Below are 288,358 nucleotides of genomic sequence, written 5' to 3'. Positions count from 1 at the left end.
GGTTGCTTATGGCCTAATCCTGAAGCTGCAAGGGTGCTGCAGCCATAGAGTTAGTCTATGGAGACTTATCTTGATATGGAAGCTGGACATCCAGATGTTTGAAATGCAGCTGGAGATACCAAGGGGATAGGTTGGGAAGAGATGGACAGATGTGTGTATCTGTCGTAGGAAGGTTGTAAGTGAACCATAGATGTAGCAGGAGAAGTTGGTGCAGGTCAGGAATGTGTTGTACCATAAGAGCTGTTTGATACAAACTCACAGCTCCTATGGCAGCTCTCCTGGTTCTAGGCAGCACTGCCAGCCCCTCTGTGTCATGAGCACTGATATTCACCCCAAACTCAACTTAAAATAACGTGGAAATTCCTCTCCACAGCAGAAGTATCTCAAAGGAGACACAGGCTCCCTCACCCTGGATTTCATGGAGTGCTTTATATAAAGGGAGCCCAGTTCTTTAGATTCCCCACAGTCACAATACCCACCTCTCTGATTAGACTAGAATAAATACATACTGAAATGAGAAACAGTCCAAAGCTGCTAGCTGGAACTCCTCTCCTGAGGACATAGTTTATAACTCATCAGGCCCTTCATTAAGAAGCTAATTTACTTGTGTAACTTGCACTGAAGAAATCAGATTGATCCTCCTGTTGACTGACTGATTTCAGGACTGGTTTAACATAAAGCTGCCCCAGAGAAGTAAAGACTTCTGGATTTTGCCCCAGCCATGGGTTGTGGTCTGAATCAGATCTTAACTGAATGGAATGGAGCTGTGTTGTACCTTTGTTTAGGAGATGGATTCGATTATGTTGGGCCTTCAAAAGGATGGTGCTAGCTATCATCTTTTTGTGCTCTGTTTGTACAGCACCTAACACAATAGGTGATAGACTATTATAGTGATAGACTCTAGGCGCTCAATCTATTTAACTTAACAAACAGAAGCTTAAGGGGTGACATGATCTAACGAACACAAGTAATAATAATAATAATAATAATAGTGCCAATCTACAACATGGCAATGGGCTGCTGCTTAGGAATTGTCACAGCACCAGAGTGTCTGGAGCAAGATGGCCAATGGGAGGGGAGGTTAACAGCACCAGTAAGTGAAGGATCTGGTTCACTGTCCCACCTTCTGATTTCAGCATCCTACACTGAGTCACCAATACATGAACATGACTGAGAGATTCTGACAGCTTTGATAGCTATAATCTCCAGGGTCCTCCCCCAGTCTCAGGAACCCATCACTCTGTATCTCAGAGCTCCAGAAACCCCTCCCAGTGTAAACACAATTCAAACTCACTTTGCTCCTTCCTTTGAGTAAGCTCTTGCATTGGACTAGAATTCTGGCATTCTGCTACGTTCATTCTGTGTGAACTGAATCTCTGCCTGTCTCAGTTCTCTGTGTGTAAAATAGGGATCACAATATTCTGTGTGATTTGATTGTAAATTCTTCAGTCTCTGTTGGGGCCTCTAGGAGCTACTGAAATACCAATAATAATTCATATTTTTTGTACCATCTACTCAGGACACTCCCTAAACTAACACCAGAACTAATCAACATACCCTTAGAGCCCCGACCAGGGTTATTCTATCTACTACCCAAGATCCACAAACCCGGAAATCCTGGACGCCCCATCATCTCGGGCATTGGAACTCTCACTGAAGGACTGTCTGGATATGTAGACTCTCTACTCAGACCCTATGCTACCAGCACTCCCAGCTATCTCCGTGACACCACTGATTTCCTGAGGAAACTACAATGCATTGGTGACCTTCCAGAAAACACCATCCTGGCCACCATGGATGTAGAGGCTCTCTACACAAACATCCCACACACTGATGGAATACAAGCTATCAGGAACAGTATCCCTGATGATGCCACAGCACAACTGGTTGCTGAACTCTGTGGCTTTATCCTCACACACAACTATTTCAAATTTGCTGACAATATATATCTCCAGATCAGTGGCACCGCTATGGGCACCCGTATGGCCCCACAATATGCCAATATTTTTATGGCCGACCTGGAACAACGCTTCCTCAGCTCCCGTCCACTCACGCCCCTTCTCTACCTACGCTACATCGATGACATCTTCATCATCTGGACCCATGGGAAGGAGACTCTGGAAAAATTCCACCACGATTTCAACAGCTTCCACCCCTCCATCAACCTCAGCCTGGACCAATCTACACGGGAGGTCCACTTCCTAGACACCACGGTGCAAATAAGTGATGGTCACATCAATACCACCCTATACCGAAAACCTACCGACCGCTATGCCTACCTTCATGCCTCCAGCTTCCATCCCGGACACACCACAAGATCCAGTGTCTACAGCCAAGCACTGAGGTACAACTGTATCTGCTCTAACCCTGCAGACAGAGACCAACACCTAGAAAATCTCCACCAAGCATTCTCAAGACTACAGTACCCACACGAGGAAATAAGGAAACAGATCAACAGAGCCAGACGTGTACCCAGAAGCCTCCTACTGGAAGACAAACCCAAGAAAGAAACCAACAGGACTCCACTGGCCATCACATACAGTCCCCAGCTAAAACTCCTCCAGCGCATCATCAGGGATCTACAACCCATCCTGGACAATGATCCCACACTTTCACAGGCCTTGGGTGGCAGGCCAGTCCTCGCCCACAGGCAAACTGCCAACCTGAAGCATATTCTCACCAGCAACTGCACACCGCACCATAGTAACTCTAGCTCAGGAACCAATCCATGCAACAAACCTCGATGCCAACTCTGCCCACATATCTACACCAGCAACACCATCACAGGACCAAACCAGATCAGCCACAACATCACCGATTCATTCACCTGCACTTCCACCAATGTAATATATGCCATCATATGCCAGCAATGCCCCTCTGCTATGTACATTGGCCAAACTGGACAGTCTCTAAGGAAAAGGATAAATGGACACAAATCAGACATTAGGAATGGCAATATACAAAAACCTGTAGGAGAACACTTCAACCTCCCTGGCCACACTATAGCAGATCTTAAGGTGGCCATCCTACAGCAAAAAAACTTTAGGACCAGACTTCAAAGAGAAACTGCTGAGCTCCAGTTCATCTGCAAATTTGACACCATCAGCTCAGGACTAAACAAAGACTGTGAATGGCTTGCCAATTACAGAACCAGTTTCTCCTCCCTTGGTTTTCACACTTCAACTGCTAGAACAGGGCCTCATCCTCCCTGATTGATCTGACCTCGTTATCTCTAGCTTGCTTCTTGCTTGCTTATTTATACCTGCCCCAGGAAATTTCCACCACTTGCATCCGAAGAAGTGGGTATTCACCCACGAAAGCTCATGCTGCAAAACGTCTGTTAGTCTATAAGATGCCACAGGATTCTTTGCTGCTTTTACAGAACCAGACTAACACGGCTACCCCTCTGATATCATATTTTCTGTGTATCTCTGAAAAATGTGTTTAATGAGCTCTGGTCTGGATTGAAACATGTAACTGATGATTGCTAAGATCCTTGCATACACCTACAGATGCTTATCTCTGTATCCAACACATCTCTCCCATGACGGATGGTGGAGCCAGGACCAGAGATGTGCTTTGGCCAAAGAGAGATGTTTGCAGTATGACTCTTGCAGCTTCTCCCTATTGACCATGAGAGCACTTTATCATCACATAAATCGTACGCTGTTGGCTGGAGGGCAAACCTGTTCTGTTGCTGTAGATTTCCCATTCAAATGGAATGTACTAAAGGAGCAGATGTTCTGTTGGCATGAAGATGTACTGGATCTAAAATACATCCTTCCCATCATTTCTTGCATACTTATCTATATATAGCATGCTATTGGCTGTGGTAATGGGGCCCATGTTATCCTGCAGGGCAACACGGTGGAGTCCTTTTAAGAGTAAGCTCTCATAAGGCACCTCAATAGAGACATGTTGTACCAATTACACGAGAGGTGTTTATTGCTCCATGTAATATACTATACAGATGAGTAAACTGAGCCGTGACCAGATTCAGTTGTTTTACCCATGGCCCAGGAGTGAGTCAGTGGCGGTCTCCTGGTACCAACCTGTTCTAATCACTAGACAACACTCAACATTGCTACTGATCACTCAGCATTCCTGGATGTCTGTAATTTATAGCACTAGAAAATGAGCTAACAGCAAGGCTGGTCTCGGGAGCTGGTAAGTTTGATTTAAAATGACGGGTGTTCCTGGTAATGAGGTACAGTTGATAGGAGTGATCAACTGAAATTTTAAAGCCCTCAGATCAAGGGACAGTTCTGCGCAAATTTAGTGAGCAGAACCTGGGTGGGGGATGGGAAATCCTGTGGACTGTGTGTTCAGGGATCACCTAGCTTTTCAGGGGCTTTTATTCACTGCTCAGGTACCTGAGCTAGCTAGATTAAAGCTAGTTTAGGTATGTCTACATGAGCAGCAATCACACCCCATGACTGCAGAGTTAGCCAGATTCTGTGTCTAGGAAGCTCGGCCCTTAAAGGCACAGTCCCCGGTACCATATATTTCTGTTGCAAAAGACATAATCGAATGAAAGGTGGAAGAGACTGGAACCCTAATGAGTCATTAAAACAATGCCTGCCTACAAAGGAACAAAGCTTCTCTGTATCCACTAGAACACAAATGAGGCCGGTGCAGTTAGAAGATCAGTGGCATAGAGCCATTTTCTCTCCACCAAGAATACAATGTTCCCTCTGTGATACGCTCTAATCACACCGCACACAAGATGAAAACAAGCTCCCTCTCCTTGCATCACTTTTTGTAAGGTATCTGAGGCAAGAAACTCTTTTGTTCCTTCCTTATTTGTATGACACAACTTGTTTTCAGAAGCTGGTTCAGGCCATGTCAGATGTTACCCGAGCTTTCTTTAAATCCCTCTCTCATGCTGAGAAGCAAAGCACGTGGCTTCCCTTATTGCAAGGCATGCTACAGACCTATCTGGTTGAAAATGGCAGCCTTTTTCTGCAAAAGAAAACTGAAGGAAAAGAAACAACTTTAAACATTTTAATAATAAAATAAACATTTTAAAATTTTTGCTGAATTTTTCTTCAAAGCAAAAATGGCTGTTTTGATTCAAATCAAAATGATTTTTTTTGGTTTGTCCCCCTTCTGCCCCCCCCCCTTTAAAGGGAAAGGGAGGAACAAACAAAAATGCATTTTGATTCAAAACAAATCATTTCTATTATGTTTTTTAATTCAAATGGAATTGAACTGATTTTTGTTGTTTTGAACTGAATCTAAGCACCATTTTTCATGGTCACGTTGATGCTGCCATGGGTTTAGTGCTCTTGTTGCTCGAGCTAGCCAGATCACAGCTAGCTTGGATGTGTCTACCTGGGCTGCAGTCACATCTCCAGCTTGCTGTGTGGACAGAGCCTCACCTTTCCCTGGAATTCAAAACCTTCAGCAAATGCTGCCCTTCCCCATGAATCTCCTTTCTTTCCCTTGCTCCCCATACAGAGCCAGTGCCTGCTTAGAGCTCACTCCTGGGGCTATGCATCTTGGGCCCCAACTGGCTTCAAGCACCTCCTAGGTCAGTTTTCCTTCATGAACTGATCCATTACTGTAGGGGGATTGCCGGTGCCACTGCAGCTGTGCTGGGCAGGGCTGCCGGGGGGAGGAGAACATGGCACTGGCCTGGCTCAGCACTCTTTGTTAGAGCAACAGCTCCCACCAACTGAACTGGGGGCTTGGCCTAGCTAAGGAGACTGGGAAGACGGGGCCCCAGCCAATTCCCACTACCTCCAGTGGGAGCCAGGTCAGCCGTCACAGACTATTTTAAAGGGCCCATTAAATCACCTAGACTGACCTCCTGCATATTACAGGCCATTAAACTTCAGCCCTGTGTGGAGCCCAACGACTCTACAGAGACTAAAGCATTTCAGCCCTCAGGGAACTAAACTGTTGTGTGTCATTTGTTGAGGATGGGGGACTAAAGTGCTACCCATGCCCGAGGCCTCTGCAAGGGCAGGGAATTGATGGGGGGCATGCCCAGATTATCCTCCCTGGTGATCCATGCTGCAGAGCAAGGTGAACTCCCCGTCCCCAGTCCCTGCCAATCAGACATGGGGAAAAAATTCTTCCTTAACCCCAAATCTGGCAATGAATTTGACCTTCAACATGTGAGCAAGAGACACCAACCCAACAGCTGAGAGGATTCTCTGGACCACCTCAGAGCATTGGTCCACTCTTTCTGGTATCCTGCCTCCAATTGTTGCCAATCTCTGATGCATCAGAGGAAGGCAAAAAAGACCTTAGACTACATCTGACCAATTGTACATCAAGGGAAAAGAATTAATTCCTGACCCGAGGAGGTGGCTGGCTGAGATTTGATTATAGTCACTGTTTGAATGCAGAGCTACAAGTGTTAAGAGCATGTTGAGGGCAATGAAGAGCTTCCTGTTTTCCCCATGGCCCAGGAAAGAAGGGGCTGAACAGAGGAATTCATAGATTCACTGATTCCAAGGCCAGAAGGGACCACCAGGACCATCCAGCCCGGCCCCGTGCACACACAGGCCATAGAATTTCTCCCAGAAGCTGAATTAAAGTGTTTTCCACAACGCCATCGAATCAATGTGCTAATGGAATCTTGGCGTGTTGTGCTGACCCCTGGATGGCTGCTTGGCCTGCATAATGCACACCCTTTTCGTCTATTATTTCTGCTTAGTCATCCTTACAGAGGGAATTGTCAAGAAGATTAAAAAGATAAGGAAAAATGAAAGCCTTCAGGCAGGGGTCTTCTGTCCTTTGCTAGCACCCCTTGGGCCATGAGTGTTATCTGATAGCCGAGACTTATTTCCTTCATTGCAAAACTTCAATTACTGGAAGGCAGGAGGAAATTTTACAGGCAGTGCCAGCAGTAGCTGCAGAGCTGTGCCAAACTCATGCGCAGAAGAGGGCAAGAGTGAGCCAAACATGGGGATTTGTTTTCTTTCCTTCCTTGCATCCTGCAAGTATCTGGGTTTGTCATCTCTGTGTGGGTGAAGTCTGATTGACAGCCCTGGAAAGTGAATTCCTGATGGTTTATGGGACTCTTGGCCTGCTGCTGCCAGCACTGTGTCTGCTCTGTGCAGAGGGGGCTCCAGAACCTTCTGCAAACAAACCTGTACCACCAACTGACATATTAAATAGCAAATGAAAGAGTCCCACGTTCTCTGCTCTGTCTCATATGTAGTGAGTGATGCACCAGTTACACAGGACTAGCCTATTAACTACTAACTCTTTAAAATAACGGTCACATGTAAGGCTGTGTTCTGGTTTTTTAGATATTAAAGTTACCAGTGACCAAACATTTTCATGGCAGAGCCCCTGTGAGAGCTGCCATCTAGGCTGACACACCAGGGGTTGTACTGGGAGCTCCTGAGTGAAATGTGTGAGCTGGTACAACTAAAAGGCCAGGTTCTGTAGCTAGAACTGTAATAGTTTCATCCTCTGCAGGCTGGGCACAGAGGGGACCTGTAACACACACTCGCCAGGACGACCTTGTAAACCGGAGTAACAGAAATGGGATGAAATTGAATAGTGCAAAGTGCAAGGTCATGCATTCAGGGACTAACAAGAAGAATTTTTGCTATAAACTGGGGACTTATCAGTTGGAAGTGACAGAGGAGAAAGACCTGGGTGTATTGGTTGATCAAAGGATGACTATGAGCCAGTGGCGTAGCCAGGTTCTAAGTGTAGGGGGAGCAAACATAAAAAAGGCGCCCCATTGGCTCCTCCTTTGGCCACGCCCCCCTTGGCTTCTCCCGTTTCCCCCCCAGATTAACCCCAGAGCCCGGCTCAGGACTCCTGCGGGTTTCCCGGCGGTGCAGATACCCCCGTCCCGCCCCCCGTACCCCTGGGAGAGTCTCTCCTACCAAGCCAGTCCCCCGCCAGGCTGCACCACCCAGCCCCACCCGCGGGGTCTCATCCCCTCCGCCCTGGGCTCCAGACTCCTGCACCGCGCCAAGGCCTCTCATCCAGACAGCGCGGCCTGCACCCCTGCCCTGCAGGCTTGACCCCGGGGAGCCCCTCGCCCAGACCCCCCAGTGCAAGGCACCGGACCCCCGCCGCTCACTTTCCATCCTGCGCTGCCGCCTGTCCCTGGCCTGCTCCCGGCGCTCGGTGCGTTCCACGCGGGGCTCGCCAGCCAGGTGGCCTTAAAGGCGCAGGGGCCCTTTCACTTCCCCCTGCCTCCCCCCGCCCGCCGGATTAGCAAGGGGTGGGGAGCGCTTGGCCACCGCGCCCTGAGCCACCGCAGGAGGTGGCTGCAGCGATGTTGGGGCTGCGCTGAGTGTGGGGAGCGATGGCCAAGGAGCCGGCCCCCTCGCTTCTCCGGCCGTGCTGCCGCCAGCACCAGCCCAGCAGGCGCCACTTTTTGAAAATGTGTGAGCAGGGGCGGCTCTAGGTATTTTGCCGCCCCAAGCATGGCAGGCAGGCTGCCTTTGGCGGCTTGCCTGTGGGAGGTCCGCTGAAGCCGTGGGACCAGAGGACCCTCCGCAGGCATTCTGCCAAAGGCAGCCTGCCTGCCGCCCTCATGGGGACCAGCAGAGCGCTCACCCATGGCTTGCTGCCCCAGGCACGCGCTTGGTGTGCTGGTGCCTGGAGCTGCCCCTGTGCGTGAGGGCAAGCGGCTGCTTCCCCTGCATCCCGCTAGCTACACTACTGCTATGAGCTACCAATGTGATGCAGCTGCAAAAAAGGCTAATGCAGTTTTAGGATGCATCCAGCGAGGTATTTCCAGCAGAGACAGGGAAGTGTTAGTACCATTATACAAGGCATTGGTGAGACCTCTTATGGAATACTGTGTGCAATTCTGCTCTCCCATGTTTAAGGATATGTCTACACTACAAGACTATTTCGAATCAACTTAAGTCGAATTTGTGGAATCGACCTTATGAAGTCGAATTTGTGTATCCACACTAAAAACACTAATTCGACTGTGTGAGTCCACAGTAACGGGGCCAGCGTCGAATTTGGAAGCGGTGCACTGTGGGAAGCTATCCCACAGTTCCCGCACTCCCCGCTGCCCATTGGAATTCTGAGATTTCCCCCAATGCCTGCTGGGGGAAAAAATGTGTCAAGGGTGGTTTTGGGTAACTGTCGTCATTCAACCGTCACTCCCGCCCTCTCTACCTGAAAGCGCCGGCGGGAAATCTGTTACCGCACTTTTCTGGTCAGTGACAGCGCGGACGCCATAGCACTGCGAGCATGGAGCCCGCTGCGATCATCGCTGCACTTATGGCCGTTGTCAACTCCTCGCTCCTTATCGTCCACCTCTTCCACAGTCAGCTGCTGAGAAATCGGGCGAGGAGGCTCCGGCAGCGCGGTGAGGACATGAAGTGTCAGAGTGGCACAGACCTCTCACAAAGCACGGGATCCCGCGCCGCGGAGATCATGGTGGCAGTGGGTCACGTTCATGCTATGGGACGGCGATTCTGGGCCCGGGAAACAAGCACGGACTGGTGGGACCGCACAGTGTTGCAGGTCTGGGATGAATCACAGTGGCTGCGAAACTTCAGGATGCGTAAGGGCACTTTCCTTGAACTGTGTGACTTGCTGGCCCCCGCCCTGAAGCGCCAGGACACCCGGATGCGAGCAGCCCTGACTGTGCAGAAGCGAGTGGCCATAGCCCTCTGGAAACTTGCCACGCCAGACAGCTACCGGTCAGTAGCAAACCACTTTGGCGTGGGCAAATCTACTGTGGGGGTTGCCCACGCAATCGTTGACCTACTGCTCTCAAAGGTAGTGACCCTGGGAAACGTCCAGGTCGTCATAGATGGCTTCGCCGCGATGGGATTCCCAAACTAAGGTGGGGCTATAGATGGCACTCACATCCCTATCCTGGGACCGGCCCACCAGGCCAGCCAGTATATTAACCGAAAGGGCTACTTTTCAATGGTGCTGCAAGCACTGGTGGACCATAGGGGATGTTTTACCAACATCTACGTCGGGTGGCCGGGCAAGGTTCATGACACGCGTGTTTTCAGGAACTCTTGTCTGTTTAGACGCCTGCAGGAAGGTAGTTTCTTCCCGGACCACAAAATAAGTGTTGGGGATGTGGAGATGCCTACGGTGATCCTCGGGGACCCAGCCTACCCGCTAATGCCCTGGCTCATGAAGCCCTATACAGGCGCCTTGGACAGTGAGAAGGAACTCTTCAACTACCGGCTGAGCAAGTGCAGAATGGTGGTGGAGTGTGCTTTCGGACGTCTCAAGGGGAGATGGAGGAGCTTACTGACTCGCTCGGATCTCAGCGAAACCAATATCCCCATTGTTATTGCAGCTTGCTGTGTGCTCCACAATCTCTGTGAGAGCAAGGGGGAGACCTTTATGGCGGGATGGGAGGTTGAGGCAAATCGCCTGGCTGCTGATTACACTCAGCCAGACACTCGTGCGATTAGAAGAGCCCAGCGGGAAGCGCTGTGCATCTGGGAGGCTTTGTAAGCTAGGTTCCTCAGAGAGCAGGGTAACCTATGACTGTCCAGTCTCTTTACAGAGACGCTGAACCTGCCCCTGTTTCAGTTACTATTGACTTTTTTCAGCGGTTACATACCCCGTTCACCAGGTTTCCCCCCTTCCAACAGACATTTAAAAATAAAGTTATTGGAACATTTTTCATGGAATCATAGAATCTCAGGGTTGGAAGGGACCTTAGGAGGTCATCTAGTCCAACCCCCTGCTCAAAGCAGGACCAAACCCAACTAAATCATCCCAGCCAGGGCTTTGTCAAGCCTGACCTTAAAAACCTCTAAGGAAGGAGATTCCACTACCTCCCTCGGTAACCCATTCCAGTTCTTCACCACCCTACTAGTGAAAAAGTTTTTCCTAATATCCAGCCTAAACCTCCCCCTCTGCAACTTGAGACCATTACTCCTTGTTCTGTCATCTTCTACCACTGAGAACAGTCTAGATCTAATTAACAAAGTTTTCTTTACTAACGAATTTGCGTTAAAGGGTTCAAACAGGGACGCAGACTGTGGTGGGTACGGTGTGCAGTGATGTACAGACCGCTTCTACACTCGAGGACTGACAGGCTCCTGCTCCTACAGCGGTCTCTGGGGGGAGGACGGTTACAGGAGGGTGTGCAGGAAGGGGTGGGTTTGCAGGAAGGGGTGAGGGGTGTGTGGGAAGGGTGAGTAGGTGTAGGGGGATGATGGCTCTGGCTGGGGCTCAGGGCATCGGAGAGGTTCATGGCTAGGGTGGAAGGGCATGGTAAGGGCAGCCTGCCTTACCATTTGTGGATGCCAGGCGCTCGGACCCTGGGGCAGCATACACCTCCCAGACTGACCTGGGGCAGCAGACACCTCCCAGAGTGACCCAGGTGACTAGTGACTGCACTCTGTGTGTGACCTGCTGTTGATCCTGCCCCCATGTCTGTACCCTGGTAATGGTGGCTGTCCTATGCAATTAACAAACCCCTATCTCCCCTTCACACAAAGTCTTCTGCAAAGAAACATGACGGAAACAGTAATGAACAGCAAACTATTTTTAATACTCAACTACACAGTTGGGGGATGAAACTGGGATTTTGGATTGGGTGAGCCAGGAAGGGAAGCAATTCTCATACTTTAGGAAATGAGAGCTGTTTGGTACATGAGCGCTCTGCTGGGATGGAGTGACAGTTTTCACGGCCCCTAGTGCCCCTCCTTCTTGTGATTTTGGGTGAGGGGGGGACAGGACTTTGTGGCGGGGGAGGGCGGTTGCAGATACAGTTCAGGGGGGCTCTCTGCTCCTGCCTGCGGTCCTGCAGAACATCCACAAGGCACCGGAGCGTGTCTGTTTGCTCCCTCATTAGTCCAAGCAGCGTTTGAGTCGCCTGCTGGTCTTCCTGCCGCCACCTGTCCTCCCGTTCGCTGTGTGAGCGCTGCTGCTGAGAGAGGGTCTCCCTCCACTGGCTCTGCTGGGCCGCCTCGGCTCTGGAGCAGGCCATCAGTTCAGCGAACATCTCGTCCCGAGTCTTTTTCTTTCGCCGCCTAATCTGCGCCAGCCTCTGTGAGGGGGATGCCAGGGCAGTTCGGGAAAGAGCCGCAGCTGTGTGATGGGAAAAAGGAAGTGATTTCCTTCCAAAGATACATGTTTGCGAACACTGAACACAGTCTACTCAGTTTCTGTGAACAAGACCATACAGGGCACCTATCTCATGTGCTCTCAGGACAAGTTCGAATTTTCGGCATTCGCTTTCATTGCCTGGGGTCTTGCACTGGAGATCAGACAAGCGGGGCAGGACAGCAGAATCCGTGTAGCAGCCAGGCCTGGTAAGCCGTAAACTTTAGGCTGCTTAACAGTTAATGGATAGCAGTGCCCTCCTGCTGCAGGCAATCTGGAAAGCATAAAGTCTGACCCTGTTCCAGCCCCTCGCGGCTGACCCCCGGAAAAGATCCCTGTATGCTTTTCCTCTGCAGCCTCCACCACGTGGCTGTTAAACGACGGTCATTGTTATGCAAAGGAAAAGTCAAGCATTCACAATAGTAACATTACAGTAATTCCCCTAATTAGATGCAGCAGTCGCCGAGCGAGATCACCCTGAGGCGGGTCACTAGGAGAGACAGAGAGCGCATGCTGCGTGAATCCCTGCACAGACCAGGGCCCTATGCTGCCATGCTGGTTGAGGCAATGCTCCCACTGTACCTCAGGATGGCCTGGCGCGGAAGAGTGTGCTTCCACGGAGCACCCAATAAGGCACCTCTCCCCAGGAACCTCCTGTGGAGGCTTTTCGAGTACCTCTACGAGAGCTTCGTGGAACTGTCCCAAGAGGATTTCTGTTCGATCCCTATATGTATTGACCTTCTTTTCATATAGTTTTTATTCCTGTTTTTTAAAAAATAAATGTTTACATGTTTATAGCACTTACCGACTGATCCTTCCCCTGATTCAGAGTCCGGGTTAATGGCCGGGGAGGGTTGGTAGGGGATCTCTGTGAGGCTGATGAAGAGATCCTGGCTGTCGGGGAAAGCAGTATTGTAAGCGCTGTCGTCTGCCTCGTCCTCCACAAACCCTTCCTCATCTTCCCCATCGGCGAACATCGCCGAGAAACTGCCCGTCGACACTATCCCATCCTCAGAGTCCACGGTCACTGGTGGGGCAGTGGTGGCAGACCCACCGAGAATGGCATGCAGTGCCTCATAGAAGCGGCATGTCTGGGGCTGGGCTCCGGAGTGTCCATTTGCCGCTTTGATTTTTTGGTAGCCTTGTCTCAGGTCCTTGATTTTCACGCGGCACTGCGTTGCATCCCGGCTGTATCCTCTGAGTGCCATGGCTTTGGAGACCTTCTCGTAGGTCTTTGCATTCCGTTTTTTGGAGCGCAGCTCCGAAAGCACAGACTCATCGCCCCACACAGCGATCAGATCCAAGACTTCCCGGTCAGTCCATGCTGGGGCCCTCTTTCTACTCTGAGATTGCATGGACTCCTCTGCTGGAGAGCTCTGCATCGCTGCCAGTGCTGCTGAGCTCGCCCCGATGACCAACCAGGAATTGAGATTCAAAATGGCCAGACAGGAAAAGGAATTCAAATTTTCCCGGGGCTTTTCCTGTATGGCTGATCAGAACATCTGAGCTCGGACTGCTGTCCAGAGCGTCAACACAGTGGTGCACTGTGGGATAGCTCCCGGAGCTACTAAGGTCGATTTCCGTCCACACATAGGCTAACTCGACATAGCCATGTCGAATTTAGCGCTACTCCCCTCGTCGGGGTGGAGTACCGAATTCGAACTAAAGAGCCCTCTAGGTCGAACTAATTAGCTTCCTGGTGTGGACGGTTGCACGGTTAAATCGAATTAACGCTGCTAAATTTGACATAAACTCCTAGTGTAGACCAGGCCGAAAGATGAATTCAAACTGTAACAAGTGCAGAGAAAGGCCACCAGGATAGTCGGAGGAATGGAAAACCTACCTCAAAGAGCTTGGCTTGTTTAGCCTAACCAAACAAAGGCTGAAGGGAGATATGATTGCTCTCTATACTCACATCAGAGAGATAAATACCAAGGAGGGAGAGGAGTTATTTAAGTTAAGAGCCAATGTGGACACAAGAACAAATGTCTACAAACTGGCCAGCAACAAGTTTAGGCTCAAAATTAGGTGAAGATTTCTAACCATCAGAAGAGCGAAGTTCTGGAAGTCCAAGGGGAGCAGTGGAGACAAACACCCAAACTGGCTTCAAGGCTGAGCCTGATACGTTTATGGAGGGATAGTAAGACAGGACTGTCTACAAGGGCATGTCGCTGATCTGTGACTGCTAGCAGCAAAGAGCTCCAGTGGCTGGTGGTGGGGCACTAGATGGGGAGGGCTCTGACTTACTACAGAGAATTCTTTCCCTGGTGTCTGGCTGGTGGGTCTCACCCACATGCTCAGGGTCTAAGTGATCACCATATTTGGGGTTGGGGAGGAGAATTTCTCCCCAGGTCAGATTGGCAGAGACCCTGGGGGGGTTTTGCCTTCCTCTGCAGCAGGGATGGCCAACCTGAGCCTGAGAAGGAGCCAGAATTTACCAATGTACATTGCCAAAGAGCCACAGTAATGTCAGCAGTCCCCCAGCAGCTCCCACTACCCGCTCCCAGCGTCTCCCAACCACCAGCAGCCCTGCCAATCAGCACCTCCTTGCACCTCCAGATCAGCTGTTTCATGGCATGCAGGAGGCTCTGGGAGGGAGGGTGGAGGAGTGAGGGCACAGCAGGCTCAGGGGAGGGGGCAGGAAGGGGTAGAGTGGGGGCAGGGCCTGTGGCACAGCCAAGGGTTGAGCAGCGAGCACCTCCCCTCCCCGGCACATTGGAAAGTTGGCGCCTATAGCTTCAGCCCCAGAGTCAGTGCCTATACAAGGAGCCGCATAATAACTTCTGAAGAGCCACATGTGGCTCCAGAGCCACAGGTTGGCCACCCCTGCTCTGCAGTATGGGGCATGGGTCACTTGCAGGTTGAAAGTAGTGTAAATGGTGGATTCTCTGTAACTTGAAGTCTTTAAATCAAGATTTGAGGGCTCCAGCCAGAAGTTAGGGGTCTATCACAGGAATGGGTGGGTGAGGTTCTGTGGCCTGGGATGTACAGGAGGTCAGACTAGATGATCATGATGATACCTTCTGGCCTTAAAGTCTGTGAGTCTATGCTAGGTAATGCAGCATACTTTATGGTGCCAGTGCCACCGCACAGGAAGTCCTATAAACGGAACGTGTTTCTTATTCCACAGGGTTCTACTGCATATAACACCGAGCTCCTGTGGAAAGTCACTGAGTGAAATCCTGCCCCAATTGAATTCAGCAGGAGTTTTGCCATTGACTTCAGTGGGGTCAGGATTACACCCATTCACCCCTTTCCTGTAGGACAGGTGGACTATCTAGGCACCCCCCTCTTCAATCCTTCACACCAATCTTGTCTGCAATTAGTCACTGCAACAAAAGAACATTAATTAATGCTAACTCATAGGGAAGTCGCTCTGATTCATGGGAGATGGGTGGGACCATTCATAGAGTAAGGCACTGCTCATCATGAGTGAGGGAGGCAGAAGCTGGTCCATAAGGTGCAGCACATACTGTTTCCCAGTTGCCCGGGGCTCAATTTTGCCACCCTTGCTCCCGTTGGATGAGTACTCTACTAAGCAATTTCATTCCAATGGGTCCAACTCAATGGGCATAAAAGTGGTGGAATCCAGCCCTCGGCACATGGACAAAACAGCGAGTCACCAATCTCTCTCCTTCAGCTGAGATATTAAACCACAGTTTCTCCTGCTGAATGCCCAGAGACTGCTGGTTGAGTGGATGGTAAAACTCTCCTGGCACTCTTTCAAATAGAATACAGGGGAACATGGTGACCAGCCAACATTCCCTGTCGCAATATAATTAATGCCCAAGGCTGTGTTCCAGCTGAGACTGAACGTTGCTGCCATGTTTACCTGCACAGTCACTGCCCCAGGATATTCTAGCTCATTGATTTGGAAATGTGTATACAATGGTGCCAGGGAAAACTAAATTCTCTCCTCTGTTCTTCTTTCTCTTCACAAAGCAGGAGGGGGTTGCAATTTGGATTGATTAGTGGCAATGGTGAGTAACATGTCAATTTGTTGGAAAACTGTACAGCCAAATAGCAAATGGTTGCCAGCTTTCCACCATGGTTTCACGTGTTGTAATTGGGATCAGGCCACTGTGAGAGAGGAAAACCTCCATGGAGGTGTGTGCAAAAGATATTTTTGGCTGATGAATTACATGCATTGTTTGCAAATGATGTAAGAGACGAATGCCATACTACAATCTCTGTCTGTCCATGCCAATTCCCATAACCAATTATAATGGTAACTATTATAACAATAATAATAATTAGGCATTTGCCGCATGCCTTGATTTTCAGGATGTCTTGGGTGGTAGACAGTTTTATTTATACAATCAGTTCTCTCAAGGGCACTGTTGTATGTCAGAGTCCTAGCAAAACTCTAAACTCCCTTTTCAGAATGTTCTACAGTGTGTGTTCAGTGCATTGAGGCATTTTATATAAACTAAATAATGCCACACATGACCCAACAATTCATCTGTGGATATAAAAAAATAAGATGGATGTTTTTTAGATCCTGTAGATGTATGTATTCAGCATGGTTAAACATACACCATGACTTCAGTTAATCAGCCCTCCAACAACTTCTGAAATAATATCAAACATACACTTTGGGGTCTTGATCCTAGGAAGATTGCCTAGGCATCCAAAGCATGGTTTCTTCAGTCACATTTTGACTTCATTTTAAGCAAATTAATGATTTGCATACGTTGATGTTTATCATTTTGAGACTTAGCCAAACAGCCATATAAATTAATTTCCAGAGTGATAGAATATTAAGACTTACGAAAAATCATGCATGCTTACTCTCTTGCATCAGTGCATAAAAAGGGAAATATACTGACTAGTTTTCCATAATTATGTATTAATTGATGTTATATTTTAATTAGCCAATGGATTAAAAAGGTTATAAAAGGTGAGATTTTAGCCGCTATAGCTATTGTGTGGTTGACTTACCAAATCTACTCGCACATATCAAACCTAGAGAGAATTATATTAGCTGGAAGCTGGAGTCTCCAGTTTTAAGCTTATTAAGCCCTACTTGTATTTTGAAGGTCATTTTCTACTAATATGCTAGAATGTCTCTATTTTCTCAATATTTTGAATGTGACAAAAATTCTCAACAAAGGAGGCCCAAATGAGATAACTGATTTGAACTTTCATAAAGACTTCATCCATCACAAAGGAAATTAAGTAGTTGTGCAACGAGGGGTGAAGTGCTGTCATGGATCAGAAAGTGTCTAAAAGATGGAAAACAAAGAGTAACAATATCTAGCCAATTTTTTGTCATAGCTGTGACAGGTTCAATCACAGAATCCCCCTGGGGGCTGCCACCCAATGTGCCAAGACTACTTCTGTCCCTGCTTTCCCTGTCGGCTTGGGACTCCAGCACCATGTCTTGCTGAGCCAGACACTCCTGTCTGCTCCAGCACAGACCCAGGGTCTGAACCACGTGCCCCAAAGCTGCAGACTTAACTGAAAGCAGCTTACAGAAGAGTTCCTGTCTTTAACACTCAGATGCCCAACTCCCTTTAGGGGTCTAAACCCTAAATAAATCCATTTTACCCTGTATAAAGCTTATATAGGGTAAACTCATAAATTGTTCACCCTCTATAACACCGATAGAGAGATATGCACATCTGTTTGCCCTTCCATGTATTAATACATACTCTGGGTTAATTAATAAGTAAAAAATTATTTTATTAAATACAGAAAATATGATTTAAGTGGTACCAAGTAATAGCAGATAGAACAAAGTGAATTACCAAGCAAAATAAAATAGAACACGCAAGTCTATTTCTAAGAAATTGAATACAGATAAAAACCTCACCCACTAAGTTTCCTTTTACAGACTAGTCTCCTTCTAGTCTGGGTCCAACAATCACTCACATCCCCTGTAGTTACTGTCCTTTGTTCCAATTTCTTTCAGGTATCCTTGGGGGTGGAGAGGCCATCTCTTGAGCCAGCTGAAGATCAAATGGAGGGGTCTCCCAGGGGATTAAGTAGACTTTCTCTTGTGGGTGGAGACCACCTCCTCTTTCCTATGCAAATCCAGCTCCAAGATGGAATTTTGGAGTCACATGGGCAAGTCACATATCCATGCATGACTCCATTTTTACAGGTAGCAGCCATCTCTTACCTGCTACCTTGAACATCCTCATGTAGACTTCTTATGTGGATTGGAGCCTCCCAAGATTCATTGTCCTTTAAGTGCTTCTTGATTGGGCACTTAATTTGCACATTCCTTTCTCAAGAAGGGCTTTACAAAGGCTTGACCAAATGCTTTACAAAGGCTACATAAAAATTAAGCAAGTATACAGCCAATATTCCTAACTTCAAGTACAAAAATGATACATGCATACAAATAGGAGGGATGTATTCAGTAGATCATAACCTTTACATAGATATGTTACATAGCATATGTAGCATAAAACATGTTCCAGTTATATCATATATACATTCATAAGCATATTCCCATGAAGCCCTATGGGGTACACCCTCACAACAGCAATACAGTAGAACCTCAGCATTACAGACACTTTGGAAATGGAGGTTGTTCATAACTCTGAACAAAATATTATGGTTGTTCTTTCGAAAGTTTACAACTGAACATTGACTTAATACAGCTTTGAAACTTTAATATGCAGAAGAAAAATGCTACTTTCCCTTTATTGTTTTAGTAATTTATGTTTAACACAATATTGTTCTGTATTTTTGTGTGTGTGTGTTTCTGCTGCTGTCTGATTGCATACTTCCTGTTCCAAATGAGGTGTGTGGTTGACTGGTAAATTCATAACTCTGGTGTTCATAACTCTGAGGTTCTACTGTAGCTTAACAGACAGGTGCCACAAGGATCTAGGACTGGGGATGTTCGATGCTAACTGGACATCTTGGAGACTATCCATCAGTTGACTACCATATTCAGGGGAAAAGAATCCAGAGATTGCCTCCAAAAGAGGGCTCCCTGGCACAACACAACCACTGGCAGGCTTTGGGAAGAGAAGAGAAGAGTCAATCAGCCCAGCAATTATACTGGAAATAGTAAGAGCTCTAGGAGTCAGTGTCCAAGGAGGAAGTCAAAGCTCCTTCATTTATCAGTGTCTATGCCATTTGGTACTTCTCCATGCAACTTCTTTGAGAGTCACTCTCTTCTGCAGGATCAGCTGGCCTAAGATGGGTAGGAGTTATTAGCTGACTGGTCCTTTGTTTGTCCCAAAGGCAGATCTTTCCACTAAAGCTGGCTGTGGGTTTCAGGGAATGTTCCCCCTTAACTTATCAGCAGGTGACAGTCATTTGGACCATTCTGTTGAGGATGGAGAATTGTTTCTCTTCTTTCTGCCTCCAGTATGGCAGAGTTATATTTCTATTCCTGGCATATACCCCTTATGTCTCTCTATGTAAACATCCTTTTTTGTTAGAATCATAGAATATTAGGGTTGGAAGGGACCTCAGGAGGTCATCTAGGCCAACCCCCTGCTCAAAGCAGGACCAATCCCCAGATTTTTACCCCAGTTCCCCAAATGGCTCCCTCAGGGATTGAACTCACAACCCTGGGTTGAGCAGGCCAATGCTCAAACCACTGAGCTATCCCTCAACACCCACCCCCCTTCTCTCATTCTTTCTTCTATGACTGACTGACTATTCAAATACTGTTTCATTTCATTGGGGACCAAGACTCCCTGTCTTTGAGTACTCAAGAGATATGACTGCCTGGGGCAGAAAGGTGGAAGGGGCCTTCACAGGAACAAGTGAGCCAAGGACTAGTTTGGTACCCATTAGCATAGGCGCCAACTTCTGCTGGTGCCGGTGGGTGCTCGACCCCGCTCTTTCCCCGGCCCTGCCCTGACTCCGCCCCTGCCCCACCCCCATTCCAACCCCTTCCACAAAGTCCCCACCCCAACTCTTCCCCCTTCCTGCCCCTATTGGACTCCTTCCTCAAATCCCCACCCTGGCCCCACCTCTTCCCCGACTCCTCCTCTGAGTGTGCCGTGTTCCCGCTCCTCCCCCCTCCCTCCCAGAGCTTGTTACACTGCAAAACAGCTGTTTTGTGGCAGCAAGCACTGGGAGCTAGGGGGAGAAGCAGGGACATGGCGTGCTCAGGGGAGGAGACGGAGGTGAGGTGAGGTGGGGGGGATGGGGAGGGGAGGTTTTCCCTGTGGGTGCTCCAGCCCCAGAGCACCCATGGAGTCGGCACCTATGCCCATTACATTGGTCAGTATAGGTGTAAAACAGTCACTAATCACAGGTACTGTCTATGTTTTTAACTTCTCCAAGGCAGAACCCCAGGCTTCTGGATTTGTCAATGCCAGTATGTCATAAGTCAATGATATATCTTTGAACACTGTGCCCACCGAACAGCAAGGAGAGAAGGTACTTCTAATGTAATCTTTTCTTTGAATGCAACTGTTAAGCTGTTTTTGAGAGTTAAAATCCCTATTAAACACTCCCTTCTCTGAACTCTATGGTGCTTCGGGTCTGTCTTCACTGCAGAGTTAACTCGAATTGTCTACACTCAGGTTACTCCTCTCAAGTTAGACTAGCTCAAGTGAGAGTGGCCACTTTGTAAAATAACCATAACACTTGAGTTCCTGGGTCCACGTGGGTGTTGCATTCCACTCATGTGTGGTGGTAAGACTTCTGGGAGCAGATCCCATGTTCTCAGCAGTGCAGAGAGTTGAACCACATGAATTCTTTCCCAGTGAATTGTGGGAGAACTTGTCTGTCTTTTCTGGGCACATGCAGTGAGCTGTGGGGAGTCACTGAAGGACAGACTGCGTTTGAGTGGAGCTAACCTGCTTCTGAAATTCAGAGTGATCATACTAGCAGCTGATACGTTGTGCTCACTTGAGCTTCAGTGCATACCCTCTCTTGGGCCAGTCACATTGAGTTAAAAGCACCGTTGCACTCCCATTTAGGGTTTTTGTGTTTTGATGGGACTTGATTTAGGGACAACGCTTCAATTATAACTCGAGTTAATTTTGCAGAGAAGACAAGCCCTTGGGTACCAAGGTGATAGGTGCCTTATAAATGGCACAGCTAGTGGAAAATAGCTAGAGATGGGACTCAGCAGTCCTGCCTGGGGCCTCACTCAAATTGACAGCAAAGGCAGATCCCCTTACTGAAATAAAGCAGTTTAATGTTTGGTGTATAAACAGAGAGATTGGGACAGCCTCCCCCACCCTTATTAGGTTTCAGATCAAGTCCTTGGGGGGATGGTGGTTACTCTACTTGTTGCCCTATAACTGACTGACCATAGCTGTCATCTCTCACAGCTGGTAAACAGCCTTGCGCTTCAACGCCAACAGGTGGGCTTTAGGAACTGCCAGTTCTTTTTTTTTCAGACTCTAACAGGCTCAGCCTTACTCTGCTGGATCCTTCTTCCTAAATGCTGATAATTGCTCCAGCAAGGATAAGGTACATTCCTTAGCCTGCCACCCCTGCTGCTCGAATGGCCTCTCCTGCTCCCTCAGAAGGGCATAGGAAATTTCACTTTGAAATTATTTAAACGCTACTGATATTTTCAGATAATTCCACTGATTAGGCAAATAGTTGAGACCTTTCCCACTGTCTGTGCCAAATTGTGGGATATATCTGCAAACAACAGTATTCAGGCTGCTCCGTGGTGAACTGTGCACCTTAATTTCCTATGGGCAATTAATGAAACACACAGAATTTGGGTTGATTTTTCTAACACAGTATATTGTCACTAGTCATAATGGTATGTTGTTGTCACTATTATAAGAGTGTCACTGGCATTGTGTGTGTGTGTCTGTTTGAGTGTATCAATCAGATTTTAACACACACATCCAGGTCCTAAACACCAGGCAGTTCTTTATACTCGCTCTGTCCTATAGATATTGTGAGCAATGACCTTTATCTGAAATAAAATAAGATTGCTGGCAGTGCTTTTTTATTTCAATCAATCAAACTTCAACATATCAGATCAAATATCAATGTAGTGAATTACGGAATCATAGAACAGGAAGGAACCTCAAGAGGTCATCTAGTCCAGTCCCCTGCATTGAAGGCAGGACTAAGTATTATCTAGACCAGGGGTCGGCAACCTTTCAGAAGTGGTGTGCCGAGTCTTCATTTATTCACTCTAATTTAAGGTTTCGCGTGCCAGTAATACATTTTAACGTTTTTAGAAGGTCTCTCTCTATAAGTCTATATTATATAACTAAACTATTGTTGTTTGTAAAGTAAACAAGGTTTTTAAAATATTTAAGAAACTTCATTTAAAATTAAATTAAAATGCAGATCTTATCAGTTTAGTGCAGTGGTTCTTAACCTGGGGTGCAGCCACCCCTTGGGGGTGCGAGATGCCCTTTCTGGGGATGCGAGATGTGAGATTTTTTAGAAGGTAAATCATCGAAAACACAAATTAAGCACAGGCACATAAGTACAACTACTTTGTTTCATCAAACCTATGTATTTATTAACATTATACATTTTAAATGATTACTGTAACATACAAAGTTTTTAAGTTTTCAAGTTTTTAAGCTAATTGTAGTGTAATTTTTGATAAGGGGTGCAAGAACATTTTTTGAGAACTCCAGACCATCAGTGGGCTGAGAGAGGCCAGTTTGGATGGGTGGGGGGGTTCTTCTTCTCTTGATGCTGATCATCTATGGTGGCCTTTAACTTTAGTCTCATCTCAAGCTCTTTCCACCCATGGAATGCTCTCTGGTAATTTGCTGCCTTCTCATGGCATGCCAGATTTCTAGCCAGATTTTTCCAGTCCTTTGTTCCTGTAGAACCCAATGTGGCTGGAACATTAGACTGGAAGAGTTTGCAACAAAAACAGTATGCAGCATTCTGGATTTTTGAGCACATAAGCCATGGCCTCTCCACTTTATCACCATTGGGGATTTCACATCAGTAATGTGTTGGATGGAAACTTCTATATTCATTGTCTTTGGGGAACATGAAGTTTTTCACTTGCTGTGGCCCATGCAGTACAAGGAAGTCCCTCAGGCTACTGCTCAAGTGGGTCCATAGTCCTGGATCATCTAGACTTAAGGAACTAAACTCAGCAGCAGCTGTTTCTCGTGCCACCACCACACTCTTCTCTGATCTACACTTTTCTTCAGAAATGTGCATGTTTACATCCATTTGAGATGGAGATATGGATGTGGCAGTAGCTGCCAGGTCACCTGCACTCTGACTAACTGGAAGATCAGGCATCTCCTCACCACTCACATCCTCACTGGGGCCAGAAGGCTCACCATGAACATTTGTGTCTATGTATCTCAGGAGAGCTCCTTCCTGCTTAGATACAAAAGCTTCCTTTGCTTTCTTTCTTTTTCCGAATGCTGCCCTAGAGGGGAATTTTCTTCTTTCATTCATGACTGCTGTTCTGTGCCAGCTATAGTGGCTCTCAACACTCAATTGAAGGGGACAAATAAGCAGGCTGGTAGTAGGGCCTGAGTGAGGGAAGATATCAGCGTCTTAAGGGCCTAACTGGCTCCTACTACTCAGCTGACTGCCTGTTCTCCTCAAGTGGGTTCAGGGAAGCAGCAGGAAACAGGAAGCTCCCTGAGAAGCTGGTGTTAATCAGTCCAGGCTACAGAGGTACATAAGAGGCTCCTCCTCCTCTCTCTCCCTACAGATCCTGCTGCTTTCTGTTATTGCCTCTCATCTTTTCTCCTGCCTGCCTGTTATGCTTCCTGTGCCCTCCTTCCTCCGCACAGCATTCCACCATCTCTGTGCATCTAGAGCAGAGAGAATACATACGCACCAGCAGCAGATATAATTTTCTACACTCTGGGTCCTAGTGGCGCCCCCCCAAATCTGGCACCTGAGGCAGCCGTCTCAGTTCGCCTCATGGTAAGGCCAGCCATGACCTTTACTCACGTTAAGTTCTTACTCATGCAAGCAGACCCCTTGACTTTGCTGTTTGAAAACCAATACCCTCAGTCTGTGATTGGTCATGTGGTTTAGTTTCTGTTCCCTGATTGAATGATACAGCGCTTATAAACAGGAGCAGCTAGCTGCAAAATGTGGAGCTGAGTTGGGGGGTGATTCCTAGCTCGCACAGACATACTTGCACTAGCTCTCAGCAAGGTAGTGCTGTTGTGGTCGCACACGCAGTGGGTGGCCTAGGCTAGCTGTCCAAGGAACAGCCCCTGGCCTCGGTGGGTACATACACGGGGTGGCTAGCCTGTGCTGCTGCTTGCCACTGCCTGTGCTAATGTGGCTATTCTACAATTTTTAGCGCACTCACTGACTGAGAGCTGGTGTGAACCTTTCTCTGTGAGCTGGGAATCACGCCCCAGCGCCAAGAATAGACGTAGTCTTAGCGGGAGGGTCGGGGGAAGTAAGACATAGTAGGAGATAAGCAGGACTAGGAGATTGTGAGGCAGCATCTCTGAGCTGCTCTTGCCCTCCTTGCTGCTGCTTCTGCATTTCCCTTTTCACCTTGCCTGGTGCTGCTGCTTTCCAAATCCCATGTCTCTGGGGACACGGCTGGCCCCTATTAGCCACTTCTCAGCACTGTGACCATCTCACATGTCTCTTTGTCATGTGTAGAAGTGGTTCCATAGAGAGGTTGTCCCTGGGCCCTGTTCCCCTTTCCTCAGCTTCTAGACAAACTACAGACAGCTTGTTAGCAACCAGGACATAGACAGTTGTTGTATCAAGCAGGCAAGGTACTAACAAGCTTCAACAGGACTTTATTTTTACAGTGGAAACATCTTTACCAAGCTGCTGCTGCACCCTCTGTAACTCTCACTCAGCCTCCTCAACTCCTCCCCCCTCCTTCCTGTCCTTTCAGACTCCTAACAGCCAGTGCTCCCAGTTCTAATAATTACAAGCACATCTAAACACCACAGTAGTCTGGCCTAATGGTTGGAATAGTGGTGATCAGAGGTCAGGAATAGTGTCAAAGGCTAGAACAAGAAACCAGGAGTCAACCAAGGGCTGGAGCTTGAGCCAAGCCAAAGGTCCGAGCCGGAGCCATGAGTCAAGGCAGGAGTCAGAGACGGAGCTAAGCCAATGGTTGGAGCCAGAGCCAGGAGTCAAGCCAAGGGTCGGAGCTGGGGCCAGAGTCAGGAGCAAGCCAAGGGTCAACACTGGAATCAGAGTCAGGAGTCAAGGCAGGGGTCAGAGCCAGGAGCTGGCAGTCAAGGCAGGGGACAGAGCTGGAATTGGTAGCTGATGGACAGGAGTGAGGCGCAGCACAGGAATCCGAGATGAGGCCAGGCTCAGGCCTAGAGGAGGAGCACAGCAGGAACTGGGAATGAGGGCAGGGCTGAGACAGGAACTGGGTTGGATGTGATTAGGTAATAATTGGAGATATACCAATCTCCTAGAACTGGAAGGGACCTTGAAAGGTCATCAAGTCCAGCCCCCTGCCTTCACTAGCAGGACCAATTTTTGCCCCAGATCCCTGAGTGGCCCCCTCAAGGATTGAACTCACAACCCTGGGTTTAGGAGGCCAATGCTCAAACCACTGAGCTATCCCTCCCCCTGGGAGGGATGAGACAGGCAAAGAGACAGGGTCTGATGCACTAACAGGGAGTCTGCACAGTTGCTCAGGGAGTCCACCCACCTCACTTCCTGGCATCAGTAATGGGTGTGAGCCAATCAGGAGATCCCAACCCAATAGGCTGGCCTGTGGGGCTTGGCCTTCCAGAATTAATGCGGTGCTGCTTCACGTCTCCCTTGATAGGGCTGAGGGAGTGTCAGAGACCCACAACCTGAGTTCTAGACCTGCTGAAACTAAGGACCTCATAGAATCATAGAAGATTAGGGTTGGAAGAGACCTCAGGAGGTCATCTAGTCCAACCCCCTGCTCAAAACAGGACCAACACCAACTAAATCATCCCAGCCAGGACTTTGTCAAGCTAGGCCTTAAAAATCTCTAACGATGGAGATTCCACCACCTCCCTAAGTAAACCATTCCAGTGCTTCACCACCCTCCTAGTGAAATAGTGTTTCCTAATATCCAACCTAGATCTCCCCCACTGCAACTTGAGACCATTACTCCTTGTTCTGTCATCTGCCACCATGAAGAACTGCCTAGCTTTATCCTCTTTGTAACCCCCCTTCTGGAGACTAAACAAGCCCAGTTCTCTCAGCCTCTCCTCTTAAGTCATGTGTCCCAGCCCCCGATCATTTTTGTTGCCCTCTGCTGGACTCTCTCCAATTTGTTCACACCCTTTCTGTAGTGGGGAGGGGGTCGGGCTCAAACTGGATGCAATTCTCCAGATGTCGCCTCACCAGTGCCAAATAGAGGGGAATAATCATTCCCTCGATCTGCTGGCAATGCTCCTACTAATGCAACCCAATATGCCATTAGCCTTCTTGGCAACAAGGGCACACTGCTGACTCATATCCAGCTTCTCATCCACTCCAATCCCCAGGTCCTTTTTTTGCAGCACTGCTGCTTAGCCAGTCAGTCCCCAGCCTGTAGCGATGCATGGGATTTTTCTATTCTAAGTGCAGGACCCTGCACTTGTCCTTGTTGACCCCTATCAGATTTCTTTTGGCCCAATCCTCCAATTTGTCTAGGTCACTCTGGACCCTATCCCTACCCTCCAGCATATCTACCTCTCCCCCCAGCTTAGTGTCATCGTGAACATGCTGGGGGTGCAATCTGTCTCATCGTCCAGATCATTAATAAAGATATTGAACAAAACTAGTCCCCGGACCAACCCCTGGGGCATTCCGCTTGATACCAGCTGCCAACTAGACATCAAGTCATTGATCACTACCCGTTGAGCCCGACAATCTAGCCAGGTTTCTATCCACCTTATAGTCCATTCATCCAATCCATGCTTTTTTCCCTTGCTGGCAAGAATACTGTGGGAGACCATATCAAAAGCTTTGCTAAAGTCAAGATATATCACGTTCACCACTTTCCCCATATCCACAGAGCCAGTTATCTTATCATAGAAGGCAATTAGGTTGGTCAGGAATGACTTGCCCTTTGTGAATCCATGTTGACTGTTCCTGATCACCTTCCTGTCCTCCAGGTGTTTCAAAATGGATTCCTTGAGGACCTGCTCCATGATTTTTCCAGGGACTGAGGTGAGGCTGAGTGGTCTGTAGTTCCCCAGGTTCTCCTTTTTCCCTTTTTAAAAGATGGGCACTATATTTGCCTTTTTCCAATTGGCCAGGACCTCCCTTGATCCCCTGAGTTGGCTCTGCAATCACATCAGCCAATTCCCTCAGCACCCTTGGATGCATTAGATCTGGACCCATGGACTTGTGCATATCCAGCTTTTCTAAATAGTCCTTAACCTGTTCATTCACCACTGAGGGCTGCTCACCTCCCCATACTGGGTTGCCCAGGACAGCAGTGTGGGAGCTGACCTTGTCTGTGAAGACTGAGGCAAAAAAAGCATTGAGTACTTCAGCTTTTTCCACATAATCTGTCACTAGGTTACCTCCCCCATTCATTAAGGGTCCCACACTTTCCCTGAACTTTTTCTTGTTGCTAACATACCTGGAGAAACCCTTCTTGTTACTGTTCACATCTCTTGCTACCTGCAACTCTAGTTGTGTTTTGGCCTTCCTGATTACACCCCTGCATGCACGAGCAATATTTTTATACTCTTCCCTACTCATCTGACCATATTTCCACTTCTTGTAAGCTTCCTTCTTGTGTTTAAGCTCACTGAAGATTTCACTGTTAACCCAAGCTAGCCGCCTGCTATATTTGATATTCTTTCTGCACATTGGGATGGTTTGCTCCTGCGCCCTCAATAAGGCTTGTTTAAAATACAGCCAGCTTTCCTGGACTCCTTTCCTCCTCATATTAGCTTCCCAGGGGATTCTGCCCATCGGTTCCCTAAGGGAGTCAAAGTTTCCTTTTCTGAAGTCCAGGGTCCGTATTTTGCTACTCTCCTTTCTTCCTTTTGTCAGGATCCTGAACTCAGCTATCCCATGGTCACTGCTGCCCAGGTTGCCACCCAATTCTACTTCCCCTACCAATTCTTCCCTTTTGTAAGCAGCAGGTCAAGAGAATCCTCCACCCTTGGATCCTTACACACCTGACTCCATGGACTGGGATGAATACAGCGTTGACCAGCAAGGGTCCTGTGGCTGTGTGGACACCTCGCCCCTGCACAGCCACCTGCCTCGCTGCTGCCCGTTGGGAATCAGCACTCAGTTGTTCATTTGAAAATCACTGGTTTCCTCACTCCTTTGGTCTCCTTCCCCCCCCTCCCCACTCCCCGACTGCCTTGCTCCAAATACAGTTTAGCATGGCCAGGTGGGTGAGCATTTTGCTGGGAATAGTCTTATTATTCATATACAAGTACACTGGTGCTCACAAAACAACCCCTGTTTGCCGATATGCTCACAAACAGCTCCCCAAACATCTGTGCAAACAAAAAGAGGTGCTTGGGAAATGCAGTGAAACAAAGTCCAGCCGTGGTTACATGGAATCTGGAGTCAGGTTTAGTGGTTGCGTTCGTAAATACCTTTCCTCGGCATTGAAAATATTTTTCAGTGCTCTCCTCCAGAAATATCCATTGCATCCTTTGAAAATACAGAAATCTTGTACTAGATGGGGTTAAGTTTACCCAATAATCCTGTTAATTTTGTGTTAAGTATCCAACCTGTAATACATCATTAAAAGGCATTGCACTAATTAAATATCCAGAGGAGTTAGAGAATTTCACATTAACCACTCACTGTGACCAAGCAGAAATGGGTCACTGACTTTAGCTGTGGGACTGGAAATTTAGCAGGGATGTTTAGACCCACACACAGCACGATGAAATGAAAGACCGCACTGTTTCTCATTCACAACAATCTTGCTCACTCCACTTGCATGTTACCAGCTGGTAAAGGTACACCGTACATCTTGGAAGTAGGGGAGATGGCCATTTTTTCCACAGCTGAAGAGGGATATGCAGGAGAGTTGAATTATTGGTATCAGGCTAAATAGTGAGTCCTAGGTACCGGCCAAACCAAAGCTTCAGATGTCAGTTCCAGCAACATGCCAGATCCAACAGGTTAAGCAACTTCAGACAAGGTCACAGCCTGTAGCAGGGGTTAGTGCTGAGTGCAGGAAGGAGCTGATTCAGACACAGGCTCCTTTGTTTGCTGAAGGGGATGTATCAATTGGGCAATATTTAGCAACAAATATTGATTCAGAGACCACTAGCTTCTCCCACTCGGCCAGCCAGTTTGACTCATTCCGTCAGGGAGCAAATAACGTATTGCAACACTTGAATAATTTGTCACAGAGTGTTACTCGGAGTGGGTTGGGGGAATTGGCTGATGGCATTGCTTTCAAATCAAATAACCGTGAGCCACAAATCAGGCGCTTAAGTGAGGTCCCCCAAACTCAAACAATGTGGACCTCAAGCACCTTTCTGGAAATATTCCCACAGCCCATCAAAGCTCTGAGGAGCTGGGCAGAACCACAGAGTGGGCCCCATAGCTCCAATGTGCCTCTTGCATTATGCATGTAAAATGCCTGAGCTGCCGTGTAGCTATGGATCCACCAGCTGTGCACTTTACCCCTCCTGACTAATGTGGTGGCACTGGGCTCCCCTCTGTACAGAGGTGCAGAGCCTGCCCCCAGATTCTGACCTGCCTCTGTGCAGAGAAAGCAAACCAGTTCCACATCCAGGGGACCCCTCACCTTGCTCACACTGTTCACTCTGCACATGGGATCCAAGCAAAGGTCAGTCATGATGAAGTCCATAGACTTCCCCATTCTGGGGCCACCAGTGCTCCCTCTTCCTCTGCATCCCTTACCTGGACACTGTCCTACCCATCTCTCCTTATGGACATTTTCTCCTAGGAGTGTAGGAAGGAAAGGCACTTTCCAAGTCTGTTCCCTGAACTGGCCTCCAGAGAGCAAGCGAGCAAATAAAATGGAGGGCAGTCGGCTTTCTCACTGGGACTCCATTCTAGTCATGAAACCCACAGGTGTGTGGGACAGCGCATGCTCATGGCATTAAGTCACCTTGCGGGCTGAGTCTTGTTTCTCCTGGTGTAAAGGTAACCACTCTCTTTGCTTTGTTAATCTCGCTCTGCTTTGTACCTGGCTGCATCTTGCATAAAATCTTCAGCCCTCGACAGATACCTGTTCTGCTCAGAACAACAAGCTGGGCGGTGCTGGGAATCCAGAGACAGACCACAGATCAGACTGCCCGGTTCTGTAAATCATCAGCATGCCTTTGAAGTCCACAGACCATATCCCCAGTGAGCAGGATCCCCTGGGAGAATAACATGAGGAGGAAAGGAGTCCAGGAGAGCTGGCTGTATTTTAAATAATCCTTATTGAGGTTGCAGGAACAAACTATCCTGATGTGTAAAAAGAATAGTAAATATGGCAGGTGACCAGCTTGGCTCAGTGAAATCCTTGCTGATCTTAAACACAAAAAAGAAGCTTACAAGAAGTGGAAAATTGGACAAATAACCAGGGAGGAGTATAAAAATATTACTCAGGCATGCAGGAGTGAAATCAGGAAGGCCAAATCACACTTGGAGTTGCAGCTAGCAAGGGATGTTAAGAGTAACAAGAAAGTTTTCTACAGGTATGTTAGCAACAAGAAGGTGTTCAGGGAAAGTGTGGGCCCCTTACTGAATGGGGGAGACAACCTAGTGACAGATGATGTGGAAAAAGCTAATGTACTCAATGCTTTTTTTTTGCCTCTGTCTTCATGAACATAGAATCATAGGGTTGGAAGGGACCTCAGGAGGTCATCTAGTCCAACCACCTGCTCAAAGCAGGACCTAACCCCCAACTAAATCATCCCAGCCAGGGCTTTGTCAAGCCTGACCTTAAAAACCTCTAAGGAAAGAGATTCCACCACCTCCCAAGGTAACCCATTCCAGTAACAAGGTCAGCTCACAGATTACTGTACTGGGCAGCACAGTATGGGGAGGAGGTGACCAGCCCTCTGTGGAGAAAGAAGTGGTTCAGGGCTATTTAGAAAACCTGGACAAGCACAAGTCCATGGGGCCAGATGCACTGCATCCGAGGGTGCTAAAGGAATTGGCAGATGTGATTGCAGAGCCATTGGCCATTATATTTGAAAACTCATGGTGATCGGGGGACTGGAAAAAGGCTAATGTCGCACCCATCTTTAAAAAAGGGAAGGAGGAGGATCCGGGGAACTACAGGCCAGTCACCCTCACCTAAGTCCCTGGAAAAATCATGGAGCAGTTCCTCAAGGAATCAATTTTGAAGCACTTAGAAGAGCGGAAAGTGATCAGTAACAGTCAGCATGGATTCACCAAGGGCAAGTCATGCCTGACTAACCTAATTGCCTTCTATGATGAGATAACTGGCTCTGTGGATGAGGGGAAAGCAGTGGACATGTTATTCCTTGATTTTAGCAAAGCTTTTGATATGGTCTCCCACAGTATTCTGGCCCAGCAAGTTAAAGAAGTATGGGCTGGATGAATGGACTATAAGGTGGATAGAAAGCTGGCTAGATCATCGGGCTCAACGGGTGGTGATGAACGGCTCCGTGTCCAGTTGGCAGCCAGTATCAAGCTGAGTGCCCCAAGGGTCGGTCTTGGGGCTGGTTTTGTTCAATATCTTCATTAATAATCTGGCAGATGGCATGGATTGCACCCTCAGCAAATTTGCAGATGACACTAACCTGGGAGGAGTGGTAGATACGCTGGAGGGTAGGGATAGGATACAGAGGGACCTAGACAAATTAGAGGATTGGGCCAAAAGAAATCTGATGAGGTTCAACAAGGACAAGTGCAGAATCCTGCACTTAGGATGGAAGAATCTCATGCATTGCTACAGACTAGGGACTGAGAGGCTAGGCAGCAGTTCTGCAGATAAGGATCTAGGGTTTACAGTGGATGAGAAGCTGGATATGAGTCAACAGTTTGCCCTTATTGCCAAGTAGGCTAATGGCATTTTGGGCTGCATAAGTAGGAGCACTACCAGCAGATCGAGGGACGTGATCATTCCCTTCTATTCGGCATTGGTGAGGCCTCATCTGGAGTACTGTGTCCAGTTTTGGGCACCAAACTACAATAAGGATGTGGAAAAATTGGAAAGAGTCCAGCGGAGGGCAACAAAAATGATCAGGGGGCTGGAACACATGATTTATGAGGAGAGGCTGAGGGAACTGGGATTGTTTAGTCTGCAGAAGAGAAGAATGAGGGGGGATTTGATAGCTGCTTTCAACTACCTGAAAGGGGGTTCCAAAGAGGATGGATCTAGACTGTTCTCAGTGGTACCTGATGACAGAACAAGGAGTAATGGTCTCAAGTTGCAGTGGGGGAGGTTTAGGTTGGATATTAGGAAGAACTTTTTCAGTAGAAGGGTGGTGAAGCACTGGAATGGGTTACCTAGGGAGGTGGTGGAATCTCCTTCCTTAGAGGTTTTTAAGGTCAGGTTTGACAAAGCCCTGGCTGGGATGATTTTGTTGGGAATTGGTCCTGCTTTGAGCAGGGGGTTGGACTAGATGATCTCCTGAGGTCCCTTCCAACCCTGATATTCTATGATTCTATGTAAATTAACCACTGAAGTTAACAGAACTTTGCTGATTTACATTGAGGATCTGGCCTGTTTTGGCTTTTTTGTTTTTGTTTGGGGTGATTTTTTCCCCCGATTTCCCCCCCCTAAGATCTTATATGTGAATTTGGGATTAGAGCACGGTGAATTCTTGATTTTTTGGTTCCATGCCTAAACCGGACCAAAGAAAAAATTAATTTCAGGTCAACCTTAAATGGACCGTTTCAGTTTTTTCAGTCAGATGAACCCCTTCCCTCCAATACGTTGGGGTCAAATTTAAATATTTTGTTTGATAGAAAATGAAAAAAAATCATTTTTTTAACCTTTTACAATTTTGAGTGGCAATTTTCATAACAAAACTTCCATTTCAAAGACAGGTGAAATGTTCTGTTTAGAAAAGGTAGCAGTGAAATATTTCGACTTTTCAGAATTTATTGTCCCCATTTCCCCCATCCCCTATTTGCAGAAGTTGATCCAAACCTGCAAATAGTTTTGGTGCCCCAGAAACTGTATTTTTTTTCCTGAATTTCCAATTGGCAGAAGAAACTCTGCCCAGCTCTTGCTGGCACTCATGAAGATGATAACTTGGGCTAGCGAGGCGTGTTTGACCTGATGTCAAGGAAACTTGTCACAATCTGTCATAATTCTTTGGTTACATAAGTATTTTCTAATAAGAATATCTCTGTTGAAATCAATGCTCCAAAAGTTGGTTGAAATACCTGTCGCTGTTTCGGTACCTCTGTTCTGAGTTGTCTCTCACAGGGTAGAATTAATCTCTGTGCAAAGAAACAGAACAAGAACAAAGCTTCAATTCAGTATCAATTCAGCCCACAGGACTTAACTGTTGCACAAGCCTTGAGCTAGTTCTCTGCAGAGCATGAATTCCCTCTCAGTGACTGCTAACATTTGAATAATATAGAATCATCACTAACTTCCCCCCTAATCTTCCTCTCCCCACCGCCCCAAACACACACATAGTTAATAAACTATTCCCACTCGCAAATGAAGAAACAGGTTGTTGACTGACTTCTTCATTCTGAGTACAAATCGTGTTCCTTTTTTTGAGGCCAGAAATGTTTATGCTGTGCTGATGGTCTGTGGTTGGTCAGGAAGATTTGTTCATTTGTATTTCTTCATGATTTCTGTAATTTTGCAGTTGCAGCCTCTTTCTGAACACCTACCAGCAAGGTGGTGTAATGCAACGAACTCATGATGTGTAATGAAATTTCATCTTATTTACGGCCGACTTATTGAGTCATGCTAAGTTGCAGTACAAGGAGGGGGCCCAATTCTCAGCTGGTCTAAATTGGCAGATATCCATTAATTTCTATTTACATCACCTGAAAATCTGGCCCAATGTTTTAAAAAACAAACAATCAGAAGAACTCATGTTTAGGTAATCAGCCCCTTCCTGTTTAAAGTGAAGCCACTCCAATGCATGTGCAAACCTTTGTAGCCTTCATTTTGGTGCATGTAAATAGTGAGTTATGTGTCTGACTAGCCACTTGTGCACAGTTACTTCACTTGCACATGCAACCTTGGTAACTGTGTGTGTGCAAATTAGGTGCACAAATGCACGTGCACTTTTGCAGATAAAGTTTAAAAGCTCAGTCCTAAACTAAACTAGCAGCTGAAAAACTGATTCTGCTTCTTGATTAATGAACCATATTTATAGCCTTTTGGTTTCAGCATTTTTATCGAAAACCTCTGAAAAACTCCCAGGTTTTGAAAAATCCAGTATTTGGATTGTGTCCGATTTCTACCTGGGTTTTGTACCGGCTTGAACTCCCTGACCTGGCTCCCTGCTCACAGACATCCTGACGATGGCACAGTGTGCTTGTGCAGGGGAGGATGACTGCTGGTTGGGGGCTGCTGCCAGGCCCTCTCAGCAGGGGCGGCTCTAGAAAGTAGGCTGCCCCAAGCAGCGCGGAGCGCTGCGCCGCCCTTCCCCGGTCCCGCGGCGGGTCCCCTCTTCCCGCGGGTCCGGTTGAGCTCCTGCCGACGTGCCTGCGGCAGGTCCACCGGAGCCCGGGACGAGCGGACCTGCCGCAGTCATGCCTGCGGGAGCTCAACCGGAGCTGCGGGAAGAGGGGACCCGCCGCAGTCTTGCCTGCGGCAGGTCCGCTCGTCCCGGGCTCCGGTGGACCTGCCGCCGGCATGCCGGCGGGAGCTCCACCGGAGCCAAATGCCGCCCCCCCGGGAAACGGCCGCCCCAAGCGCCTGCTTGGCGCGCTGGGGTCTAGAGCCGCCCCTGCCTCTCAGAGGTCCAGAGAAGCCCAGGCCACTTCCAGCTTTTGATGCCCTTGGCCATAATAAAAATAAAAAATGAGGACACATGAAAACAAAATAAGGCACCAAAAAAAGAGTGAGACAATTTGAATATTTTTATATTTAACAAATGTTTTTCTAGCCTTTTTCTGTGCAAATGTACTAATTATTGAGGAAAAATCTAGCTTTCATGCAATGTCACAGTTGATATTAAGCATGGCGAGCCCATTCAAATGCTCTTGTCCCATAGCTGAACGGTGATAGTTCTTTACCTGCTTCAACACGTTGAAGGTGCAATCACCTGAAGCCACTGATGCAGGCAAACTGGCAAAAATACTCAATGCCATTGTGATATTAGGAAACACCCCAGAAAGTCCAAGTTCAATACACCTCTACCTCGATATAACGCTGTCCTCAGGAGCCAAAAAATCTTACCGCATTATAGATGAAACCGCGTTATATTGAACTTGCTTTGATCCACCGGAGTGCACAGCCCCGTCCCTCCAGACCACTGCTTTACTGCGTTATATCCGAATTCATGTTATATCAGGTCGCGTTATATCGAGGTAGAGGTGTACTTCTTGAAGCAATTCCTTTGGCTTGCAATCCAATTTAAAGTTCATGGAATATATTCATTTGAGGAAGAAGGCCTTATAACTGAGATCTTTTGAGATTTCTTTGTTGTACTGTTGCTTGAAATTGTTCAGCTGCAGAAAGTAGATCTACATTGCTTAGTCTATTGACCTGCCAAAGAAACCCAAAAAGGGGTAGAAATTAGTCACAGTGACTCAAATCGAAGTATAAGACCTAATTGAATAGAGTCAATGATGACAAGGAAGACATGGACCCTATAATGCTGCTTGGCATCAGATTCAGTAGGTAAGTTGTGATTGGTGGAGAACTCAGATGAAATGGCAATATTCTGTGCTACTAATTTGGACTCAGTCAGGATTGTATCCCATTGTTCATGAATCTGTTGAATGTCATTGATAAGACTTTCAATGTTATCCCTCTCAACATCAAGTGTATCATTGTGTGCTTCAATTACCAGATTAGTTTGGTGGATCATTGTAAGTAGCTAGATCCACAAAGATGACATCAGAATGCATTCAAATTTGCACATGTGCTTCTGAACAGACTGAAGTTCAGTTCGAGCCTGTGCAATGAGATTGAGAGATTCAAGCTCATTTAAAGCCTTTCTCACTAAATTCAAATGCTGCGCAACTGGTTGAACACCATCAATCTGTGCAGACCATCTAGTTTTGGACATCCCATGCAGTGAAACAGGAAGATACTGCTTCAGAATTTCCCACCTTTGTGGGAAATTTTAAATGTATAAAATGTTCTAGTGTTAATAAGTAGCCTTTACAACTTGAAATGTTCTGCTGTAAATAAGTAGCTTATCCACACTTGAAATGCTTTACTATAAATAAGTAGCCTATTTACACCTGAAATGTTCTAAAGTAAATATGTAACTGTAGCGAAGCGAAGACTTACTGGCATGGTGCCTCCTGCTGGTCGTCCTGGGAATTAGTTCTTTTCCAGCATATGGAGCGCCCTCTGCAGGCCGGCGTCTTGCCTGCCGCTGGCCCCGTTTCCTTCCTGGACCCCAGTGCCCCTTTCCTGGGTTCTTCCCCAGCAGTTCCCCCTTACTCTGGGTTTCCCCTCCCAGGGGAACCCCCAACCCTCTCACCCACCTTGCCTCAGTGGGTACTGCCAGTCATCATCTAGCCCCCCGCTCACTGGGGCAGACTGCAGTCTGTCATGGCTATTCATCAGGCAAAGGGGTTTGGACCAGCTGCCTCTGCCTAACCCCAGACTGCACCTCTGCAGCCCCAATACCTTCTTTAAGCCTTGCACAAGGCCTGCAGCCTGGGAAGTTGCCAGGCTGGAGCTCCCCAGCTCCTCTTGTCTTTCCCCAACACTGCTCTACCTCTGGTACCCTGCTCCCAGGCAGGTAGGTCCTTCTCTCTCCACTATGAGAGAGAGAGAGAGACACTCCTCAGCTCCTGGCCCCCAGCCCTCTTATCAGGGCCAGCTGGGCCCTAATTGAGCTGGCCACAGCTGTGGCTGCTTCCCCATTCAGCCTAGCTTGGCTTCTTTCACTCCTTTTCCCAGGACTGACACTAAACTGGGAGGAGTGGTAGATACGCTGGAGGGAAGGGACAGGATACAGAGGGACCTAGACAAATTAGAGGATTGGGCCAAAAGAAACCTGATGAGGTTCAACAAGGACAAATGCAGAGTCCTGCACTTAGGACGGAAGAATCCCATGCACTGCAACAGACTAGGGACTGATTGGCTAGGCAGCAGTTCTGCAGAAAAGGACTTAGGGGTTATAGTGGACGAGAAGCTGGATATGAGTCGACAATGTGCCCTTGTTGCCAAGAAGGCTAACGGCATTTTGGGTTGTATAAGTAGGGGCATTGCCAGCAGATCGAGGGACACGATCATTCCTCTCTATTCAAGATTGGTGAGGCCTCATCTGTCCAGTTTTGGGCCCCACACTATAAGAAAGATGTGGAAAAATTGGAAAGAGTCCAGCAGAGGGCACCAAAAATGATTAAGGGGTGTGGCAAAGTACCTTCTTCTCCTCAGCAGGCTCAGTCCTTTTTAGCCTTGGAGACACCGGCTTGGGCAAAGCAAACCCTTCTAGGTAGCACAGGGTCTGGCTGATCCTTCCCTCAGTCAGTCCCTTGTGCTGGTTTTCTCCCCTTCTGGGGACAGAGTGCAGCCTTCCTTGCTGGAAGGGTTCAGAGCCTTGCTCTCCTCAGTGGATTGGGAGAGGCCTTTTAACCCCCTGGGACTAATTACTACCCCTCCCTTTGTAGCCATTTGTCCTGGGTTTGCCACAGGGGCTGGAGCACATGACTTATGAGGAGAGGCTGAGGGAACTGGGTTTGTTTAGTCTGCAGAAGAGAAGAATGAGGGGGGATTTGATAGCTGCTTTCATCTACCTGAAAGGGGATTCCAAAGAGGATGGATCTAGACTGTTCCCAGTGGTTCCAGATGACAAAACAAGGATTAATGGTCTAAAGATTGAGATTTAGATTGGATATTGGGAAAAAACTTTTTCACTAGTAGGGTGGTGAAGAACTGGAATGGGTTACCTAGGGAGGTGGTGGAATCTCCATCCTAGCCACACTTGAAATATTCTGCTATAAATAAGTAGCTTATCTACATTTGAAATCTTCTACTGTGAACATGTACACACATGCTGAATGGTACACAAATGCTTAAAAGACTTAAAACAAAGGAATACCAATTAAGAACAGGCAGACAGGTTATTATCCTTATCACTGAATCAAAACTCAAGCACACAAGGTATAATATAACAGGCTGAGCTGAAGACAAAGGGATGACATATATACATAGTAAACACAGAAACGGATACAGACAGAGGGATAATATCCAAAAATTTCTAATGTGTGTCCTCATGAAGCTCACTGTACAAGATTGCCCTCACAAATTTTCACCTTGAATATGGGGCTATAGAATATGAAAGCTTATGATGATGGCCAAGCTAGGGCTCAACCAACCAACCAGTCACCTCTTTTAACTACCTATGAAGATAATAATGACAAATTATCACACATAAATAATTCCTTAGTCAACTAGATGTAAAACTATGAAGACACTAAAATGTAACAATTCTCTACCTTTCAACACACACTTGATCCAGCACCAGCCACTAGTAGTGGTTTGTTTATATAATCAGCTGATCTGAGAGGACACGTTCATCACGGTCTAATCTTATGCCATTAGAACCAATATATTTGTACACTTCTACCCCGATATAACGCGGTCGGGGGGAGCCCAAAATCCCTACCGCTTTATAGGTGAAACGCCGTTATATTGGGGTAGTGGTGGCAGGGCTGCAGTGGTGATTTAAAGGGTCCGGGGCTTCCCACAGCAGCCTGAGCCCCAGACCCTTTAAAGCGCTGCCCAAACCCTGCTGCTGCAGCCCCGGGGTAGCAGCGGCAGGGCTCCAGCAGTGATTTAAAGGGCCCAGGGCTCCACAGCAGCCGGAGCCCCGGACCCTTTAAAGCACCTCCAGAGCCCCGCTGCTACCGCGCTATATGCGAACCCATGTTATATCGGGTCGCATTATAGCGGGGTAGAGGTATATTAATATTTATGAACATTTTAAACTCTTTAATATGACAAAATCTATATCAGTTAACAAAAATATGTCTTTTACCAAATCACATCTCTTATTTGCTTAAATTTGCAGCTCTAAGCTGAAAGTGTGTGTCACATTTTGGTCCGATAGGGATGTGCATAAAAATAAGTCACAAAACTTATCAAATGCCAAAAAATTAACAAGTGTCTAGATTTGAGGCACCCTTTGAGCTTGAGGTCCAGGCCAAATGGCCCTCCTGGCCCCCCCTCTGATTGGCCCTGGCTGCTGCAGCTATGCACTGGGGGAGTGAGCTGGGCAGGGAACCTGCTGAAACCACTGCAGTGACAGAATGCAGGGACCCAGGGGCATGGGGTCCTCCCCCAACTCCATCCATTCAGTGCTGCCTTGGGGCATGCAGGCCCATCTGCTTCCCACTGTCCTCTCCAGTGGGAAGTTCTCTGAAGATGTCCACGCAGTGTGCAGAGGCGGTCAAAAAAGCAAACAGGATGTTAGGAATCATTAAAAAGGGGATAGAGAATAAGACTGAGACTATATTATTGCCCTTATATAAATCCATGGTACGCCCACATCTTGAATACTGTGTACAGATGTGGTCTCCTCACCTCAAAAAAGATATTCTAGCACTAGAAAAGGTTCAGAAAAGGGCAACTAAAATGATTAGGGGTTTGGAGAGGGTCCCATATGAGGAAAGATTAAAGAGGCTAGGACTCTTCAGCTTGGAAAAGAGGAGACTAAGGGGGGACATGATAGAGGTATATAAAATCATGAGTGATGTTGAGAAAGTGGATAGGGAAAAGTTATTTACTTATTCCCATAATACAAGAACTAGGGGTCACCAAATGAAATTAATAGGCAGCTGGTTTAAAACAAATAAAAGGAAGTTCTTCATGCAGCGCATAGTCAACTTGTGGAACTCCTTACCTGAGGAGGTTGTGAAGGCTAGGACTATAACAGTGTTTAAAAGAGAACTGGATAAATTCATGGTGGTTAAGTCCATAAATGGCTATTAGCCAGGATAGGTAAGGAATGGCGTCCCTAGCCTCTGTTCGTCAGAGGATGGAGATGGATGGCAGGAGAGAGATCACTTGATCATTGCCTGTTAGGTTCACTCCCTCTGGGGCACCTGGCATTGGCCACTGTCGGTTGACAGATACTGGGCTAGATGGACCTTTGGTCTGACCCAGTACGGCCGTTCTTATGTTCTTATGTTCAGTGCTGGGTACCCCCCACCCCCTTCCTCCCATGGGGCACCTCCTCCCCCTCCCCTGCCATGAGTGCCATGTACCCCACCCCCTGTGAGTAGCAGGGCCAGGGCTTGTGTCACTGTCTGGAGTGGTGCCCCATGGCACTGAATTCCATCTGCTTCACCCACCAGAGACCCCCTCCTGCCCCCAGGCCAGGAACAGGACCTGCTGCTGGCGGGTCTGCATCTCAGTGACCAGATCTTCTCTCTCCTGGCACCAGTCCCTGTGTCCCACCTCTGTGACAGGAGACATGATGATTTTAGGATGGGAGTACTGTTGAAGTGCTGGTTCTTGTTTAGTCTCTTTGGCATCCTTCAGGGCAGGGCTGGCTCCAGGCACCAGCGCAGGAAGCAGGTTCTTGGGGCGGCCAATGGCAAGGGGCGGCACATCCGGGTCTTCGGCAGCAATTCGGCGGCGGGTCCCTCAGTCCCTCTTGGAGGGAAGGGCCGCCGAATTGCTGCTGAAGAATGGAGCGGCACGGTAGAGCAGCTGCTGAAGTGCCACCGATCGCAGCTTTTTTTTTCTTTGCCGCTTGGGCCAGGGCCGGCTCCAGGCACCAGCTGAGGAAGCAGGTACTTCGGGCGGCCAATAACAAGGAGCGGCACTCCGGCTGCTACTGGGGCGGCATGTCCGGCTCTTAGGCGGAAATTCGGCAGTGGGCCCCTCAGTCCCTCTCAGAGCGAAGGACCTGCCACCAAATTGCCGCCGAAGAGTGGAGGGGCGTGATCGCGCTGCCATGGCTGCTTTTTTTTTTTGCCGCTTGGGGCATCAGAAAACCTGGAGCTAGCCCTGCTTGGGATGGCAAAAAAGCTGGAGCCGGCCCTGCTTCAGGGGCTAGAAACCCATTTTCTGGTTGCTGGAGGAGGCCTTTTCTGAGCCAGCGTGGAAAAGACACTTTGCAAGGACCGCTGTGAGATTGTGCTGCACAGGCCTTTGGGAATTCACACTGAATCCTGTGATAGGAAGTGCAACTGCCCAAGTCACCAACAGGAAACGGATTTTTGTTTGTTTCGTAATGGGGACTAGAGATAATGATTTCATAAACAACAAACTCATTTTTCTCTATTGGTTGCCTTTCTCTGTCCTCCCATCCCCCCTATTAATCCTGATATATACCTGGGAAGCTGTGAAGTTAATTTTTGCACTGATTTTCACCAATTTTTAATTTTTTTGAGAAACATTGATAAATTCGTAGGAAATAAAAATAAAATAAAAAAAAGGAAAATGGCACACTACAAGTTCATTAGTGCGCTTTGATCTACTCCACTTTGAAATGGGAACAGATCAAAGTGCACTACGAGGAAATTAGCAGGGTCCATATGGCCAGTTAGTGCATAGCAGGCTAGTGCAAAGTAGATTTACAGTCCTGCTGACTGCCTAGCAGTCATCATCACAAATCCCTCTTTGAGGGTTCCTTTTGGAGTAGTGCGGATGCTGTATGTAAAACAAAAACAACCACCACAGAAAATGCATAGCTCACATCAGGTTCTCACACACTCTAGTACATCGTATGGCATGAAGAAGAACACTAGATGCCTTAATCCACTTGATACGCATAGATGCTCAGTTGGATGACACTGTTTGAAGAGAGTAGTCCCTTTATCAATTGTTTTTTAAAAACATGTTGGCAACAGCAAGCTAACCCTAACCCTTTCATTGCTCAGTCACTAGCTTCTTTCTTTCATCTAATCTAGCTATCTCTGTCCATTTAATCTAGCCTACACCATCTTCCCCTCCCCCAGTCCTAATGTGCTTGTTGCTGTAGTATCACAGATTAAAAGATATCCTGTCAGTGAGTATGGCCCATCTCTACTTCCACAGGGTAGTATTTCTCAGGAGCATGTGAGGTGGCGGATCTCAAGGGGACTTGGGAGATGCTAAACCCTTCGGTATGTATCTTCATTTGGGCAAGGCCTCTGCAGCATGGTATGGCTTGCACTGACCTTCAAACAAGGCAAGAGACATGCTCATCCTGAGCTCCAGGGGAAGATGTTTCCCAGGTGAATGCCCTGCAACCAGCAATACCCTGCCCCAGCATCCAGGGTTTTTCCCTTGGGTTCTGTCACTCCATTGACTAGAGCATTCTTAACACTTCAAATGTGGCCCAGTGTAAAATGGTTTTTCCATTTGGTGGGGAAAGTTCTCCAGAATCTAAACATCTGGGGTCTCTTTTTAAATCAACTGTACTATCACCAAGAATTCCATGGGCATAATTTTTATAGGAGCCATGTTCACCTCAAGGTTAATCAGAACTACAGAGCGAGAAAGCAATATTTGCTCAGTGGAAAGAAGAAGAAATCAGTTGCAGCAGAAAGGATATTCGCAACCCCCCACAATCTAATTGCAATAAGACACTTGGCAACTGTTGATGTGAAGCCAGAGGAAATGACTGGATGAACGTCTCTCATTGCTTTAAAGCATTATGAAAAAGTGGGTTTTGAGGATCTGGAGTTCTTTAAATGAGGAATATATAAGGTCCCATTAGAGCACAGTACGATACGGTCACTGTGGAATGAGAGATGGCACAGTCACCAGTTTGGGTAGGTCATGGGATCTCAATAGCCCGATTATTTCCAAACAGGAGCTTCTTACCAGCTCCCTCTGATTCAGCCAGTAAGTGGTAAACAACTTGTCTGCAGTGGTTATCCTCTCCTGCAAAGCCTCTCACCTTCTGGAATGTAACAAGCCCACATTCTTCCACCCATTATTTGCTTTATTTATACACGTCCTTGTACCACGCTATGCCTACGAGTGGGAGGATTTAAAGTAATTTCTGATGTAGCCAGATATTGGCGGTGTTAGGAACTCCAGCCTTGGAATGCCAGCATCTTGGACAGTAACCTCGGGGGAACTGAGCTGGCCTGGGGAGAATGGTGTGAAGTCTTGGTGGTTGCTGCAGATTGTGGCAGCTCGTGAACCTCTCCCTCTTGGCCGTCCCTGAATGAATTATCGCTGTACTTTACTAATTCCCTTAGGGTGAAATTCACCCCCATGCAGAAGGCCAGCACAAAGCGTTACTGAGGGATTCAGTGCTGGTGAGGCCTGGTTTAGCACAGGATGAATTTAATCCTTATTTCTTAATCCCAGACCGAGTGCAGAGTGCTGCTTGATGCCCAAATAAAGAAATATGTGAATATCTAAGGGCCAGTTGAAGACTGGACAGGAACACACTGGGAGGCCTAAAGAACAGTGATACCTCAGCATAGTTATGCTCCAGTCCTTGCTGTTGTTTTCTAGGAATTAGGGTGGGATGGCAGTATACTAAAGTGAGTTAGTGTCTGTGGGCCTCGTGGAAGAATGGAGTGAGCAGGAGGGATTTGGATGGAGAAAGTGGCTATCTGATGCATTGGGCTGGGGAAGGAACACTGTGTAGAGAGGATGGCAGGTCTTTTCTTTTGGGAGAGTCAAGAGGCTGTAGATTAAAATTTTCCAAAACCATCTGCTCAGAACTTAATGCCCCAACTTCTAGCACGTATGGCTCTTGCTAGATTGAACTGAATAGCCTAGGCAGAGGGCTCTGGGCAATGGAATAGCTCCTTCAGGAGAAGAATGAGCTGACTTCAATGAGCGTCAAGCACATCCTTAAAATCAAGGATGTGCTTAAGTGCTATGCTGAATCTGGGCCCAGGCAGCCAATGGAGGGATCTGAGGGTGGGGGAGCTGGCACAACTGGAGGACCGGTGGGGGAAGAACACTTTAGCTGCCGCTTGTGTAGTCTGGAGAGGTGAGAATCAGGTGGTCCAGAGAGGAGATTCAATGACTGTAAGAGCTATGAGTTGTCACAACCACCTGAACTGGTGGTCTAGCAGAGGAGGGACAGGAAGGAGCAGTCGTTAGAGAGAGCAGGGAGAGGATGTGGTGAGACCACTGTGGCTGTGCACTGTTAGCTCCAACGTTTCGCTCCAGAGGCTGTGTTCCTAGATATGCTCCAGCCAGTTTACCCCACGCTATGTCAGCTTCCCCCTAGAGAATCCCAGCTGCAGAGCAAAAGTCCTTTTAAAGGCACAAGGGGCTTGCAGGGGAACGCAGAGCCAGCACTGCCGCCAGAGCAGGTGGCCCTGACAAGGGAGGGGTGTAGCGAGGACAGCTCAGGGATGTCCCAAAGGAAGTGAGTCATTCAGCGGGATAGTAAAGCACTTTGGATTCATTCCTTCTGGACTGAAGGTGCTCTGTGATTGTGAGGTTCCTCTTACTGACTCCTCTCCCTGCATTACAGTCATGCTATCAGGTGTTCTGGGAGGCACTGACTAATGTCCCAATTGCCAAGACTAGTCATACAGGACAGGCAAAGACTCCTTAGTGGGAAGGAAAGGCAATAGTTAATGGGAAAGAAGACTAAATAGTCTAGATTGGATTTGATTCTCAAGCGGCTCTCTGAGATTAGCCTTTGTAAGGCAGGGGGTGGCTGGAACAAAGAAAATAGCCCTTCCCACTGTATTTCAGACAAGCAAGAATTGAAATGATACAAAGTAGGACTTTCCCATTTTAAATCCCTTGGGTGAACGACATGCACCTGCCCTGCTCCCACTCATGCATGTGTGTGATTCAGTGCCAAGTGAAATGCTGCCTGAAAATGGGCTGACTGGAATGGGGCGGGGTGAGGAAATCGAGGAGCTATTGGGAAACAAGGACAAACACTGCCAGTATTTGCTTCTGCTAACACAGCGAGCCCTGTCCCTCTATAAAAAGGCAAAGAGTAGCCCAGGAGCCATCACAGACTCGGAGGAGACAGTCTCTGAGTGAAGCTCCTGCAACACCTGGCTGCTGAACCCAGGAGAGAAGGATGAAGTTTGCTCTCCATGCTGCGCTGTGCTTGGGGATATTTGGTAAGTGCCTGCAGAGCAGCAGTTTTGAGGTGGGGGTGTCACTGACATTTTCAGCAAGCCCCGCACTAGCCAGAGACTGTGAGAAGGTTACATAAGGGAGCTGGTTTAATTGCAGTGCACAGTAAACGCCAACAGTCACTGAACTGTGCAGGACAGAAACCAAAGGGAAAATAGCTGCTGGGTGCTGGACTGTGTCAGCCGTTTGCCAGGGATCTTGCTGCACGGAGATAGCAATTTTAACGCTAATTACAGCAACTTTTACCACAGTTCCTATTTTGCTAAAGGCTTGATCCAAAGCCCAGTGACAACCACAGGAGTTTTTCCATTGACTTCAATGAGCTTTGGATTAGGCCCTAAAACAGTCAGAAGGGAAAGCCTGCAGCTTCAGGTTTGCTCCTTATATGGAGCTCCCGCAGCAGGTATGGGTGGAGGTATGTCCCCCTGGCGGAGCGCTGGTGTAGGAAGAGAGTCACTGAAAGTCTTCCCTACAGAGGATGTACATGTGTTTAGAGATGCTTCTTAAAAGCATCTATATTTAGCAAAAAATCTTTAATGTGAAAGTTGCAAAAAAATTACTGCAGAACCTGTAGGCTCCTGTCTTTCTAATGTCTCATGTTCTTCTCGGGGTGTGTGTGTGTGTCTCTGCAGCTCAACTTTGGACCCCCTTCTTGTAAAGGGACGTGCCCCTTCAACTCCCCCCCCACCCCAAGACATTGCCTGAGAGTCCAGGGTTCGGCTCTCCCCACAGTACCCTGCATTGCTTGGGGTTATCTCAAAGAAGCTTCCACAATTGTGAAGCACTGGAATGGGTTACCTAGGGAGGTTGTGGAATCTCCTTCCTTAGAGGTTTTTAAGGTCAGGCTTGACAAAGCCCTGTCCGGGATGATTTAGTTGGAGATTAGGTCCTGCTTTGAGCAGGGAGTTGGACTAGATGACCTCCTGAGGTCCCTTCCAACCCTGAGATTCTATGATTCTGTTATTCTAATGGTCTGGTGCCACTAGGGACTGTAACCCCTTCTCTTCTACCCCAGCCCTGCTCAGCAAGATGAGGCTGTGAGGAGTGCCTCTCTTTCTTCTCCTAGGCCCATAAAGGTCCACAAGTCTCCTTCCACTAGATATGTCTGTACTCCTCCCTTTGGAGCCCCTGCTCTTTCAGGCTCCTGGTTTCCTTTGTGCAAAAGGCTGACTGTGCTCATGACAAATCCGTCTTTCTGTCTCCTCTCCTGCACAGACCCCTCTATTTGCTGATAATGAGGCCACCTCTCTGGCAGCATTACTCCTTGACTTAAATGGGAGGCAGTAGGGGGAAGGCATTTTAGAAATAGAACTGTAAAAAGAAAAACAGGCCGAGATTTTTTTAAACCAATCAGTAAAAGCAGAGATTTTAAAATAGAAGCCAGGACTGAGACAACAATTAGAAACAAGCAGAAAAAGCACATGGACAATGGCAGAGTTTTACAGGTAAAACAAACAGAAGCAGGCACTGGTTATTATACAGCCATTCTATTTTGCAGTGATTTGGAACAGGCAAGTTGTGCACACATTGCTGGCCTGTGTGACTGCATAATCTTATTACTGTTACCCTTATTCTCTTCCCACCTGGTGTTTGTTACATTCCCTTAATGCTTCTTGTCCTAAATAAAGTGTCCTCTTCTGCTATGAATCTAGCATAATTGGGGGGCCCCCCAATCCCAATTTGGGCCTCTGGACACTAATGTTAGCTAAATAATCAGCATCCACAATGCTGCAACTGATCCAAGCTCTCGATCAGCAGAAGAAGAGCATCTGTTAATAATGTTCTGTCCTTCCTTCTTAAGGTCCTGATCCTGCAAACACTTAAGTGCATGTGTAACTTTATGTATGTGAGTAGTCCCACTGAAGTCAATGGAACAGCTCATGTGCATGCAGTGAATCAAGGACATGTTTGCAGAACTGGGGCTTAAGTTATCTATCCTTATATCTTACATCTATTCTTATATTCCCAAACGAAAAACATGGTGAATAAGAGATAAGAGTGCAAAGGTATTTTTACCCCTCTGTAACAAGCTACAGAAAGAAAAATTGTGGAAAAGAAACCACATGCATTTTCCGAAACAGAAAGCTAAGGACTTTAGCAGTTCAATACTCTTCAGGTGAGGCCTAATGCAAAGCTATGTGAAGTCAGAGGGAGTCTTTCCATTGGCTTTAGTGAGGTTTGGATGAGGCCCTTTTATACCCCAACCAGCTTCCACCCTCATTCAACATAAGTTTTTCCCATGACGATGTAAACAAGCGGGAAAGCATTACTACACACCGACACCTGCATTCAGAGCCCTGCATTCCTATATGGTGATCCTGGTACCTAATACACAACTATTCAGTAAGTAATAGCCATGTGCTTTCAAACAATACCTCAGATTCTACAATGCACAGGCTCAGCATACTCCATTATCCTATGCAAGTCTGTAATGCCACCCTGCATGGAACAGCTTTCTTTGCTTTTGCCAACAATTCAATCTTTACTAACAGTTAAATTATTCAATGCACTGCTGTATCTTCAACCTGTCTTCATTCCCCAATGGCACAAAAATCCTACCTGGCCCATGAAATCGGAACTAAACTTTACACAGCAGATTTGTATTTACCACCAATTCCCAAGAGTGGGCCAAGTTACCAATAGGAGGGTGATGTGGGCTGGTGGTTATGTTGAGTGATTGCATAGGGAGGGATGGCAGAGGGAGACTGGCTGCACACCTTAACAGCCAATTTCCAAATTCTCCAATGTGTAGGCTGGTGGAAATGCTGGGCAGATCTTGAGCCTCACTCCAGCTGCTTGATTGGGCTCCAGGGACGCACACAGCAGAGGAAAGCTAACTTTTCTGGCCACCAGGGATGTGAGGAGATGCTCCGGGTGATGCCACCTCTCCCCATATCTGGTGCAAGAGGCATGCCAAGGGACATGGGTGTAACTAGGGTGTTTCTGGGCTCCAGCAATCACCACTTATGGGAACAACCCTTTGGGCTTCTCTAGCTTACACTAAGGACTGGATCCCGGTCAGTCCCAGGATCAGCTGGGGAAAAGAGGCATCAAGACACCTTTTCTCACCCCCATGTCTGGTCCTGCACTGAGTGCGGTTTGGCCAGGTCAGAGAATATGTTCCTGTGTGTTGTCTTTTTGTGAGGGTGTCTCCTGAGGGTGTTCCAGAGAAGTGATCACAACAGCCTTCCAGCCTTCACTTCCCTCTCACAAAGTGTTTCGTTTGGGAACTTGCAGGTTTGTGGTGGTTCTGTAACAGAGAACATGCTGTGTTTCCACTTCACCTTGAGTTCCTGACATGGGTCAGCCTTCCACTCCAGTTTTCCCTTGCAGCATGAGAGGCCTGCAGCTGCAGAGCTCTCGTGCACACTTCTCTGGGGTCTGCAGGGTAGGAACCCTCCTCCTGGACACTTCCTAAGGTGCACAGGGCAGGCAGACTGGAGAGCAGGAGAGCCTGCACAGGAGAGCAGCTCCCACTCTGCAGACCAGGAAGTCCATGACAGTGGAGCTGCCCTGCCATATACCTTAAGGTCTGCATGGCAGGAGCTCCCCTTCTGCACATCTCTTCAGGAGTGACCTCAGGACTTTAGGGTAGAGCTTGTCTCCTAAGAAATGAAGGAAAAGTGGGAGAGTAGTTCCCTGGCAGAGAAACACATGCAAATTTGGAGAGCTCTCTGACACAGAGGAGGAACCTGGAATAAGGTATTTATTCAAGCCCTGACGTTTACCCTGCTTTCAGTTTGTGGGCCAAGCCCTGCTCACAGTTACACCACAAATCTGGAGTGACTCCACAGAGGTTAGTTATGCTGGAATTACAAAGGCGTAACAGAAGGTTGCATTTGCTCCTATTTCTTCCTCTTCCTCAAAAGAGGAATGACTTTTCCCTAAAAGCACAAACCCTGAGAATCATCCTGCATTTGGGCTGGGGTGAGGAGCTTTAGCAGAAATCTCCTGGTGATTTGAATCCCAGGTGGCCATTAGTTAGAGCTGGAATATAAAAATATCAAACCCCCTACACTTTGGGACAAATCCATCTGTGCATAACTCCACTAAGGTTACAACAGGGGTAAATTTAGTCCTTTGTATCCACTTGAATCTACATGTAAGAAACCAGCACACAGTGGCCTAAGCCCTGGAGTCCTGCTTTTGGGAGCAGGTAGGGAAGGAGAGACCTGTGGGTCTCATGTGAGACCTATGTCTGTAGGGAGAGATGATAGTTCTTTTAACTAGGTCTGAGGTTCATGAAATAACCTCTTAGTCCTCTTTTGCTCTCTCCACAGTGCTCTGCCTTGCTGACCCTCCAGCCCAAAGTTCCGTCCGATGGTGCACAATATCCGATGCAGAGCAGAAGAAATGTGTGGAATTGAAGACGAAAATGTCCTCAACCCCTTCATTAGAATGTGTGAAGAAACTAACTTACTCTGACTGCATAAAAGCCATTGCGGTAAGTTGCCAGCAACGTATCAGGTCTGGGGCTGGGAGGAACAACTTGCCCTGTCAGGTTCCATTTGCCTAATCTGAGATGAAAGCTTCACTATCCTCTTTAAGTGACTGATTTCCTTCCCCCATTGCTTGGCTCCATTGCTACAGCAGCACCCCAGCCAGAAGGACCCCAAAGAGAGGCTCTGTTAATTAACGCTCAGTGTTTTCTGCCCTTCATAGAATCATAGAATCTCAGGGTTGGAAGGGACCTCAGGAGGTCATCTAGTCCAACCCCCTGCTCAAAGCAGGACCAAACCCAACTAAATCATCCCAGCCAAGGCTTTGTCAAGCCTGACCTTAAAAACTTCTAAGGAAGGAGATTCCACTACCTCCCTAGGTAACCCATTCCAGTGCCTCACCACCCTACTAGTGAAAAAGTTTTTCCTAATGTCCAACCTAAACCTCCCCCTCTGCAACTTGAGACCATTACTCCTTGTTCTGTCATCTTCTACCACTGAGAACAGTCTAGATCCATCCAATTTGGAACCCCCTTTCAGGTAGTTGAAAGCAGCTATCAAATCCCCCCTCATTCTTCTCTTCTGCAGGCTAAACAATCCCAGTTCCCTCAGCCTCTCCTCATAAGTCATGTGCTCTAGCCCCCTAATCATTTTTGTTGCCCTTCGCTGGACTCTCTCCAATTTATCCACATCCTTCTTGTAGTGTGGGGCCCTTGCTGCTGCATGTGCTCACAACTGATTTAACCCTTTTGTGTTTCAGGCAAATGAAGCAGATGCCATTAGTCTGGATGGTGGCCACATTTTCGAAGCACACCTTGCCCCATATAATCTGAAGCCTGTTGTGGCTGAGGTCCATGGCACAGGAAAAGGTACATTTGCATGGAAGGCACTGTTACTGACCCTAAAGTTGGGGCACTTTGACCACCACGGTGCTAGCTGTCAGCACATTAGTAACACCGTACTACTCAGGCAAACTGGGAAGGCACAACCCCCCTGGGCAAGTCAGTGTGCTAACTCAGAGAATATGTACTTCTTTAGAGCTGGCCACGGATCAAGGGCCAGGGCCTTAGCTAGTACGCATGAGGACTGATCCGTAGCCAGTGACCTCAGCACAGCTGTGCACATTTACACAAGCTGAGAATCGGGACCTGGTGGAAAACAGCAATGATCTGTACTCCTGCTCCCTGCCTCATTTTCCTAGCTGTCCAGGTGATCACACTCTCCTCTGGAGCAATCAGCGTTAGTTCTATCACTCCACTTACCCTGATCTCCTCCCCCTCCCCACAACCAGACTGGACCTTTCCAAATCCTCTTGATTTCTGATTCATTTGAGGGGGTTTTTCCACTTCCATGAACCTTCTGGTTCTTGCTTCATTCCTTCCCAGTGACCCATGGGTGCTAGAGTAATTTTACCTGCAGACTGGGGAGCAATGCTAGAGCAACCAGGTACAAGGTATTACAGGTGACATTATAATTTTCACATGTCCCCCGCAACAAGCAAGTGAGATGACTATTGCTGCTGAGACAGGTCCCCTCACCTGCTCACATGCCCCCTTCGTAGTACTTGAAAGCTCCAAGCAGCAACAACCTATGATGTGCTTGGCCGTGTTCCGGAAGCGTGCTGTGAACAGTAGCTTTTCCCTGATGTCTCTCTCCATGGCTGTTCACGCAGAGTTTAGCTCTTGCGCTACTACCCTTGAGGGGCTAGAGGAGGCTACAGGAAGTGGTGGTGGGGTTTCTATCCCAGGGCAACCTTTCCTCTCCATACAGCCCCTCTATATCATTTCCATTGGACAGCTGAAATTTGGCTCCCCTGTGGATCACAGAGGAGAAGCAGACCAGTCTACAGAAACGGTTCTTATGCCCACTTCCCTTCCACTGCATGTGGCAGTATCACAAGGGCAGTAATTTGTTCTCAACAGAACTGGAGTAACTCGGGTGCTGCTATTGCAGTTCCCTCTGGGGACCTTTACTGCTCACTGCAGTGGTGCTGCAATGGCTGGGGAAGGCTAATGCAATTGCGTGTCTGAAGAATTTTGTAAGGTTAATTTGCCTCAGTAATTAATGGCCCCTGACAAAACACAGCAGGGGGACTAAGCTGAGCAAACCTCAAAGGCTTTCTGCTTTCAGGGACCTTGTACAAAACTGGAAATTAACTGGGCTAATCCAGGCATATGGCACCCAAGCTATGAGTCAGCTGCACTAACAGAGGTTAAAGAATGACATCAACACAAAGTTTGTAGTGTTGGGATGACCATGGTGGTCCAAGGATATTAAACACCCAAGTTGGGTGAGGGGATATCTTTTACTGGACCCATTTCTGTTGGTGAGAGAGACAAGCTTTTGAGCTATGCAGAGCTATTCTTCAGGTGTGTGTAGCTCGAAAGCTTGACCCTTCCCCCAGCAGAAGCTGGTCCAATAAAAGATATTACCTCACCCACCTTGTCTCTCTAACAACATGAGGGTCAGTTATTTCTTGGAGGACCAGGCTGAGTTGAGCACACAAACAGGACAGTGGATAAACAAGCACAATGAAGAGGGAAAGAAACAGAAAAGAAAGCTAAACATTAAAGCTGCTGCTATCAGAGTTGCTGGGTCTGCATCCCCACTCTGTAGTTTTCTTCCTGTCTACTGCATTACTGATGATTCTTGGAGGAAAATGACAGTACTTCTCCATTCCTATCTCCAACAGCTCCTGCTTTTCAGATCCCACCCAAACTCCCAGCCTTCTCTTTGTATTATAACACAGGTCTCTGTTCGGAAAGTCAGGCTGTTTTGATACTGTGTAGAGTTCGGGCTGAAGGCAACATTAACACAGAGAATTACTCTATGGCTGAGAATTAAAAGGTACAAAAGTCAGGAAATTCAAAGTAGTGGGTTTCTGTTGCCTTCAGAATTCAGTCCCTTTGCATAGATGTAATATTTGCCATACAATCTATGGAGAGAATTTTAACAGACCCTGTTTAGAGTCCATTCCTGCAAACTTTACTCACACAAGTCATCTTTACTCACATGAGAATGTCTACTGCCCTCAAAGAGACTTATCACAAGGGTAAGAGCTATTAATCGCAGCACACATGTATCAAATAAATGCAAAGACAAGAGCATTTAGCAAATACTAGTAATACTAATTAGTAGAACATTTAACATTATGTCCGTTACAACCATTACAATCAGATTGATATTGGCATGGCAACCCACTAATAATAAACAGGAGAAAGGGGTCAGGTGTTTTGCTACATTATTATGGCTCTTCCTGTGCCCAGGATTTGTGTGACATGGGAGAAAACAATTGTGTGAACTGGAAGGGACGGTAAGCAACTTCCATTTCTGTTTGTGTGTTCCTTTGTTCCAATGCTTGCTTGCCTTTTCTCCTCCCTCCCTTACAGATGCGGCCACCAGCTACTATGCTGTGGCAGTGGTGAAGAAAGGAACTGAGTTCACAATAAAGGAACTTAAAGGGAAGAAATCCTGCCACACAGGGTTAGACAGGTCTGCTGGCTGGGTCATTCCCATTGGGACCCTCTTGTACCATCAAACCCTATCCTGGGATAGAGCCACTCCTATAACCCACGGTAAGCTGGGAAAGAGCTAGGTGAGTAGGAAGTGCTAACATTAAGCTGGGGGTAAGGAGAACAGGGATTGATTAGGGTTAGGAGGAAGGTAATAGGTTTTCTGAGGAACTTTTGGGGAAACTAGTAAACCAACGGAACCACTCACATTCCTAAATTTCTCTTCTTCAATCAATAAGGGCATTTCCATGACAGCAACAGCTTCCTTGCTTTGGAATCCATTATCTTCTACTCAGTCACACTCCAAAAACTTTGTTGTTCAATGGTTAAAGTTGCTACCAATGTAATATGCCATCCTGACACAAACCCAAGGAAGTGGAAAGTTAAAGCACCTCTGCTTCTTCACACACAAACACCCTGCACCACTGCCATGAACAGCAGACCACACAACTGAACCTTCACTCTGCCCTGCTGGAGATGCCATCCTTCCAGCATCCCCTTTACCAACCTCCCCTTCCAAAGGAATCAGGTTACAGACAATCTTCCCTTCTGCACATCCCCTCTCCCCCTACTACTCCCCCCTAACACCCCACACTACTATACCAAGCATCAACAGCTGGGAGAAGGTAGTTTGGTAAAGGGTGAGTTTGCTATTAACTACTGCATGTCTTTTTCCATAGCTGTGGCCCAGTTTTTCTCAGCCAGCTGCGTCCCTGGTGCCCCTGCAAATGAACCCAATCTGTGCCGCTTATGCCTTGGGACAGGTGCTCAAAAATGTTCCCGTACTGGGCCTTATTCTGGCTATTCTGGAGCCTTTCAGTGAGTGAAAGATATTTTTATCTGGTAACTATCTGTCCCACACACATGTTTTCAGCTGTACCATAACTGGGTCTCCTAACATGGCTACACTTGTAGAGTAGTTGGGACCTAATTGTCTCATTGGTTTCTGTTGAGTAATGAGCCTCAATGGAATTTAAAAGGGCTCCAGAGGTGACCCCAGCAATTACAGGCCTGTAAGCCTGACTTCAATACTGGGCAAACTGGTTGAAACTATAATAAAGAACAATATTGTCAGCTATATATAATTTGTTGAGGAAGAGTCAACATGGTTTTAGTAAAGGGAAATCATGCCTCACCAATCTACTAGAATTCTTTGAGGGGGTCAATAAGCATGTGGACCAAGGGGATCCAGTGAATATAGTGTATTTAGATTTTCAGAAAGTCTTTGACAAGGTCCCTCACAAAAGGCTCTTACGCAAGTAAGCTGCCATGGGATAAGAGGGAAGGACCGGTAACTGGTTATAAGACAGGAAACAAAGGGTAGGTATAACTGGTCAGTTCTCAGAATGGACAGAGGTAAATAGTGGTATCCCTCATGGTCTGTTCTGGAACCAGTCCTATTCAACATATTCATAAATGATCTGGAAAAAGGGGTAAACTGCGCGGTGGCAAAATTTGAAGATGGTACAAAATTACTAAAGATAGTTAAGACTCAGGCAGACTGCGAAAAGCTACAAAAGGATCTTTAAAAACTGGGTGACTGAGCAACAAAATGGCACATTAAATTTAATGTTGATAAATGCAAAGTAATGCACATTGGAAAGCATAATCCCAACTATACATATAAAATGATGGGGTCTAAATTAGCTGCTACCACTCAAGAAAGAGATGTTGGAGTCATTGTGGATAGTTCTCTGAAAACATCCACTCAATGAGCAGAGGCAGTCAAAAAAACAAATAGAACACAGGAAATAATTAAGAAAGAGATAGATAATAGGACAGAAAATATCATGTTGCCTCTATATAAATGCACGGTATGCCCACATCTTGAATATTGTGTGCAGATGTGGTCGCTCCAGCTCAAAAAAGATACATTGGAAAAGGTTCAGAAAACGGCAACAAAAATTATTAGGGGTATGGAACATAAGGACATAAGAATGGCCATACTGCATCAGAACAAAGCTCCATCCAGCTCAGTAGCCTGTCTACCAACAGTGGCCAATGCCAGGTGCCCCAGAGGGAGTGAACCTAACATCTCTCTCCTGCCATCCATCTCCACCCTCTGACAAACATAGGCTACGGACACCATTCCTTACCCATCCTGGCTAACAGCCATTAATGGACTTAACCTCCATGAATTTATCTAGTTCTCTTTCAAACCCTGTTATAGTCCTAGCCTTCACAGCCTTCTCAGGCAAGGAGTTCCACTGTGAGTTGTGTGAAGAAGAACTTCCTTTTATTTGTTTTAAACCTGCTGCCCATTAATTTCATTTGGTGGCCCCTAGTTCTTATATTATGGGAACAAGTAAATAACTTTTCCTTATTCACTTTCTCCACACCACTCATGATTTATATACCTCTATCATATTCCCACTTAGTCTCCTCTTTTCCAAGCTGAAAAGTCCTAGCCTCTTTAATCTCTCCTCATACGGGACCTATTTCAAACCCCTAATCATTTTAGTTGCCCTTTTCTGAATGTTTTCTAATGCCAGTATATCTTTTTTGAGATGAGGAGACCACATCTGAACTGCTTCCATATGAGGAGAGATTAATAAGACTGGGACTTTTCAGCTTGGAAAAGAGATGGCTAAGGGGAGATATGATTGAAGTCTATAAAATCATGACTGGTGTAGAAAAAGTAGATAAGGAAGTGTTGTTTACTACTTCTTATAACACAAGAACTCGGGGTCACCAAATAAAGTTAATAGGCAGCAGATTTAAAACAAATAAAAGGAAGTATTTCTTCACACAACGCACAGTCAACTTGTGGAACTCCTTGCCAGAGGATGTTATGAAGGCCAAGACCACAACAGGGTTCAAAAAAGAACTAGATAAATTTATGGAGGATAGGTCCATCAATGGCTATTAGCCAGGTTGGGCAGGAATGGTGTCCCTAGCCTCTGTTTGCCAGAAGTTGGGAATGAGCAACAGGGCATGGATCACTTGATGATTACCTGTTCTGTTTATTCCCTCTGGGGCACCTGGCACTGGCCACTGTCAGAAGACAGGATACTGGGCTAGATGGACCTTTGGTCTGATCCAGTAGGGCCATTCTTATATTCTTATGGAAGAAGCACCGCTACTCCAGGGTTGAGTATGTGGCCTATGATAGCTCCTAGCCCCTACAAGCAGTTAGTGAGTGACCAGAAATTGAGCTATAAATTGCACATGGCAGTACAGAGCATTATCACTGGGCTACTCCTGATGATTTTCATTAAAAATTCTTCTCTGCCATTGCACTTCCTTCCCCGGCCCACGTAGCTTTTTGTGAAGATAAACTGTCATGTATCTGATGCTTGCTTCAAAGGTAGTTGTCTGAAAGGGGGTTCCAAAGAGGATGGACCTAGACTGTTCTCAGTGGTAGAAGATGACAGAACAAGGAGTAATGGTCTCAAGTTGCAGAGGGGGAGGTTTAGGTTGGACATTAGGAAAAACTTTTTCACTAGTAGGGTGGTGAAGAACTGGAATGGGTTACCTAGGGAGGTAGTGGAATCTCCTTCCTTAGAGGTTTTTAAGGTCAGGCTTGACAAAGCCCTGGCTGGGATGATTTAGTTGGGTTTGGTCCTGCTTTGAGCAGGGGGTTGGACTAGATGACCTCCTGAGGTCCCTTCCAACCCTGAGATTCTATGATTCTATGAAATGTAGAGGGATGATCTGAGATTAGCAACAAACACAATATTTCAGTGTCTTCCTTTTCCTTCTGCTTTATTTCCCCCTCCAGGTGTCTGAAAGATGGAGCTGGAGATGTAGCTTTTGTCAAACACACAACTGTTCTAGGTAGGCATGAGGGATCATTCCGTTTCACCACTTTCTGGTCAGGCCTTTCACTGGGACTCTATCCTTGAATTCTATCTATATTGCACCTGCCTTCATTTCTCTCCCGGTTTATCCCACACCTCTTTTCTCTTTGTCTCTGGGAGGAAATATGCTTTGTATGCTGTGTTCCTGACTGCTACATAATCAGCAGAGAGAGATTAGATTTCACCTCTTAGGGGCTTGCTGGCGCGCGCGCGGCGCGCTGCTGCGGCAGCGCAGCGGCGCGCGCGCTTGCGCTAAGTCCCAGCGCCCCAGCGCTGGGGAGAGGCTCCCAGCGCTGTGTCTGTCCTCCCCTGTGGGGGACGGACAGGGACGCGCAGGAGCGCGCAGCGCGCTGGCGCTGACACTACACTGGCGGTAGCGCCGCGCGCCAGCGCTTGAGAGGGTGTTTTTTCACACCCTGCTGCAGCGCTGCAAATTTACAAGTGTAGCCATACCCTTTGTCTAATGGCTCTTTCTTGTGGCTGAACGAGGCTACCAGAGTGGGGACCAGTTTGTATGTTGCTTCTTCAATGTTCACAGTGAAATCACACCGGCACATTACTCTTTGAAAGATTAAATTTGGGAAGGGGCTCCACCTCCACCAACATCATGACAGGAATCTACTAACACGACACCAGCGTGAGAGAAAGGATGGTCTTGTGGTAAAGCACTGGACTAGGACTCAGGAGACCTGGATTCTGTTTCCAGCTTTACCATTGACTACTTAGGCAAGTCATTTCATGCCACATTCACAAAGGGTCTTGGGCACCCTTCCCCTTCCCCCACTGTTTTGCGTGGAATTGCAAGAATGGATTCGATGCCTAAGGCCCCTGACTCCAGAAGCAGGGGGCCTGGCAGTGGATCGCAAGCAGAGACCTGCCCTGAATTTCAGGAGAGGGGCAGAGTTTAAGACACACCCTTCTTGTCAGTATCTGCCATTGGCTAGCTTAGGACATGTGTCTTGTCAGCTTCTCCAACTGGCTAGCTTAGTTGGCTCCCTGCTCAGCATGCTGGCTTTGTGAATCCCATTCTTAGGTCCCTGTGTCGCCCCTTGCACTGTACAGGGAGCCTAGGCACAGCTCTCAGGCTTTGTGGATTTCTAGATGTCTAAGTCCCTTTGTGGATCTGGGCCTTCATCTCTCTTGGCCTCAGATCTCCAGCTGTGAAACTGGTATGATGATAATACTTCAGGGATGGAGGAATCTGTCTCATGGAAGTTGTCACTCTTCTGGTTCTCATTCAGGGACAAAAATCATTGGGAAGTTTCCTGAAGTGGGGGATTCAAAGCCCCTTTAAATATTGGTGTTGCTGTAACCTGTGGACTTCCATTCCTCCCAGAAAATGACCCAAGTGGGAAAGACGAATATGAGCTGCTGTGTGAAGATGGTTCCCGGAAGCCTGTAGATAAGTATCATGAGTGTCACTGGGCCAAAGTTGCTGCTCATGCTGTTGTGGCTCGAAGTGTTGATGGTCGGGCTGACGAGATCTGGAGCTTCCTCTCTCAGGCAGAGGTATTTACTTTTTCCCCTTCTCTACCTTTCTCTCTGTTCCAGCCTTTCTTTTGCTATTATCCCCCTTTTGTTTGTTCTCTCCACTTTTTCAAAACTATCTCCTGCTCTTGGTATAAATACACCTGATCATTTCTCCCCTGTGACAGGCAAAGTATGGCAAGAACACAAAAGAGAGCTTCAAACTCTTCAGCTCGCCTTATGGGAAAGATCTGCTTTTTAAGGACTCTGCTTCCACTTTTATCCGTGTCCCTCGACTGATGGATTCCCAGTTCTATCTGGGCTACCAGTACTGGGCTGCTATTCAGAGTCTCAGGCCAGGTAAGCAGGGATTGGGCTCCAGGGCAGGTGGTCATGAAATTTAAGGTGGGGGAGGATCCATTAGGAGGCCTTGGCTCAGATCCTGCTCTTAAAGCATCCTTCAGCTTCATTCACTTTGAAGTTAACAGAGCTACTGAGGTGTATCTGGGTGTAGATGAGCGCTGGATCGAGCTGCATGGGTTGTGCTCTGCAGTGCATGTTCAATAAACAATTGGCACTGCCATAACTGGAGATGTTTGAATGCAAATTCTCTTGGTCCAGGGATCGGACTCCCACGTGCCACTGAGCTGCATTGTCACTAACGAGCAGTAGTTTGGTGTCTCTCTGCTCTCGCAGCATTCTGGGTCCAGCACCAAATTTCCCCACTTGGTATATGCCACACAGGCCCAGAAGCATCCAGAGAAGGAATCAGGCAGCAGGGAGACACGTTTCTTTCTCTGTCCTCTCCCTCTTGTTCCAGGGGCTATTCACTGCCTACTGGCCCTAACCGAGCAGGCACCTCCCAACCCCCTTCCCCTGGCAGCAGAGCTGTGCAGCTCAGTGGGGTGGGGGTCAAGGGGTAGCCTCGGCGTTGCCTATTTCTCATCCCTCTCCTGCCAGTGGCCCAGCAAGGGGTCCAGGAGCACAGCCCGTTGTCTCCTGAAGGGGCAGGATGCTGCTCAGAGATATGCGGGAAGGGGTTACTCCCCCTCAGGCTCCTGAGCTGCCATGTAGGCTGGCCCATAAATGCCGTGTAACACAGGGCACATTAAGCGCAGAGATCCCTGACCCTCCAGTAATTGAGTGAGGGTGGTGGGGTCAATGTCCTAACTACCAGCCCAGCCGTTGGTCCCTGGGGTCCCCTGTATTGTGAGGACACCCACTGCCCTTTGGCTTTGTTTTGCCTACATCACCTTTTCCACCACACTGGGTCTCCCTTCCACCCCTGTTAATGATGCTCCCTCACCAGTCAGTGAGGCTGCTTTAGAGGAACATGAGATCTCCCTGGGGCTGGCCACGCTGGCTCTGCACCACGTCTGGGAGAACCATTCTGCATGGATTCAGGAGCGTCACCTCTGGGACAGTTTGTGCAATGGGCAAGTGATGGTTCCCATGACTTGCTCCAGAACTAGGGACACACCAAGAATCAGTCACAGAAACATTTGGAGAGTCAAAAGTAAATCTGTTTGGGGGAATGAGGCAATTTTCTCACATTTATTTGCAGTCCAGAATTATTTGTCAGATGTTTGCGTCAGTCTTGCTGCTCTGTTGCTCGTTCAGGGACAGCTTATGGGCAATGTTGGGCCATTTTGATTGGATGTCTGGGTCACATGAGGCTAAATCCACTTAGGCAAAACCAAAAAATAAACCAAACGAAATCATTTCAGGTTGAAACAAACCATTTCAATTCAAATTAAATATAGTCTTGGAACATTTAGTTTTAAAAATGCCAAACAAAATGCTTAGACTTCTCTGACATTTATTTATGTTGTTTTGGTGCTGGAAGTGAAACTATTAACCAAATTCAACCCATGTTCACAAATGCTTTCTGACCACCCAAAACTGCTTTTTTTGTTTTTGTTTTTTAAGCAAATAAACTACTTAGCCAAGAAACTTTGCCCAGCTCAACTCCCAACCTAGCTGGTCTGAAGAGTGAAAGGCTGGGGCTGTGCTGAGAAGAACATTGGTCTCTCACATATCAATGCACAGCACTACCAATGCTAAGTGACCCAGAGGTTATGAAGCCTAGGATCATATGCTGAGCTGGCACAAATCAGTAGAAGTGCTTGTACACAAATGCCAGAAGTCTAAATAATAAGATGGGTGAACTAGAGTGCCTTGTGATAAAGGAGGATATTGATATAATAGGCATCACAGAAACCTGGTGGACTGAGAGCAATCAATGGGACACAATCATTCCGGGGTACAAAATATATCGGAAGGACAGAACAGGCCGTGCAGGGGGAGGAGTGGCACTATATGTTAAAGAAAGTGTAGATTCAAATGAAGTAAAAATCTTAAGCGAATCCACAGGTTCCATAGAGTCTCTATGGATAGAAATTTCATGCTCTAGTAAAAATATAACATTAGGGATCTATTATCGACCACCTGACCAGGACAGTAATAGTGATGATGAAATGCTAAGGGAAATTAGAGAGGCTATCAAAATTAAGAACCCAATAATAGTGGGGGATTTCAATTATCCCCATATTGACTGGGAACATTTCACTTCAGGACGAAATGCAGAGATAAAATTTCTCGATACTTTAAATGACTGCTTCATGGAGCAGCTGGTACGGGAACCCACAAGGGGCGAGGCGACTCTAGATTTAATCCTGAGTGGAGCACAGGAGCTGGTCCAAGAGGTAACTATAGCAAGACCGCTTGGAAATAGTGACCATAATACAATAGCATTCAACATCCCTGTGGTGGGAAGAACATCCCAACTGCCCAACACTGTGGCCTTTAATTTCAAAAGGGGGAACTATACAAAAATGAGGGGGTTAGTTAGACAAAAGTTAAAAGGTACATTGACTAAAGTGAAATCCCTGCAAGTTGCGTGGGCCCTTTTTAAAGACACCATAATAGAGGCCCAACTTCAATGTATACCCCAAATTAAGAAAAACTGTAAAAGAACTAAAAAAGAGCCACCGTGGCTTAACCACCATGTAAAAGAAGCAGTGAAAGATAAAAAGACTTCCTTTAAAAAGTGGAAGTCAAATCCTAGTGAGGCAAATAGAAAGGAGCACAAACGCTGCCAACTTAAGTGCAAGAGTGTAATAAGAAAAGCCAAAGAGGAGTTTGAAGAACGGCTAGCCAAAAACTCCAAAGGTAATAACAAAATGTTTTTTAAGTACATCAGAAGCAGGAAGCCTGCTAAACAACCAGTGGGGCCCCTTGACGATGAAAATACAAAAGGAGCGCTTAAAGATGATAAAGTCATTGCGGAGAAACTAAATGGATTCTTTGCCTCAGTCTTCACGGCTGAGGATGTTAGGAGATTCCCAAACCTGAGCTGGCTTTTGTAGGTGACAAATCTGAGGAACTGTCACAGATTGAAGTATCAGTAGAGGAGGTTTTGGAATTAATTGATAAACTCAACATTAACAAGTCACCGGGACCAGATGGCATTCACCCAAGAGTTGTGAAAGAACTCAAATGTGAAGTTATGGAACTATTAACTAAGGTTTGTAACCTGTCCTTTAAATCGCTTCGTACCCAATGACTGGAAGTTAGCTAATGTAACGCCAATATTTAAAAAGGGCTCTAGGGGTGATCCCGCAATTACAGACCGTAAGTCTAACGTCGGTACCGGCAAATTAGTTGAAACAATAATAAAGAATAAAATTGTCAGACACATAGAAAAACATAAACTCTTGAGCAATAGTCAACATGGTTTCTGTAAAGGGACATCGTGTCTTACTAATCTCTTAGAGTTCTTTGAAGGGGTCAACAAACATGTGGACAAGGGGGATCCGTGGACATAGTGTACTTAGATTTCCAGAAAGCCTTTGACAAGGTCCTCACCAAAGGCTCTTACGTAAATTAAGCTGTCATGGGATAAAAGGAAAGGTCCTTTCATGGATTGAGAACTGGTTAAAGGACCGGGAACAAAGGGTAGGAATTAATGGTAAATTCTCAGAATGGAGAGGGGTAACTAGTGGTGTTACCCAAGGGTCAGTCCTAGGACCAATCCTATTCAATTTATTCATAAATGATCTGGAGAAAGGGGTAAACAGTGAGGTGGCAAAGTTTGCAGATGATACTAAACTACTCAAGATAGTTAAGACCAAAGCAGATTGTGAAGAACTTCAAAAAGATCTCACAAAACTAAGTTATTGGGCAACAAAATGGCAAATGAAATTTAATGTGGATAAATGTAAAGTAATGCACATTGGAAAAAATAACCCCAACTATACATACAACATGATGGGGGCTAATTTAGCTACAACGAGTCAGGAAAAAGATCTTGGAGTTATCGTGGATAGTTCTCTGAAGATGTCCACGCAGTGTGCAGAGGCTGTCAAAAAAGCAAACAGGATGTTAGGAATCATTAAAAAGGGGATAGAGAATAAGACTGAGAATATATTATTGCCCTTATATAAATCCATGGTACGCCCACATCTCGAATACTGTGTACAGATGTGGTCTCCTCACCTCAAAAAAGATATTCTAGCACTAGAAAAGGTTCAGAAAAGAGCAACTAAAATGATTAGGGGTTTAGAGAAGGTCCCATATGAGGATAGATTAAAGAGGCTAGGACTCTTCAGTTTGGAAAAGAGAAGACTAAGGGGGGATATGATAGAGGTATATAAAATCATGAGTGATGTTGAGAAAGTGGATAAGGAAAAGTTATTTACTTATTCACATAATACAAGAACTAGGGGTCACCAAATGAAATTAATAGGCAGCAGGTTTAAAACAAATAAAAGGAAGTTCTTCTTCACGCAGCGCACAGTCAACTTGTGGAACTCCTTACCTGAGGAGGTTGTGAAGGCTAGGACTATAACAATGTTTAAAAGGGGACTGGATAAATTCATGGTGGCTAAGTCCATAAATGGCTATTAGCCAGGATGGGTAAGAATGGTGTCCCTAGCCTCTGTTCGTCAGAGGATGGAGATGGATGGCAGGAGAGAGATCATTTGATCATTGCCTGTTAGGTTCACTCCCTCAGGGGCACCTGGCATTGGCCACTGTCGGTAGACAGATACTGGGCTAGATGGACCTTTGGTCTGACCCGGTACGGCCTTTCTTATGTTCTTATGTATGTTCTTATGTAGTAGAACTAAATGAAGCTAAGGCAAGTGGTGGAGTGTCCATCTCTTGCTGTCTTCAGACCAAGAGTGGCTGCTTCTCTGGAAGATGCTTTGGTCCAACACACATTATTAGTCTCAAGACAGGGGTAACTGGGTGAAATTCTCTGGCCAGGGTTATACAGGAGGTCAGACAAGATGACCTAATGGTCCCTTCTGGCCTTAAAATCTAAGCCTCTACGTTGATTTTGAAGCATCCCCCTGTCCAGTGAAAACCAGACCCAGCCAACTGGCATCCTTTTCCTGCATATTCTGCACTCCACTAGTCCAGCATTTGTCAAATGAGACTATTTTGAATGGAGCTGCAGGGAGCATGTGTACACAATGACCTGTTGTCAGCAGCCCTGCTCTTCCTGCAATCAGTCAGTTGGTGGCTTTACATTTTAGATAAGCTTTTGGCTTATTCTCTCTGCCTCAGTTGCTTCCCTAGAAACTCCTGAAGCCCCTTTGAAAAAGGTGAAGTGGTGCACAATAAGTAAGGATGAGAAGGCCAAGTGTGATGAATGGAGTGCAGTGAGTGGAGGCAGCCTGGACTGTGCAGTGGCAGAAACAACAGAGGAGTGCATTGCCAAGATAATGGTATGGGCGTTTCCTTTTCCCACTACTCTCTCCATGCATCTGCCAGCTCGGGGAACAGTTTCCTCTCTCTGTCTTTGAGCAGTGCTGGTCAGGAATGTTTCAATGAAACAGTTTTTCACTGGAAAACACCAATTCATTGAAACTGAAACTTTTTCCAGGAAAGAGTCAGTTCTGATGAATTTCTTAACTTGATTTTTTTTTTGAAGTTTACAAATTGTCAAAACATTTAGATGTTTTCTAAATTTTCATTTTTCGAGTCAAAGTCATTAAAATGTAAGTTACTTATCCTACCCCTCTCTTTCGTGACAGCAATATTTTTAAAGGCCTCGTCTCTGGCAGGGGGAGGCTGCATGAGAAGTAGCTTCATTTCATATTTGAGTTACTTTCATTGCAGAAAGGTGATGCGGATGCCATAAGCTTGGATGGAGGTCATGTCTACACGGCTGGTACATGTGGTTTGGTGCCAGTCATGGGAGAATACTATGGGGGTGAGTGGGGTGCAATCTGCCTTTTAGCTTGTTCTTGATGGGGAATTAACTGATATCAGAAGACTTGATTTTATTTTGAACTATGATAAGTCAGTGGTCCTGATTCTGGTCACAATTAGCTTGATCCAGAAAATGAGTGGAGGTGCGGGAGCAAAGGGGCTTTAAATCACTGCACCCCCTGGATGCTGAAGCAGATTTGGACAGGAGTGGTCCTGGACATAAGCTAGAGCATTCCCTGAATGGCTGGAGCAGGGCACTCTAGCCACACCCTTCCTGCTTCTGACACGCCCCTCTGTCCCCTGGAAAACCCCCGCCTTGCAGGCTGTGTGGAGGGGATAGCATGGGGCTGCTCCATTGGCTCTATCCCTCAGGCAACATCTGCCCTGTATCAAGGTATTCCTAGGTGACCAGTTCCAGGTGACATAGGGCCCCTCCCTGCCAGCAATCCAGATGTGGAGAGGCTGTCTGGGATCCACAATAAAGGCCAATGACAGCTGGTTTTGTCTGACTTGAACAACCGTTATTCACGGAATTCCTCACAATCATTAAATCATTGTCTTCTAGCCTCCAGCTCCAGTCTCTGTTTACCAAGCTGGTGCCCCAGAAGGGGAGTAGGGCAATGCTTTGCTCTGCTAATGTGCTAGATGTTAGACCAGCCACTTCTGTCTCCTTCTGTATTAAGGCTTCCTCAGAAAGTAACTTGCCAGCTGCCCCACAGAGAAACCACTGCTGTGAACAGAATCCTTACAGAGCTAGATATATACACAGTGCCAGGGAAACCTATTTTTAGCATTAACTGCACAGTTGCTTTTGAAGAGCTCTCTGTCTGACATCTCCTCCTCTTTCCCATTTCAGATGACATTAAACGATGCCAGAATGAAGGAGCACCCGGAGGTAATTATTGGTAACAGGGGGGCAGAAAATAAAATCCTGACCTAGAGTAAACTGAAAAAATAAATTGGCCATTTCTTCCTAACCCTTAGCTTTCTGTTTCTTGACCAACATTCACCACAAAGATGGCTACGGGGACCTTTGTGTCCAGTGTATTTAGTAATGATCTGGTACACAGATCCAGTTGTAAAGGGGAAAGTTTGCTAATGGCCCTCAGTTATTTAGATTAAGGAACACAGGGAGGAACGACATAAGGACCTACCCAAACTAATCAATTTGACAACATGATCTCAGATAAAATACAACAAAAAAGCAAGGTCAAGGTAGTACATTCTGAAGGGAACAAGTTAAATTACCCAAAGAGTGTAAAGAAATGGGGTCAGGAAGAGATTTACCCCTTGATATAATATTGCCCAACTGGCCGGGTGGATTATGCAGGATTTTTGTTGTCTTCCTCTGAAAGCTCTTGTGCTAGTCTGGGTCAGAGACTGCAGCAGACTAGATGATCTGTTCTAGGATGGCAATTCCTGTGTTCACATGAACATTAGTGGTAACCACTGTTCAGAGTGTATTACACATCCCCTCCCACCCCCCACTGGCTAATCCATAGGGAGCTTTGAGCCTGCATCTGGTTAGTCCGCTACCTTAAGTTGTAGAGGTTCAGACTTTTAGCGCTGAAGGTCTTGGGTTCAAACCCTGCTGCTGGCCCAATGATGGGGAAATCTTTAGAGGAGCCTCATATACAGAAAGGAACCCAAGTTCTCTTATGATATCTAGAAAGTCTGATTTCATGTTATTCAACATAAACCCCTTGAGGGGAATTGAATATCTCCAGGAATTGCTGATGGGATATAGTGCTTGCTACTGCTAGGTCACTGATCAAATCACATCAGTAGCACAGATGGTGTTATTGTCTGCTGCCTGTTCACTGACCTACATGACATGAGGTTGCCAGGTTCAGATCAGTTCCTAGTGGCCTGGCAGGGAAGCATTCACTGCAGCAGCTTGTGCGGTGCCAGTTCTTGGGATAAGCAGGGACTTTAGATCCAGGGCTGCAGGAGCACTGAATAAACATGATGTTTGCTTTTAAGGAAGACATCAACCTTTCCTCTGTCTTATTGTGGAACATGGGCCATTCGTCCTTAAGGGAGGTGGAGAGGAAAAGCCTTTCCCCCAGGCTTTGAACCTAGAAAGGGAGGGGAGCCCCCACTCAAATACCAATTTCTGGGGTCTCCTCACCACAGCCACATCAGGGCCAGTTCCTGTATCCTTTCCCCCATGGGAGCAGATGGCCTGAAAGGGATCAGAAATAGAAGGCTCTGTGGTGGGGAACTGGGGTGTTCCGCACTCAGACAGCTCAGGCATCGGAGTCTGCTCTAGTATATTGCTGAGTTGTGCTCAGCTAGATCTTCATTGTTAGCAGAATGGCGGATGTGTGGCCAGCTGTATCCGTGACTACATGGATCCCCCAGCTGACCCCACTGCAAAGTGTGGAAGGGTGGCAGGGAGACAGTCTATGTGGAGCACCAATATGCCAACACCTTACACCACAGGGACAGAAGGCCTGGGATACAGTACTAGAAAATTGGCTTTAGTTGAAATATTCCCCCAAACAGAGAGGAAGGCTGGTCTTGTAGTCATGGGCAGGACTGGAAGTCAGAAGGCATATGCTATATCCCTGGCCCTGACACAGACATCCTGTGTGACTGTGGGCAAATCATTTAATGACCTAGTGCCTCAATTTCCCCACCTGTGGGGAGAAAAATAATGGGGATACTACCAGAGGGGTATTGTGGGGCTAAATGCATCACACCTGCAAAGCCCTCTGTATCCTGGGGTGAATAGGCTGTAGGAGGACACAGTATTTTTGTTATTCCCATTTGTAGATCCTCTCTATGGAGGGGAAGGATGAAAAGAATTCTGAAACCTTGGATGTCAATTCTGGTTCAGGTTTGACTCTCCTGCTTCACTTCCTTTTCCTTCTGCTCTGTGACAGAAACATATTATGCCGTGGCTGTGGTGAAGAAATCCAACCCCGGTATCACCTGGAAGACCCTGCGTGATAGGAAGTCTTGTCATACAGCTGTTGGGAGAACTGCTGGCTGGAATGTCCCCATGGGCTTGATTCACAATGAAACCGGGAGTTGCAACTTTGGTGAGTCAACTTGTGTATCAACTTCTCACAGAGACTGTGTGTGTCCTTGTCCCCAGCACAGACATCAGGGGGCCAGTGCTAGAGAACAAGAGTCTCATCCCACAGCTCTTGTCTGGCCTTTGAGTCTCTGGTGACTCCCGGATGCTGGTTGGGCGCTGGCACGTGGGAAATGCTGCTTTGTTAAAGGTTTCAAGGAGCCACATTTCCCTGAGATGGACTTGAGTTTTTCCTACCCTGATGGAGCAGCAGTCAGACATGGCATGTCAGTCTGTTTCTTTAGCAGATGTTATTGAACATGAAACAAGCAATGGCCATTTGTAGGGATAGCAAGCTTCTCTAGAGTTCTAATACCAAGGATGAAAAAGACAAGGGCTTGGGCAGAAATTGGGTTTCTTGCACTTTCGTGTAGAGCAGCTGGTACCAGCTATGATTGGAGACAGGCTGCTGGACCAGATAGAGCCCCGATCTGGACCAAAGTAGCAAAATCTGTCTTCCTGCTGTGAAAGTTGTTAGATCAAACCCTGACCCATATTGACAGTGGTCCTAGTTCACAATGTTTCCCTTATGCAGCCTCTGCCATTTTTTAGGCTGAAGATATTACCTAGATTGTAAACTCTTTGGGGACCGACACAGTCTTTTTGCTCACTGTCTGTACAGCACCTAGATCAGTGGGATCTTGGGCCATGACTGCAACACATAATACTTATTTCCAAATTACCTGTCATTGGCTTTGAGTCTGATGCTGAATAACTGGTGCACAGCAGAGATGTGTCTGTTTCTTACCGTGAGTTTGTCCGTAACGTCACTTTGTACACGTGCAGCATGGGAACTGATGGTTTCTAAGGAAATGCCTCCTCAGTCTTTTAAAGAGGTTTTAGTTTTCTTTTCAATGAATTTAAATTACTTCAAGGCCTAATAATAATGAATCATATGAAGATTCTCACTAAGGGATAGAGAAAAGCAAGAGCCAGAGAGGCAATATACAACAGGTGTTCTATATTCCTTCTGGCAGATAAGTTCTTCAGTAAAAGCTGTGCTCCTGGATCTCCAGTTACCTCACCACTCTGCGACTTGTGTGTGGGCTCAGGCAGCACCCTCCCACCAACTTACAGGTGTGCCGCCAACAGCAATGAGAGATACTATGGATACAGTGGGGCCTTCCGGTAAGTGACTCCAATATAATACTAGGTGTTCCTTGGGCGGTGATGGAGTGAGAGCCCTGCCCCTGCTGACAGAGCCCTGAGAATCCTACCTCTTTCCCTTTACTCTAATTTCCTCTTCCCTCCAGGCCTCACTGTGCAGACACCATCTTTCTCCACATAACTCCCTACAAAGCACATCAGTGCTACTCCTTCAGGATGGGGAGGAGCAATAGCAGATGAGGACTGGAACTTTAGCCTTCCCACAGGGCAAGGCCACTAGATCTTACCCTCTAACTGAAAGGGAGAGCAAGAACGCATTTTTTAAATCTTCCCCCAAACTCTGTTGTACGATCCCAAAGGAGAATCTAGGGGGCCAGTTCCTGCCCAGGACAGCTCCTTGGCACTTTCCAACAGCTCAGGACTAAGTAGCTTGTGCTGGTATGAGCCTTGCTAGGCAATTCATTGTGTTTCACTCCGTACTGGTAAAGAAATAACCCAACGCAGCAGTGCTTCATGGCTCGCAGTAGTTTTGGTGTAAGCTCCGCCTTTCACAGGCTATCCCTATTGAAATGTACAGTCAGGATCCTCACTGACAGAAATGACAAGGATTTTGAGGGTAGCAAATTGAGTCATGCAACAACAAAATAAATAAAATTAATATTTTATTATTTTAAGTTTCTTATTCATTGGACAAAGCTTATATTTTCTGTTAAATTAAAAAGTGTCAGTGGTGAAATGCATGCTGGACTCCGCACATTGCTGGTGGTAAAAGGTTACATTTTAACTGTCCTTGTCAATTCTAGCAGAGCTAAAAACGCTCACAGGTTCAGGTCACAAAAGATGACAAGTGTCAACAGCAGATCTGCAGGGAAGGCAACGATTCACAAACACCTGTAACTCCTGATTGTCTTCTCTCTCGGTATTTGTTAGGTGCCTGGTTGAAAAGGGAGACGTGGCCTTTGTTAAGCACACCATTGTCAGTGAGAACACCGATGGTATGTGATTATTTCACCTTGACAGTAGACTCCATAAATGACTAGACTGGATACTCATGAAACCTATGGTACAGACAGGCTGTCTGTAAAGGTTTAGGCACTAGATCTGTCAGTAAGCACAGAGAATGGAAAGGGCTGTGGAGAAGGGGAGCACTTCATCATGCTGGCGGGAATACCCCATGCTGACGTAGCTGCTGATGAAGTACATGGTTTTAGTAGCATTGCTTCCCTTCATCGCCATCCCACTGTGCTCTATGGGCTTGAGCCAAAATCAGCTGAAGTCAATGGGAGTCTTTCCATCGCCTTCAGTGGGCTTTGGATCAGGTCATAGGAGGGCAAAGCCTCGTTATCTGCTCAGAGATAGAAATATGCAGATTTGGGTGGGCGCACACACACACTAGTGCTAACTTCAGACTCCAGTGGCTGGTCACTGCAGTCTATGGCCCAAGTCCTGCTCACCTTGCTCTGGTGTTGGGGAGCAGATGGCATGTCCACCCTGTTCCAGATAAAGACTGCCTGTTCTGTCTGAGATCAGTCTTACCCCTTTCCTGGGGTATGACTTCACTGGTAACTCAAACAACAATCATAGAACAGAAACCCCAGTCCAGGCTTTCTCCCCAAGAGTGGTCCCAGGGCTTCCTGCAAGGACAGGCTCTCTCTGTCCCTAGTTCTCTGACCACAGGCTAACCCCCTTCCCTTCCTTCCTCATGGAATTAACAAGCCACACCTGCCCCAGTCAGCCCAACTCCCACTCAACAGCTTCATGCAGGGTTCTCGCCCCTGCCAGCCTGTCACAGAGTCTGCCAGTCACTGTCTGTACACCTGAGAGTTCAATACCCATTTCCACAAGCCTTGGCTACGCTCTTCAAGCCAGCCGAGGGGATTAGACGTATCCTCTAGAAGAATGAATATTAATAGAAGATGTGTGAATAAATCCTCCAGATTGCCCTGACAGTCTCCCCCACGCCAGCAGCTTCCTGTTGAGCTCGTCAGTGCATCTCTTAGACACGTGCATGTATCCAAATACAAGCGCACCCCCAGACATTCCCAGTGATACCCCCCCATGGGCAGCCACACTCAGAGTAAAGCCTGGTGCTGTCAAACAGCTCTAGAACTTCCATCTAATTCTCTTTCAAGGACATAATGCTGCTGACTGGGCAAAGGGGCTGAAAAGTGACCAGTTCGAGTTGCTGTGCCGGGATGGAAAGCGCGCCCGTCCTGATGAATACAAGAAATGCCACCTGGCTCTAGTTCCTGCCCATGCTGTGGTCACACGTCCAGACAGAGCAGCTACTGTCCGTGACATGCTGATAAACCAACAGGTCAGTACTGGGGGAGAAATCTATTCAGCTTGTTTTTATAGTCCCCTCTTAGCATTTAGCATGAGCCAATAACAGGTCATGCATAAGTGAGACAAGCCAGTGTTAGAAACTCTTATCAGCAAGTCCAACTCCCTGTTCAAATCCAGAGGCAGCTGGCTGTATCAGTGTTTGGATTCATGAGAGTGGATGACCATACTGCTACAAATGTAATAGACGAGGGGCAGTCTATCACACTGAATTTTTTTTCATCCAATCAGCCCAATTTTCTAACAGCCCTTTGCATTTAATGAAAGGTCTCCCACTGACTTTGGTAGGCACTGGTGCCATTCCCATAGGATGCCATAAGCCAGATATTTTATGGCATCACAGACTATATAAACTTTCCACTCAGTTTCAGCTTGTTTCCATATTCTGTCTCATCTACTGGAAATCTGAACCCACAAACAGTGTTTCATACCATTGCAAGAAAAGTAGAGGGGATCAAGACCTTCCTCTTTTGCTGGCAGAGAGTCCTGCTGTGACGGCTTGGGTCACAGAAACGCCCCCTGGGACTGCCACCTGATGTGCGGAGACTACCTCTAAGCTTTCCTTGGCAGGTTGGGACTTCAGTACCTCGCCTGGTTGTGCCAGACACGCTAGCCTGCTACAAACACATACCCTGGTCTAAACCATGTCCCTCAAAAGCTGCAGGCTTAACTGAAAACAGCTTAAGAAGTGCTCCTGTCTCCAGCACCCAGATACCCAGCTCCCAATGGGGTCCAAACCCCAAACAAATCCATTTTACTCTGTATAAAGCTTATACAGGGTAAACTCATAAATTGTTCGCCCTCTATAACACTGATAGAGAAATACGCACAGCTGTTTGCTCCCCAGGTATTAATACTTGCTCTAGGTTAATTAATAAGTAAAATGTGATTTTATTAAATATAAAAAGTAGGATTTAAGTGGTTCCAAGTAATAACAGACAGAACAAAGTAAATTACCAAGCAAAATAAAACAAAAACATGCAAGTCTAAGCCTAATACAGTAGGAAACTAAATGCAGGTAAATCTCACCCTCAGAGATGTTCCAATAAGTTTCTTTGATATACTAGACTTCCACCTAGTCTGGGTCCAGCAATCACCCACACCCCCGTAGTTACTGTCCTTTGTTCCAGTTTATTTCAGGCATCTCTTTGGGGTGGAGAGGTTCTCTCTTGAGCCAGCTGAAGACAAAATGGAGGGGTTTTCCAGGGCCTTATATAGTCTCTCTCTTGTGGATGGAAACCTCTAATGTTCTCCTGTGCAGAATCACAGCTACAAGATAGAATTTGGAGTCACATGGGCAAGTCACATGTCCATGCATGACTCAGCTCTTTATAGGCCGACGCCATTGTTAGTTTGAACATTCCCAGGAAAGCTCAGATGTGGGTTGGCGTCTCTCTAGGTCCACTGTTAGCTTTCCCAATTACTTGAACAACCCCTTCACACTATGTTTACCAAATCTGCCTTATGTGCTTCCTACAGCAACACTTTGAAGTTATGAGCGTTGGTTCTATGCTTGTATTTAGATATAAAAATGATACATGCATACAAATAGGATGAATACATTCAGTAGAACATAACTTTTGCAAAGATATGTTACATGCCATATCTAGCATAAAACATATTCCAGTTATGTCATATTTACACTCATAAGCATATTTATATAAAGCATTATGGGGTGCAACGTCACACCTGGTATACAAGAGGAATTGTCCTATGGGAATCTCTGGCCACCTTAAATTGAGCCGCAATGTGAATTTGTGAGACTGGAGAATCCAGCTCTCTGCATGAGGAAAATATGTATTTTGAGATCTCTCACTATTTCTATAGGACCAAAACTGATTAAGACCAGTCATGCAGTGATACACGGCTTCATATTGCAGTCTCTGCTCTCTGTATTAGGGCTTTCTACCTTGCCCATCACCGTATTATCTGAGCTCTTTCCAGGTAAATCTGCAAGGTGAGGCCCCTACTGGATTTTGTGGATTCTTCTGCTCTCCTCCCGTCGCTGTAGAAAAGTTATTTTGGGAATATATGCAAATATTTTTTCTTACATTGTTCTGTTGATGGTGAGAGAACTTTCTCCAGCTTTACGCCCTACAGATGATCTGACTTTGCATGAGGCTGAGTCTTTGCTATCATCTATGTCCATTTACCCATTCATTCCTGTATTTCAGGAACTGTATGGAAGCCGTGGATCTCAGAAAGCTATTTTCCAGATATTTCAGTCTGCAACCAAGGACCTTTTATTCAAGGATTCCACCACGTGCCTGATTCAACTCTCCATAGGAACAACCTATGAGCAGTTCCTGGGAAAAGACTACTTTGATTCTGTCTCTAGTCTCAATAAGTGCTCACCATCAGGTAACTGTAACAAACCCAGATGAGAAACAGATGAACTGCATCTGTCTGCTACATAGATATGAATATCATGGGGAGTTGGGGCTCAAGGGAGTTATGTCTGTCCCTGCCCAGTCCAGTTTTCCAAGCAAAATGAAGGCAACGACTTATGAACATACCAATACATGTTTTTTTCTTGTAAAAATGTTATGAGTTGAACCATGCTGGATTAGTATCACCAGACACTAGGGTCTGTTATTTATCTCTAGTATAGGTAGAGTATGAGAAGTGGTGATGCAACCTTCCCTGCCCTGCCAGTGTGCTCAGTCCTGTTTTGTAGAAACTGCGCATTAGGAGAAGAGACGACGAGTTCCTTTTTCACATCCATTCAGTACTTGGCCTCTCATCTGAGATTGCCAAGGCGGCGGCAAATTAGAGGAGAAGACCTGGCACAGATTTGAACCAAATCCCTAGAAGCCTCTTAACAAGTCCCTTGAACCCATCCAGTCTACTGGTCACTAATATTATGAAAAAGTTTATTCCCCAACTGTAACTGCACTTAGGACGGAAGAATCCCATGCACTGCTACAGACTAGGGACCGAATGGCTAGGCAGCAATTCTGCAGAAAAGGACCTAGGGGTTACAGTGGACGAGAAGCTGGATACGAGTCAACGGTGTGCCCTTGTTGTCAAGAAGGCTAACGGCATTTTGGGCTGTATAAATAGGGGCACTGCCAGCAGATTGAGGGACGTGATCATTCCCCTCTATTCGACATTGGTGAGGCCTCGTCTGGAGTACTGTGTCCAGTTTTGGGCCCCACACTACAAGAAGGATGTGGAAAAATTGAAGAGTCCCGCGGAGGGCAACAAAAATGATTAGGGGGCTGGAGCACGTGACTTATGCAGAGAGGCTGAGGGGACTGGGTTTGTTTAGTCTGCAGAAGAGAAGAATGATGGGGGATTTGATAGCTGCTTTCAACTACCTGAAAGGGGGTTCCAACGAGGATGGATCTAGACTGTTCTCAGTGGTACCTGATGACAGAACAAGGAGTAATGGTCTCAAGTTGCAGTGGGGGAGGTTTAGGTTGGATACTAGGAAAAACTTTTTCACTAGAAGGGTGGTAAAGCACTGGAAGGGGTTACCTAGGGAGGTGGTGGAATTTCCTTCCTTACAGGTTTTTAAGGTCAGGCTTGAAAAAGCTCTGGCTGGGATGATTTAGTTGGGGATTGGACCTGCTTTGAGCAGAGGGTTGGACTAGATGACCTCCTGAGGTCCCTTCCAACCCTGATATTCTATGGTTCAGAGAGAGCTGGAAACAATATATTGCTGTGAGCTCTCCAGCCAGCTAGTGCTCCTGCCCCATTTCCTATGTTTGTTTTCCTTAACCAAAAGAAGGATAAGAGGAGATATGATTGCACTCTTTAAATATATCAGAGGGATAAATACCAGGGAAGGAGAGGAATTATTTCAGCTCAGTGCTAATGTGGACACGAGGACAAACGGATATAAATTGTCAGTCAGGAAATTTAGGCTTGAAATTAGACGAAGGTTTCTAACCATCAGAGGAGTGCAATTCTGGAACAGCCTTCCGAAGGAAACAGTGGGGGCGAAGGACCTCCATGACTTTAAGATTAAGCTAGATAAGTTTATGGAGGAGATAGTATGATAGGATAACGGGCTTAGTCAATAGGTCAATTAAGTGCCACACTGGTAATTAGTACAATGGGTCAATGATAGGATAATGTTAGCCTTTTTCCAGAGGGTATGGCTGGAGAGTCTTGCCCGCATGCTCGGGGTTCAGCTGACCGCCATATTTGGGGTCGGGAAGGAATTTTCCTCCAGGGTAGATTGGCAGTGGCCCTGGAGGTTTTTCGCCTTCCTCCGAAGCATGGGGCAGGGGTCGCTTGCTTAAGGAGTGGGTGGATCAGCTTATGTGGCCTGCATCTTGCAGGAGGTCAGATTAGATGATCATAATGGTCCCTTCTGATCTTGAATTCTATGATTCTATGGTGCTTCCTGCTTGGAGAACACATGGCCAGAGTAGCTCTGAGCAGCCTGCCCTTGATCCATTCCAAACAGTGAAATCCTGTTGGGACTGGGTTGGGAGAGCTCTTTGAAGCACTTTGTGCATGTAAACCTAGAGTATGTTTTCCACATGGAGAGATTGTTACAGTAGTGTTATCTGTGCTGGTAGGATGTGAGGTGTATTTATTTTCTGTTTAAACAAGCTGCCACCAATACCTGAATCTGCCTGTTCTCTTCCCCTTACAGAACTCCTCCAAGTCTGCAGCTTCAGTGACTTGGACTGATCAGATTAACGGGAGCGCCTCACAGTGGGAGGAAAAATCTGGATGCTTCATTCCTTGTAGCGTTCTCAGCACTGAACTCTAGCTAGCTGGACTGCTGCTGTCTCTTCCCCAACTTTAACTCACTGTTGAAGAGGTGTCTAGCCTGTTCTCATGACATTTGACTCCCTGCTGTCACCAGAGCAAGAAATAAAATCTCAGAGTCTAACATTGGGCTTGCTGTGATTTAGTTTGAAGTTCTCCTTTGCATTTGGAGTCTCAGCTATTCCAGAATGCTATCAAGTACACAGAATAGCACAAGCCAGCCTCACAGAAATGTACATATTTATTTTTCAGTGTGTATGGTGTGCCTATCATATTTCTCTGGAAGCACTAACAATGCATCTATATAGCTGCTATGGTAATACAAATAGTAATAATACATACCCAGAATAACCCAAACCAGTAGAGCTTATTCAGCACCAAACCTTAGATACCAAGTGGAACCAGTCAGAAATGTTGAGCTGCAATTTCCACTAATGCTACATGACCAGCATTTCTGATGCAATAGGTTGGCACCTGTAACCAGCAAATAAACATAGTTCACTGCATGGAAAATTTAGATTGTGTGCTTTTCCAGCAGGACAATTGTATCGAAGCAGCTAAAATCTCCAAATTATTGACACATCAACTCTCTCGGAGAATGCATGGTCCGACCAGCCTGTCATAGCTCCAGTCAAGTACCCTTCTTGGCTACTCCCAGACTGCTATGTAGGGAGCTAGCAACTGAATCCCTCAGGGCTTTCAGCCTCCAGAGTTGGAACAAAGCCCAGGCACTGCCCCTATCTTCGGGTCCCTAGGCACACTCTTGGGGTGCTGATCCTCTATCTAGCACCCCCTCCCGAGGGCTGAGGCTGCACAGTCAAACTGCCCGGTGGGTACTGACCCCTCAGGCTCCTCAACAGCTTCAACACGCTCTTTCACAGAACTCCATCCAATGGTATAAGACTTCTGGATTACAGTTTACTTCTTCAAGGGGCTACGTAAATAGTGCAACGCATGAAACATACAGACAGGACTCTGCTCCTTATTCATACAAGAAATACACAGATCTAGACGAAGTCACGCCTACACACATTTCCCTACCTCAGTTTTCTCATTACTCCACAGCTGGGGGCTAGAGTCAGAGCCCACCACAGCTGCCCAGGGTCCTTCTGCTGCAGTGCATTCCCCCACCCCAGGAGCTGACACTATTCTCACAGGAGGGGTGGTGGTGGTGGGGTTAAGGGAACAGGTAACGTAGGGCACAGAGAGCAAGGAGGGTTGGATGGGGGTGGGGGGCCTCTGGGGGGTGGTCAGGGGGTGGTAAGCAAGGGATGGGCGTCCTGGGGGGGATGGTCAGGGGGCAGAGAGGAGGGGTGTTTAGATAGGATGCAGGAGTCCTGGGGGGGTTGGATGGGGGTGGGAGTTCCAGGGGGCAGGATAGGGGGCAGGGGCAGGCCATGCCTCGCTGTTTGGGGAGGCTTAGCCTCCCCCAGCCTTCCCTACCTGGCCCTCCATACAATTTCTGTACTCGATGTGGCCAAAAAGTTTGCCCACCCCTGATCTAGGAGAACATTAGCCAACCCTTTCTTGCAGCAGCTCTGATTGGTTGTTCTGCCCCATGGGCAAGTGGGGCAGGCACCAATCATAGGGCTAAGATTTGCTAGGAGGCTGTGGCTTCTTAGCACCAGACTCAGCCCAAGCCCCGCCAAAATCTGGTTCACTTGTGAAAAAGTTGCATGAGGTAGTAACTGTAGACAAGTAGGAGGAAGTATCTTCTCCCAGCTCTTGCCAATTTGCTTAGCTTATCTGTTGGCCAGTCAGCATACAGCAATTAAAGTTAAGGGTCATTTCTGCTTAGGGTGACCTGAATTGGGTGGGACAGTCTCAAAATGCAGCGTTCAAGTCCTGGGCTGAATGACTCCAGGATGATATTGGAGCTGTGCACCTGCCTGAGGCTCAGCGGAAGCACCAGTCTCATCCCCGCTCCTCCTCTTCCTCACTGGCCCTGCCCACTGGCCAGGCCAGAAGCTGGAGCTGGGCCATGGTAAGAACCACCCAGGGAGCCTGGGCCACTGTGGGAAGCCCTGGACCCTCCACGCTTGTTATTTCTAGTGCAGTCCAGCTTGCTTCAGGCTGAATCCTGAAGGGGCTTACAAAGTGCAGTCAGGTTAAGCTAACTTGCTGAGCAAGGGTGCTGATCTGTAATTTATAGCAGTGCTTGTAAAGTACAGGATATTTGACTATGGGGCTTCAGTTTCAGAGTTCCCTTTGGATTATTTAAACACTAGTTTTGGATTTTTTTAGGGCTTATATGTCCTGAGTGTCCCCACTGATCTGGGCCAGTGTTGCTAACGCTTGTGATTGGTTGGAGTTTTCCCCAAAGCCCCAGCTGCTACAGTCAAGAGACTGTGTGAAAAGTAACCTTAGCTTTCATTAACAAAAAAGGGAAACTTATAGGTCTGATGTTTGCAGAGAAAAACTTGAAAAAGCTTAGGTGTGCCTCCTAAAGTCTGCAAAAAGAATCCAAAATTTATTATTTAAAAAAACCTCAAGATTTTTAAGCCCATGATTTTTTGGGGGCCCTGCCTCATCATTTTTGAAAGCTCTGAGGTCAGTAATTCTGAAATCAAATCATAAATGGCCAGTTTTTACTTTGCAGAGTGACAGCATGTTTTCAGGCCTCTGTGTATTCCAGGGGTGAAAGTAATTTACAGGACTTATCGGTACTGCCAGAGTCCTGAGAGAGGCGTGGCCTCTCAAGATTTAAAGGCCCTGGGGCACTGTCTGTGGCTGGGAGCCTGAGGCCCTTTAAATCAGTCTGGGGTGCCCAGCCACCTCTGCAGCTGGGAGCCCCCTGGGGCAAATTAAAGGGCTCTGGCGGCTGTGGAGCCCCGAGCCCTTTAAATCCCCCCCTGCAGCTCCGGCAGCTGGGCTGGGGCTGGGATTTAAAGGGCTTGGGGCTCCCCGCAGCAGTAGCCTCTGCTTTGCTAATTTACACCTCAGACGTACTTAATGATTTTAGCTTCTGCTAGCAGCAGATTGCTGAGTTGTTAATTTTAGAGGAGCAAGCCCTATGTGTTAAAAACCAGTACCATCAAATGAGTAATTTCAAATCGATTATTTATATCCAAAAATTCACTACATATCTAGAAATTTAGTAGGGGCCCTGTGGAAAATATAGTACTGTATGTACTCATGTCATTAGAGACAATATAATGTACATACACAAGGTGGCACACTTCAGGTTGCTAAGCAGTCTTAATCCTGACCTTTCCTAACTTTTGAGTACTTGACTTTGCAACGCTAATAATGTTCTCTTAATGCCATTTTTTTGTATGGAATATACTATGTAATATGTAGAATTCAAGGATGCAGCAACAGGCTGATTAAGGATTAATGTTTTCCTTACTCCCACAGTGCTCCACTATGGAACTCATGCAAGTCACTCTGGTGACCCATGAACTGCTATCTTGTCAAACCTTCGGGAAAGGCCCACTATGCTCTGGAACTACTTGGCATTATAAATTGATAAATCCTGGTGTGGTGGCGATGCTGGCTGTGCTACGTGGGAGCAGGAGGTAGGTATAACTGCCAATGACCCTGGTGCAAAGAGAAGAGTTGCTGTTAAAAGTTTTACAGACTGTTTGGCAGCAATTGCCTGCGGACTGCTGAGTGAGTGCACTTAGCAAAGCCACCTGTGGCGCTGGTCTCCTGGCAGAGCTGGGCTCCAACCCCCTGCGCACCCAGCTCCATGGGAGGAGGGCTGGGCCCTCACGCTGTGTAGGATTACCATATTGTAAGTTCCCAAATAGAGGACACTGCTGGGAGGAGGGAGAGTACAGTTTCTCCTGTAGTTCCTTTCTAATTTGAATAGCTAATATTTATAAATAACAAGTGTGATGACCTCAAAAACAAATGAAAATCAAATTTAAATGTACCTTTTTCCAGGCAGTCAGTCCCAGCCCACAGTCGCTGCTCTCCAGCCGCCCAGTTCTGAAGGCATTGCCACCGCCAGCAGCAGCGCAGAAGTAAGGGTGGCCTCCAGTAAACACGCATGCTGGGATTTTCAGTTCTACCAGAATCGATGTTGGAAAAAGGACGAGCAAGGAAAAACCACAGATGTGTATATCTCAAAAATTCATCGGGACAGAGACTGGAGGCGAGGCCGGATGCGGGGAAACCCGGACACCTGGTGGGGCGGCTTAGATGAGCGGAAGTGGCCTGGAAAGATGCTCTCTGTGCCCGTAACCTCCACAAGCGAATGGGGGCAGTTACACTGGGTCAGGCCAGGCAACCCTAGACGGGACCAACACTCTGTGGGGCCCAGCTCAGGGCGCCGCCCTCCAGGCCAGGAGAGGGAAGAAACTACAACTCCCATGATGGTCCATGTGGAGGACCACAACTCCCGAGAGGCCTTGCGGCGAAGCCGTCGGGGGGTGCGGGCGGGGAACTACGTTTCCCATGATGCAACTGCACGGCGCGGCGCTCTGACGGCGCGGGCCACGGCTAGGGCCACGTGGCTGTCAGCGCGGGGCAGGGGATGGCGCCGGAGGGCGACCAGCGAAGCGGGCTGCAGCCTTACCTGGACTCGCTGCGGCAGGAGCTGCAGGCGCCGAACGCGACCCTGCTCTCGGTGCTGCTGGCGCTGCTGGCCGTGGCCCTGACCCTTCGTGAGTGACCGCGGCCTGCCTCCCGCCGGCCCGTACCCCGACCCGGCCTGCCTCCCGCCGGCCCGTACCCCGACCCGATACCCCGACCCGGCCTGCCTCCCGCCGGCCCGTACCCCGACCCGATACCCCGACCCGGCCTGCCTCCCGCCGGCCCGTACCCCGACCCGATACCCCGACCCGGCCTGCCTCCCGCCGGCCCGTACCCCGACCCGATACCCCGACCCGGTACCTCTCCCGCCGGCCCGGTACCCCGACCCGATACGCCTCCCGCCGGCCCGGTACCCCGACCCGGCCTGCCTCCCGCCGGCCCGTACCCCGACCCGATACCCCGACCCGGCCTGCCTCCCGCCGGCCCGTACCCCGACCCGGCCTGCCTCCCGCCGGCCCGTACCCCGACCCGATACGCCTCCCCCCGGCCCGGTACCCCGACCCGATACCCCAACCCGGCCTGCCTCCCGCCGGCCCGTACCCCGACCCGATACCCCGACCCGGCCTGCCTCCCGCCGGCCCGTACCCCGACCCGATACCCCGACCCGGCCTGCCTCCCGCCGGCCCGTACCCCGACCCGATACCCCGACCCGGCCTGCCTCCCGCCGGCCCGTACCCCGACCCGATACCTCTCCCCCCGGCTCGTACCCCTCCCCCTGGCCCGATACCCCGACCCGATACCTCTCCCGCCGGCCCGTACCCCGACCCGATACCCCAACCCGGCCTGCCTCCCGCCGGCCCGTACCCCGACCCGATACCCCGACCCGATACCTCTCCCGCCGGCCCGGTACCCCGACCCGATACCCCTCCCGCCGGCCCGGTACCCCGACCCGATACCCTCCCCGCCTCTCCCCCGACCCGATACCCCGACACCTCTCCCCCCGACCCGCAACCCCGACCCTGACACCTCTTCCCCGACCCGATACCTCCCCGACCCGATACCCCGACACCGATACCTCACCCCTGACCCGATACCCCGACCCGACACCTCCCCCGGCCCGATACCCCGACACCCGACACCTCTCCCCGGCCCGTACCCGACCCGATACCTCTCCCCGGCCCGCACCCGACCCGATACCCCGACCCGGCCTGCCTCCCGCCAGCCCGGTACCCCGACCCGATACCCCACCCGCCTGCCTCCCGCCGGCCCGTACCCGACCCGATACCTCTCCCAGCCCGTACCCGACCCGATACCCCGACCCGGCCTGCCTCCCGCCGGCCCGTACCCGACCCGATACCCGACCCGGCCTGCCTCCCGCCGGCCCGTACCCCGACCCGATACCCCAACCCGGCCTGCCTCCCGCCGGCCCGTACCCCAACCCGGCCTGCCTCCCGCCGGCCCGACCCGATCCGATACCCGACCCGGTACCTCTCCCGCCCGGCCCGGTACCCCGACCGGCCTGCCTCCCGCCGGCCCGTACCCGACCCGATACCCCGACCCGCCTGCCTCCCGCCCGGCCCGTACCCGACCCGATACCCCTCCCGGCCCGCCTCCCGCCGGCCCGCACCCGACCCGATACCTCCCGGCCGCCTCCCGGCCCGTACCCGACCCGATACCCCTCCCCGACCCGACACCCGACACCTCCCCGACCCGATACCCCGACCCGATACCTCTCCCCGGCCCGTACCCGACCCGATACCCCTCCCGCCGGCCCGGTACCCCGACCCGGCCTGCCTCCCGCCGGCCCGGTACCCCGACCCCCTAGCCGGTTCGCCTCCCCTCGGCCCGGTGCCCCCGACACCGTGCACGGCCCGGCCCGCCTTCCCCTGGCCGCCCCGACAGGCTGCCTGGCCTAACCCCCCCGGCCCGGTACCCCAACCCCCTAACTTACTGAAAGTACCAGTGTCCCAAATTCAGTGCGCCCAACCATCCCCTCTTGTGGTTGATTTTTCAGTGCGCTTTTAATTTACAGTGAAACCCCATTTATCCGATCTAATTAGGACTGGGGCCGAATCAGTGATCAGATAATCAGAAAGTGGGATAATTAGGAGAATTGGCAAACAGCTTTCTATCCTTTATTTTAAGATAAGAGGGGAGCTCAGGCAGTCATCCCCTGGTGATTGGTGGTTCGCTTAATATGGAGGCTCGGATAAATGAGGTTCTATTGTATATCAATAAAATGTGTCCAAACTGATACCTGTATATATTGGGGCTCAGGAAACTAAAGGTCAGCGTTTCATCTTAATTGTGGAAAACCACAGATTTTTGTTGTTTTTATTATCAGAGAATTTTGGTTTTTGTATCATGGAAAAGTAGGATCCCAGAGCCTTTGCTCTGTTGCAGCTGAATATCTTCAGATGTGGTCAATGAGTTTTCAGTGAAGTTTGGCTATCTGGAAAATTTAGAAAAGTTTGTACGGACCATTTGTTAGCTAGAGAGTTTTAGAGAAAAGATGATGGGACTTGCAAAATGAAAGGGAGTATTATTTAATTTTAACAGCTAATTGTTCATCTATACCAGGTAGTATTAAACCTCGTCAATATGAAACTCAAAGCCTGAGAAGGTGCTATCCATAATGCTCAGAGCAAGGTTAGATGAAAAGGGGTAAGACATCTGAGCTGTATCTAGACTAGTACTTCCACTGATGGCGAATTAAAAATCCAAAATTTGTTTGTACAGATGCACACTTGGTCATATACTGGTATCCTGTAATTTTTCCTCTGTCCACAGTGGTTTGGAAACTTATCCAGGGCAGGAAGAGCAGCCGGAGGACAGTGCTTCTGGTAGGCCTTTGTGACTCAGGAAAAACACTGCTGTTTGTCCGAGTAAGTCAAGTTTGGTGTGTTTTATAGTACTCCCACTACTGAGATTGGCAAGGTGAATGAAAGCTGAGTGGCTCATGCTCTTCTTTTCAAACCTTTATTGGGCTCTTTGGATGCATTTGTGGAAGAGGAGAATGCTCTTTAAATTAAAACTTGCAAGTATAGTAGATTCTGCTTAATAGAAACCTGGATGTTAATAGCTTCCGGTTAATAGTATCATTTTGTTGGGAATCAGCCCTGTCCTATTGACTTTAAGGTTAATGGGATTCAGATGTTGGCAGTGGCATGCCATTTATTAAGGACAGTTTTTTAGGAGGAAGGCTCCAGCTGCAGGTAGGTTTGCAAGCTGCAGCCAAGAAAGGAAGTGCTGGACCGGGCCTTCTCTAGCTGCAGCCTAGCAAACTGCCTGCAGCCTTTAGTGCTTCCTTCTGGGGCTGCAGCCCAGCAAGCCTGCCTGTGCACAGGGATTGCACAGGTGGTCAGGGGCTGAGGGCTCTGTGGGGAGGCTTGGGAAAGGAGCTGCAGCCAAGAAGGAAAGTAACTTAACGGACACAGGGCAGCCAGGGTCCTGGGCAAGGTGGAGTGGGGGCTCAGATGGAAGGGGCGGGGTTGGGGCTAGACTCCCTCAGGCAGCCCAGCCAGGGCTCCAGTGGCAATTTAAAGGGCTCGGGGCTCTGGCCGCTGGTGCAGGGCCCAAGACGGCTGCCCCTTCCCCCCACCCCAATCGGCGGCCCTGCCGGTATGGTCGGCTGTGTATCGGCAGCCATTTTCTTACCGGTACGCTGTACCGTGCTAGTTTACTTTCACCTCTGGCTGCAGCCCAGGTGCCAGAGCTTCATGGTACCTCTCCTTGTGCTACCCGGGCTGCACCAGGGAAGAAAGCGCTGGGATGTGCTGAGCCCCGGTCCCTGGAGAGTTGAGGTGCTGTGCAGCTCTGTGGACTCCCACTGCCCCTACTCACTCTAGAAGTCCCAGCATCTGGGCTGCAGCCAAGGAAATGTGCCTGTGGGCAGTGGGGCTGCAGCTCTACAATTCGAAGGCCAGCGTTTCCTACCCTGGCTGCAGCCCTGCAAATGTGCCTTCCACTTATTGGCAACTGCTGGATAATGGCAATTTTTTGCAGGCCACTGAGGGGGTTGCTAATAAACAGAATCTGCTGCACTTTGTTTTATTCCCTCTTGTTTGCAAAATGCTCCTTGAAACATGAAGATTAGAAAACCTATTTTTTCTATTTGGCACATATTTATTGAGTTTTGAAAGAACTGGAAATGATGATGACTTCGTAAATGCCTTTTTAAAACATGTATTTAAATCTATCACCCTTTCCCAATCAGCTTGATTATAAAGTGAGCCAAATATCAGACCTATATTGTTTTCTTTTTTAAAAGTCTCAAAGCTGAGTTCATCCCTTTATATATTCCTGTATTTCCATTACCTTGTTCTAAATGTTGTTTCATCCCTGATTTTAGAAATCAGGCTGATTAAACAACTTGTTCATACATAAGTAAAAATTAATTATAGCTTGACACGATGCTTTTTGTTTGCTTGGGTAGTCTTCAGTGTCCCTATTCTGTTTCCAGTAAGGCTGCTGGGATACATAGCAAAGAATGTTTAGTGTTTTCTTGAGAGGAAACTGCCTACAGCATTGTAATTGCATGTCATTCTGGACTGTGATTAAGCATTAATGGCAGCTTTGAATTAGGCTCGATATTGGAGTCCTTCATTTTGGGGGATGGAAGTGTTCCATGGAGATGGAGCCAGCCAGTGTTAATTGATTGGGAGGTTCCTGGAATGATAGGAAACAATAAGTTTAACATTTCCTAAAACAGACAATTCCATCGTTTTGCTGAAATTTCATTGAGTAGAAAAACATTTCCTCCGAAGCCTGGAAATAGGATTGATTTTCCTCTGTCTTGTTTTATTTTTAATAGCTGTTAACAGGCACTTACCGAAACACCCAGACCTCCATAACTGATAGCTCTGCTGTTTACAGAGTCAGTAATGACAAGGTAAGCAGACACTGGTTTGGATTTTGCATAAAACTCTTGGGGTATGACAAGTTTTGATTGTGAGTTGGTGGCCTTAGAATTTACCTCTGATTACAGTCAGATTCTGCAGAGAGAGGCACTAGCCTCTGCGTAGTAAAGCGGAAGCTATACGTCTGATTTGGTGTCTCCTTCTCCTAGCTTTGCCAAAACTGGAACGGGTCTGCCTAAAATTTCACTCGGTTGGTTTTAACCTGGGATAGAATCTTTCTAGAGAGGCTGGGACAAATCCGTGATGGAAGGGCAAATAGGGAATGGAGGTCTGAGAAGCTCAAGTGGGTTTCATTCCGTTTTCAGGGTTTTTTGTTTTTGTTTTTGTTTTTTTTTGTTTGTTTGTTTTTTGGCTCATCGTGTCTTCAAGTGTTTTGATCTAGAAAGTACAGATTTGTTCCAGTCTTTTAAGGAGGTTGGTTGCAGGATTATTTAGATATTAAGAGCTGGGTTCATAAGCTAAATAAAGGATGCATGGCGCTAATGGGGCAGGAGTCATGAGAAGGGAACCATATGAGGAAAGGGGGCTGGTCCAGAAGAAGCCACAAAAATCTCCAGCAAAACTTTAACCTCAAGTTCAAGGGATGCTCTCAACTTGAAGTTTAGTTATTTAAGTCTTACACCACCCTCACGCTGCTAATATTTGTAAACTTATAATCATATTTTCCTGGTTTTAGACACATTTCTCTCCACAATCTGTGGGGCGTGGTCTGCTAGAGGGAAGCTGAGGAATGTTTAGTGGTGCATGGCTGGGGCCTGGGCCAGCCCCCACTGGGGGCAGCGAGGCGGCACCCATCTCTGCTCCTGCCCCTGGCTGCCAGCCCCATACCTCTGGCTGCTGGCCCCGTGCCCAGGGCTCCGTGCCTACCCCCAACGGTGACCCCAGCCCCGGCCTCCTTACCCACATTTCTCCTCCTCCTCTCCCTCCCCCCCGGAGCTGGGAGGGGTGACAGCACTGCCAGCAGGCTCCCTACCTGGCTTGGTGCCTCCCTGGATGTGCCAACATCCCTCAGCTCCTAGGCAGAGGGGGAGATGCAGCCAGGCAGCTCTGCATGCTGCCTCCTCCCTGAGTGCCGGCTCTGCAGCTCCCATTGACCAGGAACTGCAGTCAATGGGTGCTGGAGGGGTGGCGCCTGAAGGCGGAGGCAGCGCATAGAGCCACCTAGCCCCTCTGCCTAGGAGCCGAGGGATGTTGCCACTTCTGGGACCCTCCATGAGGTAAGCGCTGCCCAGATCCTTCTCCCACACCTCAGCCCTGAGCCCCCTCCCACACCCAAACTCCTGTTGCTGTTGGAGAAGGGGGATGCAATGGCCTGAAACTGCCCCAGTAGCAGCTGGTGTGGCTGGCCCATGGGCTGCCTGAGCTGCTCAGATGGCCCCTGAGACAGCCGCAGCAGCCACTGCAGAAGTCAAAGAGGTCCTGGAAAGTCACAGAATCTGTGACCTCCATGACAAACTCGCAGCTTTACTTATAACTGGTTGTAGCAACACAGAACACGACCATGCTTGTGAACATGTGAAGTGTGTGAGGAAAGGTTCAACTAGCAGTTTGTCAGCCTGGAGCTTGGCCTAGGAAAGAGATAGTTGTGGTGGTGCATTGGGGGCCTCTTACAGTCATGTATAGAAGCTGCCTATCAACAGCAAATAAGTGGGGGATTTTGGACGCACATGCTATAGGAGAAATGATGATACCAAAAGGGGTTGGGGAACTGCAAAGCAGTCTTGTTTGCTGTGTAGGCCATGGCTGTCTGTAGAATATGAACTGTTGTGTGTCTTGTTACATATTTTATTACCCAGACCTGCATGATCATGCATCTTTGTGGATTAAATATTGATGGAATTGTTACTGCTTCTGGTCCATTTACAGGGCTCTAGTGTGACGCTGGTTGACCTCCCAGGCCATGAGAGCTTGCGACTTCAGTTCTTGGAGAAGTTCAAAGCTACAGCTAGGTAAGTGGTTGAAGAATGGAGGAGACGGATGCTGCAGTCTGTAAATGGAGAGAGGCCAAATTATGATATGAAGGCTGGGTTGGGGAGTGAGTTGAGAGAGAGTTGAGCAAATATGGACCCCCTATAAAGCTGTTCTCTTGTGCCTTGTGTTATAAGGTCAAAAACCAATGTGCAGCCTCCTTCATTTCCTCCACCCTTCCATCCCCCGGAACTGCTCTGCCATTCCAGCTTGGGGGAGGGGCATGGGAAGAGGATGGTAGAAGGCAATAGGAAATGCGCATGGAACTGGTGTGTGCATTTCTGGAGAGAGTAGAAGGAGGTTTCCACTCAACTCTGTCTGCACGTTGCAGGTGTTGCTTCATACCATGATAAGCAAATATCACACTGGCATCCCTGGTTTGGCAGCACCCCCATCTGTCCAGCACACTGACCCATGCTGATTGGGGCAGGGGTTCAGTGCTGCCTTTGAGCAGAAAGTCACCTATGGTACTGAATCAACAAGGTTGCTTGTGCAGCACCTAGGCTTTCCTTGGAGGCCTTCCATGCCAGTGCTGTTCATATCAAACCCTGCAAAGCTTACAGTGTGGCAGCCAGGATAACATAGTTGCCTGGCCCCATTGTACAGACAGAGCATGCAGGTGGGATTTAGCAGAATTGCATTCCCAACATTTTATTCAACATATTCCAAACTTCTATATAATGGAGCAACTCTTAGTTCAGGGGATTTGCCCCAGAGGGCAGCATAGAGAGAGCTGAAGTAAGTTCTTTGCTGGATTTTTGATACCAGCTTTCTGAAATAGCACCAAGAAAGTGAACCCACCAAGATGTATGGGGTTTTTTTGTTTTTTTGTTTGTTATTTTTAGGGGAGGGGGCACAATTGAGCTTGGGGTGGATCTTCAGCACCCCAGGCTAGTACAATCCCTGCTCCTTGGGACTTCTCCCCTTTTCTTAAATCTTACCCGTGCTAGTGAAATCCTGTACTTCTCAATGTGTCCAGCTCCACAGCCTCAGACAGTGGCCTGAGTTCAGGCTAAGGTTGCTTTGGGAAATGAATTACTCTTTTACATTTCAAAATTAATGTTAGTCACTGGGAGGGCTGTCGGGATCTCTTTGGTGGGGTTGATATCAGCTGATAACTGGTAGGAATGGCTGAGCCATCCATACCATAGCGTTAGCAGGAGGTGAGCAAGCTCTCTTCCCCTGTGTGTAGCCAATGCTGCGTTCATGTTGCCAATCTACCCCAAGTGTTCCAGACCTGAGCCTCTTCCAGTGCACCTCAATTGTGATCTGCAGCTTTCCAGTTCTGGTTCATTTCTGAGCAGATCACCAGATGTAGCAAAATGGCTGGCTCTTGTAAACATAGGGCCTCCAGATGTCAGGCCAAAAATGGCTTTGACTTGGGAAGTGTTCTGAACACAAGAACCAATTGCTGATGCATTAAACCCTCTGCCCTTGATGGTATTTGTTAGGGCTTTCCCTTCACCCTCCCATTTCCCTGGTTCTTGTCATGCAGACAGTGTGACAAAGCGGGACTGTTCTTAATGTTTTCTCTGAATACTGTGTGGGTACCTCAGTTTCCCCTATGCATTTCTTAAGGATCTAGGTGGTGGGTTAAGGATGTGTGATTGTTGCAGAGCCCTAGAGGGCAGGGGTGATGCTGTCTGCACAGAGAATGGCCGACACCCTGTCTCCTGGCAACTGATGGCCTTGGCCCCTTCCCTGCAAGGGGCCAACTGAGGGTGTTGGAAAACAAAGCGATCAGGTGGCCTCCTGGCCCTGGGAAAGAGACAAAGGCCAGAGGAGGGGCTGGAGGGAGTCTCAGTTTGGAGCTGGCTGGGGAAACGGAGGGAGGCCCAGCACCGGGGTCTGGGCTCCCTACCCTCCCAAGATGGACCTGACTGAGAGGTCCTATTTTCTGTACCTACAAGCTCTGTTTTGGACTGTGTTCCTGTCGTCTGATATACCTTCTGTTTTGCTGGCTGGCTGAGAGTCCCGGTGAATCGCAGGAAGTGGGGGGTGCAGGGCCCTGACTCCCCCACACTCAGTGACAGACAGCAAGCAACAAAAGACCAGATATCTGAAGTGCAGACAATGCAATGTTTATTGGGGTTAGTTTCCAAGCAAGCATATTCCGAAGCCCTGCACACCAGTTGGCCATATCTCTGATTCTGTTCCCCAGTGTTCCGTTCCCAGCTCTGATGCCGCAAAGCATTTACCCCATGTCCCCCTTCCCAGCTCTGACGCCACAGAGCCTTGCCTGTGTCCCTGTTCCCTATTCCCTGTTCTTGTTACCCCACCTTAGCAAGCATGATTCCAGTTTCCCCTCCACGTCCTGTTTGACGCCAGTTTATATAGTAATATTCTCAGCTATACCTAAATCAATCATTTTACTGAAATTTAACTAACCAATCCTAACATATTGTAACACAATCCTCTAACCAATTATATCCCACTACCCTAGTTAACTTACACCTAGCAAAATTAATTATACAGCAGACAGAAACAATTAGAGAACCAGACAGATTAACTATAGAAAAGAGGGGGCCATAAAGATAAAACCATACAGAAATGAGGGTTTCACAGCCACAACCATTGATACGTGATTTCTTGCCAGACAGGATGCTATCAAACTAAGTTTTCTTTAATCATCTTAAGATCTGTTTCTTTATCTGGTGGTGATGGTCACTATCAGGACAGAATCGTCTTCCTGAAAGCTCAACGCCACCTTATTTCAGTGTAACTGGTTTGGGATTTGAGGATGACACCATTTGCTTCCCAGCTTATGGCTCCTTCTGCTGCTTAGCCAAGGGCCTTAGCCTAAGAACAGGGCCTCAGACTATCCTAGTGAGAGAAGGCCCATACACAGGAGGACTGTGATTTTGATTCTTCGTTTTTATACCCCTGTAACTAGCTAAGTGATAAAAATACACCTAAGTTCTTAAAGTATAGGCCTTTACAGGAAGGCCTGAATATCTGTATTCTAACACTATTGTCTGTTGCAGCTGTTCAGAAAAAGAATTCTACTAGTCCATCACCTCAGCCTGTCAAAATGTATTCTTACCCTCTTGGCTCCCTGGTAAATCCAGGCTTGCTCAGACATGAGATGTGGAGGTAATTGTAATCCTAAACAATGCTGCCAAGAAAGAAATCTCATTCTTTCTGGGGTCCCACAGCCAGCCTGCAGGCCCACTTCCTCTCAAGCCCTAATCCCCAGCAGTAGCTAGGGGAAGCCCTTCATGAAGGAACATTGATTGCCATTCACGTCAGCCACAGAACTAGTATAGTTGCTTGTTTGTAATTTTGGTTAAATTTTCATTAGTGTCTTACCTCCTCTTCTGTGATGTGCTTCTGCTTCCCATTATGCATAGTACAGAGACTGTCCTAGTAAGGGAGCATTTCTTTCTGTCACTCCTCTGGGAAACCTGCTCTCAAAGACAAGATACTGAGTTAACAGCTAATGGCTTCTTGCTGGGTGGGATGTGTTTTACTTGTCCCAGCCTGAGATTGTCGAGTGGGATAATGCTTATTTAGAAATACAAGCTTTTGCTGGGACTGTGAGGCTGGGAAACCCATAGATCACTTGTTGCAGTTTTAACTTCTGAAACCACCCCTGTAGATTCTGATGGAGAAAGATACTGAGAACTCAGGATCTTAATGACAGGAAGGTCACAAGTCCAAAAAGGAAGTTGTTTTCTCCTTTGAACCTTCTTATTCAGTGGAGGGGACATGGTGATGTTAGCACTCAGGATAACCTTTAGCCACAGAGCCCCACAGTTCAGCAAGGCCAAGAGGTAACTTGCATGTACAGAAATGCAAATTAGATGGTTGCTTTCTGTAACTAGGTTGTCTGGGTGGCGCCCCCTTGTGGCCTCTCTGGGCACAGCTTGCCACACTGCAGGTCTTCGCAGATTAGGGGTCATGGTGCTTTAGCCCTCCGGCTATGGCATGTTCAAGTTCTACCCCCTTCAGGGGCGTCAGTGTCCAGAACAAAAAGGAAAATGTCAGACTTCAGAATAGATGTGTTGGGAGCATCCCGCCCATCTGCTCTGGGCTTGTCTCAGGTGGCTAGTCCCCTTGTCAGTCCCACCCACCACATGGCTCATCCAGGCAGCAAGCTGCCTTATGCTTTTGGCTGGAGTCAGACATCCCTCGTCCAGGAAATAGCAGAGCCCCAAGCTGGGCCAGGTTTCCCAGGGTGGATAAAAATCAATTTTTTTTTTTTAAATTTTTTTTAGAAAATTGGATTTTTTTATTTAAATGGGATTTTTTTGATAAAATGCGTTTTGAGGAAAAATCTTTCTAGAGATAGTTTTAATTAAGATACGTTATAGATCAAAGATATCTCATCATGGAATAGGGATTATAAATTCTAATTCTATAGGATGAGACAATATATTCATGTAATGTTTAAGAAAAGTTTTGTAAATGAGTTCCAATAGTTCATGGATTAGGGACCCATCTTGTGGGGTTCCAGGAGCTTCTGTATAGATTATTTAGGTTAATCTTTCTATTCACCCAATGGGACTCAGTGCTCAGTCTAGAAGATAGCATCTCTGATGGTTAGTTTTGTAGTTCTCAAACTGTGGATTTGTGTCTCCAGAGATAACATGCTTGTTAACAGCAAAAGTGTTTTTAAATAAATATATAGAGGTGAGAAATAACAGACCTCAACCCTATTGTCCCTCTGCAAATTTGTGTACACAGAGTCAGTCCCTTACCTCTCTCTAAAAGTGCAAAATTTCAAAAAGTTCAATGAATAGAAGATTGTTTGGGGTGGAATAGATCAGGACAAGAAGAAATCTGGAGATAAATGTGAGAAGCGAGGGACATATGCTTGTTTTGTTAAATATTATATGTTTGCTGGTGAAGAAAAATATCCAGAATACTTACCGTTGTTGGTTTAGTTAAATAAAACAATTTAAATGTCTGTATTGTGATGTGCTACTCCTAATACAGCATGGCAAGAAAATCCTCCAGATATTAATGATAGTTCACCTCCCAATGACTTCATAAATATCTGCTTCAATTACCTTTTGGTAAATGAAATAACCAAACAATCATTCATTTTCTGATATAGCTGTAAAACTAATCTGAAAAGTTTTCAAAATAAATCACTGTTTAAAAATCTATAGTGGGTACCTTCTAAAAATGAAACCTACATCTATCTCTGAGTTGTGAAGAATATGTATTAAGGTTATAACAACCAACAAGAATGCACTTTTTATGTAGAAAATCATGATTTAATCCAGTCTTCCTGACTAGTGATTTAAATCAAATCCACCCTGAGGTTTCCCCATTTTAATTCCCTTCTCCCCACCTGACATTGGCTGCAGGTGGAGCGGGGTGAGGTCCAGTGGATCCACAGGCTCTCCTTAACCCCATCATTGCCCTGGTGGGGCAGAGAGGACCCGTAACGCTCTCTGTTTGCAGCAACCTTCTGTGGGTGGTAACAGGATTGCACTCAGTCTGCCCAGCTGTATGGGCCTGGCTCCGGCCTGAGGGGGAAGATGGGGCAGTCAGTTGATGCACCAGCCTTTCACCTGGTTCTGGGTTCAATTGTGGAATGGTCAGGAGTGAAGACGCATTTGATAATGTTGTTCTCATACCTGCTAGCACAGTAGGCAGCTTCTGCTTAGAAGTGGGCTGGATTGGACAGTCAGAAAGTATTACAGGAGACTGTTCTGGAGAGTAGTGGGAGGTGAACTTACCTTGGTGCCTCTCTCCATCTCTGGCTTGAGGACTTTCCCAGGAGAGCACCCAGCACAGCTCAAGAAGGGCGCCCCCGGTCCAGATTTAGGTGCATCCTATGTGGGCCCCCATGGAAGTGAGTGTGATGTTGCACTCCATATGTTTAGGGAAATATGCTTATGACTGTAAATATAATGTAACTGGAATATGCTTTATGCAAAAGTCTCTTGTAAGGTATCATTACAAATCTTATAATCTACTGAGCCCAGGTCTACATCAGCCGTGGGGTCGACCTAAGATACACAAATTCGCGTAGCTGAAGTCGGCATATCTTAGGTTGACTTACCTGGCCGTGAGGATGGTGGCAAGTCGACTGCTGCTGCTCCTGAATTGACGGGGAGCGTGATTGGGGATCAATTTTTATCGCGTCTACAGTAGATAGATTGATCAGTACCCGCCGGATCGGCAGGTAGTGAAGACCTGCCCTTAGTGTGTTCATCCTCTTTGTATGAATGTATTGAATTTGTATCTAAAGCTAGAAATATGAAGTACAACTCTGGGGTCCTATTGTAACTATGCAAAGTGTGGGCCATTAATGGTTGTTTGGAATCTGGGGATGAGGACTTGGGGTGTGAGCTGCGTGGCAGTCTGAGCCTGCCAGCCACATGGCTATGTTGTGCTCATTCCCTTTTGCACAGAGCGATCGTGTTTGTCGTGGACAGCGTAGCGTTCCAGCGGGAGGTGAAGGATGTGGCAGAGTTCCTGTACCAGGTCCTGACTGACTGCACCGTGCTGAAAAACACTCTGCCACTGCTGATAGCCTGCAACAAGCAAGGTACTGTTCATTGATTGGGAAACTACAGCCCCAAGGGGCTGGGGGCTGGATGTTCAATAGGCCAAGTCTTTCTGGGTTAGCTCAGAGTTTGCGGTGTTCTGGTACCTCTTTTCTTGCCTGACATGGGTGTTGGGTGGGCAAAAAGGGGGGACCTGTCAAAGGACGACTGGCTCTTTAAGTGGAACTGGGTCCACGACCCTTGCTGCCCAGTAGGGCTGAGAGAAGGCACCTGGGCCTTATAAAGGGGGAGATGGGTTAGCAGGTGCCTGCAGACAGTGCAGAGAGTAAGAAGGCTTGTGCAAAAGGCCAAACTCCAGTCAAGAGGTGCTGGAAGAGCAGGAAGACCTTCAGGGAGGAGAGGCTGGGCCCAGCTTTGGACTGGGGCAAAGGCTGTGTAAGTCTGAGTTGTGTATTGAAAGACCTTTGTGCAGGACTTAATAAATTGGAATGTTTTGAATATCTGGCTTGTGTGGATGTTTTAAGGAGCCTTGAGTGAAGGGGAAACTGAGGCAGGCTTCAGCAGGTGTGCTAAAGAGCAGGCATGTCCTTTGACAGGACCACATGGAAAAAACTCAACAGGACACACTAGGTTTTTCTAAGTTTGGGCACCACCAAAGTAGGGTGGAAAATTAATTCCAGAGTCAAAGAGCTCTAGGCAAGAACACTATCACCAGGCCTGCTTCTCCAGGTTATGCTAGGGGCTCTGGTGCTTTGATGATCCCAACTGCATGGGAGTTACCCGGGGAGAGGCAGCTTATCAGCAAGCCATTGAGGTAGGGAAGATAATTTTCCGAAGGTGAATGGAGTGCAGAGTTGTCTTCCTGAATCTGCAAACAGCATAAAACAGTAGCCCCGAGAGCAGCGTCAGCTGCCTCTGCATTATGCAGTGTTGCCTCTGAAACCGAGAAGCAATTTGAATGTCAGCATTAGCTATCCTGCAAAATTGTCTCCAATAGACAGATGCCTGCAGCACACTGAAAGCTCAGGCAACGTGAAGTCAGTGTAATTTAATATCTAAATAACACAAGGGAATCTGTCCTGGCTGTGGTGTTCACTTCCATATGTAATTCAAACAAACCCTGCCATTTTGTATTCTGCCTGAGGTAGCTGCAGAATTCCCAGTTTGCCACGCTGGCCTGCTGCAGAAAGTAGGGGCTCTTGCTGTCGACTGTAACTCCAGCCAGCCTCAATTCACATGGCGGGCCCTGGTTAACATACCAGGTGATAGTATTATAGCGATGGGGCTTGTCACTGAGCGTTCATCCCCACACGGAGCCTGCTTTTCCATGTCTTGGAAAGAAAATAATGATCTTCCAAGTGTAATTTTTTTAAACCACTTTTTTTCTAGATATCACGATGGCAAAATCGGCCAAGCTTATTCAGCAGCAGCTGGAGAAAGAACTGTAAGTGTGGGGTGGATTTTGTTAGAAATCTCAGTGCCCCTCTCTCTCTCTATTTTACCCTCACTGATCTCCTCTCATGTCAAGCAAAAGTCTCCTTTTGTGCATGTGTATGGCTATTTCACAGTGAAGAAAGGAGCCAATACATGAGCTAGTAAAATCGCAGCAACCCTGGCAGGTGGGGATTTCCTGAGGGGAAAACACTGCTGCAAAAAGTGGGCATGCACACAGGCTCCTTATCCACAGGGGAGGGAGTGTTGGACCGTAGCTACGTGGCAGAAGCGGTGACAGTTCTCCTGTGTTCCAGTGGGTTACGTGTTCACAGCACGCTGCAGAGTTCATTTACAAGGAAGGTGATGCAGCTGCTATTGGTTTTCTTATCCAATTCTGCCCTTTAAGTGTTCAAATTGTCATCATTTTAATCTGAATGTGGCCGTAGCACTGAATGTGCCCTTCCACTTTCTATTTTTTTAATCAGTCTGCGTCTCTCTCTTCCGCCTCTTTCCCCCACCCTGCCCCATGGTGATTTCATAGAGTCCAGGGCCGGAAGGGACCATTGTGATCATCTAATCTGACCCAGGCCAGAGAACTGCCTCAAAACAATTCCTAGAGCCGATCTTTTAGGAAAACATCCAGTCTTGGTTTAACAATGGTTGGGGATGGAGAATTCAAAGGAAGAGCTTGCAGTACTCGCATATCCCCGAGGGTCCCCAGTGAGGGGTAGGGCAGGGAGACTAACATTTCAAACTTCACATATAAATCGCTTCAAGGTGGGACTTTGTGCCCCACTAAAGTTCTTGGTTTTTATATTCACTTCTGCGCTTTGTCCAGTAGATGGCGGTGGTGTTATTTAAATGGGGCCTGTTCCAACCTGAATGTCTGCCCCTCCCTTTCACAAACAGATCCGCACTGTGGAGCTCAGAGGGGAAAGAGGCAGCAGGGTCATTTTCTGCAATTCCGATGTTAGGTGTTTGCAAGTTTATTTATGTCCTGAGACTGGGTTTCTGCATAGAACTCACTGGCTAGCATGCCAGCATTGAACAGGGCCTTGCTATTCCCGTGGTGTTTGCTTGCTGCTATACAGGCCCCTCAGAACACTACACTGGCTCTTCTCGGCATGGCAGGCTCTTCTTTTCCAGCCACGCATCCGCTGTGTTGTTCGTAAAGCGAGATCTCTGCTGCGTTGGTGGGTTCAAATAACAAAAGCTGCTAGGCTTGGCTGAGAGAGAGAGAGAGCGCGTTTGGGCAAGTAGTTCAGGCATAAGAAGGGCTGAGGATTTGTAACAATAATGGAATGAAATGACTCGACAGTCCCATCCCGCCGGCTTTTCTAGATGCCCAGAAGCCTGAGTTACTTTTTGCATCAGAGCCCGGCTTGGGCCTGGCAGTCTAGATTTCCCCAGGCCCAGCTCTGCTCTCCTCTTTGGCCTTTCAGATGCAACTGAAGCTGAAGCATACGGTGTCGGCTTTCTTGGAGCACTTCCCTCCCACCTGCCCCCCTTTCTGTTAACTTCAGGCCCCCCAGCGTGGCAGAGGAAGGAGAAGGGGGTTCTAAGTAATGTAGGTTCTAAGGAATGTTCTCTACTGACACATTTGGTTTCCATCGATGAAAGAGTAATGTGGTAACTGTCCAGTTTAGAATTAATCGACTCCGTTGTTGGTCTGAGTTTTCTTCTGCTTCAGAAGCGTCTGCAGGTGGGGATCCCAGTGCGCCACAGGCAGGTATACCTCAGGGACCAAGCCACAGTGCCTCACGAAATCTTGGCCAGCTGCTCCAAGTTCCCTCTTTTTGCTTTAAACCACAGCACCTAGTTTCCCCAATGAGGTAAAACCCTGTTGTGCCAGGTGCTGTATCCCCAACCAGCAAGAGACAGTCCCTGCTCCAAAGAGATTACAGTCTAAGTAGGCAGTGCAGTCACACAAGGTCAGAGGAAAGAAAGATTGTCCTCTCCGTGTTACAGGTGGGGAACTGAGGCATGGGGTGGTTAAGTGACTAGCTCAAGGTCACCCAGGCAGACTGTGGCAGAGCCAGGAACAACCCCCTCCAGCCCTTAGCTCGCTCATTTTTTTTTTTTTTTTTTTTTTTTTTACAGTGTTGCTGCAGTAATTTTTCAGAGAGTCCTGGCTATCAAGCATGTCAAACCGTGTGGTAGTGGTGCTCTGCTCTGTTGTGGCCAGGTGCACTGCCTTTGCTACCCTACTCTTGTGTCTTCTTTGCATTTCTCTCTCTGTCCAGCCTTCCCCTCTCTCCAGCTTTTCATGTGAGTTCAGATTTAAATTTTTTTTTTTAGTGCCGGAATTAAATCCAGAACCATCTGCAGAACTCACTAGGTTCCTTCTTTGCATTAGATTAGCATATTTTTGCTGAGGAATGATCAGACCTCTGAATGGCTGACTCTGCTAATCCACATCTAAATACCGCCGGCCAGCAGTAATTCCACTCCCCTAATTATCCCTTGGTAATCTTCTTAGTTAGTATCAGGCTCTGCTCTTGGCAGGCTAATTGCATTGCTGGATAACGAGATTTGTGTTACACGGGACTGTTTAAAGCGATATCGCTTCTCCTGGCAGCAGGATGGGGAGGTGCACTGAAGCATGCAGCAAGATTAGTGAGGAAATCATGGCTTTCCAGGAGGAGATGCTTTAGAAGGCATTGCCAGTTTATGGAGTCGGAAGGGAGGCTGGATCTAAACGCTCTACCCTGCTATCGCTGCCTTCTGCATTCTAAAGGCAGGGCTGCCCGAGGCCCCGAAGCACACTGGTGTCAGCAGGTGTTGGTGCTTTTGCCAAGGCTGCTGAATTCTTGTGCCGGCAGGATTTGGGGAGCTAAGTGCAATTCCTTTGTTCAAAAACACGTAAAACCCTTAATTTTCTCCAGCTGCTTGTAGTGTGACGGGGAAGGGAAATAGTATGAACCTTGCTGATGCTGTCGGAGCCGAAGTCTACGGGCACATAAATGATTAACCCGACGCTTTGCCCAGGGCTGTCTAAATGTGAAATCACATCAGGCTTTTTCTTGTTCACTTCCCATCTGCTGTAGGAGAATCCCAATTTATGGGGGGGGGAGGTTTAAATTTAGCTTCTTTTGAATCTCAAGATTTCAAACGGTTGCCAAATACTGGCTGCGATAAATTTTGAATTTGATAATTATAACAAGGGGCCAGGCCTTTTCGCCTGCAGGGGAAGGACTCCCACATCAGACTCCCACATCTGCGTACACAGAGACTGGGAGGGGTGCACCAAGACATACTCTGCTGAAGGGGAGATTTTCATGGAAGAGAGGGAGGTAATTTCAGGAACTGGGAACTCTGCAAATTGAAACTGCAGGTTTCACCCAGAGTCCCTGATGAGTGCAGCTGGCGTGTGAATGGCCTAGTGTTCACTAGTATGTGCTTCCTGAGAGATCACTTTCCCTGACTTTGTCACTAGTTTAAAAGGAACCGTAATGTTCGTGCAATGTGATAGTTGTGCAAAGGGAATCAGTCCACACCGTGGGTGTGGCAAGCTCCCCGACAATGCTTCTCCATGAAATCTCCATGCTGCTTTGGAGGGATCCCCTCTGCCAATCAACGGGCAGGCCATTCCTCAGGCCTCTTCAGACCAGCTAGGAACTAGCTAGAGCTCAACAGTTCATTGCACTCACTGAGCAGCCATTAAATGGGAACTTTTGGTCCCTGCCAGCCTAAGCTGGAGGTTAACCAGCAGCATCAGCTTAAAAGCTCCATGTCCCATTTTCACACCCCTGTATAGTTCCAGTGCCCTGAAGAGACTATGTTCTGTGGTTTGAGCATCCTAACAGGTGGGCAGAATAGCTGGATGCTAGGCACACACTCTCCCTGCCTACCTGCTCCTTTCAACTTCTTGTTAAACCCGTGCACATGTGGGGATTTTCTTGTTCACGGAACTAGCTGGTAGCTCAGTACTAAATGCACCACTCCCCAAGCTGCAGCAATGGGTGAGGAAGGTTTGTCAGAGCTGGTGTTTACTGTTCCACTGGTAGCCCCTCTGCATGCGAAAGGCCGGGTCTCTCCCCAGTTTATAATGTTTTCTACTTTCTCTCCTGCAAAACAGCAACACCTTACGAGTGACTCGCTCAGCTGCCCCCAGCACCTTGGACGGCTCAGCCTCCAGTGGGACTGCTCAGCTGGGGAAGAAGGGCAAGGAGTTTGACTTCTCACAGCTGCCCATGAAGGTGGAGCTGGTGGAGTGCAGCGCCAGAGGCAGCAAGGCGGAGGAAGGCAGTGCTGACATCGAGGACTTGGAGAAATGGCTGGCCAGGATTGCCTGAAAGCTGGGCTGGGCGGGAGGCAGAAACTATCAAAGGGGAAACTAATGATAAAGGCATTTGACATCTGATACAGAAGTACTGATGGGAAGGAGTGGGGCCCAAAATGTAATCTTTCTATGGAAAGAACTTCAGGCATGCGCCAGCAGTAAATGCACTGTTACCTGCACTGAGCTGGGTGTGAATCAACCTATGAACGTATTTGCCACTGTGATTTCCGCCAACTGCAGCCCTTCCTGTTCCTATCCCATGCTCCCCTTATGGGAGGCTGCCTCTAGTGCTTGAGCTGCAGAGGGTTTAGAATGGGGTTTCAGTTGGGGTAAGGAGCCTCTGGTTGTCCCAGGCAGCCTCCAAACAGATGGGAGGGTTATATTTGGATAGCAGAAATTATTTCAAGATTGGACTTTGCAGCCACTCCTGCTTTACCTTGGCATCTCAGCCCTGGTGCCCATGGTCGTTACTAATAACCCTACTCATGGTGTCTGATTTCTTCTCCCATTCCTGTCCTCTGTGAATCAGGTACAGTGAGTTTGTGATCTTTGTACTGCCACAGCTAAAATGTCCAATTGCGCATGCTACCGGGAAATCCCTGCCTGCTTTAGTACATTCCATAGCTGCTTTCACAGGGGTTGGCCAGCCTCCCGCTGCTCCCCCCTTCCCACCTCCCTTTCAAAAGGAACACACAGCCAGATTGTCAGATGTGCTCAGCACCCATGTAAGCACCTATATGGAAGTGACCAGATTGTCAGACATGCATAGTAGGGGCTGGAGAGTGCTGAGCACTTCTCAAGATCTGGCCACTTCCATGTGGGTGTTGAACTCTTGGAAAATCTGACGCGGATAGTAAAGGTGATTGATGAACATTGTGTACATGGGGGCTGCTGTTCTATTTGGCTCCAGTCCAGTCTTTGGTGCTGATTTGCTTCTGCAGAGCACACAGTGCTAAGGAAGCTCATGCATTCCTGTACATGACTTCTCAGGAGTGGTGTACAGTTTTATAATGTGGTCTTCATAAATGCACACAACAGTGTTTGTAACAAAAATGGTTGGTCTAGGTTAAACTACTGGGAGGCCTGTAGGCATGGGTCTGAATATAACCCACTTCTCCTTCCCAGGACTCCAGCCTGAGTGCTGGATTCACCTCTCTCCATGCAGACATGCCCCACTTTCGGCTCCGTTTTTTCTTGAGACAGGACAGCAGCTTGCTGGTGCTCAGGTTGTGCTCTGGAGCCACCTGTGCCTTTAGGATCAGGAGCGCAGCACCCATACGGAGGGAACAGAAACCAGAGTAATCAGAAGTGAACGTGACTAGCTAGATGGTGTCTCATATAGAGGCTTGGCTGCTTATCTTATGTGATGGTGCCCTAATCTCCTGGTGAAATCCTGGCTCCTTTGAAGTCAGTGGGACTTTTGCCATTGACTTCATTGGCCAGGAGTTCACCCTTGATCTTTAACTGGGGCAGGGTCTGGAATTACAGCTGAATTTAGCAGACTCGCACAACGAATATGTATTAAAACCCCATTGAGGTGCATGTTTCGCCTGTTTTTTGTCTCTTAGTCTTTCGGTTAGGCCCTCCTCCTGCAAACGTGCACTAATGGGCTCACTCAGTTCAGTGAGGTTTGAAGAACAGAACCGTCCCCATGTGGGATCTGCATGCGCCCCTGACTCAGTGATGTCGTAAGCAGAATTTGACATCAGAATTGTCCTACAATGAATTGTGTTGTCACTTCAGTTGGACGAGGCTGTAGAAAGAGAGGTAGAGGTTGACTTTTAAAGGCGTTTTTTCTTGTTTACCGATAAAGTCAGTGATTGTCATAGGAGCCAGGAATAGCTGCACAGAGGGCCTAAGATCAGTTTACTGGCATGAATGGGAGCAGACTTTGCAGTTTAGGTGTTTCTGATGAAGGTTCTTGATGACGAAGGGGAAAGCATTGGAGTTCTTGTTACGTGTTCGTCCCCTGTAATGTTTAAAGCCAAGGGATCTGTTGTGGTTGCCAGATGCAGTGCCCTGTTGTGTGTTACAAGTATTATGCTTAATTTTGCAAAGGAACAATTCAGTAGCAGTCTGCTTCTTCCTGCAGATGTACTCAGCCTATTGGGGTCTAGTCCAGGACCTGTTGGAGTCTGACTTTAGCGCACATTGGATCAGGTCTAAGAGCTCTTTCCAAAGGTGGAAAGAATGAACTGACTGACCTTGGGAGAGATTCCACAAACAAGCCTGCAGGGTGTTAGCAGCAGAAGCTGGTGGGGGGGAAGGTGGTGGCAAACTGTCTGTTGGTTGCAGTGCTGCTGTCTCTTAATGGGCTGGCTGAGGAGATAACACATCCTCTTGGTGACCTTTTCCAATGGTTTTCTTCACTCACAATGGGGGCTCTGGCAGTGAGCATTGTCTGTGCCTCCAGCGGAGTCTTCCAGCAGAGCTCACTGCAGGCTCAGCTGGGGGAATCCTTTGTGATGCTGGATTGTTCATCTTGCCTCTGCTTCCTTAATAGGAACCTTCTCTGCAAAGAGGTGCTCACTGACCAGAGGCCACCTGCTGCTAATAGGCTTGTGGTCTGCTGACTGTTGCCTCCGTACAGTATCTGCTGAAGAGAGCAGCTGCTGGTACACAGGAAATGCCGTCGCTGGGTTTTTTTGTGGCAGGATTTGGCATTATCTATAACCCAGCCAGTCTCTTAGTCTAGAAGGTGGGAGGGAGGTGGTGGCTGGTCCTCTGCTTGGCTATGTTGGTAAGAATTCAGTATTTGAACTTTGCTCCCGGCAAATCTTGTTCCTTCCCCTACTTTCAGCCTGATGTTCTCTGGGGACCCCTTCTTGCCATGTCAAGCAATACATGACAGAGTATCTTCTGTCAAAGGTTACATTCTGTATCCACATATTCTTCTCTCTGACGTCTGTACGCTCTGCTCTCCTTAGCATTAACGGGTGTATAAAGCTGTGCAGCAAGAGCAGATCGACTTGTGCTACTCCCGTCAATTGGAGAAAGGTGTTTTGTTTGCAAACAGCATCTTTTCTTGAAGAGAAGTGAATGTCTGAGCTGGGCTTTGCATCCAAAACTGCCAAATCTGTGGGACTAGATAAATCTTCTCAAAACTGTGTGACCAGCCCTGTTCATTGCAGCAGCAGTTGGGAGGATTAAATATACTGCTAACACTTGGTGTCAGTGGAGGAGTGAGGGGGTGGCATGCTGAACTGCTCCTCCTTTGCTCTCCCTACCCCTTCCCATGGCTCCTCTTTGAGTTGGGAATGCTAAGACAGTACACGTTCCAACGCCTCTTTGAGAGACAGGTCCTTCCCAGGCTGCTCTGGTTTAAAAACCTGCCCTTGGGCCGAGAGAGGAGCCAAGCTGGACGTTCACTAGCCAAATGATTTTTACGTTAAGGATGTTGTGCTCTTCGATTTCAAAGCATAAACTTTTCAGCAACAGAATGTTACTGGAGCTATGTCACCAGTCACATTTTTGAATTTAGTTAGCCAGGGCAACTGTCTGATCTGGTCAGTCTGTACCCGCAATGCTGAAGTGAGGAATGAAGAACTTACCCTTTTGCTACCAGCAGCTGCCGCCTTGAGAAGCCCCAGCCACAGGGGATGAGGACCTAGGAGCCTGTGTTTGCTTTTAAATTATTCTCGGTAAATGTGGTTACTTAAATAAAGAAGTTTGGCTACATGTGGTGAGTCCTCATTCAGTGCTGGAAGCAGCCATCTGTTGCTGTCCTTTCCTGGCTTCTCTTTTCACCAGGCCCACCAACAGTGCTGAGCCAGGCAGAATGTGGCAGCGCCGTATTAACGGCACTAAATAGCCCTTGAGCCAGGGGCGTTTCTCTGAATGTTGGTTAGTGGAAGGGTTGTTGCCCTTATTACAAATTTCACACGGTTTGTTCTGGCTCAGCATTGTGAATCCAGGGCAAACCTGGCTTCTATTGATTGAGCTTAATTCAGTAAGTAATCGACTTACACTAAATCATTAAGTGAGGCTTAAATCAAATTCAGTGTGTCCACGCAGGGGCTTGCACTGCTTAATTGGCATTATTAAACTGCTGTTGGTCACATCAGTTTAACTTCCCCATAGATGTAGCCTCACCTGTGTCTCTGAGCCCTGGAGCATTAGCAATGGTCTTACAACGACGTCTGTGCGGTGACACACCCCAGCCCCGTGACTTTGTTCCGTTCAGCCAGCTGAGCCAGCACAGGGTTGGTGGGAACCTACTGTTGCTGCTCAGTTTCCTGTCGTCGTGTCCTGCAGAGAGAGACGTGCCCTGGCTCCTGCTGCCCTGGGAGTAGAGACGTTTCTTAGCTTGGTGCCCTCCATAGTCCCTTCACCCATAAGGCTGATGCGCCACTTCATGGTCACAGGCAGGAGGCACTGGAGGGGTGCGGCTTCAGTAAAAATAAGCAAGCTCCTGCCCTCCTCTTCCCCAACTGCAGCCCCACTTTGGCTCCCTTCAAATCAGCTGCACTTAGTGCACGTTGAAGCAAACCCCTGGGCATCCTAAAGTTGGGACTCTGGTTGCCGTCAGTGCAGCCGTACCTCCATGAGGGGCCTGCTTAAATAGAGCAGGGGCTATGGCAGACTTCTCCTATGGCTGCTAATTGGTCTCTTCCTCCTCCACAGTGCAGCACTTTGCTAAGTCTGTGGTGCAGCGAGGAGCTGGTTCTGGAAGAGGGAAGGCCCAGCAGCCAGGCAGTGGTTTAACATCATCACCTCTTCCCCTGCATCAGGCTGGAGAAAGCCCTCCTTTGCCCAGGGGTGAGGTATGGAGAGAGTCTTCTCTGGCCTGCCAGGAATAAAGGGGCATAGAGTGTATCAGTAATGACCCTCACCACAGGCCATCAGCTGGGCTACAACCTGCAGTTCCCAAAAAGCAAGTCTCTGCTGTCGGCATTAGTAGGCTATTAGCCTCTATGTGAACTCCCCACTTGAGGGGAATGCTGCAAACTCAACTAGCAGGTTACCCCTCCTCTGTACTAGAAGCCAGGACGTGCTAGAAGAGACAATGGAAAGTCCCGTCCCCTGACTAGCCAGCAGATGAGATTCAGGGGATGGAGACCATGGCTTGGTAGTTTCCCCATGCAGTCATTATCTTAATGCCTTTTCCCAAGCCCCACCCAGCTGTTGGGAGAAAAGGGCACTGCACTTGCTTTGTCCCCATTGAGCTGGCTGGAAGAGGTGGCTTCAACTCATGACTGCTCTCAAGAGATGGACAAGAGGGGCTCAGGGTGTCCTGGGAATTTATTCTGCTGGCCCCTGGGCAACCCACCTAGCTGAGCAGCAGACAGGGTGAAGAGGAAAAGAAACACCACAAATTTCCATTCTGTTTTTAATGACCAGGCTAAGTGCTCGGATTAAGCAACTTCCCATGAAGCGGGTGACTTAGAGGGGAGCGCAGTGTGCGCAGAACTCTGCTACGGCCAAGAGGAGGGCAAAAGCCCTGTTGATGCTCTCAGCATGTAGGTCCTAGCCAAGCTGTGAGGGGGAGGATGCATCAGCCCCATGTGTCTTTCCGTGCTGCTGACACTATCCATGAGTGCTGCTTTCGGAGAGGAGCTGTTTTCATTTGGTCTTAGACGTATGGGTTTTCACATGGGGAGAGCTGTGATGTGTAGGAGAGCTCTGCAGTGGTGCGAAATGGCTTTGAGCGGGGGTTCCCATGTGATGGTACGTCAGCTTGTTGGAGGTTGTATGCTGTAGCAGGGGTCTGTCCCCTATAAGGGGTAATGGGATGGAGCAGCCAACCCGTTCTGTGCCATGACTCCTTTAAGGGAGAAGCAGAGTAGCTGGGGAATAGGGCCAGGCTTTATTCAGGGAGCCTACGTGCTTAACCTGATAACGCAGCTGCTACGTGACTCCCCGGAGCAAGGGCAGACACGGCCGCAGCAGGGGAATTACGGGAGAGTTTGGAGTCACGAGAGGGGTTCCCTAGGCTGGGAGCCAGAGGTGGGGGACTGGGGAAGCCTGGCTGAATCAGCCCAGTCCTAACTGGGAGGCCATGAACCAAGGGGAAGGTGTGAGTCCAAGGACAGAGCAGCTCTGTAGACCAAGGCTAGAACCCAGCAAGGGGAAGCATGTTTGAATCACAGCCCAGCCCTGAGCTTCCTCACCCAAGAGGAAGGAGTTGTGAGTCTAGGGCAGGAGGGAGCCTGTGGGAAAGACACTCCAGAGGAGCCGGGACTGGCAGCACATCCTGCCACAGAGGGAAGGAGGCGAACTGGAACCCTGAAGCCTTAGAGCAAAGGGCAATTGGTGGGAAGTGGGGGCTTTACCTGGACATTAGCTCCAAGATTCTCCCACCTCTTTACCCCTCCCCTGTGAGTCCTCGCTGCCCTTCTACATGCACACGGGCATGCACAGCACCAGAACATCTGAGCACTTTTATTTACACACACACAGTACCAGAACACCCGAGCCCTCTTACACACACACACACATATCTTGGCCAGACTGCCCTTTAACACGCAGTGACACACCCCACCAGAGCACCCCTTGCTCTCTTGCCTGAGCCCCTGCTTTCAGTCTAGCCTCATTGGAGTTGGGCAGGAAACAGCTGTCCGGTCTCACAGAACTTTGTGTAACTTGGAACGCTTTCCTGTTCTGCACCAGGGTGGGCATGAGACGTCATAGTTTGCTGTGACAAGCCAGAGAGATGCCTCCAGGCCAGACCAGCCAATAGCCTGCTGTGCAGGGCGCTCACCTGGGATGTGGGAGGCCTGATTCTGAATCAGGGAGACCAGGGACTTGACTGGTCTCCCCCATCCTATGTAAGTGCCCTACCCACCATGCTATTCTGGAGCAGGTCTTCCCTTCCCCCACCCTTCTGGGTTTGGCCAGTAATTCCACCATGGACCCCAGGAAAGTTTATTGAAACTGGCTCATTTCCATGAAAAGGTTTGGTTTTGACAAATGGGCAGTTGCTGATGGAAAAACCATTATGTTTCAAAATTCCCAGCCAGCTTGTAGTAGGAAGAGAGCCTAAGACATAAGCCCTTGCATCAGAGGCCTGGTATGAGGCCTGGGCTAAAGTAGTCAAAGCTTTACTAATATAAAGCAAAAACAAGCTGTGAGCAAAAGGCAGGACCTGCTCACAAAATCTGGCAAAAACAGGGATAATAGTGCAAAAATACCCATTCCTAAGAAGTGCTAGGCACAAAGTACTCATGCAAACACATCCCAGTATCATGGGTGGCACATTGTATGGGTCCGTGGTGCCCATGCTCCAGGAATATTCAGAGCACGGGGGCCCGGCTCCACCAATGTTTGGGACCGGGTCTCTCCCCTGGCCCTGCCTTCTGCCCCTGGAAGCGGCCAGCACTTCCCTGCGACCCCTCGGGGTGGGGGCAGGGTGTGTCTGCATGCTGCCCCTGCCCCGAGCACTAACTCTGCCATTGAAACTGCTGCCAAAGGGAGCTGCGGAGGCGGTGCCTGCAGGCAGCAGCGCATGGAGACCCCCGGTCTTCCCACCTAGGAGCTGCTGCCAGAGGGGTGTGTGGGTCGCTTTTGGGAGTCGCCCAAGGTAAGTGCCTCACCCCTCCCACACCCCAACCCCCTGCCCCAGCCCAGAGCCTGCACCCCTTACCCAAACTCCCTCCCAGAGCTTGATCCCTCACCCCTCCTGCACCCAAACTCCCTCCCAGAGCCTGCATCCCTCCTTCACCCAAACTCCTTCCCAGAGCCTGCACCCCAAACTCCCTCCCAGAGCTCGCACTCCTTCCTGCACTCTAACGCTCTGCCCCAGCCCAGAGCCTGCATCCAGCACCCAAACTCCCTCCCAGAGCCTTAGGCAGGTGTGTATGTTGGTCGGGGAGGAGGGGGACTTGGTTCTAGGCACCACCAAAAATTATATAAACCTGCTGCCCCTGCCCAATATCAAGTGGTACCAAAATATCCCGATATCAAAGATGGTACAAAACATTCCCCAAGGATAACAGGAACACACTGACTTCTCCTAAAAGATAAGGTCAGGATAACAGTATGTAATAGAGATGTCTTAATCAAACCAACATGTACAAGGTGATGGGTAATAACTAGCCACATCAATGGGCAGTAACTAACCATGTCAAAGGTGCAGTATATACATTTTTATACCCCAATATAAACAAGTTATCTCAGAGGAAGTGTCTTTGTCTAGCCTAGGGAGGAATGGAAAGTCCTGCCGTTCACTGAGCTGATCCATTGTTACGGGCATACATGTATTAGAGATCCAGTAGAGTCTGTGGGATACTAGTACCATGCTTTGTCGGCAACAAACCTGGCCTGGTGCCTTCGTACCTTGACAGATCTTGTGGTCATTGAGCGGTTTGCTCAAAGTCTGCTATGCCGGCTGTCTGCACAGAGCAGGGGCAGCACACGGGAAGAACACAAAACACACACACACAGCCAAACATCTAACCACACAGCTGTCAACCTCAAGTCCTCTAACTCCCCCCCACCCCCAGTTCCCTCAGCCAGATTCCCTTCTCTTCGAATTCCCCCCAGGCAGATCTCCATCAGCCCCAGTCAAAACTTAGTTCATTCTGAGTCCATAATTACTTAAATTAAGCTGCAAAGAATCCTGTGGCACCTTATAGACTAACAGATGTTTTGCAGCATGAGCTTTTGTGGGTGAATACCCACTTCATCGGATGCAAGTACTTATTCGTATTCACCCACGAAAGCTCATGCTGCAAAACGTCTGTTAGTCTATAAGGTGCCACAGAATTCTTTGCTGCTTTTACAGATCTAGACTAACACGGCTACCCCTCTGATACTTAAATTAAGCTGTTAAAGCTTAAAATAAAATTCTATGAAAAGCAGAAATTTGCATGTAGGGGCAACACCTGAGTCAGACCCCTTTTTAACTCTGCAGGGAAGACAGACCTGTAGGTTTGTCTACACTTAACACGCTACAGCGGTGCTGCTTCAGTGGAGACCGTACAGCAACGGGAGGGGTTCTCCCATCACGGCAGCTAATCCACCTTCCCGAGAGGCGGGAGCTAGGGTGATGGAAGAATTCTTCCATTGGGGTTAGGTCGGCTTAGCTAAGTCTCTTGAGGTGTGGATCTTTCACACCCCCGAGAGACACAGCCATGCTGATGTTAAGTTTTCAGTGTAGACCAGCCCATTGATCTTACAACTGAAACAGACAAAGTGGGAGGAAAAATAGGGGCCCAGGGAGGTCAAGTGGCCAGCGTGATGTCACCCAGCAGGACAGTGGCAGAGCTGAAATAGAATCTGGGTCTCTTGAGTCCTCAATTAAAGTGAGATGTGTTAGTACAAGACTGTTTATTACTCATTTTGGTCAATGACTTTTCTTCCAAATGCCTCCAGCGCTCTCTTTTTCCCTGCCCCGCCCCAAGCCTCTCAGGTTGTGTTGCTGCTGCTCCACAGGAAGTAAAGCCTTTCCCCAACGTTAACATCCATTGTAAAAAACAACTGCAGCAGCACAAAAGAATGACTGCACATACCTATACAGCATGGAAATCTACAAAATGTCATAACTATATATCAGCTACAGCACCCAGCTTGTCATCTGCATTGAGGGTTATGGCGGGAGGCAGGGAATGGAGGGAGAGGGTAAATGGATAGGTAAATAATGTTACACAAACTGACAAAAGCCAGGCATTTCAATGTTAATTCTTCAGTGCCAAGAGGCGAGCTGAAACTTCCTGGTGGAACTGTCTCCACTGGAAGATGTGAAACTGATAATAACAGGCCTACAGTTAAAGGGACAGAACTTAATAATCACGCTGCTGTCCAACCACCCTCCCCCCGCCCCCTGCCTTACTATTGTTACAAGTCTCCTCTTAAAGTCATAGATGTGAAAGAGATTAGGGAAGGAATAGTTACTGTTGAATTTGAAAGCAGTTGGCACGGAGGATGCTGCATGCCTCCCATGAACAGTCAATTTCCTTGATTGTTTGTATGGGTCTTTTATACAGCAACAGGAGAACCCAGTTAACATGTTTCAGTCAAACTTTTTTTTTTTCCCCAGGAAGATGTTTCTTTAGATATTTTCCAGTTTTTGGAGGTGGGGGAAAAACCTTATGAAAATAGAAAAAAATCAGTTTGGCTTTTAAGCTTTCATTGAAAATGAACATTTAAGTGGGAAAAATGTTTAAAAGACAAAAAGATTTAATTTCTTTTGAATTTTTTGTGTGGAGACGAATGATCATTTTCAGACCAGTTTTAAGCTACAGAAGATCAAGGAACTGGTTTTAGAAGGGGAAAATGCAAATGAATCTTGTGGAACAATTGCCCATCAGGAAGGATTCTTCCAAGGGCTGTAGCTGGCTAGAGCATGGCATATACTAAAGCATCAGGCTATTCTTATTCAGGTGCCTAGTGTTAGAATCAGAGATTTGGGGGCCAAAGGGGACAATTAGATCATCTAGTCGGACCTCCTATATAACAAAGGTCATAGAATGTCACCCAGTTCCTCCTGCACTGAGTCCAATAGGTCGTGTTTAACTAAAGCATCTTTCAGACAGGCACCTGAATTGGAACATGATAACCTACATTCTTTGCTTTCCATTTGCAGTAACACCTTTTTTTAAAAAAAGGAATAAAGTGGAGTAATATTTATCCATCTGACAGCACATTCCTTTAGGCAAAGACACTTTTATAGAAGGTTACAAAACAAATCATTTACCCAAGCAAGTGGAAAAGCGCCAAGTGGAGCCATGCCTGTCTATTAGCTACACAGGTGCTCACATGGGGGTTTCCAAGGAAGCCTCATCTAAAAGAGCTATCTGAGTGATAAATGAACATATTCCTCCATGTGCCAAGGGCCTACACAGGACTTAGGGGTTGTCTACAGTGGCACTTTACAGCACTGCAACTTTCTTGATCGGGGGTGTGAAAAAACACCCCCTCCTCCCCCGAGTGCTGCAAGTTTCAGCTCTGTAATGTGCCAGTATAGACAGTGCACCAGCACTGGTAGCTACACCCCTCGTGGAGGTGGGCTATGCCACAACTACACAAGCCATGTTAAAGCGCTGCCGGGGTCCTTAACGTTGCCAGTGAAACATGCCCTTAGTGTATGAAAATGACCCAAATGAGTTGGGGGGACACATCACATGCAAATACTCATACCAGAGCCTTAAAATGCGGTGGGATCCCTTCTGTTCATAGAAACAACTCTCTCCTGAGTCTGTCTGACATAAATAATCTGCATCTATGAACGTAAGGAGACACCAAATATGTCGGGAACACAGGGAAGGTTGGGAGCAGAATGAAAGCCACCTGGTGTGGTTAGAAGGTGGGGAAATGGACTTTCTTGACAGCTCAGCTATGCTCCTTCAACGCTACCCAAGAAAACAACATCCAGTCTCCTAGAAGGCCAAGTGCCCAGTGATAAAGAATGTGCTCTGCAGTGATGGCTATAAATCACCACCAGATGACAGTGGTTCAGCTGGGTGGCACCTTCTGCCACAAGGCAGATGAGGGGACCAGGACTAAGACCGAGCATGTGCAAAGACCCCCCAGCTTGCAAATGCTTTGAGTTTCACATACACTAGTGTATTCTGCTGGGTGTCTGGTTGGAGGTCTCAGAGATGTGGCTGATGAGCTTGCTCAATCTTTAATTGAAAGGGCAGGTTCTGCGTTCAGTGGACCTGCTCATGTGAGTAAAGGTACTCCTGTGTGTAAGTGTGGGTGGGATCAGGCCTAGAGTTGAACTTGGCACAACTGTGATGTTCCAAAGCCCTGTTAGTATGATTTTATTAACGCAGACAGGGACTGATTTTTTATTTGCAGATTTTGGGCCAGATCCTCAGCTAGTATGAATGGGTTTCACTGTAAATGGAGCTGTGCCAATTAAAAATGGCTGAAGATCTGGCTCACAGGGTCTTGGTTGTGTTTGTTACAACTTAGCTAACTCAAATGCCTGAATAGAAATGAATTGTTAGTAATATTCAACACACCACCCATTCAGCTAAGCTCACAGCCCACGCCTCAGCCCTCCAATCTGTCCTCCGGCGAAGACCAGACTGGGGACTAGTGGCTGTACAAGAGCCATCTCCTCTTGGCTTGACCATTGGTTCCAGATAAATGTTTCATGCTCAAATATTTAACTAGCTACTTAGTCTTCAGCACTGTTAGTGGTGTCAGTTGTTGAGCTTCGTTACTGCCTGGGCTGGGTGTGCGTTTGTGCAGCTTGTGGAATGTCAGGTAGGGGTCAGCACCGGTGCAGCTACACTGATTGTAGACCCAGTGCTATTCCAGACAAAGACCTCTGTGCATTTCTTACATTTTTTCGTCTAAAAGGCGGCGCATGGGAGCCAGTTTGGAGCAGAGAGAAAGTGATAGAGCAGCTGCTTGTTACAGACACCTCTGACCCTGGGCTGATTGAGGATTGGTCCTGCTTTGAGCAGGGGGTTGGACTAGATGGCCTCCTGAGGTCCCTTCCAACCCTAATATTCTATGATGGAACACACTTCTCTTTCTGATTTTACCCTTCTGGATCAGTAAGGAATTAGGGGTTATAGACACTGGGCTGCCCCTCCAAAAGCTAGTGATCACAGCTCCTGGAAACAGGACAACATTCTGGTTATAGCAAATAGTCTGTGTACACAAACACACGTTATGCGGTGCATTTTGGGATGTGCTGCATTGGAGGGACAAGAAGTGTGGCAAGTAAAACAGATTAGTTTGATTATCTTTCCAATTTAGCTACAACGAGTCTGGGAAAAGATCTTGGCGTCATCGTGGATAGTTCTCTGAAGATGTCCACGCAGTGTGCAGAGGCGGTCAAAAAAGCAAACAGGATGTTAGGAATCATTAAAAAGGGGATAGAGAATAAGACTGAGACTATATTATTGCCCTTATATAAATCCATGGTACGCCCACATCTTGAATACTGTGTACAGATGTGGTCTCCTCACCTCAAAAAAGATATTCTAGCACTAGAAAAGGTTCAGAAAAGGGCAACTAAAATGATTAGGGGTTTGGAGAGGGTCCCATATGAGGAAAGATTAAAGAGGCTAGGACTCTTCAGTTTGGAAAAGAGGAGACTAAGGGGGGACATGATAGAGGTATATAAAATCATGAGTGATGTTGAGAAAGTGGATAGGGAAAAGTTATTTACTTATTCTCAAAATACAAGAACTAGGGGTCACCAAATGAAATTAATAGGCAGCAGGTTTAAAACAAATAAAAGGAAGTTCTTCTTCACGCAGCGCACAGTCAACTTGTGGAACTCCTTACCTGAGGAGGTTGTGAAGGCTAGGACTATAGCAGTATTTAAAGGAGAACTGGATAAATTCATGGTGGTTAAGTCCATAAATGGCTATTAGCCAGGATGGGTAAAGAATGGTGTCCCTAGCCTCTGTTCGTCAGAGGATGGAGATGGATGGCAGGAGAGAGATCACTTGATCATTGCCTGTTAGGTTCACTCCCTCTGGGGCACCTGGCATTGGCCACTGTCAGTAGACAGATACTGGGCTGGATGGACCTTTGGTCTGACCCGGTACGGCCGTTCTTATGTTCTTATGAGGCTAATAATAGCTGCAGCTTTTCCTGGGAATGTCGGCTGTTTTGTGGTTTGCTTGGTTGTCATCGTTTCTGTTGCCGTTGTGGTTGAAATAATTGTTTTAAAATAAGACGTCTTGCAGGAAGGTCTCTGCTAATACCCTTTCTAATTGAATTGAATTGAATTCTTGCTCTCTCATTCCAGGACAGGTATGGGAGAGCGGCATTGTGGGTGATCACCAGCGGTGCAGCGTGTTAGCTTTAATAGGAGGAAGGGGTGGCCTTAAGGAGTAGAAAAAAATCAGTAATCATGTTGACGGGCCTGATGCAGTTGATGGCAGGACTGGTGAGTTCATTGTGCATTGGCTCAGGCCCTACAGCACTAGAGAGTGCAAATATTTGTTTTAGTATTTCGTTTAATTTTTAAAATGTTGTTGAAGGGGCCAGCGGGCAGAGCCATCACCAGCATTTCCCTCCCCTCTAGCCTACAAAACAGGCTTGTTATATTAAGGGTACATCTACACTACAAGACTATTTCGATTCATCTTAATTCGAATTTCTGGAATCGACCTAATGAAGTCGAAGTTGTGTATCCACAATAAATACACTAATTTGACTGTGTGAGTCCACAGTAATGGGCGAAGCGTCGACTTTTGAAGCGGTGCACTGTGGGAAGCTATCCCACAGTTCACCGCTTCAAAAGTCGACGCTTCGCCCGTTACTGTGGACTCACACAGTCAAATTAGTGTATTTATTGTGGATACACAACTTTGACTTCATTAGGTCGAAGCTATCCCACAGTTCCCGCACTCCCCGCCGCCCATTGGAATGCTGGGATTTCCCAGCAATGCATGCTGGGGGGGGGGGAAATTGTGTGGAGGGTGGTTTTGGGTAACTGTCATCATTGAACCGTCAATCATGCCCAGCATCCCTCCCTGAAAGCGCCAGCTGGCAATCTGTTCGTGCACTTTTCTTCTCAGTGACAGCGCGGGCGCCACAGCACTGCGAGCACGGATCCCGCTGCAGTTGTGGCCTCTGTCAGCTCCTCACAACTTATCGTCCACCTCTTCCGCAGTCAGCTGCTGAGAAATTTGGCTAATTTTCAATGGTGCTGCGAGCAGTGGTGGACCATGGGGGACGTTTTACCAACAACAACGTCGGGTGGCCAGGCAAAGTTCATGACGCGCGTTTTCAGGAACTCTGGTCTGCTTAGACGCCTGCAGGAAGGTAGTTTCTTCCCGGACCACAAAATAACGCTTGGGATGTGCAGATGCCCATACTGATCTTAGGGGACCCAGCCTACCCGCTAATGCCCTGGCTCATCACGCCCTATGCAGGCACCTTGCATAGCGACAAGGAAGTCTTCAAGTACCAGCGAGCAGCGAGCAGCGTGAACTGTGACTGTTCAGTTTCTTCACAGAGAAGCTGAACCTGCCCCTGTTTCTTTACCAAGTTACTGTTGACTAGCCTCTGCAGTTACATACCCCGTCCACCCCACTTCCCCAACTTCTAACACACATTTAAAAATTAAAGTACGTGCTCCACTGTAGCTTTACAACGGTGTCTTTATTGATGACTTTGCGTTAAAGGGTTGAAACTGGGACGCACACTGTGCTGGGTAGGGTGTGTGGTCATGTAAAGACCGCCTCTAAAGTCGAGGTTTGACATGCTCCCGCTCCCAGACCAGTCAGCAGTGCCGGACTGGTTGTTTCAACGGATCCTGCCATCCCTCCTTTTTTGGACTCTGTGTGCGGGGGCTATGTGGCCTTGTTGCGGGGGAGGATGGATACAGATTCCTCTGCTGCGTGGCTCTGCGGTCCATTACAGGGACCGTTGCATGACATCTGTAACCCCCCTCCCCCGCTACAAATGCACGTACCACCCCCAACGACAGAAAACCTGCAAACCACCTCCCATACCAGCTAACCGCCTACTGACTGCACTGTGTGTGTGACATGCTGCTGATCCAGCCCCCGTCTCTGTACCCTGCTAAAGGTGACTGTCCTATGCATTACACTACCCCCTCAACCACCCAACAACCCACCCAAGACATCTAACACAGCGTTGTGTAAAAAACCATGATGGAAAAAGTAAGTAACAGAAAACTACTTTTAATAATCAACAACACAGTAAGGGAAGGACTTTTCAAAATGTAGTGACTGATTGCTTTTGGGTAATTTAACACTGTCCTGTGGTGCAGTGACAGTTTTCACGGCCCCTGGTGACCCTCCTTCTTGTTATTTTTGATGAGGGGGGGATTGGAGTTTGAGGCGGGGGTGGGCGGTTGCAGATACAGTGCAGGGGGGCTCTGTCTTCCTGCCTGCGGTCCTGCAGAACATCGAGAAGGCGCCTGAGCATGTCCGTTTGCTCCCTCATTAGTCCAAGCAGCGTTTGAGTCGCCTGCTGGTCCTCCTGACGCCACCTGTCCTCCCGTTCGCAGAGTGAGCGGTGCTGCTGAGTGAGGTTCTCCCTCCACTGGCTCTGCTGGTCCGCCTCGGCTCTGGAGCAGCCCATAAGTTCAGCAAACATCTCGTCCCTTGTCTTTTTCTTACGCCTTCTAGTTTGCGCCATCATCTGTGAGGGGCATGGTGGATCAGGTCGTGATACAGTTGCACCTGTGTGATGTCAAAAAGGTAGTGAATTTCTTACAATGATACATTTTTTAAACAAAGAAACATAGTCTACTCGGTGTCTGTGAACAAGAGTATGCACAGCACCTGTCTCATGCGCACTCACTAATGGAAAGTTCGAGTTCTCTGAATGCGCTTTCATTGCCTGGGGTATTGGGCTGCAGATCAGAGAACCTTTGCAGGAAAGAAGAATTCATGTAGCAGCAAGGCATGGTAAGCCAAACACTTTTGGATTCATAGAAGTGAATGTACAACTCTGTCCTCTTGATGCAGGCAATCCTGAAAGCATAAACTCGGCCCCTGTTGCACCCCCTCGCGGCTGTTCACTGGGAAAGATACCTTTATGCTGCCAATCTGTAGACTTCAGCTCGTGTCTGTTAAGTGAGGCTTCTTGTTATGCAAAGGAACAGTTAAGCGCTCCCATTACTAATAGTACCCCAATTACTCTAATTTCATGCAGGAGTGTGCGAGAGAGATCACCCTGAGGAGAGTCTCACGGGCAGAGAGAGCGCGCATGCTTGAAGAAAGCCACCACAACCCAGGGGCCTACTCTGCCATGCTCGTGAGGGCAATGGTCCCGGAGTTCCAGCTTATAGCATGGCACGGCAAAGTGTGCTACCTCGGGGCACACGATAAGCTAGCTCTGCCAAGGAACCTCCTGCATAGACTTTCAGATTACCTCCAGGAGAGTTTCCTGGAGATCTCTTATGAAGATAAAAGTTCCATCCCCCTGTATGTAGACCTTCTGTTCTCCTAATGTCTCTCCCTGTTTAGTTACTAAAAAAATGTTAACTCGTTGGTCTTAGCTGCTTTTAATAAATAAATGTTAACTTGTTTAAAGCACTTACGGACTGATCCTTCTCCCGATTCAGGGTCCATGGTAATGGCTGGGGAGGGTTGGTAGGGGATCTCAGTGAGGGTGAGGAAGAGATCCTGGCTGTCGGGGAAAGCGCCATCGACTGCCTCGTCCTCCTCATCTTCCCCGTCCGCGAACATCTCCGAGGAACAGTCTGTCGACACTATCCCATCCTCAGAGTCCACGCACACTGGTGGGGCAGTGGTGGCAGACCCACCGAGAATGGCATGCAGTACCTTGTAGAAGCGGCATGTCTGGGGCTGGGCTCCGGAGCGTCCGTTTGCCGCTCTGAGTTTCTGGTAGCCTTGTCTCAGCTCCTTGACTTTCACACAGCACTGTGTTGTATCCCGGCTGTATCCTCTGTCTCTCATGGCTTTGGAGACCTTCTCGAAGGTCTTTGCATTCCGTTTGCTGGAGCGCAGCTCCGAAAGCACAGACACATCGCCCCACACAGCAATCAGATCTGAGACTTCCTGGTCAGTCCATGCTGGGGACCTCTTTCTAGTCTAAGATTGCCTGGACTCCTCTGCTGGAGAGCTCTGCATCGTTGCCGGTGCTGCTGAGCTCGCCCCGATGAGCAACCAGGAAATGGGATTCAAACTGTCCAGACAGGAAAAGGAATTCAAATTTTCCTGGGGCATTTCCTGTGTGGCTGGTCAGAGCATCCAAGCTTCGACTGGCGTCCAGAGCGTCAACAGAGTGTTGCACTGTGGGATAGCTCCCGGAGCTACTAAGATCGATTAGCATCCACACCTAGCCTAATTCGACATAGCCATGTCGAATTTAGCGCTACTCCCCTTGTCGAGGTGGAGTACCGAAGTCGAACTAAGGAGCCCTCTATGTCGAATTAAATGGCTTCCTGGTGTGGACGGGTGCATGCTTAATTCGATTTAACGCTGCTAAATTCGATTTAAAGAGCTAGTGTGGACCAGCCCTTATTCTGTGGGGAGGAGTTTGCTAGGGCTGCTTTACTGGTGTGTGCTACTCAAAGCCTTAGGATTGCACCACCGGGCTCCTCTAAGCTCCTTGCATCAGTAATGCAGAAACACTCTAGTTAGAATGTCTGCATGGCTCTGTGGAGGCTTCCCTGCTCCCCCAGCTGAACTACACCTGATTTCCCCCCTGCTCTGCTCCTTGCGGCCTCACAGACAGCAGGCACAGTTATGTGAAGCCAGCCATATATGAGCGCAGAGGGTTACCCAGCTCACAGGTGTAATTAATCACAGGAGCAGCAAGGGACTGGGGCCTCGTGGCCTAATGAGTGTGATCTATGGCTGTTGTCAACGCGAGGCTTTGATTTAATCTTATGTATTAATTATTATGTTTATTATGATAGCACTGGTATGCTCCAAGCAGAGGTCAGGGCCCAGTGTGCCTGGAGCTGTATATGCACCCAGCAGGAGACAGTCCCTGTTATGTACCATCACAGTATAGCACTGCCCCTTTGGGAAGCTACTGATTGTACCAGTCCTTGCCCTGAAACATTTATAGTCCAATTCAAGCTAAGCTGCCAGAGATGAGTGTTGCAGGCCAGAGGGAGGGAGGAGACGGGGCTACGGTTGCCAACTTTCTAATCACAGAAAACTGGGCACCCTTATCCCGCCCTCTTCCCTGCCCCTTCTATGAGGCCCCATCCCCCACTCACTCCATCCCCTCTCCCTCAGTTGCTTGCTCTCCCCAACCTTCGCTCACTCGCTCATTTTCACCAGGCTGGGGCAGGAGGTTGGTGTGTGAGAGTGGGTGAGGGTTCTGTCTGGGGGTGCAAGCTCTGGGGTGGGGCTGGGGATGAGGGGTTTGGGGTGCAGGAGGGGGCGCTGGGTTGGGGGGGGCGAGGGGTTCGGAATGTGGGAGGGGGCTCACAGCTGGGGCAGGAGGTTGGGGTGTGGGAGGGGGTTCGGGGTGTGGGCTCCAGGTGGCTCTTACCTCAGGCGGCTCCCGGCATGTCTCTCTGCCGCCTAGGCAGATGTGCTGCCAGGAGGCTCTGCGTTGCGCGATGCACCCACCCGCTGGCACCGCACCCACAGCTTCCTGGCCAATGTGAGCTGCAGAACTGGTGCTCAGGGTGAGGACAGCGTGGAGAACCCCTGTGGCTGCCCAGGAGTCAGAGGGACATGCTGGCCACTTCCTGGGAGCTGCGCAGAGCCAGGCAGGGAGCCTGCCTGCGCCACCAACCAGACATTTAACAGCCCAGTCAGCAGTGACTCTGAATCGGGTTTACAGTTGGGGAGGACGGGAAGTGCGTCTTGTCTGACTTCTTTTTTTATCATTTAAAAACTCCCTGTCAAGCCACAACCCCCCAGGGGCGCCTCACATCCCGTCCCTCCCCAGAGCAAGTGATCCCTGCAGCCTCCATCCCCCACCCACCAAGCATGTCTCTCCCACCCCTCCCTGGGGCTCTCATTCCCACTGGGTGCTGGAGGGGTAGGTGCTGGGGTGGCAGGGCAGGAACAATTAGTGCCTGCCCAAAAGCCAAATCTCAAAAGTGGCTGTGACCCGCCCCGGCAGAAGCTGTTGTGGTCGGGGGGGGGGGGCGGAGGAAGTGTTACTCAGGGTGATGGTTGTACTGCACAGGTCTGAGATGGGGGCGAGAGGCCCCAGGTGCATTGCACCCATTCCTGGCTTCTCAGCGTTTCTAGGAACCAGGCAAGCCCCTCTTAGCCCCTGAGGGAGCAGGATGTCACAGGGGGCCAGGTGCTTCTACGTAGGTGACCACCCCCGTGCTTAGAGGCTAGCTCTGTGAGCCAGAATATTCCCCTCTCTGCAGGCGCCCTGCAGATGTGTCCATTCTGCCTGGTTGTTGCTAATTGCACAGGCACCTCTGGATATACAAAGGCATTCGGCCTCCCCTACTTTCCGAGCCCTGCTCTGTTCCCTTTTGCAACGAGACCATTGCGACAGGTAGCGTTTTATCTCTATGGCCTAGGGAGGCACTGAAATTATCCCTAGCCAGTGATGTCATCGCTGGGGAGCTGGGCCCCCGGCTGGATTAGCTGCACCCAACCAGGAGGCCTGGTGCCCGTCTGATCGCGGCAAGCCCCATTGCTGCAGCCCTGGCCCTGCTGTGATGCTCGCGGGGCATGTGGCGGTGGAGCCCTGTGCAATCACAGTGATTTGGGGCTGTGTCCAATTACAAGTCAAACAATGTTAAAAATTGTCCCTGTGGGACAATGAAGCACCCAGCCTCCTGCGTCGTCAGGATAGCTCCCTGGTGCCCATGAAATCAGCAGCCGCCCTTCCCTTCCCTTTGTTATTTTTGGTAATTGTCCATTCGTCCAGAGAAATCTGCTGCTCTCCCTACCGATGTCCCCTCCCCAAGCCCAGTCAGCAGTTATTTAGGCTCTAACGCCACTGACCATCTCTTTTCGCTTGGTTAATTCTGTAACCTTTCTGCCAGGTGGATCCAGCAACCACAAGGGCCAGGTTCAGCATCTAGGGGTTCCTTTTCAACAATACAACACAAATCCAGCTTGAGACCCGCACCCAGTGACCTGGGACAATTACACAACACTCCCCTGGGTGCCTGTAAGAGGCAATACTTCCCCTCTCGCAAGCACAGAATCTGAGTCTAGCAAAAACTTTTAATAAAAGGAGGGAATTAACTCAGCATTAATTTGGGAAAACACCGCAACTAGGGTTCATAAACATAAACCATGAGCAAAAGACCCACCCCCAAGTAAGTTGGGCAGTGTACTTTTCCCCTTGGGGTCTTAAGTCCAGCAACCCAAAAATCCCTTTAACGTGCCCATCCCTTCTGTGCTCCCCACTCATAGTTGCTGTCGTTGGCCAGTGCAGCCCCAGAGTTCAGAGGTTCATGTGCAGAGTTCACCTCCCACCCTACGTGGAAGGGGGCAGGGTAAGGAGGCACCTTACATGCTCCACTGCTCAGGCACTCGCTTGTCACCCCACCGACCAATTGCCACGCCTCTCTGCTGGGTTCTGCTCCGGCCCTCTCCACCAGCTGCCCTGCTGGCCATGCATCTCCACCAGCCATCTGGCTGACCACTCACCAAAATGTTTTCAGGACCCATCACTTAACACAGCTCGCAGTGATTTCAGCTGTTAGTGAGGGCGCCTCACTGCTGGTGCACACTGAGCAGTTTCTTGCAATAGAGACACTGTCCCAAAGTAGGTCTAATATTTAGATCTAAGTATCAGTGATTTCAGCTCTGCAGCATGTAATAAGACTCTCAAATGAGTCTAAATTAGCTCTTTTATTATACTATAGAGAGAGGAAGAGTCAAATGGTGTCTAGGACCCTTAAACAGGGCCCACAACACCAGGTACAAGTACACTTTTTTTTTTCCATTTGCTATTATCAAAAAAATCAATGTTTTTAATCAAACTCCCCCTCCCTCGATATTCTACCTAGAATTGTTTTTTTGAAAATGAAAAATGTGTTTTTGTGTGTGGGGGTGGGGGGTGGGGGGTGTTGGTTTTGTTTAAAAAAAATCTGTAGGAAGTTTGGAAAAACATTTCCCCCCACAAAATAGGAGTCTGCTATGCCTGTGCCCAGTGAGCGCAGACACTGCCATTCTGATCTGGCAGCATTGCACACCCATTTTACAATCTCTTTGCAGAGGTGTAAATGCTACACAAGGTGCAAGAGTGAAGAGGCCGAACCTACATTCCCTGTATAGGCCAGAGATGCAAATTCCAGGGTCACTCAGCCAACCTGGATCCAAATCAATGAGTGGTGGCCTTGAAACAGAGCCACGAATCAGTGAGGGCGCCTCACTGCTGGTGCACACTGTGATCTAGACAGGGCCAGCCCTGCTCTGGCTGCTTCACACAGCTCCAGTGGTGCAAAGCCAATTGGAAAGCGGCTTAGTCAGCTACCCGGGGATCCCCCCAGAGTGAAGGAATCCCTGGCTCAGCTGGATCCTACACACAGCTCAACACTCCATATCCCTGGAGGATGACCAGGAGAATGGGGGCAAAACCAGAATGCTGCTACACTTTGGTGATCCCTGACTGGGCTGTGGTCTCCTTAGGGCTACAACCAGCCATTGTAATTTAGAGCAGACCTGAGGCTGCTCTAAACTATGCTGGCAACAGTAGCGGGGTAGAACTGGATCTTGGGCGGGGGAAACTCAAATGGCTCCTTGGCACCCCACAGCCTCCCTGGGCCAGCGCTCCTGGGAACTGGTTTGGTAATTATGAGAAGGCCCATCATATCTGCAAGAGTTAGTGATACACGCTCACATTCCTTGCTTTGAATCCAGTCCAGAGTCCTGTTTGTTAACCAGCCCCCAGATGCATTTCTCGTAGCCCAGCCTGGATGTTTGTTCTGGAGAACAGTTGAGCACGTGAATCAGGTTTCCAGACCCCTGCCAATTTAACAGGCAAACATGACAAACGCCATGCAGCATTATTATCAAAGCACTGATTACGCTGGGCCCAATTCAGTCCAGGGTGTAACACTGGTGGCTCCAAGACCTAAGCAGAATGAAGTATCAGAGAGGTAGCCGTGTTAGTCTGGTTCTGTAAAAGCAGCAAAGAATCCTGTGGCACCTTATAGACTAACAGATGTTTTGCAGCATGAGCTTTCGTGGGTGAATACCCACTTCGTGGGATGCATGTATTCACCCATGAAAGCTCATGCTCCAATACTCTTTGATGCTTTTTTTTCATTGAATACCTAACAATTTTTGAAAAAAAAAAAAAACTTTTTTGGCAAAAATTTCTGTTTGATGCTAAAGCCATTTCCCATCTTTAAAATGTTTTGAGGGAAAATTTTTGACCAGCCCTGTTAATGGTGGTGTGATGGTCTGACTCCCTTGAGTTTATTCCCAGTAGTACTGCCTGGCTAAGAAAGACAGTGGAAGCTTGTGGTCCATGCATCACTCCTGGATGCAGGGAATTGGGGAGTAGCCTGTACTAGCCCTTTGTTAGTTCAGACTTGCCATAATGACACATGGGCGGAATGGATCCAGAGGGGTCTGTACTGGATGCCTGGTGATAATACAGCTGAGACAGTGGGATTTTACTAGAACGACGAGCACAGAAAGGTTAACTGAGATCTCTGTCCAACCAGCACTTGTAGGTATAGTGATGAGTGACCTCCTCACAGAACTCATCACCAAAAGCACACGCCTAGACCATTTGAGCTAAAAGATTAACTCCATTATCAGGTAGCAGTAGCAGGCTCTTATCCTACATGTTCCACTTGGCCAGTGGGTTACATAGATGTTGGCTTTAATAAGGCAGCCCTTGGAAACAATCCATTGGGAGAGTACGTTCTGTCACTGAAAAAACCCACACAAGAGACTGTGTTTGAGAAGAAGTCAGTTTATTGTTTGTTTGACTAACATGCTAAGTCTTTTATACACAGTTTTATGGAAGGTTAACATGGCAGTCTGCACCCTCTGAGCCAACAAGAAACTGAAACACCATGATGAGAACTGCCTACAGCCAGTCAAGTGATGAGGGAGGAGTCGGAGTGAGGAGTAGAAAGGGAAGATGAGAAGGATGAGAAGAGAGGATGGAGAAGGGCTACTCAACAGACAACCCACAATGTGATTTTGGTCCCACAAGCCAGGAAAGCCATCGCTTTGGTGGAGTAACTTAAAAGCTTGTTGACTAATCCAAGGCAGTGGCTGTTTGGCTTCCTTTTTGATAACTTTGATGTACCCAGTAAAGAACCATTTTAGCTCCATCTAGTTAATTTGTAATTTCCCCGTGCAGGTTAGTTTTGATTAAGTTTTCAGTTTTATGCTCATTTCATTTATCATTTGACCATCACTGTGAATGTTTTATTTGTTTCTTACACTTATCGGAACTTACATTTGATGTGAGCCACTTTAAATCCCAATGCTGATAGGTTCTTGCTTTGTTTTCTGATAACCCCAAAGCAATGCCTTGGATTTATTTGTGCATCTTTTTCCAGCTTTAAGGGTTGAAATCAGAGGCTAGTTAGTCCATTTAGTTTCATCCCTCATGTTGAGTAGCTGCAAAGAATCCTGGTGCTGTTTGCTCAATGGGCTGGTTTGGAGGCATTGATAATCTGATACTTATGCATGTGCATCCCTCAATGTGAAACACAAACTATACACAGTACATACAGGAATCACATCATAGCTGAAATGCAGCCACCGCTGAAGTTGACCATAGCAACTTTTGAATTACACACGCATTAGTACGACACAACTGTTTAGGACATCAAGTGAGGAATAATATCACATACAACTGAAACTTCTGGGAGAATTTAGATAGGATGTAATTTCCCTCATAAAAATTTGGCCAGAGCTAGCATCCCTCCTGCTGCAAAAAATGACAGGAGTTTTTTTTTTTCAACAAGCACAAGTGTGAATGAGGACACCTCCAATAGCATGGAGCCCTTCAGCATGGAGCTGTGGTATTGGTTCTGTGCTGAGTGAGAGGGAAGAGTGTCACCTTCTGAACCTCCAAGGTCTTCTGGAGTGGGAGCAATCTAGACTCATAGAGGAAAGGGGAGAGCAGCGAGGGATAGAGAGTTGTAGCGAGATGTCTCGGTATAGGATGAGGCTCTGTCTTCTTGTAAGAGCAACTGAACTTCAGTGTCAGAGCAGAGGGGGCTATGTCACGTTCTGGGGCCACTGTAGCCATGTAACATGGCTATGGCTTTCTCTCCTGACACTCTTCTCTTAGAAGCTGGTTTTCCTGGTCAAGGGTCTCATATTTATTGATGGCAACAGATTGGCCAGGTTCCTAGCCTGGAAAATAATCCTGTAACATGTTCCTCACTCCCCCTTTTTATCTCCCACATCCTTAGTGTGTTCTCCTTTGACTTCCCTGAGAAAGTAGAGACAATTTGATTCTGCTTTCTTTCTTGGTGCCCTGACTGCAATTTGCAAGGGTCTGGGACTTCCTACATCACCCAAATGCCATCATGTGGGTTTAATGGTTCTCATACGTTCTTTTTGGAGGTTTCGCCATGTCCCAAAAGTGTCCAGCTATCTGACTCTAAGCTCTGGAATATCTTATTCAGACATGGTAATAGAGAAACTTGGCTTTGGCTCTGTTAAGAGTGCAGTGCCTGAGGGATAAGCCCCAATCAAAAGATTGCTTATCCTCCATACCAGGCTTCTGTTACAGTTATTGAAATCTGGCTGGACTCAATGGGCATCATCCTTTTCATGGAGACTTCACCAGTGCCTTATGCGTTTGCTATGGTCCTCATCTGTCTAACTGAACTAGAGGATGCAGCACTATTGGGTTTTTTTACTTTGTGCATTGGTCTCTTAACATGTCCACTTTTGTCTGCAGCCCTGTTCATTTCTTGTTTTGACTCTGACCTATCTAAGAACAATCCTGATGTCCATATAGGTTTTTAAGAACTCATGTTAGATGGGGTAGCTGCTTCCTCAGTGGGTGATACTAAGAATTTACATCACTTTTGGCTTAACTCAGCATGTTAATGTTTATGTGTAAACTCCCATTTGATCATTTCTTTGGCAGTTTCTACTATAGACATCATTTGTCTAGCCATCACTTTTTCTCACCACTTCAGTCTTTTTTCCTCTTCCTCACATCATTGCCACTCCTTCTCCTATTTCTATCCAGCAATCCTCATTTTACTTCCTTGCTCTCTCTAAGTAACTCCAGACTGCTCCCTCTGATTTCCTAAATTCTAAGACTGTTCGTTAGTAAAGAGTGGGTTGATCTCTATAATCCCACAACTAATTATTTGACTGATGTTACTGCTACCAAGGGGAGATGAATACAGATTTCTGCCACCCATTGCTTTCTTTAATACGAGTTTGCTCAGGAAGATGAGGGAAAGTGATTGCTGGCTGTAAAGTTTTCCTGGGCTGTCTCTCTATCTGGAACAACTTCACACTTTATGTGGTTGTAGAAAAGTTCTGAGATGGGCAATATATGCTATTTTATTCTTAAATGAGCCAAAGATTATCTTGTCCTGGTTAGAGTTCTCGTGGTCTGTTACACCCTGAGACAAGCTCTTGCATGGGTAATGGTCTGTCTTCCAAAAGTTGCAAACACTTTCTTTACTCTTTTGCTTGGAATATCAACCACACCTGTTTGCCCAGCTAACCTCTGTCAGTCCTTTTGTTTTTAAATATCTAGTCACCCTCATATATGTCCATCTTGGGCAGTCCCAGAACATTGGTGAGAAGATATTGTCTTATTTTAAAGTGATATGAGTTTGTAAGGAAAACTAGGCTCTCCGGGGAAATTCTGTTAATTACCATATCCCCTTTAACAGATTTTTGAGAAGGAGACAGCCACCTAATTCCATTGGCACCTCTAATAGAATAAGTTATTTAACATATCTCAGTCTGCTGTTGATTTTCCCCACTAAAAGCATGGGGGACTACTCTAGGGTATATCTGCAGTTCTGGGATTTTGTGTTCCCATTGAACTTTTATGTGGGACACAATGTTTGGAACATTGCATTAATTAGTTTATCTGGTATGGACTCACCTAGCTTCAGTCTTATCTGCCTGAACACCTGCAATTTGTTACCATGGGCCCTGCTCTTCTATCGTTACATGTATGGTTTCAAAGATGTCCCGGGGGAGAGTTTGGTTTCTGCTTTAGTCTAGATTTACATGCACTTTTGGGTCAATAAGTTACTGGTGATGGCCACCAATGGTCTCTGGTGTCAGATGTACACAAAAGCTATCTAGTTCTGGGGCAGATGGAGACAGAATGAGGTTCATATCAATCAAAACCATTGGGCCTTCAAACTTATTTGCATATTTCCCATAAGATGCTTGCAAAAGTGGGTATAAATATCATCCAGTCCAATATCACCACTGGGAAGGCACTTCCCCTAGGATTAATCTCTAGCCCCATGCACATGAATGCTAGACCCCTACCCCATGCTCCCCACTCACACATCCCATCTCCAAACATGGTTCTCAAGCCCCTAAACTACCATGTCCCCTAATACCTAAAGACTAACATTTATGTGTATCTTATTGTAACATTTGACATTAAGCTTTTCAATTGAATTGAAATCTATCCTTCCTTCTTCTTCCCCCTCTGCGCTGTCTCTTTTCTTCAGTCTAGTTTGTCTGGGCATTTGAGAACATTTCAATTATTTTTTTTCTCTGCCCATTTTCCTCTCCTCCGTCTGACTAGCTCTCTCTGGCATTTCTAATGCACCCAGGGCATCTCTCCAGGCTTCTCTTCTATCTGATTCAGCCTGTCTTCACCTCCTTATTAGTCATCTCCCTATCTTCCCCATCTATATATTTTCACATTCCTTTCTGGTACATTGATCTCAGTTTCTTTTTCTTTTTCTCTTCTTTCGTAACCCTTTCTCTCCCTCTCAGCTCTTCTTTCCCCTTTTTTCCTGGTGTTCTCACCTTCCTCCATCATTCTTTTCTCTCTCATATTGCTCCCCTTTGAGATGCCGGGGCCTGTTTTCTCCTCTGGGAGAAGGGGGATCCAGTAGTTTTTTCCTGTCTTCTGGAGTGGAGAGTCTGTTCTTGTTTTCCTTTCCCTTCTGGGATCCATTAGGGGACTGTCCTCCTCTGGTAGGGGCTGTTCCGACTTCCTCACATTGGCTCCACATTCTCCTTCATCCCTGAGATGGGGATGAGGTGTCTGAGCACTGCAGGAAGGACAGGCCTCTCAGTAGGTCCCTAGTGCCACATAGACACCCAGCAGCCCTGCAGGAGACAGTAACACATGGTGCCTATTGCCAACACTCACTGCTGTGGAACTGGCAGCTGCTCATTGTCTTGACATAGTTTTCATTCCGATACTACGGTTCTGAATGAAGACTGACAAGGAAGAACTGTTCTTGATGGGTCCCTCCAACGCAGTGCTCATCTATCCACCCCAGTTGCTTCTTCTGAGGGCGGTTCCATTTCTCCTGTTTCCAAAGCTAATATTCTTGGAGCCATCACTGCCCTGGCCTTTCTTCAGAAGTCTACATTAGTTACACTGAAAATATGTCAAAGCACAATAAGCTCTCCAGCACGCTTTCACCTCTTGACACTGAGATGAATAGCAAGTCGCTAGTTAGACTTAGACAGCCTTTTAAAATGATTTGGTTAGCATTGATTTTTCTCTAACTTTTTTTCCATTTCATCTGATATTATCATTTGCAAAGTGCTCTCTGGTGTTCCCGTGAAGTATGCTAGAGAAATAAAATTGGAGGGAATCTTACTGGTAACTGTTTAAATCAGTTATGCCCCAGGGATTTTCCATACCATAGAGGGTCCATGTCCTTCTGCCCTTGTACGGTTCCACATGACTGGCTCTTGTGCAGCCAATGACAAGTCAGCTCAGATAGCATCACCCCCAGCAAAGGGCTAAGTCAAGGTTCCGTTCCAGGTTTCTGAATGAAATTTAACAACGCTGCATTCCAGACAGCACGGGAGACAAACAGGAGTGGAATGTACAGTGATGACAATGTAACAAATAAAGAGATTTGGTTATTAACACAATGAATGGAACATAGTATGAGGCTGGAAAAAATTAAAGTCTACATGACATGAGAGCCTATGCAAGTGATGTGACTGGGGGAAAGAGGGGGAGCAGAGAGAGTCGGAAAATTGCCTTATGGCCAAGCAGAACTGATTACTAACGCAACCAGGGAGGAGATAAAGGAAATTCTAAATACCTCATATTCAGGTCTGGCTGCAAGGTCACATTGAGACAAGCGACTCTTATACTGAAGCTCGGCAATCACTTCTCTAACACTACTGATGCGGGGAAAAGAAAAAGGCTAAAGGTTCTCCAGATTGTGTGTGCGCATCTGTGTGTGGGAGGGGGAGGTTTATTTTTCTACAGGAATATTGCACGAGGAAAGCTACTTCATAAAGCAAAAATCAGTACATTCATTAAGTTCACACAGTATCTTGTCACTCAGGCCAAGTACTGTACTGAAGATAAGCCAATACACTGCAACCCAAGTGACACTGAATTGGTTTAAATTGCTGTGAGGTAACAGGCAATCTTTTGACAACCCCATTGTTCTGTGTGTGTGTGTGTGTTTACACTGAGTGTGCATCTGCACAACTCCCATATACAGATGTAGTGGATGTGGAGCTGTTTCCATGTGCATTTTTTTCTCGCTTAACACACATCTATGTGTTATTTTATTGATGAGATGAAAAAAATCACAAGTTATTTGACAATAACAAGAACTTCTTATTCCCACACATTTCATTTTCCACAACTGTTGTCTAAAGCAGTTGCATGTCATAACAACAGCGGGTGAAACAAAAACTCTATATGGCGTGGGTGGGTGTGTACATATGTGTGTGCGCATGTGCCTGTGTGTGAGCGAATGGATGCTTTATAGATATATGTAAAATGTGTATACACAATACAAAAATTACATCCATGTTACCAAAACAGTCTTCCCTTTTTAGAAGCCAAGACCTCCCCCCACCCTCCCCGATTCATCAGCCACCTGACTTTTTTTACTCATACAGAAAATGTTCCATAATCAAGAGCAACCATCATGTATGGACCAGTCAGTTGAAAAGTGTGGTGGCCCCACTGGACAAACTTCATGATTTTGCAGTGATCTACATGATTTTGCTCCTGATCTACAGGAGTGACCAAACTTTGGCCACCATTTTGGAGCTGGAAGAGTGGGTGGACACTTAGCACTCAATCCCCATTGAAAGTGAAACACATTTGAATATTGCTCAGGCTCAAACAGGAGCTTTCCAACAGGAACAGGATTTTTTTTTTTATAAAGGTACCAACTGTTTGCAGGCACTTACTCCTATTCAAGGGCGAATACAAAATGGTGGCCATTGTTAACCATGGTGAATGGAATTCCATGGGCCAACCATACTTTTTAAGTGATAGTAATGTAGCTTTTTCAATATAGTCACTATAGCATGTGTGTGTCTCTTATACTATACCCATGAGGCAAAAAAACCACCAGTACATTATACTTCAAGAACTATGCCATACAACATTAGCAACTAAAAAGTCTTAAAAACATTGATTGCTATATCAGTAGTTCTGCATATACCTCCTCTGGGATGGTATAATACTGTGTAATGCACGATAGTGAGACTTTCATGTATTGAACACTCTGTCTCATCATCTGGGAGTTGGGTAGTCACTCCTAAAACATGAGATAAGAAGTGTATTATACCACCCCCTATCATACATTTCCCCCTCTGTTTATATCTCTCTAAATCAGGGTGGGAAAACTTTTTGGTCTGAAGGCCACATCAGGGAATAGAAATTGTATGGCGGGCCATGAATGCACACAAAATTGGGGTTGGGGTGTGGGAGGGGATGCAGGCTCTGGGGTGGGGCCGGGGATGAGGAGTTTGGGGGGTAGGAGGGTGCTCTGGGCTGGGACTGAGGGGTTTGGAGACCAGGAGGGGGATCAGGGGAGGGGGAGGGGCAGAGGGTTGGGGTGTGGGGAGAGGCTCAGAGGTGCAGGCTCCGAACTGCGCTTACCTCAAGCGGCTCCCAGAAGCAGAGGCATGTTCCTTCTCTGGTTCCTACATGAAGGTGCTGCCAGGTGGCTCTGAAGGCTGCCCCATCCACAAGCACCGCCCCTGAAGTTCCAATTGGAGCGCTGTAGGGGGCCACTGGAGCATGTAGGAGCTGGAGCGGGGCCATGCCACGGCTTCCTGTAGCTGCGTGGTGCAGGCCCTGGCCAGAGCAGGGCCGAGCCATGTGGTGCAGCCCTGACCCTGTGCCCCGGCTGGAGTACTGGAGCAGGGCTGAGCCACGTGGTGTTGTGTCCGACCTAGTGCCAGAGTGGGGCAGAGCCATGTGGTCCAACCCAGTGCCCTGGCCGGAGCAGGGCCAAGCTGCAGGGTACAGCTTGTGGACCGGCTTAAAACGGCTCATGGGCCAGATCCAGCCCGTGGTCCGTAGTTTGCCCACCCCGCTCTAAATCTGTATATGGAGATATAGAGATATAGTTAGAGCTATCACATCACACACTTATTTTGTGTATTTGCAGTATGATTTGTTCTACCGTCAAATCTTTTACTGTACAGTTAACATTTTGTTTAACCAATCAGGGACTAGTTTTCTACTAGCGATGTCCTATGTCAGATGTGAAACTAACCAGACTGTAGTATTCTGGAGAGTTTTTCTGTAAGTTTACAAATATACAAAAACAAAAGACCAACCTCCTTCCAAAAAACCCAAAGTCACTACTTTTCTTCTGGCAAAAAGTTGTATACACATGATTTAAACTTTCCTTTTTAAATGTTGAACTGTTTTTGGCAATTTTAATAAAGTACAATATATTACAACCAAACCAAAAAAATAGTAAGTTTCAGTAACAGCTGTTAAGAGTGACGTGATCTGAACATTCCCACCCACCCGTCCCCAGACACAGAGAGAAAAAAAATCCTCCCCCATCTGATAACTCAATTTGTTTCTTTAGGAAGCTAACCAATAGGAAGCAACACAACAAGCGTGTGGTATCAAATGAAGCTGACCAATCCTGTGCTCTGTATTAGCAAGAACACCCGCCTTCACTGGCTGGAGGATCCTGTGGTTTGTCCAACTTGATGTCAATCACTGATGGAGGAAAAGAAGGTTAAGGAAGATGATATCATTATTTAAGATAAACCTGTGTATTCTGGGTGCTGGGGTAGTTACCGCTGCTTAATTTCTGGCAAGTGGTAATTAATTTTAGTGTGCATGGAAGTGATATGCCGACTGGTAGCAAGCACAGTGCACGTTGGTGCTGTGTATATCCACCCTCAGCCATCTCTACGGCATTTCTGCTCCACACACAGAGGACCCCCCAAAATTTCTGCCAAGGCACTTCCATCCAGACTTGTAGTGTCCTCTGCTTTGATCTGGGCAGAGATTGCCAAGTGTGCTGAGTTGGGCAGGGGAGTTAGCAGACAAATACCCTCTAAGACAAAAACACCAAACTCAAATCACATGGGACCAAAATCTGCAACTGAACTCACATCTCCAGAGGGGACAGCAGACAATTCGTTCACCCAGACGCCCACTTTGAAGCAGACCAAGTGGTTCGTTCTTTCTCTCATGGTGCACATAGACTGCCAGCAGCATTGATGGAATGTGCTCTCTCGCTCTCTCACACACATAAAAAAGTCTTTAGCTATGCATCATGTTCTCATTACTACACTGACCTGCTTATCATGCACAACCTGCATGGCTAGTAACTCGGTGGACACATTACAGAACGGCCTGGGCTGCCTTTGAATGGCAGCTCTTAGTGGTGTATTTATCTCCAGCTCGCCCACAGATGATCTGTCCCCAGCCTGCTGGGGCACCACTTTTCCTAAATGAAGCCAGCAGGCTGGACTTCAGTCTCAGCTGTAAGGCCTGGTCTACACTACGCGTTTAAACCGAACTTAGCAGCATTAAACCGATTTAACCCTGCACCCGTCCACACAGCGAGGCCCTTAATATCGATATAAAGGGCTCTTTAAACCGGTTTCTGTACTCCTCCCCAATGAGAGGAGTAGCGCTGAAATCGGTATTGCCATGTCGGATTAGGGTTAGTGTGGATGCAAATTGACGGTATTGGCCTCCGGGTGGTAGCCCACAGTGCACCGTTGTGACTGCTCTGGAAAGCAGTCTGAACTCGGATGCACTGGCCAGGTAGACAGGAAAAGCCCCGCGAACTTTTGAATTGGATTTCCTGTTTGCCCAGCATGGAGCTCTGATCAGCACGGGTGGCGATGCAGTCCCAAATCCAAAAAGAGCTCCAGCATGGACCGTACGGAAGATACTGGAGCTGATCGCTGTATGGGGAGACAAATCTGTTCTATCAGAGCTCCGTTACAGAAGACGAAATGCCAAAGCATTTGAAAAAAATCTCCAGGCTATGATACAGAGTCCACAGCACAGTGCTGTGTGACAAGCGTAACGGAAAGCCAAAGAATCAAATGGACGCTCATGGAGGGAGGGAGGGGGGATTGAGGACTCCAGCTATCCCACAATCCCCGCAGTCTCCGAAAAGTATTTGCATTCTTGGCTGAGCTCCCAATGCCTGTAGGGTCAAACACATTGTCTGGGGTGGTTCAGGGTATATCTCATCAATCTACCCCCCCCCCCACCCCGTGAAAGGGGAAAAAATCGTTTCTTGACTTTTTTCAATGTCACCCTATGTCTACTGCATGTGCTGGTAGATGGGGTGCTGCAGTGCTGAACACCAGCATCCCCTTCCTGATGGTAGATGGTACAATATGACTGCTATCCATTGTCATCATCAGCCCGTGAGTGCTCCTGGCTGGTCCCAGGTGAGGTCGGCTGGGGGCATCTGGGTAAAAATAGGAATGACTCCTGGTCATTCCCGGCAGATAGTACAGAATGGCTGGTAACCGTCCTCATCATAGCAACTGGGGGCTGAGCTCCATCAGGCCCCCGCTTTCATATCTAAAGAAAATATTCTGTACTGCCTGGACTATCATAGCAGCGGGATGCTGGGCTCCTCCCCCCGCCCCACCATTTAATGTCCTGCCTGGACTATCGTAGCAGCTGGAGGCTGCCTCCCCCTCATTTTATCTCACTAAAAACTCAGTGTTTCTTATTCCTGCATTCTTTATTACTTCATCACACAAATGGGGAGACACTGCAATGGTAGCCCAGGAGGTTGGGGGAGGAGGGAAGCAACGAGTGGGATTGTTGCAGGGGCACCCCCTAGAATGGCATGCAGCTCATCATTTCTGAAGGATCTGACACGGAGCGGCTGTGCTCTCTGATACACTGGTTTTCTAGTACACTTGCCCCATATTCTAGGCAGGACTGATTCTATTTTTAGATAAAACATAAAGGAGGGAATGACCCAGGGAGTCATTGCCATTTTTGTCTTTGCGCTCCCGGCCGACCTCAGCGAAGGCCAGCCAGGAGCACCCATGACAGCAGCAGACAGTACAAAACAACTGATAACCATAATCTCATCACCAATTTACAATGGTACGGCAGACGGTACAGAGCAACTGGTAATCATCTCTGCTACCTTGCAAAGGCAAATGAATGCTGCTGTTTAGCACTGCAGTACCGTCTCTGACAGCAGCATCCAGTACACATACGGTGACAGTGACAAAAGGCAAACAGGCTCCATGGTTGCCGTGCTATGGCGTCTGCCAGGGCAATCCAGGGAAAAAGGGTGCGAAATGATTGTCTGCCGTTGCTTTCACGGAGGAAGGAATGAGTGACGACATTTACCCAGAATCACCCGTGACACTGTTTTTGCACCATCATGCAATTGGGATCTCATCCCAGAATTCCAATGGGCGGGGGACACTGCGGGAACTATGGGATAGCTACGGGATAGCTACCCATAGTGCAACGCTCCAGAAATCGACGCTAGCCTCGGTACATGGACGCACACCACCGAATTATTGTGCTTTGTGTGGCTGCGTGCACTTGACTTTATACAATCTGTTTTACAAAACCGGTTTATGTAAAATCGGAATAAGCCTGTAGTGTAGACGTACCCTAAGCAGTGCAAATGGAGGAGGAACTTTTCAGTTACCAGAGACAAGAGGCTGTGGCAAGTGGAAAGTGTTCACTGACCGAGTTTCACGGCCATTGCTGAGGGAGGGGACACCTTTGGTGCGCTCCCTGGGAATAATTAATTAGTAACTGTTTCCCATGTGATGGCTGTAGGTAACTCCTTCCCTGCACTAGCTTGAGTCTAATTAGGCCAAAGACTGAAATGGTTAAATCAATAGAATGCTCTGAAATGCAATGACTCCCCCACGCCTCCCAATGGTTTGTTGCACTGACTCCTTAATAGGCTCAGTCACTGGGCAGCTCCCAGTGGACCTCACATTCAGCTACTGAAGTGAGCTGGGCATGGGCATCGTGTGTTACCACGCAGCACACCCAAGGCTGAAGCCCGGATCACTCATGTCATGTGTCCCCTGTGAAGAAAGTGCCATGGTGGAGACTCAATCCCATTGGATGGAAGTTCTTTGCATCACTATTATGGCAGCGCATATTAGTTGATTTCAGTGGGAACTATTTCTCGGACAAGGCAGGGAGACGATTTTTTTAGCTGGGAGATGCTATTGTCCCACAACAGGCCCCGGCAGCGACAGAGCAACAGAGCTGCTGCATTTCTCAGGTGCTGGGGCAAGAGTTGGATGGGGAACACATATCCCTCCCTCTGTCTCTTTGGGTTTTTCTGGGCTGGAGCTGGAGGTGTAACTGCCAGCTTGGGCAGACATACCTGCGACAGCTTTGATAGATTTAGTGTACTAAAAATATCCTAGTAGCCACGGTATTGCAAGTAGTGAGTTGGGCTAGCTGTTCCGCATACAGGCCCACCTGGGAGCCGAGGCATGGACCTAGGGGGCTAGCCCCTCGCACCACCATGGCCACGCTGCTATTTTAGACACAAGCTTGCTCAAAGCTAGTGTGCGGAGGTCTATCCACCTGGACCTATATCTCTGGCTGCAGTGAGATGTACCTGTCCTCCAAAGGCTCTAGTGGGGAGTTCGCTACAGAAAGCAGCTGTGTGGGAAGCTTTGCAATAGGGTACTGCCTCCCTCCACCCCCACCAGCGCTTTTCCTCCTAGGGAAGGTGCCAAATAAGCTATACACTTGCACACTAGCTATAAAACATGGGAGCAAAATTGCAAGTACCCCACCCTGCTCTCACATAGCAGGACTAAAGACCCTCGTTCTGCTGTGACAAATGTCATGGAACTCAGGAGGCCAAACCTCTCCTGGCTCTAATGCCACATGCTGCTGCTTTAAAACGACACAGCAATTCCATCTGGCTGTGCGCTAAATTAAGCTGATTTAATAATTTACAGGCTTCCCCGAACAAAGAGTTGAACTGAGGTGCACATGAACAGCCACAGCCAATTCCGAGAGCCGTGGCTGCCAACGCACGCACAGCTAAATACATTAAAAAATAATGAGCTGGCTCATGTGCTTCAGACAGGCAGCCCCTTCAGTGTGACAAGTCACTTGCTAGCCTGGGAATGCAGGAATGTCTCAACAGGCAGATATGTTAAAGCTCAAGGCCGTTCCTGGCCTCCCAGACCTGAGTATCCCATCCTAATGGTTCCAAGAGAGGACATCAGGTTCTCATCTTGCCTTAAACTAGCTTCTTCCCTGAATCCTCCCAAGGGACTATCAGCTCATCTCATCTGACCTCTTGTACTTCACAGGCCACCAGCCCCACCAAGCACTCGCACACTAAACCCAACACCTGAAATGCGACCAAAGTATTACAGCCGCTCAGGAGACTATATTATTACACGCCATGGGAGAGAGTGGGAAGGACTGAGGTACACCCATGCCTGAGGTCCCCTCACTGAATGACAGAATCATAGAAACTTAGGATTGGAAGAGACCTCATGTCATCTACTCCAATGCAGGACCGATACCAACTAAACCATCCCAGCCAGGGCTTTGCCAATCCGGGCCTTAAAAATCTCTAAGGATGGAGATTCCATCACTTCCCTAGGTAACCCATTCCACTGCTTCACCACCCTCCTAATGAAATAGTTTTTCCTAATATCCAACCTAGACCTCCCACACTGCAACTTGAGACCATTGCTCCCTTGTTCTGTCATCTGCCACCACTGAGAACACCCTAGCACCATCCTTTTTGGAACCCTGCTTCAGGTAGTTGAAGGCTGCTATCAAATCCCCCCTCACTCTTCTCTTCTGCAGACTAAATAAGCCCAGTTCCCTCAGCCTCTCCCCATAAGTCATGTGCCCTACCCCCCTAATCATTTTCGTTGTCCTCTGCTGACCTATCTCCAATTTGTCCACATCAGGGCCACGCATTGGGGGCCTGGGGTCTTCAGCGGCGGGGGGCCCCCGCTTCGGTGGTAATTTGACAGCGGGGGATCCTTCCACTCCGGAACCCACCGCCGAAGTGCCCCAAAGACCCGTTGCAGGGGCTCCCTGCCGGTGAATTACCGCCAAAGTGGGACCCGCCCCCGAACTGCAGCAAGGTCTTCAAGGCACTTCAGTGGAGGGTCCCGGAGCGGAAGGACCCCCCCCGCCTGCGAAGACCGGGAGAGGCAGAAGCCCCGGGGGCCCGGACCCCGCGAGAGTTTTCCAAGGCCCCCGGAGCAAGTGAAGGACTCCGCTCCAGGGGGCCCGAAAAACTCTCGTGGGGGCCCCTGTGGGGCCCGGGGCAAATTGCCCCACTTGTCCCCCCCCGGGCGGCCCTGGTCCACATCCTTTCTGTAGTGGGGGGCCCAAAAGAGGATGCAATATTACAGATATGGTCTCACCAGTGCGAATAATCACTTCCCTTGATCTGCTGGCAATGCTCCTACTAATGCAGTCCAACATGCCCATTAGCCTTCTTGGCAACAAGGGCTCACTGTTGACTCATATCCAGCTTCTCGTCCACTGTAATCCCCAGGTCCTTTTCTGCAGAATTGCCACTTAGCTAGTCGGTCATAGAATCATAAAATATCAGGGTTGGAAGGGACCTCAGGAGGTCATCTAGTCCAATCCCCTGCTCAAAACAGGACCAATCCCCAACTAAATCATCCCAGCCAGGGCTTTGTCAAGCCTGACCTTAAAAACTGACTTGTTCTGTCATCTGCTACCACTGAGAACAGTCTAGATCCATCCTCTTTGGAACCCCCTTTCAGGTAGTTGAAAGCAGCTATCAAATCCCCTCTCATTCTTCTCTTCTGCAGACTAAACAAACCCAGTTCCCTCAGCCTCTCCTCATAAGCCCCCTAATCATTTTTGTTGCCCTCCACTGGACTCTTTCCAATTTTTCCACATCCTTCTTGTAGTGTGGGGCCCAAAACTGGACACAGTACTCCAGATGAGGCCTCACCAATGTTGAATAGAGGGGAATGATCACGTCCCTCAATCTGCTGGCAATGCCCCAACTTATACAGCCCAAAATGCTGTTAGTCTTCTTGGCAACCAGGGCACACTGTTGACTCATATCCAGCTTCTCGTCCACTGTAACCCCTAGGTCCTTTTCTACAGAACTGCTGCCTAACCATTCGGTCCCTACTCTGTAGCAGTGCATGGGATTCTTCCGTCCTAAGTGCCGGACTCTGCACTTGTCCTTGTTGAACCTCATCAGATTTCTTTTGGCCCAATCCTCCAATTTGTCTAGGTCCCTCTGTATTCTATCCCTACTCTCCAGCGTATCTACCACTCCTCCCAGTTTAGTGTCATTTGCAAACTTGCTAAGGGTGCAGTCCATGCCATCCTCCAGATCATTAATGAAGATATTGAACAAAACTGGCCCCAGCACAGATCCCCTGGGGCACTCTGCTTGATACCGGCTGCCAACTAGATAGAGAGGAAATCACTGGATGGTGATATTGAGGAAATGCCAACTAGACATCACTGTCAGGAAAACGATTACGTGAGAGAGACCCAGATAATCCTGTCAAGTGACCCACACCCACATGCTATAGAGGAAGGTGGAAAACCTCTGAGGTCCAATCAATCTGACTTTGGGGAAAATTATTTTCTCCCCCGTGAGGCAATCAGTTAGACCTTGAGCATCTGAACCAAAACCAGCCAGCCCAGCCCCTGAGTGAGAGAATGAATGTTGCTATCTCAGAGCCCTGGCACACCCCAGCCAATTTCCCATCTCCAGACACGGCCATCACTGATGCTTCAAAGGAAGGAGATTAAAGAAAAAACCCTCCCAGAATACATGGGTGGGAAAAACTGCCCTCCTGACCCCTGCTCGTTGTTCCACATGGCCTGCCCCTATGCGCTTTGCTGTGTGGTGGGGTTGGGATTCCTCTGCCTTGCCCTCTCCCATGGTTTTTAATCCATTTGCCAAAATGTCTAGCTCAAGGCTCTGTTTCCTCAAAGACTTCAGGGCAGGTGGCTCAGGAGGGACAAGCACTGCAGAGAAGGGGTTAGGAGACAGGTCAATGTCCTTGCCACCCAAGTTAGGGGGAGTTAGGTGCCTGTGAGGATCTGGGCTCCAGCAGAAGGCCTCTGAAGGGAGAGGCCCAGGCAGAGTCCAGGAGTGAATGTGAAATATACCACTGGCTCCAATACCCAGCACAGCACTTTTAACTGCCCACCTCCCATCCCATAGATCTGCCAATGGGCTGATAATCCATTGTGCTTGTGGAATGTTCAGTACAGAAGGTGCTAAGTGTTATTTCCTAGCCTGCTCCATATTAGAGCTGCAGCGAGAGATACCTGAGACACAGAGCCATGAAAAGCCAGAAAACTGACTACTGAGCTCTCTAGGCCAGATTGTCAAAGATTGTTAGGCACCGATGGATACAGATGGGTGCCTCGTGGGCTATCTCGTACCTAAGCAAGTTAGGTGCCCAGCTCCCATCGACTTCACTTGGAGCTGCAAGTGTTTGGCACATCTGGAAAACAAGTGGAAGTACAGTGCTAGTGCTAGTGTAGACAGGGCTCCCGGCGGTCATCATTGGCCTAAGCACCATGTCCTCTAGCTCGGCTTAGAGCAGGTCTGCTCAGCCCAGTGGCAGGGACTGCAGGTTATATGGGCTCAAGGTGCTCAAGCACCAGGAATATTCAAGGCTGAGGGCTGTGCTCCACCAGTATTTGGAGCTGGGTTTCTCCCCTGGCCCTGCCTGGAGCTGGCCCTGCCCCCGCCTCGGAGCTTCCCTGTCTGAAAGAAAACAGCCGGTGCCTCTCTCCTTTGTTTGTGCTGCTTCTGCCTAAGGCTATAGAGATCAGCGGCAGGCAGCCTCTTGGAGCACCGGGGGAGGGGAAGAGGGAGAGAGGAGGGGGAAGGAGGCACACACGTACTTGGGAGCTCTCTGTCCCGCCCCCCGGCACCCACGGGCAGCAGCAGGGGAGGCCACACGTGATGGCAACCTCCGCCCCCACCGGTACCCACCATAGGGGAGGCGAGTGGGCTTTCTGGACCTGAGAGAGTCCCTAGGAGCATGTGCAGTGACTGTGGTGCAGAGTGAGTGTGCTGCCGGGGGGGGAGAGAGGGGGGAGAGGAAGGGTCCCTCCCCTGGAGCTTGCTGCTGCCAGTAAGGTGGGGGGGGAGAGTCCTCTCTGGCCCTAGCCCTGGGGCAGCCTGTTTGCATCCCAAATTCCTTTTCCCCAGCCCTGCCCCACCCCAGGGCCTGCGCCCCCAGCACCCCAACCCTGAGCACCCTCCTGCACTGTGAACCCCTCATCCCCAGCCCCACCTCAGAGCCCTCACTTGAGAGGAAAAATGTGCAACTTAAATTAGGTGGTCAGTTTGGAGTATCATTGTGTTTAGCACAATACTTGACTATTTTACACCCTTTAAAGTATACAGGTGTTACAAAGTGGGAATGTTCTTAATGTTTTCTCTGAATACTGTGTGGGTGCCTCAGTTTCCCCTATGCATTTCTCAAGGATCTAGATGGTGGGATAAGGGTGTGTGATTGTTGTAGAGCCCTAGAGTGCCAGTGTGATGCTGTCTGCACAGAGAATGGCCGAAATTCTGTCTCTAGGCAACTGATGGCCTGGGCCGCTCTCCTGCAAGGTGCCAACTGAAGGTGTTGGAGAACGAAGAGAGCAGGTGGCCTCCTAATGCCTGGAAAAGAGACAAAGGCCAGAGGAGGGAGTGTCAGTGCCTGTGCGGACTTCCGGGAAGTGCACGGTGTGGAAGGGGATGCTGGGATGTTTTGGAACTACTCCATACAAAGCCAGTCAGGACTCTGGGGGAGCCTCCTCTCTCTGAGCATACTGTCTCCAGGTCAAGAAGCTTACACCTTCCTGGGTCTGACCTCGGAGCATTCAGCATGCCCTTCCACACTGTGCGCTTTCTGCAGCGAGTCTGCCCAGGCAGATCCTGGGGCAACCAGAGGTCCCTGCACCCCAACTCTGCAGTCAGACATGAGTTTCAGCCAGCCGGGAAAACAGAAGGTTTATTAGATGACAGGATCATAGTCTAAAATAGAACTTGTAGGTACAGAAAACAGGACCCCTCAGTCAGATCCATCTTGGAAGGCGGGGAGCCTAGATCCAAGTTCTGGGCCTCTCCCCATTTCCCCAGCCAGCTCCAAACTGACACTCCATCCTCTAGCCTTTGTGTCTCTTCTGGACAAGGAGGTCACCTGATCTCTTTGTCCCCAACACCTTCAGTTGGCACCTTGCAGGGGAAACTGAGGCACCCACACAGTATTCAGAGAAAACATTAAGAACAGTCTCACTTTGTCACAACAGGTGCAACAAAATATAATACCGTATATTGAAGCAGGCAAGTGCTGCTTCTGACTTTCCACTTTTAATTGACCCTTGTAATCTTGTAGCTTCATTTTATATCGGCTTACAGGGCGGGAGCGGGGGGGGGGCACCACTCTTTTGGGCACCACCAAAAATTATACAAACCTGCCGCCTATGCCCAGTGGTGCCAGTGCTGGCAGTCATAGGCCCTTGTCTGCACCAAGGCCTGCAACAAGCACTGAAGGGCTAGGAACCTGGGCAGAGCATTTCAAAGCTGCTTAAAGGATCTGGGTGCCCAATTCCCATGAATATTAACTGGGGTCCCTTAGTTGGCTGTGGAAATCTCATTCTTAGGGCTCAGACTGTGGGGGGCCATGCCGCACAGTGCTGCAGGGGTGGCAGCCTCACAGCTCTGTAGAATCCTTCACACCACTGGGATCAGGAGAGAGCGCCTGGCCTGCTTCGAGGTTGCTGGGGCTCAGCTCAGCGTCGCAGCGGACAGACACCCCTAGTGCGCAGCTGCGAGTGGGAAGGGATCACAGCAGGCAGCATCAAGTGGGGTGCTGGGCATAGCTGATCAGAGGAGCTGCACTACAGCGGAAATGCTAATTAGCTGCACACCTCATCACAAGAGCTCATGCCATTTCCTGGGAGGCAGCTTTTGCTCCCATGGTAACAGGGACAGGAATCATTAGCCTGGGCCACTGCCTTGCGAGGAGGAAAGGTCCTGCCTGGCCAGGCTCGCAGACATCTCCTCCTGGCCCAGGTACTGGTGCCTTCAGTGAAATGATGGCACAGAACAGTGTTCCTGGTGGGGCAGATGGATGGCGTTCACTGACATTGCGACAGTGTTAGGATTTCCCCTGCTGTTGAGGCCTCCAGCCTTTGTGGAATCGGAGTGTCCTTCAGCTCTGAAACTCTGCCTGGCTCCGTTGGCTGAACTGGGGATCGAATTTAGGATTTTCAGAGCCTACACTGGAGTCTGTCTGGTCATGACTGAAGGAGGCTGCAGCACTCACAGCACCACCCAGACAACTGGCAGGCACAATCCCAGGCACTGGCCCCTCTGTGCCGCCTCCTAGTGCTTTGTTGTGGGGGGTGGAGTCCTGGCACTATGGAGTCAGCAACTTCTGTGGGCTTCTCTTGGCCTCTGATGCTGGCTGCTGCTCCACACTCCCTCTCGCCTGCCTAGGTGCCTTCAGGACAGTGCTTGGAGAAGAAGATACCAGCCCCCAGCTCTGTTAATTTAAGGCAAGTGCACCTGGATAGCTCCTCCCTCAGGTGTATTTACCCCTCACATGGATTTTCTATTGCCCCCCATTGCTAGCCGGGGGGACTCACTGTCACCTTCAGTGACCATGGCAACTGGTTTTGAAGAAAGGGCCCAGCCTCGTCACCTCTCAGGGCTATCAGCAAATCTGAGGGACAAGAGTGGCCAAAGGCTCCAGTTCCATCCCCTCTCATAGTCTTCAGGGACACTGAGTCAGTCGCCTGGCTGCCTGGCAGACCCCAGGGAAGGGTGTGGGAGAGGGAGGGTGGAATCACAGAACTGGCCATCTGCACCAAGAGCCACACACAGACTGCCCCTGAGACTACCTGAGCCTGGCACACCTCATTGCAGATTAAGAGGCACATCCTCAAGCGCAGCTCTGTCTCCTCCATTCCCTCCCACAGCGCTGAGCTGCCATTTACCTCTGCTATCTGCCCACCCTTGACTCTGAACTCCCCTTCCCCTCCTTCTGTCCCACGACCTGTCAATCTGCCCATCACGTCAATCACTGTGCGCTTCATTGCCTCACTGGCCAGCCTCATCCGGACCAGCCTAGAGTCCTCACCTGGAGTGATCACACTGACTTCCAACCTGCACAGTGCCCCCGATGCTGGGGAAACGATCCCTACCCAAGGATTGTGTTTGTCCTGGGTACAAGAGGAGCTACACTCACCAGGGTCTCCATCTCGTGAAGGCTTCATACAGAGACTGAATACCCTTTCGGATAGGGTGACCAGACAGCAAATGTGAAAAATCGGGACGGGAGTGGGGGGTAATAGGAACCTATATAAGAAAAACACCCAAAAATCAGGACTGTCTCTATAAAATCGGGACATCTGGTCACCCTACTTTTGGATGACGCTTTAGCCAAGCAGTGCAAACCCATACAGATTTAAGTAAACACACAGATATCACAATCCCTTGAACTAAGAGCCATTGACATCAATGCCCTTTCAGAAGGAGGAGCCCCTAGGACTTGGAGCTTACAGAACCAGTTTCTCCTCCCTTGGTTTTCACACCTCAGCTGCTGGAACAGGGCCCCATCCCCCCTGATTGATCTAACCTCGTTATCTCTAGCCTGCTTCTTGCTTTTATATATACACACACCCTGGAAATTTCCACTGCTTGCATCAAGAAGGAAGAGTATTCACCCCAGCTCATGCTGCAAAACATCTGTTAGTCTATAAGGTGCCACAGGATTCTTTGCTGCTTCTACAGCACACTGGGGCAGTTTAAACCCTCCTTCCTCTGCACAGGGACTGATCGGAGAGCTCAAATGGCTTCTGTACTGAACGCCCCCTCCTGCAGCACACAATAAATACCACTGAATAGCTGCCAGTGTTGTGCAAATATTAACTGGGATTGGCTCAAGGTGCCTCAGGTCAGGAGAAGCCTTGGTGATACCATACAGGGACAATAGCAACTTGATATGAGCTGTCCTCATTCAGAAAACACTCCCGCCCTGCATTGTTCACTAAGGAACTATTTGCCACTCCCCCTCCCCCAGCCCTGGGGGAGTCATTATTGCTGTGTTTAATTTAAAAACAGGGAACTTCTCTGTAATAAATAAATCTTAATTGGAGCAGAACCATTAGCCACCCAGATGGAGGAACCGCTACATTGATGCTTTTCTTTTTGTTCATTCAGTAATTGGAGAAAGGGGATTATGGGCTTGGTCTAATGAGACCACTGGTGTCTGCCAGAGTCTAGCAGCGGTGGAAGGGAATGTTTTCTGTCTACCTCCACACTGGGTACAGAGCAGTTTGCCCTGTAAGCTTCCTGGTACCCCAAATCTGCCCTCGGATGCTCCTCCCGTGGATGGCTGAGCAGTAATCCAGAAGCACAAATGACAAAGAAGCAGTTTGAGAGAGGAGCACAGGGAGACATGAGGAAATCCCCCAAATGGTTCACTTTATCTTCTTCGTTATGCTCTTCATGGCTGAGAACTAATGAAGGGTGAATCTCAAAAGGGATGTTTCAAATAAGCATCGGAAAGCTCATCGGCTTTTCCAATCTCATCTGAACCTTCCAGTCCGCAAAGCGCTGAAGATAAGCCGTACTGCAAGATTTAGGCCCTGGTCCTGCAATGAGTTCTGGCTAGGCAGACCCCTACTGACTTAACTAAGCTCAGTGCTGGTAAGGTGATCATAGAAATGGAGGGCTGGAGAGGATCCCAAGTTCAGCCCCCTTGGCAAAGGCAAGGCCAAGTAAACCTAAATGATCTCTGAGTGCACTTGTCCAACCTGTTCTAAAACCTCCCAATGACAGCAGCCCTCCCTAGGGAACCTGTTCCAGAGCTTAATTCTCTTAGAGTTAGATAGTTTGGCCTAGTAGCCAACCTAAATCCCTCTCGCTGCTCACTTCTTGCCCTACCCTTTGTCGAGTTCAGAGCCTTTATATGAGTCAAAAGTACCATGAAAAACAATGGTCTCCTTCATGGTATTATGGTACTTTGATCACACTATAATAAGGGTAGTATGTGATTAAAGTGTGGCTACATTGTAGTTACAGTGTAATTCAAGTGTGATTTTTGCTTTTCAGTGTGTAATCACCAGCACCATTCATATCACAAGTGGGTTAGCTGCATCACTGAATTACTTATCATTAGCCCTTGTGGGTATATCCAGGTATATTAACTACATCATATTCATGTTGTAATTCCTCTCAGTCATGTAGCCGACTTTACAGTGATAGGAATCAGCGCTAATCACAGATCTCAGAAAGCACAGCCACAGTGGCACTGCACTGTAATTGCAGTTACAGGACCCCTTGTAGCAAGTGTAAGGGGACTTCTGTCCCCTTACTAACATTCAGTGGGGGGGGGGGGGTTGGTTGGCTAGCTTCCAGTACTAAAAGAAAGGGGAAGGGTTAATGGGAAATCAGGACCCTGAGACTGACACTCCCCAGGAACAGTGGGGAGAGGCCAATGCTCCAGGTCAGCCTAATTGACAGAGTGGGCAGGCTAATCAGGGAGTCAGGAGGTCGGGGGGGGAGGGGTTTGTCCTCCATGTACCTGGAATTGCCTGTGTCAGACAGTGTGGGGCTGAGCTAAGGAGAGGGCAGGGGCCCAAGCTGAGCTGAGGGGCAGAGTTGTGCCAGATCCAGAGGGGCTAGAACAGCAGCCCAGGAAGCAGGTCAGTGCTGGGAGCAGAGTCACAGAAGCAGCCCACAGAGCAGACCTGTGCTGGGAGCAGAGCTGCAGCAACCAGATCCAGGGCGGACAGAGAAACAGCCCAGGGAGCTGGAGGCAGAGCAGCAGCAGCCATGCTGAGGCAGAGTGGAACTGGAGCTGGAGCTGGGGCTGGAGCAGTCCAGAGCCAGGTGCAGTGAGCAGCTGGGGAGAGTGAGGGGGACCCTGGGCAGCAGGCCGAGCACAGGGAGATACCCCCAGCCAAGGCCAGACTTGGAGGGGGGATCATAACCCCAACGGGGTGGGGGCAACGCTGGGAAGAAGGGTCCTGCCACCTAGAACATGAGAGAGTGTGGCCACCGCCAGAGCACGTGTCCGACCCGCAGCATCCCTGCAGCACAGCCAGGGCCTGAGAAGGGGCCTGGGACTTGTGAGGAACAGACTGAACTTCCCTTACATTCCAGAGATGCTGGTTGCGATGCTCCTGTGCCACAGAGCGGGGTGACATGTTTTCCTTTCATCTTTCTCATTTTTTCCTTATTTTTTTAAAATTGATTGCTGTTTAATAAATTGTATTTGCTTTGAACTGTATGTAATGATCAGTGGGTCAGGGAAGCATCAAGTGCAGAGAGAGCACCCCTGCCCTAAGTGACCATGACAAGGTTGGGGGTTGAGCCCCCCAAGAATCCTGAGCCCAGCCTTGTTGGGGTTAGGAGGACTCTGCCATAAAGGAGAGTGGAAGGAGAGCCCTTGAGGTCAGGCAGGCCTTGGGATACTCAGATCCTTTTGCTAGTCCACTTCACCGGGGTAGTGTATAAGCCAGGAAAGTTCCCCGCAATACCAGGACCATTCCCCCCCACTTACATAATTGGCCTCATGAACAGGATCCTATCCACAGGGTCCACCACATTGGTTTACTGGTTGAGTTCTGGTAGCACTGTCCAGGCTTGGTCAAGAACCCTACCATGGCTGGAATTGAAGAACTACAGGCCCAGTTTGCTGAACTTCAGTGCAGATTATCAGACCAAGCTGAGGCAATACAACAAGCTAGAACAGAACAGAGAGAAGTCTTATCGCTGGCTAAGACAGTAATAGACCAACAGGCAGCAGAAGCTAAGAAACCCCCTACTATTTATGTCCCACGGGAGCAGAAGCTCACAGAGTTTCGTGGCTTCCCGACAAGACCAGGAGACATTAAGGTAGAGGAGTGGGTCAAGCCTGTGAAGGTGGCTCTGCATGTGCTAAGAGTACCTGAAGAAGATCGTGTGGACTTCATAGACTCAAGGGCCAGGCCAAGGCTACAGTAAAGTTCATGGCAATGGCGGACAAGAAAGATGTGGAAAAGATGTTTGAACTCCTCCTAGAAGTGTATGGAGACAAGGTACCTATTGGAACCCGACTAAAGGAGTTCTTTGAGAGAAAGCAGGAGCCTGGTGAAACTGTCTGGGCATATGCGTATAACCTCCAGGAGAGAATGAGCAAAGTGGAGCAGCGAGACCCTCAACGAGTTTTCCAGACCCAGATACAGTTTTGAAAGAGCAGTTAGTGCTGGGGCTCCAGGATGATTCCCTCTGCCGTGAAATGAAAAGGAGGTTTAAGGAAAGCCCAGTAAGAAGTTCCATGAACTCATGCAGGCTGCCATTATGTGGTCAGAAGAAGAGGACGTTCCTGTGGCAGAGGCAGCCAAGCCTAACCCCTGTACACGAAGTGGGGGGGCCTAGTGAATGCAGCTGCTTGGGAAAAGGCCCTGCCCCAAACAGAGCTAACATTGGAAAGCTTAAATGAAGCTGTCCAAAAACGGAGTTAACTTCTGAAGTACAGTATAAACCTGGAAGGCAGAACATCAATGCTGACACCCTGTCTAGATTGCCTCTGGAGGAGGAATCAGAAGAGGTCGAGGATCTGGAGAAAGACACAGAGCTCTGGGTGCCTCCCTTCTCAGGTATCTTTGTCACTAGTCATTTTATAAAGCACATGTTCTAGGGCAGTGGTTCTCAAACCTTTGTACTGGTGACCCCTTTCACACAGCAAGCCTCTGTGTGCGACCCCCATTATAAATTAAAAACACTTTTTAACATATTTAACACCATTATAAATGCTGGAGGCAAAGTGGGGTTTGGGGTGGAGGCTGACAGCTCACGACCCCCCCATGTAATAACCTCGTGACCCCCTGAGGGGTCCCGAACCCCAGTTTAAGAACCCCTGTTCTAGGGCCTTAAACAGGAGAGGTCTGTTTGAGAGATCTGCTCCCATATGATGCACACCTGATGGTGCAGCTAGATACACAGGGCAACTCCCTGCTGCAGCCTGGCCCTGCACACAGGGATGTACCCATAGAAGGATAGGTGGAACTGTGGGGTTCTGCTGCTTTGGAGGAGCTGTAAATCCACTAGGATCTCCACAGGAGCCCTGCTCACAGCGGCTACCTGGGGGACATGCTGAATCAGTGCATACCCCAGCTGTCTTGGCCATGCATCCCTGCTGGCAGGTGCAACCCCAGATGTCTTGGCCCTGTAGCATTAGAAAGCCTGCTTCAATCTTCCTCCCAGGCAATCAGCATCTGCCCCAGGTTCAGGTCTTACAACTCAGCTTTCTCTGTCATTCTGCCTTTGTGCATTACTATACCAAACTCAAAGATTTCCTTTCTATTCTGCTTCTGTCGTGATATTTTGTATGACGGATGTTGTCTAAAAACATTGTGAGGTCTTATGTAAACCAATAAGATATGGCTGGGTGTGGCCATACAGCCTTCAATCTCCATAGATGCAATGGTGTTAGGTAGGATTTCTGCACTCTGGAGTGTCTTACACCTATGGGAGGAGAATGGCTCAGTTTGAAAACTAAAACCCGTTTATGGAAGAGAAATCCAGATTCTGTTGTTTCCTCAAGCTTTCAAACTTTGGTGATGGCAGAGGCACCACTGCATGGATGAATCGCAATGAACCTGGATTTTGTGTTTGACTTGATACCCTAATAAACTGGGCTAGGGGTCTTTGCTGATACGTTGGTCTGACTTGTAATGCCAAAGGTCCTGCCTGTGCTAGCCAATGCAGAATAAAAAGGTGAGGAAACAAAAGCAAAATCTAAAGAGTGCTAGGCCTGAACTATACAGAGGCATGGAAGGCTGAAATTTGTACTGGCAAATGTGGAGCTCACTGTTCACACACAAACTAATGAAAAAATATTTCCATCAATAATAATCGAAATGTGCAGCTAGACAACGTGAGAAAACTGTTGTTTGAGAATGTTTTACAGTTTGATTTAAGGAGCTTTACTTTGTATATTTTTCCATGTGATGTCAATTGTGTTTTAATGGCTATAAAACTTTAACTTTTTGAATTTCAACATCTATTGTCATTAAATAATTATTGTCTCGCTCCCCCCATAATTTCCCACACTCAAGAACATTTAATTAGATGAACACTGAAAAAATCCTTAACACACATGATTTTGTGCAACTGTAAAAATGTAAATTGGAAAAAATGCTAAAAAATAAACATCAATATACATCTATCAAAATTATAAAAAAATCAAACTCCAATCCTGCCAAGCCCCACCACAAAGCACTGACTAGCCCTTCAGCTCCAGACTCCAAGAAGTTACATGAGCCTTGTGGAACTGAAGAAAAAGAACCAGTGCATTAACGACTCATTTTCTTCTAGTATGTCGGATGTGACTGCATAGTCACAGGGGACATGCACATACATGCCTGATGGCTTCTCTTCGCTTGAGTGAGTTCGTTTGGAGGACTAAGGTATTTTATTAGCTGTGCCACACTAACACCCTCTAACTGGCCTCTGCATTGGGAAAGCATGGCTTGTCTCCCAGCATTCAAAAAGCATCAGACCAAACTGCTCCTTCAATACCGATGTTCCATGGAATGCTCTGCTTTCCAAATGGCCTCTACTACTCATTCCCGTGGGGTATTAAAGGGTCACAAGTATCTCCATTATTGCTGTCCTTAGCCTAGGGGCAGAAATAATGTCCCTTGGACAATGCTATTCTCTGTTTGGAGTAGTGCTTGAGTCTTAGCAGAAAAGTGCCAGAATGGCACTGGTGTCTCATTCCTCAGTGTTGGAGGTACCAGAATGCGGTTCTGGCTCCCCAAAGTAGTGCTGGAACGGCATCCCAGCATAACTTGGGCCGTCGCTTGGCTGCAGGACTAAGGTTACTGGGACATCATGTTACCCAGAGCAGAATTAGGAGTAACATCGCTTGGGCATTGGAACCTCGGGCTGTGCTGACTGGTGCTGCTCTTTGGAGCAGGTTTTACCTGCATCTGCTTGGCAAGAGCAGCAAGATTTCAAGCACTGGCACTTTCTGGTGGCTTGGAGGAAAAAACTGGGGCATCAATTTTAAGCCCCGAGTGTGGCTCTCATGCACCCACTAGTGCCAGGGCTGTGTAATCCAATGCAGGGGCAATGCTGTACTAAACAATGGTTAGCACAAAGCCTTAGGGATTATTGCAGAGGCCAACAGCGTTATCTGCTGTGCCAGGAAATCTTTAACTTCCATTAGATAGAGACCATGATGATGACTGTCACCTTCCTCAACCTCACTTTCCCTTGGAGGACAATATACTGACCTTTGAGATTGATGGTTGAACAGTGCTATAGAAGAGCTAGGTAGTTTCATTAAAAAAAGGATACTTCCTTCTTTGCTCTTCTCTTGAATGCTCTCCATGCCGGGCAGTGCGGAGGCGACACGTCGGAACAGCTAGCGTAAGTCCGGGGGTAAGAGAGGAGAGAGAGAAGGAATCTGTCACTGAGGTTCAGGGTTTGTAGCCATAGCCATCATTTTTCATTCTGTATTTGACACAACTGAGAACAGCAAAACTCATCATGTACAATGTTGGTGAAGTAAGGCTGGGGGGCTGAGAGATGTGTCACTTCCACTCTGGTATGACCAGATCAATGTGTAAGGTCTTGTTCATGGGAGAAAACTCACACTGATGTAACTAAATGGATTTAAAAAGCACTTTATACCGATTTAACTTAATTCAGTAAATAAAGGGATTAAACTAACCCTGTATAAACATGATTTACACTGGTTTAAGTGCAGCCATATAATGGATTTACATCGGTATAACTAAATCAGTTTAGTAATGCAAGCAGGGTCTGAATGAATTATCCCCTGACATTAGCTGGGACGGGGAGAGACTTCAGGAGCAAACTGTATTTACATGAACACACCTACTCTGCCAAGATGTCCAGCAGATAGAGCAGTGTTGTTCAAAGTGATCAACTTTGGCTGGTGTTGGGTTACAAATCACTTTCGTACTGAATACAGGGGTAGTGAAAGGTTATCAATGTTGTGGTCTTTATTGTATGAGTAAAAAGGATTAAAACTGTGCTTAACCTGTCCCAAATGAGGGGATCATCCTCAGCTGAAAGGACCTCGTTAAGCCAGGGGCTCGAATGCCAGACCCTTGTGAAAGTAAGAGGAGTGGGGAGAGGTGTCCTACTGAGGAGATGTGGCTTTCCCCTAAGGGTCCCTGGTCTGGTTTAATCTATTCCTCCCCAATGTTCAAAGACAGAGCTGAATCATAGAATATCAGGGTTGGAAGGGACCTCAGGAGGTCATCTAGTCCAACCCTCAAAGTCTGACCATAAAAACCTCTAAGGAAATACTCTATTAGGAGCCTTTGTTATTTTAAGTGCTTAAATGAGAGCTGAAATCACTTGTGGTGGGACAGCATTTCTGCTCAGCCTGCTAAAGTTGAAAATCACTAGGAGACTGACCAGCAGAGAGGAAGGTGGTAGCAGAAGGTAACTGACAGTTGGCTGGTGGAAGCGGAATGAGCAGCTGGTGAGGTGGCCAGATAGAGGAAGCGTTCAGACGGTAGAGCAAGCAAGGTGCCTTCTTCCCCAGCTGGGAAGTGAACTCACACAGATGTACTTCTAAACCCTGGGCCCTCACTGACTAAGGACAACCACTGTGAGTGGGGTAGGGTGAGGGAACAGAGGAGAGCATAGCAAAGAAACTTTTGGTTTCAGAACTCAGGAACACGAGGCAGAAGACTCTGCCCCATGCACTCTGGGGTGGGTGTTCTGCTCTCAGTTTTATGATTATGAATCCGGCTTGTAGCATTTTCCCTAATTACTGTTGGGTGAATTCCACTCTGGTTTGTCTGTGAAAGTGTTAAGATGTTTTCCTTAGCAAGAGAAAAAAGAGTTACTTTGAAATGATCCAAGAACATATCTGATTTAAACAGAGAGAAAATTTACTCACATGCCTGGATGACTTGCCCAAAGCTCTAAGGGGGTTAATTTAAGTTTGACATGTACCAAGCAATCCTTCATTTCTTTCCACTAGAAAGAAAGACTCACCTTTGCTTTTGTCACCCGTTTCCTGGCTGGATGTTGATAGGCGTGACACCAGCAGAGGAAGTAGCTATACATATAGGGCAGATTCCCAGCTGGTATTAACCGGGATCCCTTCATTGAAGGTACAGTGATTTCCACTAGTTGGGGAGCTGGCCCTTCAAAGTTATCATTTGCACCTTCAGTTTACTGTGCCAAAAAAGACTGTTTCTGAAAACTGATCCCCTGTACTTCTATTGCCTCCATGTTCCAGTCTGTGATACTGCATGTTAGTAAAGTGCTCTCACAGCTATCAGTCATAAACTTCTTCCATGGAAGCTATTAGCATACATGGAACCTTCCTTTCTGTAGTGTTGTGCAGTGTGCACTCATATTGCATTACTCTGCAAAGTAAATAACCTCAACCAGGGAACGGCCCTCCCCATCTACAGTAAACATGCGATCTGAGATACTGCATGTGTTATGTGAAAAATCATCTTTTCTTCTCAAATAATTTCTAAACCGTATCATTTACATTAGATGATTAATTACAGGAGAACTGCTCATGTATCCCAGGTATGAGGCAATTTTATATCATACCTCTCATTCATCAGAAGAAATTAGGTGATTTCTATCTTAGGACATGATTTATTACATTGAGGCCAAGACAGGTATCTGTTAGCATTGACTGTTATTATCATTGTAGTTTATTGAACCTACATCTACTTTGCTGCTGCAGTTGTAGAGCAAAAGACAATGGCTAGTACTTTGATTTCTCTCGAAGCTAATGCTGTGCTCAGGTGTCTTGTCCATTACACTTTTCAAATCCTTCATTCAGGAATCTAAACCAAGTCCTGGCTATACAGTGACCTGGAACTTCTTTCCCTGAGGTGCAAAAGGGAATACACATCCGTTTATTCATTTGCTCTAGTGAGATATTTACCTCCTGGTCATTATTCTTGGTTATTTGTATAGTGGTAGCTCTTATGGGCCCCGATCAGGGCCCCAGTGCAGTCACAACAACAGGCAACAAACAATTATCAAAAGGTTTTAACAGAGCGAAAAAGACAGCTCCCACTGCAAAGATCCCACTGAGCGGTGATCTCACCTCCAGAGCTGTTGCAGCAGCTAATGTGAAAGGGCCTCCCTGTTGTAATGTACTCAGTTTAATTAAATCTAGCAATCTGTTTCTGAGTCAAAGTTTTCCTTCATCTACAGCTTCCGAGCTGGCATGGAAGCTGCCCAGGCAATCCTTACTATTAGAGCCACACCTGCTTAACCCTATTCAGAGTTCAGTGTTGAGTTGCACAGACCATGTCAGACAAAGAGGCACATATGTTGTCATGCTCCGATTGATATTGCAATGGGTGGCACCCTGCTTGAGGCCTCACATGTGTGATCCCCGTTTTTACATGTGTAAAAAGCACACCATGCCTTGCAAATCTATCCCTCCAGAGGGCACCAGGAGGAATCTAAGAGCGCTTTACGTAGAAATGAATGAGTGATGGAGGGGAAGGTGGAGGAGCTTTCTGCTTCTAAAGCCAGTAAAGATACAATATTGCATCTGGTTACAATTTTCAATGGCCTTATTGCAACCTTTTGCTACTGTGGATACTATCAGTTGCTGCAGTGAACCCGGCCGATCAGCTGGATGATCTTGCTACGATTCTGGCTGGAGCAGGTCTTCCCTTACCTGTTTTACATTGTAGCCTGTCTTTGCACTGGTCTCGATAAACATGACACTCAGTTCTTTGGCTCTCTGTTCTCCCTCTTCAATTGTTATCTGCCTGAGGACACACAGGAGAGAAGGGAAAACCATAACTGTTCTAACCTTGCTGGGAAGGGCTGGAGAGGGGCCTAGCTTAAAAGTCTAGATGGAGAAAGCGGAAGAGAATTGCAGTTGTCCATGGTCCTGAGTGCAGGCCTGTTTCCTTGCACCTCAGAGCGTAGATGGTTGAGGTCTCATGCCTACAAAGCCACAAGACCCCACAAACAGATGCCATCATATGTGCCTCTGTGGCATGGGCTGCCTGGCAGACAAAGTGCAGGCAAGGGAGGGTTTCAGTACCTAAATCCTTTGTGACTCAGCAAACAGAACGAGGGGGAGCTGAGGGGCCCAGCAGAGCTCATAGGAGTGTTTGAACCCCAGGGAGGGGGAGCGGAGCCCGGTCTGATCACACTTTGAACATCTGCTCAATCTGCTGAGAGTGGCGCCCCATTTTGGCATCATCAAGCAGGACGGACATATTTTGTGGGTGGAACTTGGAAGAGTTGAACCAGGGCTCCCCTCCCCCATTGGGCCCCTGGTGTGTGGGTGAGGACAGCATGAGACAGGAAAATCATTTGAACCCCTTTCCCAGCTGAACTCTCAGTGTCTATTTTGTGCCCATCAGAGCAGCACTGTCCTGTGAGCTCAGCCTCTGAGCTGCAGCAGGAACCCTTTTTACATGCCCTGGGCATGTTGATCATTAAGAATGTACCAGGCATGGGGCAGCGCTGGAGGGTTAATGAATACATTGCCAGCCTCTCTCTGTGCTGGCACAGAGTAAGAGGTTCAATTGGCACTAAACAGTATTCTCCTCTTCTGGGATTCTTGCAAAGTGCCTTTGTGCAGAGGGCACCAGCCTGGGCATGAGTGAACACAGACACTGAATCCCTCTGCCAGCACAGGCTGGCTTCTCCAGCTGTTTTCTGATCAACTGGTGGATAAAGTAGATTCTCCAGCTGCCCCTGCAGCCACCAGATCTGAGCTGTCTCACACAGGGTGTCTACACCGCACTTAGACATCTGCGACTGGCCCGGGCCATCAGACTTCGGCCACGGGGTTAACCAGCTGCTTAGCCAGAGCCTCATCAGCCCGAGTCCAGGGGCAGGGACCAGTCGCAGGTGTCTAAGTGCAGTGTAGATATACCCTAGATTGCTCTGTCTCCCTAGGGCAGCTGGCCTTCTGCTGCCTGTCAAATCCATTCTTCTGACTGACTGACATCTGCATTCTCTATCTCCTCAGCTGCCTTCTGGAGGCCTGAAGGAACAAGCAGCGCATCAGACCTCTCCTGGGAGAAGGGGGAGAACAACGGAAGCTGGAAGACCTGCAAAGCTTAGCTTAATGCAGCCCTTCTTCCCTCTCCTCTCCCCACAGACAGGCCCTGGGCATGCCCACTGCTAGGCTGCAAGAATACATCCATGGAGGAGAGAGAGTGCATGTGCAGGCCCAAAGGACACAGCTACCGAAGTTCTCTATCAGCAGTGCAGGGACACCGACAAACCTGCAGCGAGCACCCCCAGGGACACACTTCTTGAAGATAAAAAACAATGAGGAGTCCCTGTGGCACCTTAGAAACTAACAAATTTATTTGGGCATAAGCTTTCGTGGGCTAGAACCCACTGCATCAGATGCATGGAGTGGAAAATACAGTGATTATATATATATATATATATATATATATATATATACACACACACACACATAGTTCCTCCTCTACCTTGGTGGGTCCTGTGCTTATTGGCAGATTTGCTCACCTCACAGATTCACCATGTGGGTCAGGAAACAGCCCAGAGACCTTCCCCTCTGGTAGAAGCCACAGTCCAGGTCAATTCTTTCTGTGTCTGATCAGGAGTTGGAGGTTTGAGGGGAACCTGGGCCCACCCTCCACTCCGGGTTCCAGCCCAGGGCCCTGTGGATTGCAGCTGTCTATAGTGCCTCCTGTAACAGCTACATGACAGCTACAACTCCCTGGGCTACTTCCCCATGGCCTCCTCCCAACACCTTCTTTATCCTCACCACAGGACCTTCCTCCTGATGCCTGATAATGCTTCCACTCCTCAGTCTTCCAGCAATATGTCTTCTCACTCTCAGCTCCTAGTGCATTTTGCTCCCAGCTCCTCACATGCATGCCACAAACTGAGGTGAGGTCCTTTTTAAACTCAGGTGCCCTGATTAGCTAGCCTGTCCTAATTGATTCTAGCAGTTTCTTAATTGGCTCCAGGAGTCTTAATTATCCTGCCTGTCTTAATTGGTTCTAGCAGGTTCCTGATTACTCTAGTGCAGCCCCTGCTCTGGTCACTCAGGGAACAGAAAACTACTCATCCAGTGACCAGTATATTTGCCCTCTACCAGACTCCTGTACCCCACTGGCCTGGGTCTGTCACAGTATATATATATTGTGACATATATACACATATATGTGTGTATATATATATACACAGTACATGAAAAGATGGGAGTTGCCTTACCAACTGGGGGGTCAGTCTAACGAGACAATTCAATTAACAGTAGAATACCAAGGGAGGAAAAATCACTTTTGTAGTGGTAATGAGGGTGGCCCATTTCAAACAGTTGACAAGAAGGTGTGAGTAAAAACAGGGGCAAATTACTATGGTAAAATTAGGTTTTGTAATGACCCATCCACTCCCAGTCTTTATTCGGGCCTAATTTGATGGTGCCCAGTTTGCAAATTAATTCCAGTTCTGCAGTTTCATGTTGGAGTCTGATTTTGAAGTTTTTGTTGTTGAAGAATTGCCACTTTTAAGTCTGTTATTGAGTGAGCAGGGAGGTTGAAGTGTTCTCCTACTGGTTTTTTAATGTTATGATTCCTGATGTCAGATTTGTGTCCATTTATTCTTTTGCGTAGAGACTGTGCGGTTTGGCCAATGTACATGGCCAAGGGGCTTTGCTGGCACATGATGGCGTATATCACCAGGACTCCTCGTTTTTGCTGATACCGACTAACACTCTAAAACTTCTTAAAGATGAACGCCAAATGCCTCAGGAGTGGCGACAGAGGGCGGGAATTGGAGGCTCTTTTAGCTGTTAATGTCTGGCTGCTGTTTGGCCCCTTTCCTCTGCCCTCCAGCTGCAGCTCCTTTTGCCCACAGGTTGCTGGATAGCTGCCTGGAGCCACTGAAATATCTGTCACTTTGTCTGATCCAGCATCATGTTTCCTGGTGTCTTGGAGGGCCACAAGGGGAGCGGGGGCCCTCCCCCACCTCCCAACAGTATGGGTGTATTCTGACAACTCAGCTTTCTTCAGTGGAAACCAGGAACTCCACCTCCCTCTGCCTGCCCAGATCTCTACTACCACATCCCCCTACCATCTCCAGAGCATGGGTTCCCTTCCTGTCTCTCTACTTTATCCACCCCCCTGCATCCTCTTGCTCACTCTGTCTGTTCCCCCCCAGAATCTGGAAAACTCCATCTCTCCATCCCCAGAGTGACAGTTCTCCCCTGCAGCACCCGTTCTTTGCTGCCAGCTCGCTGGCCTCTAGTACACTCACCTCCTTTCAATCAGCGCGGCACTGATGCTGAAGGGATGCTACCCTTGCAATCCCTGTTCCAGGATGGGAAGCGGCTGTGGCTCTATCCCACTTCTGCAGGAGACTGGGATAGAGTCCCCAGAGAGCTGTCTCACAGGGTCTCTTGAAATGCAAAGCCCTTGTTTCCCTCCCACTGAATTCCAGCTGTTCTGTTCACCGGGATGCTGCAGGGAGCTCCTATCAGACATCTGCCTAAAAGCATTGCAATTCTTGCAAAGAGTTTATCTTTTCGTTCCATTCCCCCCGCTACCCCTCACCTCTCCCATTTAGTCTGGTGCATTTCAGTGGAATTCCGTTTCCTCCTAGAATTTTTTTGTCAGCAGCTTTTAAAATGTTGGCAGTGTTACCTAGTTGATAGTGCACTGGATTGGGCTGCAGGAGATCTGGATTCTAGTCCCAGCTCTGCCCTTGGCCTATAGGCTAAGTTGCTTTGGCCCATAACCTCAAAGGATGCCCTATCTCCCACTAAAATCAATGTGCGTTAGGTGCCCAAATAGCTCTGAGGACCAAGGCCTTCGGCTCTGTACAATGAGGAGAATGATGCTTACCTCTTGGGAGAGCACTTTGAGATCTCTGGATAAGGGCTAGGCATTATTAGTCAGCGGCCACAACCAAAAATGCCCACTTCTTCCCAGCCTGTCTTCAACAGCTCATATTTTGGTCCAGGCTGATTGGGACCCGTGGGCCCAGCTGAGTGCCTGCTGGCAGCATGTCCCTGAACTAAACCAATCGGGGGCTGCTGCACCTACTGCAGTCAGGCTCAGAACCCCTATTAAAGAAAAGACAGGCTGCTGGGAGGGAGACAGGATCCTGCAGACTAGTAGCCATGGCTAGGAGCTTTGCACACATGGAAACTGATCTGTTTATGGAAGGAGCCATCAGCATAAGAACATAAGAACATAAGAAAGGCCGTACCGGGTCAGACCAAAGGTCCATCTAGCCCAGTATCTGTCTACCAACAGTGGCCAATGCCAGGTGCCCCTGAGGGAGTGAACCTAACAGGCAATGATCAAATGATCTCTCTCCTGCCATCCATCTCCATCCTCTGACGAACAGAGGCTAGGGACACCATTCTTACCCATCCTGGCTAATAGCCATTTATGGACTTAGCCACCATGAATTTATCCAGCAGGGGGTTACTCCAGTAACACTGGTCATGGATTTGTAAAGCAGGGGACTACATTTCCCATCAGCCCCCTCCCCACTGTACTCCTGCCCCTGGCCAGGTAAGGGGGAAGATCCTGAGCCGGGAGGTGGCTGGGCTCTGGTTTGGGAGCGAGAGCTGCAGGGCAGCAGGGAGCTGGAGAGAAGCCCTGGGAATGGGGGAACTGTGCACAGAGCCACTGTGACTGCTGGATGGTCCAGCTGGGGCAGGTCTGTGTGGGACTTCTGGGGGAGCAGTCACAGTTGGGCACAGAATCAGTGCAGAGGGGCCCCAATGAGAGACACTAACTGAGCCTGGCTTAGGAACCCTCAAAGGCTTATTTGCTGGGCCAGTCCCCAGGTAGTAGCCCTGCAGAGCCCTGCTCTTGACTGGACTGCCCCAGGTATCCAGGCAGGAACCGCTATTGCTCACTTAGCCTCTGTCCCTAGTGTGTGTGCGGCCTTCCCCTTTCCTGCCAGCCCCAGTACAAACCTCTCCCTGAGCCATGTGTCTGAGTGGTCACTGGGACCCAACAGGGCTAGCGGGGCAGGGCCTAGCTGCTGCAGGACCTCCAGTCGTTGCCTCTGAGACGTGGTACACTGGGCAGTGATTGGGGTACTGAGTAACCCCTGTAATGACACTTGGTTGGACATTCTGACACTCACAGTATTTCAGTGCCCTCCCCAAGGCAAAATGTAAAACTCAGTATGCTACCCACTGAGTTACCATGGGGCACAACAGGAAAAGAGGTGTCGTGGCTGTTGCAGCGATTTGAACATGGCCAGTCTTCCAACTGGAACAGAGGTCTCCCAATGGTACGTCAGTGCTTATCAGCTGTGACATCTGAGAATCCACTCTAGAACTGCTGGGCTGTAAGGATAATGCCTCTGTCTTCCATACCTGCTTCCCACCCCCACCCTACTGGCCCCCGGCCCCTCCTTTACCTCTTGTCTGCGAGGTCTGTCTTGTTGCCCACTAGCATAATGATGACATCACTTCCTCTTTCTGTCCTGACATCATCAATCCATTTGGATGTTTGCTGGAAGGAGTTAAGATCTGTGAGTGAGGAGACAAAATAGTACAGGTGGCTATGAGAAAGAGAATGATTTTTGCCAATTGTGTGATCTGCTGTGGTAACTCGGTTGACTTCCATCGAGTTACTCCCGGTTTTACACTGGTGTCACTGAGAAGAGAATTGGATTCTGGGCCACTTTGGACAAGTCGAGTAATATCCCTGGTGTGTCAGTTTATCTCAGGGTCTGATCACACTTGACAGGGATGTTGTGAGGTTTAAAAATGTAAAGCTTATACTGCACCTTGCGGTGTTTACAGAAAGGCACTAAGTGCAAAGCATTCATAACAGTATCATTAAGTATTGTTTACAGTGGTGTTGTAGCTGTCTTGGTCCCAGGATATTAGAGACAAGGTGGCTGAGGTTCAGTAAAAAAGATAGATTCATAGAATCATAGAATATTAGGGTTGGAAGAGACCTCAGGAGGTCATCTAGTCCAACCCCTGCTCAAAGCAGGACCAACGTCAACTAAATCATCCCAGCCAGGGCTTTGTAAAGCTGGGCCTTAAAAACCTCTAAGGATGGAGATTTCACCACCTCCCTAGATAACCCATTCCAGTGCTTCACCACCCTCCTAGTGAAATAGTGATTCCTAATATCCAACCCAGACCTCCCCCACTGCAACTTGAGACCATTGCTTCTTGTTCTGTCATCTGCCACCATTGAGAACAGCCGAGCTCCATCCTCTTTGGAACCCCCTTTCAGGTAGTTGAAGGCTGCTATCAAATCTCCCCTCACTCTTCTCTTCTGCAGACTAAATAACCCCAGTTCCCTCAGCCTCTCTTCGAAAGTCATGTGTCCCAGCTCCCTAATCATTTTCCTTGCCCTCCGCTGGACTTTCTCCCATTTGTCCACATCCCTTCTGTAGCGGGGGGACCAAAACTGGACACAATACTTCAGGTGTGGCCTCACCAGTGCCAAAGAGAGGGGAATAATCACTTCCCTTGATCTGCTGGCAATGCTCCTACTAATACAGCCCAATATGCTGTTGGCCTTCTTGGCAACAAGGGCATATTGCTGACTCATATCCAGCTTCTCATCCACTGTAATCCCCAGGTCCTTTTCTGCAGAACTGCTGCTTAGCCAGTCAGTCCCCAGCCTGTAGCGGTGCATGGGATTCTTCCATCCTAAGTGCAGGACTCTGCACTTGTCCTTGTTGAACCTCATCAGATTTCTTTTGGCCAAATCCTCCAATTTGTCTAGGTCACTCTGGATTCTATCCCTACCCTTCAGCATATCTACCTCTCCTCCCAGCTTAGTGTCATCTGCAAACTTGATGAGGGTGCAATTCATCCCATCATCCAGATCATTAATAAAGATGTTGAACAAAATTGGCCCCAGGACCAACCCCTGGGGCACTCCGTTTGATACCGGCTGCCAACTTGACATCGAGCCGTTGATCACTACCCATTGAGCCCGACAATCTAGCCAGCTTTCTATCCAGATTACCTCACTCACCTTGTCTCATTGCGTATTGTCCTTTATGTTACACTACAGCCAGGCATGGAGCTGTACAGTGCCTCGTGGGTTGGGATGTGAAAGGAGAAGGAAAGAAAGCAGGGAAAAGAGAACACCAAGTGTGTAGCTTGTGCAACAGGAAAGACAGTGCTTACAGGGACAGAGCCAGTTAAGCATCCAGGTGAGCCCTTCCAGAGGAAATACTGGAGAAGGACAGAAGAGATGAACAGAAAGATAATTAGACTTGGGAGTCATCAACGAAGGGGTGCCTGACAAACCTATGGGAGCATGAGAGATCAGCAGGGGCTAAAGTAAGGAGCATTCGCATTGCCCCTTTCTCCTTGGCTAATGCAAGGGGAGATCCCTTCCTGGTCCAACCCATGATACCCTCTACAGGGCACTAAAGGGAGACCACAGAGGGGGAGAGCTTGAGGGCACATAGGAAGAGCAGCATAGCTGAAGCCCACCAAAGAGAGGCTGATGGAGATGTAGGAAGAGTGAGAGAAGAACTGGAGGTGATAGAAAGTTGATGGAGAGTGAGGACAATGGGCTTGGTTCTCCACTCCCCTGTGCAGAATGTGACATGCCGCCCCTGGTGTGAGTGCATGGGAGCATTTCACACCCAGTTGCACAGGGGGACAGGTCTGCACAAGGGGCAAGATGGGGAGGCGAGAGGGAGGAGCCAAGAGAAGGACATTAACAGTGCTGGTGGCAGGAGTATATGGTAGGAAGAGGCTGATGGCAGTAGGCCAGGGCGAGCTGGGGGGAAGGGGTCATGGAGATTGGAACAGATCCCTTGTTCAAAGAGTCTGCGGAAGGAGGAATGGGGCTGAGAGTGGAAACAAAGGCATGTGTGAATGCCAGACAGTCCCTGAGTAGAGGAAGGGTGCAGGAGAAAGGGCATGAGGAGGGGTATGAAGTGGAAGGTCAAACGGTGAAGGAAAAGGAGAAAAAGGAGCCATCGGCGGCTGCTGTCACTTTTGTCCATAACTTCCCACCTGCATACTAAGCTCCACATGTCACCACCACCCTGGCTCCACGCGTCAGTTCTACCCAACTCCTGCCAGGATGGCACCCGCCCCACCTCTTGAATCTACAACAGCCGAGAGGTTCACTTCACTGAGGATGACACATTCTCTCATGAATGTAGCTTCACTGGGGACTGTTTCTCCAGCCAGTAACTCAGCTCAATACACAAAGGGCCGGGCCCAGTCTCTGCTCTGGAGCTCTGTCGAGAACCTGCCACCCATCAGAGAGAGCATGCAGAGAGGAGGCACGACAACTGAAACAGGGACTTGGGGTGAAGTCCTGTCCTGAGTAGCCTTTTAGCGACACATTGTGAATGAGCAATACATCCCCAGATCAGCTCCATAACCCTGGGACACTCCTGCTGCAGCCACCGCCCTGTCCCCCATGTCACTTCTCTGTCACTTTGCATTTCCATTTCTGTTAGAAGCAGCCACGACAGAAACCCCACGCCTGTGCCACCAACGATAGCTGAATATGAAGCAGAAAGAAAGGTCAGCGTGCCAAAGGCTGGCCTTGCCTTCGAGTTCCACAGCAGCGGAAAGGCACTGGATCTCATTTTCAACCTCTGTAGCAGCAGAGCAACCTGCAATGCTTGTTCAGCATGGAGACTGCCTTCTTGCTGGACAGGGCTGACTTGTATGGGCACCTCTCATCACCAGTGTACACAGGCCAGGCCTGGTTCTGAATTCTTGTCCTTGCTTCACAGCTGCTGCATTGGTGAAGAGCTAGCTGAGAATCCCCAGGATAGGGCAATCTGCATAAATTTGAATTCATTTACACATATTTCCATGCCAGTGTTGCCTTTTTGTCCCGCTCAGCCGTTTCATGTATTCATTCCAGACACTCCAACCTGCATTCATTCCACACCTCCTCACCCCTCCCAGTCTGGTCTTTGCAATCACACACACTCAGTGTGTGCAAACTCCCAAGATGCAACTCGCCCCCAGTTCTTTCTGCACCCACCCAGGTTTACTGCCTGCACCATCCATTGCTCATGCACCCAGCTGGACCTGCCCAGGCTGTGGGTTTCCACATTCTTCTAGAATGTTTTTGGGGGTGCAGGACACACCTGGTCTCCTAGGAAATCTCCTCCGATTGGCTGCTTTGCCCAGGCCTGCTGAATCTGAAAATTGGGCCTGGCCATTTTTAGGGTGTCATACAGGACTCCCTCTTCAGGAAAGCCTTCTCCTGAGAACCGAGCTGTGGAACGGGCTGGCTGGCTGCCCTAGGAAAGGAACTGCTGGGACTGAATTCCTGTAAGCAAGCAGCTTTGGCTTGTGAAGATGGGAGCTTTGTTCCTTTTCCTCAAGGGAGCCACGCGCTTCCCCTTTCACATAGCATCACCCTCTCCTTGGAGAGGTTACAGGGATGGGACCCTAAGAGCAGGTCATTTTAGAACTATAGGGTTAGAAATAATATGCACCAGGGGCCTGATTCTCCACTGCCATGTATCCTCATTCACGCCTGAGCAAACTGGGTGCTGAGTGCAATCCATCAGCATGGGAGAGGTCTGACTGGTGCAGCACAGGGGGCGAAGCACTAGCAGATCAGGTCCTATGTGTCACTTCCATCCTGACTGTGGCTCTGCTGAGGCCAATGGAGTTACCCCAGGCATGAATTTGGTTCTCTGTGGTAGCATCCTATCGGATATAACTGTCCCACTGCTTACTGCTGGGATGTTGTGTAGCTGCCCATGTTCCACAAGTGTATGAACACAAAGAACACAAATATTCTAGGTCCACCAATGGCTATTAGCCAGGATGGGCAGGGATGGTGTCCCTAGCCTCTGTTTGCCAGAAGCTGGGAATGAGAGACAGGGAATGGATCACTTGATGACTGCCTGTTCTGTTCATTCCCTCTGGGGCACCTGGCATTGGTCACTGTCAGAAGACAGATACTAGGCTAGATGGACCATTGGTCTGACCCAGTCTGGCCATTCTTATGTTCTTATCTAAAAGTGGCTCTTCTGAGATAGCGAATCTCTAATAGAATTTTACAAAAATAAACACACAGCTGGCTATGAAGATTACAAGCATTCTTCTCACTGATGTCTTGTATGATTCGATCCGTGAGCTATAGCATATGATGGGCTAGGTCCTCAGTGGGCGTCAATCAACATAGCGCTATTGACTTCAATGGAGCTGCGGCGATTCACACCCACTGAGGATCTGTCCTAGCATTTCTGTCCAAGAAATAAATCCTAGACATCCTTGTCCAGCATCTGATGACATGACAGACCAACTGTCTTTCCCATGAAATCACCTGCCCTTGGATGGATGCAGAGATTTACAAATCAATCACTTCTGAGGCATCCTCTTCCTAGTTATGGAATGGACATTGAGAAAGGTGGACTGTGGCTGGTCAGCCCTACATGCAGTGCCACTCTCCATAAGATAGGATCTAGCTCCCAGCCTACAGGCCCACCCATCTGAGCAGTGCACATGGTCCCTTTCCTATGATGATTCTTCCTTCAGGAGTAAGCATGCAAAGTCCTTTGTAGCTCCTAAGCTCGTTTGCACCACTTACACTAGATTGTACCAGTTGCAGATGTGCTTCAGTGCTGCTGCTGACCATGTGAAGGACTCTTGAGTACATCTCAGACCTGCACACAACTGAGCAGAAACAGGAAACTCTTTCTGAGACAGCAAATGGGTGGGGGGAACTCAGGCATCAAAGAATAGTTCAGAATGGAGTATATTTGTCTCTAGCATCATGGGGATGAATGGTGCTTGGCAGTGAGAATAAAGGCACAGTCTCTGCCCTGAGGAGCCTCCATTCGAGGTGGTGTTGATTAGTGACCATGCTGAGGGAAAAAGCATCATTTAAGTTTTTGAAGTCAAATCCTAATAAGGAAAAGTGTAAGGAGCATCAATTCTGGCAAATAAAATGTAAAAATGTAACAAGGCAGGGCAAGAAGGAATTTGAGAAGCAGCTTGCTAAACTAACAGGCAGTGGGGGCACTAGCACTCAAGGAAGACAAGGCCTTTGCAGAGAAGCTAAATTAATTCTTTGCATTTGTCTTCACTGCAGAGGATGTGAGGGAGATTCCCACATCAGAGCTATTCTTTTTGGACAACAGAGCTGAAGTATTGTCCCAGACATTCATCAGTATAAGAGTTTTTAGAACAGACTGATAAACTAAACAGTAATGAGTTGTCAGGACCAGATGGTATTCACCCAAGAGTTCTGAAGGAACTCAGATATGAAATTCAGAACTACTAACTGTGGTATGTAATCTATCACTTAAATCAGCTTCTGTATCAGATGACTGGAAGGTAACTAATGTAAAGCCGAGTTTTGAAAAGGGCTCCAGAGGAGATTCTCACAATTACAGGACAGCGAGCCTGACTTCAGTACCAGTCAAATTGGTAGAAACTCTAGTAAAGAACAAAATCATCACACACACAGAGAAACACAATCTGTTAGGGAAGAGTCAACACGGCTTTTGTAAAGGGAAATCATGCCTCCCCAATCTATTAGAATTCTTTGAGGGAGTCACCAAGCATGTGGAGAAGGGTGATCCAGTCAATATAGTATACTTGGGCTTTCAGAAAACCTTTGACAAGGTCCCTCACCAAAGGCTCCTAAGGAAACTAAGTAGCCATGGGATAAGAGGGAAGGTCCTCTCATGGGTCAGTAACTGGTTAAAATACAGGAAACAACAGGTAGGAATAAATGGTCAATTTTCACAATGGAGAGAGGTGAACAGGAGGGTTCCCCAAGGATCTTTCCTGGGACCTGTGCTGTTCAACCCATTCATTAATGATCTGGAAAAGGGGGTGAAGTGGCAAGGTTTGCACGTGATACAAAATTATTCCAAGACAAGTCCAAAGCAGACTGTGAGGTGTTACAGAGGGATCTCACAAAATGGGGTGACTGGGCGACAAAATGGCCAAAGAAATTCAGCACAGATAAGTGCAAAATAATGCACGTTGGAAAACAATCCCTCTATACGTGTACAATGATGGGTTCTAAATTAGCTGTTACCACCCAAGAAAGATCTTGGAATCATTGTGGATAGTTCTCTGAAAACTTCCATTTAGTGCACAGCAGTGGTCAAAAAAGCTTACGGTATGTTAGGAATTATTAGGAAAGAGATAGAAAATAAGACTGAAAATAGCATTATGTCACTATATAAAGTCATGATGAGCACACATCTTGAATACTGTGTCCGGTTCTGATCGCCCCATCTCAAAAAGAACACAGTGGAACTGGAAAAGGTTCAGAGAAGGACACAAAGATGAACAGGGGTATAGAGTATCAGAGGGGTAACCGTGTTAGTCTGGATCTGTAAAAGCAGCAAAGAGTCTTTTGGCACCTTACAGACTAACAGACGTTTTGGAACATCAGCTTTCGTGGGTGAATACCCACTTCTTCGGATGCAAGCAGTGGTATAGAACAGCTTCCATACAAGGAGAGACAAAAAAGATTAGGGCTGTTCAGCTTAGAAAAGAGACAACTAAGCCAGAATATGGTAGAAGTCTATAAAATGCCAAACAGTGGGGGCAAAGTGAATACAGAAGTGTTATTTACTCTTTCCCACAATTCAAAAATCAGGAATTATCAATGAACATAATTCAAACAAGAGAAAGTACTTTTTCACACAACATACAGTCAATCTGTGGAGCTCATTGCCATGGGATGTTGTGAAGGCCAAAAGTATAACTGGGTTCAAAAAAGAATTGAATAAGTTCATGAAGGACAGGTCCACCAATGGCTATTAGCCAGGATGGTCAGGGATGTAACCCCATGCTTGACTGCCAGCAGCCAGGAGTGGAAGACGGGGTGGATTGTTCCATAATTACCCTGTTCTGTACACTCCTCCTGAAGCTCTGGTATGGGCCATTTTGGAGAAAGGATACTAGGCAAGATGGATCATGGTTTGATCCAGTGTGGCAGCTCTTATGAGTCCAGTTCCATTTTACAGTGCCCCTTGGTTCCTTGTCCTGTACCTACTATCTCCCTTGTTCTGTGTTATGTCTGTGGTATAAATACACAGTTCCAGACTCATTAACCAATTGTTTAATTAAGTGTAACAAAAGCACTGAATCAAGCCAGTTCCATAGCCTGCCCAATGCTCTGCCCTGCACGAGACCTATGGCAGCCAGCCAAGTTCTGCTGCATAGCCAGCGGGGACGGGCACTCCTGGCCACTGGCCTTGGAACAAGGAATGTCCTTGGGTCACCTTCAAGTACAGTCTGTCCCCCAACCAGTGTTCATGAGCTCTGGAGAGGGGAGTAGCCAGTGCTGTTCACTATGAGAACATGCCCTCTGATTCACTATACACTACACTCACTACGCACTGACATAGGGACTCTGTGGGGGGAAGATGAGGGTCCTCCTGTGTCTAAACCAGTAAAACCTTGTGTTCATACAGCGCCTAGCTCCAAGGAATAGAAATAACAGTAAAGAAGAGTGGTTACACGAGATCCCTGGGGATGAATTCTCTACCTCCCCGCACCTCGTGCAGGCCTGCACCCCTCTGCCAAGCACTCCCACTACAGCTCCGGTTGCACTTTTCAGCCACTTTACACTGATGGCCAAGACACCCCCAGCTGGACTCTGAGAGCCTTTGGGACCAGCTCCCAGACCCGCAGTGCCATCTCAGCTGCCCTAACAGGCCATCTCTGGTTGGTGTGGCAGCCCCCTGGAGTCTGTCATAAGAGGCACAATTTAGAGCACCTCAGGAACCAGGGGAATGCAAAGCTGATGATAAGCCACATTCGCCATCCATCACCCCCTCAGGTCCTGCGCTGAGCAGAGCTTGGCCATATCTGAGCTGTAGGAGACCTTGTATGTATCTGAGGTTCTAGACAACTTTGATTTCCCTCTTGTCTGCACTTGCCCCTCCCCACTGCACAGCATTTTTTGCAGCACATCATGCTTTGGAACTGATTGCAGCTCACTGCCCTGCATTTCTGCCTTCCTAAATGGTGGTCCACATCCGTGCTGGGTAGCAGCAGAGTAGCATCTGCCATTCCAGCACCAAGCATGGGCACACGGACATTGGGACGGAAAGCACGACTCACTTGTGATATCATAGACAACCACGGCCACTGTGGAGTCACGAATGTAGCTGGGGATCAGGCTTCGGAACCTCTCCTGGCCCGCCGTGTCCCAGAGCTGCAATCGGACCTGCCGGGGTGGGGCAGATGAGAGACAAACAATTAGCAGGAGAAACAAGAAGAAAGGAGGATTTGGGTGGTGAAGGCGGAAGGGAAGAACAGGAGAGGTGGTTAGGGTGGAGTTTTCTAAAGAGCCCAAGGGAGATCGGTGCCAATGAGACACAGGCTGCTAACTTCCACAGGTTGCGTTGAAACTCCCAGCCTCAGACAACAGTTTTGCGACTCTATTCATCTATCTTTAACATTCCCTTTGGCGTTCCATTTGGAAATATTGCAGTTCTCATTTCCTGTCCTAGTCTGTTGGGAGGTGTTGCTGGGTGCTGTTAAGTGGCTGCCATGTTCCATCCCAGAAGGAGCTACATTTCAAGTGTGGGTGAAGTCCAAACTTTGTTAAGTTGTTTGGAGCGATGAAAGGGCATGGTATAGAAATAGGAGCCATTACAGGAGTGTGAATAGAGGCATAAGGGATTTTTCGATTTGCTGGCAATTTTGGGGAAAAAATTAGTTTCAAGTTGACCCGAAAATGAATTTTTCAAAATTTTGGCAAATCGAAAAGTTAAAAAAAAAGAAATGTTTGTTATGGGTTGAACAAAATGCCAAGCATTCTTTAAAACATTTTAAAAATAAAACATTGAAGGACGTTTCATAACAAGGTCATTTTGAATAAAAAAATCAAATTGTTTCATTTCAAAACATTCTAACCAAAATGTTTGGTCTTTTTCAGGTTTTTGGGCTGGGGGAGGGTTTTGACACAAATGATTTGGCAGAAATGACAAAAATCTGCAAAATGTTTGAGTGTCTCCAAATCTGCATTTTTTTTCCAGTTGAAAATTTTTCATCCAGCTCTCCTCAGCTGGCGAAGCAGTGAGAGAGAGTACAGGACTGAAGGAACATGGAAATGGAATAACTATACATGTTTCAGTACTAGATTGACAACCCTGGTGAGTGTTCTCCTTTTCCCCACAGAGCTGTTACAGCCCAGGCAGTGGCAGCGCAAGCCTCCCCACACTATCCCAGCTGTGTGCCTCAAACCTACTTGGGAAGGGCCTGCCCTAGGGTTCAAAGAGGAGTTCGGTCTCCCTGCCTATGAAGTTTGTTGCCCTAGCAGCAAAGGCCATATCTACACAGCCTGCGCCAGCGAACCTCCCAGCCCGAGTCGACAGATTCAGGCCTGTGCTACAGATGGTGGTGTGGACATAGCAGCTTGGGCCAGACCCTGGGCTCAGAAGCTGAGGCAGAGGTTAGCCCAAGCTCCAGCTTGAGCCACAACTTCAAAGTGCTGTCTCCACAGCTAGGTTAAGCAAGGTAACATGAGGCTTGCAGACGCGAGGACTGGGAGGCTTGCTGTCATGGCTGTGTAAACATAGCCAAAGAGGTCAACTAGTGCTGATCATGAGAGTGCTTTGGAGAACATCAGTCCACTGGGAACTGGAGTGAAGCCACCAACTCCGGTCACCCAGGCCAAATGGGTCACGGCCAACCTGGGATGGATTTCTACTGGCGCACAAAAGGCTCCATAGCCAATTAATAATCCAATAACTAATCTAGACTGAGACTTCCAAAAGAATTTAAGGGAGTTAGGCACCACATTCCCCACCGAACATCAACTCCCTCAGGCCCCATTGAAAATTCCAGCCCCTCTCTCCTATGGAACAACTCCTCTGACTAAAGGAAAATGCGGCTGTAGGGGGAATCCCAGGTCACAGCTGGCATCCAATTGTCGAGAAGTGAGATGGAGGTTGAACACATAAAGGCTGATTCTCCTTGGCCAGCGTTGGAGTCCACTGGTGAAAGGATGCATATGAAAACCTGAACCTGAAAGAGAGGTGCAAACTGGGAATTAAGTGTGCGTACTGAGTTGCCTATCACCCCTGGAAACCTGATTTCAAATCTTAGATCACTAAAAGACATGAGTTTGGTGGGCCCCAGCCTAGTCCCTATTTGTTCAGCTCCCCTACCCCCACCATCCAATGATTCTCAGTCCTTGCTCCGGCCTAGTATTACAGGCCAGGACCTTGGTGCACTGGCAGAGCTGTGTTAGGGGGAGCTTGTTCAGCGCCAACTTGAATTCTAATGACTCAGTCCTGTGAGGTTAGTCCCTCACGTTCATGAGCACTGTGTCTACCCACACCATTGCAAAGGCCTAAGACTATGATGTTTTTAAAGAATTGTGGGAGCTGAATTGTCTTCACCCTCCAACTCTTATGTCGGAGACAAATTCCCTTTGAAGGAATGTAGCCATGCCTTCCTGTAGTCACTCCTCCACTCTGACTGCGGCTGAGCTGTGGATTTCATCAGAATGACTGGAATGCTGTTTGAAATAGAACTGGCCCATTAAACCCAAGACAGATGTCTCTGAGTGCATTAACACTGTGACAGTAGTGAGAGGCTGTTTATGGATGAAGCTGTAGCATCTCTCTCATTACATTTCACTTCCATTTCTCTCATTCCCTTGTACAAAATTTCCCCCCCAAATCAATAAATCAAAAACTTGAAACAGATTTCCTTCTAGTGCCATTTTCTGTAAGATCTGTGAGCTGGCAGAATACAGGGGATGGCTGACCAGTGAGGATAACCTCTTGCCCTTGTCCAGCAAAACTGAGGAGCCAGGGCATTTCTTCCCACCTCCTCAGGGCTCAACCGTGCCTTGAAAGCACTGATCTGCACTAGTAGTCCCACCCCACAGGTTGCACAGGGAGGCACTGCACATGCCCCTCACCAGCACAACCGTTCCCTTTCCCCAGCCCATTTGGGGTGAGTTGTGGTGCTAGCTACATGTGGTCATTGCTCTCCAGTGGCAGAAAGGCCTGCATGGGAGTTAGAAGAGAGAGTGGCCTACGTGGCCATGGACTGCAAGTACTGGATGGGTGGGTGTGGAGGTGCATCACCCCAAGGGGAGGGTCAAGAGGGAATGGAGACCCAATCTCCCTCAGCGCTCCCAGGAATGCGCACACTGCCCCATGTCCCTGCCCAGAGCAGCCAGCCAGCATGGAAGAGAGGAAGCAGGGCCATCTAATCACCTCTCTCCTCCCCCTGTGTGGCAATTTGTACCCCTGGCACCTCATGGAGGGAGCTGCCCTTGCTTCCCCCTATATGAGGGCTGTGATTGTTCCAAGCACTTTCATGGGGTGTGATGCATGTATATGTGTGGGGTGAGAACTCTGTCCACACAAGATCAGGGCTTCCATGGGGTGGAGGGGAGCAGAAGGGCGGTGGAGATGGGGGTCTCTAGGCTCTATGTGCAGGGCTGGGACAGAGTTGGCTGTTGTGTCAAAGTTCCCTCCTTTGGGGTGTTTGGTGTAAGTGAGTCAATTGACTGCACTCCTTCAGGGCTTTGGTACTTTGAGGTCAGTCCTTGGTGGAAATGTTCAACCTTCACCCCAACCCAACTGTCCCTCTCTGCTCAAGGGAGGCGACAACTGTCATTCTGGTATGCAGCCATCCTTGCACCCCACTACCAGCGAGGTGACTTCTGAAAGTGGTCAGCAGCGAAGCCACATGGGGGAAGTTACTGTGCATGGAGGCAGGGGAAGGGGATTTTAGTCCCCTTAAATATCCAAACTGTGGGTGAAGCGATCTGTGAAAGTCAAACATTGGCAGCACGAAGAGAAAGAGAGGGGCCCAGCTGGGGTATTTGCTGGGGTAGGTTTTGACAGCATAGAAGGGATTATAGCTAGTGGCTCCCTCTTCCACAGGGTCTGCACAGAACTTCTTTTGGCATAGTCAGTGGTTCAGCAGCGTCTGCCACTTACTGTCCGATCTTCCAAGTACATGGTTTTTGATAAGAAGTCAATTCCGATTGTAGCCTGTAAGAGAGGGAGACAGGAAATGAGAGAACATAAGAATGGTCATACTGCGTTAGACCAAAGGTCCATCTAGCCCAGTATCCTGTCTTCCAACAGTGGCCAATGCCAGGTGCCCCAGAGGGAATGAACACACCAGGTGATCATCAAGTGATCCATCCCGTTGCCCATTCCCAGCTTCTGGTAAACAGAGGCTAGGAACACCATCCCTGTCCCTCCTGGCTAATAGCCATTGATGGACCTATCTTCCATGAACTTATCCAGTTCTTTTTTTAACCCTATTATAGTCTTGGCCTTCACAACATCCTCTGGCAAGGAGTTCCACAGGTTGACCACGTGTTGTGTGAAAAAATACTTCCTTTTGTTTGTTTTCAACCTGCTGCCTATTAATTTCATTTGGTGACCCCTAGTTCTTGTGTATGAGAAGCAGTAAATAACACTTCCTTATTTACTTTCTTCACACCAGACATGATTTTATAGACCTCTATCATATCCCCCCTTAGTCGTCTCTTTTCCAGGCTGAAAAGTCCCAGTCATATGGAAGCTGTTCCATACCTCTAATCATTTTTGTTGCCCTTTTCTGAACCTTTTCCAATTCCAATACATCTTTTTTTGAGATGGGGCAACACATCTGCATGCAATATTCAAAATGTGAGTAAGCCGTGGATTTATATAGAGGCAATATGATATTTTCTGTCTTATTATCTATCCCTTTCTTAATGAGTCCCAACATTCTATTCGCTTTTTTTGACTGCTGCTGCACATTGAGTGGCTGTTTTAAGAGAACAATCCACAATGACTCCAAGATCTCTTTCTTGAGTGGTAACAGCTAATTTAGACACCATCATTTTATATGTACAGTTGGGATTATATTTTTCAATGTGCATTACTCTGCATTTAGCAATATTGAATTTCATCTGCCATTTTATTTCCCAGTCACCTAGTTTTGTGAGATCACTTAATAAGTTTTCACAGTCTACTTTGTACTTAACTATTTTAAGTAGTTTTGTATCATCTGCAAATTTTGCCACCTCACTGTTTACCCCTTTTTCCAGATCATTTATGAACATGTTGAACAAGATTGGTCATATTGGGCTGCATTAGTGGGAGCATTGTCAGCAGATTGAGGGAAATGATTATTCCGCTCTATTCGGCACCGGTGAGGCCACATCTGGAGTATTGTGTCCAGTTTTGCCCCGCCAGAAAGGATGTGGACAAATTGAAGAGAATGCAGTGGAGGGCAAGAAAAATGATCAGGGGGCTGGGGCACATGACTTACGAAGAGAGGCTGAGGGAACTGGGCTTGTTTAGTCTGCAGAACAGAAGAGTGGAGGGGGGATTTGATAGCAGCTTTCAACTACCTGAAGGGGGGTTCCAAAGAGAATGGAGCTCAGCTTTTTCTCCGTGGTGGCATATGACAGAACAAGGAACAATTATCTCAAGTTGCAGTGAGAGAGGTCTAGGTTGGATATTAGGAAACACTATTTCGCTAGGAGGGTGGTGAAGCACTGGAATGGGTTACCTAGGGAGGTGGTGGAATCTCCTTCCTTAGAGGTTTTTAAGGTCAGGCTTGACAAAGCCCTGGCTGGGATGATTTAGTTAGTGTTGGTCCTGCTTTTGAGCAGGGGGCTGGACTAGTTGACCTCCTGAGGTCTCTTCCAACCCTAATCTTCTATGAGTCTATGGCCCCAGTACACACCCCTGGGGTCACCACTGTTTACCTCTCTTACCAATTCTGAAAACTGATTATTTATTTCTACTCTTTGTTTTCTCTCTCTTATCCAGTTACCAATCCATGAGAGGGCCTTTCCTTTTATCCATAACAGCTTACTTTGCTTAACAGCCTTTGGTGAGGGACCTTGGAGTACTGTCATGGATGGATATAAACTGTTCAGGAAGGATAGGCAGGGCAGAAAAGGTGGGGGAGTTGCATTGTATGTAAGAGAGCAGTATGACTGCTCAGAGCTCCAGTATGAAACTGCAGAAAAACCTGAGAGTCTCTGGATTAAATTTAGAAGTATGAACAACAAGGGTGATGTCGTGGTGGGAGTCTGCTACAGACCACTAGACCAGGGGGATGAGGTGGACGAGGCTTTCTTCCAGCAACTAACAGAAGTTGCTAGATCACAGGCCCTGGTTCTCATGGGTGACTTTAATCACCCTGATATCTGCTGGGAGAGCAATACAGCAGTGCACAGACAATCCAGGAAGTTTCTGGGAAGTGTAGGGGACAATTTCCTGGTGCAAGTGCTGGAGGAACCAACTAGGGGAAAAGCTCTTCTTGACCTGCTGCTCACAAACAGGGAAGAAATAGTAGAGGAAGCAATAGTGGATGGGAACCTGGGAGGCAGTGACCATGAGATGGTCGAGTTCAGGATCCTGATACAAGGAAGAAAGGAGAGCAGTAGAACAGAGACCCTGGACTTCAGAAAAGCAGACTTCGACTCCCTCAGGGAAGTGATGGGCAAGGTCCCCTGGGAGAATAACATGAGGGGGAAAGGAGTCGAGGAAAGCTGGTTGTATTTTAAAGAATCCTTATTGAGATTGCAGGAACAAACCATCCTGATGTGTAGGAAGAAAAGTAAATATGGCAGGCGACCAGCCTGGCTTAACAGTGAAATCCTTGCTCGTCTTAAACACAAAAAAACCGCTTACAAGAAGTGGAAGATTGGACAAATAACCAGGGAGGAGTATAAAAGTATTGCTCAGGCATGCAGCAGTGAAATTAGGAAGGTCAAATCACACTTGGAGTTGCAGCTAGCCGGAGATGTTAGGAGTAACAAGAAGGGTTTCTTCAGGTATGTTAGCAACAAGAAGAAAGTCAAGGAAAGTGTGGGCCCCTTGCTGAATGAGGGAGGGAACCTAGTGACAGAGGATGTGGAGAAAGCTAGTGTACTCAATGCTTTTTTTGCCTCTGTCTTCACAGACAAGGTCAGCTCCCAGACAGCTGCACTCTGCAGCACGGTATGGGGAGGAGGTGACCAGCTCTCTGTGGAGAAAGAAGTAGTTCAGGACTATTTAGAAAAGCTGGACGAGCACAAGTCCATGGGGCTGGATGCGCTGCATCCGAGGGTGCTAAAGGAGTTGGCCAATGAGATTGCAGAGCCATTGGCCATTATCTTTGAAAAATCATGGCGATCGGGGGAGGTTCCGGATGACTGGAAAAAAGCTAATGTAGTGCCCATCTTTAAAAAAGGGAAGAAGGAAGATCCAGGGAACTACAGGCCAGTCAGTCTCACCTCAGTCCCTGGAAAAATCATGGAACAGGTCCTCAAGGAATCAATTCTGAACCACTTAAAGGAGGGGAAAGTGATCAGGAACAGTCAGCATGGATTCACCAAGGGCAAGTCATGCCTGACTAACCTAATTGCCTTCTATGATGAGATAACCGGCTCTGTGGATGAGGGGAAAGCAGTGGATGTGCTATTTCTGGACTTTAGCAAAGCTTTTGATACAGTCTCCCACGGTATTCTTGCCAGCAAGTTAAAGAAGTCTGGGCTGGATGAACGGACAGTAAGGTGGATAGAAAACTGGCTAGATGGTCGGGCTCAACGGGTAGTGATCAATGGTTCCATGTCTAGTTGGCAGCCGGTATCAAGTGGAGTGCCCCAAGGGTCGGTGCTGGGGCTGGTTTTGTTCAATATCTTCATTAATGATCTGGAGGATGGTGTGGACTGCACCCTTAGCAAGTTTGCAGATGACACTAAACTGGGAGGAGTGGTTGATACGCTGGAGGGTAGGGATAGGATACAGAGGGACCTAGACAAATTAGAGGATTGGGCCAAAAGAAATATGATGAGGTTCAACAAGGACAAGTGCAGAGTCCTGCATTTAGGACGGAAGAATCCCATGCACTTCTATAGACTAGGGACCGAATGGCTGGGCAGCAGTTCTGCAGAAAAGGACCTAGGGGTTACGGTGGACAAAAAGCTGAATATGAGTCAACAGTGTGCCCTTGTTGCCAAGAAGGCTAATGGCATTTTGGGTTGTATAAGTAGGGGCATTTCCAGCAGATCAAGGGATGTGATCATTCCCCTCTATTCAGCACTGGTGAGGCCTCATTTGGAGTACTGTGTCCAGTTTTGGGCCCCACACTACAAGAAGGATGTGGAAAAACTGGAAAGAGTCCAGCGGAGGGCAACAAAAATGATTAGGGGGCTGGAGCACATGACTTACGAGGAGAGGCTGAGGGAACTGAGATTGTTTAGCCTGCAGAAGAGAAGAATGAGGGGGGATTTGATAGCTGCTTTCAACTACCTGAAAGGGGGTTCCAAAGAGGATGGATCTAGACTGTTCTCAGTGGTAGAAGATGACAGAACAAGGAGTAATGGTCTCAAGTTGCAGAGGGGGAGGTTTAGGTTGGACATTAGGAAAAACATTTTCACTAGTAGGGTGGTGAAGCACTGGAATGGGTTACCTAGGGAGGTGGTGGAATCTCCTTCCTTAGAGGTTTTTAAAGTCAGGCTTGACAAAGCCCTGGCTGGGATGATTTAGTTGGGTTTGATCCTGCTTTGAGCAGGGGGTTGGACTAGATGATCTCCTGAGGTCCCTTCCAACCCTGAGATTCTATGATTCTATGACTTTCTGAAAATCTAAGTACATTGTCCACATGCTTGTTGACCCCCACCTCAAAGAGTTCCAGTAGATTGATGAGGCATGGTTTCCCTTTATAAAAATCATGTTGACTCTTCCCCAAGAAATTATGTTCATCTATGTATCTGACAATTTTGTTCTTTATTATAGTTTCAACCAGTTTGCCCAATACTGAGGTCAGCCTTACCGGCCTGTAATTCCTGGAGTCACCTCTGGAGCCCTTTTTAAAAATTAGTGTCACATTAGCTATCCTACAGTCATTTGGTACGGAAGATTATTTAAATGATAGCTTACAAACTACAGTTAGTAGTTCTGCAATTTCACATTTGAGTTCCTTCAGAACTATACAGCAAACAGGAAAACATCAAAAAAGAGCTCTCCAACCTAGAGACTCTCATCAATAACCAAACTTCCATACAAACGGACTTCACTAAAATAAGACCCTACCTGGAAAAAGGCCACAATATAGCTCCACCCATCCACCCCTGCAACATCCCCAATCTATCCAGCCTCTCCCACCTCTCAGACTCCCCTTCTATCTCCACCCTCTCAACATGCCACACCCCACTCTGGTGCATCATACAGCCTACTTCTGCTCTGCTATGCCCACCAACATGATACAGACCTCTGCAGCGATACACAGTTATACTCCCACACTCAGCACAAGAAGAAGACCAACACCAAAAACTCTCCTGACTCTCCTGAAGGTCCCCCTGACCCTGGACTCATGATACTGAATGCCCACATGAATGCTTCAGGACCAAAATGTTTCAACATCATAGGAAAGAAACCTGAGCATAACGCACAGCCAACCAAAGCAATGCAAACATGCCATCCACAACCTCAGAAACCATCCTGACATTATAATCAAAATCAATCATGCTGAGGTCTGAGGTCCTGTCATCAACCAAAGGAGAGGAAAAAGGTAGGAAAACCTCCAAATCACTACCAAACCAATACCAAAGGCCATCAGACACACTACAAACCTCACTGAGACACTCCACCATCTACACTAAACACTCCACAAACAACAGGACCCACTAACACATACCCAACGTTATTCTATACCCTTAGAACTATCCACAAACTAAGATCTCCCTACCGCCCATATTCTCACCCCATCATCCCTCATCTTGGATCTCTGACTGTCTGTCTCTGATCTCATCACTGACTTACTGACACTCACTGGATACCACTCCTCCCAGATCCTCTCCTGTGACACCACTGATTTCTGACCTCAATGCATTGGTCCTGTGACCCACCCACCAATCCCTGACCACACCACCACATTTCACACTCAAACACACCACACACACCCACATGGATGGACTATCTCTTACACACATACACACACACTGATGGGAACAGCTCTGTGAAACAGTGCTGAGCAATGTGCCAACATCCTCACTTTTAATTTAAACAAAATATATACACACACATATGGCATTCAAATTTAATGACAATATATATCCCAGGCAATTGGCACCCTATATTATACCACAATATATGCCAATATTTTGCTGCTTCCTCTTCCCCTTCTCTCTTCTTCCTGTCTACATTGATGACATCTCTCCATCGCTACCACATGGACTTCATCATATTAGAACTCCAGAAACATCCACCATGCTTCCAACAGCCCCACCCTCCATCAACCTCAGCCATCTACACGGGAGGTCCACTTCCTACCACACGCTGGTGGTCCAGGTCACATTAACACACCACCCTATACCGAGTGGTGGTCATTAACACCACTACCTACCGAACCCCCTCCCCATTCCATCACACCCACCATTTCCAGCTTCCATCCCATCACACCCACACCACAAGATCCACAACCCCCACTCAGCAGGACAAAAGACCAACAACACTTAGTCCCAGAGACCAAGAATTAGACAACAACCACCCCCCAATCATGGAAATACAATCAACAGGAGCCAGAAGAAACAGAGTACCCAGAAGCCTCCTACAACAAGAAAAAGAAAGAACAGAACAAAACTCCACTGGCCAACCACATACCCACTCAAGCTCCCCAGCCACCTCCCCTCCCCAGCATCAACAGGATCTACAATCATCAGGGACAATGATCCCACACTTTCACAGGGCCAGGCTGGCCCAGGCACAGACCGGCCCGCCAACCCACACACAACCTCCCTGCCAGCCTGAAGCACATTCCAGCCACTGCACACGCACCATAACAAAACCAACCAACCAATGCAACAAACATGCCACCTAACTGCCTCTGCAATCCACACACACAACACCATCACACACCATCCATCATCAGCCACACTCCATCACCATCACGGTCACCCACACCTGCCAATGTAAAATATGTAATATATGCCATGCAATGCCCCCTCTGCTATGTACATACCAAACCAACTGGGGTCTCTAAAAAAAAGGATAAAATACACACAGACAGACATACAATAGGAATATACAAAAAAAAGAGAACACTTCACAGACCACTCCCCTCTCCACACACAGATTTTAAGTTGGGTGGCCTCCCTCAAAAAAAAAAAAACAGAGACCAGAGACTCCAGAGAGAGCTCCAAAGCAATGGTAAATTTAACATTTACACCATCAGTTTAGGACTAAAACAAAGACTGTGGGCAGAACCAGTTACAGAACCAGTCCTCCTCCTCCTGGTTTTCACACTCAGCTGCTGGAACCCCCATCCATCCTCTGATCTAACCTAACCTATCTCTAGCCTGCTTCTGCTTCTTGCTATATTACACACACACCCCTGGAAATCCACTGCTTGCATCCGAAAAGAAGGTATTATCACTAAAGCAGCTCATGCTGCAAAACATCTGTTAGTCTATAAGGTGCCACAGGATTCTTTGCTGCTTCTACAGAACCAGACTAACACGGCTACCCCTCTGATACTTCAGAACTCTTGGGTGAATACCATCTACTCTTGGTGATTTATTACTGTTTAGTTTATCAGTTGGTTCCAAAACCTCCTCTAATGATACCTCAGTCTGGGACAGTTCCTCAGATTTATCATCTAAAAAGAATGGCTCAGGTTTGGGAATCTCTCTCACATCTTCAGCTGTGAAGACCAATGCAAAGAATTCATTTATTTTCTCTGCAATGGCCTTATCATCCTTGAGAGCTCCTTTAACATCTCGATCGTCCAGTGGCCTCATTGGTTGTTTAGCAAGCTTCCTGCTTCTGACGTACGTACAAAAAAATTTTTTTGCTATCACTTTTTGAGTCTTTGGCTAGCTGTTCCTCAAATTCTTTTTTGGCCTTCCTAATTATATTTTGACACTTCATTTGCCAGTGTTTATGCTCCTTTCTAGTTCCCTCATTAGGATTTAACTTTCACTTTTGGCACTGTACCTTTTAATTTCTGTTTAACTAACTTCCTCATTTTTGTGTACTCCCCCTTTCTGAAATTAAATGCTATGGTGTTGGACTGCTATGATGTTTCCCCTCTCACAGGAATGTTAAATTTAATTATATTATGGTCACTATTACCAAGCGGTCCAGCTATATTCACCTCTTGGACCTAATCCTATGCTCCATTTAGGACTAATTCAAGAATTGCCTATCCTTTTGTGGGTTCCAGGACTAGCTGCTCCAAGAAGCAATCATTTAGGGTGTCAAGAAACTTTACCTCTGCATCCCATCCTGAGGTGACAGGTATCCAGTCAATATGGGGATAGTTGAAATCCCTCAGTATTATTGAGTTTTTTATTTTTATAGCCTCTCTAATCTCCCTGAGCATTTCACAGTCACTATCACCATCCTGGTCAGGTGATTGGTAATATAGCCCTACTGCTATATTCTTATTCTTAGAGCGTGTAATTACTATCCATAGAGATTCTATGGAACAGTTTGGTTCATTTAAGATTTTTACTTCATTCGATTCTACGCTTTCTTTCACATATAGTGGCACTCCCCCACCAGCATGACCTGTTCTATCCTTCCAATATATTTTGTACTCTGGTATTTACTGTGTCCCATTGATTATCCTCATTCCACCAAGTTTCAGTGATGCCTATTATATCAATATCCTAATTTAATACGAGGCACTCTAGTTCACCCATCTTATTATTTAGACGTCTAGCATTTGTATATAAGCACTTTTTAGCTGTCTGTCATTATATGATGTAATTGAATGGGACTCTTTCATTTGACTGTTTCTCATCAGAGGCGCATCAAAGGTCACTATGGGGCAAAGTCAAACTGTCCAAACTTTAAATTACAGTATGTGCAGCAAAAGGGGCTCTTGCATCAAGTCTTGCTTGAGCAAGGCAGTAAGTATTCAGCAACCCTCCCAATTCCCCCACCTCTTTGCTATTTGCCTCCTTTCCCATGCCCAGCCAATGAACTGCAGAGTAAAGCTGGCTGGGAAAGTTTTCCTGTCCTACCAAAGTTTTGAGATTTCAATTTTTTTTCCCATTTCAAATCAAGAGAAAAAGGTGAAACCCTGAAAATGTTCACAAACTGAAAAGCTGTTTTTTTTCTGTTTGGGTCAATTAAAATGTTTTGTTTACACTTTTATCAGTTTTAATTTTCCTCTGCTTAAATTTCAAAACAAAAATTCATTTTGAAAACAGGAAAACAGATTTTTTTCATCAATTTTTAAACTTTTTAAAAAGATTTTGAATCAAGAAATTCACTGAAAAAGACCCTTCCCCTATGAAGTTATGTTTTTGATGAATTGGCATTTTCTGACGAAAAAATATTCCCAGAATTTTCCAGAATGGGTGTCTTTACATGTCACAACATGGGAACAACAACAATTCCTGGAACATTACGGAGTGATGGAGTTGTCAGCAGGGTGTATCAAAAAATCTAGGCTCCAAATCTGCTATTGATAAAGGGTGGGCAGACTGGTGTGCCTGACGGGTACCTCACTGAAGTAATTGAATTAAAGCTAGGTTGCAAAATCAAAGTGCCTAAAGTAGGCAAGGGATGTCTAAAATGGGTATGTAGGTGTCTAAATACAGGGTTACGTTCACAACTGTAGGCCCCCACATTTGAAAATCTGGCCCTCGGTGAATGGCACCAAATAAAGTGGCCCCTATTGTGAAGAACTCACACTATGAAGGCACAAAAGGACACAGTTCTATACAGAAAACGCCCATATGGCAGTATCGCATACATACAGTAGATGGGGAAGGGCGAACAGACAAACTTCCTCTAATTCACCGTTGTGAACTGCACTCTATATCTGGCTGAATAAATGACACAAGACTGAATCTAAATCCTGATCACAGAAAGCTCTTTCCCCGTTAAAATTCAAACCATTTGACAATAGCCAGTTCCAATTAGTTTCCTGACCCTGTCTCCCAGGTCTGGGCCCACTTCCTTTGACACAAAAGCCTTCCCACCACAACTGTACAAGTGCTGGTGTTGGATTGAAAACGTTCCCGTGTATAGTGCGTGGATGATGGCAAAGCAGGGGCGCCAGAACAGGGGTAAGGGGTAGAGAAGAGGGAGCAGGGGACAGGGTCTTCAGGGGAAGAGGAAGCTCAGGAGTGGGGCCTCGGGTGAAGGGTAGCGTGACCCGGTGTCCGGTTTTCGACCGGAACACCCAGTCAGAGAGAGACCCTGGCGACTCCAGTCAGTACCACCGTGGTGCTAAGGCAGGCTAGTCCCTACCTGTCCTGGCTGGCACCACGCTGTGCCCTGGAAGCGGCCAGCAGGTTCAGATTCTAGGCAGCGGGGCCGCAGTGCTCTGTGCGCTGCCCCCACCCAGAGCACCCAGAGCTGAGGGGGGGTAGTGCCTGTGGGCAAGAGTGGTGCATGAAGCCTCCTGGCCCCCCGCCTAGGACTTGGACCTGCTGTCCGCTTCCAGGGTGCACGCAACATGGTGCCAGGACAGCCAGGCAGCCTGCCTTAGCACCCCTGCTGTGCCACGGACTGGGAGCCGACAGAGGTAAGCCTCTGTCCCAACACCGAGCCCCAACCCCCTGCCCCCGCCCTGAGCCCCCCCCCCCGAAACCCAGAGCACCCTCCTGCACCCCAAAACTCTCATCCCTGGCCCCACCCCAGTGCCCGCACCCCCAGCCCAGAGCCCTCACCCCCTCCCACATCCCAACCCCCTGTCCCAGCCCAGAGCCCCTCCCAAACCTTGATCCCCTCATCCCTGGCCCCACCCCAGAGCCAGCACCGCAGCCACCCCCTCCTGCATCCCAAACTTTTCATCCCTGGCCCCACCCCAGTGCCTGCACCCCCAGCCCAAAGCTTTCAACCCCTCCTGCACTGCAACCCCCTGCCCCGGCCCAGAGCCCCCTCCCATACCCTGAGCCCTTCATTTCTGGCCCCACCCCAGAGCTCGCACCCCCAGCTACAGCCCTTACCCCTCCTGCACCCCAACTGCCTCCCCCAGCCCAGTGGAAATGGGTTAGGGCGGGGGAGAGTGAGCCACCAAGGGAGAAAAAATGTAGTGACTGGGGGGGCAGGGACCGGGTGTTTGGTTTTGTGTGACTAGATAGTTGGCAATCCTAGTGAAGGGTTGGTATGAGGGCAGGGCCTCGGGGGCGAAACTGGACAGGAAGAGGCAAGGTGTGGGTGAAGCAGGTGCAGGAAGAGGTGGAATGGGGGTGGAGTGGGCATAGGAAGAGGTGGAGTGAGGGCAGGGCCTGGGGATGAGGGGAGTTGAGCAGCCCCCGGGGAAAGGAGGAAACTGGTGTCTGTGATTCTGAGCCCCTTGATTGCTCCTCCTCCCCTTTAAATGCTTGACAGGGGGCGAAGTGGGATTTAAGAGATAAAAGCAATGGAGACAGTCAAGAGATTAGCTGGATATCTGACCAGCGGCCCCTCCCCCGCCCCGCTGGGAGGCTAGTAACCTAGTTTCAATGCTCTGAAGCTCAGAGGCACTTAAATATACATCACTTAAGCACTGCTGCTGACTTGAGAACAAAGGGGATGGGGGTGGAGAGGCAGGGATGGGGATGAGGAGAGCTGGACAAAGCAATTATATCCCTCCAACATGCTGATGTGGTGGAGAAGGGAGAGAAGGGGTGAGAGAGAAGGCTGGAGAGAGGCAGTGACAAGCCAGCAGAAAGAGGAACACTAGACCCGTCCCTTGGACACTACTGCTGCTGAGGAGTGCAGAGCACGAGGCATTGGAAGATGGCGTGAAAGGAGAGGGAACGAGATCAGAGTGATGCACATGAGTCAGAAGGAGGACCCAAGTCTGGGGATAGCCAGAGGACACATTAGGTGTCAATGCCCATTGCCAGACAGCCCTGAATACCTAGAAGGCTGGTGTTGCAAAGTGCAGTCCCCTTAAGGGATCGTTCCTGTGGCTCGAGGCTCCTAGGAGATGGAACATGTTATGCTGAGGGATGGGCACTTCGACTTAATGAACTGTTTTTAAAACTATGCATACTACAGAGCATTACAAATGGGAGTCATGTGAGCACGGCTAACCCACTTGTGGTGGAACAGAGAAGCAGACCAACAGGAACCTGTGCATTAAGGATTGTGGGCAGGCTGCCCCTCACCCACGCTCTTCAAATGGAGCGGTCAGCCCATTCCTCTAGTGTTTGGAAACATTGGAATAGACTGTGCCTAATCTCTTCCCTGGCAGAGTTGGGGAGTGCCATTTATCAGGAGGCAGATTCAGTTGACTCACTAGAAGGCTGCAGTCGCCCCATCCTAGATAGAAATGTAGGGCTGGAAGATGCCTCAAGAGGTCATCTAGTCCCTCCCCCCATCTGAGGCAGGATTAAGGATATCTAGAGCCTCCCTGACAGGTAATAGCCATAGCTGCAACCAGCCTCCATCAGCGAGCCCTGCTTTAGCACATCTGTAGTTTTTGGTTTGAAGATTCAGGCCCTTAGAATGGGAAACACTCATGCAAACCTAAACAATGCTGTTGTCATGATTTATGCCGCCCCTCAAACCATGATTATACCTTCTCATATGGATGAGGCAGTCTAGGAGAGCATGAATCCTGTAAGCCAGTATAAATAGTTTTACACTGGATGCTTTCCTTTAGAAGAAATCAGAATGAGTTGTGATGTATTTATGCACAAATACAGAATGAGAACTGGCTAGGCAGCAGCACTGCTAAGAAGGATCTGGGAGTTGTGGTGGATCACAACCTTGACATGAGTCAACCATGTGAAGCTGTTGCAAAAAAAGCGAATGCAATTTTAAGTTGCATTAACAGAGGCATAGCATGCAAGTCATGGGAGGTGATAGTACTGCTCTACTCAGCGCTGGTTAGGCCTCTGCTTGAGTACTGTGTCCAATTTTGGTCACCAATGCATAGAAAGGATGTGAAGAAACTGGAAAAGATCCAGAGGCGAGCAACAAAGATGATCAAAGGGATGGAATGCAAGCCATATGGGCAAAGTCTGAAGGAATGGGGTATGTTTAGTTTGGAAAAGAGGAGATGAAGGGGGGACCTGATCGTGGTCTTCAAATACTTCAAAGGCTGCCATAAAAAATATAGAGAAAAGTTGTTCTCTCTTGCCACAGAGGCAGGACAAGATGCAATGGGTTCAAACTACAGCATAGCAGATTTAGATTAAATCTCAGGAAAATCTTCCCAACTGTAAGAACAGTAGGGCAATGGGACAGACAACTAGGGAGATTGTGGAAGCTCCTTCACTGGAGGTTTTCAAAAGGAGGCTGGATAATCACCTGTCTTGGATGGTTTAGACCCAACAAATCCTGCATCTTGGCAGGGAGTTAGACTAGATGACCCTTGCAGTCCCTTCTAACTGTATGGGTCTATGATCGGAGTGCTTGTCACAGAGCTCAGCAAACAGTCCCCACAAGCCATGTGTCTAGACTGGTACTAGGTCTGTTGGGTTGGGCCATTTTGTGATAGCACTCCCCCTCTGAGAATCAAGCTGGGCACCCAAATATCATTAGCTGATTTTGAAAAGAGAGGCCTTCCTGTGTTTGTTAGTATCAGTGAATGTGATTTACCAGCTGGCATTAAAGAGAACTGGCATCCATGTGGCCAGCCCCACTTTGACAACTGCTGTCACTGATAGAAACAGGTCAGTTAACATGGACGATGTCTGCTGCCCAGCCCGAGCATAAGAGCTCGAGAGTCTTGCCCACATGCTCGGGGTTCAGCTGATCACCATATTTGGGGTCGGGAAGGAATTTTCCTCCAGGGTAGATTGGCAGTGCCCTGGAGGTTTTTCGCCTTCCTCCGCAGCATGGGGCAGGGGTCACTTGCTGGAGGATTATCTGCTACTTGAAGTCTTTAAATCAGGATTTGGGGACTTCAACAGCTGAGTCAAGGGAGAGAATTATTTCATGAGTGGGTGTGTCAGCTTTTGTGGCCTGCATCTTGCGGGAGGTCAGACTAGATGATCATAATGGTCCCTTCTGATCTTAAATTCTATGATTCTATAATTCTATGATAAGAGTCCACAGCCACAGAAATGCAAGCTCTCGTATGACAAGTACAAGACTGAATGAGAAGTCCAGATCCATCAGTTCAGGCCTGGCTGCAGCAGCTGTAATCATCTGAGTGCAAGGCACCAAAAAAGAAACAACAGAAGAATAGTGTGTGAAATGGGGAACTTTAGGTAATTTGACCATTTGCTAAACCTTAGAGAAAATGTTCCTTCCCCTTGTCCTACATTCTGATGGCCACGGCTCTACAATCACCTACTGCAGGGAGGCAGGACGTGAACAGTATGGGGCTGCAGCCAGCCAATCACAGAAGCTGGAATTTAGAAAGGAGCCTAAGGGCTTATCTACATGGGGACATTCAGGAATGTTAATCCAAATTAACTGTTTAAGTGGATTAGTTGAACCTCGTTAAATCCTAGTGTGAACACTCTAATTCAGAATTAAAGTGGCCTGAAGTTGATTTAGCTTAATTCACATCCAAAGTAAACTAAACTAAATCGAATTAAGGCCTCTTTAATTCTGAATCAGAGCACCCACCCAGGGGTTTAATGCAGTTTTACAAATCCACTTTAAATTCACATGGTTCATCAATTTGGAATCATAGAATATCTGGGTTGGAAGGGACCTCAGGAGATCATCTAGTCCAATCCCCTGCTCAAAGCAGGACCAATACCCACCTAATTCATCCCAGCCAGGGCTTCGTCAAGCCTGACCTTAAAAACCTCTAAGGAAGGAGATTCCACCACCTCCCTCGGTAACCCATTCCAGTGCTTCACCACCCTCCTACTGAAAAAGTTTTTCCTAATATCCAACCTAAACCTCCCCCACTGAAACTTGAGACCATTACTCTTTGTTCTGTCATCTGCTACCACTGAGAACAGTCTAGATCCATCCTCTTTGGAACCCTCTTTCAGGTATTTGAAAGCAGCTATCAAATCACATCCGCCAACTCCTTTAGCACCCTCATTGGACTTGTGCTCATCCAGCTTTTCTAAATAGTCCTGAACCACTTCTTTCTTCACAGAGGGCTGGTCACTTCCTCCCCATGCTGTGCTGCCCAGTACAGTAGTCTGGGAGCTGACCTTATTCATGAAAACAGAGGCAAAAAAGCATTGAGTACATTAGCTTTTTCCACATCCTCTGTCTTTAGGTTGTCTCCCTCATTTAGTAAGGGGCCCACATTTTCCTTGATTTTCTTCTTATTGCTAACATATCTGAAGGAACCCTTCTTGTTACTCTTAACATCCCTTGCTAGCTGCAACTCCAAGTGTGATTTGGCCTTCCTGATTTCATTCCTGCATGCCTGAGCAATATTTTTATACTCCTCCCTGGTCATTTGTCCAATCTTCCACTTTTTGTAAGCTTATTTTTTGTGTTTAAGATCAGCAAGGATTTCACTGTTAAGCCAGGATGGTCGCCTGCCATATTTACTATTCTTTCTACACATCAGGATGGTTTGTTCCTGCAACCTCAACAAGGATTCTTTAAAATACAGCCAGCTCTCCTCCTCATGTTATTCTCCCAGGGGATCCTGTTGATCAGTTCCCTGAGGGAGTCAAAGTCTGCTTTTCTGAAGTCAAGGGTCCTTATTCTGCTGCTCTCTTTTCTTCCTTGTGTCAGGATCCTGAACTCAACCATCTCATGGTCACTGCCTCCCAGGTTTCCATCCACTTTTGCTTCCCTTACTAATTCTTCCCAGTTTGTAAGGAGCAGCAGGTCAAGAAGAGCTCTGCCCCTAGTTGGTTCCTCCAGCACTTGCACCAGGAAAAACTTCCTTGATTGTCTGTGCACCACTGTATTGCTCTCCCAGCAGATATCAGGGTGATTGAAGTCTCCCATGAGAACCTCGGCCTGTGATCTAGTAACTTCTGTTAGTTGCCGGAAGAAAGCCTCGTCCACCTCATCCCCTTGGTCTGGTGGTCTATAGCAGATTCCCATCACGACATCATCCTTGTTGCTCACACTTCTAAACTTAATCCAGAGACTCTCAGGTTTTTCTGAAGTTTCATACCGGAGTTCTGAGCAGTCATACTGCTCTCTTACATACAGTGCAACTCCTCCACCTTTTCTGCCCTGCCTGTACTTCCTGAACAGTTTATATCCATCCATGACAGTACTCCAGTCATGTGAGTTATCCCACAAAGTCTCTGTTATTCCAAACACATCATAATTCCTTGACTGTGCCAGGACTTCCAGTTCTCTCTGCTTGTTTCCCAGGTTTCTTGCATTTGTGTATAGGCACTTAAGATAACTTGCTGATTGTCCCACTTTCTCAGTATGAGGCAGGAGTCCTCCCCTCCTGCTCTCTCCTGCTGGTGCTTCCTCCCAGTATCCCATTTCCCCACTTACTTCAGGGCTTTGGTCTCCTTCCCCCGGTGAACCTAGTTTAAAGCCCTTCTCACTAGGTTAGCCAGCCTGCTTGCAAAGATGCTCTTCCCTCTCTTTGTTAGGTGGAGCTGGTCTCTGCCTAGCACTCCTCCTTCTTGGAACACCATCCCATGGTCAAAGAATCCAAAGAGCAGCGAACAGCAGAGGCTAACAGAGGGAGTTTGCCTGGGATCTGTCTGCGAGGAGGTACGCTAAGTGCTGCTTTAGGGGGCCTGTGTTGGTGAGTATCTGAGTGTCTGTTGTGGGGACAGTTTGTCAGTTTGACCATGTGCTTGATTGTTTGAAAAGTGTGAATTGGGAGTGCTTTGTTCCAGGTGGGCCTTGAGTGGGCCTGACTGTTATAAAAAGGCAGTCAGCAGCGAACCAGCTGAGTGGTGAACAGTGGAGGCTAACAGAGGGAGTTTGCCTGGGGAGGGTGCACTGAGGCTTTCATCTTGCAGGCTTTTCTGAGTAGTTACTGCAACAGCTGAGGAAGCTCTTAGAAGGAAGGAAATATGGATGCTGAGCGTTCAGCTGTTGTTACCTGCACAGGATGTGCCATGTTTGTCTTTCTTCCACAGGACAGAAATGACTTTGTCTGTACAAAGTGCAAGCTGGTCTCCATATTGGAAAAGAAGGTTTGAGGTCTGGAGAAACAAGTATCGACCCTGCGTTGCATAAAAGAAACTTACCTGCGTGTCCCTGTGTAGACAAGACCTATGAGTGCCTAACTCCCTTAGGTGGCTTTGAAAGTCCCAGCCAGAGTTTCTGAGTGTATTGCCTCAGCTGTCTAACATGAAGAAAGGAAGAGCAGCGAAGCACCTTCCTACCTTCCCTTATTGTCATTTCCTTTGAAATTCCCTATTTTGAATGAAAGGGCAGCTCCAACAGAGGCCATAGTCCAGTGAGGGCTGGGTACTGCCCTGTGGGTCCTTCCAAAGTGCACTCCTTGCCCCAGTAGTGAGGAAGGAATGTTGTTTTTGAGGTGCTGATTCAGCAGACAGCCCAGCTGGTGGGGCAGCAGCAACTGCACCAAGATGATTTTGCAAAAAGGCCCAGAAACACATTTTCACAGGCAACCAGAGGAGAGGGTGACTTACCTTTATAGCTGCTGCTGGTTTGCAGGGTGGGGCTGGGAAGTTGGACCCCACCAGTGGGAGGTGCTGCAGGCCCAGCAGCAAATGGCAGTTAGTCCATCTTCACTGGTTAGCCCCAGTGCCTCTAAAATTTGCTGTGATTGGCTGATGGGTTGTGAGGAAACCAGCCACTTCTACTCTCCTTGTGTTTAGTGGCGGGTTGGGTAGCAGCAGGCTCCATCCATCTTGCTAGGAGGGGATTATGAATGGGGCACCAGGGTCTGTTGCTGATGCCGGTCTGAGGGGGAACCTCTTGGACTTTGCACAGCGCAGGCACAGTCTCCTAGGTGTGAGGGTGATATTACCATTGGTATTTCAGCAGTGCCACAAAGCCGCGATCAGGGTCAGGGGTCCCACAAATGCATGGTGAGAGACAGTTCCTGCCCCAAAGCACTTCCAGGCTAAGATGAAGACAGAACATAACAAGTGGGTTCAACACACGATGAGAACGGAGGAGGAGAGGGGACTTCGTTGAGAGTTAGGCACCTAAATGCCTGTGAGGATCTGGGGCAGAGTCAGATGCAACTGGATTTCTTTTAGTTCTTCTTTTTCTCTTATTATAAGTTCCGCTGCCTAGTTCCTTTCCTTGTGTTTTTCCTTTGATTTATTTCAATAGCAGTAAATCTTCGCTCTTGCCTGCTTCTTCACAATTTTATTCCACTAGGTAACAAGGGAAAGTCACATATTCAAATGTCTGTGTTTCAGCGTTAGCCCACAAATGGCAGTTAGTGCATCTTCACTGGTCCCGTTGTCCCTTGTCCAGGTTGTGGGCCACACGCTGCCTCCCAGTCATCCCAGCTGGCTCTCTCTTTGGAAGGTGTTTGTGTGTATGGGGGAGGCTTCTCCTCCTGCAGCCCCTTGCCCCCACATTCCTGCCCCTCTCCCAGCAAGCAGCCACACAGGGCTCCATCTCCATGTGCTCGGAGAGGGTGAGGGCACTGGGACCCTGCCTCTCCCACTGATGTCTCTCAGGATGCTCTAGCTGGGACTTCCTGCCCCCTGCTGTTCTCTGAGTCCTCCGAGGTGCACAGGTGCACCCTGGAAAGGGGCTGGAGCTCAGCTCCCATGTGCTCGGGCGAGGACTGGGGAGAGGGTGATGATATCATTATTTCAAAGGATCACCGCTATGGGCGTTAATGAGTGTGGGGGGTATTTAGAGCTCACATGTCTGCGGAGGTTGAGAAAGCGGGACAAAGCCCTTTCCCAGCAAATTGGTCTTAGATTTAGTGCTTGTGAGGAGGTGTGGGGCTCCTGCATGCAAGAGGGGCTATAGGCCTTGGGATTAAAAAGGCCCATAAAGGCCTGGGTTGGCGTGAGACAGGCTCCAGTATTGAAAGGGAACCAGCTTGGGGGAAGCTGTTGTCCTCACCCCTCTCACTGCTGCCAGGATGGGTCACTTTTAGGAATGATCCTGCTTGTTGTTAAATTTGCAGCCGCTTGGATATAAATCAAATGCTTGGGCCAATCACTGGCACCTGCCGCCTCGGCAATGTGTTAAATTGCCGTGGAACTGGTGGGAATGGCTGCAAACATTACCATCGGCAGCCATCTTGGAGCAGGCAAGGGCATTTTGGAAGTGCTGTGTGCCTTGGTAACTGTTATCTTTCCTTTACCCACAGTGCTTTGCAGTGTGAAACTGACTGCATTTCTCTCCCTAATTGGGGCAGTCAGAAGAGAAGGAGAAGTCACCAAACTATTTAACTTGGGACAGCAGCAATCAAATATTTACCAAGCAGAGCTTTTGCTTGTGTTTGCAGAATCCAGCATGGCCATAATGGATGTGAGGGAGCCTTTAATACACCAATCAATACAGCCTGCTCAGACTATGCCTGCCCTTTGATGTATTATTTAATTGCTTGTAAAAGGTGAAAGAGCTGTTTGTTTACCTCAATCAATTGCAACACTGATTAGATCAGGTGGCCCTGGGATCCCAACATTGCTGAGGAAATGGCTGTCAAATGTCACTAGTCCTTTTTCTCTCAACTAAAAAGCATAACCTCTTTCAAACTACATGTTGTGAACATACTGGCTCTTGGCCCCACTGGGAACCCCTTCTAATCTGAGGAGGTGAAGGAGTGGTCTCCAGGTCGGGGATTAAGAACAATCAGCAAAGAAGGGAGGGAAGTGGGGACTCAGCAAATATGGAGAGTGACTTCCTGTCATGCACTGTACCTCAAGACAGTGCCCTGTAAGTCCCACGTTCACTCACCACTTGTATATGGTTCCAATATTTTGTACAAAAAATGCCTTGTAAGGTATCATAAAGTCATGATCTGCTGAAACTCATTGTTCTGTCCAAATATGTATATCATTATTGTATATGGAGTTATGAGATTTTGGTATATGGTTGTTATTGAAATAGGTTGTGAGTCTCAAAGGAGGTGACCCACAGCCAGCAACCAGCCATTGACCAGCAGGGGAATTGTAAACAAGAGAGTTACAATTCAATAAGAGACACTTGCTCCAGCTACACACAATGGCGCTTGCTTAACTCTGTGGCTCGGCAAGGCCTCAGGACATGCGATGCTTGACTCCATGTTTGAGGCAATATTTTTCCAGGCACATGAACTGAGGGTATTAAATAAGGGACCGGAGCACCATGAGATTCTCTCCTCCCTGACCTATTCTGAAGGCAACAAGAACATTTGGAAGAAAAAGACACTGAACTGGGGAGATTGGTCCCAGGCTAAGCAGAGAATTCTGCCCGTGTATTAAGAACTACTTACAATGCTTAGTGGGGTGAGAAAAACTGCTTGATTCAACTCTTGCTAGGTATGATACAGTTTAGAATTTAGAATGCATATTTACTTTTTATTTCTTATGTAACATTCTCTGACCTTTATACCTATCTCTTATAATCACTTAAAATCTATCTTTCTGTAGTTAATAAACATATTTTAATGTTTAATCTGAACCAGTGAGTTTGTCCTAAGTGCTTGGGGGATCTACTCAAAGGCTGGTGCATGTCCACTATCCTCTGATGAAGTGGAAAACTAATTCATGAGCTTGCATTGTTCAAGAGAAGGTCTTGAGCAGTGTAAGACGAGCACATTCCTGGGGTGCAAAGCTGGGGGGATTTGCTGGTGTTTCCCTGTGTATAATTCGTGAGTGGCTTAGAAAGCATTCATGCAACTTATCTGGGTGTGTCTCTGCATGTTGTTGGCTGAGTGATAACAGCACCTGGAGGGGTTTGCTGCTTGTCACTGGCATAGCATTGTAAGAGACAATCCTGGCTGGATAGTGAAGGCAGCATAGCGGTCCCACAGTTCCAGGTTGTATCCCGGGAGTCTGTCACACTTCCCCTCTGGTTTCTTTGGTCAGCATCCTCCCTTCTCTTCTGCACAGGGAAGACGTCTCCAGACACTCAGCAATCCTGCTCCCAAACACAGTCCCATAGATACAGCAGTTCTTGCCCCTTAGAGCCCCATGGCCAATAAATCCCATTTAGGGAATGTCTGTTCTCTTCATTAGCACCGAGAGGCTGGGCTCGGTACAGGACCCTGTCACTTTGCATTGGGTGGCTGTTTTATGTACAGACCCCAGCGTGGTTCACACTGGACAAACCAGCAATGGAGAGAACACAGAAGACAGAATCCACAGTGGGGCTGGACCCACCTTCTTGGGGTGGGGTGGGGACTGGACTGGCTACAGGACTGATGATGGCTGACCATGACCCCAAGGGAACCCCCCAGCTGCTCCCGAGTCAAGGCAGCTTTCCAGCTGCACTGTGCTGCTTGGATTTCTCTGGTTCTCCCAGATAGTTCCTCCAGTCCAGCTGCAGGGCTTCCCCACCCCTTGGGGAGCTCTGAGACATCTACCACCTACATCCTGCTCCTTAAGGGCTCTCCAGATGTTCCCAGGACAATTGCTTCTCTGCCCTGACTGACTCCCTTTACGTTAGGCCATGCTAGTTGTCTGGGGCCAACATCTGCTCTCCTTGTGCAATGACCATCATTGCAGCTGACACACGGGGGATCGAACCAGGAACCCTCTGAGCAAAATGAGTGACACCCCCACTCCACAGATCAGCAGCTGTGCTGTGAAGGCTGGGGACAGACAGGCAGCAGAGCTGGCCTCTGAGCACTAGCTGGCTGGAGGGCTGGCAGAAAATCTTGTCCCTGCTGCCAGCTCTTCTGCAAATGGGTTGAGGGATGCCACTTGAGACAGGACAACATGGATACTTCAGGGTCAAGCTCAATGAGCAGCTGGAGCATGTGGCTCCTGCAAGCCTGCCCCAGACATATGAACCAGTTACAGCCAAAGGGCAGGACTGAGGGAGGTATGTCTGCTCCCACTGACTGTTGTTTGCAATGACACTGAGGTCCTGTCCAGTCAGGGCGCTGGGAGAGATCTGGGTATTGGAGCAATCGCTGGGTGAATTTCTGCCTCCCCAGAGGGTGTCAGAGGCCAGACCAACCTAGCAAAGTGGGGAGACCCCACCACAAAGACCTGAGTCTCTACTGCTTATGCAAAGGAGCTGGGCTCTCTCGCTGGGGCAGTAACAGAGAGTCTTGCTCTGTGGATCAGGCACAGAGGGGGACATGTGACGCACACTGACCGGTGAGTTACACGCATGCTGAGCAGTCCCACTGACTTCCGCGGAGAACCCATGGAGCACAGTACCGGTCACCACGACTGGGGCATCCGGGTCTGGCCCCTCATGAGAGCTGTCCACGGTTTCATCACCATCAATGGCACAGCCACTCCTCCCTAACAAAGGTGAACCCTCTATGTCAGGGCCGAGATACCTTGGTGAAGTGCACAGTCAGGGCAGCTCACACCTGCATACTCAGAGAAGGAGAAGTCCTACAGCCAGGAAAATGCCTCTGATGGGGTTCAGATGCAGATGGGGCTTTCAGGCCATGTATTGCTTGAAAGGTCACACTTTGGCTCCTCTGCAATGGGAGCTGCCAGCAGACACATGTCGCGATCGATACCATTCTCTCTCAGCTAAACTACGCTTCATCTAGTTTGGGTTGAGTGCTTACCCCAGGGGCAAATCCCTCCTGAGAGAAACAAACCCAGGAAAAGTGGAGTTGCCAGTGAAAGGGGAAGTCTAGATTGAGTTACATTTTGTTCATTGGCCCCAGGGGGATGTTGTTCAACCCACAAGAAAAGTAAATAAAGGCTGAGAAATCCCTTTGTGTGAATGCACAATGAAAGGAAAGAGAAACCCAGTCTGTGTCTTTGGGGTCCCAAGCTAATTCAGGAAAACTCTAGTGTACAAGGCAGAGTTAGGATATGAAGAACTTAGTCCTGATTCTCCTCAGCTTTACACTGACTTCAGTGGAGTTACTCCTGATTTACACCAAAGCAAGAAGAGAATCATGCCCACTGCATTTTGGCAACAGCATCAGCCTGGAACTTGGAAAGTCTGAGGTGATCACACAGCTGGTGGTTACTTCTCATTACACACCTAGAACTCAAAACAATTCCTTTGAAATTACAGACACTATCTGCATAAAGTAGAGAACTCCACAAAACGTATAGACTGACTATGTCATGATGGTTGCAAAATGCGCCAATGCCAGCTAGTGCAGGGAATGGGTAATGTAAAGAGTAGCCCAAGTGCACGCATGTCATTCACCAATGGAAAGCCCGTTGTTAGCCAGTTTGCAATCCAAATGCATGTGTTCACACCACTGCACCCATTTTGGGTTGCTAGGCAGAAGCGTTCCCCAGAAGACCCTGCTGATTTCATTCATGCACAAGGAATTGGATGCAACTATGTAGGTGCCATTGAAAATAAACAGCGCTACAGTCTAGATCTCAGGACTGGGCTGTACGAGGCGTCGTAAGTGGGCCGTGTTCACATGTCCATTTCCCACCTCTGAAGAAAGGGAGCTTATTTCTGCTCCAAGGTGGGTCCGATGCTGTGCACAGAACATGGCTGGGGATTGACAGGGAGTAGGCGGTGCACTGGGGTTAGTGTCACTCCAGATCCAGAAATGGAAAAGGGTCTCACCTGATATGTGTTGTCAAAACTGTCGTACATGAACCTTGTGATAAGGGACGTCTTCCCAACTGCAAGAGAAGAAGGAACAAGGGATTAGGTGAAGAAGTTCACAGTCAGGCCCTTCACTTTCTTTTAAAGACCACAGGTGAAAAGGTGACAAGAACAGCTCATGCTAATCCCAGGCACGTCCCTGCACACCCACACAGCAGCGAGCAGCCCACTGACTGATAAGAATATTCCTGCGGGTCAAGAGGCGTAGGTCTGGACCCATTATTCTTCTGCTTTACATTCTTAGGGGGAAGTAAAACAGAGCATCCCTTTAAAGTCATACAGCTCACAATCCCCGTCCATAGGCAGGGGGGGGGGGGGGTCACAGCTGGTTTGGGGACAGTGGTGTTAGAAGAAAGGTATGTGTCCTAGATCTGTAGCTGTGGCCATGTAGCTGCTTGCAAGGTTTGGTTGGGCCAGTTCTGATAAAATTAGCCAAAGCTCTAATTCCTGTGATGTCGGAGCATTATTGTTCTGCTAAGTAACAAGCCTGCTCTTAGGGTATTTCCACCTGTGTGATATTCCCTCACTGCCAGCAGTGCACAAGGTCACTGGAATGGAAAATAACCAAACTTTTCTCCCCTGGTGGCTGTGCACTTCACCCCACCAACCGCAGAGGTTCAGTGCATGTCTGTTCAGCCTCAGTAAACCACTGCCACCCCTCTCCATCAGCCAGCTGTACTCAGAGTGTGCTGCTGTCTTTACTCCACCTGATCTAGGTGTCATTTTCAGAGGATGCAACCACAGCTCTGGCTCTCCCCTCCCACGTTCTCCCATGGCTGTATTAAGACCTTTACGATAGTTGTGGGGTTTTCTTTTGAAAGAACTGGGTCATGCTGGGCCAGGCCCTTGGGGGGTGAAAATCAGAGTATGTTGATTTACACCAACTGAGGGTCTGGCCTTCTCTATGTGATTGACGCCTCTTCCTTGATCGAAGAATAATGTACCCAATCTGGCATCGTTAGTGATTCCGATTAAATGGCACAATGATAATTCCCTATCCTATGCAGGGCTAGTTATTTTGAATGTCAAAATATTAATTTTCAGAGGGAATTAGGTCCCTAGCATGCACTTATATGCAAAAGCCATTGGAGAATTCAGAATGGCATCTGCTGAGCAGGGACCCTTTCCAAGACAATCTTTTAAGGTTCACCCATCATGACGCAACCCCCCCGCTGCAAGTGCCTGGAGTCGACAATGAACTTGGTCAGCTATTGGTGCAGGCATGACATTGTGTGGTGCAAAGCTGTGGGCCCATGCCACGTGAAATATGGATTTAGCAGATGACACACGCAGGGCATGTGGAGCATCTATGGTGCTGAGTATTGTGTAACTCAGAGACACTGGATGGATTGTTTTGTGACTCAGAAATTTAACACTCGGTTCCTGAACCAATGGAAAGACTGCCATTGACTTCAGTGGTTTTAAGATTAGGCTCTAGATCTCCCCAGTTTCCTGTTGCACCCCTCCCCGAAAGCACAGATTTGCTAGAGAAGGAGAACCATAGCAATGTTCTAGCCCCCAGAGAAAGCTACCCCCACATTGTATTGGGCGAGTTGCTTGGCATTCATACTTCACAACATGCCGTGGCCCCTCACACCGCTCTGACGGCATAAAGGAGCATAGAGCCAGCGCCCAGGCAAGGCCTCTGGGGTCAGCAAGTCCCTGGGGTGAGATAGACATGCCACCACAGGTCTCCTCTGCCTCCTTTGCAAAGCTTGCTGTAAGGGGCACGCTGGGGCCTGGTCAGAGTGCACTGTGATCCAGCTGATCTTGAGGCCGTTAGCAACCAACATAAGGTAGAGCAGCCCTTAGGCAGGGCCCAGAATCCAGGAGGTGCAAACAAAACGTAATTTATTGTCTCAACCGTAGTTTTAGTTAACCAGCAATGCGGGATTCCCTGAGCTGGGATAGTCAGGGTGGATTCTAATGAGTAAGGCTACGTTTCAGTCACGGGTATTTTTAGTGAAAGTCATGGACAGGTCATGGGCAGTAAACAAAAATTCATGGCCCGTGACCTGTCCATCAATTGTACTATATACGCCTAACTAAAACTTGGGCTGGGGGGCCAGGGGTGCTCTGGGAGGGTGGTTGGGGGGCACCACAGGTGCTGAGGGGGGTGGCCTGGCACCTTTGCTGATGCTGGGGGGAAGACAGGCAGTGGCACATGGCTTGGGACCCCTGCTGGTTTGGGGAAAAGGGGGGCAGGCCACGGCCCAGGACCCCCGCTGGTGTTGGGGGGGGGAGGGTTGGGGGGGATGGCAGACTCCCTATGTGGCTCCACATGTTCCTGCAGCTCCTAAGGGGAGGGAAGGCCAGGGGGGTTCCACAAGCTGCCCCTGACATGAGCTCTGGCTCCACAGCTCCCATTGGCCAGGAACTGCAGCTAATGGGAGCTGCGACAGTGGCACCTGCGAGCGTGGGCCGTGCATGGATTCCCCTGGCCCGTCCACCTAGGAGCTGCAGGGACATGCTGGCCACTTCTGGGGAGCTCCCCATCCCACCCCAAGGTAAGCACCACCCTGCACCCAACCCCCTACATCAGCCCTGTGTCCCCTCCCACACCCAAACTGCCCCAGCAGTGGTCGGTGCTGCTGGCCCAGGGGTTGCCTGATCTGCTTGGGCAGTCCCGGAGCCAGCCACACTGGCCGCTGCAGAAGTCGCAGGGGTCCTCCATGACAGACACACAGCCTTACTCATGAGCAATCAATCACTGTTCCCTTCCCTTCCCCCATAGCCAGAATACAGAGCTCTTTCTGCTACCCACACGCAGATCTAGCCTGGCCAAGGCCTGGTGCCTTACTGGCCAAAGATGAATGGGAACAAAGGTTCTGGAGCAATAAGATTTCTATTGATTCACAGTCAGTGCTAACAATGGTGAAGTAAACAACAGTTCAGGCATAAGCCAAGCAGTTGCTGATATCCCATTAGACTTGCATAGTCCGATTTGAAAACAACACCTAACATCCAAGCAAACATTATAACCCAAAAAGCATTCTGCAGACTCCAAGCCCAAATCCCACCGAAGCACACTGAAGACCTATGGAGTTTAAAACACAAGGCACAAAGCAAGCTGAAAAGCAACCACACAAATAGCAGCTGGAGGCTCGAATCTGAGTTGTGGGCTCAGTCTTGGGATAATGTTTAGATCTTCAGTTGATAAAACTGGAGCTAGGGTGTGACACTCTGTACCTTAGGGGGAACAGCTTGCACCCCTATGTTCATCCTTATAATGATTGTGTGGTAGCCAATGCAAAGTTTGTCATGTCGGGTGTCTCTGGAAGGTTCATGATGCACTGAGCATGGTTGTTATAGTGATGTTATAGGTTGTAATTTCATGTATATAGTTATGAGGCTGAAAATTTGTCCTCATAGCTTAAAACAAGCCCAGCAAAAACTCTCCAAGAGCAGAGGGCAGTTCACACCTCATCAGGACATGTATGGGACAAACCCAGCCCAGTCTCACAGGAACAGAGGACGCTGGCCTAGGCAGAAACAAAGGATCTGTTGGACTCTCGAGTGAGTCACCCCCCTTCCCTTGGTCGGTTTGGGACTACAGTGTGGTAATGCTCACCTGACTCTGAAGGGGGGCGGGCAAAGCCAAGAGGGAAGAAAGAACATGATAAAAGGGAGAGATGTTTGCCATGCTCTCTGGGCATGTCTACACTGGCAAAGTTACAGAGCCAGCAGTCACAGCGTCGCTCAGAGAGTGCAGAAAGAAAACTGCTGTTGTGCATTCACACTGACAGCTGCCTACGCAATAGTGTGTTCACACTTGCAGTGCTATTTGGAGCAGTGCACTCTGGGCAGCTATCCCACAGAGCACTTATAATCACTTAAAATCTCTCTTTTGTAATACATTTGTTTGTTTATTCTACCTGAAGCAGTGCATTTGGTTTGAAGCGTGTCAGAGACTCCTCTTGGGATAACAAGCCTGGTACTTATCAATTTCTTTGTTAAATTGACGAACTCATATAAGCTTGCAGCATCCAGCAGGCATAACTGGACGCTGCAAGATGGAGTGCCTAGGGTTGTGTCTGGGACTGAAGATATTGGTTAGTGTCATTCGGTTGCACAATCCAAGCAGCGGCTCACTCACGTAACTGGGAGCAGCTTACATGCCAGAGGCTGTGTGTGAACAGCCCAGGAGTGGGGGTTCTCACAGCAGTGCAGGGTAAGGCTGGCTCCCAGAGTCGAGGATTGGAGTGACCTAGCAGATCACCGGTCCAGATAACACCAGGGGAACGTCGCAATGGGTAGCTGCAGCTGAGGCCAACCCCTCAATATTCTTAGAATAGGCAGACATTTTCAAAGGAGCTTGGCTGCTCCCTGAAGGAAAAACTATTCCTTTCATTGTGACCTGAGCCACTCCTATGCATCCAGAAAGGTAATACTCATGTGCCCCAAAGAAGGAATTAGCTCACATGGCACACTCAGGACTCATTACTGCAGCATGACAGAGGGCAAATCTACAGTACAGCTGCTAAAGAGTTCTGCCACTGACCTCTGCACCAGGGATTGGGTTGGTCTAACTACGGTGCTCAGGATATGAAATTTTTCACAGCCTTGAGCAACATAGCTAGGTCAGGCTAATTTTTAAGCATAGACCAGGCTAGAAACCACATTTTTGGTTAGCTCACTAGATGTAAAAAAGCCCCAAGCAGACAAATTCACTCAGTCTGGAACTGCAAAAATCTTAAGCAAGCGTAAAAACATCCACATGACTCTTTCTCAGCCTTAACAGATGTTACACAAAAGGGTCACTGGTGCTCCTGCCATCAGCATAGTAGATTCAAAATCAGAATATTGAGCAATTAAACGGACATGAAAAAATGGAATCGTACATGAAAAATTTTAATGTTGTGAAATTCCTTTAGTTTCCAAAGGTTTGAACCATTTAGAATACCCAGAGTATTTTTCCTGAATTTTTTTCCAATTTAAATTTTTTTAAAAATAGTCTAAAAAAATCAAAATGGTTGTTAATTTCTTTTGTTTAGCAAAAACTGGATTTTCAGTAAACAAAACATTGCAATAACTATTTTGATACTTGAAGTAATTGTTTTCAATAAAATTTACCCATCTCCTCCAAAAAAATTTTTAAACACAAACATTTTGCATTAAATGGAAAACTTCTGTGCCTTTTTTTTTTTTTTTTTGGAGGAAGAGGAGGAGAGAAACACACCTCATTTCTGATCAAAAAATGTTGACAGCTCCACTTCAGTCACCAGGACTAACCACTCTCAACAAAGAATTTTGCTAGTACAAGTCCCTGGGTCTGATTTTGACATCAGGACTGTATTAGATGTAAGCCTGATGAGAAGCAGGAGGGACTCAGTGAAGCTGGAGCTGCTGCCTCGATCTGATGGCTCCAACGTAGAACATGATGTAACCCTTTCATGCTGTGTTCAGCAGTCACCTGCAAAAGGTGTGTACTATGTCTCAGCTCAGACAACGGCGCAACCTGCTCTCCCAAAGTCAATTCTTTCAGACAGTCATGGCCGGCTCCAGGCACCAGCTAAAGAAGCAGGTGCTTGGGTCAGCCAATACTATTGGGGCGGCATGTCCGGGTCTTTGGCGGGAATTCGGCGGCGAGTCCCTCAGTCCCTCTTTTCCTCTGCCGCCGAAGAGGAAGAGAGGGAGTGAAGGACCCGCTGCCAAACTGCCGCCAAAGAGTGGAGCAGCACAATTTTTTTTGCCACTTGGGGCAGCAGAAAACCTGGAGCCGGCCGTGCAGACAGTTCCTGGTTCCATATGGGGTCTGACCTGGGCTAGGTAAAATCAGCATGATGATGAATACGGAAATGTCCCAGAGTCACGCAGAGAAAAATGCCCCACTCAGACCCATTCAGAATGTAGCTGCAAAGATAATTTTCCTAGCCCATTGCTTTGACTGTGTCAACCCTCTCCTTGAATCCCTCCACTGGCTCCCTCTTCTCCATCGCATCAAAGATATGCTGCTTGTCTCCACTTACAAGGCACTTCACAGTCATTCCTCACCCTCTCTCTCATCTCTCATTTGCTCTCGAGCCTTCAATTGGCCCATGATGCCGGCGTTCATCACTCTCTTGGTACATTTTCAAATAAGCCCCTTTGTCCTTTCTGCCAGGCTGCCCCTCACACTTGGGAGGAGTGCCCCAGTCTGCCTAGCCACCTCCCTATCCTCCTCCAAACCCTCCTTTGCCGTGAGGCCTACAGAACATTTGACAATGCTGAGGCTGTTGGAGTGCAGAGACCACTGCCTGTCATGCTGACCAATACTGCTTCATTGTTTACTTGTACTCCCCCGTCTGTCTGAACTGTTGTCTCTTGTCTTATAGCTAGATTATAAACTCCCTGGGGCAGGGACCGTCTTTCTGTTCTGGCTTTGTACAGCACCTAGCACAATGGGACCTGGTCCATGCCTGGGGCTCCTAGGTGCTATGGTAATACAAATTAAACTAAATAATAATAATCACCCACTGCAGGAGGTGATATGCCAATCCCTTCTGATGTCTATAGCATGCTGGGTGAACCAGAAGCTTGGAGGCAAGTATGGCAGAAGCTCCAAGCACCATGCTCTGCCAGAACCCACCTGGGTCTAAACACACATTGTGAAGATAACATTCCTTTACTAGTGGAGCCAGAAATACAAGATGTAAATACCCTAGGGCAGCGTTTCTCAAATGTGGCCTCCAGGGACGGGGGGCAAAGTAGGGGCCCCTCTCCCTCCCTGTTGCTCCTGGATGCCCTGCCTTGGTGTTGGTTGCTGGGGCCGCCAACAGGGGTTGGGCCTTGCCCTCTTTGGAGACACCCGGGGCACAACTGGAGGAGCAGGCACCCAGTGAGTTCCCCACATTCCCAGGGGTAGTAGGGCTCAGGCTTTGGGGTTCAGCCCTGGGGTAGCAGAGTGGCAGGCTCCAGCCGTGGGGCTCTGCGTACCAGTCCTGTGCTCCAACTGCGCGGCAACAAACCCCAGGTGGTGAGGTTTCAGGCTCTAGCCCCCCATGCCTCCCTGCCCCCCCCCATTCAGAGCTTAATTTGTCCCCAGGCTTGGCAGGGCTGAGTAAGTCTGCTGTGAAAAGTGATACTTGTATGTTTGTTAATATCACTTTTCACAAGGGACTTACTAGCTAGCAATAAATAAATTACAGTGATTTGGACGTGTATATGTGCATATTTATTTGTTTTTCCTAAAGCTAATTAAGTGTTTTATGAAAAAGTGTGAGCAAGAGTTGGTGGCCGCACTCTGAGCCACCAAAAATTTTGTCCTGAAACCCCTGCCCTAGGATACAACTGTATAACAATTACAACAAATATCAGGGGCTAGCCGTGTTAGTCTGTATCCACAAAAACAACAAGGAGTCTGATGTCACCTGAAAGACTAACAGATTTATTTGGGCATAAGCTTTCGTAGGTAAAAAAATCTCACTTCTTCAGATGCAACATCTTAAGCTTATGCCCAAATAAATCTGTTAGTGTTTAAGATGCCACCGGACTCCTAATTACAACAAAAAATCTAAATGGCAGTTCCCAACCCGGCCCCTAGGGGCAGTATGGTACAGGGTTTTAAAGGTGACAGTCTCCACACTGAGATCCTGCCTGCAATCCCCAACCTAGCTCCTATGGGCAGCGTAGTACACAGGTAATGGTCTTGTGTAATCCCACCCCACTGTGCCCCTGCTGTGGCTATTACTGGCCCATGCCAGCAGCAGTGTCTCTCCTTCAGCTCTCAGCCTCTCAGTCCCAACTGCAAGCCGCCTGCTGCCCAGACTTCCCATCCCAGTCGCTTCCCAGGATGCTCCCCTGCTCTCAGGCAGCTGCCAGCTCCTTTCTGACCTCAGCTTGGACTTGCCGTTGCTGTATGTTGGGGACTAAGGGGCTCTCTGCTGGCTGGGTGAGGAACTGCCCCACGATGAGCTGGCAGGTTCATTACAGTATGTTTACTCACCTGTCCAGCTATGTACCAAACTTGCTTGAGATGCATTACTACAAAAGCTGCTAAACCAAGACATTGGATTTCTTCAGGCTAAGCACCAGAGCATGGCTTTCCAGAACATGGAGGGCTGGGACACAAGGGCATGATCAGTATCACCAAGTGTTTGCCTGCTTCAATCCTAACAAAGAGCTCTCTATGCAAGCATCTGAGAATGGACATAGTGGAGGAGAGGGCTGGTAAGTACAGGCTGAGCAGGGGAACCTAGGAGAAGGGAACTGACCATGTCTCGGGAGCCAGGCATCAGGTGTTCCGAGCGCAGGTTCAGCCGAGGGCAGGCACAGAGAGGAAGGAAGAAGGTCGAGGCCGGGGGGGGGAGCAGCTATTGGTTGCAGCACAGGCTCTGTCACAGGCAGAAGAGACAACTGAGCCATGGCCCATTCTGGGCTTATGCTGTGGAAGGAGTCAGACACACAGGACCCCGGTGTTGACGTGTGGGGACTTGTAGTCCGACAGTCCCTGATAGGGTCTGCTGAGCAAAGAGCATGGGACCTACTGACACAGCCAGCCAGCAAGGACACGGCCCAAAGGGACCCCTGAGAAGATTACCAGTGGTACCAAGGCCAGGACTGGACCTACAGACCAAGGTCTCATTTGCTCTGAAAGAGAGGGATGAACTGGAAGGTACTAAAGCCACAGAGCATGCAGGGCACTGTTACACTTACACTCCTCAGTTGCACAGTTTATGAAATCAAAAAGCCCTACAACACTGCCGTGTTGTTGTCCCCTTTTCTGTAACCTCGGTCTGTCAGTTTGTCCACAGGCGATGAGATCTTTGAGAGCAGACCATCATAGCTTCTCAAGTATCTGGAAATTACCTAGCCCTTTTGTGGACACTACCATACTTAAACTACCACGGCAAATTAATTCCTTGCTTTGGTGCACGCTCGCACGGATGTCTGGCTGAGGAATACCCACTGACTCAGCTCACCACAGTACGTGGCAATTGGATGCTTCAGTTTGCCCGTCCTTTTACTCACAGGCTTGGGAAGTGCTGGTGCCCACCCTGCTAGCAGAGCCCCATGTAACAGGACTGTACCATTCACCCAAAGTATCATGTAGATGGCTCCCCAAAGCAGACAGCTCTTGGGACTGCAGCTCTTCCATCTCCATGCTGCAGTGTTGAGGACCAACTGAAAATCTAGCTTTTCCCAGCCCCCACAATAATGAAAGTCTTCACAGTTGCACTAACTGCACAGTGAAAGGGGAAATGTTGAAAAAACTCTTTAATTTAAAGCCATCTCCTGAGTACACAGTTGTTAATTAAGAAACTATGTAATGCCATTCATCAGGCGCCTTAATTAAATATGCTAATTCCCTGCATGTTGTGCCTTCTGAAGAGATGGGATGCATCTCTGGGTTTCACAATTGCATCGGCACCAAGCTATACCAGGGGAATGAGATCCTGACAGGTTTTGCCACAGGCACTGGTTCTAGTGTGAATCCCAGCTGACTGGATCATTATTCAGAAAGATGGATCATATTTTGCCTCCCAGCTCGACTGCCGTTAGTAATGGGGTGCAACCAGATGGCTTGGTGCTGCAGTGCTCCAGGACCTCCCTCAGAGAGGCAGTGGCTACATTGCTGAAATGACGCGTTTGGTCTCTGGAAGGGGGGTGCCACTTGCATTTCCATTCGGTACCCCGGGCAGGTTGGCTCACAGAATGGCAATCGTGCGCCTTAGAGGGATTTTGAGGCACAGTCTCAGAATGATCCAGAAAAGAAATTCACAGCAGAAAACTGAACAAACCATTTTACTCCCTGTCCTGCTTTTCAGTCCAGTTCTTAGTGCTCCCAGTGCCTAACACATTTGCTACATGACAGAGAGATTCCAACAACTACAACCATGAGGCTAGGGAATCATCAGAGCAATCACACTGCCAGGCTCCAGAGTTCTACCCTGCCTCCAGAATCTTCTTCACCTTCTGCCAGGGTCAGTGCGGGACTCCTCCATTGGGGGAGGTGGCACATGCCTGGACCATGGCCCTGCCCCTGCTCAGCTTCCTTCCCCCAAAAGTCCTGCCCATGCTCCACCCCTAGCCCCACTCAACCCCCTCCCCGAGGCCCTCCCTGCCCACTGATCATCGCCCCCTCCCTTGGTCCTCCCTGCTCATGCAAACCTCTTCACCCCCTCCCGTAAGGCCCTCATGCGGGCAGAGATGAGATGGGGAAAAAAATCTGGAAGGAAACAAAAAAAGAATTCATTTCCTTCCAAATTTTGTGGAAATTGTTGATTTTCTGACCAAAAGTAAAGTGATACTAAACAAAAATGTTTGTTTGAGTTGAAATTTTCCGTTTGTTTTTTGGGTTACTTCTGCCCTGCTCCTTTTTCATTTAGTCTTCCCCACAGGAAAAGTGGGGGGGCGGGGAGGAGAAGAAACCCCCCCCCAAACAAAAACTGAAAATCAAACCTCCAAATTATTTTCAGTTTTCTAAAATGGAAGTAACACAACTTTCAGTTTTAGTATTTCAGTCAACACTAAACAAAACTGGTTTCCCTTTGCCAAGAAACTTTCAGTAAAATCAAAAAAATTTGATCACAGCCAAATTTTTCTATTAGGTGTCAAAACCCATTTTTGTTGGGGAAAGTAACCTCTACTTTTTTTTTTTTTTTTTTTTTTACCAGCTCTACTTCTCATAGAAGAGGCCCAGTACAGTACATGTGAACCTTTGGAATCAGATCTATGGATTCAATCAGTGCTTAATTTGTAATGAAAGAGGCTGAGTGGGGGGCCCTGGCATGGGACTCAATTTTTTAAACTTTCATAATTGATGCAGGAAGCCCAGAGGTTCTGAGGTTCTGAACTGCCAAGCCCAGAGGTGCCAGGGCTCAGCCCTGGCATAAATTAAGCACTGGACTCAGCTACCCTTCTCCAGGAGAAAAAGAGAAACCCCCATGGGAATTAGAGCTGTGGCTACAGCTCCCAATGAAGGGGAGACCTCTGGGTTGGAGATATGCAGAACCCCCCTTGCAGTGAGAGAGACAGCTCCCTTGTAACAGAGGGCAACTCTCCAGAGGAAAAACAGGCCAGAGAGCTTGTCAAAGGATAAATGATTATCATTATCAGCATGCTAATGAGGCCGGGACCATGCGGGGTTCCAGGCTCTGTCTGCCTATCAGTTCAGCCCATAGCCAGTGTTTGTTCTAATTTATTAGGAGGAGGCAGCAAGCTAAAGGCCCCACTTCAGAGGACAGGCAGCTTCGTCACAGCCTAATCTGCTCATCAGCTGAGCAATGGCCTGCCCTGTGTGCACAAAATAGACTGGGTCCTGATGTGGAGGTGAAGGGACAGCAAGCTATCAGGAGCACCAGGCGATGAAGGCCTCCTGGAATTGCTCACTGTCAGTTGGTCATGTATTCCTTCTTTCCTCATCTTACTGATCAATGAGGTCAGGCCTTCCTTTCGTCTATGCCCATGCAGAGGATCTGGGTCGCATGCCATTGGCTAATCACGTTAGGCTTCAGCAAAAAGACCCATAGTCTTTTGAAAAAGCCTCTAGCTTTTGACTATTTTATCCACCCATCCATTATTCAAAGCAGGGTGGATTTAAATCACTAGTCAGGAAGACTCGATTTAATCATGGATTTCTACATAAAAGTGCATTCTTGTTGGTTGTTATAACCTTAATACATATTCTTCACAACTCAGAGATAGATGTAGGTTTCATTTTTAGAAGGTACACACTATAGGTTTTTAAAGTGATTTATTTTGAAAACTTTTCAGATTAGTTTTACAGCTATATCAGAAAATGAATGATTGTTTGGTTATTTCATTTACCAAAGGTAATTGAAGCAGATATTTATGAAGTCATTGGGAGGTGAACTATCTCCAGTTCAACAGGTTAATCATTAATATTTGGAGGATTTTATTGCCATGCTGTATTAGGAGGAGAACATCACCAGACAGACATTTAAATTGTTTTATTTAACTAAAACAACAACTTTATGTATTCTGGATTTTTTTTCAACAGCAAATATATAATATTTTAACAAAACAAGCATATGAATTTTTGAATTTAGTTAAACATTCAAGTTTTTTAAAATCAAGTGTGTTTTATTAAAATTGTTTTTAACTAAAATAGTTAAATGAAATATTAAAAAACAAAAAAACAAAAATTAAATCGCTATGTCAGCCAGGTCAACATGAGAAACTTAAAATATTGTCCTCTGCAGCTAACTCAGTCATGTTCACCTTCATTTTCCTGTTTGTTCATAATCTGGAAAAGAAAAACTAGCTTTCCTGCTTTTTCAGGTCCCAAATGATTTCTCAATTTGGAATGAATTAGTCCAAAGGAAGAAAATATTCTCCTATACCGGCAGAAGAAGCTGCTGTTAAAAGTGAGATTATCACTTCAACAGTCTCTGAATCCAAGTGCTTAAGTGAATTCCACAAATTCACTGGTGTGACTTGCTTTTAAACATCATCAGTAAACATATTTCTTGAATGGTTCACCCTTAGCTCTGAAGTTTATTATAGTTGGCATTATGGAGGGATTGCTGGATGTTCATATCATAGCCAACTCCTCTTCTCCAGCAATTAAGGTTTGATCCTGGTACTGACTATTGAGAATATCTGCAAGAAAATGAGCTGGAGATAGTGCTTGTCCTGGTCAGTTTTTTAATGTTTGTAATTTAACTCGGTCATTGCATATTTCTCATTTTAAGAAAGATCTCACTCAGTTCCTTCCAAATTTCAACAGCATCAGCAATAAAACAGCTATTTCCCTGCATTTTGTTCAAGGCTACAGAAATAGACTTCAGGGTACTCAGCATGTGTTCAACATTTCTCTTAAGCCCAATGTTGAGAACTTTGGCTGTGACAGTGCCATCTATTTTTTCATGATTTTGTTCACAAACGGTCATTGGATTAGGCCAATTCTTGATACAGTGCTCAAAACAGTCCACTACTGAGTTCCATCGTACGTCTTGTGCAAGAGTTAGCTTGGTTCCTCCCACTTTTTCAGAGCAGCTGCTGCAAAGTGGTTGCTACAGAAGTATTTTGCAATTTCAACAATATTAGCCTTTATTTCTGGAACACTGAAGTTTTTGGCTAGGAGGTGCATCAAATGAGCACTGCAATCGTATGTTATTAGCTTGGGACTCTTTTCACTCGCTTCTAAATAATTTCTTCTCATCTTGGATACATCTGCAGCATTGTCTGTGACCAAGCTGTGTACTAGACATTTGAATTTTTTCACAGTTTGTTATAGCTTTTAATGCTACTACTTGTAAATATTCTGCTGTCTGTGCATTTCCTGATGTATCAATTGTTTCTGTAACGAAGAAATTACCCTCTTCTGTTGCCACACAAGCACATACAACAGGCTCATTGTGTACATTGCTCCACCCATCAAGACTCAGGTTAACACTCTCTAGACCTTTTGCACACTGCTCAATTTCTCTTTCATACACTTTATCCAGCAATTTGCCTGCAATGTCTGCTCTGTTGGGTGGACTATATTCTGGTCTTAATGACTGGACCATGTTAATGAAGTGTGGGTTCTCAATCATACGGAAAGGAGAGTTTGTTGCATAAACAAACCAGGCAATTTTTTCATCTATTACCTCTTTTTGTAATCTGCTGGTTCTTATCACAAACTTATCTATGGTTGTTTCTGGATGATGGAGATTTTTTTTTTCCTTTTTGCTACAGGTGATATACTGTGGCTATGTGACATCCATGATGTGACTGAAACACTATCATTGGCAGATAACTCTGAAACTATAGAAAATGTTGGTGATCTTGAAGGTGGATAGTCTTCAGAACCCTGTATGTTGAGGATGGATTCTCCTAAACAAAATAAGTCAATGTAGTTATTTAATTATTATTACCTGACTGTTCATTTAGTATTGCTCATTGCATTCACTGACACTCAGTACTACTTTAAAGGTGAAATTGTAAAAGGAAGATCTGTCTATTTCAGCTATTTATTTTTTATCACAACTGCATCTAAAATGATAGTACCATACAGTAAAAACTATATTTTTTGCTCAAACATGAGAATTCAAGAATAGTCCAGAAGGAAGACAGGCAGTCCTTAAGAAAGAAGTATGAAATAAAAAAGTTGACCAACCTGAAGATCCTGCATGTTCAGACATATTCCTTTCATCATCTTCAACGCAGCTTCCTCCTGAGAAGGAACACTTTTTGTGATGTTGTTTCATTTGAGCAACCAGGCCTTGCATTTCTTTGTTGCACTGTTTGCATTTTGCACGCATGTCTGTCTTACCCACAGGTAGAGGAACTTCATTAAAATATTCCCAAACTGGTTCTCTTGCGGGCTGCTGCCATTATAAGTTTTCCCTTCTAGTGACAGAATGGTATGGTAGATCTCAAATCAATGAAGGCTACACTCAGAAAGACTTCAAGACTTCTGGAATACGCTGCTCAAACAGTTTCACTTTTGTTTCGACTGACTGTCCCTCCTTTCTCACATTTATCTCCAGACTTCTCCTCCTTGTCCAGATCTATTCCGCCCACAACAATCTTCTATTCATTGAACTTTTTCAAACTTTGCCCTTTTAGAGAGAGGTAAGGGATTGACTCTGTGTATACAAATTTGCAGAGGGACGATAGGGTTGAGGTCTGTTATTTCTCACCTCTATATATTATTTATTTATTTAAAAACATTTTTGCTGTTAACAAGCATGTTACCTCTGGAGACACAAATCCACAGTCTGACAACTACAAAACTAAGCATCTCTGATGGTATCTTCTAGACTGAGCACTGAGTCCCACTGGGTAGATAGAAAGATTAACCTAAATAATCTATACAGAAGCCCCTGGAACCCCATAAGATTGGGTCCCTAATCCATGAACTATTGGAAATCATTTACAAAACTTTTCTTAATCATTACATGACTATATTGTGTCATACTATAGAATTAGAATTTACAATCTCTATTCCATGATGAGATATCTTTGAGCTATACTGTATCTTAATTAAAACTATCTCTAGATAGGGTTTTTCCTCAAAAAGCATTTTATCAAAAAAATCCAATTTAAATTAAAAAAAACTGTTTTTTTTAAAAATCATTGATTTTTATCCACCCTGATCCAAACGCAGCCCCTTCTAACCTCTGTCTTGGGGGGCAGTGGACCCTCTTATTTCAGATTCCACACCGTACCTCAGGGCTTGTCTACACATACAGTGCTGCAGCTGTGCTTCTGTAGCATTTAATGAAGATGCTACCTATGCCAATGGGAGAGCTTCTCCCATCGGCGTAGGAACTCCATCTCCCTGAGAGGCAGTAGCTATGGCAATGGAAGAAGCTCAGCTGTTGACATAGTGCTGTCTATACCAGGAGTTCAGTCGGTATACCTGTCACTCAGGAGTGTTGAGGCTTTATTAGTGCCGAGTAGAGTGGAAGAATTACTTCTTGAGTTTTGCTTACAACACTCCTGCTAATACATCCCAGAATGGTGTTAACTTTTTTTGAAACAGTGTTACATTGTTGACTCAGACCCTCTTCTGCACCATGCCTTCCTAGGCATTCATTTCCCATTTTGTATTTGTGAAACTGATAATTCCTTCCTAAGTGTAGCAAATGTCTAATCGTTGGCCTCATAATATCTAGCACCACCGAGATCCAAAACCTAGTCTGCACTCTTTGTTTCTTTCCATCTGTTTTAAATGTGCAGCCCTGCATTTCATCGACTGGCCCCGTGTGTGTGTTACAGAAAGTGGCTGTGGAGGTGAGGAAGCGCATGCATGCCTAGAAAGCGTTTGGGGGTAGAGGCTTGCTTAATTGTGCCTGAGATTCTAGGGTGAAGTCCATGGGAATTTGGGGTGTGTGTGTGTGTGTGTGTGTGTGTTGATCACATATGCTCATTTGGTGCTTGGCTGAACCTTTAGGGATTTGCCATCACTAATATGGAGTCTCTTCCACTGAACTCCCAGGCTACCAGCTAGATATTGCCATACTATTTTATCAAGGTGGCTGCTTTGAGTAAAATCACAGGAGTAGATAAACCAAACAAAACCTCTGGTCCAACAGCTTAGTGTCCTGTTCTAGACTGTGATCTATATCAAATGCTGTACAGCAGCAATACACAATCCAGAACAGCCAAAGAGCCAGCATGGAATGAAAAGTTGTTGCAGAGAAAAGCAGGAGAATGGAACAGATTTACAAAACCAACTGTAAGCAGGGTCTGAATGAATGCTTCCCTGACAGCTACCTGGGAGGGGGGAAAAGACTCTGGGTGTGGTTATGTAAATACAGTTTGCTCCTGCTTTGCTTAGATTTGCTTAGCTATTCAGATGTTTTGCTCATTGTAATCAACTTGGCTGGTGTTGGGTCACAAATCACATTAATACTGAATGCAGGGGTAGTGAAATGCTGTTATCGATGTTGTGATTATTGTGGGAATGCAGGGAAGCAGGACTGTGCTTACCCTGTTCCATATGGCAGGGGGGGGGCATTCTTAGTGGAGAGGACTTCTTTGAGCCAGAGGCTCAATTGCCAAAGGCCTGTAAAAGAAGGATGGGGGGAGAAGTTCTGGTCAGGAGGCTCAGGTCTTTTCTAGACTAGCTTAACCTGTTCTTCCTGCACAGTTCAAAGAATGAAGCTACACAGGCTTCATTAGGAACCTTTTTTGTTATTTTAATTACTCAATCAGTGCTGAAACTGGTTGTGGTAGGACTGTGTTTCTGCCTTGCCTGCTAAGTGCTAAAATCACTTGAGATGGGGCAGTATTTTTGCCCAGCCTGCAAGAGCTGAAAATCACTGAGAGATTGATATGCAGAGATCACAGCAGAGAAGCAGAAGCTGACTGACTGATAGCTGGTGAATGAGTGACCAGCAGGTTGGTGGTGAAGAGGTATGAGGAGGAGCCAACAGGGTGGTGGCAGAGAGGTGTGATGAGTGGCTAGCAGAGTGACTGGTGGAGGGGCACGGTGAGAGCAGTGAGCAGGTGGCCGGTGAGCAGCCAGTGGAGCGAGTAAGTTGCCTCTTTACCGCCCACCCAGTGTGGGAAGTGAACTCTGCAGATTCACCTCTGAACTCTGGGTCCGCACTGACCAAGGACAGCAACAGTGAGTGGAGTACAGAGAAGAGTCAGGCATGTGAAAGGGACTTTTGGGTTGCTAGACTTAAGAACCTGAGGGGAAAAGGGCACTGTCCAACCTACTTGGGGGTGAGTCTTTTACTCATGGTTTATGTTTATGAATCCTGTTTGTGGTGTTTTCCCAAATTGAGTCTGACTTACTTCCCTCCTTTAATAAAAGTTACTTTTCTATATTCGGACTCTGTGCTTGTGAGTGGGGTAGTATTGCCTCTCCGAAGCGCCCAGGGGTGGTGTGTAAATTTCCCAAGTTACTGGGTGGGGACTTGAGTAGGTTCTGTGTTGTATCAATGGAAAGGAACCCCTAAATATTGAACCCGGCCCTGGTTGCTGCTGGCTCCACTGGGCAGAAGGGTTACACAACTTACACATGAAAATGTTTGAATTATAAAAAGAACAGCTATTTATTATCTTAACAGCTAAATAAAAGGTTACAAGCTGAGCAGTATTCATCAGCAACTCAATGGACACGCTAGTTCCTAGACATTTGATTCAGCTGGAGCGATTGCTGTCCATTCTGAAGAATGCATCAGTGAGAATGTTTGCACTTGCTTTAGTTCTGTATCAGCCCTGCTCTTTGCACACACGCACACACCCACAGTCTGCTGAATGCTTCTAATTATTTTTGTTGCAATTCTCTGTATTTTTTTTTTTTTACTATTTCTGCTCTGTCTCTTTTGAGATGATGCAACCAAACCTGAACTGACTATTCAAGGCGAAGACATGCTGTACCATCATTACATAACAGCCTATTTATGCTTTTCATGTTATTTTTTCTTGCCTTTCTCATCCAGCCTAACATTTAATTAACTTTTTTGACTGCTGATCTATACTGAGCAGGTTTTTCCATTCAGCTCTCCCCAGTCTCACCTTGATCTTTTTCCTGAGGTTATAGCCAACTCAAAATCAGCCAGTGATGAAAATGGAGCAGAACAACTGAGAATTCTGTTCTGCCTTCTCCAAGCCCTAATGGGCAGGAGTAATCGACTAAGAAAAGACCCTGCATCCTTCCCCTCTGAGCTACCAACCTGCCTTTCCATCTCCTAGCCACTTTCCCCATGTTGGTCAATCTATCCATTCCCAGAGACCAATCTCTCCTGTTCCTCTCCCTCCCAGTAATAAGCCCAAGCCCCGTTGGGGCGCCCCTCTCCATTTCCCAGCCAGTTCCAAAACCGAAACTGCCTCCAGCCTTCCACTCAGCCTCCCCCCAGCTCCTCCCCCAGCCTTTGTCCAGTCTCCCGGGCAGAGGTGTTACCTGGCCTTCAACCCCCGTCCTGGGTTCTCAGGTTACATGCTCAGGTATGCTCCCTTCCCCAAGGCAGGCCGTCCCAGCACAACTCCCCTGCAACCTTCCCAGGTCAATACTCCCCACTCAGCATTCACATAGCACAGCAAGAACATTCCCACTTCGTCACAGGGGGTTGAGCACCCACCAGCGCAAGCAGAAGTCACTGCCTATGGTTATCGGTGAACCATGTTCTGAGGTGCCTCCTCTGCCCCCGCCCCCCGCCATTAACTTGGCTCCTATTACGGCTCCCATTAACTTCTATGTGCTATGGGAACCTCCTGCTGGGAGGAAGAGGGAAGGGTCTGGGGCAGCAGTGGAGGGGAAGAGTCCCTGGAAGTGCATCTCTTTTGCTCCCCAGGATAGAGAGTGGCCAGGAGCCCTCAGAGCCAGGACCAGAGCCAGGATGGTACACAAGGCTCTGAGAGGTGGCTCTGGCCTCTTGGACAGCAGTGAGTTCTGGGGGACGATCCCCCTCCCTGCTGCACTGAGAATTTGTTTCCTGGATGATGAGCTGAGCTGCTCTGATGACCTGCTTAGGGCTGGGGTCCTACACAGCATGAAGTGGGGGGGGGGAGGTGATACACGTGGAAGCAGCAGGTAGGGCAATGAGCTAGGGATGCTGGGATGGGGCAGGCCTGGCAGTGAAGGGGATGCCTCCCTCTCCAGCTCTTCACTTTCCTGCTGTGGCCTCCCAGACTTGTTCCTGCAATGGCTGCTGTGAGCCCAGGCGAGATTGCGTGTGTGGGCACCAGCCCAGCTGCACAGGGCTGGTGTGCAAACTGCACTGCCTCCTCGGACAACAGCTATGGCTCTGCAGCCCCTGCCCCTCCTCCCTGCAGTGGTTTGCACCCCAAAGGCTGCTGGAAGGGAGCAGCCCCTGTCCTCCTCCATGCACAGCTTACTGGCCCGCACCCAGGAGGCATGTGGGGAAAGGGGTCCTTCTCCCCTTCCCCTGAACACAGGCTAGGGACAAATCTATCTGCTTACGAGGGCTGCCATATGGTTGCTCTCATTCCTGCCTACAGGCAGACCTAAGGCCTCCTGTGTAGTTTTTATCATCCTCAATTGCTCCTTCAACTTCCTGCCTGGCCCAGAGACTCTGATTGAGGCTTCCTACTCCCGATAAAACCAGGACGCGCTCTGAGTGTATGTTCTTGACTATTTACTTCCTTTTCCAATTCCCATCCTAATGGGCTTTTGTTTCCTCCCCTGCTCAAACCAGCTCTGGTGTCCTCCATCTCACTCACTCAGTACCCAATCATATACCAAGTCAGTGCCCTTCAGAGCACCCTCTGGTGAAACTTAGGTCAGTGAGCGCGACCTGCGAATAACCCTGCCTATGCTTTGGGGCTGCTCTTTTGTTCTCCTCAAGGCTTACAACAGTGTTGCCAACTCCTAGGATTATTTTTTGCAATTCTCCCAGTATTTGGCATTGAACATAAAGCCTCAACTTCTGGAGTCATACCATTATGTGAGAATCTCAGATAACTACTTTTTTTTTTTAATGCAAGGTTTTAGCCCTCCTGGTTTAGAAGCAAAACTTGAAACATGATCCGTAAAAAGTCTCAAAACTCAAACACTTATCACTGGAAAACTCCCATGGTTTTTAAGCCAGTCCTATGATTTTTTGGGGGCCTGACCCCTGGTTTTCAAATGCTTGAGACTGGCAATACAGTAAATATTGTTCTGTTCATGTCAGTTATGCAAACCTATCTAAGGAGTGCGAGCCACTGAAGCTGAAGTGTAACCCAGTTAAAAACTAGGTTAAAAATCAATGGTCAAATTCCCATTGATTTCAATGGGGCCAAGATTTCACCCTACACGTCCATATACTGGTACCTGCTGTATACAAATAATGCAACAGTCAAGCACGTTCCTCCTCTAAATCCCAAAGCTGCCGAACGGAGTGGGCCTGTCTCAGAGAGCCTCTCTAGTCCAACCTGGCTTTCTCTCTGCCCCAGGGGCTGGTGGGATGGTCAGGAGAGGATGTCAGCTCCTGGCAGCCCTGTGGGCTCTTCCTATGCTGTGAGAGTAGCTGGAGCTGGACCTGCAGGGGGAAGTCTGAGGGTATGGCTACCTCCACCAGCGCTGCAATTAGTAAGTGGCCACACCTGCAGGGCACTTCCAGCGCTGCAACTCCCTGGCTGCAGCGCTGGCCGTACACCTCACTCGGCATGGGGAATAAGGATTCCAGCGCTGGTTCTGCAGCGCTGGTCATCAAGTGTGGCCACACACCAGCGCTGTGATTGGCCTCCAGGGTATAAGGATGTATCCCAGAATGCCTGTTCAGCCACTCTGCTCATCAGGTCAGACTCTACTTCCCTGGCCTCAGGTGACCCGCCCTTTAAATGCCCCGGGAATTTAAAAAAAAACCCTTCCTGTTTTCTCAGCCAGGTGTGGAATGCAATCAGTGAATCTTTACAGGTGACCATGCCTCCACGTGGCAAACGAGCCCCAGCATGGAGCAATAGCGAGCTGATGGACCTCATCAGTGTTTGGGGGGAGGAATCTGTGCAGGCACAGCTGCGCTCTAGCCGTAAGAATTATGATACCTTTGCCCAGGTATCGAGAGCCATGCTGGATAGGGGCCATGAGCGTGATGTGCTGCAGTGCAGGGTAAAAGTAAAGGAGCTGCGGAGTGCCTATTGCAAAGCACGTGAGGGGAACCGCAGATCCGGCAGTGCCCCCACGACCTGCCGGTTTTACAAGGAGCTGGATGCGATTTATGGGGTTGACCCCTCTGTAAATCCAAGGACCACGATGGACAGTTCAGAGCCGGTAGAGGAGGGGGAGGGGGAGGCAGACAGTGAGGCTACTGTGGTGGGGGAAGACACCCCGGAGGAGGCATGCAGTCAGGAGCTCTTCTCAAGCCAGGAGGAAGCTAGCCAGTCGCAGCCTCTGGAACTTGGTGCAGAAGAATCACAGGAGCAGGTCCCAGGTAAGCAGCTTTTATTGCAATGCAAAGGTTTTGGGAGAGGAGGGGGGATGGTATGGCTGCATGCCTGCATGCCTAGACATGGAATATCCCATTGATGTGGTCTATCACGTCGCAGTAATCTGCCTCTGTAATCTCTTCAAAAGTTTCTGCAAGAGCATAGGCAATTCGCGTGACCAAGTTTAAAGGGAGAGCCATTGTGGTCCCTGTCCCATTCAGGCTAACACGTCCGCGCCACTGTTCCAGGAGGGGTGGGGGAACCATGCTTGCACAGAGGCAAGCTGCATAAGGACCCAGGCGGAATCTGCATTGTTGTAGGAGACCCTCCCTTGCTTCTTTGGTAACCCGCAGAAGGGAGATATCTTCCAGTATTAACTCCTGTGGGAAATGGAGGGAGTGTTTCAGTGCTGGTTTCCCCAACTGCATACCGCGGCAGGCAGGAACCCCAGGGTTAATTCCTGAGGGACATGGCAGTGCTGCCTTTTAGAAAGCCCAGAAACAGGCAGTCTAGCCATGAAGCAAGAAGCACCCTGCTCGAGCAGACCGCGGCAGGCAGGAACCCCAGGGTTAATTCCTGAGGGACATGGCAGTGCTGCCTTTTAGAAAGCCCAGAAACAGGCAGTCTAGCCATGAAGCAAGAAGCACCCTGCTCGAGCAGACCGCGGCAGGCAGGAACCCCAGGGTTAATTCCTGAGGGACATGGCAGTGCTGCCTTTTAGAAAGCCCAGAAACAGGCAGTCTAGCCATGAAGCAAGAAGCACACTGCTCGAGCAGACCGCGGCAGGCAGGAACCCCAGGGTTAATTCCTGAGGGACATGGCAGTGCTGCCTTTTAGAAAGCCCAGAAACAGGCAGTCTAGCCATGAAGCAAGAAGCACCCTGCTCGAGCAGACTGTGGCAGGCAGGAACCCCAGGGTTAATTCCTGAGGGACATGGCAGTGCTGCCTTTTAGAAAGCCCAGAAACAGGGAGTCTAGCCATGAAACAAGAAGCACCCTGCTCGAGCAGACCGCGGCAGGCAGGAACCCCAGGGTTAATTACCATTACCATTTCTGGGAGGCTGTGAATTCTCTAGCAGTTGCTGAAATGTCTGAGGAATGCTTGTGTGAGACTTCAGATTATACACAATGCAAGCTCTCTTAAAATGTATCATTTGCTGTATTTTTATAGTGACCTTGAGTAGTCCTGGGCCGGTCTTATCAGTGACTGAAAGAAAGCTTCAGAACCTGAGAAGGAAACCTAACCGAAGCAAAGAAGATTTGGTCAAGGCAGTTATGAACCAGTGTGCAGCAGAGAATAAAAATGTGCAGAAATGGAGAGAAAAGATGCAGCACTAGAGGGAAACGGAAAGCAGGAGAAAGGTGTTGACGCAGAAGAAAACCACAAGGCAGCTTATAAACCTCATTGCGCGCCAAACAGACTGTATGCAGTCACTGGTAGCAATGCAGGCAGAGCACTACCATGCAAAACCCCCACCCTCCCAAACCTCTTTCCCCTATGTACCAATGTCAGCTCCAAGTCCCGTTCCCCAGCATCCAGGTTCTTACCTACACCATCACCAGCTGCCCCCGACACCTGTACGGTCACCTATGAGCCCAGAGAACTACGACCCTTACCCTCTGCACTCAACCCCCATCACCATGCAACAGTACAATCCTGAGGTGCACAGCACTCCTGGCAGTACATATGCAAAACTATGAATGTACAGTTCAACAACCAACCCCCCTGCCCGTGTACTTCCTTCTTTTTAAATAAATGATTTCTTTGATTATGAAACAGTTTTTATTACTGCATAAAGTGAAAGATAACAAACCCCAATGAAAACACAGGTAACAAACATCAAGGAAAACACAGGCACTTTTAAAAGCACTGTAACCAGTGCACGTCACTCCTGGTCAAGGCAAAAAAACATTACTGTTGGCTTTCTGCCTCAAATTCCTCCCTCAAGGCATCCCTAATCCTTGTTGCCCTGTGGTGGGCGTCTCTAGTAGCCCTGCTGTCTGGCTGTGCAAATTCAGCCTCCAGGACTTGCACCTCGTTGTTCCATGCCTGGCTGAATGTTTCACCCTTCCCTTCACAAATATTATGGAGGGTACAGCACGCGGATACAAGTCTAGCTTCCCATAAAGCGCCCGCCAGCGCCCCTTTAAACGGCCAAAAGCACACTCCACAGTCATTCGGCATCGGCTCAGCCTGTAGTTGAAACGGTCCTGGCTCCTGTCCAGCTTCCCTGTATAGGGTTTCATGAGCCAAGGCATTAATGGGTAAGCGGGGTCCCCAAGGATCACAATGGGCATTTCAACGTCCCCTACTGTGATCTTTCGGTCTGGGAAAAATGTACCTTCCTGCATCTTCCTGAACAGGCCACTGTTCCGAAAGATGCGTGCATCATGCACTTTTCCAGGCCAGCCTGTGTAAATATCAGTGAAACGCCCACGGTGATCCACAAGTGCCTGGAGAACCATAGAGAAATACCCCTTGTGATTAATGTACTCGTAGGCTAGGTGGGGTGGTGCCAGAATAGGAATATGCGTCCCATCTATTGCCCCTCCACAGTTAGGGAAACCCATTTCTGCAAAGCCATCCACAATGTCCTGCACGTTCCCCACAGTCACGGTTCTCCTTAGCAGGATGTGATTAATGGCCCTGCAAACTTGCATCAACACGATTCCAACGGTCGACTTTCCCACTCCAAACTGGTTCCCGACCGACCGGTAGCTGTCTGGAGTTGCCAGCTTCCACATTGCAATAGCCACCCGCTTTTCCACCGTCAGGGCAGCTCTCAATCTTGTGTCCTTGCGCCGCAGGGTGGGGGCGAGCTCAGCACACAGTCCCATGAAAGTGGCTTTTCTCATACGAAAGTTCTGCAGCCACTGCTCGTCATCCCAGACTTCCATGACAATGTGATCCCACCACTCACTGCTTGTCTCACGAGCCCAAAAGCGGCGTTCCACGGTGCTGAGCATTTCCGTTACTGCCACAAGCAATTTCATGTCACCCGCTTTAGGCAAATCCATATCATCATCGGAATCCTCACTGTCACTTTGGAGCTGAAGGAATAGCTCAACTGCCAAACGTGATGTGCTGGCGACAGTCAGCAGCAAATTCCTCAGCAGCTCAGGCTCCATTTCACAGCGTGCTGCACTCACAATGGCAAGAAACGTGGACGGCGAAAGTGTGACTGCTGGGAAGTGAGGCGATGCACCACGGGGCGTTGGAACAGGAAGCGGAATGACCCACACACTTCCTTCCCCTTCCCACAGTACTCAGCGCCAAAACGGCGCCAAAATGGGATGAGGTGCTCTGTGGGATAGCTGCCCACAATGCACCTCTCAGTACAGCGCTGGAAATGCTGCCAATGTGGCCACAATGCAGCGCTGGTAGCTGTCAGTGTGGCCACACTGCAGCGCTGGCCCTGCACAGCTGGCCCTGCAGCGCTGCAAACTACCAGCGCTGCAACTCGCCAGTGTAGCCATACCCTGAGAGAGGAACAACACAATACCTGCTCCTAGGCAGATGAGCCTCTCCTTTTCAGACGGGTTACCACTGCCTCTGCATTACACACCTGCAGCTCTCCAGACTTGAACCATCCACCCCAAGCAAGCCCAGTGCTGTTGGGCTGGGGAACCACGAGCAACACTGTTCCAGGAATTGCCAGTAAAGAAAAGGAGGAAGGGTGGTCCAGCAGTTAGGGCACTAGCTAGGCCTTAGGAGGCATGGGTTCAAGTCCCTGCTCCATCACAGGTTGCTTGGTGATCCTTGGCAAGTCACTTAACCGCTCTGTGCCACTGTTCCCACTCTGTGCCATAGGGATATTGGCACTTCCCTATCTCACGGGGAGACAGGAGCGCGAATCCATGAAGACTGAAGTGCTCAGATATTGGGACCACGTAAGCCACGTAGACAGCAGCCGTCCAGAACAGAGGGGTGCTGTACAAGCCGACGTGATAGAATCATAGAATATCAGGGTTGGAAGGGACCTCAAGAGGTCATCTAGTCCAACCCCCTGCTAAAAGCAGGACCAACCCCAACTAAATCATCCCAGCCAGGGCTTTGTCAAGCCTGACCTTCAAAACCTCTAAGGAAGGAGATTCTACCACCTCCCTAGGTAAACCATTCCAGTACTTCACCACCCTCCTAGTGAAATAGTTTTTCCTAATATCCAACCTAGACCTCCCCCATTGCAACTTGAGACCATTGCTCCTTGTTCTGTCATCTGCCACCACTGAGAACAGCTGAGCTCCATCCTCTTTGGAACCCCCCTTCAGGTAGTTGAAGGCTGCTATCAAATCCCCCCTCACTCTTCTCTTCTGCAGACTAAATAACCCCAGTTCCATCAGCCTCTCCTCATAAGTCATGTACCCCAGCCCCTTAATCATTTTTGTTGCCCTCCACTGGACTCTCTCCAATTTGTCCACATCCCTTCAGTAGTGGGGGGACCAAAACTGGACACAATACTCCAGGTGTGGCCTCACCAGTGTTGAATAAAGGGGAATAATCACTTCCCTTGATCTGCTGGCAATGCTCCTACTAATAGAGCCCAATATGCCGTTGGCCTTTCTGGCAATGAGGGCACACTGCTGACTCATGTCCAGCTTCTTGTCCACTGTAGTCCCCAGGTTCTTTTCTGCAGAACTGCTGCTTAGCTAGTTGGTCCCCAGCCTGTAGCAGTGCATGGGATTCTTTCTTCCTAAGTGCAGGACTCTGCACTTGTCCTTGTTGAACCTCATCAGATTTCTTTTGGCCCAATCCTCCAATTTGGCTAGGTCCCTCTGTATGCTATCCCTACCCTCCAGCATATCTACTTCTCCCCCCATTTTAGCGTCATCTGTGTACTTGCTGAGGGTGCAATTAATCCCATCATCCAGATCATTAATAAAGATGTTGAACAAAACCGGATCCAGAACTGACCCCTGGGGCACTCTGCTTGATACCGGCTGCCAACTGTATTCCACAAAGACTGCCAGTATGCTGCTAAAGCCAAGCTACTGCCAGGTGCCTGCAGTACAAGTTACATTGCTGTGTCTGACTGTAATCTGCCCATCCATCTTGTGAGAGGAGTCAATATACTGAGCGCACTGGACCTGAGCTGTTTTATGGTATTTGCATTGCCATTTCATTTATTCTATGTAATGTTCAAACCTTTACTCCCATTTCCCTCTTTGCCGGGCCTTTGGCAAAAGCTTTTTGGCCCCTGCTTAACGAGAAAGTGAATAACACAAACAACAAGTCTCCAGCTAAGTCAGCAGATCACAGCGTGACAGCGCATATGTTCTTCAGCACTGGTTTTCAGTAGGGCTGTCAAGTGATTAAAAAAATTAATTGTGATTAATCGTGATTAATCACATTGTTAAACAATAATAGAATACCATTTATTTAAATATTTTGGATGTTTTCTACATTTTCAAATATATTGGTTTCAATTACAACACAGAACACAAAGTGTACAATGCTCACTTTATATTTATTTTTGATCACAAGTATTTGCACCTTAAAAAAAACAATAGTATTTTTCAATTAACCTAATACAATCTAATTAATCTAATGCAATCTCTTTATCGTGAAAGTTGAACTTACAAATGTAGAATTATGTACAACCTCTCCCCCCGCATTCAAAAATAAAACTATGTACAATTTTAGAGCCCGCAAGTCCACTCAGTCCTACTTCTTGTTCAGCCAATCGCTCAGACAAACAAGTTTGTTTACATTTGCAGGAGATAATGCTGCCTGCTTCTTGTTTAGAATGTTACCTGAAAGTGAGAACAGCATTCACATGGCACTGTTGTAGCTGGTGTTGCAAGATATTTATGTCCCAGATGAGCTAAAGATTCATATGTCCCTTCATGCTTCAGCCACCATTCCAGAGGACATGGGTCCATGCTGATGACAGGCTCTTCTTAATAATGATCCAAAGCAGTGCAGACTGACCCCTGTTCATTTTCATTATCTGAGTCAGATGCCACCAGCAGATTTTCTTTTCTTTTTTTGGTGGTTGATTTTCCTTTTTGGTGGTTCGGGTTCTGTAGTTTCTGCATCAGAGTGTTGCTCTTTCAAGACTTCTGAAAGCATACGTCACAACTCGTCCCTCTCAGATTTTGGAAGGCACTTCAGATTCTTAAATCTTGGGTCTAGTGCTATAGCTATCTTTAGAAATTTCACATTGGTATCTTCTTTGTGTTTTGTCAAATTTGCAGTGAAAGAGTTCTTAAAATGAAAACATGTGCTGGGTCATCATACAAGACTGTATAACATGAACTATATGGCAGAATGTATGTAAAACAGATCAGGGGACATACAATTCTTCCCCAAGGAGTCCAGTCATAAATGTAATTAATGTATTATTATTTTAATGAGCGTCATGAGCATGGAAGCATGTCCTCTGGAATGATGGCTATAACATTGCCATGTGAACACCTGTTCTCACTTTCTGGTGCCATTGTAATTAAGAAGTGGGCAGAACAAGAAGTAGGACAGAGTGGACTTGTAAGCTCTAAAGTTTTACATTGTTTTGTTTTTGAGTGCAGTTATGTAACAAAAAAATCTATATTTGTAAGCTGCACTTTCATGATAAACAGATTGCACTACAGTACTTGTATGAGGTGAATTGAAAAATGCTATTTCTTTTATCATTTTTACAGTGCAAATATTTGTAATAATAATATAAAGTGAGCACTCTACCTTTGTATTCTGTGTTGTATTGAAATCAATATATATTTGAAAATGTAGAAAAACATCCAAAAATATTTAATAAATTTCAATTAGTATTCCATTGTTTAACATTGTGATTAATCACAATTAATTTTTTAATTGTGCTTACTTTTTTTTTTAGTTAATTGCGCGAGTTAACTGTGATTAATCGACAGCCCTAGTTGAATGAACGCCAGTTAGAACGAGGAACATGGGGCCAAGTATCCGAAATGGAGCACCTGTGATCTTGCGAAGGGTTTATTTTATTTTATTGGTATTGAAAGCACTGCGGATTTAATCCTCTGCTGAGCACTGAGGGGCATGAAAAGTGACTCTCCCCCACTTTTTCTCCTCTCTCTGACCCTGCGGGCAGCCAGTGAACAAACTGCCCCTGGCACAAGTCAGAGCACTGTTATGAAGCTCCCTACTTACAGCCTGACTGCATTCTCCTTTACCTTCTTATTTATTCTTTAAATACTTTTTAAAAGAAGCATTTTCTTTGTCTCTGCAGCACATGCTCATGACTGCATGGTAGCCTGACACCACAAAGCAAGCGGGCTGCCAGGGCTGCCCAGGCTCTTTCATTAGCTCACCAACAAAATGGACTAAAAGAAAGAAAAAAGAATGAGAGGAAGAGAGGCCATTGATATTTATAGAGCAGCTTTAGCCAGTTCAGCAGAGGACATGGTGCTGGAGCTGAATTCCAATTGGCTGCGGGATTGACAAGCAATTGCATAAAGTCTGTTCCCTAGAGATGCTCTGGCCCTTTGGGAGGAGGCATGGACCAGTTATACTTTTTGAAATTCTCATGTTACTTTTGAGGCTGTGACAGGTCACAGAGATGGAGAATAGGAAAACGTGCATGGGGCACAGGTTTAACTAAAGAGCCTAGTCCGGGGTGGGAGGGGTGGAGCAGAGTTCCTTTCTGCTGGTGTCTAATGAGGAGTTTAGAAAGGGATTTCAGACTGTCACTTCATCTGTATGCATGTGGAAAGCCAGATCCTCAGCTGATGTAAATCTAGGGGCTGATTTACACCAGCTAAGGAGCCAACTCTTTGCTTTTTATTCTAAATTTTATTTCCAATTCTTCCTCTGTCTTCCATCAATAGGGCAGAATCCTTCTAAGCAGGGCACCATCCCACTAACCTCAAGCCAAAATGTATTTCATGCCCAGGCACGTCAACCCAAATGGTGTCATTTTATTCCTGCCCATTTGTCATCTCCTGGGGATGTTTCACAATCTAAAGGATCTATTCCAATTTCCTAATTCTTATTTTGTGTAAAGTGTAGCTCTACTCTGAAGAAATGTCTCTGTAACAAAAACGGCTACTAATTACTCCGAGTCAGAGCTGATGACTTAAGAGACAAAGTGTTTCCTTTTTTCCCCACTCACATTACCACTTAGACAATTCAGTTAAGAGAAGAGAGTGAGTTGGATTTTATTTCTAGATGCCCCAGATCAACTGAATTCTTTAACCTCTATATGGCTAACCCCAAGCATTCAAAAATCACGAGGCAGGGCTCAACATTCATGAGTTTTTATTTTTTAAACAAAATAATCAAATCTGGGGTATTTTGTTTTGTTCTATTTCGTCTCCTGTTGTTTGAAGCTGTAGGGATCACTCAGTCACATTTGCGAGCTTTTCTCTGCAACCATGAGACCTAAAAACTTACTTTTTAAAAAAAACAATTAAGAAAAGAAAGCTGAGAGTCTCACATGTTCACGGCTCCAGGAGCTAATGCTCTTAGAAAAACATCAAATATCACAAGACACCCTCCCCCCCAAATCACAACAGTTTGCAACACTCTAACCTCTGGTTAGTTACCCCAGGGCAAACCTATTAAAGACAGTGTCTCTCTAGGGCAGGGGTTCTCAACCTGTGGCCCAACCAGCCCACAGCTGTGGCCCATGTGACATTCTCAGGGCCATACAAGTAGTATTGGATGCAGCCCACAATGGTAAATAGGTTGGGAACCACTGCTCTAAGAGCATAATCTGAAAACAGTGGAGTTGCACAGGAGTGTCTGCTGCTGTAATTTGACCTGCAGAACTCACATGGTATTAATGGAGGGAAAGAAAAAGACCCATTCTGACTCGGAGAATCCAGGCAGAGTTTGGAGACCTGGCAGTTAACCCTCTTTCATCGTGTTACCTGTAAGCTGAGCACGCTTTATTTGGAAACAAACAGGGAACCCCTCAGTACCATTTGTATAGTCATATTTCAGAGGTCTGCACTTCAGCATTTAATATTAGCCGTGAATCAACATAAGTTTATATTGCAAGAACTCCAGAAACAGTAACATCCTCAGTTAGAATCAGCATATCATTTGAGATTGGCACTTTCAAAACAGCCTAATGGAGTTGGATGTCCACCTTGAATTTTCACTGGGAGTTGGGCACCTAACTCCTTTAGACTCTGTTGAAAGACCTAGCCAAAATGGTATTTTCAAGGAGGTTAGCTCAGGGATCATTTCAATGCTACCAACTCTTCAGATATGAATGAAATCTGACGTAGCAGATTTATAGGATTTGGAAAGAGCTCCGGGTGCTGGATTGTAAATGGCTGTTCTGTGTACAGAACCAAAACCCAATGGACATAGATTGAGTAGGGGAAAAATATTCAGTAGTTGCACGTTCCTAGATTAAAAAGCCAGAAAAGACCAGAAAAATAATTCTGTCTGACTTCTGCATAGCACAGGCTCAGCATGTTACGCAGCGATTCCTTCAGCAAGCACATGGCTGGTGGTTGAGCTAGAACATATTCTTTAAACTAGAGATCCCCATCCTGATTTACAAGGCCTCCAAGTGATGGAGAATGCACCATGTCCCTCCTGCCTAAACCCAGTTCCAAAGCTACCCTGAGTACACCTGACCCTCACAAGCTTCCTCGCCCTTAACGTGCGCTAAGGGCCACGTTCTGCCCTCAGTTACACTGGTGCAGTTTCAGTAACGGCTGAGGCCCTGAGCCAGGAGAGCACATAAGCATTCACTTCGCTGTAAGCACAAGAGGCGTCCCATTGACATGACAAAGTGAAGGGACGACGTGTTTGCTGGATTGAGGCCCTAGTGGGAAGACCAGGTAAGACTGATGGCAGAACATGATCCTGGGAGTTTCTGGCACCATCTCTCTCCCAGCAAATATATTTCTTGCTGTGATGGCAGGGGAGAGCCACCTCCTCCTTCAGCAAAAAGGCCTTTTTTATTGGGCAAAAATACATTTTCTTTTAACTTTGGGGGAGATGGGGTGTCACAATCTGGGAAAGGGCTGTAGTTAGGCTAGCACTGTGTCCTATATTTTTCCTCTTTGGCTTGGAGAGCTGAGCTCCTGGGTGATGCTGGTGCGGTTTGCGTTTGTCTTATTAGTGTTAGCTCTTTGTGAAGGCAGAGCATGGAGAATGGTCATAAAGGGAGTTTGCTTCACACCCAGTGAACTCATCTCAGGGACCTTCTGTTCCATAAAAAATACCAGGTCCTCTCACTATCTGTGATACCAAATCATCTCCGGTTCCAAGCCTTTACTGGCTCTGCCAGAGCTCAATTTAATTACATAGAAGTGTAGTTTCCTTTCCAGGAAAGCCAAGATGTAACATAAGAGAGATTCTACTTGCATTGTTACTGAGCTGTTCCAGTGTTCTCTGTCCACAAGATCCTGTTCCCAGGCTGGTATCATGCTGGGAGCTGAGCACACTTCTTGGTGTGGTACAATAACAGAACCCCTGGGCCCAATCATTCCTCCATGGGTCCCTCTGCAGATCTCCTCTCTCCTGCACAGAAGCAGGGAAAGTCTCTGCAGCACCATTCCCCTCTGACCCAGACTCCATGGAGAGCCCTCCATGAGGTCAGGGATCCAGGGCTGGGGGGAACCATTAGGGCAAAAGCCACCAGTAGAAAGCTAAGGCATCTTGAGGCTGCAACAGCTGTTCTGAGATTCCCTCAGGGATCTAGAGGCTGCTAGGGGGAGCCCTAGGTGGGATGCTCCATGCTTGTCACTTAGCTGGAGAACAAGAGCTGGCACGGAGCCCAGAGCCTCCATGGGTCTGTCAACACTGCAATCAGACACCTATGGCTGGCCCATCCCATCCGCCTCAGGCTCAGGCTGCAGGGCTGTTTCATTGCTGTGTCGACTTCCACGCTCTAAGACCCTGCTGCAGCTGGAGCCCAGAAACCTACAAACGGCCCCACAGCCGGAGCCCCACAAGCCTGAGTCAGCTGGCACGGGCCAGACACGGGTTTTTAATTGCAGTGTTAACATACCCCTAGTTGATAGCTCCGCCCTCCTACAGATCCCCCAGGACCTGCATGGAACCCAGAGCCCAGCAACGTCCTGCTAAAGCTGAGAGATAACATTCATGGAGACTAAATGTGTGTCTCTCCAATTCTTTTTGCATCAAAACCAGTTCAACGGGGACAATGTCAGATCCAGGTGCAGTCCTTATTTTAGCAGATTACGCCCTTTGCATTAGCGATCTAGTTTAAGAGCACGTCTACTGCCATATATAAATAATTGATGGAGCTGGCAATACAATGTATAGCTCTATGTATTTGGGTTTAATTTCTTCGTAATAACCTTTATGATTATAGGCTGGAGTCAGGTCCAACCCGACACTTCCAGTCTCTATCTGGGCTTCTCTTCCCACCACACCGCTTGAAGGAACAAGGGTGCAGCTAAAATCCCCTCCAAACAGCTATTATCCTTCCGATTTGGGGGAATCTGTCTTGCCCCTAACTGGGAGCATGCAGTGATCCAGCAGCCCCTGCTCTGCTAGCTTTTACTTTATCTACCATCCCAGCCTTTCCACTGATCTTTACTTTAAAAGGCTGAACTGTGGTCAGTCAGTATCTTACATACCCCTCTTCCCCCTGCCCCACGCTGTTGCTAATGCAAACAGGGGTTGCATGACCTATATTCTCATTATGCCTATTTCCATGCCTTTCGCAGAAGGGTGTTTCTTGTGGAAATATAATCGGAGACAATGGGGATGGGATCTTACATTCTCTATGGGGACTTTGCGCCATTTAACAACATTGTTTAGCTCTTAAAAAATAATTGCTAACATTGTAAAAGGAACTGCCATTTTGTTTCTCAAAGAATACATTTGACGATCTTTGGTGAGAGCGGCTTTTCTATGGTACACATTGGAGGAACACTGCTAGGGCTACACAAATCCAGGCCCTATACCAAAATGCAGGGCAGTGGCAACTCAAGCCCAGCATTTTTTTATTTTTATTTTTTGCGGTGGAGGGCAATGATCTTTTCCTACAAGAGCTGGACTACCTGGTGGATCCCCCCCCTTGTACTTGTACCAGTAAAAAGTGACTTTCCACCAGCGTGGCTTATTCTGGCTTCAAGCTGGCAGCTGCACCACTGAAACCCCTCCCCCCCCTTGGTTTTTTTACTTTTTTTTTTAAGCGGTGTGTCCGTCTTGTTGCCCCTTAATCATCATTGGCCTAGTTTCTGACATTCTGCTCATGGTAAATAATCTTCACTTTCTTATCTTGAAGCTTTCTCCTTCTGGCTTTTGCTGCTTGCCAAAATCCTGCTTCCTTTTCTTCTATATTTACTCCATCTTCTTTTGCTGCCCTCTTTTCCGAGTCCAGAAGAGTGTTGGCCTTTCCTAGAGATCTCTCAGAATGGAGCTGTGTCTTTGATGGCTAAACAGGAGCTTAGAGGGAAAGCCCCATATATAATGTATGTCCTTCTGTCTGAGCTCTTTGGTTATTTCTCTTTCTGTAGCCTCAGATTTAAAAGCAGAAAGATCTTAAAATGTTTGTGTTTTCTGATGTTACACAAGTTCCTTTTGATCTTTTGCTTTTCTGACCATTGCTGCTTTTTGCTGAAAGTAACACAGCTTACCTATGCTGTCCCTTGGACGGCTGTCACACCCCATTACTGGACTATTGACAAGGATACCAGCATAGCAGGAGTCTTAGAAAGCAAATAACAGCACTAAAACCACAACAAAATCTGACACACAAGCGGGAATAACCCTACCCCCCAGGATTACTCTCTCTTTATCTAACCTCCTGTTCCTTGGGATTAGAACACTTCCCTCTTGGGGTGAAATCTTTGCCCCCTGAAACTGATGGGTGTTTAGCCATTTATGTCAATGGTATCAAGGTCTCCCCCTGGTCTAGAGGCCTGATGTATCACATGCAGCTTTTCATTCTTTAGAGGGACCATCCAGTCCTTTTAGGCTGAGTACTGACATATTCAATGCACCTACTAGAAGAACCTGAGATTTTCTATCCCTATACTCAGGCTAAGCCCACAGCAGCACTTCTCAAATCTGTATCCTCGGTAATGGTGTGAAATCAGTGGAGAAAAACTCAAGCTGGCAGAAGGGAGAAGCAGCCCCGCCCCCAAGCACTGAAGACTGGGGAGTTGGCGAGGCAGCTGGAAAGATTTCTATGCTAGCCCTCATGTAAGCAGGGTCTGAATGAATGCTTCCCGGACAGCTAGCTGGGAGGGGAAGAAACTACCGTGTGTTATGTAAATATAGTTTGCTCCTGCTTTGTTTACATGTTCATCAGATACAGCTGTGTCAAAGGATCACCGTTGGCTGGTGTTGGGTACAAATCACCTTAGTACTGAACGCAGGCGTAGTAAAATATGGTTACCAACGTCGTGATTGTTGTAGGACTATAGGAAAGCAGGACTGTGCTTAACCTGTCACTCTAAGGGTAGGTCCATACTTACCCGCCAGGTCGACGCGGAGAGTTCGACTTCTCGGAGTTCGAACTATCGCGTCTAATCTAGACGCGATAGTTCGAACTCCGGACGCGCTCCTGTTGACTCCGGAGCTCCACCACCACGAACGGCGGTGGCGGAGTCGACGGGGGAGCCGCGGACTTCAATCCCGCGGCATCAGGACGGGTAAGTCAGTCGAACTAAGGTAGTTCGACTTCAGCTACGCTATTCACGTAGCTGAAGTCGCGTACCTTAGTTCGACACCCCCCCCCCCCCAGTGTAGACCAGGCCTAAGTTGAATGAACCTCCTTAAGCAGGGACCTGAATGTCAGAGCCCTGAGAAAGTAAGAGTGAGGGCAGGAATACCAGCCAGGAGACTGCTCTCAAGGGTCCTGCCAAGGCTGGTTTAACCTGTTCTTCCTCACTGTTCAAAGACTAGAGGTAAATAGGCTTTATTAGGAGCCTTTTTTTTGTTCTTTTAATTGCTCAGAGCTAAAAATCACTTGAGGTGGGGCAATATTTCTACCTAGCCTGCAAAGAGCTGACAATTATTAAGTGACTGCTGTGTAGAGGTCCAGTGATTTCCCTACAACCCCCCCGGGGGGGTGTACACCCCCCCTGAATTTTCCCAACACCCCCCCCCCTAGTTTTGTGAGCTAGTTACATACCAATTTAGTGACTGTTTGGAAATCTGAATTTAAACTGAAACATTAATACACACTTTAAAAGCTTATACAGTGTATGATAAAATGTGTATCTGAAAAAGTATAATAGATTTGAAAAGTATGAACATAGACTAGCTTCCTTGCTTCCTTATACAGCTGTTTTTTATGATGTCAGTGCATTCATTTCGGTGATGTTGGCCAACCTAATAATTTCAAATGATGATTTGTAAGCAAAGTCTAAATGAGTTCTCCCTGACAGCTAGTGATGAGCTGGGGGCTAAGGCTTCAGGGCCAGATTATATTTACATTCACACCTAATCTACCTAGGTATCCAGCAAACAGAGCTGTGTTGTCCAAGGCCATGGCTACACTTGCAAATGTGCAGCGCTGCAGCAGGGTGTGAAAACACACCCTCTCCAGCGCTGCAAATTGCGGCGCTGCAAAGCGCCAGTGTGGTCAAAGCCCCAGCGCTGGGAGCGCGGCTCCCAGCGCTGTACGTTATTCCCCACAGGGAGGTGGAGTACGGACAGCGCTGGGAGAGCTCTCTCCCAGCGCTGGCGCTTTGACTACACTTAGCGCTTCAAAGCGCTGCCGTGGCAGCGCTTTGAAGTGCAAGTGTAGCCATAGCCCAAGTGATAGATTTTGGCTGGAGTTGGGTTACAAACCACTTGAATGTTGGGGGAAGGGGGGATGAAATGTTGTTCTTATTGTATGAGTAAAGGGCAGTAGAACTGTACTTAGCCTGTGATGATTTGAAGGCATCAAGAGAGAGGGTGGGGACCTGTCCCTCTCCACTGTTTAAAGACAGAGCTGATTAGGCTCCATAGATAGTCTTTTGTTCTGTTAAGTGACCACTGCAGCTGAAATCACTGACAATCAGGTCTAAGTGCTTAGTCCTGTTGTGGGGACAGTGTTCCTGTGGGTACAGTGTTTTTGTGTAAGAGACAGCCCAGACTTCACTAGCAGCGAGGTTCCCGCACTGAGAGCTCAGCTGAAATCACTGAGAGCTGGTGGAACCTCAAGAGACCAACTCACAGAGGTCACAGTGGTAGGTGACAGCAGAAGGTGACTGTGCAGGGCCATTGGCAACAGAGTGGTGGAGTGAACAGTAGCACAACGAACAGCCGTGGCCAGAGCGAACTGTGCCTTTTTGTCCCCCACCTGGAAGGTGTACTCACGTGAAAGCACCTCTGAACGCTGAGTCTCCACTGACCAAGGACAACACTGGTGAGTGGAGTGCGGTGGAGGGAAAAGTGAGGGGCATGTTAAACATTTGTTTGTTGGACTATATTTTAGTCACTTTGCTCCAGAATGCTAGATTTGTGACTGGGAATGGAAACTTATATAAATATGTTTCCCAGTAGGCCAAGATTTTTAAAATGCAGTATTTGCCAAGGTTGTTATCTCACATTGTTGCTATCTTGGGAGGTCATTATGTTGGGGAGTTTCTGTACTAAACATTTTTATTATAATTAATTTTTACATAAGAATGGTCTGACCCAGTATGACCAATGGTCCATATAGCCAGTACCCTGTCTTACGACAGTGGTCAAGACAAGGTGCTTCAGAGGGAATGAACAGAACAGGTGATCATCAAGTGATCCATCCCCTGTTGCCCATTCCCAGCTTCTGGCAAACAGACTAGGGACACTCAGAGCATGGTGTTGCATCCCTCTCATCCTGGCTAATAGCCACAGATGGACCTGTTCTCCAGGAATTTATCTAGTTCTTTTTAAAATCCTGTTATAGTTTTGGTCTTCACAGCATCCCCTGGCAAAGAGTTCCCTGGGTTGACTTTATATTGTGTGAATAAATACTTCCTTTTGGTTTTTTAAAACCTGCTGCCTATTAATTTCATTGGGTGACTGCTAGTTCTTGTGTTATATGCATTCCTTATTCACTTTCTTCGCACCAGTCAAGATTTTTTAGACCTCTATCATATCCCCATTAGTCATCTCTTTTCTAAGCTGAAAATTCCCAGTCACTTTAATCTCTCCTCCTGTTTCATACCCCTCATCATTTTAGTTTCCCATCTCTGTACCTTTTCCAATTCCAATATATATATTTTTAGGATGGGTGACCAGATCTACACACGGTATTCAAGGTGTGCACGTACCATGGATTTATATAGAAGCAATATGATATTTTCGGTCTTATTAGCTATCCCTTTCTTAATGATTCCCAACATTGTTTGTTTTTGTGACTGTTGCTGCACATGGAGTGGATGTTTTCAGAGATCTATCCACAATGACTCCAAGATCTCTTCCTTGAGTGTTAACAGCTAATTCAGATGCCATCATTTTGTATGTATAGTTGAGATTGCTTTCCAATGTGCATTACTTTGCATTTATCAACATTGAATTTAATTTGCCATTTTGTTGCCCAGTCACCCAGTTTTGTGAGATCCCTTTGTAGCTCTTCGCAGTCTGCCTGGGACTTAACTATCGTGAATAGTTTTGTATCATCTGCAAATTTTGCCACCTCACTGTTTACCCATTTTTCCAGATGAATATGTTGAATAGGACTGGTCCCAGTACTGACCCCTCAAGGATACCACTATTTATCTCTCTCCATTATGAAAACTGATAATTTATTTCTACCCTTTGTTTCCCGTCTTTTAACCAGTTACTGATCCATGAGAGGATCTTCCCTCTTACCCCATGATGGCTTACTTTTCAAAAGTCAATTTAAATTAAATACATTTTTTTTAAATTATATATTTTTTTAGAAATCTAGATCTGTTGTGTGTTTTGGTGTAACTTGCATTATTCTTATGTTAAATTTGCATTATCCTAACAAAACATTTACTTTATTCACTTTCTTCACATCAGTCAAGATTTTACAGACCTCTAGCATATCCCCCCTTAGTCGTCTCTTTTCTAAGCTGAAAATTCCCAGTCATTTTAATTACTTCTCCTGTTTCATACCCCTAATCATTTTAGTTGCCCATCTCTGTACCTTTTGCATTTCCAGTATGTCTTTTTTGGGATGGGGTAACCAGCTCTGCACACAGTATTCAAGGTATACATGTGCCATGGATTTATATAGAGGCAATATGATATTTTCTGTCTTATTATCTATCCCCTTCTTAAAAAAGCAAAGGTTTCAGAGTAGCAGCCGTGTTAGTCTGTATTGCAAAAACATAAGCTTTCGTGGGCTACATCCGATGAAGTGGACTGTAGCCCACGAAAGCTTATGCCCAAATAAATTTGTTAGTCTCTAAGATGCCACAAGTGCTCCTGTTCTTTTTAAAAAAGCAAACAGAATGTTGGGAATCACTGACTGCCGCTGCACACTGAGTGGATGTTTTCAGAGAACTATCCACAATGACTGCAAGATCTTTCTTGAGTGTTAACAGCTAATTCAGACTCCTTCATTTTGTATGTATAGTTGAGATTGTTTTCCAATGTGCATTACTTTGCATTTATCAACATTAAATTTCATCTGCCATTTTTGTTGCCCAGTCGCTCAGTTTGTAATACTTCGCAGTCTGCCTGGGACTTAACTATCTTGAATAGTTTTGTATCATCTGCATATTTTGTCACCTCACTGTTTACCCATTTTTCCAGATCATTTATGAATATGTTGAACAGTGCTGGTCCCAGTACCGACCCCTCAGGGATACCACTATTTATCTCTCTCCATTCTGAAAACTGATAATTTATTCCTACCCTTTGTTTCCCACATTTTAACCAGTTACTGATCCATGAGAGGACTTTCCTCTTACCCCATGATGGCTTACTTTTCAAAAGTCAATTTAAATTAAATATATTTTTTTAAATGTATATTTTTTTAGAAATCTAGACCTGTTATGTGTTTTGGTGTAACTTGCATTATTCTTATGTTAAATTTGCATAATCCTAACAAAACATTTACTTTATTCATATCTCTTTTATATATCTCATTGGTCCTGACACCCCCCCCCAGTAAATTCGAACACCCCCCCCTAATTTCAATTCCTGGGGAAACCACTGTAGAGGTCACAGCAGAAAGTGATTGATAGTCAGCTGGTAAATGAGTGGCCAGCCTGGTGGCTGGTGGAGAGTGGGGTGAGAGCAGGAGCAGCCAGCAGGGTGGCTGGCAGGAGGGGCAGTGAGCAAGTGCCTGAGCAGCTGAGTGACTAAGGTACCTCTTTACCCGACCTGGAAGGAGGTGAACTCTGCAGCTGCACCTCTGAACTTTGGGTCTGACCAAGGACAGCAACAGTGAGAGGGGTGCAGAGAAGGGTCAGGCACATGAAAGAGACTTCTGGGTTGCTGGACTCAAGAACCTGGGGGAAGAGGACACTGCCCAACCTACTTGGGGGTGAGTCTTTTACTCATGGTTGATGTTTATGAACCCTGTTTGCAGTGTTGCCCTCAGTTAACACCCAGTTACTTCTCTCCTACACTCAGACTCTGTGCTTGTGAGTGGGGTAGTATTGCTTCTCCGAGCAGCCCACGGGTGGTGTGTAAATTTCCCAAGTTACTGGGTGGGGGTTTGAGCAGGTTCTGTGTTGTATCAATGGAAAGGAACCCCTAGATATTTAATCCGGCCCTGGTTGCTGATGGCTTCACCTGGCAGATGGGTTACACTCACAAAAGCCAGGGAACTGGTTTGAGGCAGGTTCTCTCCCCTCTCCTCGCAGGAGGGCTAGACAGAGTCTTTCCCTTCCACGCTGACACCAGGACAGAGGGCTGTACTTCTCTGCCTCCTCCTCCTGGCACAGTCAGGAGAATGGGGCAGACTGGCTGCCAAGCAACAAGGCTGGCTGCTGCAGCCTCTAGCTGTGCAGTGTCAGCAGCAGCCAGGCAGGGAAGGATGGACGTTCGTGAGCTGAATATCACCGACATGATACCAGACAGCACTCAGCTAATTGACTAGCCCCAATATGCACTCTGTCCAGCAAAAGCAACCTCCTTTAGTTGCCTGCTGCAGGCAGCTGCCTGAGCACTTTGTAGCACAGGCACTTAACGGCAGGGAGAAAACCAAACACACACACTCCCCTCCTCCGGCATGCTGATGGGTGTGCCAGGAACGCGTCCCACCCAGGGACAAGCAATACCCCTTGGGAAAGGAGGGAGGAAAGATGGGTTGGTTTAAAGCACTGACTCAAAAGACCTGAATTCTACTCCTGGTTCTGTCACAGCTTCCTTCTGGGACCCGGGCCGGCTGCACAGCGATTCAGCTCCCCGTCTGTTTATTAGCATGCAGCTCTTCAGGGCAGGGTCTCAGTACAGGTATGCCAGGAGCGTGCAACTGGAAGCCCTCAAACCGCTGACAACAGCAGGTGAGAAAGGAACACGCTCCAGTTCCGACAGGTGCAGCAGGTATTAAGAAGGCTCTTTATTCAGATTTCCCCAGGTCCAGTGTTACCTCCCATCTGAGACTCGGAAGTTATTTTCTGCTGACTCCTTTAAACTGAGATGTTCACATTATTTTTCCCTTCTAATTGGCTTCTCCCGGTATTCCTAAATACCGACATGTTTTAAATTCCTCTCAACAGAATGGAGTCATGCTGCAAAGCTGTGGACTCCTAGTTCTTTAGTTTCCACATCCCCACTCTGCCAATGCCAATGACACAAGCGAAGCCCACTCATCCTTACTGAGGTCAGACCTGCCTATGAAGGATGACTTGGGTTCCTTCAGAAAGGATGAGAACGGTGCTAAGCACCTGGGAGAGGGTCTGTAAGTCCCTGGCAGGGTAATCGCAGGGTGTATGACTACTATATGCATGCTAGCATCTTCATAGCAAAATTCACAACCCTCCCTCACACCCTGCCCCTTCCCAGGAAGGTTGAGTGGTATGGTAAGAGAGGTGAGAGACAATTCAGCATGTTACCTTTGCAGGAACTTTGCAAGGTCCGTGGCCCTGCAGCATGCGAGGATGCAGAGAGCGCGGCTCTGCCACCCAGAGCCTAGCCCATCAGCATTTAAAATGTTCACACAGGCCCCCAGCATTGCCTCCGTTACACTTAGATCAAGGTGGGTGGTTATTATTTGGTAGTGCCAGATCCAAAATTGAAGGGGAACGATTCCCCGCCCCCCAATTATAACGAACAAACAGCAATTGCCATATCTATTGTGTTAGCAGCTCAGGAGCTCAGTTAGGGATTGGGGCTGCAATGCAACTCAGGACACTGTACTACCCGCCCCAAAACAGGCCCTGCTCCAGAGAGCTCAGACTACAAGGTTTCTCCCACTTGCTCAGACAGAGCCCTCTTCACTTCAAATCAAGGGGAAATTTCGAAGATGAGACACACCCCCAGGAGCGTGGCAGAGAGGGTGAATAAAGCAGAAGGGACGACAAGATTATTTTATAGGACAACGGCATCTAATGACCCCGCCAAGATAAGAGCTCCACTGTACATAATGCACTTACTGGGATGAGAGGCAGTTTCTTCCCCTCCTCCCCACAAGCTTGCTATCTAAATAGACAAGCCAGACAAAGGATGGGAGAAATAATACATCAGCCCTATTATATAGAGGGGGAACAGAGGCACCGAGAATATAAGGGCTGGATTTTCAAAGGTTAATAATAAAACCTACAGTCAATGCCAGCTAGCTGTTACCTAGAGCCTTCAGCAGGGGATCGCAAAGCACTGTACAAAGCAGGTCGGTATTATTATGCTCGTTTCACTGATGGGGAAACCAAGGCACAGAGTGAGTATGTGACTTGCCCAGGTCACCCAGCAGGCCAGTGGCAGAGCCAGGAATAGACTGCATGGCTCTGAGTCCCAGTCCAGTGCTTTGCCTCTTTAGGTACCAAAAGATGCCGATACAAAAGCACCTTGGCAGGTTAGGCACCTAACCTCCTTGGGTTCCTCTGAAAATCCAACAGGTGCCTATTTGCATCCTTAGATGCCTAAATCCCTTTGGAAATTTGGCCCCAAGGATACATAGGGAGTTTGTGGCAGAGCCAGAAGAGGGAGCCCAATCTCGTGAGTCCCAGTCTGATGCCCTAGTCACAAGAGCACTGAGAGGAAAGAGGAGAGAATCCTGCAGAGTGGAAGGCAAGATCCCATTGGGCTTTACTGGAGCGATGCACAGAAACAGAGCCAGTCTCCAAGGGGGGAAATGGACCAATGGGTGAGCTGCTCAGGGGGCAGCATGGGAGCCTCTCAGCGGGAGGCAGAGTTTATTCTAGAGCAATGCTTTCTTCGCGCGGCATTAATTCTTCAAACCCTTGTTTGAGGGACAGCAGTGGGGAGTTAATGCATGCTGTGACCCTGAGAAAATGCAATGCAATACGAGGAATAGATTGATGCTGTAACTGTATCCCATTTCCTACTGAGGGATGGCAAGCAGCTCATCAGTCACATGCACACAATTGTATGAAGCCATCCGCTGGTAATAGGTGCACGGAATTAGCTCCCCACTAACGCACCCAGTTGCTACTTGTCACTCACCATGGCAGTTAGGGAAAATGTTCATTCCCAAAGCAAAAAGCTTCAACCATTGGAGAGGTGGTTTCTGGGCCTCCCCCCCAGTACAGAACCCCAGGACAGATCTGCAGGATGGGCATATGGCAGGGGACTGCTTGCCCCACAGACTGAGACAGGGCTCCGTGAAGGGCTAGGGTCCAGTGTTAGCACCCACAGGTGCCCTGGAAGGGTGTGTGTGTGTGGGGGGGGGGGGACACCATCCAATTCTGACTGACTCACCAAACTTCTTTGGCAAGTATGTTAGGCCACCCTGGAAACATCCGTGTGTCCCTCTGCAACAGACAGGCCCTGGTGACTGGCGTGGAGAGATGAGGTGGGGCCCATCTCTACCTATGCCATTTGGGCAGCCCATTAGAATCAATGGCTTCAAGTGGCACTGGCACTAGCAGGGCATGCAGGTCTCATTGAGACGATGGCTGCAGGGGTTTATCGATACTATTAAACCCTGGCACTTAGAGTCTGCCTTCCATCTGAGGTGCTCAAGCCCCATCCCCATTTACCCCAGCAGACCTGCCTGCATCTGGATGCACTGGATGTGCACATAGCCAGTTCCAGGAGAACTGCACTCCTGCACACTCAGTGAAGGTTGGGGGCACGGCCAGACACAATGCTCTCAGCTGCTGGGAAAAGGCTGCAGCAAGTCTCCTGCTAATGCACTGGAAGCAGCTAGAGAACAATCGGAAGCTGGCAGTCAGCTTCCTTGAAAGCAGGGCTGTGCTGTGGTACAAGGCAGCCACAGGTGTTCAGGAAAGGAAATCAAACTAGAAGGAAACAGCATAGAAAATCCCCAGGCAAGATTTCCACTAAGAACTGACCCAGACTTTACTTCCAGTATCCAAAAAGTTTGCATTATTTATTTTAAACACACTGGTTTTGCACCTTTACCTGGGTAGAGAGTCAGCATTCTGCAAGCGAAGCTCTTCCCACCTGATCTCCTAACTTACAGGAAATCATGTTCCTGAGAGGTTTGCTACTGGGTTGTGCAGACTTGTCTCTGGCATGAGCAGAGGGCAGGTGAATGATCTGGGTATTGTAGGAGGTAGTTAGCGCTATGTTAGCGGCAGGGCTGCTTGTATGGGGCTTGATCCTGAGAAATGCTCAGCACCAGACAGCATCAAGCAAGCAGCAGACTGTGCTTTCTCGGAGGCCTGCCCAAGACAACAGAAGGAACTATGGACCTTCTACTCCAAGTGGTAGGCACTTTTCTTTGACCTGCCTTCTCTAACACAGCAATGTGTGTGAATTCCCAAACAAACCACTCCACTGGACACATTCTTCCCCTGGGGACAGGAGGAGAGAACAAATGCACAACAGATATTGACCATGTCACTTACAACACGACTAGAAGATGAGGGTGGTACAAGAACCTACATGGAATGGAACAGATGCTCGTGCAACCTAAGAAGCACCAAGGCAGCTGCACATCAATAGACACAGCTGCGTAAGCATGGGCGCCGACTTATATGGGCTCCTGGGGCTTTAGCCCCAGGAATATTTACAGTCAGGGGCTCTGCTCCACCAATAGTTGGAGCTAGGTTTCGCCCCTTTTAAATCCCAGCCGTGGCCAGGAATCAGAGGGCTCTGGGCTGCCTGCAAGCGCGGGGAGCCGAGAGCCCTTTAAATCCCAGCCGCGGCGGGGAGTCAGAGGGCTCTGGGCTGCCTGCAAGCACGGGGAGCCCAGAGCCTTTTAAATCCCAGCCGCGGCGGGGAGTCAGAGGGCTCTGGGCTGCCTGCAAGCGCGGGGAGCCCAGAGCCCTTTAAATCCCAGCCGCAGCCGGGAATCAGAGGGCTCTGGGCTGCCTGCAAGCGCGGGGAGCCCAGAGCCCTTTAAATCCCAGCCGCGGCCGGGAGTCAGAGGGCTCTGGGCTGCCTGCAAGCGGGGGGAGCCCAGAGCCTTTTAAATCCCAGCCGCGGCCGGGAGTCGGAGGGCTCTGGGCTGCCTGCAAGCGTGGGGAGCCCAGAGCCTTTTAAATCTCAGCCGCGGCCGGGAGTCAGAGGGCTCTGCACTGCCCCAGGGGAAGGGAGCCCAGAGCCCTTTGAATCCCAGCCGGGGAGGTGGCTGGGATTTAAAGGGCTCTGGGATCCCCGCGGCTGCCAGCAGCCCAGAGCCCTTTGAATCCCAGCCCCTGGCCGCTGATTGCCCCCTCCCCAGACCTCTGCCCCAACTGCCGCCCAGCACCCCCACCCCCTATCTCATCACCACCGGTCCTTGTCCCCCGATTACCCCCTCCCGAGACCCCTGCCCCGAACTGCCCCTTGGGACCCCAGCCCCTATCTAAGCCTCCCTTCTCCTTGTCCCCAACTGCCCCCTCCTGAGACCCCACCCAACTTCCCCCCAGAACCCCTCTACTTGTCCCCGATAAACCTCCTGGACTCCCATGCCTATCCAATTGCTGCCTGTCCCCTGACTGCCCCTCCGAACCTCTGCCCCATCCAACCCCCCCTGCTCCTTGTCCCTTGACTGTCCCCCGGAACTCCCTACTTCTTCTCCAACCCCCAAACCGCTTACTGTGCCACTCAGACCAGCGTGTCTGGCTCCGTGCAACTCCAGACAGTTGCTGCCATGCTCCCTCATGGAGCCCAGAGCCCTCTCCCACCCCCAGCACCTGCCTTCCAGATTTGAACACCTCAAAATTCAGGTGTGCTCAAGCTCGGTTTGGGCAGCTTTTACTTCATTTCTCCCAAATCAGTTTCCCCTGCAAGGTGCCAACTGAAGGTGTTGGAGAACAGAGAGATCGGGTGGCCTCCTAATGCCTGGAAAAGAGACAAAGGCCGGAGGAGGGAGTGTCAGTGCCTGTGCGGACTTCTGGGAAGTGCACGGTGTGGAACGGGATGCTGTGATGCTTTGGAACAACTCCATACAAAGCCAGTCAGGACTCTGGGGGAGCCTCCTCTCTCGGAGCAGACTGTCTCCAGGGCAAGAAGCTTACACCTTCTTGGGTCTGACCTCGGAGCATTCAGCCCTTCCACATCATGCACTTTCCACAGCGAGTCTGCCCAGGCTGGTCCTGGGGCAACCAGAGGTCCCTGCACCCCAACTCCGCAGTCAGATGTGACTCTCCGCCAGACAGTAAAACAGAAGGTTTATTAGATGACGGGAACACAGTTTAAACAGAGCTTGTAGATACAGAAAACAGAACCCCTCTGTCAGGTCCATCTTGGGGGATGGGGAGCCCAGAACCAAGTTCTGGGTCTCTCCCCATTTCCCCAGCCAGCTCCAAACTGACACTCCCTCCTCTGGCCTCTGTGTCTCTTCCGGACAAGGAGGCCACCTGATCTTTGTCCCCAACACCTTCAGTTGGCACCTTGCAGGGGAAACTGAGGCACCCATACAGTATTCAGAGAATATATTAAGGACATTCCCACTTCATCACAACAGGTGCAACAAAATATAATACTGTATATTGAAGTAGGCAAGTGCTGCTTCTGACTTTCCACTTTTAATTGACCTTTGTAATCTTGTGGCACTGATGCATTGTAGCTTCATTTTATATCGGCTTACAGGGTGGGAGCCAGGGCCGGCTCCAGACCCCAGCGCGCCAAGCAGGCGCGTGGGGCGGCATTGTCCTGGCAGGGCGGCATTTGGCTCCGGCGGACCTTCCGCAGTCATGCCTGTGGGAGGTCCACAGGAGCCCCGGGAGGAGCGGACCTGCCGCAGGCATGACTGCGGCGGGTGCGCTGGTCCCGCGGCTCGGACGGAGCTCCCGCAGGCATGCCTGCAGATGCTCCACCGGAGCCGCGGGACCACAGGACCGTCCGCAGGCACTTCTGCCCCGGCCGCAGGACCGGGGAAGGGCGGCACAAGCGGCACGGCGCGCCGCCCTGCTTGGGGTGGCGGAATTTCTAGAGCCGCCCCTGGCGGGAGCTGGGGAGGGCACCACCATTTTGGGCCCCACCAAAAATTATACAAACCTGCCGCCTATGTGCGTAAGTGCTGTTATGTGGCTAGATAGCCCCTGGCACAACAGGGCTCAGATCCCTGATCGGGGCCTCTAGGCACTACTGACCCTTCCAATAAGCCTGGAAACAAACCAAAATGAGCTGCAGTTTGGTTAAAGACCCGCCCCATCTGCATACCTCCCCTATTTTGTTCTTGTGCATGTTAACAGCTGTCAGGCATGTTGGAAGCATGACATCTATGTTGACTCAAGTCAGTCATACATCCCTCAAGTACAGTGCAGGGAGCAGTGCCAGGAGCTTCTACACATTCCACAGACGTGCTCCAGCCCCACTCGTTAGCAAACACCTCGCGGGCTCCGAAGGTAGCTCAGAGTCTCCCTCACCTAGGGCCTGATTCAGCAAGACCCTCCCAGCACATGCTCACCTTTAAACACCTGAGAAGTCCTAGTTATTTAAACTCATGTGCTTAAAGTTAGGCACAGGCTTAAGGACCTTGCAGAACAGAGGCCTAAATCCTTGGACTCTGGGCTCATCCTTCCAACAGTGGTGCCAATGATGAGGCCAACTCATCTCTCATAGACCACTAACCAACCATCTGGGGGTGATAGTTTCCCCAGCAGCCAGCCTGCCGGAACCAGTGACTTAGACATGAATTCCATCGCAGTCCACCACCCGCCCCTTGAGCCACCAGGGCCTCTTAGTAATGCTGAAAATAAATGATTATAATAAACAAATGGCCCCCTCCAGTGATGCTGCAGGAGATTTATGGTCCTTTCCCAAGAATACACCTGCGGGGGCTAAACAGGTTGACCGTGTTCACTTCAACCATCGCAAATCCCCTTGGAATGGCTTCCAAACACAAGCAAGTAGTCCAGAGAGGTGAGATTCAGGGGAACCCTGAGTGGGAGCAGAGAGGTTATTTTACCTCCCTGGCACTGGTGCGACCCCTGCTGGAATGCTGTGCCCAGTTCTGATGTCCGCAGTTCAAAGCGGATGTTGATACACTGGAGAGGGCTCAGAGCAGAGCCTTGAGACTGATCAAAGGGTTGGAAAACCTGCCTTACAGCGATAGACTCAAGGAGCGCAGTCTGTGTATTTAGCGTGACATGGAGACGGTTCAAGGGTGATTTGACCAAGATTTGTAAGTGTGACAGATATTGCCATTGCATGTGATATCTCCAGGCTTTTGTGTGTTGTGTGTGTGAATATTTACACATCACCATGGGCCAGGATTGTATGCAACTTCATAGGGAGGGAGTTACCACAGCTCCCCAAGGAACCATCACCAGTGAGGGGGTGATTAAAGTGAGCTTCTCAGGCTGCAAACACCTCCACAGGCAGAGCAACCCTGCAGATACTGGGTCAAACTGGGTTTTTCCTCAGACCAGACAAAGAAAGGGCTTTGCTATAAAAAGGCTGTGTTCAAACTGACACGGAGTCTTTCTGATCCAGCAAAGAGACAGGCCCTGCGATGGGCTGAAATACAGAAATCCCCTTGGGAACTGCCAACCAGTGTGCCAAGACTACTTCTGTCCCTGCTTTCCCTGCCAGCTCGGGCCCCCAGCACCCTGCCTTGCTGAGCCAGACACACCCATCTATGCCAACACAGACCCAGAGTTTGAATTACTTGCCCCAAAGCTGCAGACCTAACTGGAAGCAGCTTACAGAAGTGTTTTTGTTTTTAACACTGAGATGCCCAACTTCCAACGGGGTCTAATCCCAAATGCATTAGTTTTACCCTGTATAAAGCTTATACAGGGTAAACTCATGAATTGTTTGCCCTCTATAACACTGATAGAGATACACAACTGTTTGCCCCTGCCTCCCCAGGTATTAATACATACTCTGGGTTAATTAACAAGTAAAAAGTGATTTTATTAAATACAGAAAGTAGGATTTAAGTGGTTCCAAGTAGTAACAGACAGAACAAAGTGAATTACCAAGCAAAATAAAATAAAACACACAAGTCTATGTCTAATACAGTAAGCTGGACACGTTCTGGCCAGCCCTCACACCAAATGACATGACCAAAAGTGAATTTGAATTCATTTCCTGTCTGCGGGTTTGAATCTGACGTTCTGGTTGAAATATGAAACTAAACAAACCAGGTCTACACAGCAAGCAATGGAGCAATAGTCCTCTGGATATTTCAAAAAGCTCTCAGAGAGCAGCTGAAAAAAAGCCTCAGCAGAGTTTCTTGGGAGAGGAGGTCCGCTCTCTCTGTGTGCGCCTGCGCCCGCTCAGGGTGATGTGGGTGTGGAAGTGCTGCACTAATTAAGTGAAATTTGTACTGTGTTACTGTGCATGGTAGACTTTTTACTTTTTAAGAAAGAGAGACCCTACATGAGTTTTTTTTTGCATAAGAATGACCCCGCTGCAACAGAGTTTTACTTTGCATAAGAATGACCTCACTGGCCGCATAACGCTCATCTTTTTTCTTTTTGCATTGCCCCAGCAGGAGGAGCAGCAGCTAAGCTATATCTGATAGTCAGTCTGTGCTGTAGGCTTAGGGAGGACTGCAAGAAGGGATGCAGCTGTCTCTCACCAAGCATGCGCTATCCAGTGCACAGAAGACTTGGGGACATTACAGTGCATGCATAGCCCACATAGTAGGGTACAGGGGGGGGAGGGGGGTCTACAGGGCACACACAGACTGCAGTCACTAGGCACCAGGGACAGTGTGTGTGTTGTATGCTGCCCGGGTCTTTCCTTGATGTGTAGGGTCTGGGACCTCCTGCCCCGAAAGGCAGGCTTCAGCTTCCCTTCATGCATTTTTGGACCGTAGTCGATCCTCCCCCCCCGAGCCGCCCCAAGAGACCATCCAGGGGCAGGATACTCACCCTTCCCCCACCCACCTCCTCCAACGCCCAAACCCACAGCCTATTCCACACCACGGCAGCACCCATGAAAAGTAGCCCTTTCGGTTAATGTACTCGCTGGCCTGGTGGGCTGGTGCCTCTTCGCATCCTTGTGTGTCCTGGGCGCTCAGGGCAGGGGACAGCAAGTCACAGTTCAAAAGAGAAGTGTCCCTCGCATCTGAGTTCGCACAGCCACTCTGTGTCATCCAGACCTGCAGCACTATGCGGTCCCACCAGTCTGTGCTTGTTAGAAACTGAATATAGATAGATCTCACCCTCAGAGATGTTTCAATAAGTTTCTTTCACAGACTGGATACCTTCCTAGTCTGGACACAATCCTTTCCCCTGGTACAGCCCTTGTTCCAGCTCAGGTGGTAGCTAGGGGATTCCTCATGATGGCTGCCACTTTTTTTTGTTTTACCCACTTATATATCTTTTGCATAAGGAGTGAACATCCTTTGTCCCTCTGGGTTCCCCCTCCCTCCCCTTCTTCCCCCCTGTTCTTAATGGAAAAGCACCAGGTTAAAGATGGATTCCAGTTCAGGTGACATGATCACATGTCACTGTAAGATTTTATTACCCACCTGCCAGCACACACATATACAGGAAGACTTACAGGTAAAACAGAGCCATCTGCAGTCAGTTGTCCTGGTTAATGGGAGTCATCAAGATTCCAAACCACCATTAATGGCCCACACTTTGCAGAATTACAATAGGCCCTCAGAGTTATATTTCATATTTCTAGTTTCAGATACAAGATTGGTACATTTATACAAATAGGATGATCACACTCAGTAGATTATAAGCTTTGTAATGATACCTTACAAGAGACCTTTTGCATGAAGGATATTCCAGTTACATTATGTCAAGTATCAGAGGGGTAGCCGTGTTAGTCTGGTTCTGTAGAAGCAGCAAAGAATCCTGTGGCACCTTATAGACTAACAGACGTTTTGCAGCATGAGCTTTCGTGGATGAATACCCACTTCTTCGGATGCTTTCACCCATGAAAGCTCATGCTGCAAAACGTCTGTTAGTCTATAAGGTGCCACAGGATTCTTTGCTGCTTCTATAGTTACATTATATGATTTTATAAAAATATGCTAGAGTGCAATGTCACAGGCCCCTTTGCAGAAGAGTTAGGACACTCTGGTCTGCTCAGGCCCAATAAGGTGACCTTGGATAAGCTTTCAGTAGGCGCATGGACTGGTTACGTTTTCTCTGGAACACTTTTACCCTAAAAATAAAGGTGTTTTGCTATGTGATGGCTGGTTGGTACCTGGGGAAAGGTCCACCAGAGGGGCTGGACCCTGACCAGACCTGCTGAGGAAACCACAGTGAGGTGCAGGCAGACTCCAAACCTAAATGCCAGTCTGGAGGGAGAGATAGGCCTTTGCCTGAGAGTGGTGACAGCTGGGGGAGAGAGCAGGAGTAGGGAGGATCGAAGGTGCAATTAACCCTGAAACTGTGACCACAAATACCCACCTAGAGAACAAATATTTGACAATGGGTTTCAGTCCTGCAGAGAAAGGTGAAGCTGGATGGATTTCAGACTGGAAATAAGGTATAAACTTCTATCAGCGAGGGTAATTAACCATTGGAATAATTTACCAAGGGTGATGGTGGATTCTCCATCTTTAAATCTAGGATGGATGTTTCTCTAGAAAAGACCTGGTCTGGAAATTATTGTGGGGCTGTTCTCTGACTTGTGTTACACTGGAGGTCAGACTAGATGATCACAATGGTCCCTTCTGGCCTTGAAATCTGTGGGTTTTGGTGGGAAGTGGAGGGAGCACTCTGAGCGGGATCCTTGACCCTGTAAAGCTGGCACAGAGTGGGAGTGACAGGAACCCCCTCCATCCCCCATGGGACGTACAATGTTTTATCTACAACTGCATGAGGTTGGCTCTAATCATCCCATTGCAAATCTACACACAGTTAGCCACACACAAATCACACCAGACTCAAGCTCTTCTCTGCACAGGTTTACGAGCAGGGAGCTCTAGTGCTGTGTTATTAAGACTTCCTTACTATTACAGCATACACGTTTACTGGCGTACTAGGAAGTATTAGCATAAATAATTCAAACTCAGCGGCACTTATCCAAATAAAGGAACAAAGTGTATTTTGCGATGCAGGATCCTTGGGCCAGATTCTCAACTGGTATAAATCGGTGCAGCACTATTGCTGTTCTGCTGCGTACCCATCCTCACAAGGCAGGATCCTCCTGTCACATTGCTATTACCCTGATGGACCTCACAGATTCCTGCACGGTAGCCTCTGCTTTACACTGGATTTTAGAGAGAGCAGAATCAGGCCATGGGTTATCTCAAAGGTTTAATTGTTGTCTTGCTTTCACCAGGATGACTCAGTGATTCCACTGAAGCCAGCAGAGGGGCATCAGACAAGAACCAGTGTAAGAGAAAGGAGAATCAGGTCTCAAACATTCATCTCCTCCCATCCTGTCTTCCAAATACAGGACTCTACAGAACCGACCCTAAGATGGTGTGAATGTGCATAGCTCTGTTCACTCTGCCGAAAATGGGTCAATTCACACCAAGTGGTGATCTGACACCCAGCAGGGAATACAAAACTCAGGCCCCATCTACATTTACAGGGAAGCTGGATTTGAAAACTGTTTCTCAACAGGGATCCCACTAAGCCAGATTGTGACATGGTTAAATGGCCATTTAGGCCATTAAAAACAAAAGCCATTGTAGGTTAGGAAATCTATTTTTAAAATGGCTTCAACCAGGCTGTGGCCCGTCCACACCAGTCCTATTCACCATATCAGAATTCAGTTCAGAATCAGACACATTCAAGTGTCTTTAAACAATGGCCTTCGAGCGCGGATCACCTGCAGGCAAGGCTGGGGTCTGTGCATTGTACCAAGAGTAGATCCTGTAATGACACGTGTTGTCGCACCAAGCACCGCTCACTTCTGCTGGGATTGCTTAGAGCTGTTGAGATCACAGGCTGCTCTAGGCTGCTCCCTCCCCAAGAGGAGCCCATTGGAGGGGGCCAGAAGGACAGGATTGCTCAGCAAGGTGCTGGGGTGGCTGCGGAGTGGAGGGCAGGTGATGACTCCCAACCTTGGGGATCCAGGGCCCAGGGAGGCTTAGATCTGCAGAAGCAGGAATGGTCCAGGATGGCCCCTGCCTCCCTGGCTGCTGGCTCTCCTATTGGTAGCTCTGCAGCAGCTGGAGTGCCAAAGCAGAGGGGCAGCCATGACTTCCAGCTGCAAGTCTGCTGGGACATGATGGGGTTCACTGAAGATGCAGCCATGGGGAGGGGCCAGTCCCCTGCTCCTGTCTCACCTGCCCCATCTTTGGAGCCCTTTCTGCAGCAAGTCCCCATAGAGGGACATCCGGGTGGTGGCATAGGTGCTGGAACTAGGGGTGCTGGGGATGGCGTGAAGTAGTCTCCATTATATACAGGGTTACAGTTTGGTTCAGTGGCTCTCAGCACCCCCACTATACACATTGTTCCAGTAACCCTGGGTGTCAGCACAGAGGTCCCAACCCACCGCTGCTATGACATGCCGTCCAGGGGCAGCTCTAGGAATTCCACCGCCCCAAGCAGGGCGGCGCGCCGTGGGGCGCGCTCTGGCGGTCGCCGGTCCCGCGGCTCTGGTGGATCTCCCGCAGGCACGCCTGCGGATGCTCCACCGGAGCCGCAGGACCAGCGGACCCTCCGCAAGCATTTCTGCGGGAGGTCCACCGGAGCTGCGGGACCAGCAGACCCTCCGCAGTCATGCCTGCGGGTGGTCCGCCGGAGCCACCTGCCGCCCTCCCGGCAAAACGCCGCCCCAAGCGCACGCTTGGCGCACTGGGGTCTGGAGCCGGCCCTGATGCCATCAGGCAGGAGACCTGCATGAGGCTGAGGATCTGCTCCAGGCGCTGATCCCACAGACATGCCCTGGCTGTCTGTGCCTAACAGCGAGAGCTCTGCAGGACCATATGAATGCCAAAGCCATAGGGCCAGAGTCCCATCTACACTAAGGCCCCTTGGCATTGGCAGAGCCGCGGGAAGGGGTCATAGCGTGAATGAGAATCCGGCCCAGGATCCGTGTGTGTGTTTCAAACACAGACTGATTATGGGGGAATGGCAGGAAGAACCTGAGCTGCACTGAGCTACCCACAGACACAGTCGGAGAAATCCAGCCACCACTCAGCAAACACTAATCCTGTCATTTATATTCTGAGCCCATGCCCTGGCATCCTGTTCAGCATCTCCTCAGAGAAAGGCCAGCCTTAAAATAACTTGTGAAAAGTCACTGAACTATTGCTACATTCATTGTTCCCTTAATACAGTGTTTTCTTCATAACAGTGTCTCTGCTCCTCTGGGCGAGCTCTATGCATGGCAGGAAGCATTCGGAGAAGAGGGTGGATATCTCCCGGACAGCTGTACCTAAGGGTGGGGTCTAGCGTGCCATTCCTCACGCTGACCAAGCAGCGGGGCCTCTTGCTTGGGGGGAACTGAATTAAACATCTACCCACTGAGGGTTTAGTGTGAGAGACGATTTCACACTGGAGCGGAGAGGTCAACCTCGATGCAGAACTCCATCACCTCCCTGGACCTCAAGGGACAACACACTGGAGTGGTGACACTCCAAAAGCATTATGTCATCAGAGCCATGCACGGACTTATGAGACCCCGAGCCCAGAACATTGTTATTAGCTGCTTCTGAAAGCTGCAGGCAGACCACAGGTCCCTGAGAATACCCTAAATCTTCCTCCTAGGCACTGCTGTTTCTCCTGGACAGTTCTCTCCCAGTGAGTTCTTAGCTTTGCAAGGATTGGGGCCATGGGTAGCCTAATCCAGAGCCCACTGGAGTGAACAGAAAGGCTCCGGGGGACTCAATCAGCCCCTCAGCCAGTGGCCATCGTGCTAAAGGGGCTGGCAGGAAGGGTATGTTAAAGCAGCACCAATGCTGCCCGCCCCCCACCCCCACTCCCTGAAGCGCTCCTGCAGAAGCTGTTCCAATAATGCAGTCACTGGAGCAGGGGGCTGGATGCTGGCTCTGAACCCCAGGTTGCACAGTCACTCTCCTACTGGCTCTCTCTGTCCTTCACTATCCCCAAGGAGTGACTGAGCGAGTCCAATGGCGGAAGAAGCCAGAACTCAGTGTCAAGCACCCTCCTGAGAGGTGGCCAGGCTCTGCCAGTCCCTTTTCCCCATAGTAGGCAGGGCGACTTGGCCTGGGGGGTCCCACAGTACCCTAACCCCTGGGCTGAATAACAGGGAGCACTTGCAAATCAGGCATAGGCCAAGAGAGGGTTGGCTGCTGAACACCCCAAGCAGAAGGCGGCGCCCCCTGCAGCAGGGATTCAGGCGTCTGTCTCCGAGAGAGGGGCAGGATTTAGCATATACGCACCCCAGAGTAGCAGCTCCCAGGGATTTCCTAGGTGCCTAAAGCTTGGCGTGGCCATACCAAAGTACCTGTGTGAATCTAGCCTCAAGTCCACAGCACAGTAAGGTAGACTGGGATCACATGGGACATGGGGGGGGGGGAGGCGGGGGAGAAATAAGGACTGAAATGGTGTGGGGGAAAGAACACACATAGTGGGAGCAGGGGTGCCAAATGGGTGTGCTGAGGGGCTATGTCCCCCCCCCCATTTTACCAGCCATAAAGGTAAGCGACTGGGGGAGGGCGAGGGGCCACAATTCAGTCACTAGTGCCCCCCCCTTCTAGGGACCCTCTGCCACTCCTGGGTGGGAGAGTCATACAGTAATGGGGTCCAGAGATCCCCTCCAGTCATGCTGCTCCATCACCTGGGTAACATTCCCCAGTTTTGGGCTTACCCTAAGCAAACATTGTCACAGACTTTCATCGGTGCCTCCTCCCAAGCAGCAGGGAGAGCAGTGTCCTGGCGCTCTGAGTGCCTGGTTGCCTGAAGCGTGGCCAAGAGCCCTCACCAGGATGTCCCTGTGTGCCCGGGGCCTGCCCCAGCTCCCAGCCACGTCGGTGGGACACATGCCACTGAAGCTGCGCTTTCCCGAGCTTATTTCTTTTGGGCTTTGTTTCTTACCAGTCATTTTTCACCTGTACCTCCCTCACCCTAAATCTGTGAGATGCTGAGGGGGAAAAACCCTCAGACAGGCGCTTTGACTATCTCTATCCTTTAGCAGCCAACTCAGCCAGGGAGAAGACAATCTATGCAGTCCATTGGGGACTCCTGGCTCCGTGCCCCCCGCTCCCATGCATGCAAATACACTTCTGTGCTGCCTTCAGGGCGGGGCTAGAGGAGGGTCCTGGAGGTGGGTAGGTGCCCAGGGCTCCTGGCTGCTAGCCCAGGCCAGTAGCAGATTTAGGCAGGGGTCCCCAGCCAATTTTGGGGCCCCCAAGAAAAATGGGTGTCCCAGCTCTAGAAGAAGCCCCAAACAGGTCACCCTGAGTCTTGGTCATGGAGGGCTTCAGCCCTGAGCCCAGACTCAGGGCCGTCCCTAGCCCTTTTTGTGCCCTGTGTGGAGAAAGCTGGCCCCAGGCCTCTGCGGGGGGAGGAACAGGACTGTCCACTTCCTGCAGGAAGTGGAGTGACCTGGCCCCAGCCTGCCCTGCTCCCCTGGCTCCCAGGCTTGGGGGGGAACCGCCCCCCAGCACTCGCTGGCGGCACAGCTGGGAGCCAGGGGAGCAGAGCAGGCTGGGGCCGGGTTGCTCTACTTACTGCCGCCGGTGAGTGCAGGGAGCCCCAGGCTCCCAGCAGCACGCAGAGACCAGATTTCATGGGGAAAGGCTGATTTCAGTCTGTGACACATTTTTCATGACCGTGAAATTGGTAGGGCCCTACTAATAACTCTTGTTGAACCTATTCTCCAGGAACTTATCTAGTTCTTTTTTGAACCCTGTTAGTGTCTTAGCCTTCACAACATCTGGCAAGGAGTTCCACAGATTGATTGTGCATCATGTGAAGAAATACTTCCTTTTGTGTGTTTTAAACCTGCTGTCTATTAATTTAATTTGATGACCCTACCTCCTGTGTTAAGAGCAGGAGTAAACAACACTTCCTTATTCACTTTCTCCACACCAGTCATGATTTTATAGACTTCTACCATATTGCTTCTTTTCCAAGCTGAAAAGTCCCAGTCTTATTGATCTCTCCTCACACGGAAGCTGTTCCATACCCCTAATCATTTTTGTTGCTCTTTTCTGAACCTTTTCCAATTCCAATGTATCTTTTTAGAGATGGGGCGACCACATCTGCATGCAATGTTCAAGATGTGGGTGTACCATGCATTTATATAGAGGCAATATGATATTTTCTGTCTTATCTATCCCTTTCTTAATGACTCCCAACATTCTGTTTGCTTTTTTGACTGCCGCTGCACACTGAGTGGATGTTTTCAGAGAAAACACAATGGCTCCAAGATCTCTTTCGTGAGTGTTAACAGCCAATTTAGACCCCATCATTTTATACGTATAGTTGGGATTATGTTTTCCAATGTGCATTACTTTGCATTTATCAACATTAAATTTCATCTGCCATTTTGTTGTCCAGTTTTCTGAGATCCCTTTGTAGCTCTTTGCAGTCTGCCTGGGACTTAACTATCTTGAGTAGTTTTGTATCATCTGCAAATTTTTCCAGGAATATTAGGCTGCCATAACTCAGACAGGCCCCCACTGCTGTCGAAGTCACCAGGGGCTGCTCCAGTTCCCTGGCAGCTCAGTATTGAGAGGGTGCCATCTTCGTGTCTTCTTCTACCACAGCCTCTGGCCCCAAACACACACATGAAAACAAATGGCTGGCTTTCAGCGGGATGCATTTTCAAATAGATCTGCCTGTGTTACCTGCCGACAGCTGGGAATCGAGAGCCTCACTGGACACGCACTCTCACCCTCACACACACTGTCATGGTTTCAATGGGTGCTTCTGAAGAGCCTATAAGCTACTGTGTCCCTGCAGAAGAGCACAGATACCAGCTAGCAGGCCTCAGTGCATGGTTTTCTCTTGATACATGAAAGGGAACAGCCAACAGAACTGGGAGCCCAAATCTTGCCATTGCACGGTACTTACAAGTGTCAATACTGATGATGTATTTCCTAGCGCTCTGCTGGTAAAGCTTTATTCCCCATTTCTACCTATCAGTTTACTTGGGGGAGCATGATGAATTTTGAAATAATTTTGAAAAATGACCCTTTGCATTTCCTTTCCTTTGTGTAACATTGGGCAAGACACCAACCCCGGAACCCACAAGCTACTGTGACAAAACCAGGGTTAACAAATTAAGCAGACAACACGTTTTTAAGGGCATGACAGTGAAGAACATTATAAAGTCCCGATCCTGAAAACATTTCCAGATAGGGTCATCTTTATCCACCTGAGTAGTCCCGTTGCCTTCACTAGAATTGCTCACATGCTTAGAGTGTCTTGTGAGGACTTAAATCATTCTGGTAAACAATGTAAATGAATACAACTTAGACATGTCTGAGTCACTATCAAATACAGATCCAGAAAACAACTTACTCTTAGAGGTGGACATTTGTCCCAGGGCAGAGGATTGATGCACTATGTTCTTGGAAATCTTGTAATAGCCCATACACTGGGGGTGGGGGGTGGGGTGTTACAGTCTGAAGTTGGTATTCCTCTCCCTAGGTATCTGGGTGCTCGTGAGAACCCCTGTTTTTGAGACTCCAAATCTTAAAACCAGTTGGAAAATGTCCCATAGATTTTTTTTTTTAAAACAGGCATTACATTGAGGCTCATCAATCCACATTTCAGTACCTAAATTAGGGCCTGACATGCAGGCTGTCTACACTTGTGTAGTGCCTGGACTCTACACATTGACCTATGTACCTACATGCTACAATGAAAGGCAGGTTGCATCCACACTTGGCACTACGGTGCATAGCTACATGCTACAGTGAATGGCTCCAGCAGCAGGGAAAGGTTCTGGTAGGGGAGAGACAGCAGGGAAAAGCTCCGGCAGCTCCTTTCCCCACTGCTGGAGCCTTTAACTGCAGCATAGATGCAGGAGGCACAGCTTGGGCGTGTAGAGAGCCCTGAGAGTTCAGGCACATAGGACACTCTGCTCTACTGACCTGAGCCATGTCTGAACGTGTTACACTGCTATTTACACCCATGCTAACTGGGCATGTGGTGTCTGTACTCTACAAACCACCGGAAGTGCAAACCTAGCCTCATGAGTACTGAGCCACCCCAGCTCTCATTCACTTCAGTGGGAGCTTCTGGAGGTTCTGGACTATGCAGGGATGATGCAACCCAGAGAACATGCTAAAGAGAACCCAATAGCGTAGCAGTGAGGGAAGGCCAGGTGGCAGAATCCTCTACAGCAGTGTGGTTCTGATGTCACAAGAGGAGACCTCCTAGCATCAGAAATCTTCTATGCATAGGTATAAAATGGCACTGGCCAGAGACCAACAAGAGTGACTCGTTTGCCTCCTGTTTGAGAAGTTTTTAAAGAGTCTCTCTAAGAGGGAAATTTGGCATGTGTATTGCAAGGCTGTTTCTTCTCTTTGGCCCCTTTAGTTTCCTTTCAGTCCTGCTTTTCCCAGGGAGGTGAGTCCGTGTTGCTGATTGGCAGCTCCTTTGTGATATTCCCCCAGGCACCATCCAGTTGTCTGCAAGGTTCCCTGATAGCCTCCGGTGGTTATTAAAAATGAGGGTTATTACAGCCAATGCATCGTAAGGATTCCACTCACCAACTAAACTCCACACGGTGTCAGTTTCCCAACATAGGCGGTGAGTATGCAGAATTACTAGCAGGCCCCAGGCACCCAAAGGATGGTACCAGAAGGTGCCTAGTCCAGAGAGCAAACAAGGATATTGTATGGGCCAACTTGTGCTCAATGGTTACTGAGCTAGTGCCAGGGCAGGAGGGAATCCCCAGTGACTGGGCAAGGCTTGGAAAGCGGGATGCATGGCGGGCTGTAAGTGCTAAGCAGGATGACCTTGCTTTTGTCCCCTTGAAAGCCTTGGTTCCCAAGTGAAGGTTAAAGCAGCCACTCTTGGGCCACGGTGTCATTGAACCACGGTGCTCACAGGAGAGCAAGGCTGAGCCTTCTGGACATAAAAGGACTATCAGAATGATCCGACACATTCCGGTTCCACCCACAGGCATGGCACATAGTGACTGTCCCTATTCTGCACTCTCTGAACAGACAAAGGGCTGGTATCATTGGCAGCAGTATGGGGCCCCGTTATGCTGGGCACTCTATTGTTTTCCCCAGTTTATAGATGGGGAACCAAGGTACAGTGAGATGAGGTGACTTGCCCAAGGGAGTCTGTTATGGAGCTGGACTGCAATCCAGATCTCCCAAGTCCCAGTTCAGCACCAGACACCCCCTACCCCCCCAGGCATGTGATATTTGCAGTACAGGTGGCTGCTCAGAAAGCATCCCCCAATCTCACTGCCCGAGGGGAGGGGGGTATGGGGAAATGCCTGCTAGCCCTTGCTCCTCATCTGCCCTGGGGCACCAGGGGGGTGGCATCCTGCCATGTTGGAAGACTGCAGAGGCCCCTCACTGAAAAAGCAGCAATGGAAGTTTGATGGAAGATAAGCTGCAGATAGCAACAAAGAATCCTGTGGCACCTTATAGACTAACAGACGTTTTGCAGCATGAGCTTTCGTGGGTGAATACCCATTTCTTCGGGCATCCGAAGAAGTGGGTATTCACCCACGAAAGCTCATGCTGCAAAACGTCTGTTAGTCTATAAGGTGCCACAGGATTCTTTGTTGCTTTTACATATCCAGACTAACACGGCTACCCCTCTGATACAAGCTGCAGATAAACATTTAAACATTGGGGTGCTGCTGCACTGTCTTTATGCCTCAGCTGGGTTTCACTCTGGCTTCATTCACAAATGAAATGAGTCCAGTGGTCTCAGCTCAACCAACCAACCTGGCACACTTGACAACCTCTGCTCAGGGGGGTGTCTTGAGATCGGCACTGTGGGTCGGGAGCGAGCCACGTGGAGATGCTGGATCGGAACCACAGAGAATTCCTGGAGGTGAAGCTTGAGGTGCTGTGGTAGATCTGGGACAGGACTAAGGACGCAAGTAACTGGGTGTATTGCAGCTCAGGATTCAAGCGTATTGGCTGAGCCATTTGAGGGAAGCTTGCACAGCATCCAGCCCTATGTAGAACTGCCAGACTGTTGTCTTCCCGAGAATCAGGGTGCACCAGAGTTATTTGAAGGAGAAAAATTTAAAAACGGCATGTAAGACAGCTCCTATTCTAATTGCCTTCTGCATGCACAGGAAGGGACTTGGATTCCAAGGGGATTACATGAAAAGAAGGAGTCCAAACTGACAGAGACCAGAGAGTTATGGAAGAATGGGGGGATGGGGGAGGGAAGGGAACAGTAAGAAAGGGGAAGATCAGTTACTAACAAGATGAGTGAGATGGAAACAAGAAAAGCTGGAACAAAGAAAAGAGAAAAACCCAACAGACAGAGCAAACGAAATGAGAAAGGGAACTGTCAAGCATCTTGATGTATAATTAAAAACCGTTCTGGTTCCCCTGCTGAGTGGAGCCGGTCCTGTCCATACCTGCACTGCTAAGTTAGCCATGCTCGGGAAGCTGCATGCCTACCAATGCCTGCAGATCAACCACCCCACAGGAGAGTCCTGCCCCCAGGGCACCTTCTGGGACAAGATCTCACTGGCAAAAGGGAGAGACGGTGGCTGGGTAGGTGGGCCGACGGCAGGAGGTTCTGGGACTGCAAAGCAATATTCAGCTGACTCCCTTGTCCTGGGCGTGGGGCTGAAGTCTCCTGCATGTGAGTGGGGCATCTGGCCCAGGTATGAACACAGAGCTTCGGGCCCCTCTTGGCTTCCCACCCATTTCAGATGGGTCCACCAGCTCCCAGCAGCACCTGCAGCCGGTCTTGGGACAAAAGCCTCAGGACTGGTTTGTGGTTCATCACTGACCTTTTTAAGGTTTCACATGCAATCCTAATGGCAGGGGAAACACGTGGAGCACGTGGGTGCTGGAACAATTTTGATAAAGGGGGTGCTCAGAACCATTGAGCCAAACTGTAAACCCTGTATAGAATAGAAATCATTTCAAGCCAGGGGGTGCTGCAGCATCCACCCTACCCTTCGTTCCAGCACCTATGGCAGAGCAGCGCTCTCACAGATGCCTGCCAACCAGCAGCAAAGCATGCGAGTAAGCCAGAGAGGTCAGGAAGAACAAACAGAACCACCAGTGCTAGGCTCCTGACCAGCAACACTGATGTACTGGCATGAACACTCAGAGCTCTACAGCTCCCCTGAACCAGCACGACAGGGGCTGGTTCCTACGCAGAACTGGTGACCCCCAGAAGGGCTGAAGTTGGGTGGGAGTCAGAGAATCACCCCAACATTTAAATGTTTATCTGCAGCCAGGGGCGGCTCTAGGGATTTTGACGCCCCAAGCACGGCAGGCAGGCTGCCTCCTGCAGTTTGCCTGCGCAGGGTCCGCTGATCCCGCAGCTTCAGCGGACCTCCCGCAGGCGTGCCTGCGGGAGGTCCTCCGAAGCCGCAGAACCAGCGGACCCTCCGCAGGCACGCCTGCAGGAGGTCCACCGAAGCCACGGGATCAGCGGACCCTCCGCAGGCAAGCTGCCGAGGGCAGCCTGCCTGCCACCCTCGCGGCACCGGCAGAGCGCCCCCCACGGCTTGCCGCCCCAAGCACGCACTTGGCATGCTGGGGCCTGGAGCCGCTCCTGTCTGCAGCTTATCTGAACCTTTCCCCCCATGCCATGTGACTTCTCTCCCCTCCCCATGCAACTCCCACCCTCCAAACAGTTTAGACTTCCAAACCCCTAAACTACTGGGCCAGGAAGACAACCACTGGTAAGAAATGGTAGAGACAAGAGATAGAGGGCAAAGAGTAGTGCCAAGGATAATTTTACCACCCCAAGAGTCACTTCCGAAGAACAACTAAGGAACAAATGTCCTCAAGGAAAGATCAAGGAGTCCAATCACATAACTGCAGATGCATGAGCTCTGGTGGAAATGGGAAATGACTCTGAAACGTTCATGAATTGACAAAGGCCATGTCAGAACTTCTTCCAGCACAGATACCTAGTGAGGACAACCATCAACTGAATGAAGAGACACCACATAAATCCATAGATAATGGAAGAGCAGTTACATTGCATTATAGTTTGAAAACTTCATTCATTAGATTCATTTGTAGGGAGATGCTAGGAGAGTGCTATGTAATTACACACAAAAGGTACATTTAAAAAAGCACATTATTATGGCTGCACAATACCTATTTCTTGTATCACTTTTCATCCGTGGATCTCAAAGCACTGCAAAATGTTTAATGTCTTTATTCTCATGATATTTCAGGAAGGTAGGGAAACATTATCATCCATGCTTTGTGGGACAGCAAACTGAGAGGCTAACATATCCAAAGGTCACATAGGAAGTTCATGGCAGAGGAGGGAATTAAACCTGGGTCCCCACATCCTAAGCCAGTGCCCCAGTCTTTAGTTACAGGATCACCCACACTTTTTTCCATGGGATCCCTGCCTCATTCAGTGCATAGGATTGACTGTGATCACCGAACAAGCTCAACAGTTTGTTTTCTCGTTGGTATTCAACATGTGGCCCCGGTTTTATTTATTGCCCACTATGCAAACCCTGCTCTGCAAACAAAATGATGAATTTCTTCCTGGGCTTTCCTATGGTGCTATCATGAGAGTACCTGACTGCTTCACAAACATTAATGAATTTCTTTTCCCAACACCCCTGCGATAGGACGGTGTACTACCGTACCCATTGTACAGGTGGGGCACTGAGGCCCATGAGATTAAGGCCAAAAGTATCCACTAACTTTGGGTGTCCAATCTGCAGTGCCTAGGACCTGGTTTTTCAGAGTACTCAGCATTCTATAGCACTTTCTATTTGCACAGCACAGCTCCCATTGACTTCAGTTGCAGCTGTGAGTGCTCAACACTTCTGCAAAGCAGGTCCCAGGTCTCATGTCAGGACCTCAGAAAATGAGGAACACACAATTGGTGAGCACCTGTAAAAGTCTGGGCTAAGTGACTTGCCCAGCATCACAAAGGAACTCTGTGTCGGGGGATGGGGGGGAGGAGTGGGGAGGACCCAGTTCTCCAGGGCAGCATTGAACTGCCATCACCTTGGCACCCTCCTTTTTCTTCCTGCAGTCTATCTGCCTCGTTCATGACACGCCTTCCAAGGCAGTAATGGTCAGCACTCAGGGCTTGGAACACCAGGCCTTCGGTAGGGCTCAAAAATGTCTCGCTGCATAGAAATACTTGCAAGTGCCCTGAGGAAGAGTGCTCCCCCTGGCCCTCTGGAACCTATCATCGGCCCCGCCACCCATGAGCCTCTCCAACATGTCACTGAATGACATAGAATATCAGGGTTGGAAGGAACCTCAGGAGGTCATCTAGTCCATCCTTTTTCTGTCATCTACTACTACTGAGAACAGTTTAGATCCATCCACTTTGGAACCTCCTTCCAGGTAGTTGAAAGCAGCTATCAAATCCCCCACCCCATTTTCGCTTCTGCAGACTAAATAATCCTAGTTCCCTCAGCCTCTCCACATAAATCATGTGCTCCAGCCCCCTAATCATTTTTGTTGCCCTCCGCTGGACTCTTTTCAATTTTTCCACATCCTTCTTGTAGCATGGGGGCCAAAACTGGACACAGTACTCCAGATGAGGCCTCACCAATGTCAAATAGAGGGGAATGATCACGTCCCTTGATCTGCTGGCAATGCCCCTACTTATACAGCCCAAAATGCTGTTAGCCTTCTTGGCAACAAGGGCACACTGTCGACTCATATCCAGATTCTCATCCACTGTAACCCCAAGGTCCTTTTCTGCAGAACTGCTGCCTAGCCACTCGGTTCCTGGCCTGTAGCAGTGCATGGGAGTCTTCTGTCCTAAGTGCAGGACTCTGCACTCGTCCTTGTTGAACCTCATCAGATTTCTTTTGGCCCAATCCTCTAATTTGTCTAGGTCCCTCTGTATCCTATATCTACCACTCCTCCCAGTTTAGTGTCATCTGCAAACTTGCAGAGAGTGCAGTCCACATCCTCCTCCAGATCATTAATGAAGATATTGAACAAAACCAGCCCCAGGACCGACCCTTGGAGCACTAGACATGGAGCCACTGATCAGTATTCGTAGAGCCCGATGATCTATCCACCTTATAGTCCATTCATCCAGCCCATACTTCTTTAACTGGTTGTAAGAATACTGTAGGAGACCGTATCAAAAGCTTTGCTACAGTCAAGTAATAACATGTCACTGCTTTTCCCTTATCCACAGAGCCAGTTATCTCATCATAGAAGACAATTAGGTTAGTCAGGCATGACTTGCCTTGTTGAATCCATGCTGACTGTTCCGGATCACTTTCCGCTCTTCTAAGTGCTTCAAAATTGATTCCTTGAGGATCTGCTCTATGATTTTTCCAGGGACTGAGGTGAGGCTGACTGGCCTGTAGATCCCCAGGTCCTCCTCCTTCCCTTTTTTAAAGATGGGCACCGCATTAGCCTTTTTCCAGTCACTCGGGACCTCGCCCGATTGCCATGAGTTTTCAAAGATAATGGCCAATGGCTCTGCAATCACATCTGCCAATTCCTTTAGCACCCTTGGGTGCAGTGCATCCAGCCCCATGGACTTGTGCTCATCCAGCTTGTCTAAATAGTCCTGAACCACTTCTTTCTCCACAGAGGGCTAGTCACCTCCTCCCCATACTGTGCTGCCCAGTGCAGTAGTCTGGGAACTGACCTTGTTTGTGAAAACAGAGGCCACAAAAGCAGTGAGTACACTAGCTTTTTCCACATCCTCTGTCACTAGGTTGCCTCCCCCATTCAGTAATGGGCCCACATTTTCCCTGACCACCTTGTTGCTAACATACCTGTAGAAACCCTTCTTGTTACTCTTAACATCCCTTGCTAGCTGCAACTCCAAGTGTGATTTGGCCTTCCTGATTTCACTCCTGCATGCCTGAGCAATATTTTTATACTCCTCCCTGGTCATTTGTCCAATCTTCTACTTCTTGTAAGCTTCCTTTTTGTGTTTAAGATCAACAAGGATTTCACTGTTAAGCCAAGCTGGTCACCTGCCCTATTTACTGTTCTTTCTACACATCAGGATGGTTTGTTCCTGCAACCTCAATAAGGATTCTTTAAAATACAGCCAGCTTTCCTGGACTCCTTTTCCCCTCATGTTATTCTCCCAGGGGATCCTGCCCATCAGTTCCCTGGGGGAGTCAAAGTCTGCTTTTCTGAAGTCCAGAGTCCATATTCTGCTGCTCTCCTTTCTTCCTTGTGTCAGGATCCTGAACTCGACCATCTCATGGTCACTGCCTCCCAGGTTCCCATCCACTTTTGCGTCTCCTACTAATTCTTCCCAGTTTGTGAGCAGCAGGTCAAAAAGAGCTCTGCCCCTAGTTGGTTCCTCCAGCACTTGCACCAGGAAATTGTCCCCACTTTCCAAAAACTTCCTGGATTGTCTGTGCACTGCTGTATTGGTCAGCTGGTCTGTCTCTGCGCCGAGCCCAGAGAACTTCTGCACATGCTCAGGCTTCAGACAAGCCAATTCCTTGACCTCATGTCCACCCCAACATCACAGGTCCAACCACTTGGAGTGCGACAGACCCCGGTGGGCCAGTCTGTGCCCTACCATGCTTCCATGGCCCGCCAGGGATATTAGTGGGTGGCTCCTCCACAGAGCCATAAGCATGAGTGTGTACCTGGCACGAATTCCCCGACACCTATTCTTTCTGCAGCGAGAGGGAGACCCTGGTACATATTTATGTGGAGCGCATCAGGCTGCAGCCCCTCTTCTGGATCCTCCAGAACCTCTTACTGCAGTTCTGGCTGCACTTTTCCTTGCACCTCCTGATTCATGCACACCCCATCTATGGCCCCATCAAGTCGCAGGACCTCCTTGTCAACATCCTCCTGGTGCTGTCCAAGACGGCTGTCCATCATATCAGGAAGCTGTATCGGGGGAGTTGCTCTGTGACCATAGGGCCTATTTCTGATCCCTTGTCCAATCACGCCTCTGGGCAGTGTTCCTCTGGGCAGTGTCCACTGATTCCTCAGATGCCTTTGAGGAGCAGTGCGGCACTATTGGAGGTTCTCTATTCCATCTCCCCTCTGGATCCCTGAGTTTAGCTTTCACTCCCTTCCCTGTTTTTAAATTTGTTGTCCCCAGTACTCACTTGCAGACTGAGTCCAATGGCTCCTCCTCTTTGGTGGAGAGGGCAGGCCTCTAGCTTTGGGCAGGCTTAGTACCCGCAAATTGTAAACGTTTAGACCCCCTGTCTCAGTACCCACAAATACTACATGCTTTCTGACCTCCACAAGAAAGGAGGCAGGGTCCTACAGACAACAGCCTCCTTCATTACACTATGCTTACCGAGTCCCTGAGCACCTGTGCACTAAATGAGGCAGAGGTCTTGTGGAAGAAATAGCACCTGATCACATAATTAAATACTATATTGTAATGCAGGCTCCCATGGAGGCCAAATTCAGATGGCATAGGCAACCTTAATTCTGGCAGTTCCTAACCTCTGAGCGCTCGACTCTGCAATCTGAACAACATCCTTTGAAGGCAGGGCTTCTCTAATTGTACCTCTTAGGTTTTGAAAAAAGCAAACTGAGAAAACAAAAATTCCATCGTGTGGCCTCGTACTGACACCCACATGGGTCAGCAGCAGCGCTGGAACCGTCAGAGCCACAGCACAGACTTCTGCCACTTAAGCCCTCAGAGCAGTAGTTGGTTGTGCACCAGTGGGGGATGGGACACTTTGCCAGTGGGTTCCACACACATTTGCTGATGGCAGAGGAACGATGAGACTCAGGAACCTCTGGTTCCAGTGTAGGCTCTGGAGGGGGGTGTGCTCTACTGGGCAGACTCTTCTCCCTGCTTGTCTCATATTTGACCCTTTCTGCCCCATCCCTTCCAACCTGTCCCAGTCCCGTCTCTGCCCCACCCCGGCTCCTCACCCAGCCAATTCCAGTCTCCGCTTTTCAGAATTCTCACTCCAGCCCCCTTGCCCAGCCCGTCCCAATTTCCCACCTTAGGTTCCCAGTCCCAGTCTCCCCACTACCACTCCCAGTCCCAGTCCCCTTGCCTAGCCAGTGCCAGTTTCACTTCCATGCATGCCCAGCTCTTTGCCCCCCACCCCATCTCCTTGCCCATACAGTTCCAGTTTCCCCCCCGGGCTCCCTGTCCAGCCTGCCTCTCCCCCTGCCTCAGCCTCCTGTCACTCCCACACCCATGCTCCCTGTACCCACAGAGTCCCAGTTTCCCTCCCTGGGCTCCTCGTCCAACACCCACGTCCCCCTCAGCACAGCTCCTTGCCCCAGTGTCTTTGCCCAGCTTTTTCCCCTGCATCCTGGCTTCTTGTCAGATTTGTCCTCGCTCCCATGCAACCTCCTTTCCTCTGCCCTACTGGTTCCCAGTCTCCTCCACCTCCCAGGCGACTAGAACAGCAAATCTGGTGGCTCCCTGCCTTAGTCCATCTCAGCCTCCTCTCAGTGTCCAGGGTGTGACTAGCAGAGGGCTGTGCCAATCACAGGTGTAAGCAGGGACCCAGAACCCTCTGTCATCCAGGAGCCCCGTCTTGGTCTCACAGGGAAGTGAAAGCTCCTGGGGAAGAGGCAAGGTTTTTGTGGAAACTCACAACTCTCTCACTAGTGAATGGGAACCCATCTGGCTGCCCACAATGCTCACTGCACTGCCCCAAGAATTCCCTACCTAGGAAACGAAACAATGGCACTAACAATTCCCTTCAGCTTTAACTCCAGTGATTCTCGGTAACCTTTCCTCAGAAAGGCTCAGGTTTATGCTTGGCCAGTCTCTTTCATGGGCTGCAGGGTCAGCATGGAGTAAGAGCTTTGATCTACATTCCTCAGCCCTACATGCTCCAGTTTCAGAGCAGGCAGTGAGTGTGCCCCGAGCTCCTACTTTCCCTGAGGTCCAAAGACCCGAACCACTGATTGAACCCCACTCTCAGGAGGGGATGGAAAGAAGAACCCTGTATTGCTTCCTCAACCCCTAGTCAACCATAGGAGGAGAAAAGAAAATGAACCCTTGGTGTTTCTTCTTCGTGGAAACAATATTTAAGCACCCCACCCCAATTTTAGACAACTCTTGCAATATTCATTATTTTTGTTAAAGGCCCAGCTCCTGGAGTCATGTGAATCTGAGATTTCATTAAAAAATAAACCCTTTAAGCAAACAAGCTTTTACCCTCATGGCTGTGGCAAAAAGCTTGAAAACAAACACTAGAGGCACAAAACCCAGATGGCAGGAATCCAACAATTTAAAAACCTATCATTTTTAAGCCAATCCGTGATTTTTTTAGTGGCGTGGCATGATTTGTGGACTCTTGGAGCTGGCAATCCTGGACTGCTTTCTCCTGTGCCCAGGACAGGCCACAGGAGCTGCGGGGAGGCTCACACAGAAGACTCCTCTAAAGTCAAACTCATTTTCCATAAAGCCACTGTGCTTGGGACCATGCCTACTTGTCAGCATTTCAGAGTTTCAAGGTAAAGCTCTGCCATGAAGTGGGAGAATCTGAGGGCCACCAGGTCCCTACCCACAAGAAGTGAATGTTAGGGTATTTTCCTTGTCTTGTTCTCTCATACCCAGAGCAGCAAGCCATATTAATATACCCAAAATAGTCATCCCATTTATTTCCATCAAGCCTACATAAACACAGGCTATCTGCCAAGGAAAGGCCATAAAATAAAGGCTCATAAATAAATGAGAGTTAAACTCCCTGACCTCTCTGCCATAGGTCTTTTCTTGCCTTTTCCCTACCTCCATTTGTTTGTCCCCCTTTTCTTTCATTCTGCTCAAGTCCCTTCTCGCCGATGTTCCTTTTCTTGCCTCTTTTCTCAGCTCTGTCTGCAGTTTTCTCTTCTCCTTTCATTCCCCTGTTCCCACTCCCCCCATCCATCATTGTCCAGCCCTGGCTCTCTGCCATGTTGCAATGACCATTTCCAGGGGCTCTGGAGTGGGGAGGTGGGAGCAGGGGGCCATGGCTCTCCCACTTTCTACCAGCTGTAAGCACGAACAAGGGGGTGAAGAGGAGTGAAAAGGAGGCAAGGGGCAGCACGGGAGTGGGGTCTCGGGGGGAAGTGGGGGCCATGGTTCAGGTGCCTATGCCCCCCCCACCCTTTATGGGGCATTTCCACTGCTCCTGCCCATTTCCCCTCACTCTCCTCCTTCCATTCTTGGGTCCCTTTTCTTCCATCGCCAGGAAAATCCTTTCTCAAAGGCTACCCCCAGAGGGGAGTGCTGGACTCCTCTCCCCACAGACGCCTTCCCTGGGGAGTTCCACAAGGTTCAGTTCTTTCTTCTGTCCTACTCCTGCAGTGCTAGGAGAGCTGATGGGTTCTCATGCATTCCTCTCGCTTCACAGGCTCACTGGAGATCAAGTGACATTGAAGGTCTCTGTCCCTATTATAAGGCTCTGGACAGATGTGGTCCAGGTTACCTAAATGACCACTCTCCCTCAGCTTCTCTGAGGGCCCTCAACAGCCCTGCTCCTCGGGAACAATGGGCTTGCCCCTGGCAAGGGTTTGAAGTGCCTCGGTGCAGGAGACAGGGCTTTCTCATGGGAGCCTAGCGTGGCATGACAAGGAGTAAAAGAAAGGTGTCAGATGAAATCAAACAGAACTTGGGGGTTGCTTGTTACACAGTGGAGTTGATATGTGTATACCAACTTTCCCTCAAACTAGTCACATGGTCAAGTGACTAAGAACTAGTCATTTGGTTAAATGATTGACAAGGAGGACAAGACATTTAACTAAATGCCCAGTGTCGCTCAATGAGCTAAACAACCAAAGAGAGACCAAAGTATCATATTTTATTGCAGAAAGTCAAATACAAGAGAACATCTATCATCCAGCAACTGCAAATGTTGCAGGAGTTTTGCACCGCTATGTACCACTGCCCGGCGTTCAAGTAACATCCATTGTTACATTCCAGTTTCTTACAAAAGTATTTCCACCTGCTGGTTTAAGGCCCTGAGCAGTGTCATTCAATGAGACCTCACCCAAAAGAGGAAGATTAGTGATACGTAGATTCTCTCCCAGAGGCAGTCTCAGGGTTTGCACCATTTTCCCTCAGCACAATGGCTTCTAGGGGTCCAGGAGTTATGGGAGAACTTCCCTCCAGTATTGCTGCCATGTAACCAACAACAGTGTTTGAAACAGCACCAAGAACACATCTTGGATTCCTCCCACTGATTTGTCTGCAGGTGACCTGGGTGTGGCTAAGCTGTCTGCCACTCTCTCAGGATTCCTTCTGCATGCAAGCCTCAACCACAGGGTTATGTTTCTTTTCCTCCAATGGATGAGTGCACAGCTGCTTCTGACAGGAGCGCTCACATGTGCAAACAAAAACGTTACAGTCCCACCAATCCTCATATGTTCACTTCCCAGGCCCATCTGTGGTCAGTAAAACTGGACACAGGACAGCGTGTGGAAAGCAAGCAGAGAATGGGTGAGAGCACAAGCAAAGGGCAAGCATTCAGAATGCCATTGGCTATTCATGAGGGCTTCTCTCAGCTTCTAAGCATACGCTACCACGGCCAGCCTCCTTTAGCGTCCAAACATAAGCGAACAAAACAAACAGGAGCAATCCCTTAGCTCACCCTTTGTCCTAGGCTGGCACGGCCACCCCTCCCAGGGATCTCTGCTGATCCCACTTCTTGCAGCTCCCCAGTCCCAGCCAATTCTACTCCCTTGCTGGAACACTAGCCCCAGGGCTACCACCCGGCCCCTTGCTCCAGGGACCTAACCCAGGATGAGCACCCTGCCTCTTCCCAGGGACAGCAAAGGGGTGGGGCTGTAGGAGAACACATACACCAGGAGGGTATATCTGGATCTTTGCATGGGCTTTGCAACAAGGAGGCGTTGCACCCAAGAGCAGCATGCCAAAATAAAAATGGGTGCAGCTCAGAAATAATGATGGCATAAATATTATTCCTAGATCTCCCTGCAACGACTAAGGGAGAAGTGGCAGGAACAGTTACTGCCAGTCAGTTTGACCCACCGCCCACTCCCAGGACTTATCTTATGTCCCACAACTACTGCTGTGGCTGACTCTCAATGAAATCCTAGGGGCACATGGAACAAATGAGAGCTGCCAAAATACAGGCTATAGATCATCACAGAAACCCCATTTTCTCCTAAACGCTGAGTGACCTACAGTATGGTAAGTAGCTTATCATTGCACTGAGTCCAATCTTGTTAGTCCCACCCCAGAAACCAGCACGCACCAGGCAAGCAGCATGTTTCCAGCTATACTGGCATTCCAGGAGAGGCTTTGTCAGTTAGCAGTGCTTCAGCGAATGACGCATAGCCGTGGTGGTAGTCCCTTGGGGAGATGTATTGCTCTATTCTGCTCTTTGGGGGCAGTGGCCTGCTCTTATCTGTGGGTCTATACAGCATGCCCAATGGGACCATGACTGGAGCCTCTATGTACTATCCCCCTATCAGTGCCACTGCTACTAATACCCAAACATCTTCCATTTGAGGTAGTGGAGCTATCAGACAGTAAACTAGCCAATCTGTCAGAGACACCACATGTTCTCATATCAATGGATCTGCAATGAAAATGATGTGAATTCATTGTTTGGATATTTACAATAAAGTGCATCTATAACCTATTTCTGGAATTGCCCATTACCTGAAACCTTTAGCACTAAATGTTAAATTACCTTGACACTCTGCTGGAGACAGACTGTGCTAAGTGTCACCAGGAAAGCTAAACTGATTTTTAATGAACAGGAAATTAATGTCAAGACCACAGGTAAGGAAAACAGGGAGTGTGTGGAGAAAAATGTGCTCAGAACACTTTTGGTGGCAATTATCCAACCCTTCTCCACTCCTCCTTCCCACTGCCCCATGCACAGTAAGGGCCATCCAGTTTATTCAGGAAGCTGCTTTCTTTAACTCATTTTCTTAAGAAACAGCAAAGAATCCTGTGGCACCTTATAGACTAACAGACGTTTTGCAGCATGAGCTTTCGTGGGTGAATACAATGCAAGCATCTGAAGAAGTGGGTATTCACCCACGAAAGCTCATGCTGCAAAACGTCTGTTAGTCTATAAGGTGCCACAGGATTCTTTGCTGCTTCTACAGAACCAGACTAACACGGCTACCCCTCTGATTCTTTCTTAAGAAAGACTCACATAGTCTTCACCAGAACCAGTGCAGGAGGTTAGAACACATGACTCTCACCCTGGAGTCAGTGCACAGGCTTAGACAGAACAATGACCGTGGTGAGGGAGCAGGATTCTCATGCCGGAGTTGACACACAGGGTTATTGCACAATGGACTCTAAGTTAGGGGGAGCTGAGGCACAAGTCTGCACAGAACAACGCTCGTGCTGGAACTGGATTCTCACAAAGCACAGATTTCTGACTTGTGATGCAAAGCCACAAAGCAGGTGATTGCACGTAACTGGGCTGGATTCTTCTCTCAAGTGGGTGCAAATCAGGAGTCATTTCAGCAAAGACAATTAAGATAAATTGGTATAAAACCAGTGTGAACAGAGAACAGGACCCACTGTGGTTTACTGACCCTGCCAGCATGCAGAAAGGCCTCAAACGTCCCAGTGCTGGAGCTGTGAGGAGAGGGTAACAAAAGTTATGGCATTTTCTGAGGCTCAATCTAGCCTCCAAATGTCCCAGGCCCTAGAACCAAGATGTTCAGAGTCTTTCAGTGCTATACATGCAATGGGCCTGATTCTGATCTCCAGGGTAATGCCACTGACATCCACGGAGTTACTCCTGATCCCCAGGCATGTAAATGGATTCAGAATCCCACCTGGTTTCTAATTCCTCTGGTGGCAGCATGTACAGCTGACCTGAAAACTGGATGGGAATATTACTATAAATAAGAATCAGTGGGAGGAAATGAAAGTGTGAAGCTAATCTTGTTGCTAGTTTAACAACCAGTTCAGCGCTGTTTGTCTTACAGCCCATCCCAGATAGGGTGACCAGACAGCAAGTATGAAAAATCAGGACAGAGTGTGGGGGGTAATCAGTTCCCATATAAGAAAAAGCCCCAAATATCGGGACTGTCCCTATAAAATCAGGACATCTGGTCACCCTAGTCCCAGAAAACAAGGGGTTGGTACAGCAATACAGACAGAGTCAGCTTTAGAGCCTCTGAGCAAAAGTACCAGGATCTCCCCTTTGAACCTCCTTCCAGGTAGCTGAAAGCAGCTATCAAATCCCCCACCCCATTTTCGCTTCTGCAGACTAAACAATCCCAGTTCCCTCAGCCTCTCCTCATAAGTCATGTGTTCCAGCCCCCTAATCATTTTTGTTGCCCTCCGCTGGACCCTTTTCAATTTTTCCACATCCTTCTTGTAGCATGGGGGCCAAAACTGGACACAGTACTCCAGCTGAGGCCTCACCAATGTCAAATAGAGGGGAATGATCACGTCCCTCGATCTGCTGGCAATGCCCCTACTTATACAGCCCAAAATGCTGTTAGCCTTCTTGGCAACAAGGGCACACTGTCGACTCATATCCAGATGCCAATGGATGCAAGTCCTCTCCTGAGTGGACAGAGAAAACACTTGCTTAGGACCCAGCACTGTGTCCTGTGAACACAGGGCACTTGGCAGCCAGCATGCTAGATGGATGGGGAAAGGTCAGTGACTTCTTTCACAGGAGACACCCAAGGTCACTTGTAACCACCATTGCCCCTTCTGGTCCCTCCTCCACATAGCTGCTTATTTCAAATGCATCTGAGAGCTGGCTCTAGATCAGCTGTATGTCCTGTTACAACTGAGCTCATAGGGCCTTCGATCAATAGCACTTCAGTCAGACTATAGTCACTGCCTGGGGGCATCTCCCTGCCCTGGCTCTGCTGGGATGCACTGGATAGAAAATACATCCAATACATCTGTTAGTCTATAAGGTGCCACAGGACTCTTTCTTGCTTTTTACAGATCCAGACTAACACGGCTACCCCTCTGATACTGGATAGAAAGTTTCATGTGAAAACAGAATGGGGGATTTTAATCCTTCCTGTGTCCCAAAGCAGCCTGTGGACCTCCAGTCCACAATCAGACTCCCAAACCACTCATGGGCCTTATACAGTGGAAATGGGATCAAGGGTGTGACTTGCATACAGCAAGGAAGGATTGATTCAACTGCTTCAGATTCTCAAGGCTCTCCCTGGCTCACATTCTAAATGTGCTGGTTAACGTGCAGATGGGAAATTTATCCTGAGAAAGGAATAAGTGATTTGTCGTGTGTGTGTGTGTGTGTGTGTGTGTGTGTGTGTGTGTGTGTGTGTGTGTGTGTGTGTGTGTGTGTGTGTGTGTGAGAGAGAGAGAGAGAGAGAGAGAGAGAGAGAGAGAGAGAGAGACACGGACTCATGCAAAACCCTGCAGCTGCAGGTCTTAGATTCTGTAGTCCCTGATCCTCCCAGAGTCTTACAAAGGCTCTTGGTAAGAGGGGGCCTGGAGACAATGGCCAGCCCAGCCAGGCTCTGTGCATTCAATCACACAGTAGGTTTCTCTAATGAACTGTTCCTGTTCGAAAATCTGCGGCAAATGTGGATCTGAACAACAGAAATACTGACACAGTTGTAAAGGAACCATTTCAAAACGGAAATAATGGGAGCAAAGTTAAGCTTTGAAAGTGTTCATTCCAGATTTTATACCACTTTACTGTAAAAACCAACCACCCAATCCACCCCCTCTATATAAAGTGATAAATATACTTCTCTCTTTCCAGACATATTTTATTGGAAGATGGTTACTATCTCTGATTGTCAATCGATACACTTGCAAGAGCACTTAAATCACGTTTTCCCCCTGGTTTTTCTTATGATGCAGCACTGGAGGAATCATTAATGCCATAGAAATGGTAAAAGGCAAAGGTGCTCAGATACCATGGTGATGGGCAACTAGATGGAGAGAGAGCAATTTTAAAAGTAACACCTGCAATATACAGACTACCTAGCTCAATGCAGCCAGATGTGTGCGTGAAAGCTTCTCTGGAGACCCTCTCTATACAGATCAGAAGTGCCTTTCAAGGTAACACTCCTCAACCTCAAATCACAGGCTGCCTTTGTCTGGAAATTGGTCAGCAATGACTATAGCTTAATGAGTTTGTCCCCCATTCTCTGAAATTCCACACTGGGAACAGAGAGAGCCAGAGACCAAATACCATTGAAAAGGGGACTGATTTCAAATCTGACATCAGGAATCATAACATTCAAAAACTTCAATCTCTCTGGTCACTCAATAACAGACTTAAAGTGGTAATTCTTCAACAAAAAAACCCTTCAAAAACAAACGGACTCCAACGTGCAGCTGCAGAACTGGAATTAATTTGCAAACTGGATACCATCAGATTAGGCCTGAATAAAGACTGGGAGTGGTTGGGTCATTACAAAACCTAAACTTAATTTCCCCATTACTAATTTCTCCCTAGTGTTACTCACACCTTCTTATCAACTGTCTGTAATGGGCCACTCTCTTATCACTTCAAAAGATTTTTTTTCCTCCCTTCCTATCCTGCCGTTAATTGATTTATCTCATTAGACTGAACTCACACTTGAAAGGATGGGGGTTGCTTTATCATGTATTTATACCTGCTCCTGTATTTTTCACTTCATGCATCTGATGAAGTGGGTTCTAGCCCATGAAAGCTTATACCCAGATAAACGTTTTAGTCTCTAAGGTGTCATAAGGACGCCTCATCTTTTATCAGGCTGTGATTTGCTAGCCAGCAAGTAAATGACAGATAGATTCAGAACTTGGGGGTCTGTCATTAGAGGAAGAATAATGGTGGCTGCAAATGGAACGTAAGGTGTTCTCAAACAGAAAGGTCTGAGTAAAGTTCATGGTTTCTGTACATAAAGGAAGAGTATACAGCTGGCTCCTTTCCCTATTCACTGACAAAGGTTTCAGGCACTGGGAGCATAGCTGCTAATTTGGAGGGAGTGGCTGCATTTGCAGTTTCGCTGATTGATTAGTGGAGAATCCATAACTTCAGAGACCCAAGTGGGTTTTTCAGAAGTGCTCACTGTGGACTCTGCTCCCGCGCAAGTCCTTGGGGAAACTCCGATTGGTTTCAGTGGGAGCTTAGGCCAGTGCTCAAAATCCCACCCTATGGGTTTTCAGAGCTAGATAGCTGAACAAGTCATCCTTTTAGAGGGACCCCTTCACTACCCTCATGGCTACCCACACACCCCAGAGGAAGGCAAGTAAGTTGGTACAGGCCTATGAACAATAGCTGCTAACAGGCCTGCAAAGGGTGTTAATAAAGTGGCAAAGGTGAGAAAGCATCTTTTGTTCTTGCTTATCTGGCCCCAGCAGGGTGGGCCAAGTATGGAGAAGCTCAGGTCAGGGAGGAAAAGGATGAGAAAATTGATCATCAGCCAGGTGTTCTTGTTTTGGTTCTGCATGTGTGGATGCAGCCCAGGTCATTTGGTCTCTTCCACATGACAACATTCACCCAAGACAGTCAAAAATATCATTAAAAATGCCTAAGTCTGGATGATACTCACACCATTCCTGAGCTCCTGGGGCAGTCCAGCCTCCCTTCCCAAACCCACATTGCTACATCTTGCAGTTTTCCAGCATGACACGCTCTCCGGTCACTAAAAGATTGTTCTATTCTCCTCCCCCTTACTGCACATATGGCAAATATTGTTCTCTAGACACTGCAGCATCTTCTGTGTCAGAATCAGAAACTCCTGCACACCTGGGAGCCCCGCACGCATGCACCCATTGAAGGAGGGGGCAAATTGGGGAAGGGGAGCTGCTCTGGGAGGCTGTCCATCAATGAGAAAGAAATGACAGGAAACTGCAAAACAGTGAATAAAGAGGGCATTGCAGGATGGGCAGCGTGTAGCATCCTGCAACCTTTTGTTCCATCACCCAGGCTTGGGAAAGTCAAGTTCAGCCCTAAAGAGAGGGCAACTGAGCGTGCTGCTTGCTGCCAACGGATCTGGACTACAGAGCATCTCTAAGCAGACTCCTGCTGGGAACTCCATCTCATCCACTCTGTCACCAATGCCAGACATTTACCTTTATCCTCACCCCACCTCCGCCCCTTCAGAAAGCCTGAGGAACAGGCACCTTCTGCACAGCATAATTAAACCATGAGTTGCAGCCATGTGATTTGGGTCTCATATAGCACCAGCTCCCTCTTCTCCAGTGCTGTAAACCAAAACCATTAAGGAAGTTATAGGATAATCACTCTGCCCCAGAACTCCCTAGGCTTCTATGTGAGCTCTCCTTATATTGTGCAACAAATGCCTTTCGTTCGACCAACCAGGTGGCATGTCAGAAGCGGGGAGCCAGACAAGGTTTGGTTACAGAAGACCCACTGCTAGAGTCATGGATAGTGGAATCCCTAGCAGGAGGCTGTAAACTGGGGGGATATTAACATAATTTTATGACCAGGTCTTGCTGACTTGTTACATCCCCCCCCAACACACCCACCCACCTGGAAGGGTTTTTAATATCAATATAAGTGGGTAGGGGAAGGGAGGCCGTGGCTCAGGCACTTGGCAAGCATCAGGGCGTGTCTCTTTCTCATCTTCATTTTCACATCCAGCTTCTACAAAGCTCAGTGGGGCTACATTATACAGGACTGTCCAGTACAACTCCCACCACCCTGTATGTGCTAAGACATGCCAGCTGCTTGAGAGACAATCCAATAGCCAACAGCACGCCCCCCAAACCAACCAACCCACCCACCCCAGGAAAGGGGCAGCCCTGGAATTCTCTGCACTCCCAGGGCTGCTGACAGATGCCTGTCCCTGCTCCCCCAGACAGGAGTTCAGCTACAAAGGGGAATGCAAAACAACAACAAAGTTCTTGAGCAGGTCCCTTGGGCGGGACCCCGGGGTTTATTAGCACTGGGTCATTTATCCTGCGGTTTCAGTTTGGCCTGAACCCTCCCCTTGGAGCAGGGATTGCAGCTCCATCCCCAGACGCCTGCCTATGCAGCACAGTCCCGCAGCCCGAGCCGCCCTCCCCAGGAGCCAGCCCACCAGCCCCATACGCCGCTTTCCCGTGCTCGGCTCCGGATCAGCGGTAATGACAGCGACCAGAAGCCGCCTATGTCCCCAGCACCTCGGTGCTCACACCCACCCTCACTTGGAGCCCCCCGCCCACTCGCACGGCGCTGTATGTAATTACATTGCTATCTCCAGCCTCCCACCCCCACGGGTCTACGCCGCAATGTGCCCGGCGCTGAGCCCGGGCCACTTTCAGCCCCGCCTCTCGGCACAGCTGCCCCCCTCCCGCACCTGGTTCCCTGGGCCCGGCCGCAGGATCGGGGCCGCCCTCCGCAGCCGCAAAGGACACGAGGGGCGCAGGCTACAGCACGGACAGGGGCCTCGGGGGGGGGGCAGAACCAAGATCTCCGGCTCCAAGGGGACCCCCCCCGGGACCGAGCCCAGGACTCACCGCTCTGCTCCCCCAGAAAAACCAGCTTGAATTTCCGCAGGGGGTTCCCGAAGTCTCCTCCCGCAGACATGGTGCCGGGCGTGGGGCAGGAGGGGGTCCCTGGGCTCACTGGCCGTCGGAGGGGGCGGCCGGGCGGGGCCGGGACACACCGGAGTCGCTCCGAAGCGATGGGGATGCTGGCGAGCGCCGCGCTCTGCCTCCTGTATCTTCTCGCCCCCGCCCCGCCGCCGGCGCCTGCGCCTGCGCCCTGGCTCCCCGCTCCTGATGTCATGCTGGAGCAGCAAGCCAATGCAGTGCTGCAGGGAGCTTCGCCGGCTGCATCTGGGCAGGGCCGGGCTCCTTGGGCAGCCTCCCCCGAGGCCCAGCGACCCTCACCTGCCCTGCTAGAGCCGGCTCCGGCTGCAGGGGGGCAGCCTTCAAAATGCTGCCTCACCTGAGAGAGGCTGGGAGGGAACAAAGTGTCCTCGGGGCTGTGCAGCAGCAGATCGTTGGGGGGAGGGAAGAGAGAAGGGGACGAAATACCTCCCCCCAAAGCCCCCAGTCCAACACCCCCTGCTCCACACCAGCTCACCCTGCATGCCCAGACCAGAGCCAGCCTCCTTCCTTCCTCCCCCTCCTCCTGCCTAGGGAAAATAAAGGCTAGGCACAAGCATCTCCTTGCTGCCCGAAGGTGACCAGTGCTGCACTGTTTAACAGGAATAACAAACAGTACAAAGGAATCGCATCCTGCACTGCTGAAGTGCCACCCGTTGGTATCATTAGCATTGGCCTAAAGCCCCCCTGGTGCTAGATACACCCATAACAGCTGATCTCTGACTCTGCCCAGTTTACACATTAGGGCTCTGGGGCAGTCAGGCACTATCACGGGCTAAATGGAGAAAGGAAGTATTCTCATTTTACTGATGGGGAGCCACAGGTCAGAGAATAAGTGACTGTCCAAGATCACATAGCAAGTCCCTGGAAGAGCTCCTGCAGCCCATTAGAGACCAACCCACTACCTCTGCAGTGGAATGCATCAGTTATTTAACTGCACATGAGAACACCACCCTGTGGTTCATGGGGTATGTGCCATATGTGATTGAAATTTCAGGGTGGATTTGCATCATGAGCTCTGGAGAGGCACATTTTAAAAATGAACATAAGGGAATTTGGCTCAGTGGGGTGGAATGGAATAAGTCAGCTGGAATGTGCCCAGGTAATACTGGTGGTTTTGAAAAAGTGACAGAGGATCAAGACCAGGGGTTCTCAAACTGAGGGTCGGGACCCCTCAGGGGGTCGCAATATTATTACAGCTGAGGTCATGAGTTGTCAGCCTCCACCCCAAACCCCGCTTTGCCTCCAGCATTTATAATGGTGTTAACAGGGGCGGCTCTACAAAATAGGCTGCCCCAAGCAGCGCGGAGCGCTGCGCCGCCCTTCCCCAGTCCCGCGGCGGGTCCCCTCTTCCCGCGGCTCCGGCATCCTGGGGAGGGCGGCATTTGCTCGGTGGAGCTCCGCCCGGCATGCCTGCGGCAGGTCCACGGAGCCGGGAGGAGCGGCCCTGCCGCAGTCATGCCTGCGGGAGCTCAACCGGAGCCGCGGGAAGACGGGACCCGCCGCAGGCATGACTGCGGCAGGTCCGCTCGTCCCGGGCTCCGGTGGACCTGCCGCAGGCATGCCGGCGGGAGCTCCACCGGGGCCAAATGCCGCCCTCCCCAGGATGCCGCCCCAAGCGGGCGCTTGGCCCGCTGGTGCCTAGAGCCGCCCCTGGGTGTTAAATATATTAAAAAGTGTTTTTAATTTATAAGGGCGGGGGGGGGGTCGCACTCGGAGACTTACTGTGTGAAAGGAGTCACCAGTACAAAAGTTTGAGAACCACTGATCAAGACTGTCTCAGAAGGAAAAATGCCACTATCAAGTTAACCATCACCACTACTTTTTGGGGCTCCCATGTACCCAGTTACCAGGCCCAAACCTGCTTAACTTGTGAGGAGATCATAGGACCATAGGGAGGAGTACAATCAGCAACAGTATTTTTTTAACACCCTCACTTCCAGTGCATTCTGGGAGGCAGCTCGCTCCTTAACTAAAACCAGCGAATGATAGAAAAGAGGGAAAATAATCGAATAGGTCATTGTATCTACTCCCTCTCCCTCTCTGCCACTGTAAGGTTCTCCCCACCAGTGTATTGTCAAGGGCTCTGTGCAATGTAATTTCAAATGCTTCTGGCAATGAAGCTTCCACCACATCCCCTGTGGGAAGCTATCACACCTATGTTTAATAGACTTCTCTGGTAGGAATGGTTTTTGTGATATTCAGACTATACTTTCCTTTGCTTAGCTTCAGATCATTATTAATTACCATATGTCTGCTTGAAGCCTCTGAATTCCCCAGCACTTTAGTTCTTCCACACATCACATACTTGGAGGCAGTAATCAGAGCTCCCTCTAAGCCATCATTTAGATGGGCTCTTTTATTTAATTACATTAATTTTTCCTCACCAACCAGCTGCTGTAGTCCCAGAACTCCAGGCTGGGTCTCAGAAGGCCAACCTCCCACTCCGTGACATGGCATCTTTGAGTCTGCAGCCCAAACTTGCCTGGACTCTTTATCCACCAGAGCATATTGTATGTTCATATTAATTTTCCATCCACTACCACAGTGAGGTCTCTTCAGCATTTCTCCTTGCTAAATATCTTCCTCCTATTGAATAATAGGTGTGGGATTATTTCCCACTGCCCCCCCCCAATCTAGCGATCTGCATTTTTCCCAGTCAAATATCCTTTTCATTTATTTCCTGTGCTTATTTATAATTCTCTAGGCCCCTTCATTTTCTTTCTGTGGCTTCTCCTAGTTTACAGTATTGCCCACAAATTTAACTCAGGAGGGCTTGGCTCCTAATGGAAGATCATTACATGTATATTAACCCAAGTTACCACTGTTCTTTGTGGTAACCTCCTGGATCCTTGCTCTGCTTATTGATACCCTATGCTCACCATTATTCAGCTTGCTTTCACGTCATCTGACAATGATCATATCTAAGCTGCTTTCAGTATGTCTTCCCACTACGTTCCATAAGGAAGTGTGCTGCACACTTTACGAAAGGCCAGGTGCACATACTTATTGATTTCAGGTTTTCCTTCCACTGATGTTGATCAAGAAAAGCAAGCAGGCTTCTCCAGCATGCTGTTCCTTGCTCTCTGGTATTTGCATGGAATATATTTTGCAAATCTGTCACATACGTTCGTCTTGGGATCGGCACTTTTTAAACGTATGTGTAAAGTGACACTAAGTAAACCAAAGTTTCTCCCTCAGGTAAATCCACCGAAGTCAGTGGAATTAGACCACCATAATTCTCAGCCCTTACAGTTTTCCTCACCTCACTATCACTTCCCTTATTTTACCAGAGAGTGACTGGCTGGAAGAAGAACTGACGTGTGCTGGGGATCTTGTACTGTATTCAGACCCCGGCGAGGTGCCCACCATCCCCTGACTGCTGCTAGAAGTGGCCCCATCTTTCCTCCCCTCCCAATGTAAGGCAAGGATACCAACTTGATCTTTGACTAGAAAGTAACTATTATCACTATAGCTTTGGGGATACAGACGCATAGATCTTAGCCTCATGGGCCCCGATCCTCTAAGGTAGTTATGAACCTAACTCCCAGTGGAAACTAGGAGCCCAAATATTTTGGAGGATCTGGGCCTCTGTTCCTACAATTCTTCCCTTTACTCTACCATGCTGTATTATCACTGATGGACAGTCACTTACCCAGCAGCCTCTGGGTCCTGCGGATTGGTGTCTGAGCTCTTGTTGGCGTCTTGGCAGGGGAGGAGCTTGATCTATTGCTGCATCAAAAGGAAAATTTAACTACTTCCTCTGAACCAGTTTAGGGAGCAGGGGCTGGGGGTGGGGTGGGGTGGTCGTCCCTTTGTGCAGAGCTAGCAGGAGAGATTATTCCCCTCAGCAGGAACGTGGCAGGGTAAAGAGCAGGCATGGCAGGAACTGTGGTCACCACTTGGCAATGTGTAGCTGTTTATTACAGATGAACATTGCTTTATAGTCACTCCTTCCTTCTCTTGCAGAGAGTTCTCCAAGGAGCTCAGTCAGGCTCTGCAGGTATCTCTCTATTAGCTAAACAAGTTCCTACTGATCACAGACTGCCAGCCCCCAACAGCTTTCAACCTGCTGATACTGGTGCGGCTGCCCATTCAGTGCAGGGTACTATGGGGGAATCAATAGGCACAGAGTTTCAGACCATCAGTCTTATGTCGGATTGGGCATCTGCTTATCCTTGGCTGTCTCTTAGCGTCCCATTGCCTTGTTCGCAAGGCATACGGGTCACAGCAGCAGTGGTCAGCTGAAAGTCAGAGATTGAGACATCAGCAGGATCGTGGTATGCTGCAGTGGGGCAATAGTGTGAGCAGCTGGCACTCCAGAGAGTGGAGATCCCCTGGTGGAAACTCTGCTGCATCCTGGGCCTTTGCCATAGGCTTTGGCAGGGTTGTGCTAAGAGTGATTGCACGCTGCAGAACTAGGGCCCAAGTGCAAAGAGATGGCAAGATGAGCTACAGACAGCATGGCAGGGGGTTAGCATAAGGAAAGGCAGCGCATGCATGCAATGTTATCAACTGGCTATATACCGGTGGCTGCCACGGCTGGTCCTCCACTGAGCCTCGCGTGGTGAAGGCGCTCTCCTAGGCCTTCATTAGCAGACAGCTCAAAGGAAAACCATTTTCAATCCAACTGGTTAAAACAAGACCAGTCTCACTACTCTAGGTGGCTCTGCCCACACCTACGTTGTGGTTAAAGCATAGTACCAACACCCTGGAAATCTAGGTTCAAGTCCTCCTCCATCTGATGTTGGGCACAATCATTTCTGGGCCTCAGTTCCCCATCCATAAAACATAGCTCACAAGCCTTCCTTTATTTGGATTGCAAGCACTGTCTCTCACTAGGTGTGTCTGGATGGGGCCTGGCCCAACGGAGTCTTGGGGAGCGGGGTGCATGTTCCTTAGCTGGAACATGCAGGCAGCACTGTAATAAGTGGGTAGTGTGTCTGCACTCCGTGTCCAGGCCTAGCTTTGTAAGCAAAGGAACGGCAGTGTTAATTCTGCCGGGTTGATTGATCAAACCCAGATGTTAAATCCAACAGATTCCTTATGTCATACATGCCAGGAAACAAAGCCTGTTGAAAACCAGATCACCTGGGCCTGCCCACAGCCTCCTGAGGATCAGAATATTGAACTCAGCTGCAAAGACTGAGGTGGGGGGGCTCTTGTATTAAAGATCTCCATGTGCTGGTTAGTGAAATTCAGCCAGTCTACTGTGCTCTCTCATTCTCTCTTCCCCCCTTGCCTTAACCCGCAAGCAGGCTTTGCTACCCATCACAGGGATCGCACAGCATGATGAGCTGTTCCTCATCTACGTAGCATCAGCGTTACACTCCACCGCGGTTCCATACAGGAGTCCCATTTACATCTCCCTGTTCATGTCAGGCCTGATCTGAGAATGTTATTTAAAGTGCTTGTTAATATGCATATGTCTGATTTGCATGCCAAAAGCCATGCTGCATGGGGGTCCTTCGGTGTTGCCACAGCTGTTCTGAAGCCTGATAAGGTGACGCTGCTGGAATGGACAAGATTTTTAAATAAAAGCCTGTTAAAGAATATCACATGCTTGTTGACAACAGTGTGTAATCATGTGTTAACTAACACAATTGTAAAATGTTGTTTAGACAAGGGTCAAACTTCCATTGCAAGTCATATTTAACACTAGGGTGGATCTTTGATTTAAACAGGATTAGCACAAATGGTTGGTCCTTGGCTATGTCACAGTTTACAGCAGGGGTGGGCAAATTATGGCCTGCAAGTCAGATCCGGCCCCTCGGGGCTTTGGATCCAGCCCGTGGGATTGCCCCCTGTGGCGCCATGGCGTTCTCAGAAGCAGCCAGCACCACTTCCCTGCGCGGGGGGTGGGGAGGCAGAGGGCTCCATGCATTGCCCTTACCTCCAGGCACTGCCCCCCCGCAGCTCCCATTGGCTGGGAATGGGGAAATGTGGCCAATGGGAGCTTCGAGGGAGGTACCTGGAGCGTGGCAAGGGCAGCGCACGCGGACCCCTCTGCCCCCCCCCCCCATCCAGGGGCTGCAGTGCTTCCTGGAGCGGCGCAGGGACAGGGACAGGGACAGGGCAGGCATGCTGGGAGCCTGCCCTGGCCCCAGTGCACACCGCTGCCACCCCGGAGCTGCTTTAGGTAAGCGGTGCCATGCTGGAACCCAAACCCTGCCTGCACCCCGCTCCCCAACTCCCTGCGCAAAGCTCCCTGCTGCACCTCGCACCCCTCCTGCATCCCAACTCCCTGCCCTGAGCCCCCTCGTACACCCTGCACCCCTCCGGCATCCCAACTCCCTGCCCTGATACCTCTGCTGCATCCTGCACCCCTGTGCACCCCAACCCCCTGGCCTGAGCCCCTCCCGCACCCCACACCCCTCCCACACCCAATCCCCTGCCCCGGCCTTGCATACAATTTCCCTACCCAGATGTGGCCCTTGGCCCAAAAAGTTTGCCCACTCCTGGTTTACAGTCATGTTAGTTAACACATGTTAAAACACACTTACATGTTGTACCATGCCAAGCCACTAGCAAAGTGTTTGCAAACAACTCAGGCTGAAATTAGCCATTCGACTACTCAATGGATACTTATGAATCACGGATCCATTTGCCGAAATCAGGCTTTGGGCACTAATTCCTCATGCAAATATCCCATTCCCATCACTCAGGTTAATCCCAACGTTTCCTACATTCCACACAAATTTGGGGTCTCCTCACTTCTGTTGTTGAAAGTTATTTACAGCAAAAATAACAAATCATTGCACTGAATTTGTACAGAGATAATGACACTAAAGGGCTGAATCTCATGGCATGTGATATTTCCTAAAGGAATCATTTCTTTGTGTCCCTCAGGTTGCATCTTTGTCCCATATTGCGTCCCATATTTGAACCTAAGACCGGCCAGAGTGGGTCCGACCAAAGGTCCATCTAGCCCAGTATCCTGTCTTTCAACAGTGGCCAATGCCAGGTGCTTCAGAGGGAATGAACAGAACAGGTAATCATTGCATAATCTATCTATCGCGCTTTCCCGGCTTCTGGCAAACAGCCATCATCCCTGCCTAATAGCCATTGATGGACCTATCATCCATGAATTTATCTAGGGCCTTGGAGTTACTGGTTTGAGAACAATTCGTAACCTAAAATGGGGCTACATTTGTGTGATGTTGCACTCCATATGTTTATGGAACTATGCTTATGAGTGTAAATATAATGTAACTGGAATATGCTTTATGCAAAAGGTCTCTTGTAAGGTATTATTACACAGCTTATGATCTACTGAGTGTGTCATCCTATTTGTATGAATGAAAGTGTGGGCCATTAATGGTGGTTTAGAATCTTGAGGACTCCCATTGGCCAGGACAATTGGTTGTAAATGGCTCTGTTTACTTGTAAGCCTTCCCGTGCTCCTGAGAGTCAGGCCGGAAAGAATGGAGGCTTGGGGTCTCACAGGACATGTGGCCATGTCACCTCATACTGGAATCCATCTTAAACCTGGTGCTTTTCCATTTAGAAGGATGGGTGGGGATCCAGAGGGGCAAAAGATTCCCACCTTGAACCAAAGCTATAAAAGGGGGTGGAACAGAACAAAGGGGGCTGGAGTCATGAGAAATCCCCTAGTTACCACCTGAGCTGGAACTAACAAGGTTTGTACTGGGGAAAGGATTGGGCCCAGACTAGGAAGGAGTCTAGTCTGTGAAAGAAGCTTATTGGAACATCTCTGAGGGTGAGATTTACCTGTATTCAGTTTCTTAAATGTATTAGGCTTAGACTTGCGTGTTTTGTTTTATTTTGCTTGGTAACTTACTTTATTACTTGAAACCACTTAAATCCTACTTTTTATACTTAATAAAATCACTTTTGTTTATTTTTAAGCCCAGAGTAAGTGATTACTACCTGGGGGAGCAAACAGCTGTGCATAAGGTAATAATTGGAGATATACCAATCTCCTAGAACTGGAAGGGACCTTGAAAGGTCATCTAGTCCAGCCCCCTGCCTTCACTAGCAGGACCAATTTTTGCCCCAGATCCCTAAGTGGCCTGCTCAAGGATTGAACTCACAATCCTGGGTTTAGCAGGCCAATGCTCAAACCACTGAGCTATCCCTCCCCCTCTCTATCAGTATCTCTCTCTCTCTATCAGTGTTATAGAGGGCAGACAATTTATGAGTTTACCCTTTATAAGGTAAAACAGATTTATACAGAGTAAAACAGATTTATTTGGGGTTTGGACCCCATTGGGAGCTGGGAGTCTAGATGCTGGAGATAGGAAACCTGCTGAGCAGTTTTGGTTAAAGTCTGCAGCTTTGGGGGTGTGGCTCAGACCCTAGGTCTGTGTTGTAGAAGAGTAGCATGTCTGGCTCGACAAGACAGGTTTCTGGAGTCCCAAGATGGCAGGGAAAATGGGCTCAGAGGTAGTTTCAGCACATCAGGTGACAGTCCCAAGGGGGTCTCTGTGACCAAGCAAGTACAGTCAGAAATAGATAGTTCACCCAGCTCTTGTTGTTGGATGCTGTTGGCTTTCCTTCATCATTTTATTTATATAGGTGTCTTGTTATGTTGTCCATAGATGCTGAAAGGAATAACATGCGTAAAGAAACAGCACTGAATATACAAAGCAGGTAATTGCAAGGTAAACAGACCCTGGATTATGCACCACCCTGTTAACCTAGACCCGTGACTATGAACAAACAAACCAGTGTGTGTGTTTGAGAATTAGGGATTTGAAGGGCAAATAGAAGCTCTCAGGAGAGCTTTTGTAACCCACACACCTCGTGGGTGTGGTGTTCTGTCCCATCTAGTGGCACCAAGACCACTTAGACAGAGAGTTAAACGAGTCTGCTCTACAGCATTAAGGAACAGGCAGTTGCTCCTGAGGCAGTTGCTCCTTTTAGCTCATGTAGTAGCAGCTCATGCATTAAACTCCAGAGACCACAGGTTCAATCCTGGCTGCCGATGACGGGGGTCTGTTGGTGTTACACTTAGAAGTTTAGATCCTTTGTGTGTGCCCATAACTTATTATGCTTTATTTAACACTTCCTTCTTCATAGTCAGCTGAGGTGGCTGCTCCATTCAGCCAGTCTGCATAAGCAGATCCATCTCCTGAGAAGGACTCTGTCAGAGTAGAACTCACTGTCATTTTCAGCCCTGCTGGATAAGGATAGCTCCCTGAACACATTTACTTTCTTTTTCTTGTACCAGTGTGGCGTCCTTGTTATATTACAATCATTATTTTTGAAGGCCTTGTTCATTCTCACTCTTAAACGCTAAATGCAGAGAGCACAGTTTTTGTTAGACTTCTAAATAAATGTAAACATTCTAACATTATTTTCTTTACCTTCCAGGTGTCTCTTTAGTTATTTGTCTGTCCTCCCCCCTCCCCCCCGTTATTGCAGTATCTGCACACCATATTTTTTAATGAGTTTATCACATTAAAATAGCCATGTGAGGTAGGCCTGCGCCATGCCCTCGCTTTACAGATGTATACAAACAGTTAGTTTGCAACAAGCCAGGGTGCAAATCTCCCTTGCACTAGCTGTCTAGCTGGGCCCTGCTGCCATGCACTGAAAGATCCCTACGGCATGTTGATCTATCCCACTTTGGTCCGGTTAAATCGAAATGTTTCATTGTGACATTTTCAAAATGGTTCATTTCTATGTCAACCGTGTTCCTTTTTTTGTTCCTAGAAGTAGCTTACCTTGTGAGCCAAAAGGCCATTTCAAACTGAAAAACGCATTTTTTGTTTAACCTGCAGCTCTGACTGCAGTTACCAAAGGCGTCAGGTCCACAGCTGCCTGGGAGAGCCAGGGTGGGCAGAGCAGGGCAGGAAACTCATTCACAATTGGGCCCAAGCTCCTGAGCCCCACCCCCTAAGCCAGCTGTTTCAACAGCAGAGGGTGCTACAAGCCCTGAAACCCAGGGCTCCTCCTCCACCCCATCCCAGCCGGGCCCCTTCTCTCTCCCTCTTCCCAGTCCCTGTTGCTGCCAGTCCTGCAGCACTGAGCTGAAAGATGTAGCTTCTTTCCAGCTGACCCCATCCCAGCTGCCACCACTGCTGAGCCCTGCTGGGTCAGGGCAGGGCTGCTCCCTCTCCTCCTTCCCCCAGAGGAGACTCTTCCGGACCGGGGAGGAGAGGGGCTGGGGGGGACACAGGTGGAGAAGTGGGCAGTGACTAGGGCAAAGGAGGAGGGTGCCCAGCCATGCGGGACGGGTGTGTGGGGGGTGAGTTAAGGAGCAGCAGGAGCTCTCACATGTGTACTGACACCCTCAGAAGTCTGGTGCATGTCTGTAAATGCAGCAGTTGGTGCGCTGGCAGAGGGGCATGGCCTGTGGTCAGAGGAGGTAGCAGCACAGGCCTCTTGTCTGCCACTTTGTTATGCCTGGCCCCTGCTGACTAGGGGAACTCAGCCCGCACTGCTGACCAAGTTTGCCCACGGTCACATGGCTCATAAGTAACCCTCCTCCCCCATGGGATCTGTGGCAATGGCCTTCGCCTCAGTTAGGCTGAGGCAGTGAGTTGGGATGCGAGAAGGGGGTGAGGGCTCTGGCTGGGTGTGGGCTCTGGGGTGGGGCTGGGGATGAGGGGCTTGGGGTGCAGGAGGGGGCTCCAGGCTGGGGCTGAGGGGTTCAGAGTGTGGGAGGGGACTCTGGGCTGGGGCAGGGGGTTCAGGTGTGTGGGTGGGTGCTCTGGCTGGGGGTGCAGACTCTGGGCTGGGGCTGAGGGGTTTGGGGCACAGGAGGGTGCTCGGGCTGGGACTGACAGGTTTGGAAGGTTTGAGGGGGATCAGGGCTGGGACAGGAGGTTGAGGCATGGGGGGGTGGGTGAGGGCTCCAATTGGGAGTGCAGGCTCTAGGGTGGGGCTGGGGATGAGGGGTTTGTGGTGTAGAAGGATGCTCTAGGCTGGGACTGAGGGGTTCGAGGTCGGAGGGGGTCAGGGGTGCAGGGTCCAGGTGGCGCTTACCTCAGGCAGTTCCCGGAAGCAGAACCATGGCCAGGCAGCTTTGCATGCTGCCCAGCGGCGTATTATCGCCTAGGCCGACAAGGCCTAGGCCTAGGGCGGCAAATATGCAGGGGCAGCAAATTTATAATAGCAGCATTTTTGTAATTGCGGCATCAGTGACGCCGCGATTCTACCAATCATAGCGCATATTGAAACCACCAATGACAGCGTGATTCCATTTAGTAAACATACTCACGAGAATCCTAAATGTTAATAATATGACTGGAAGGAAGAAATTAAGTGGTTCTCAGTTAAAAAAAATGCTATACAAAAGAAAGGGAAAACAAAATGACAGCAAAAATGTGCAAAATAGATTCCTTTGTTGTATCAGTTAGTGCCGACAGTGAGACAGAAAAAATAGTTGAAAGTAGTAGTGAAGTAAAAAGTGAAAATATTGGTGTTGATATTGAAAATATTGATGTTTAATAAGTTTATATGGGGCTGGCAATTATTTCAGGGCCTAGGGGTGGCAAAATAATTAATCCTGTCAACGGGCGCTGCCCCCGCAGCTCCCATTGGCTGTGGTTCCTGGCTAATGTGAGCTGCAGAGCCAGCACTTGGAGCAGGGGTAGTGCGCGGAGCCCCCTGGCTGCCCCTACGCATAGGAGCCGGAAAGGGGACATGCCGCTGCTTCCAGGAGCCACATGAAGCCACGGCAAGCAGGGAGCCTGCTTTAGCCCCACTGTGCTGCCGACTGGACTTTTTTACTGGGTGTTCCAGACACCTGGTAATCCTAGCCTCAGTCCCCCGCCATGCCTGTGACCATCCAAGGAACAGCTATCTCTTTAACATGGCACTTCCTCCCCTCCACCCCCCACAGTTAGGGTTAGCATCAGGGGCTGGTGAAGCCCTAGAGTCCAAGCATGCACACCGACAGCTCCATCCTGCTGTCTGGTGCACTCCTCACTGTCCACCCAGCCCTATCCCCACTAAAGAGATTTCAGCTTTGCTGGCACTGGGGCAGGAGATCCTCACTGGAGCTCAGTCCAATCTGTTAGTGCTGTCTGCCATGCCCTGGTAGCACCCTTTCCACATTCCAGCTTCACAAGATCTGCACTGAATATAGAATCTTTAAGCACAGTCCTTTCTGGCAGCTGAAAGCCCATTCCACTTCACTCTGGCTTGTGATTTGGTTAGGGTGACACCTTGCCAAGTGTCACAGAGTCCCCGGGCGATGCTCTGGAACTGTTCCCCACAAAGCCAGTCAGGACTTTGGGGCGCCTCCTCTCCCTCGGAGCAGACTGTCTTCAGGGTAAGAAGCTCACATGGCTTCACCTCCTGGGTCTTTCCTAGGAGCATTCAGCATATGCCCCTCTGTGCACTTCCCACAGCAAGTCCGCCCAGGTTGGGTCCTGGGGAAGCCACCGGGTCCTGCACCACCACTTTGCAGTCAGATGTGACTCTTAGCTAGCCAGTAAAACAGAGGTATAGTTAGATGACAGGAACACAGTCCCAAACAGGTCTTGCCGGTACAGACAACAGGACCCCCTTTAGTTAGGTCCATCTGGGGCCTCAGGGAGGCCACAGCCCCGTTGGGAGGTCCGAGCCCAATCGGGGCTCCCCTCCATTTTCCAGCCAGCTTCCAAAAACTGCCAAACCCCCTCCAGCCCCTCCTTTCTGGGCTTTGTCTCTTTCCTGGGCCAGGAGGTCACCTGATCTCTTTGTTCTCCCACACCTTTAGCATCCCCTTGCAGGGGAAAAGGGCCAGGCGTGCCCAACCTCCCCCGAATGGAGGAGTCACACACCGCCCTGGCCCTGCTCTGCAGTGTATGGAGTGTGCAGGGGCGGCAGCCAGGTTGATGCTGTATTCCAGTGAGCCCCAACTGTAGCATGGCCCTGTGGGGGTACTTGCAGTCAGGCACCATTTAGAGCAGCTCTAGAACTGCTCTAATGTGTGGCAGGGGCCAACTCAGAGGACCATCAGCCCCGGGACTGGATTGGAAAGGGGGTGGGGAAAGGTGGCATAAATTCCTGCTGTCTCTGCCCTCCCCCCTGTCCTGTGCAGCGCACTCCTCTGCCACCATCTTAGTGTCCTTGCTGCATATAAAAGTGACTCCTGCAGCGCCCATGGCGTCGCTCATTTGGCAAGATGGCTCCCACACTCACAGTCACTTGAAGGCCACGCAGTGCCTCACAGTTCAGTCACAGAGAGAAGGGCGTCCTGCCATTGGCCACCAATCGCTGGGGCTGCAGGGATTGTAAGTCCCGACCCTCGGGAAGGACAGAAAAGTAGTTTCTGTCCCCTCGGTAAGGCAAGTGAGGCTATCCGATGCAGCAGAGCAGGAGACAGAGCAAGGTTGGAGGTAATCTGGTGAGCTCCCCCTCAGCTGAGGGTCACTGTCTAGTTCAGGGTCTCTGATAAAGCCTCATCTTTCCCCAGCACTGTCCCAACCACCCTGTTTTCTCCACAGAAGAAACAACTACTCTCCTTGAGTGAAAGGATGGCCCAGTGGTTAGGACACTGGGTTAGGTCTCAGGAGATCTATGTTCAGCTCCTTGTTCCACCACCGACTTCCTGTGTGACCTTGGACAATTCACTTAGCCTGGCTATGCCTCAGTTTCTCCATCTGTAAAATGAGGCTAATAGAACTGCCCTTCAGGTTCTCAGATACTAGGGTAATGGGGGGGAGGGCATTTAAGCCCCACAGAGAGGTGATATTTATGTGGCTAGCTTTATTTAACACACCTGGTCATGCCTGCAAATGGCCACAGCACCCACAACTGGCCAGCTTCTCAGGTGCTCAGCTCCTATTCACATACCTATAAGGGGAAGTTTTCCAGAGCTTCCACACAGGTTGGGTGCATACCAGCTTTGGCAGTGTACCTGTGCCATCTAGTGGCAAAGCGAAAATACAGAGCTACTGCGTGGGCAGGAGGAGGGGGAGTGAAGGGATTACAGAGCAGGCAGTGAGATGGGGAAAGAAAGAGGGGTGACTGCAAAGGTTAGAAGGGGCGAGAGTGAGCCAGAAGGGAGGTGAGGGTAATGTTAATACAAAGGCAATACTAGACCACCCAGACTGAGATGCCACTTGATTTTCTCAGCTGTGACATAACTGTCTCTTTCTATTGTACGTCTGAGTCCAGTTCCAAAGCATCAGCCCGGCCACCCACGTGGGTGTTTGCCAGAAGACTGCTATAAAGAACACACTGTATTACCACTGCCGACTGCCTCGTGGAAGAAAGTGTTGCCTTGGGGCGGGAAGTGAGACGGGTGTCAGCTAGGCAGCGGCTCCCTTAGTCGTGAGGTGCCTAATGCCACACTACAGCAGCTGCTTGGGGTAATCCAGGGAGATGCATGCCCCTGACGGACTCACCAACACCACTTGCCAGAGAGCCAGTGTATTCCATGGTGGGCTCCCCGCCAGCTCCGGGCCAAGCCTGACCTTCAGTAGTTTGTGAGCTCTCAGCAAATCCCAGTGCAAGCTGGTTTGGCTGCCAGCACAAAAGGCTCCAAACCAGCAATTTAGGACCTTAATTCAACAGCTCCAGTCCTTCTGTCTCTCCCAGCCTTGCTGTTTGATATAATTCACCAACAGCCTAGCCAGTCCCGGCACAAGCCGCCTGAGATTTGTTCCTTTGCAGATTCCAAAAGCTAAGGAGGACAGTAGAGAGATCTGAAATAAAGCAGCAGTCACACCTTTAAATTCCCCCTGGTGCCCTGGGAGCAGGGTGCCAAGATGGTGATTCCTACAGCACCCAGCTGGGTGGAGGTTGGAGAAAATGGAGGAGGGGGAATAGTGGGGAGCTTTGGGATGAAGGTGGATGGTGTTGTGAAAGGAAATGAACATTAATGCAAGCCCTACTAACCCAGCATGGCTCTCTGGCCCCATTAGTGGCTAAACCGTGTAGAGAGCTTTATGAACCTGCTACTGCCTCTGAGTTAACAGAGTTCAATCAGTGGCAGCTCACACTTTTAGAGCCCACAGTTCAAGGTTCGATCCCCACTGGTGACCAGAATAAGGGCATTATTGTGAACTGGCCCATTCAGCATATGTCTGCGTAGCACTGATGCCTCTGGGTGGGTTGTTGGCACAGGGTTCGAACCTGGGACTGCTGGATCTTAATATATGAGCCTCTACTGCCTGAGCTAAAAGAGCCCCCTCACTTACCCAAACC

The 288,358-nt window shown here is 48.3% G+C and overlaps 2 protein-coding genes across 7 annotated transcripts; one reads left to right on the top strand and one right to left on the bottom strand.

Annotated features, from left to right (window-relative positions):
* The first annotated feature begins 44,795 nt into the window (after nt 1–44,795).
* On the top strand, nt 44,796–99,412 carry LOC120372103 (ovotransferrin-like). Its single transcript, XM_039488843.1, has 26 exons — nt 44,796–44,946; nt 49,243–49,406; nt 50,162–50,270; nt 52,791–52,976; nt 53,594–53,732; nt 56,635–56,690; nt 58,050–58,222; nt 58,369–58,540; nt 63,752–63,912; nt 64,307–64,400; nt 65,256–65,294; nt 67,288–67,446; nt 68,459–68,609; nt 69,519–69,583; nt 70,721–70,905; nt 73,106–73,292; nt 75,541–75,564; nt 76,796–76,848; nt 79,670–79,843; nt 80,110–80,269; nt 82,929–83,023; nt 84,952–85,029; nt 86,924–87,006; nt 93,394–93,530; nt 94,879–94,933; nt 99,002–99,412. Exons 1-26 carry the CDS (start codon nt 44,904–44,906, stop codon nt 99,216–99,218), a joined length of 3,159 nt encoding a protein of 1,052 aa, XP_039344777.1. The 5' UTR covers nt 44,796–44,903; the 3' UTR covers nt 99,219–99,412.
* A 31,051-nt stretch (nt 99,413–130,463) lies between these two features.
* RAB6B (RAB6B, member RAS oncogene family) lies at nt 130,464–273,485 on the bottom strand. 6 transcript variants are annotated; one of them, XM_039488619.1, is made up of 8 exons: nt 273,158–273,481; nt 194,232–194,290; nt 170,772–170,825; nt 166,924–167,029; nt 158,280–158,391; nt 152,572–152,665; nt 149,226–149,292; nt 130,464–130,612 (listed from the first exon to the last, which is right to left on the bottom strand). In XM_039488619.1, exons 1-8 carry the CDS (start codon nt 273,426–273,428, stop codon nt 130,548–130,550), a joined length of 828 nt encoding a protein of 275 aa, XP_039344553.1. In that variant the 5' UTR covers nt 273,429–273,481; the 3' UTR covers nt 130,464–130,547. The 6 variants fall into 6 exon arrangements, with proteins under 6 accessions (XP_039344553.1, XP_039344559.1, XP_039344555.1 ...); XM_039488620.1 differs by lacking the exon at nt 130,464–130,612 and adding an exon at nt 146,938–147,136 and having other exon boundaries at nt 273,158–273,483; XM_039488625.1 differs by lacking the exon at nt 152,572–152,665 and having other exon boundaries at nt 130,479–130,612; nt 273,158–273,485.
* Between the last annotated feature and the right edge of the window lie 14,873 nt (nt 273,486–288,358).

This window comes from Mauremys reevesii, linkage group 9 (assembly GCF_016161935.1).
Source record: "Mauremys reevesii isolate NIE-2019 linkage group 9, ASM1616193v1, whole genome shotgun sequence".
NCBI classification, from domain to species: Eukaryota; Metazoa; Chordata; order Testudines; family Geoemydidae; genus Mauremys; species Mauremys reevesii.
This window is presented reverse-complemented; position numbering and strand designations above follow the sequence as displayed.

What these genes read in the sequence shown, in the direction of transcription:
- LOC120372103 (XM_039488843.1), top strand. Translation starts at nt 44,904, where the DNA reads ATGAAGTTTGCTCTCCATGCTGCGCTGTGCTTGGGGATATTTG. An exon ending in CATGGGAGAATACTATGGGG is followed by an intron (nt 64,401 to 65,255) that starts GTGAGTGGGGTG and finishes TTCCCATTTCAG; the next exon opens with ATGACATTAAACGATGCCAG. An exon ending in TGGTGGGGTTAAGGGAACAG is followed by an intron (nt 76,849 to 79,669) that starts GTAACGTAGGGC and finishes TGGGATTTTCAG; the next exon opens with TTCTACCAGAATCGATGTTG.
- RAB6B (XM_039488619.1), bottom strand. Translation starts at nt 273,428, where the DNA reads ATGACATCAGGAGCGGGGAGCCAGGGCGCAGGCGCAGGCGCCGGCGGC. An exon ending in TGTACTTGGAAGATCGGACA is followed by an intron (nt 167,030 to 170,771) that starts GTAAGTGGCAGA and finishes CCACCCCGGCAG; the next exon opens with GTCCGATTGCAGCTCTGGGA. An exon ending in ACAGACCTCGCAGACAAGAG is followed by an intron (nt 152,666 to 158,279) that starts GTAAAGGAGGGG and finishes GTGTGTCCTCAG; the next exon opens with GCAGATAACAATTGAAGAGG.